Source organism: Pseudopodoces humilis, chromosome 2, assembly GCF_049639895.1.
Source record: "Pseudopodoces humilis isolate 2021_Gansu_Grassland_sample_001 chromosome 2, ASM4963989v1, whole genome shotgun sequence".
NCBI classification, from domain to species: domain Eukaryota; kingdom Metazoa; phylum Chordata; class Aves; order Passeriformes; family Paridae; genus Pseudopodoces; species Pseudopodoces humilis.
This window is the reverse complement of record NC_142201.1, coordinates 63,108,311-63,395,154: the sequence shown is the minus strand read 5'-3', so window position 1 is coordinate 63,395,154 and position 286,844 is coordinate 63,108,311. Positions and strand designations below refer to the sequence as shown.

General features: G+C 41.8%; 11 protein-coding genes across 23 annotated transcripts; 5 read left to right on the top strand and 6 right to left on the bottom strand.

The window, feature by feature from the left end:
• Positions 1-7,506: 7,506 nt before the first annotated feature.
• FOXO1 (forkhead box O1) lies at positions 7,507-68,551 on the bottom strand. Its single transcript, XM_014251315.2, has 3 exons — positions 67,772-68,551; positions 11,546-12,905; positions 7,507-11,153 (listed from the first exon to the last, which is right to left on the bottom strand). Exons 1-2 carry the CDS (start codon positions 68,369-68,371, stop codon positions 11,562-11,564), a joined length of 1,944 nt encoding a protein of 647 aa, XP_014106790.2. The 5' UTR covers positions 68,372-68,551; the 3' UTR covers positions 7,507-11,153; positions 11,546-11,561.
• A 26,475-nt stretch (positions 68,552-95,026) lies between these two features.
• On the bottom strand, positions 95,027-115,096 carry MRPS31 (mitochondrial ribosomal protein S31). The gene is made up of 7 exons (XM_005516331.3): positions 114,997-115,096; positions 112,500-112,784; positions 111,643-111,801; positions 107,097-107,243; positions 104,772-104,845; positions 100,341-100,484; positions 95,027-95,385 (listed from the first exon to the last, which is right to left on the bottom strand). Exons 1-7 carry the CDS (start codon positions 115,065-115,067, stop codon positions 95,174-95,176), a joined length of 1,092 nt encoding a protein of 363 aa, XP_005516388.3. The 5' UTR covers positions 115,068-115,096; the 3' UTR covers positions 95,027-95,173.
• Positions 115,097-118,159: 3,063 nt separating this feature from the next.
• SLC25A15 (solute carrier family 25 member 15) lies at positions 118,160-131,251 on the top strand. 3 transcript variants are annotated; one of them, XM_014257151.2, is made up of 8 exons: positions 118,160-118,250; positions 118,843-118,947; positions 120,667-120,794; positions 123,601-123,859; positions 126,209-126,346; positions 126,698-126,867; positions 127,870-128,028; positions 128,913-131,251. In XM_014257151.2, exons 3-8 carry the CDS (start codon positions 120,740-120,742, stop codon positions 129,035-129,037), a joined length of 906 nt encoding a protein of 301 aa, XP_014112626.1. In that variant the 5' UTR covers positions 118,160-118,250; positions 118,843-118,947; positions 120,667-120,739; the 3' UTR covers positions 129,038-131,251. The 3 variants fall into 3 exon arrangements, with proteins under 3 accessions (XP_014112626.1, XP_087908317.1, XP_005516389.1); XM_088052191.1 differs by lacking the exon at positions 118,160-118,250 and adding an exon at positions 118,401-118,427; XM_005516332.3 differs by lacking the exon at positions 118,160-118,250 and having other exon boundaries at positions 118,539-118,947.
• A 77-nt stretch (positions 131,252-131,328) lies between these two features.
• On the bottom strand, positions 131,329-151,550 carry LOC102100278 (phosphatidylinositol 3,4,5-trisphosphate 3-phosphatase TPTE2). 5 transcript variants are annotated; one of them, XM_088051784.1, is made up of 19 exons: positions 151,479-151,550; positions 150,592-150,665; positions 148,437-148,514; positions 146,188-146,235; positions 145,321-145,479; positions 144,799-144,918; positions 143,404-143,503; positions 142,522-142,585; positions 141,940-142,004; positions 141,311-141,371; positions 140,979-141,060; positions 140,808-140,896; positions 138,433-138,494; positions 137,446-137,526; positions 136,357-136,462; positions 135,617-135,714; positions 135,147-135,242; positions 134,635-134,705; positions 131,329-133,191 (listed from the first exon to the last, which is right to left on the bottom strand). In XM_088051784.1, exons 2-19 carry the CDS (start codon positions 150,639-150,641, stop codon positions 133,089-133,091), a joined length of 1,533 nt encoding a protein of 510 aa, XP_087907910.1. In that variant the 5' UTR covers positions 150,642-150,665; positions 151,479-151,550; the 3' UTR covers positions 131,329-133,088. The 5 variants fall into 5 exon arrangements, with proteins under 5 accessions (XP_087907910.1, XP_087907911.1, XP_087907909.1 ...); XM_088051785.1 differs by lacking the exon at positions 151,479-151,550 and adding an exon at positions 151,124-151,376; XM_088051783.1 differs by lacking the exon at positions 151,479-151,550 and adding an exon at positions 151,258-151,334.
• Positions 151,551-159,853: 8,303 nt separating this feature from the next.
• LOC102114526 (fibrinogen-like protein 1) lies at positions 159,854-168,263 on the top strand. The gene is made up of 9 exons (XM_005516774.3): positions 159,854-160,095; positions 160,386-160,443; positions 161,730-161,814; positions 162,526-162,736; positions 163,791-163,950; positions 165,094-165,191; positions 165,273-165,361; positions 166,768-166,958; positions 167,887-168,263. The coding sequence occupies exons 3-9, from the start codon at positions 161,740-161,742 to the stop codon at positions 168,074-168,076; spliced, it is 1,014 nt and encodes a 337-aa protein (XP_005516831.2). The 5' UTR covers positions 159,854-160,095; positions 160,386-160,443; positions 161,730-161,739; the 3' UTR covers positions 168,077-168,263.
• A 3,540-nt stretch (positions 168,264-171,803) lies between these two features.
• On the bottom strand, positions 171,804-200,159 carry THSD1 (thrombospondin type 1 domain containing 1). 4 transcript variants are annotated; one of them, XM_088051192.1, is made up of 6 exons: positions 199,631-199,723; positions 193,757-193,895; positions 190,678-190,994; positions 187,477-188,442; positions 178,789-178,947; positions 171,804-174,440 (listed from the first exon to the last, which is right to left on the bottom strand). In XM_088051192.1, exons 3-6 carry the CDS (start codon positions 190,763-190,765, stop codon positions 173,065-173,067), a joined length of 2,589 nt encoding a protein of 862 aa, XP_087907318.1. In that variant the 5' UTR covers positions 190,766-190,994; positions 193,757-193,895; positions 199,631-199,723; the 3' UTR covers positions 171,804-173,064. The 4 variants fall into 4 exon arrangements, with proteins under 4 accessions (XP_087907318.1, XP_005516391.2, XP_087907319.1 ...); XM_005516334.3 differs by lacking the exons at positions 190,678-190,994; positions 199,631-199,723 and adding an exon at positions 200,049-200,159; XM_088051193.1 differs by lacking the exon at positions 178,789-178,947 and having other exon boundaries at positions 199,631-199,724.
• An 8,644-nt stretch (positions 200,160-208,803) lies between these two features.
• On the bottom strand, positions 208,804-228,693 carry VPS36 (vacuolar protein sorting 36 homolog). Of its 3 annotated transcripts, none has more exons than XM_014252714.2 (14): positions 228,524-228,693; positions 226,694-226,762; positions 223,242-223,312; positions 222,239-222,353; positions 220,751-220,840; positions 219,341-219,427; positions 216,482-216,514; positions 216,277-216,354; positions 215,701-215,835; positions 214,735-214,800; positions 214,116-214,180; positions 213,585-213,669; positions 211,073-211,149; positions 208,804-210,998 (listed from the first exon to the last, which is right to left on the bottom strand). In XM_014252714.2, exons 1-14 carry the CDS (start codon positions 228,617-228,619, stop codon positions 210,881-210,883), a joined length of 1,185 nt encoding a protein of 394 aa, XP_014108189.1. In that variant the 5' UTR covers positions 228,620-228,693; the 3' UTR covers positions 208,804-210,880. The 3 variants fall into 3 exon arrangements, with proteins under 3 accessions (XP_014108189.1, XP_005516393.1, XP_014108200.1); XM_005516336.3 differs by having other exon boundaries at positions 208,804-210,974; positions 228,524-228,691; XM_014252725.2 differs by lacking the exon at positions 228,524-228,693 and adding an exon at positions 227,267-227,302.
• A 134-nt stretch (positions 228,694-228,827) lies between these two features.
• Positions 228,828-239,177, top strand: CKAP2 (cytoskeleton associated protein 2). 2 transcript variants are annotated; one of them, XM_014261222.2, is made up of 9 exons: positions 228,828-228,909; positions 230,463-230,547; positions 231,310-231,385; positions 233,103-233,917; positions 234,936-235,101; positions 235,613-235,780; positions 236,313-236,385; positions 237,077-237,455; positions 238,322-239,177. In XM_014261222.2, the coding sequence occupies exons 1-9, from the start codon at positions 228,840-228,842 to the stop codon at positions 238,557-238,559; spliced, it is 2,070 nt and encodes a 689-aa protein (XP_014116697.2). In that variant the 5' UTR covers positions 228,828-228,839; the 3' UTR covers positions 238,560-239,177. The 2 variants fall into 2 exon arrangements, with proteins under 2 accessions (XP_014116697.2, XP_087907627.1); XM_088051501.1 differs by having other exon boundaries at positions 231,307-231,385.
• Positions 239,178-239,329: 152 nt separating this feature from the next.
• On the top strand, positions 239,330-252,456 carry NEK3 (NIMA related kinase 3). Its single transcript, XM_014263293.2, has 16 exons — positions 239,330-239,407; positions 240,644-240,849; positions 241,653-241,746; positions 241,982-242,079; positions 243,110-243,193; positions 243,825-243,892; positions 244,012-244,098; positions 245,109-245,163; positions 246,190-246,390; positions 246,734-246,803; positions 247,396-247,442; positions 248,347-248,446; positions 248,880-249,002; positions 250,731-250,865; positions 251,524-251,650; positions 252,222-252,456. The coding sequence occupies exons 2-16, from the start codon at positions 240,733-240,735 to the stop codon at positions 252,286-252,288; spliced, it is 1,473 nt and encodes a 490-aa protein (XP_014118768.2). The 5' UTR covers positions 239,330-239,407; positions 240,644-240,732; the 3' UTR covers positions 252,289-252,456.
• A 2,572-nt stretch (positions 252,457-255,028) lies between these two features.
• On the top strand, positions 255,029-280,557 carry NEK5 (NIMA related kinase 5). The gene is made up of 22 exons (XM_088052159.1): positions 255,029-255,145; positions 257,042-257,138; positions 258,495-258,592; positions 260,504-260,587; positions 260,707-260,777; positions 262,004-262,090; positions 263,128-263,182; positions 265,252-265,452; positions 265,537-265,618; positions 267,857-267,993; positions 271,248-271,447; positions 272,736-272,802; positions 273,143-273,262; positions 273,546-273,629; positions 273,729-273,833; positions 274,732-274,812; positions 275,614-275,682; positions 276,447-276,570; positions 276,776-276,901; positions 277,908-278,045; positions 278,669-278,783; positions 279,176-280,557. Exons 1-22 carry the CDS (start codon positions 255,029-255,031, stop codon positions 279,369-279,371), a joined length of 2,454 nt encoding a protein of 817 aa, XP_087908285.1. The 3' UTR covers positions 279,372-280,557.
• A 126-nt stretch (positions 280,558-280,683) lies between these two features.
• ALG11 (ALG11 alpha-1,2-mannosyltransferase) lies at positions 280,684-285,780 on the bottom strand. The gene is made up of 4 exons (XM_005516339.3): positions 285,654-285,780; positions 284,513-284,743; positions 282,879-283,810; positions 280,684-281,081 (listed from the first exon to the last, which is right to left on the bottom strand). Exons 1-4 carry the CDS (start codon positions 285,689-285,691, stop codon positions 280,810-280,812), a joined length of 1,473 nt encoding a protein of 490 aa, XP_005516396.2. The 5' UTR covers positions 285,692-285,780; the 3' UTR covers positions 280,684-280,809.
• Positions 285,781-286,844: the final 1,064 nt, after the last annotated feature.

The window sequence follows — 286,844 nt, the reverse complement described above, 5'->3', positions numbered from 1 at the left end:
ATTCTGATATATTATATATAATAATATATCAGAATCTTTTCTCAAGTGAGAAATAAGCAAATAATTTTCAATATAATTAAATATATCTTGACCTTAAAAAAATCACACTTATGAATTTTTAAAATGCTACTGCTGTAAAAAACACAACAGTCCCCTAGAGAACTGGATTGGATCACCTTTTCAACAGAGAGAAAACCCCTAGTAAACACAGATATTATTTAACTACGGTTTTCAGTGCCACTGAAATTAGAGGTTGCTTTTGCAGCTGCTGAGTACAATTTATTATGTCTGCACCACTAAAGCCTCTAAGAACCTGAACACTCAGAATCAGAGATCATCCTCCCTTTTATGAGTATTTTCCAACTGGGTAAACCAAGCCCTTAAAAAAACCCCGTAACACCAGTGCCACTGTAAGCCCCACAGCAGCCATCAGCAGGGAGGGCTCAGGGCTCTCTGTGGGCAGCTCACAGGTGCTTGTGATGCAGCAGTGACTTACCTGAAGCACAGCAGCCTTGGGAGCTGGGGCAGCCATGGGTTTGGCAAAGGGATAGGCAAGCCTTGGCTGGCCAGGGTTCATGCTCTCCCCGTGGGTAGGAGTCACATTCCAGCAATTAGCACAGCAGCCCCAGGAACGCAGAGCGTGCAGGGCTGGCTGATTGAGACCCTGCGCCAGCAGATCTGCCAGCTGGATTTCATCCCCTTGGCTGCCAGAAACAGCTTTGTATCATCACTCAGTTAACTAATGCACAAAAGGCAACTGTGATGTTGGTATGCAATTGCCTCTTAAATGATGGAATTATGAGGCCTTCCTCAGTCAAAGTATGAGGATGCACAGTAAGAGTCAATAAGAGAGCAGTCACGGTCAGCTGTGTTCTGGGCTCCCCTTACCCTGCCAAAGGTGCAGGAAGTCGTAACTTCTCCACAAAGCTGCAGTAAATGACTGAATAAACACCAGCAAATCGTTGCACATGAAGGGAAAAAAAGAAAATTTAAAAAAAAATTTAAAAGAATAGTTAATACACATCACCTCCGAATTAACTTTATTCAGAGGGAGTAAGCCCACATATTTCACTTTACATTTGCAACAGCCTCAGAGTATCTGCGCAGCTTCTGGAGTGGGTGGCAGAGAACTTCCTGAAGTTCTCATAATGACCTCAACACATCTTAATGTTGCTAATGGCTAATGCAGTCAACACAGGGTTCCCAACAAACCAGGAAAATTTTAGGAGAGACACAGAAGCTTTCAGAACCAGTCATACAAAACTACTGCCTACTACAAATTATCAGTTGCAAGCTTCTCAGAAATAGGAATATTTTCATCCTGTTTGGAAAGTGCTCCGCACCTTGCGAGCACTGCTGATCGAAACACACAAAAGAAGAGCTGCTACGTAACACCTGATGCCGACACAAACAGAAAGGAACTCTGGATGCCCAGGTGCTTGACATTGCAACCATGATTTGGGTGTCCCTAAACCACTGCCAAACCTATCACCAAGGAGGCGGTGGGGAGAAAAGACAGGGAAGAGAGAATGGATCTGCTTGATAATGAAGTCTTACAGTGATTTATAAAATGTATGGTCTCATTCAATCTCTCATTCAATTTGAAATTCATTAAAAAGTCCAGATTTCAGTCAGCTGAGGTACCAAACATTAGCAGCTTGTATTAATGGAGGTTTAGGTATCTCCCCTATCTTTTAAAAGTGGAAATTTAGAGAAAATAACCAGTCTTGAAGAGGAACATACAGAGGTGACAGCTTTCTTAAAAATTCTTTTTGAATGTTTTGAGAACAGTCAGCATTGATCAGACTTCACATTTCAAAGCTTCATAGAAGAAGCAGTTTTGGACACAGATCTAAGGAAAGCAAGCTACGTTTGCAATGCATATGGTAGTCCATTAGCATTATATTTTCAACACTTGAGTGAAGTCTGTGATTTCCTACATGTTGACTGGTGAGCTACAGCATAAATTCACTCTCACACAGTATTTATAGCTGCTGGCATTCAAGACTCAGTTGCGATGTCTACTCAGCGTCTCATCACATGAAGTCCTATAATGGGCTGGTTTTGCTTCAGGCAGAGTAAGTCTTACCTTTCCTTCATCTTTAGGTCAGCATTTCTTAATCACTTCCCATGAGTTAACAAGCCTGGTGTCATTCTGTTAACATCCAAAGGAAAGAGTTCAAACTATGGATCTGACAAGAAAACCCTATTCTGTCCTCCACTGGAACTCCATTCTACATCATTAAGACTTTTAAAAGCAGTAAAAAATTGCACATTTCACACACATTTCTCTTCTGGTTGACCTCAGCTATCAGCACTGGAGAAGCTCCTGCTACTGACACACCACTACTTCTAGACCAGTACTGCTAGGCTCACTGCCCAGCATCACTGCTGACTATCTTTGAAAGGCTTTTCAAATGCCCACATGAATGACTTTAACTCTTTACTGGCCAACAAAGTAAAAACAAGTAGTGCTTTAGTCATGGCTGTGATGGAGGTTAGATTTGTAATACTGTCTTATCCCTGCCCTTAGCACAACCTCCATAGAGCTGCTTGGGAAGAGCTGCTTGGGATGAACACGGATTTTGTTTCTCCCTGCTCTGTCTTCCTCTTGACAAATACCTGTGCATTTTTTCGTGCCCTACAAGTTTAAAAATCTAACCAGGTAATTTGCATTTGTTACATCACAGCTTATTATGTTGAGAGCATAATCTCAGTTGATGACTCCTGGGGAGAGGTATCAAGCAAGACACCCAACACAATGTCCATGACCTTTGACAGGGAATTGGAAAGGGACTCGTGGAGGTCTCAAACCTCCACACAGAAGGGTGTCAGGCATCTGTTCCTGGCTGTACTTATTCCCAGCATAATTAAGACTCTGAAGACAACCTTTATAAGGTCAGATCAAAAGGTCCACTTACAACAATGGCGAGTCAGTGACAGTGGCCAGCAGCAGATGCAGACAAGAAAACAGCAGAAGGGGACGGGCCACAACTGAGTAATCCCTTCCTTGGTATCTGCTCCAAGCTTCCAGCACTGGCCATTTAGAGACTTCCTGAGCTGCATCCGGACATTGTATTTAGTAGCCACTGATGAGCACATCTATTAATTTGTATATTTGAATCCATTTATACCTTTGGCCTCCACCACATCCCATGGCAATGAGTTCCAAATTTTAATAATATGGTGTGTGAAGAAGTACTTCCTCTTGTTTGAAACCTGCTGGCTGATCATTTCATTGGGTGCCTCCAATTGTGTCACAAGAAATACTGATTAATCACTTCCTATCCACCTTCTCCACAGCACCCAGTTTTACAAAGCCCTATCACCTCACTCAGTTACACCCACCCTCACTCATCCTTTCTGCTATTTAATCTCTGCTATGGACTCTGCCAGTCCTATTATTGTTTCTCCTGTGGGGTTTTTTGTCCACAGCTAATTGTGAGATGAGACTTGAAAGAAATCCTTTCAACGACTCCAAGATGCTTCTCATGGTCATAACACCTCATCCACAATTCATTATGTATTCATATGTGCTAGACTCACTTTCCCCTTCTCCCTGTGCATTATTTCACATTTATCAACAATCTTATCTGCTGGTTTATCAGCTAGTCACAAAACATGCTGAAACTTCTTGCAAAAACCAGCATAATCATTTTTTTAACTTAATATACCTGGACCGATTTAAGCAACAGGGCCCCAGCAGCTGGAGTCCAGCATGTTCAATATAATTAGTCACTACTAGCCCTATCTACCTGGCATTCTTCTGTCACCAACAGGCTCTTGCCCTTCTGTACCTACCATACCAGGACCACGGAGATGGAGTCAGCTGCTCAAGCAGTCTGTAGGAAAGTATTTTATGCTGAAAATAAACTTCCAGACAGATGTGCTCATACCAGAAGGGTTTGCCCATGGCAGAACAAGACGTGGAAACCCTACTCAGATTGCGCTCTTGTGAAAGCCTTGCCTTGCAGACCAGCAAGGGTCAGTGAGAGGGTTACAGGGTGCTGAGGCTGGGGGAGACAGGGCCAGCAGTGGAACAGATGAATGGCTCCAAGACAAGCCCCCTTCTCAGGGACTCCCCTGTCATCTCCAGGCTATTTTCAATTTAGAAGTTCCCCAGCAGGAGAACCACAAGCAGACAAAATTTGCCAACTCAAAGGGCTCCTGGAGTCATCCAGGAATGAATGAAGGCTCCTGGGAATCAACTTGGGCTTCAGGGGTCATTTGGGCTTTAAATGGAGAAATCTGTTTTATGGGCTGAGAAAGGAGGAAGAACTTCCTTAGCACAGCTCAGCCATCACTGTGAGGAATGAAAGAAAGACACAGAGTCTTGCCTTGTCCAGCTTCTCCGAGCAGGGTGAATAAAAAAACCCCAACCAAACAGGAACACTCCTCTCAACTGCTGTAAATCGGAGCAGGGGGAAGGAGGAAGAAAGGGAGGAGCAGGAAGTGGTAACTTATTTGGACTCCTGAAGTGAAACTCCAGTACTCACAGGGTTTCACAGCTCACCACTTGTTTTCACCTGGTCAAAAAAACTGAAACAACAATTCATGCCAGGATTTTGTGCTGTCTGTGGTTGCTCCTGGACACAACTTTAAAATCCAACAAAAAGAAAGCTATTTTATTTGCCACATTAGCCCTTTCCCCAGAGAAAATCCAGTCTTCTTTGGCCTTTAAAGCAGCCATCTAACATGCTTCCTTCATCCCAGAATCTCTCATCTATCCATCTTTCCAATACATATACACTTTTATAATGGGCTTTTCCATGAACTCTGCTGACTTGACTGAAGTAGATTGAATATTTCAGAAACAATTTAGACATTCCTGCCAAACACAGTTCCCTGGAAACCCAGCCAGGTTCTTGTGGAAGGTCAGGGTTGTTGCCTGCTCAGGTAGTGTCACTCTAGGGTACTGAGAAAGAAACATAAACATAGAATCATAGAATCATTTAGGTTGGAAAAGAGCTCTAAGATCATCAAGCCCAACCATTAACTCAGCACTGCCAAGTCCACCACTAATCCATGTCCCTAAGTGACTCATCTACACGGCTTTTTAAATACCTCCAGGGATGGTGACTCAACCACTTCCCTGGACAGCCTGTTCCAATACTTGACAACCTTATGGTGAAGAAATTTTTCCTAATATCCAAACTAAATCTCCCCTGGGGCAACTTGAGGCCGTTTCCTCTTTTTTCTTCTTACTTAGGAGAGGAGACCAACACTCAACACATCTTTCTTGGAAAAACCCCTTCATTTAAGGACGGCATGAGCAACTGTAGATGAGCAGACAGGCAGGATGTAAAATGTTGAGGTTCCAAGTTATGAACGAGCTCTTTGTCTGATTCTTCCCGCCACAGCCCTATTACACCCATCAGAAGCTTCCTACAATGCTCTTCCAGTTGTACTGCACAGAGCCCTCATCCCTTTTCCCATCATCTCAATGATAAACACCCCCACAAGAAGTTTACTTGCAAAAAATACATGCAAAATTTCTGCATGCCCCAGGGTCCAACAGCAAGCAGAAGAACATAAAATGAGATGGGGCGCTGTCCCTGCCTCCTCATTTCAGCTATCATTTTGGCACATGCCAGAACATTACCCCAAGCAAAACACAATCAGGTAATGAACAGGGATTTGCATGCAATTCCAGCAGTGGGCATGACCACAGGCACTGATCACTGCAAGTTACTCCTTCCAAGGTTCTTCACAAATCCCATCTTTGCACACAAGCTGCACAATAAATGGCTGCAAGACCTAATGTCATTTGTAGTTTTAACTGGATTATCAACTGCGGTGACATAGTAGTTGATGTTTCTGCACAAAAACATGTTCATTACAATGATGTAGAACTGACTCAGAGCACAAAGATGCTTTGAGGTTTTCCTGCTTGATCAGCAGATTCAAATCCCTTGTTGCCAGGCTGGCATAAATTGCTAGCCAGTCCTTTCCCAAGAGACAAGCTTTGACTATCTCTCCTGACAACAGTAACTAGTCATGTACCAATTAGATAGATGTGCATCCTTTCCAAAAACAGCGTCATGAACACCCAAATAGAGTATCTCTGGCTCTTACAACCCTCTCATTCCAGAAATCAGGCTTTTGAAAATGTCAGGGAAGATATCCTCAGCTTCCCCTAACATGTAAAAACACTTCCAAAATGTACACTGAAGAAAAAAGGGCAAAGCTAAAATAAAGCTGGAACTGCAAGGTACGAGCAAAAATTAATTTTTAGCAATCTTTAAATATTTCTATTTTTACACGCAATTAGTTCTTTCATGTTCTTTAGGTCTACCTCTGCTCACTTTAAGATCAAACTGAGTTTTTTTGCCAGCAATTCATTAAGAGCCTGCTCTCTGCCACCCCTTCCCTCCCCACCTGCAGGCAAGCAGGGATCTGGGCCTCACAAGACAACTGTGGCGTGGGTGTTATTGGCTGTCTGTTTTGGCAGCCTCTCATCCTTTCTTCCAGTTCTGTTTTGAAACACAATCTAAATTAAAAAAAAAAAAAAAAAAGAAATTTAAAAATTTTTAAAAAATCAGACATTCCTGCTCTCCCTACTCACTCACATCAGCAGCACTCCCATCACCACAGCCTAAAGCACGGCTGCAAAAGGAGCAGCACCAGGAAGGCTGGCAAATGTTCAGCAAGGAAAAAACTCTGTGAAAAGGTATAGACTTCAGGAGGGGCAGAGGCAAAAACCAAGGGAAAGAGGACGAAGAGGGCTTGGGCCTGCTCTCTTCCACATTTAGTAGCATTAGGTTCTAACATGTAATTTGGACTAAAAGACTAATTACTTCCTGTGGTTTGATGGACGTTAACATCCTCTTTTTTTATTATTCTTTAATAATGTATTACATAACATTCTGATACACTAGTTACCATCTCATGTCATAGCAATTTTATTAAGAGCTTATACTTACAAATACCCATTCTGAAACGATTTCAGGACTTTATGCCATTTTCTCTTGAACTACGCTTGTTGAAGCACTGGCAACACGGTCTGATGCCACTTCGTGCATTTTCCAGTAAAACAACACATCTCTACCCAAACATGTCTCACGAGCCCTGGGAGTCAGGCATGGATTCTTCTTGCGTTTAGTCTCAAAGACTTGTAAACAAGTTACTTTTAGCACACTAGGTTGTGATTAAACACTGGTAACACAGCCCTGTTAGGTTCCTGTACCTGCTACAGCTCCAAATCCAGAAGCAATGCCGAGAGAGAAAAATTCCTTTATACCAAGTAATGGAAAATTTGTTAACTATTCTGCAGTTAGTGTTTGCTCATCAATACGTTATCATCTCGCCAGGCAAGACTTGGTACCATGAGGTATTTTTCTGTATAAAATTGCTAATGCCATCAGGATTGTCCAAACGGGATCATCATCATTAAAAGATTACACGGTGAGGAAAGTGATTACGACAACTTCTCAGTAGAAGGATTACTAATCACAAGTAGAATCCTGGTACAAATCTCATTCTCTGTATACAAGAAAGGACACAAAATCTTTTTAACATAATTTATATACATTTATGGCTTTATACAACAAACTGTCAGGGATTGTTCTCATGTGTCTGTAGAAGTACATCAGGCACTTTTTCTGAAAATATCCACGTATGAATTTTAATTTTGCAATGTGACTAAGTCAGAGCAGTGAAGCGTTGAAGAGCTGTCACACCACTCGCAAATAGAACTAGCAGTATGTACATGCCAATCTCTCAGATATTGCTGGTTTGTGGAACACCTTCAAAAAAGAGGCCAGTTTTCATGTCAAATTTGCTTTTTGCTTGCATAAACCATGCTGCATCTTACATTACGATTACCAAAATAATAATAATAATAATAACAATAACAATAATAATAATAATAATGAGAATACCTTATTTAAAATCAGTCATAAATTAAGAATCCTAGCAATTTCATAATGAAAATAGGAATTTCAAATCAGTAAAAAAATAAAAAAGTACTAACATACATCCAGTGGTTTAACAAGTGCAAATTTTATACTGTTTTAAAATTGGTCCAATTTTAACTTCTCAGGGATGCTCTGTTGACTTAAGCCAATAATAAGCAATATGATTTTTGCTTATAAGTGTAGTCAAACTGTCAGTTTATCAAAGCAGAGCTTTCCAATTAATGCATCTACTACCTAAACATGTATCATATAGCTATATTATGGAAACAATACATCTTTATATTTAAAATATCTGAACAGCTCTATAATACAATAAACTTTTAATAACAGTACAAACCAGAGAAAAGTCAAAAACAAGGCTGCATAGGTAAGATCATCTGCACAATTCACAAACCAATCATTTACAACAATTCTGACAAACTAAGTTACTCCAGAAACTTGGTACTTTTACTGGAAAAGGATTTATAACTAGAGGTCACATAATGTTTGTTTTCAAGGCAGACAACATGCTCCTTCACCAACTTCACAGTATTCCAGAATTACAATTGCGAAACATTAGAATGGCACCACAAAAAAACCCCCAGAAACAAAGAAAACCAAAAACAAAAGAACAAACCTCTCAAAATTAAAAAAAAAAAAACCAAACCCCCCAAAATGCCAAATTGACCATGCAGCCCAAGTCTGATTACCTACAACCGTTTTCTCACAATACATAAAAGGGCTTTCTACAGACTGTTGTAAATAAGGAAAGACTACATTTATGTCATTCATAGGTATAAAAAGAAATGAATAAAATATCTCTTTACAGGAAGTTATACAGTAGCAGTAAATAATAAACAGGAGGTATATTATTAAATGTAGCATGTTCAGCTGCATCCCCATGGAGTATAGCATTGTTTACTGCTTTCTGTGCATGCAGAGGTGGATTTTATGACTACTTTGGCCTATTTGTATCAGTGCCTATTTGGGAGCAAACACTTTTGCACGTGCAGCAGACAGAATGATCTTCAGAAACCCCTGTATGAGCCCTCCACTTGCTCCACTGCCAGGATTTACTATCATGTTTCAGAGAGTAGGCATTTGATGGTGAGGATGCTACTGGAAGTATCTGCCTGTAAAAGCAGGTGGCATTCATTAGGCTTTGGCACTAAGAACATTTGATTTTGCTTAAAACAGGTTCAAAGAGCAATGTCACGCTGGGGAAGATCCTGTGTCACATCAGCCTCTGGTTCTGCCTGACAACCGTAATAGCATATCTACAAAAGTAGGACCAGCTGTAATTAGTAATGATTTAAGCCCAACAGGGAGCTAAATGCTAGCACATCAATAAATACATTGCAGAGCTTTAGGAAAGTCATAACAGGATCATTAAATATATGGCTTGTTACTAAACTTCATTTACTTGGCTTACGTTCTGTTTCCTTCTCCACCATACACCATCACTACAGGGAAGATGAGTTTCAATTAGGACCTTTTCTGGTTGTGAGCTATTTAGACAAAAGAAAAATCAGTGTAAAAATAGTTGCTTCTCCCCTTCTTCGTAACAGCCAGCCCTAGCAAAAAAAGCTGTTAATTCTGTCAGTGCATAAAAAAAAGCTCCAAGGATTTCTGTAACACAAACGTTGTGTAGCAACCAGTGAAAAGACAGGTGAGGCCTGTTATTCACACATCCATGAAAACTGCAACATGCAATTACAATAAATCAGAAATCATTTATTCCAAGACCCGCTCCTGAAAATGCTCAGGTAGCTGTCAGTGTGCTTACTCCAGCAAGACCAGGTTTTTCCATAGATATAAGATCTCTGTTATTAATGCTCTCCCCTACCCTATACCTCATGCATTTGTATAGCTTTTCCACTTACTTTATCTTTCTTTTTGAAAAGAAGTCATTTTTTGTCCTGCAATAAGGTCAAAGTTTTAGTCTCCCATTCAAAAGTAGCATTTTTGTCTCTTGAAATCTTCTGCTTTACAACAGAAACACTGAAGAATCCTAAAGCTACTGCTAATTAAGACAAATGACAATTTTGTCATTAGTTTTACAACAATTACAAATTTTCCACAAAAGGTCCTGCTCTTGGGTGCACAAACATTATGAGACCTCCACGAAATAAATATAAATGTGAAGCATTGTACAAGCATCTTAACAATGAATACTTAACACTTTGTGGTAGTTAAAATGATAATAGAAGCAGATGACATTTCTAAAAATGCATATATATAAAACTGATTAAATATTTCTAAACATAAAGTTGTCTATATTTATATATCACACAACAAAAAAAAGGGACAGAAATGTTTTGTATTCAAGATCCTTATTAAGATTTTCCTTTATTAGCACTCCCAGGTGCTAGGGAAATTTATAAAAACATGTACTTAATCCAGTTAAAATACTGTACAAAATGAAGAGGTTATGAATGCTGCCAGATCTCAGATTTTTTTTTTTTTTAAGTTGCCTATGTAACAAAAGTAGATTTTAATTATAAGAAAAATAGCTTGGAAAGTATTCCAAAAATTATCTTAAGCCAAACAATAAAGTGATTAATCTGACAATGAAACCCAGATATATTCTTGCATAAATTTACACAAATACAGGTAACTTATCAAATGGCATTTAACCTACTGTTTGCTTTGAATAGTCAGTGAGTTAAGTAGGATCATATTTAACAGGCTATTCTCTTCCCATATGAAATGTGTGGCGATTTTCAGTAAAATAATGCAGTTCATACTGCTGCAAGGCAAGTCCACGGTTATCTCAATTCATCAAAACACAGGTAACATCAACAAGGGTTAAACTTACTTAGGGCATGAGATCATCACAGTATTCTTACAAAAGTTTATAAACTTTTCTTGGACCAAAACAGGTAAGTCTTAAAAAACAATTCTTCTACAGATCATACTGTACAAAACCGAAAGCATAACATGATGTAAGTAAGAGTCTTTGCTGTAATTATATGGTGTAGTGAATTTGGCACTTCAGAGTAATGAAATTTCCAATGGCACAGTTCTTATCTACAGCAGCACATAACCTGCAAACCTTGGGCAAACATCCTGTACAGGAAAATACTCTCTCTGCTGCCAACTCTGACGAAATGAAGAAAAAAAAGAAAAAAGACCCCCAAAAAAGTTAGTGCATGCGCACAGCTTTGTCAAGAAAATGAAAAAGAAAGGTGAAGGACATCTTTGTACTGCTTTTCTCAGTTCCTGCTGTCAGACAAGTCTGGAGAATTTAACCATAGCCTAGGAAGAAAGAAAAAACAACAAAAAGAACAAATTAACATTTACAACAGATGAATAAATCTATTAAAATATGCTCAAGCTAGCTTTAAGATACTTTAAATGGGGAAAAAAAAAAAAGTATTCATTACTGGCTAGTAACCAGCAAGTTTTTCCTTTAAAACATCATTGACAAAACATTAGCGCTCCACATGAAGTAAGAGAAGTCAGTACTTGACAGTCCCAATGCACCAGAGCAAACCTGATTCTCAAACTAACAAAGGACTGGCAAGTGACTGACTGTTACCGAGGGAGTTCACGTGCTAACACAGAACTCCCAGATTTTAAGCATCTTGACATTTTCTTTATTTTCCCTTTAGCTGTTTTGCAGACTTATTATAAAAAGCACAGCTTACCTCCTCCTACTACATCCTAGCCTGACACCCAACTGTGTGTGGTTGTCTTTACGCTGTGCTGAAAACTTTGGTTAGGCAATACACTGTCAAAGTTAAAATCTAACGTTTCTCCATCCATGAGGTCATTACGGATAATCGACTCCATGTCACAGTCCAACCGTTCGATTAACATGTCATCTAAGTCACTGGGAAGCTTCTCCTGGTGGAGGGAAACAATTCCCACCCTCCCGTAGCCATTGCAACTGTTAACAGGGGCATATGGATTCATGGCATTCATCTGCATTGGGTGACTCATAGGCACTTGTAGCGAAGTCTTCACTGTCGACAGGCGATTTAGCCCTGATGTGTGTGACATGGTGTTCACTGTGTGTGACAAGGCACGGCCATTGACTGCAGGCGCTGGCTGGTTATGTCCCTGGTGAGGGCGGGCGCTCGGGTTCATCATTTTGTTGTGGGGCGGCTGGCTGCCGTAGTTCGGCACCACCGAGTTGGCCACCATCAGCACACTTTGGCCCAGTGCCCTGCCACCAGCCTGGGAAACACCAGTGTCCACGGATGCCAAGATATCGTTGTGCGGCGGAGAGTCGGAAGTCAGTAACTCCTTCAGAAGTCCCGCAGGACAGTTGTATTGGTTCATCGATCCGTAGCTTGATTTACTGTCTTGCAGAGTCTGCATAGGGATCTGGGACAAAGAGTTCATGCTAGCTTGAGCATAAGTGAATTTCCTGTAGTCAGGATTTGGTGAACCTATACTTGTGGTCGAGGATGCGAATGAGTAACCTGGTGTTTGCTGCATCAGGGTGGCAGACGAAGACTGGGTTGACACAGTCATTGATGTATTCGGTGACAAGAGATTGAGATTATCCAAAAGATTTTCCATGTTCTCAGAATTACTCATCTCTGAAAGACTCGGTAGAGTTGAAGTCATTTTGGTGGTTGATGATGGGTATACCATGGAGTGCACATCCCCCTCTCCAAGATCATCTTGCTCTGGCAAAATAGGAGAAAGTCTTCCACTAATTGTGCTGGCATTAGAGCTCGTTCTAGGTCGAAATGTACTCCAGTTATCAAAGTCATCGTTACTGTGAGAGCTGGGACTTGCAGGCCACTTTGAGAACTGTGATCCGGGGCTGTCACCATTTCCCTCTTGACCAGACTGAAGGGCTGTTTTTTTCTTGGCAGCTCTGCCTCTACTTTTGGCAAACTTGCTGTTGTTATCCATGGACGCTGCTCGCCTCCTAGGAGATTTGCCGCTCTTCCCTCCTTCAGGATTGAGCATCCACCAGGAACTCTTCCCTGTTCCTTCATTCTGCACTCTGATGAACTTGCTGTGCAGAGACAGGTTGTGACGGATTGAATTCTGAAAAAACAGAATAGCATGTAAGAAATGGGGAACACATGCATCTTTTATGGCATACTAACACCTGCTTTTGTAAGCATACTCTCGTTTTGTTAGAAAACACAGGGGTAATCATTAAATAAGAAAGCATGCCAGCCTGGAAACATCGTTTATCTGCTCACAGAACTGGCTGAAACAAGCTTGCAAAGAGTCGCCATGGCAATTTGTCTGTCATCTGCCTCCATCACATCTGACATTATAAAAAGTTAAATAAAACTGCAGAAACTGTTCTGAAATAAAAATTCCACATAAAGGAGACAAAATAAGCCAGAAGATCAAGAAGATGATTGAAGTGAGTCTTCTAATAAATGTACCTGACAGTATTTATGGAATTTATTTTAATTATTACTTTACACAAAGTTCAGGAATGCTAGATCCTGTTCTTTGGTCCTTATAATGGATTCTCACCCCGCACATCCCAAAACCCCACAGACACGCGACACACAAACTGTTGTTATTTCTACTGAGCATTAGTGAGATTTATATCACTTGTGTTACATGAGAAAATACATATAGAAAACCAGATGAGGACTAAGTTCTAATTTTTATAAGTTAACATCATAAATTGCCTAAGAAATCATAGAATATAAAGGAATGTAAAGAGCATAGACAAGCCTGAAACGAAACCCTCAGTCTTAAAACCATTTTTCACTTTCAAAATCAAAATTTTAATATGCAAAATTGACTCTTCAAATATCTGAGGGCACCAGATGACTTGTGCCAAGAACGACAAGAGGTACTGGAACTTTTTTTTTACCTCCTCAACCATGAATAATGTTTCATGTTAGACAAAGAAAAAAAAATTCCAAAATGGAAGGCCACAGGCTGACCTTTTAACAAGAGACTAATCTTTGCATTACCAAGCTGTAAATAAATGTATTTTTACTCATATAATTTTCTGCTGAGTACATGTAAAAAACGTTGTATTAACAGAAAAGTTTTCCTGTATCTTGACACAATTGGAAACAAAAGGCCACAAGTTCAAAGAGAGCAGAAACAGGCAGCCATAGATGCTAATAGAAGGGTGAGACAGTACCATGGTCTCTGCTAGGACTGCAATTCATGTATAACAAGGAGGAGGGAACCACAAAACAACACATTAAATAAATGTGTAAAACCAGAAATTAGACCTCAATGGCAGAGTAATCAGTAATTCACTACCTGCCTTCCATTCACAGTAATTTTCAGCAACTTGTCTAAAGATCTTAAGAAGGCATGCCAGGCACAGTCATCTCATGGCTGAAACCAGAGGCAACAGGCTCAAATTCCCCACAAGAGCCATGATATGTTTTGGACCACGGAAAGCCAAACAGACAAAGCAGGACTGGCCATCTGCAGAGCTCAACAGAAGTGGTTACTCTGGGATCAAAGAGGAGATCTTCAGTAGATGAGGGCAGCAAGGAGGTGTTACAGCCCTGCAATACCTTACAGGTGGCGACTGACTTGAGACTGTGCCCCCAGAAGTGCAGCTTCACCTGCAACAGGGGCACAAGACACTCCCTAACACCAGAAGACGGCAGAGCATGGTCTCAAGGCACCAACTGTTCAAACAGCACAACACTGAGTCAAACCACATGCCTAAACTCAGAAGCTCTTCCAACATCTCCTCCAAAGAACCATCTTTGCAGTTATCCCATAAACAGACATCACCAAAAATTCCCCATCCCTAGCAGTGTTCAAGGCCAGGCTGGATGGGGCTTAGAGCCACCTGGTCTAATGTAAGGTATCCCTGCCCATGGCAGGAGGGATTGGAACCAGATGATCTTTAAGGTCCCTTTCAACCCCAAGCATTCTATGATTCTCTGATTTTTCTATGATTTGAGTGTCTCCTTACTCAATTTCAAAAGGAAGCCATTCTCCTAGAAACTGTCAAGTAGGACTGTATCTCTTCAGGTAACCTTAAATCAAAACACCATCTTTGATGTATCAACAGGGTGCTAGGGAAGGCCTTGGAATTTTATTTGCACCGTCTGCAGCTAACACATAGGGAGGGTAAGCCTGGAAATCCATCTTTGGACTTGCCCACCGCCCCAGGGGCTGGCTGAGAAATGTGAGGCCAGCCAGGCACAGCCCGCTGTTTTCACTCAAGGGCCACAGACAAATCTGTGCCTCACACAAGTCCAGCTCTACAAATGTCGCAAGAAAGTTGCTCTGCGTGTCTGTTGATTAAAAAACCTCCTGCGCCAGTTCATTTTTTTACTGTATTTTGTAAACATACCCAGTTGGCTCAGGATCACTGTTTAGTATGAAAATAGCCATATCAAACACACAAAACATCAGCCAGGGAAAGCACCGTGACGAGGCTTAGCTCCCTCTTCTCTGCTACACAAGTGTTAAATATTTAACAAATCGCTGCTATTCCTTAGTCATCAAAAATGTTATAATATGGTATTATTGTACCGAGGACATTTGAGGTCGCTCTTTGAGTAACAGAGCTGTCTCCTAACTCTGCCAGTAATAAAAAAAAAAATTTTCCTAACAGGAAAAGGTTTGCGGCCCAGAGCTTGTTACATAAATTCCTGTTTTTCACGCGGCCAGCAGGACATTAAAGAAGCTATGATTTACTAACTTGGAAAAAGTGTTGAAGAGGTAAATCTTGTGAAAATATGCACTGCTGTTAATGATGTTGTGTCTGCAAATCCTTGCCAGATGCAAACATGACCTGATAAAAAAGTATGGTTTCAGCAGTGGATCTTGGCAGCCGGAGGAATGGCGCAGCTGTTAGTGGCTGAGGCGTGCGGCAGCACCACCAGCCCCGGCACGCTGTGGAGATGCTTTCAGCCATGGGTTTCACCTGGACTTCGGAGCAAAGGCTCCCAAAACCTGGCCTGAATGACTCCATAAGCAAGCGTCTGCATTTTGAAGCGGGTCTTCGCACAGCAGCATTTCGTGCCAGATCGCATGGCAGGATCGCATGCCAGAGCATAACTGCACTGAATTTTATCAAAATCTGGGTCAGGATGGCAGCAGGGCTGCTGCCACCTGTGGAGTGCTTCCTGGGATTGAGTTTGTGCCTCTGAGATAAGGCAAACTTACTTCAGCATTCAGACCAGGGACTGTGGATATGCTTATTGCTACTTTCTGATTTAAGACTCAAAATATGCAAAACCAGTATCAGCCACGTGCCATGTGAAGAGTACATCTCGGCTAATAAAACTCGTGAAGCCGAGATAATTATTCCTTTGAATCTACATATTTATATCATTCAGCTGTACTTCTGACATTTCCAACAGCTCTACCCAATATCCAATACTGCATTTAAACCCAAGATATAAATAGCAAAACACGCAACTTAAATTAAACTTAACTAATTGCTGAGAAAAATTATATTCCTATCCTAATTAAAGCTGAGGTATTTAATTATTTTTTAGTCAATTGGGTTGGTGTTTTATTAAACACCTGAAAACTCAGTTGCTCTGTTAAACTTGACAGCATTGCACATACTGAGGTGAGACCATACAGTGAAACTTGGCCGTCTTTCTTCCACCCCAGACCTTGGAGCACCAAAAGCAGAGGGAAGCAGAGCTCCTCTTTAACCCCACTGCAAACCTCTCCAAGCAGGACCTAGCTGTGGATTTGTGATTATCTGGGGAGCTGCAAGACCCAGATTTGGAAGAGCACCTACAAGTGCCCATGGTCTCTCCCACCCTCATACTTGCATCCATGGGCACAGGCAGCACCCATCCCACCAGAGTGCCATGATAGACACCAAAAGGGAGAGTGAGGAATGGATGTGACAGTCAACACACTTTACCAAAACAAGTGTATTTGCTATCAAGGTGCATATGCTGCATATTGCAATAAAGCGTGCCACAGCACCTCAGGGAGATTCACAATCAACCAGTAACAAAGGTAGGAAGGAGTTTGCCTGCAGATGCAGTCATAACAAACTGGGAGGCCACAGGAGCAACACTGCTTCCATAACACACAGGTCAAGGATTTCCATTAACAAAAATTAACAGTCTAATGACTGCCCACTAAGTTTTCATTCAGACAATATCCCAGGAGTCCACTGCTTTCTACACCTCTTCCAAGGGGATGGCCTACACAAGTTGGTCTACCATCAGCAGTGGTAGCACATCCTGTTACTGACAGCTTACAGCATGTTTCTGAGCCAACACAATCTCCTGCTGGTGACAGCACCAAAGCAAAAGTTTCACAGCAGAGAAGTGAAGACCCCATCCCCCAAGAACTTCCATATGCTCTCACAGAAGACACTCAACCTGTCTCTCTAGGTCTTTGTATAGGGACTCTACTGCAGGTCTGGATGTTTGCATCATCCTCCTCTTGGAGCCTCAGTGGCAAGCACCACTCTAAGAAGAAGACATTAACACTCTTAGGAAAGTGTGCAGAGGCCAGGAAGTTCTCCAGCACACTTGCTCACAGCTCATTCAGCATTAGCAGCTGGACTAGCAGCAGCAGGGGCTATCCATGGCAAGTGGCACCATGTGGCATCTATCCAAGGATAAGTTAGAACATGCCTGGCAAAACGGGCAGGTTTGCCTACAATAGCTACACCGTCTGCACCCATTTTGCTGTGGTTTCCAGCCACGCTGCCAAGTTTATGGGGCTTGGATGAAGAGGCCAATGAGGAAAGAAAACATTGCTAACTCTAGACCTACCAGAATTTCCTTTGGTACAACAGTCTGGTGGTGTAAGGCAATCCTGCTTGTCTTACCTAGTAACTATGAAATAGAAAATGTTCAGATGCCGATGCTGCACATGGAGCTTGGATTTGCCTCAGACTCAGTGCTGGACAGTCACAAGCTCTTGGTCTACAGACAGCACACATTTCTCTCTCAGAAAGTTTCCTGACACTACAATGTTCACTAACACCACCACACTGTGGTGTCAGAAGCCTCAAATGCTAATGAAACAGCTGATTTTGCCACCCAGTTGTGGTATTCTTTTATTACAGAAACCTTTTCTGTTGTCCAATAGGAGTATGGACAGAAAGCATGTCACTTAGCCTCAGGTCAAAGAGTTGTATTTAGAAGATGCTGGAAACTTGCCACCTCGCAGCTGCATGAAGGTGGAAGGGCAGGATTTCCTCCCAAACAGGTCATGCTTTTTTGGGTCCTTTGTTCTTAGGGAGGTGCTTTTGTTTGACTTCATTTTTTTCTCCTGCACTGTTAAACAGTTAAGAAGTATCAGCTGGAAATAGTGAAGAAATACTTCCCGCTTCCTAAGGGGACCTTGCTCTGTTTCTCTGTGCTTTTCATTACATGGGGTGGCATAGTGAGAGTCCTTCCCAGACCACCACCCGTGAAACACCAACCCCAAACATGGAGACACTTCCATAAACTGTTCCATGTGGTAAGATTTCAGCAATGCATCCCTTTTTCCACACATGAATGTACAAGAACAGGATGGAGTGTGTGTTACTCCTATATGGTTGCTATACATGAACATATATATCCTGTGGCCATATGTCAGTGGCATTGATCTAAGTCCTGTACATTCTGCATTCAAGTTCACAGATTTATGCTATCCTGTGATTCCTTCTCATAGCTGGCAAAGACTAACATACTTTGCACTGAAGGTGCTTGGCCATCCTCCAGGTTGCAGCCTGCTGCCACCAGGGACTGGAGGGGATTTCTCAACCACTGGAGTCTTCTTCTCCGGATCATGGTAGCACGTAGGAACGGAAAATGCATACCCAGCTTCAGACATCGATGCATAAGACTTGGCTATGCATGCCTACATGTCAGAGAGGGCAACTCTGTTGACATGTATTTGAGTTTTTCCCAGTTGCTATACCCTACATTCTCTTCCTCATCCTACGTAGACTCTTTGAAAGCACTTTTCCATAATGGCAGTTTGGACATTTCTAATGATAACACTGCCTACTCTCCCTCACACAGGCATTTAGGAAGAACTTAAGCAAAAACCATAAACAGGGTTCACAGTGTGTCTAATGTGCGCACAGGGGAAGCACACACCTGGATACTGTTCTTCATATGATGACCCCAACCAAAACTTTTAACCACTTCCACATTTTCTGTACCTCCGAGAGAGAGAGAGCCACAGCCAGGTTAACCATCACCTACATCAGCATCAATACTGTGTTTTATAACTGTATTTATTTCTGCGAGCACAATACAGGTATGATGTATCATCATTACAGCATTATACCAAATATACAGACATTTCCTAGGATTTCAAAGCCAAGGAAACTATGTGACACTGATTAGGAAAAACAAGGGACAAAAATGTACGTGAAAAACGTGATTTTTAAATGAAGCTGATTAGACTTTCATCCCTCTGGTAAAATCATCTGGGCGAACCAAGACAGCCAAAAAGTTTGTCTAAAATCTATCCATTTTCAAAGGTGAAAGAAAGGCAACAATAAGAAGGCACCATAGTTTCATTAAAAAAAAAGCAAAGAGCCATCAGGGTAAGTGATGGCTCCATTTATCAACTTCATTTGTCACAGCATTAAAAGTTGTGAAATATAGAAAAAAAAGGAAGAAATAACTATCAGATCAAAATATTCAAAGACAGTAGGGATAACTATGTTTGGTGATCCAGACAAATTCTAATACTGCCTGTACAAAATTGATGCTGCAAGCTTTCTATTCCAACAGATGGAAAACAAGTGTTTGACAAATATAAGGGTTCCGTCTTTGTAAATAAACATTTCTTTCCACAACTATGAAACATATATATGCGTATGACCATATGCAGCTCATGATGAAGCAAGTTCACCAGTGGCACAGGAGGACAACAAGGAGACCTCACTGAAGAGAAATGTTTCAAAGTCAGGATGCCCTTCAAATTAGGGCTTCTTCAGAGGTCAGGGAAATCATCAGTCTTTCCAACCAGTCCCACAAAGTATTGCCATTGCGCATAAAAAACCCTGCACTGTTTTTTCAGGAAAGGTGAGGAAGCACCTGCATTATGCCAACGCCAGACCGAATGAATGACAGTGCAGTCGAGGTGGGTACCACGTGCCACTGCTAAGGTGTGCCCATCAAAGGGGAAAAAAGCACAGGAATTATCTGTAGTCCATCAAGCCCTGAGGAAGGCTGCCGTGAGCAGACAACCCTTTCACAATTATTCACCATGGGCTCTAATGCAGTGACCAGGAATGCGACTCTGCAGGGACGCAGGCACCACACAGCCTAACGGTCTGAGGAAAAGCTGCCCTCAAATGCAGAGCAAAAGCAGGTTATTGCAAGGAAAACATGAATCACAATTACAGCCAAAGTTCATTAAGCTGGGGGGGAAAAAAATAATTAATTAATTAATTAAGTGGCAATTCATCCATACAATGCCAGAATGACTAATAGCTCAAAATTTTATTCTGCAGCTATAGTAAAGAGAGACTAAGCAGTGTTTATTTTTTTTTCAGCCAGTGGGAATAATTATGATCAGCAGGACAAAAAATGTTAATCACTCATTTCCTGTTTAACAGACAGCCTGCTTCACCTCTGCCACTCTCCACTGTTACACCCAATTCATCACAAAGACTACAGCACTGTTTATAGAAATCTTTCCCCCCAGCTCTTTTTCTTTCTAAAACTAAGCTGCCTTTTATTGACATTCATTAGCTCTAATGAAGAGGTACAAATGTGTACACATGCTAAATATATCAATGCTAATTAGACTAGCAGATCATCTTAAAAGGAACACTGGAAATATGTTCTTACCAATTAGAAGCAATAAGGTCAGAAGCAGGCCAAGGTCTTAAGTGCAAATTACAGAGGTGAAAAAACCACATTGTAGTAGAAAATAGCGTTGATTTTTTGCATTGGACTTTGAATGCACACAGAGAACTTCCAAGAAAAAAACCAAAAAACAAAAATCAAAAACCCCAGATATAATTACTCAGAAAGCTTTAACTGGTTAAGTGAAACAACTGTAAAGGTCCCTGCCTGAGAATCCACCTAAGATTTACAGACTAAAATCCCTGCATCATGACCAAAGCAGACCTTTGCCACTTGTCCAGGTAAAGGCACAAGCAAACCTAGACCTGTACCTTCAGGTTGCCTTCATCTGGATATTTTGTGAGGGAGCAGCAGATCTTAATTTTAATGAATTAAGACTATTTGCTTCCACAAAACCACTGATAACCTAAAGGATTGGAATGACTGTCAGGACCTGATGGATTTAAAAGCAATGTGCTGCCCACAACAGTTGAAAATGAGTTAAAACTGAGGCAGGCAAAGCAAAGCAGGATGTCCTAGAGACATGGGCTAAGTTCATGACACTTGCCCCATCCACTGTGCTGCCCATGGGCTGGCCATGCCTGGAGAAGCTTGAGGGCTGTCCATATTTCTTACTTTGAGAAGCAACATACCAAAGGGGATGTACAGATCCAACAGCATAAAAAGTTCTGTTGACTGAGCCTTTGCATAGAATATTAAAAAAAGTAAATATATCTCCTTATTACACTTGTGTTAGCATAGCAGAGGCAGTTTTTAATTTAGCAAGCAAAGGACTACAGAACTCACATTCTGTGGTCATGGATGTCACTGAATACCAGTTTTTTAGAAACAAAGAGTCAATGAAAGCAGCAAGCTTCCTCTGCAGCAGGGTTAGCTGTGCCCCACAGGAAATCTCTGGCTTGAGGAAGCTGCAAGGCTTGTGAAAAGAAGGGCAAAGCCTTTTATTTACAGACTGAAAGGTATCTTAGGCTACATCTCACTATGCATTTGATCTTTATTTTGACTACATCAAGTGCAAGGATATACTTGCAAAATTTTAGTATAGTCCCCAAAACTACAAAAAGAAAACTAAAACAAAGTGGAATTTTTTGTTTTGTTTAGGGTATCTTTAGAAACTATTTAGTGCATCTAATGGTTAAGACACTGCAGGTTTCATATTTGTTAGGGGACAGTGTCAGCTTAAAAATAACAACCATCCCATGAATTTCACCTAGCGTTGTAAATATCTGATGTTGATGTAATAAACAAGAGAAAGTGAGGAAAGAAGGGACATTTCTCTTTCCCTCAGTTTCTTTTGCATGGGTACAGTCCAGTACACAGTCGCTGTTTTACTATTTATGTTTCCTCTAGCCAATTTACCCTTTATCTACCTCATAGATGGAAAGAAAATAAAATACCATTTTCCTGTTAACAAAGCAGTAGCAGGAAAGAATTGATTTCTTACATTTTTATTAAAATAGCTTAAATAAGATCACATAAGTTCTCTTTAAACTCCTGCATATCTGCAAATACATAAAGGATATTGCTTTATACAGTCATGATTTGTTAATTTATCTTTTTTTTTATATCCCAAATTCACATAAAGCAACTATATATTTTCGATTACTCCTCTTTGTACATCCCAAAGAGGCACCACATAAACTAGGTATCATGTCCCTCCCAGCTTCTTAGAACACAGTTTGCCTTGGTACTTATTTTCCCCCACCACAGAAGCAGGTCAGATCACCAGCACACTCTCTTCAGGAAAGCTCTTAACAATTCAAGTTTTGCTCCCACATCCCAGTAGACTTTATGTAACGCAGTTTACTGCTCCAAAGCCAGCAAAAAACCCTCATGCAGATTTCAATACAGCCTTTGGCTATATTCCAGCAGGCACTGTCCCTCTCCACTGTCTGGCCACTTGCAGCCACCCTCTTTCAAAAGGTGAAGTTTATACTTAAAAGGGATTTTAGTTGATTTCCTTGGGACTCAGAGGATTCCTGTTGGGTGGTTGCACCATTCATGCCAGCGTCTTCTTCTCAGATGCTGCCTTCTGTGATGTTCTTCAGGCCACAGTTCAAGAATATCTGGCACTCATCACTGGGTTTTATTACATCTGTTCAATATTATAAAGTCAGAGTTGTCCAGTCTTGCAAAACATGTGGCATCAACTCTGAACAGTTACCCCCAGACACACTCACCATTTTCAGTAGGCTATGGGAGGCAGAACACTATTTCTCAGAGCAAGATGAGCACCCAGAGGAGGGAAATCTAAAGGGCAATTTCTTCCCTCACGCCCATTTTGGAAGCATTCCTAGTCCCTCACTACTGTAGGCTGTGCTCTGTACTTAAGAGACCCTTATTAAATCAAAGAGCTATTTACAATCTACATACTGGCAAGTCCACATTCCCATAGAATGTCATCTGGCAACAGTGACTTAAACCATCAGCTCTGTATTTGTTTGTTTTGCTCCTTCACAAACAAGTAAAAAAGACAAGAAAATTCCATGTTTTTAATGACAAGACTAGAATTAACAGAGTAAAGCCCAAGAGCTCTGATGTACCAGCATGCATCGCAATACCCAAATGTCCTTTTTTTTTAAGCAGTAAAATATTACAGTGAGGACAATGAAAAGAAAGATTAGCAGCACCGTTGTGGCTTGAGATCTTTTACATACACACCTGCTGCTAGAGGTGCAGGACCCCACTGGACATAAAATAAGACAACTTCCAGAGTGCAACACTCATGCAAAAATGAGCTTTGTTAGACATTTTGGGTGCCAGATTTCTCCTGCCAACTAGGTCTAATTAATTAGCCGTCATTACTGTTTCTTTCCATTTAATACACACAATGAACCTGGCCTTACCACAGCTCTCAGAGATCAGACCTCATTCAGTCTCCCATTCCCCTGGACAGAGCCTGACACAGAGAAGCTCTGGGCACAAGATGCCTTTTACCAGCTGGAATAGGAGGTGTCCCAGGGAGGACATCGTATCACTCTCATCAGTTCAGAAAAGAATACACTGTTTTTGAAAGACCTTCCCTCCTCTATGCTAATCCCTCAAACCCAAAAAGCTCTTATCAATTTCCAGATTAGGTTTCCTCCTCCTGGAGGTCAGTCTTCACATGGTGCAAGCTTCACCATCATCCCCCAATCCCCCTCCAAGAGAAGCCCATGTGTAACTGGGCACCCCGAGCCTGCCAGCCTCGATATTCAGATTTAAGGGCTACAACAGTCACATTCCCAACCACAAAGCCTGCCGGGGGCCTGCCATCCTTTTGCCCAAAGATGAAGAAGGCAGTGGAGCCTCCCTCCAGCTCTCCCCAGATATGCATTAAAGCATATTAAGGCAAAAGCACAGCTGACACTGAGAGCTAAAATGCCATAAATCAATTCAAAGGGGTGCAACAAGGAAGTCTTAAGTTACTCTACAGGGACTTGCTCAGTATTTGTCTCCTGACAGCTTTTGCTTCTTTCAAGTACTGCAGTTTAATTCCTCCTCTTGCAGACAGTCAGAGAGAAAAGCAACACAGGTCCCTGTCCAGCTCCAAAGATGTGCGAACTCTCGAACTGAGCTGGTCAGAACGAGGCACTCGTTTCAAAACAATAAATAAAAAAATAAAATTTACAGGACATTAACTTACGTCAGATTAAAAATAGCAGGAATGTCAGCAGTAGAAGCTGTCATTTGCAATAGCTATCAAGACACAGGAAGTTATTTATTCTGTGGGTCACATAAAGCCCTCTTTAAAAACAAGGATGAAACAAAAAAAAAGAAAGCATGTTTACTGGAGCCTGTTTTCCAATATTATCTAGCCAATTTTGTTTATGAAATTTTATACCAATTTGTCGTTGATACATATTTGGGTTTATGTCCACAGATCTGTTAAACTGCATAAAACACTGAAGCCCTTGCTGTTCGTGCTTAAATTCTGGATCCTTTCAGATTTGAAGATACTGCAGGGAATTTTCACACATTTTCATATTGCTTTTAAAAAGAAATTAAAGTTTTCCCCCAGACAGTCAGGTGTTTTCAAGTATTTTGTTTGTTGATTATTCATGTAATCATAAATTACATTAAGTATTTGGCAGGCCATGCCTTCCTCTGTTAAAACATTTGTTTTTACTTTTTCAGTTATTGTTTAGATCCTGGTCATAACATGCTCCGGGGGTTGTTTTGAACAGCAAAGAGGAAATAAGCAATATTTTAACTTATATCACACTGTAGCAACATTAAATGCCTACGCAGCAATATGCTACCTATTCAGTATTTTCCACTTTCTTCCTGTCCACTGTTGGCTTACAAGAGCAAGATAATTCACAATTTTACAGTTCTGCAACCTGTAAAACACAGGCTCACAAGCATGCTCAGAACAAAACACAAAAAGGACATTAAAAAAAAAGAAAAAAAAAAAAAAAAAGAGGGGCAGAATATAAAGTAAACATATTTGCTGAAGGCTGGTTTTGAAATCATAGGAAAGCCAACAAAGCTCTTCTGAAGTCAGCTCACATGCACCCAGGCACTGCAGGTGACACAGTTGGACGAGGCAGAGCCCCAGCAAGGCCCTGTTTGCCTACATTCACCCTGACACCAGGGCAGAGAGTTAGGAAAGAGACCTTGAACTACGTGCCATCACTGCTGCTCAGCAGGATCATGGGCTGCAGTGGATGTGATTACCAAACCCGTCGTGACCCCTAGAAAATGCCCCATGGATTAGAAAAAAAGAGAGGTCTCATTCCAAACACCACACAATTCACACAAAACAGTCTCTGTGACAAAAGAGAAATTACAGAACTACGTTTCAAATATTTCTCAAGGATGTTTTTTTCTATGGGTTTAAGCACTGTATTGTATTTCAAGCATTCAGTTATCATGGACAAGGATTTCCATCTCTCCTCTGTTAGCAAAGTCTTAAGACGTTGTCATTTACCTAAGAAGAAGAGAGAGATGAAGAAAAGAAGAACATTTCTTCCAAAACTGGGTTTGTAAAAATACTTCCAAAACTCAGTTTTGGAGCAATGAGTGAAGGATCTTGACTTAGTACCTTGAAGATATCTACATGCCAATTGCAACTTTAAGATAGTAGCTCTTAAACACTTTTTTTAATAAAATTCTCAAGGCATCACAAAAGTTTAGGATTTATCACTTTAAAACACATTCCTCAAATAATGGAAACTGGCCAAGCAGCCATGGGCTTAATCCTCCTTTTTCCTCCTCTGTCAATTATTCAAGGACCCCACATTCACTCATCCACTGTTGTCTACTTCCTTCAATGCCAAGCATTTCTGAGGCATCTGATAAGGAAGTGCTGCATTATCTTGCTCAAAGTTTTCGTAATAGCAGCCACCCCCCCCACACATATGTATATGTTCAACACGTTTGACTGATTTTCCAAGGAGAGCAATAGCTGAGTAATTCTGACAAGAAAAATAAAAATCTGTGTTCCACAGCTCTTTTAAAATACTAGTATTTTAAACTTGAAATACTGGGATTTTTTTCTAACTCACACCTATTTCTATTTCTGTGTTAAGCTTTTAAACATGAAAACATTCAAGACTAAGCATTATCAACCAAAATATTAAAATACATATCCACCTCTAAGGAGAATTGCAGAGAAGCCTGTGATATGTGGCAATCCCCTGGCTGCAGTGATATCTGTGCAGTGCACTTGGCTAACAAAAAGCCACAGAAACCCATTTAAAGCAGATTCAAAGGCCTTTTTACCTTAAGAACTTGCCAGAGAGCAGCAGTGACAAGGCCCTTGCTTCCTGGCACAGCTAAAGGCCCACCACAACTTTTGCATCAGCTTGCTTGACTCCTCTATACTGCCACAGAGGCTGTCCACATCTCAAATAGCCTTAACCAAGTGGATTTCTTATTTTTTTATCAGGTCTACAGACAAACCCACATTATTTCTATTGTAGATGTTCTCAACTTGTAACCCACATACTCTTTGAGGTACCAAAATACTTCTAAAATCCCTCAGAAGGCAGCCAGGGGAGGTAGTGGCAGTCAAATGTCCTCTGTCTGTTTGCACTGGGCTTTCCTGTAATCCTGGCTTAAACACACGTGCACCACAGGAAGAAAACAGACAATTTTAAGTTGCTGACTCTAGAAAAAGTGCAAGAACCATCTAAGATTAAACCTGGCCCCCAGACTTTGTCAAAAGGCTGACTTAAAGGATTAGGCCAAAGAAGATTAACTCAAGTACGATGTCAAAGTACACTCAAACAGCAACAGCTTCTTGACAAACACTGATGGGTTGTAAAAACCAGAACATTTAAGAGGAGGATTCATAACCCTGCAGTCTGTGCCTGAAGGAAAGCTCTCCCAACCCAGGTTCTGGCACCTGATAAACTCCAGCAAGTGGTTCTGGTTGTAGTGATGCAGCACAACCCACAGAGCAAATAACCAGAAATTCAGACAACCCAGATAACTTCAGAGTAAAAAAATCCTCCGAAAGATACACTGTCCAGTGGAGAAGGTAACATTGCCATTCTTCCATGCACTATGGCACCAGCCAGTTTTCCTGTCATCTGACAGCAGTCAGGGAGAGATGCAGTAGCAAAGAAGTGCACAGTTCATCTATCAGTAATGTTAGCAAGGTACCGGGAAAGAGACAGATGCTTTGGCTGTCTCCAGTCACTCCTGCTATAAGGGGCAAAAGGCTTTTGGAATTACTTCTATGAAAAATCTATCAGCTTCTGACACTGAGGGACCAAACAAGAACAAGTCACAGGTCAAGAAGCTCTACCAGTTTGTGGCTGTCTTCCCAAGATAGTGAAAAGACATGATGAAAATAATCCCCACTAACAATGCCAACAGTGAAGACCATGGCTTTAAAGACCATGGCTTGTATTGTACAGCAGTTTCATCACAGCTGCTTGACAAGCCACAGGAGATACCAGTCACTCTTGGTGGGAAGGAATATTGACTGCCAAACCAATGCCTCCCTGAGCACTGGGTTACCCAGCTCCTCTGAGGCAGTCATAGGCTTACTGGGTGGGAGGAGTACCTGCCTCTGGTAGGGGGTCTGCCACTCAAGCTGGTTCTGCTTCAGATGAAATGAGGAACTTGCAACCTCAGCAGCAGCTTGAAAGTAGGAAAGCTGCAGCTTCAAGCAGATGACCAGAGCACACCCCATGAGAGCTTCAGCTGATCACAATCACAATCACAATATTCCCAAGCACCACCGACTAAGAAACTCAGCCAATGCAAGGACAGTTTCCCCATACAGAAGATACTGCTCCATACCTCAGGGGCCATCCCCTGAATCTGCATGCTACTGGACTCAAGACCATCACTGATCAAAAATTTCCTCCTCCTGCTCAAACCAAATTTAGCTTATTTCTACTGGAATGATGATATCCCCAACATGAATATTTAACACTGGCACTTTCCTCAATGAAAGAACAAATTTCCCCACACCAAAAAGCTACCAGTAAACAGGTTTCAATGACTCAATATACAGACAAAACTTACCTGACTCAAGTCAACAGAAACTTAACATTTCTCTGTGTTCAACATCTATTTTTCTACTGCTGGCATTAAAATACTAAAATTAACACTGCTAGTTAGAAGAGGCTCCAGGGAGGCCTCATTGCAGTCTTTCAGTACTTACAGGGAGCTTTTAAAAAAAAGGTGCAGTATGACATTTTACATGAGTAGATAGTGGTAAAACAAGGGGGAACAGTTTTAAACTAAGAGGAGAGATTTAACTTAGATGTTAGGAAGAAATTCTTTACCCAGAGAGCGGTAGGGCTCTGGAACAGGTTGCTCAGGAAAATTGTGGATGCCCATCCCTGAAGTGTTCAAGGCCAGACTGGATGGGTGCCCTGGGCAACCTGATCTAGTGAAAAGCATCCCTGCTGATGGCAGGAGTGGTTGGAACTGCACGATCACTAAGGTCCCTGCCAAACCTTCTATGATTCTGTGACAGCTCTTCCATATGCATATCTGCTCTGCTTTGGTGCAATTTTATCTTGGACTACATTATGTTCAAATCTTGTTGTTTCCTTTTTTTTTTTCCCTGGAGATTAGTTTATTATTCATTTTACAAGCCCCAAGGTAAGAGAAAAGGCAGTAAAACCAATGTAAAGAGGACCTGTGAAGATTAAAGACCATAATGACAATGGGAAGTCACACACACACAGAGAAGGCTCACACCCTCACTGGAGTTTTGGTTTCCCTCCCAGATGCAGCTCTCCACAATGAGTAGAGACACAAACACCTGTGAGACAAAGCTGCCCTCCCTTATCTACAGCACCATTAGGAACAGGCATTCCCACCAGCCTGGTGCCTGCTTGAGGGTGGAAAGCTGGACGGAGAAGAGGAGGGAGACAAAGAGGTGCCAGGCACCTTTGTTTCGAGGTTTGGAAAACACCATTTTCTCTCAGGCAGAGAAGGAAGCAAACAGCAAGCGCCATCCCTCAGCCATGGCAGCACGCACGCACATGCACACGCATTTCCTGCGGCTTCGCGAAAACAATGAAGTGTGGGGAGCCTGGCTCTCATATGAAGCACACACCGGCTATATATAAAATAAGGAAAGCAGCTGCTTCAAAAGCTCAGTCATGCTTTTATCAACAGGGCTTTAATTAGTACCCATCTGCTTCCTGTTTTATACTACAGAACTGACTTTCACCTGTTTCAGCAAAACATTCCCCAAATGGAAGTGTGCGCACACACACATGAACACACACGAAAAGTTCACAAACACCTTATGCTTAAATAATTAACATCTGAAATCCTTGTTCTGAGTGTGTGGGCTATATAATTGCTTTTTCAAAAAAAATTAGGCTGTGCCAGAGCTATCAGATTTCACAGCCAACACCCTTAAATCACACACCTTACATGTTTCACCATTTATTTTAACTTATTGGCACTTGGGGACCCAAAGAACACTGGAGCCCTGTCGTACTGGCACTGCACTACAGAGAGGCTGCCCAGAGGGCTCTCAGTGGAAGTGTGGGCTTTTCCTGAGGTCCGTCACACACATGAAAGGATTTAAATAAACAATGGCAAGGCTGATAGTTTGAATCCATTCTTAACTCACCCCATTGTTTGAAGAGAAGAAACAACACACAGAAGAAAAATATTACTGAGGGAGGAAATAGCTTCACCTTTGAATTTCCTGACATTTTTCCTCCCACGCTTTTCCCCTTCACACGTCAATTATTTATTTATTTTGCAGGGAGAAGACAAGTGAAAGTTAAGTACAGCAGCACAGCTACGTGCGGTCAGACCTGCCCACCTCTCCTGCACAAAGGAGCTACACGCACTTGAAAACTCGCCAGGAGCAAGGTATCCAGAGAGCAAAACAAGAGGAAGCAAAGCACTAGGAGAATGGATTTCTTGCCAGTGACTGAGCAAGGAACACCACTTGCCTGCTCCTATGCACAGTTAAAGGAATGGGAAGGGAGGGCAAGAGCCAAGAGAAGCAGTATTCATAAGGTCTCTACGTGAATTTTTTTGGGTATGCAAAGCCTTCTCAAACTCCAAGTTGCTCATCACAGGAAAGAGCTTTCCTTAGCACACCTTTAGCATCAGCCACCACCTACAATGCTTGTTTTGCCAAAATAAACCTGGCAACCAAACGACTCATGCTCCAGTTTTTGAGTAGGAGGAGATCATTCTCTCTTTACAATTAGAAACCTCATCTGCAACAGCTTTCCCAGATGCACAAAGCTGACCTAACTCAATTAGTTTTCTTCCACAGCATCTTGGAGCCACTTCCTGAGATTTTGGATCTGTCTGCAGGGTTCTTGAGATTCACCAAAGACGGAAAAGTAAGAAAAAAAGTTAATCCAGTAAACAGAATTACAGCAGTTAGCCCCTCTGATGTAGTTACTCGTGGTGGTAGCAAGAGCAACCAGCCAACAACGTCCTCCTGTGCCCTCTGTATCATCACCCAAGGGGAGATCACAGTGCAGGAAACACCAACAGGGGTAACATCGAACACTTGATTTTAAGACTCAGTATTCATGGGAGCCTACAAGAAAGATGGGAAGAGATGATTTACAAGGCTATGTAGTGACAGCAACAGCTTCAAACTGACAAAGTAGGTTTAAATTGGATATTAAGAAGAAATTCTTTACCGTGAGGGTGTTGTGGTACTTAACAGGTTGCTTAGGGAAGTTGTGGATGCCTCATCCCTGGCAGTATTCAAGGCCAGGTTGGATGTGGCTCTGAGCAACCTGGTGTTGTGGAAAGTGTCCCTGACCACGGCAGGGACTTTGAAACTAGGTGATCTTCATGGTCCCTTCCAACCCAAACCATTCTATGATTTTGAATGGGTACACTAAGAAATGTTACTTGAAGCATACTGCCATTTGTTACTAACACAGCACACCAAAGTACCATCTACCTCTGCATACGTGAAGACATTTGTGCAGCATCACAAAAATCTGATGAATAAGAATTGCCATTCAAAAGTAAAGATCAAACTTTGCTTTTAAATCTCCAACTTCTAAAAGTTTTTAGCAACTCTTCTTCTACCTCACTACTCTAGTAAAAGCAGGATTTTGTACACACACTAAGGGAGGTATTAGTGAAAGGAATGAGCTCTGTTGCTAGAGGAAAAAAATCAAATGAAAACACACAGGCGTCCAAGCAAAATGAATGCTCTGAGCATGAGAAATAGGTAAGAATGGCTAGAGCAAAATGAGCACCAAATGCAGGAGCTCCAAATACCTCTCAGAAAAGTAAAGGTGGCTCACTTCTAATTCAGTCGCTTCAAAGGACAGAAAAAATAGATGCAGTAATCTCGTGGGCTGTGTTTTGTTTATTAATTAGACTTTATTAATTGATAAACCAGAATAATCAACTTTTTCTTTAAAAAAAAAGGAAAAAAATTCTTAACCTTGTGTTTTCACCTAGAAGATTATACCACCACTTAGATATTTTTCCATATCTCAACCAATATATTACATAACTTCATCCAGGACTGAAACAACAGATTGTCTCAAGAGCAAATGACAAAATATTTGTACCAGAAATCCTGGCAACGTTGCATGCAGATGGGTTTCTGAAAAATGGGGTTCCAAGAATAAGTCACCCATGGTTCCAAAAATAAGAGTTAAATTCAAACAAAACCTGGATGTTCACTTTGCAGGGTACTGCAGGCCTCTCCAGGGTCCCACCCTTGCCACACACAAGACACTTGCTAACCACAAGCCTCTGAAGTCTGAGCTGCAGCTAAAGACACGAGGCTGGGGAAACGCAAACAAGGCCAATGTCCTGGATGCATAACCCAGAAATTACACGCTATGGGGTGGTGGTCAGCCACCCCACTGCCAATGATGGACTCTGAGCTGAGTATATCGGGACAGCCCCGAAGAAATCCATGGCCACAATCTATAGGGTCTGAGCTGTGGCAGGAGAGGGATCATCCCGTCACGAAGGGCCAGGAACACCTGTGCCTGCAGTTGGAATGTGGGCATGCTGGCTGGGTCTCCCAGCCTGCCAAGGCACAGCTCAGACAGTCTCTAAAACACCGGCCCTCCCTGAAGCACCGGGGGAGCCCATGGGAGCGGAGGCACAGAGACACATCACGCTTCAGCGCAGGGCACCGGGGCATGACCGCGCCACAGCAGAAACAGATGTCTGAGACCACTCTCATCAACAGGGATGGAGAAACTTAAAACCTGCACGTTATTGCTCTACCTTGCCTTTTATAAGGGGAATCAAAAGCAAAGCTCCATGGATGCTAGCGACCTTTTTTAAGTGATTCCTGGGCTTTGGGACACACTGCTTCCAGCACTGCTTTTTTTTGGTTTTGATAACTTAACTCAGCCAGACAACTACATTTTACTATATTTTTTTTGTTGTTGTTATGGTCAGTACATACTGACCTGATAGGGAATCCCAGGACATTCTGCACCGAGAGGAAGAAAACAGACCCTTGATTTAAAAGACATATTTAATCAGTATATTTCAGATCCCTGCAATCTCAGACCTTCAACAAACCTTCCAGCATAGCTTGTCTTCCTTAGCAATGCCCAAATTCATACAGATAAATGCTGTTCATAAAGGCTATGCAAAACTAGTGGTGTTTGGCAGGAGACGGGCACACATTAACAGTTCCAGCCTGAGACAAAAAAGCTAATATAATTTTTTTGAAATTCGGCACCCATCCGAATTTCCGTTAAGATGACTAAACAACTGGTTTGAAGTGATTTGCATAAAAGACTTAAAAAATGTAATATGGATATGGGGGAAGGAGAAGTGAAACAAGAATGGGATAATGACATTTCGTGATACCAGAGATCATTAGAGTCTGGTGCACAGAAGAAAACAGTGTCTTTCCTTTCCTTTCTTCCCCTCCACATTTCCCTCTATACATCAAATTAACAAAACTTTTTTTTTAAGCATAAAAATCAGGGCTTAAAACTTGAAGTTCAGTCATACACAATAGTCAAAAGGAATGTTATAAGGGGAATAGAAAACAATCTCAGAAGGTCATAACATCAGCAGATACAGTACACGTATATATATTTTTGGTTATAATAATTACAAAGCCACAAATTGAAGTTTGTTCATTCTTTGACATAGCATAGATTTCCAACTTACAGTCTTGAGTTTTCCAGAAAAATCAAAGTTGTTGGTGTTACCAGAACAGCCATGTAGAGTACACAAAATTCTCAACATATAATTAGTTCAAATGACAATTACACCAAAGCCTACTTTCTGAACCCCAAAAAGCAAGCAAGTCATCAAGCTGATGACTTTAGAAATTCAACCACTTTCCAGCATTTAACTGTCTCTCCATCATATTTGTCTTACTTCAACCAAGTAAGTTTACTTGTGTTGGACAGTCATGTGCCATTTTTGTTGCCTCAGCACCTTTAAGACTTTTTTAAGCCAGGGTGCAAATGTATCTTAAAAATAGACACACACACAAGAAGGCTTCAATTAATGCTCATCCAATATATATCTGTTTTGAGCAGGTCAAATCACAGGGCATCTGGGCATTGCAGTAAAAATTAAAAAAAAACTAACAAAACAAATACAGTTCTTAGAAATTACAACTTTTAAAAATACTGAGTATATTAAAACTAGAATTTCAGAGCCATCAATGCAACAGTAATCTCGCTGATGAAACATTACTAATCCTCAATTCAGTTATTCCACAATGGAGAGCACCCCTTAAAAAAGGACCCAAGTATTCAAAGCCAGCATTTAACTGTCGCTGTGTCCCTATGACTGCTCATGTATCCCAAAGTCTGATTTACTGCTAGTAAAACTCAAGCACAGCTGCAGTGAGACAGCTTTCTGCATCCAATTATAAAGATAATTTTATTTTTAAATGGATTCATTTAACTTTGGTATCATTTACTTCTGTACTATCTCAATCATGGCAAGAACATGCTTCTGCTTTAGGCCACAGACAGGTCACATTTTAAGAATGAAAAATTAGTTTTCTGTATTAATGTATCAAGACCTCTCACTTTTTTCTATGTAGTGATGTTACCTGTATAACATCTCTCAAAAGGTGGAAAAAGCATGTTCTACGAAACTTGATGATAGCACAGTCACTGGACTCACAGCTACCTAATCTTGCCAACTGGTGGGTGCTTTGTATTACAAACACAACCACAGACAGGACAGGGTGACACTAGTGGTGCCCAGATTAGGCTGGTCATGTCACCAAAGTCAACAGGACCACACCAACCCACCAGCAACTACATCACTTCTCCCTGCCTCCAACCCAGCCACCGGCAGCTTCTTGCCACCACAAGCACAAGGATGATTTGGGCAGTGTATTGCCCAAAAATCAGGAATGGAGTACACTGGACTGGAGTAGAGACACAAGGAGTTACCCCAAAATTCCCAGTAACCAAATTTGTTCCAGTTTATTTTCTGTGGGCTTCATCTGGCTGTTCTTTCTTATAACCCTGCCTAAGCTGACGCAGAGCAGCTCTGCAAAAAACAAATCACCCCACAATTCTTACCCCCACAGGCAAACCAAGCCCAGGCTATTTAATAGTTCAGGCCACTTCATCTAACAAAGCTGAGCTTACAAAACTACTTATTTTTTTTTCCCCTCTTATGTGTTTTCACTTTAGTACTTAAACCTGACTGCATCCCTTTGGACCACGGGGCTCCCTGTACAAGGGAGCTGTTCATTCAAATTCACCTACATAACAAACCAGATCTCAACATCATAGATCCACCATGGTGTTCTTGTGTTGTGGATTACCCTGTCAACACAGGGACTGCATCCCATTCTAGAAGGCCTTCTGCAGAGGAGGGAAACCAGCAGCCTCTCTCAGTAAAGATGACAGTAGAATACAGGAACAGACAACCAGTAATATGGGAGCAGTGTAACATCGAATCAATGAGGGAACATCCATCTGCAAGGGAGTAGCTTGAGCACACAAGCAGCCCAGCCTGTCACCAAGGTCTTTAAAACAGTACAAAGAGCTCAAATAGGCTTTTAAATGAGGCAAATGAAGCAGTTTTGTTGAAGGTTTCTCTCCAACAGGAGACCACTGAAATGCGTTTTGTACAGGTGCATCAAGTAGGCAATGGAAAGAGATACTGCAGGCACACTAAAGGCTGGCGTGAACAGCACAGGAGTGAGTAAAAATGGAAGGGAAAACAACAGTAGGTTTAATGAGGCCTTGAAAGTGACTATGAGCCATTCAGATCAGATGTGACAGACAGGGGAGGGTGGAGAAGGTGGTTAGGAAGGATGCGGCATGGCCCAGTTTGGGATATGGGGTGTTAACTCTGCAACCACACTGTGAATGGATACAAGCATGGTGCTTTTCTCATGGTTAGAGGCAGAGTTCAAACATAAAGCAGCTTCTTCTCACAGTGATCTCTAATTTGTTTGAAATGTGCTTCATATCCTTTAGCAAAACAGAAAGCAGTCGTCTGCTTTCACAGCAGCACCTCTGGTCTCTGGCAGACCACCAGGTTTCTGGCACTATCTCCACGCTTCCCTAGGGGATCACCATGTCTATGTTTTAAGAAAAGAAACACCTTTACTGTGATGATGGTCAAGCAGTAGCAAAAGTTGCTCAGAGAGGTTATGGAGCCTCCACCCTTGTAGATATTCAGAACCCAGGTGGATCTTGTCCTGAGCACAGCCTTAGCAGATCCAGCTGTGGTACCTCCCAGAGGTACCTCCCTGACTCCTTTACCCTTTAATTCCGTGGTATCTCTCTTAGTCTGTCTGCACTGCTGGTCATCTTAGGCCTGGGGGCCCTACACTGCCAGAGGAGGGATGGCCATTCACCCTGTCTTAAACATCACTTTGATCCACAGCCTTTCTGCTCTTTTGACAACTTGGCCGACAGCAATTCCAAAGGAATTGCACTCTCTGTATTTTATGAAAAACATAAAATATTTTCAAATATTAAATGGAAGATTACAAGCAGCCTCATGTTCCCAAACCACCTTGGACACTGACTCATCACTGTTGGAGCTTTCCAAAACCATGCCACTGTTGCTCCAATGTACTGTACTCTATCAACCCTTAAAACAGAGCTGGCAAAGCACAACTTTGGTTTACACTGCTTTGGAGCACGTTTTGGTGAGACAGTGGAATTTCCCTGTAGAATATATTATAGAAATAATGACTTTTCTCTAGAGAACAGGATGGATTGAAGAACAGATGGGTTAAGGAGATATTACTGTTTCTCTGCTTTGGAAAACAGAAGTCCAGAGGCAGTTGCTGCAAGCTGTATTTCAGCTACAGCATGTTTAAATCACCCTTAACAGGCCCAGAGCATGCATCTGAGGAGCTTTGCTCAAAACAGCAGCAAGCTTCTCCTTGCTCCCTCTGTGCCCCCAGGGACACCCATCAGCCATAAGGCTACTCTGAAAGGATCTGTGGCATCCAACTCTTCCAGCTTCTGCAAGGATGGTGTTGGGAGGCATCTAGAGGCTGGGTGGCAATGTTCACGGTACTCTGGAGCTGCAGGACAGCTTTATGGTCAGAGGCTCTCATTCTGGCAAAAAAGAGACTGCAGAGAAAGAAATACACAGGTCAAAAAGGTAACTAAGTCATTGGCAAAGCAACTAGTGCTTTGAGTAAGGGAAGGTCACCTAAAACTGTATCAAATACTGCAAGTATTAATGTTCTTGACATCTATAATTTTAAACTTTTATTGGCCTGTGAAATTCTCTCTCCTGAAGAAATTACACAGGCAGAACAAACACAATCATTACAAAGTAGCATCCATCAATAAAGACAGCTAAGCAGTTTCCTTGAAATTAATTTGCATTAGGCATTCCAAAAGCATTTATTTTTCTGAAGAAAATGTTCAGTATAAATTCTAGTTCATTTTCAGCTCATTACCTCCTGATGCATTCAAATGCCATCAACAAATAAAGACAAGAGAGAAGAAATATCGTCTTCTTCTCTCATTTATCATTGTGGAAGTTTGGTACAAAGTCTGTCCTTAACAGAAAAAAAAAAAAAAAAGAGGGGGGGAAGAAAAAAGGAAGGAAAGGAAGGAGAATCAAATGCCACAAACTGTAGCAGTCCCCCAGAACATAATACAATTCTTAATGAAAGGAAGGCAAATAGCTATCCTAATAGACAGCTTTTACAATGGACTAATTTATTAATTTATTTTTAAATCAAGAGCATAGGAGAGGAAGAAAATCCAGCAGTGAAATCAATCTATATATCATTTTGATGTACTACAGCTAAGACTGTGCAGTATTGCTACAGATTTCTGAAAGAAAATTCCAAGCATGTACACAAAAATCAGACTATTTTGATTTTTTGCCAAACAGGCTACCTTCCAAGAATAAAAGTGTGGGAAAAAATGCTAGTACAGTGACAGAACAACATCCTTACTTCTCACTCCTAAAAAAGAGACAATCTGAAGATAAAATGAAAAGGTTGACAACCACTTGGTGGATCTTAAATCTCAAGTATTCTAAGAACCAAGGTGCAATAATAAGTGATGTCATCTGGAGAAAGGGGATGAAAAGATGAAAAAAGCAGAAGAATTTTCCTGAGTGTCTGTCAGTGGCAAATACTAGAGGTAGCCAAATTTATCATTAAAGGCATTTTTCTGTTAATTACTCAGAGAGAAAAAGTACTCAAACTTTAAACTATTGTTTCATTGCAAAGCTTTTTTTTTTTTCTTGTGGGGAAGGACCGATAAATTTACTTCTCCCGTATTGTTTTTTTCCCATGGTCAATGCAGCGACATCTTTAATATGCAATCTGTGTAGGTTCCACCAGCCTACACTAAACGTTTTTAAGTGTAATCAAATTAATATGGTCTCAAGCATATCAAGTCCATAAATTTTGAATCTGCTATAAAGCAGGAGGCACTTAATGCAAGTTTCTGTTTGTAAGGAACCAGGCAGTACTCGATGGTGTAAACACGGCCACCTGTCTCTCTCCAGAGCCTTCACGTACCGCGCGAGAGCCAGTGTGAACATTTGTTCGCCTAAAACGTTCGGCATATGGTTGAACTGACAATTTAATAATATCTTGATAAGGATGCTGCCAGATTTTTGGCGGGAGATAAGCATGTTTTATCATTAAATATTTGTACTGCAGTAGCACCCAGAGACCTTGAGCAGAAAGGGCCTCACTGTGCCAGGAGCAGAGGGTAATCGAGTCAGTGACCCACAGAGCTGACAACCCAGGACAACCAGGCTACAAAAAAAGACTGAGCAGAGTATGTACCACATGTACTACACTGGAAACAAGTCTTCCTCCCAGTTCACCTACACCTACCTGTTACGGCTTCTCCTACAAGTCATAATTGATCCTTCTCAAACTGGGAGGATCTACTCTGCAGCAACTTCCCACCATCCTGAAAAACCACAGCAACATTCATGGGGGAGAAGACTTGTTTATCTCTGAAAACCAGGATTTTGAGTCAAAGTCCAAGTGTGTATTACTTTTCTGGACATAACAGCTACAGGCTTCATTAACAGCATCACACATTGAAGTTTTTTTCCCCACATAGTTTCCTTTGAAAAGGAAATTTCCTATTGCAGATCATTCCATCTGCAAAATTTATAGCTTACTCTTACCCATGATCCAGCATAAAACCCTCTTCCTACCTACAGTTCCACAGGAATTGAAGGAAAAAGCAAGATTTTTTTTTTCTCGTTTCCAGAGTATCTTCAATTCTTAACAACCAACTGGAAAGTGAATAGAGGAAACGGATTATGCACGAAATCAGGTCTTGGGGTGCCTTCACTCCATTCACATTGCTAATGCTGTGTTAGTTACACAGACACTACCAGAAGTTTACCCAGGGTGCACATTAAACCTAGTGGCAAGCCCATGAAAACAGAAAACAATCCCCTGTATGCCACAGCTGTCTAAATCTTATCCTTCAACCAGTATTTACTACTCAGTTACTTCCTACAATAAATGGGTTTTATTAAACCATGTGCTGGGAGAATCAAAATAACTATGACCTGTGGTACGGAGAAAATGAGAGAAACAGAAGTTTCTATTAAAAAAAGAAACAGTATATATAGAAACTAAGCAGTAAGACTACAACAATGGAAGACTTCATTACAAGCAGAAATGTCTCACGTCTGATTCACCTTAGTCTTTGGACAATGGCACAACACATTTGCTTCAGCTTTAAAACCACCTCATGAAAATAACTGCTGCAGAATTAAAATCTGAGCACATAGCCGTATCTGCCTTTGCAGCAGCACCATTGTTTGTGTTTTGGCCATTTTACATGGTTCTGGTTTTTAAAACATAGACACATCGTACACAAATTAGCAACAGAAACACGACTTCTTAAATATTTGATTTTATAGGTAGGTATAATATATATATTTCCTTATATATGTTTGTATATTTATAATCCTTACATGTTAAGATGAGGAAACCCTCATGTTAATGTAATGTAAGATGAGGCAGTCTTAAGTTGCACAACAGCTGGTAACACCTCCTTTTCCACAGCTCCACTCCCAAAGGAATAAGCAGAGGCAGGCTCACATAACTTACCTTCATCCAAGGCTCATACCAACACACAAATTCTTGAATATTTTTGCCTGGCATGTGTTTTCAATTGCTTCTTGTGTATCACATTTGCCCCGACTTCATATTTAACCAGAGGTTTAACTTAAATAACCCCTAATATTTTAATGTGCCTTTACAAGCCCCATTCACAGCTGACAGTGAACTCTGTCCTTACTATTTGCAGGCATGTCTGCACATGCAAGGCAGCCTCACTCTGCCTTCTTACCTCTAGGACTTGGGGTAGTATGCAAAAGACATCATTTCCAAGAAGGCTTGCAATGATTTTATTGAAAGTTGTACTAAATGACCGAAGAGCCTTACTGCATTTTTTTAGGGTAGTCAATGGGATTCACATTTTTATTTAAGTGCTTTATTGTTTCTGCCTCTTAGCAAGGAATATGACCAAAAACTTCAACAGTATCAAGTACCTTCTCAGCTTGCAAAATTTAACAAGTATTTTATACACACAAATAACAATAATACTACATCATATTTTAGGAGCCTGATATGACAGCAGTAGCATTATTTCTTATTAATTAAATTTAACACAGCAAATCAAAAATATGAAAATGTATTTATGAAGATATATACGCAACTTGAAAATTCAGTGTTCCAGTTATCCATCTACTTTAAGTCATAGGTACACGTTTTCAACTAAATAAATTCAAAACCCTTGCTTGAGCTGGATGGATGCATGCCTTCATCTTGAACTTTAATTAGAATAGATCCCAGGCAGAGAAAAACTGGAGCAGAAGGATCTTAGGCCTTATTCCCAAAAGGCCACTTTTATATTCTGAAATTCGCTTTTAAAATACTATTTGACTGCGGTCAGGTAATGAAAAGAGCCTGCAGACACTGCTAAGAACATTCATATTAATTAGTTTTAATCCTGACATTAGGCCTGACAGGTCAAATATCCCCTGTTCTTGCCAGCTACATCTCATGGATTCCCTGCCATGGGGTACTGCCTGCCTCCTCCCAGTACATCCTCCATCCCCAGAGGGAAAGGATGCACAGCTTTCCCTGGACAGACAGCAACATTAAGGGGGGAGAAATCCTTTTACAACCGGAGCTCCTCCCCACTCCTTCCTCCCTGCCTTCGCTATCATTGTGCTGTAAAACAAAGTGGAAGGGAGATGTCGGGATAACAATCACAGGAAGAGAGTTTGTGACAGAGTTATGGTGCCCCGAGACGGGAGGGCAAAGGTTCATGCAGGAAACGATGCCGAGACCAGGACCCTGCCCTGGATGGCAACAGGCCTCTCAGGGCTACAGGGTTTGGGAGGAGGAAATGTATTCTGCTCTTTCCCATTTTAAAGAGCCACTGTACAGTACAGGCTGCAGGATGTTTGCATTTACAAAAGACCTCAAGGATTTGCACTTAGGGAAGCCCACTGTGCGTGGCTCAGCACTGCAGCACAGCTCACAGCACGCTCCGCAGCATTTGAGAGCCATGCAAGGAATGCGAGCATCCCTCTCACTCGAGCTGGGAAAAATTTCAGCATCTCCTCCCAGAGAAGGACTTCTCTGGATCCCAAGATGCCTTCAAACAGTGGCAACAGGTTAGTCCATTCAAGCAAAGCATCCACCAAACCCAAACACAGACTTGCAGCTTCCAAGGGACTTGGTTGCATTTGAGAGCTGCTGCAGCTTCCAACACCATTAAATACTGACTACAACAAAAATCACACACTAAGGAACTAAAAAGTGGCTTTGAAAAATAAGTATGTTTATTTTAGATGATTCAGAGTACTGTGTGCTCTAAGTTAAAAAACTCCCTGTGAAAGGATTTCAGATTACATTAAACCAAGTTATACTCCTTTCTAGTGACTCCCCCCCTCACCTTCTGCTGGAGGAGAAACAACAACATCACATGCTTCACTGCAGGTCTGGGACAGGATGGATGTTAGTAAACACTTGGTCATGTGTCTATCCTGTTTTCCGTGTTTGTAACTTCATGCCATTTATTTATATGTTTTGAAATTCCAATATAAACATAAGTTTAAGATCCCCTAAAAGCTGCCTGTTCTGGCAATAGCAGATTTTCTAATTTGTTTACCTAGATATATATACTGAATAAAAATACAACTTTCACTTGTGTTTCTCTACCCCATTTCAGTCAAAATTCCCATTTGGCCATTCACAGCAGAAACACAGCTTTGGCTGTGCATATTCCCGAACAGTTTCCCTTATATTTCACAGCCCCACTAGTGTGTTACTGCAGCCAGTGACTCCAAGGCTGTTTTCTGAACTCAGCCTCCCCACATAAATGCTTCTTTTAGAAGCTCTAGCCTGGCACCAATTTCATGCTGATGCATGTGATAGAGGCCAAAGTCTCAAAGCTATAAAACCCGGCAAGTTCAATCACCCACGGGAGCATGAGGCACAGCATTCTGCCCACACACTGCTATGGAAAAAAGCATACCCAGACGTCCTGATCCGATTAGCAATTCTGGCACCAAATCCTCACCCAGACAAAATACGTGTGACTGATACTTGCCTAGGACCAGCTCAAGGTTTCTCAACTGCGTAGGCAAAACTGATTCTGGTGCCATTATCAGGTTCATAAGTAGGAAGCTGAGAACAGCCCCAAAAAGGTGTTTCCCACTCCCTGCAGCATGACTTCCTCCATCCCTCTACCTCATACACACTCCCACTGCAGCATACCCATCCTCTGTCTTCTCTAACCCAGATTCAACTAACCAGATCCATCCAAGCCTCATTGCTTCTACAAAAGCTATTAATCCTCCACCTTGTTGTGCTGTAATCCCTAATCGTGGGCAGGCAAATTTCAGGCTGCAGCAAAAGGGAAGAAACCAGGCAGAGGGTTTCTCCGCCTTCAGGAAAGGAGGCAGTGGAATGGGGCAGAAGGACACAGACTGAGGATCAGGCTTTCTTCTGTCATCACAGTCCTACAAGGATGGACTGATGACTGATGCTGCTGAAGAGGGCTTCCCTCCCACAAAAATGTGGACTTTTCCTCTCAGTGCAGCAGAGAGTTGTGTGAAGGGGAAGTAAAATAAGCCATATGGGCACCACATCAGTCCTCACAGCCTCTGGTTCAAGCAGCACTGGCAGCCGTCACCCTGCCAGCTTCACACACACCGTAACATTCCCCAACACCCTCACATGACGTGCACAAGGGCTGGAGTTCAAGGGTGCAGGGAGGTGTCTTTGCCCCAGCCCTGCAGAAACTGTCATTAAAGGTCCATTCCCCATAAGCGTGAAGAAAAGGGCACTAGCTGCAAAGCAGAGCGTCTTTCTGGGAGCAGCTATTCTGTAACAGAGGGAAGGTAAAAGGACACTGTAAAAAGGATGAATAAACCACTTGAAAATTTAAAGAACAAAAGGGATGGGACTCACTTGTACAAAACAATGGAAAGCAAGAAAAACTGTGTGTGCAGGTAATGCACTTTAAAAAAAGGGGATTGTTTCCATCTCTCACAAAGGAAGAAGACTCAAAACCACACCTAAATACTTCCAACAATGCAACAGCTCTAAATTTCTTTGCTGCCTTCTCAGATTTTCCATGGTTATCACCTTGGGACACAGGGAATTCTTGGCCATACTTCTGGCAGGTTCACAAAGGACGCAATGGCTCAAAGAAATGAGATGAGCGGAGACGGAAAGGCAGTAAGGATCACACCATGGTTTTTGACATAGTATGGAAGGGGTTTTCACTGTGAGCTTATTATCATTTTTTATATAAAATAACATGCTTCCTAGAAAGTCCCTTTTCTATTAAATATTTGGGATAGCTACCACAAATGGGCTCTAGTAGAATACTTCTCACAAAGTTTTTTAGTGTCTATGTATATAGAGCAAATTTAGAAGTCCTCCAATTGTAAGTACTTGCTCTTCAAGGAAAATTCCAAATTTTTACTTGGTCACGTTCTCAAGTTTTTCTCAGAAATTTAGAATAAAATATACACATATATCCAGCTGGAGGTTTTCAACAAAAATTCTTATCATAAAGCAAATGATGATGAGGGAGGCACACATACTTGAGCTTAAGACAAATGCAGCTTGATAAATGGATGGAAATATGGGGTTAGTAGGATTTAATTCATTCTTAGCCTTAAACCAGGGTTTTGATAGTAAGTGTGAAGCTAATAATACTCAATAAATGTAGTAGAAAGATGCTTGGCATGTGTAGAGTAAATCACCTGCACATTCCTGGTTTATGATTACAAAGATGTTCATTATCCAGCATTGTGCATCTAAGGGGACACGTAACCACTATGTTTCTTTACTCACCTGGATGTAAGTACCTCGAATTTAGTCCTGCAACTCTCATTTTTCTTTCATCACTTTTTCTCCCATGTGCAGTTACATTTTTTCTATTTCACAAATAATTATTTGCCTGAGTCTTTTTAAGCTTAAAGGAAAGTATGAAGCAGAAAACTCTCTCAGCTGCAGACCTGGCTTGCCTAGAAAAAGATGTGTTAACACCTAATGCAGTGCTACCACCAGACCAAGTAACAACAGCACAGAAAATACAGAGCTCTTTGACAACACAAAAATCTCACTTTAAAAAGCCATCTTATAACTCCAAAGGAACAGCTACTTATACCTTCTCTGTTCATAGACATACAAAGGTAATTTCTACTTTAAATTATCAGGCAGCTCTTCCTACTTACACAGCCACATGGCCCCAATGAAAGCACCGATTTCACAATCCTATCTCCAAACCTGCTACCCATCTCCACACAGGAGCTCCAAGGCCATTCATATGTTATGCCTGGTCTGGGAGAAGCTCTCTGGTTCTGCAAAGAACATAGGTCTTAGTCTGTTCAAAACCTATGCCTTCCAGTTTTCCTTTGAACACAAGTTCAGGCTGGATTGAAAAGAAAAACAAAAACAATATAAAAATCAGTCATTAAAGGAACATGGTCTATACAATAAATAAGGGATACATAGTACAGATTTATGCTTGGACTTACATTGTCTTTCAATTTCTGTACTTTTCACCACATCTTTACCTGCTGTTACTTTTCAGATTAGGTAAGTCTGTATTTTAGCCTAGAAGCTTGTATTTCCTCTGTATCTTGGAAGACTTGTGCAGACCCATGAGAGGTTACAAGCCTACAGAAAACCAGGTACAACTTTGAATCCTTGGATGATTTAAGGAGAACTACATTGGTTGAATACGTTAGTTTTTTCTAAATGCAAATATGCAAAGATTTATGAAGATGCAGCTTAACATACAGACAGTAAGGTATGAAGCCTGGCATTAACATTTACTTATTAAGAAAACTGAATGTTCACCATCAGATTTTCTTCCCAGAAGGTCTATGCCTTCAGCCATCATACATTCTTTACACACCCTGGAGCTTCAGCACAGCTAGTCAAATTCCTGGGCTCCTACAACGAACTGCTTGTAAGCCAAATTTTGCCATTTCCAAGGAGCCTGAAGCCACGAGACTCTGTCTATTAAGTTTTAAACTGTGTGCTTTCTTACATCCTGATGATGACAACATATTAAGTAACACACACACTCCCTAAAGGTGACCTAAAACAAAACACCAAGCATAATTTGCTATGCAGACAGTTTTTAGAAGTAGTTTTTGTGATCTCTTGCTCAAATCACTCTGCACCACTAAGTGAGAAACCTGCACTGGTAAAGAGACCAATTCTTCTGACTCTCATCAAGTATCAGATTTTGAATAGATGCAATATTGCAAGACAGAAATGCCACAACACTGGTGTACTTTCAGAGCAACCAGGGAGAGAAGAGATAAAAACAATAAAAAATGTGTTTAACAGAGGAGCAGACTTCAAGAAAACAATGATGAGTAGTCCCCTTAGCAAGAAGAGGTGGGTATATGAACCTAAAGGGCAGTTTAGGAGTGGATCATGCAAAGCCTAATTTCTTTGGGAGAAAAAAAGGCAAAAAGTTAGCTCTTATGTGTACAGGAAGAGTCATGGAATCTTGATTTAGTATCTGTACTTAAATATGTGCTCTGTATCTGGCAACAAAAAGATTACACATATTATAAAAAAGATTAACTCAACAGTAAACCTCAGCACAAGCTTAACTCTGAGGTTAACTTCTCCATCTTCCTCTTAAAAAAGCAATTCAACTCTTACGCACCACACAGGAAATCAAGAGGCCAAGATCTTCAGCCATTCTGCCTGCAGTTTGTCTCTTGCAAGTAACTTTTGCATATGTTAAATGTGGAAGAGCACATCTGAATCACACTCCATTTGTCACCCTCTGACAAAAATCAAGTCAACACGAGGGTCTATCAGCTATGCAGCTCAGGGAACATTCAGCCAGATTTCAGATTAAACCAAATCACCAGCGTAAACCAATCTACAGAATCACCAGTGATATCTGCTCTCAGGAGCACAAGACCTCAAGTCTGTTCAGCTGGAGGAGAGAGCAATGAAATACTGGCAGAGCTCCTGTGTGTGGAAGAAGCTACTGTACTCACCTGCAAGCAGGACTGGACCCTCTCACTGTCTTCCCAGCGTGGGGAGATGAGGCCGTCTGAACATCCACACCCAGAGGGCAGGACACTGGCTACACTCTCATTTTTGAAGACTGTCAAAGCAGACATGATTTTCTGACCTAGCTTCCTACTTCTCTGATTTACTGTGTACATCTGTGGGTTTGAGCAGACTAGAGACATCACCCATGGGTTGCCCCCTGTGTTGCTTATCAAAGAGCAAGACACCATTGTGCTTAAATAGCTACATGGGAGGAGACTTAGCTCATCCACTAAAGAGGATCTCAATATTCCTTTCCCAATCATCTTTCAACACCTAGCTATCTCACATGGCTCTGAATCTCACAGATGCCCTCATTTATCAGTAAACACAATAAACAGGCTCTTACTGAAAAAGCAGAGTACAAGAGGATGTCACAAGTCAGAGTAAAAGGAGCATTTTAGGAGTTGGCCAATCAAACACCCAAATTCTGGTTATTTTTATTCTCAGGACATACACAAGCATCAAAGATGATGGGATAGATGCTTTTACAAATGCAAAGAATGAAAGCCAGGACTTAGCATCCAAAAATGAACACAAGCATTTCTCAGGCTATGCACAAGTGCAAGGTTAAAGCCACTCACCTGATGGCAAAATACAGTTACCTCTAAGGTGCTGTGAAGCAGAGACTTCACTTCAACACCACAGGATTGTTTACAAGAAGGGAAATGAAGCTCAACTTCTCCAGCTGAGGCTGTAGAGGAATTCAAGGCAGCCAGAAACTAATTATTCAGCTGGAGTTTGGCCAGGACACTGGAGTTAGCACTGCTGTTCTCTAAGACTGTCGGGGGACTATGCAGTGACCACCCGCACTGTCGGTTATCATCAACGCTGCTTCCTGCAGAACTCAGGTTCTCCTTGGAAAGCTCCCATTTCTGGATTGAGCAAGCCCAGCCCTAGTCAGTTTGGGAACAACCTAAGACAAGGAGGAAGGGTGAGAAGTATAACTATTAGTGTCACTTTCAAGAGCAGTAAATTTTACATGGATTAAAGGGATGAAATCTTTATATATAGCAAAAAGGATAATTATAATGAAGGCATCTGTCTAGCTGGCACCACCTACAGCAAGACCTGCAAGCAGTAATTGTACAATAACAACGTGATGTTTAGTGTGAGGTTTACGACATTCTGCCAGAAAACCTAAAGTATCCAGGTTGTAAAACAGTGTAATAAGTAGGTAATCCCCAGCCTGGCGTCCAAGTTACTGCCCTAACCTGTTCCTTATGATTATAAAATGTCTCGGTGTCAGCAGGTTCACTGTGAGTCAGAGCTGAAATAATAAATGGCTTATTCTCCATCCTGATGGAGGAAATACATCACGGCTCATTGTGGCTCACTTACTGAGGCTTTTTTTTTTTCAAACAGGAAAATGTAAAAATAACCAACACATTCGGCATTATTGCACTTATTTTTGATTAACAAGGCCCTTATTACAATCAAATTAAAAAAGAAAAAACAGCGTGTTTTCAATATGGCCTGCAAAAACAATACCTTGGGAAAAAACACTGAAGAAAAATACTGCACAAACAGCTAAGGAACACAAAACTTGTGACAAACAGTCTCTTTGCCAAAGTGATCCCAACACTCGGCTCCTGTAAACAGCTGGTTGCCTGAGCTGAGGTAAAGGTCTAGGCTGTAACCCTGAGGCACTTGTGCTCCCAAAAAAGCTGTCTTTAGTCAGGTCCCCGTGTTCACAGTACAAGGACAACTCAAGTAGTGTGTTTGCACACTCAGGATCCTTAGCTGTGAACTCCAGAAGAAAGGTGCCATCTCTTGCTTCACACATTGTTGGCAAGTAAACAGTGCCCTACTTTTGTCAGGTCTGCCCACCAGTACACATAAACCACACAAAATGACCCCCTTGACAGCTCCTAAGAGACCCACGAAATGTCAGCCACTCAAAAAAACTCATCCTTTACTTAGCACAGAATTATTTAACAGCAGGAGTATTGTCAGCTAAGTGCAGTCAATCCTTTACACTTTTTGCAAACTGAAAGAACAGTAACAAGTGGAAGAAAATAAGCATGGACTTAGACAAAAAGTACAGGTACATTAAGATGATTATTTCAAGGTCAAATTTGGAGCACATGTATTTTTATACACACAGAGAGTGGCCTGCAAATGCAGAATACTTAAAACAACACAATAATATATTAAAACCAGAACAATATAGAAAAATCTACAAGCAAATTATTACATTTTTAAGTAACACCCATTCTCAAAAAAGAAATGAAAATACCTAAAATAGTAGAAAATACAAATAGAGAGTACTTTCAGAAATTAAGGATAAAATGGGAGTGAATACCACAAAGACAGCCCCAATTGTTTTCAGAGAAATATCTGCCCAAAAGGATTGCAAGTTCTATGACTCTGCATATTTGAAAGACAAAATAATTGACATTAGACTTACAAAGAATACAAAATTCTTTGAATTAAAACAACATGCACTAAGAAAATAAAATTTCTCCAATATTTTATTGTAAGGGAAAAAAATCCTCACATTTTTCTGCATGATATGTAGAATAACAAATGCTAAATTAGTAATTTAGACTGGATTAGGAAAAACAAATGTTAATTCCCAGAGTACTACTGCTAATGAACTGGTAATCAATAAATAAGTTATTTATGATCAGTACTATACCAAAAATGCAGATTAAAGTATAAAATTAATGTGAGAGTGGCGTCTCTTAACTGAAAGTTTTTTAAATGTACAGTTCAAATGTGCAAATGAGCTATTTTCATTTCTTGCATATCCTTTCTGCAGCTTCTTATGCACACTTTGATAACTCTGTTTTATTAAGACCTTTAAAACATCAACATCCTGCAGGTAGCAGTGGCCAAGACTCAGAGCTACAACTGCAGCAGGGCAGGCATTTTCATCCTGCGCGTGTTTTGCCACACCAGAGTTTGCCTGTGAGACGCTGCAGCGCTGGTTTCCACCCCATGCTGTTTTCTAGCTGAAAAACCCAAAAAATTTGAGTTCTGTCCTGGTGCTATCCATCAGCCCTAATTCTTGGCAGCTACTTGAAAGGGCTAATGATCTTGCAATGGAGTCATGGGACTTTGAGTCATGGTCCCAGCTCCAGGTTCCACCAGCAGCCCCCACACTGCTCCACGCCCGTGCTCCTCCTCAGCTGCCCCACCACCAGCAGTGAGGATGCCCCTCCTGGGCCTGTCTCTAGGCTTCACAGGATTTTGTGGCAGCTTCTGATCCACTCAAAGCTGTCCCCCTTGCACCCTCTCCTCTTCACTGTCCTCAACAGAAATGCATGCCAAACGAAGTGAAAATATTGGCATGTGAAAGGTGGATACACTGAAGCTACGCAAGCACAACTAAGCACATCAGGCTTTCCTGCAGATTAACCCACACCACGTATCCCACAGCTTCCCATGGGCCAACCTTAATCCCACAATCTGCACCCCCTCTCCAACTTCGCTACTTTCACTCCTTTATCTTTACTAGCCCCCAAATACCACAAGCCCCAAGTGAAAGGCCTCCGAACTCCACAGCATCCTGCTCCTCCTAAACAACGTTCCTTGGAGCATCCACCAGGTCCATAAAAGAGCTTGGACTGGCCAGCAAGCTGCTACCCACCAGGAAGAAAACAGGCAATTCCAAGCATGGTTACTTAACTCTTGAACTGAACTTTTTTTTTAGTGATGTTTTATGACATCCATAATAATGAATATTCCAGTGATGAGCACAGAAGCTGGATTCATTACTGCCTTGTGACTCATTAAGGGCTTTTTCTAAACTGAGCAAAGTTTCCATATTTTTTGGGCCACATCTCACATCAGAGCTACACTTCAAGGAAGTGTTACAAATCAAAACAACTTCGATGACAACACTACAAAGAAGAACAAAATACTCAGCATTTGGAATGGCAAGAAACTGGGATTTATAAATATCCCCCAGATACATCTAGAATTTTTAATCCCTTTCACACTTTGGACTTCAACCCTTAAAAATGCAGGAAGAATGGTTTGTTTTAAGCTTCTGGACTTTTTTTTTTTTAAATTTCATTTCCATTTTGGCTTGTGATGTGAACAGATCTGTTCAGTGACATTACACAGCACTGCTTCTGAAAGCAAAAGTCTGCTCTTTTCTATCCTACACCAGTAAGAGCAAAAAATTTCCTCCTTCTGACCCAAAGATCACAGGAAAGAATATATTTGTCTGAAGACAAGATTTGCAGACAGTTGTCATACCTTCTACTGAACGACAAAGTTGGACAAAACACACGAGGAGCTTTGAATTACACCAGCTTTTCCTTTAACACTTTTTATTAATTTTCTGAATGGATATATTTATTTCCTTAAATAAGCACGTTATCTTCCTTATTAACTGCAGCTTCTTTTTGACACTCATTTAATTCTGTATCTTTTTCTTTTATTTGCGCACATTTACATTTACAATGCTAATGAAGAGTTCGTGCTTCCAGGTAAAGATTGTTTTTATGAAGTGATAGGAAATCCTGTCAGGTCTTAGGGTTGCAGTTTTTCTCCAAAACAAACCCTTCCATTACGTTGCAGATTACATACCTTTAATATATTCCTTTTCTTTGTGACACATATTGTCTTCTCTTTAGAAAGTAAAACTTTCCTAACTAAGCCTCAATGACAGAAAGTGGGATTTTACAGAGAAAAAAACAGAAAAACAGAACAACTCGTGGCACTCATGATTTAACTCACATTTCAAAGTCTCTCATTTCCTCTCTTTCCTTTTCTTACAAACACCACAACCAAAACACATTTGTTTGCTTTGATTTTCTAAACTCTACTACTCCCAAAGACGAGAAAATTCCTCTGCAACCCACTGAGGTTACCAGCATGTTACAGCTTTGTTGCTATATGAGGACCATCCAGCCTTTGCAGACTTTCTAGAAAGCACAGAACAACTCGCAGTCCAGATATGCCCTACATCTGTCCTGCGAGGTGGCAAGTTCAGGACTGATCAATGTCATGGCCATCAAAGAACACACCACACTGCAGTGTACAGCTGGTCTTGCTTTCAAAAGAGAGAAGGGTGACAACCCTCTTGGACTGCATATGCATGGAAGCTATGCTGCTTATCTGAAAAAAGACCACCTCTGCTGTCTGTAAATTGTATGGCTGTGCACAATATTTAGGAGACCAGAGCTAAGACTTCCCAGTGCTGGCAAGCAGGGAGTCAGGTGTGGGTTAAACCCCATGTATTGCCCTTGGAGGAGGAGGACTGTTACTATTACAAATGAAACCTGAGATTTCTCTACAGACTAGAAGATAGCTGCTTTTTCTACTCCTTCTTGCAGAACCATTTTTCCAGTCTTTTAGTGGCCACTGTGGTAGATAGATAGCAAGAAGATACTTCTACCTTGGCCTCCAAATCAGTTTGCCAACTATAGATTGTACAGAAAAAAACTCAGAGGTTCCTAAACTCTCCGTGTCTGGACAACATGGCAAATTGGGCCAGTCCCCTGTGGAGTCAAAATGCAAAGTCTCCACATGAAGAGGAAACAACATGGTCCAAAATTACCATCTTAGTTCCATGCTCTAGGAGCTACAGGCCTGAATTTGATGAGGTTATTTTGTCAACACTTGCAGCTGCCCCTTGGCCTCTTCCCTAAACTAATGGTGTCTCATAATTTGAGTCTAGAAAGACCTCTATGGAAGGTCACAAGGGCTGCCTCCTTTCTCAGGAATTACTGTGCCTGATGAAGTTCCTCCTCGTGAACATTTAGAATAGGAACCTATTCCCCTCCACCAATCCCAAACAGACCAGCCTTCTAAGCTAAAAGCAGACTACATAACCCACTTCACATCCAACTACCGTCTTTCCCTTCTACAGCTACCCAAAGGGTTCCCCCTGCAACACCAACAGGTACTTTGAATCACAGAAGTCAACAAAAGAATAGGAGCCATTAGGCTTGAATAAAGGCTCCTCTGAGGTAGGAAGGAAGCCGCAGGAAGCTCCCACACCGTTCAGAAGAAGACTGCGCTGCCCACAGCAGCTAATCAGCCAGGGAAGTTTTGCAGCTGCAGAACTTCAGACCCTTACTGGACTCTCCCACAACTGGTTTGCATCAGCATTTACACACAGGACCTTTAAGTTACCAGTATGAGGTGAAGTCAAACCTTAAACAGCAAGCAAGATCTACTTTTCTCATTGGTGTTGCCTACGTCAACATTAATACATGATTTACATGGCAGAGGAAAACAGGTGTTAATGAGGAGAGGGAATATTCAGTCAATACAGTCTTTTCTTCTCTGTATTCCTCAGGTAATAAAATTCAGTGCAAGTGGTACTCCTGCAAATCAACAGCATTAGCAATAAACCTGGTCAGAAGTTTCTGAGTATAAAAGCATTCCAGCCTCTGGGTTTTTTCCTTAAATTTGGAAGGAGGTTTAGTGTTTCAGTATAATTCAGCCCGTGTTAAAGACATTTCTAGGAAAAGTCACATATCCTACAGCAAAGCTTATTTAACAGTCACCAGCAAAAAACTTAAAGCCTTTACTGGCAATTTCAACTTCTGTTCTGCATGATTAATTTATCCCTGGGATAGTCCTGAGCAAGGGATTCCCCCAGCAAAAGACAGACTAATCAAATTATTTCAAGTCAGTCAGGTACTCACTTTATGCCATCCAGCCCCAATAGCAAAATTGCTTTAATAGCAGATCTCCCAATGTTTGAGGAAAAAAATATCACAGGCTAAACACTGGCTTAATCAGAGCCAAGAGACAAAGCTCCTACAGTCAGAAACACATAAATGTTACCACTGACTCATGCTCACTGCTAACCTTTCACGCTGGGCTGGGAAGTGGCTTTTATACATATACATAAAGGTCTTTTCCAGCCACAGAACAATTCTGTGTTTCTACGACACACACCCTCATTTCAGACACACACTAGACAGAACACGAAATTACTCTCACACACAAGGGCAGCACTGCTACATTGCATCCCAGTGGCTGGCATGGAGAGGAGAGATTTTTGCAAGATGCTGGAAGATCCCCGTACTGAGCAACAAACCTGAAAAGGCTCTGCACCCCTCTTTCTGGGAGAGCTCTATGGCATACATCCATCACGTGCTGGTACTTTTGCACATCATGCCTAGCTAAAGATGCCTAACCTGGTAAGCAATTTTGGGTGTCAGTTATTCCTTACCTCTGTCTCACCCTGGATGATAACTTGATAATTAAGAGGTTTGGTGCACTTTCAGCCTGGTTACTGAAGAACAGGCTGCAGCACCAGTTTATTTGCTGGACACCTGCCTGGCACAGCAGCTAGCTGGCAATGGAAAGTACAGGAAATACCAGCTCTTGTCCCAGGAGTAGACCGGAAATATGGGTGAAAGATAAGCAATGACACCAGTAACTATGCAGGTTTTTCTTTTCCTCTGCTTCCACCAACCTCTCTAAACTCCAACAGCTTTCATCCCTCTCACTTACGAGAGCCATTCAGGCTTCCACCTCGCCTGGTGCCCCTTTCTCTACAACTGCCAATGATGTTTTTGCTCTCATCATCTTTGAAAATGGAAATATTTCTTCTCAGCCATACAGTTTTTGATGTTGACAGCTCTTACTTCACACAGGAAGAACCTCCTGCACACCTGAAAGTTTGCCAACCTTTTTCCCATAGCACCCTTGGCTCCAAGAAAAGGCACTGCCTCCTTTAAGAGCACCACCATGCCACCACCACCACTGCTGTTCCCTATGTTCTCAAATCCAACGCAGAGGGCAGTCACATGCTCCTGTTTATACATCCCTTAATACAAGGCTGCTATTTATCAATAAATGCCTTGAGGTGCAGAGCAAAGCCCAAGCTAATAAAAATCTGCTGGGATTATCAGCTGGTGTTTCACATCAGCAACAGTGGCGGCCAGGGAAAACTGAAAGGGAATTAAAGGATGTGGCAGAGAGCACAAAAAGAGTAAAGAGACAAAGAAAGGCGATGCTTCAAGTATTTGAAGAGTTGGAGATTAAATACAGAAGAAAGGCAACAGAAATTGAGGGCCAACTTCTTTTTCTTTTTCTTTTTTATTTTAAACTTGAATCCAAGGCATTAAAAAATTACTTAAATAAACACGGGCAAACAGATATTCGCTATGTTTTGCTCAATAAATAACTAACCATTGGAACCCATGCCTGCAGGACAACTGCTGGAAAAGTGACTTGCAGTGATTAAAAAAGGATTAAATGGGCTTTATAAGCAACAGTATCTGTTGTTAAACATGCTAAAATAAAATTACTGGAGTTAATAATCTGTTTGCTTCAGGGCATAAACTAATCCTCATCTAAGGGTAGGAGAGATCTGCTTGCATGTCAGCTCGATATCTGGTGCAACAACTCCTCTCCATTGGCAAGCAGTCCTTGCTTTTGATTCCTGGCATTTAAAAACTGTCTTTCTTGCCTGAAAAAGAGAGCACGCTATTGCTCAAGCCTTCAACTGACCTCACATAATTAAGTGGAGTTTACCAGACATATCATTCCCTTGAGGAGCGGGGGTGAAATGCTTGAAAAGGGAAGAAAACAGTTTAACTGCTCCACATTTCAATATTCTGCTCTCAGATTCTTTAAATGCAGTTGTCAGGGCACTAATACAAAGCACATGAGTTAAAACTGCTGGAAAAAGCTTAAAGATATGAACAAAGCATACAATTTATTCCTACTTTTCAGTGCAAATGGCTCATCAGCCAAATCATTTTATGAGAAAATAAGATATTTGGGATAGCCAGCAAGGGAAGATTTTTGATACATTAGAACAGAAGAATTTATTCTGCCCGGTAATAGTTAAAGCACTATCTAATATCACGGCCTGATTTTCAAAGATGGAATAGGGTTGACATACAAACTCCTCAAAATTATGATCCAATGGATTATGATCCAGCCATCTCCAAACCCCAACCCATGAAACTTACTGACAGATTTAACAGTCTCCCAAATAATTGCTTCTGGACAAAACACAACACAGAACGTGACACATCCAGTGTGGTTATGAACTTTTGGTTTCAAGCACCAGTTTGCACGTTCTCACAGGTAGGACGGCTGCATGCTGGGGACACTCCTCCCCTGCCTCAGGACAGCTCTTAGAGTTAAAAATCTTGAACATGAGCCACACAGACCTCATCCCACAAGCAACCTTTCCTTCCAAACTCCCAGGCTAAACCCCCCAGTTCTACTGCTCTACATATTTTTTATTACTATCTTTTATTTTTAGGGGGATGCAAATTCTAGCAGGTCTAGTTTGGCAACCCAAATGCTCAACATTTGAACTGCGTTTTCAGAGAATGACTATGCAATGGTCCACCTTAACTCACTATCAATTCAGATCATGTCAGAGTGCTTCTGCAAAGTTTGGCAGTGGCCACCAAACAGATCAGTATCAGTGCTGGAGCCCCATGCTAAACTCATAGCCGAAGCAAGAAATGGAAAATGCCTGGTAGGAAAAAAAAACAAAACCACACATACACACACAAAAAAAATCCAAACAAATAATAAAAAAAAAGAAACAAAACCAGAAAAACCTCTGAAACTTAAATTAGTTTTACAGAGAATACAAACATACTCTTTCAAACCACTGTATGTATATATTCCCCTTCCTCCCCTACTGCTGAAACAGCAAAGCATGCATGGCAGATGGCATGATTCATCTGAAAATTACTCTAGCAGCACTCTATTAGCCTCTAAGGAGTAAACTAGGATAAAAATATTCTGAATGTTAACTAAAAGTAGGCAGTTGTCATGAGGAGTCATCAGGTCAGTCCCTACTTGCTTAGTTTGCAGAATTTTCCATTCAATCAGCAACAAGCACTACATATGAAGATAACATCACTTACTTGTTCTACCTACCAGGAATCATTGCAGAAGGGAAGCAACTGGGGCACAAAAATATTTAATTTGCCACACCTAAGTAAAAAGGTACCGGCCACAGTCCAGCCAAGAGTGACAGGACATCACATTAACAATGGCCTCAGCCATTTCAGGTGAGATGGGTGAGATTCAGTGTCTAGAGACTGCACATCTTAGCTAGGAGAACAACTTTCCTCATACCAGTAGCTGCATGCAAATCTGCTCAGAGGAAAACACGGAAGAAGGGACCTCAGGAAGTCTGTCCTTGCCCCGAGGTATCAATAATTACGCCCATCAGCCCACATGGCACACAGAGTAACTCGCCAGGGAAGTGACAGAACAAACGCCTGCATCACATTCAGTGTTAGGGCAGCTTTACCAAGCAGCCTGACTCAAAAATGCAGTAAAAGCACCATGCCATGAGTCCCCCTGCTTCATGCAAAAGACAGTACTCAGCAGCTCTGCATGCTTTCTTCCAGAGGAAACAAGAAGTATAGGAAGCAGGGAATTGGGTTGCCAGATGCAAGGAATGCTGAGCACTTGCTTAGTGACCCATTGGACTAGCACAGGATGCCTCCAACTGAAACGCCATCACTCATTTGAAAATAAGAAACCAACACACTCTTCGGTGGTTCAGACTGTGCTGACAGTAAAAAAAAAATCTCACTACAGTGCAGCCCACTGCCCCAGGACTGAGTAGTCTAATTGCCTGGGCTCTGGGACCCAAGCTAAAAAACTCCTTCCCAAATAAACAGACCACAAGAACTGATTTATTTTTCTGCTCCATCAACAATAATCCTTAGTAAACAGAAGCTGAGTATTTGGTGGGCTTCAATATGCAGGTTAACTAGGTGAAGCCAGTAATGCAGTTGCCCTCATCTTTGGGGAGAAGGTGGTGAAACTCTGCTTAATGTCATCTCTTCAAAAAGGCGTTTTCTACATATGTATACGCTACCACGTCAGCCTCGTTGCATAACCGGGTTGTGCAATCATTGCAAATTCATTTACATCTTCTGTTCCAGAGCTCCAGAAGTGGGAAGGTGGGACCGCTGTCAAGGGAAAATGTGGATTTTGCAGGAGTGGTCTCCTTGGCCACAGGATGATGGTCAGAAGAGAGATTGAAGGCAGTGGGGAGGGCACCGGGACTCCATCCCTGATGCCTCTACTGATCATCCAGAGCAGACATTTGGAACACAGTTTTACTTAGAAACCTTAAAGCAAAAAATTACTTCATAGCATCAGGGGATGACTAGCGCTGGCTTGGGCTGCAAGCAGAGATTATGGTTTCTCCTTTTAATGCTTATGACTATGTCATTGCCACAGGACTGTAAAGAAGAAACAGGCAAGAGTGCAGTATCAGGTTTTCATAGACTGTACAAACTGGATTATTCGAGAGTGACTCAAGTTCCTAACAAGCACGGAGAAGTCTGCATTAAGATAGCATCTCTTGATTTTTCCCAAAATCAATTGCAACAGGCTGCACTTTAAAATACTGCTTTAAACTCCCATCCTCGTTTATATTTCAAGGCGGCATTTAGTCGATTTACTACACTTGCCCATAAGGAGGACAAAATACAAACAGCACTGGGGACCAGACCTTAGATCATCATTAAAACCCCACCAGCCAGAATATACTCACACAATGTCAGGAGAGATGCTCTTTCTTACCACAAAGGTAAACTCAAAAAAAAACCTGACACCATAGTTTTACTCAGAGGCTGCACATACTCATCAAGGAAAAAGGAGAAAAAGGCAGTAAAATTATTCCCCCAATTTAAGCCAAAAGAGAAAGCTCCTGGTTCAGTCCTCTCCATCCACCTCTGAGGTTTCCAAGCATTTAATACACTGAACTGCCTTCCACTCTGCCTTAATACCGTCCCAATGATGGCAGGGCCAAGATAGCATAAAAACTACAAAAAATTAAAGCTGCTCTAAGTTAAACATGCAGTCACACTCTGACTCACATAAAAAATTTTAAAAAACAAAAATTTAAAAAAACATTTTAAAGTTTTTTTGTATCTTCCTCCACCATAGATTTCTAGATATTAATCAAAATCTAATTACATCTAGCTAGACAGAAGTGTGCAGAGCATTTTTATTTATGTTTAATTTATGTAATACAATTTAATCAGACCACAAAGGAGGCTGCATCCTCATCCTGATTCAAATACCTTCTGGTTTGAGCTGCATACCCATCAACTCATCTCAAAATGCAGGGGTGAAGCAGGACAAGCATAGCAGCAACTGCAAATATCTAAGCCTGACCTGGCTCTGGAAACTTAACCCTCCTTAACACCACATCATTTAAAAAAAAATAATAGTAGTAATAATCAGTCTTAAAAAAAGCAGTAGTAGTAACAATAAATCCTATCAATAAACATTATTTAACTTGAAAAAAACATTTCATAGAAACGTAAAATGGCTTGGGTTGGAAGGGACCTTAAGAATAATCACGTTCCAACCCCACCACCACAGGGGGAGACACTTTCCACTAGACCAGGTTGCCCAAAGTCCCTGGCCTTGAACGCTTCCAGGGATGGGACATCCACAACTTGTCTCGGCAAACTGTGCCAGTGCCTCACCACTCTAACAGTAAAAAGTTTCTTCCTGATACCTGATCTAAACTTTCAGTTTAGATCTTCCAAGTTAGCACAAGCCTTGTTTTCCTCACCTGAACCTCCAGAAATATTGAAAAATCTTACTGAAGAGCAAAGGCAGCAGCATGGTATCCTCTGGAGAGACCAAGGGATGTACCTGAACTGATCTAAGCGGTGAGGAATCTATTCAGTGAATCGCTAACCAACTTCTCTGGTAGTCACTGCAAAGAGGAAATACGATTACTTTCCCTGTCCTCCTCCCCACACCTGAGCAGTGAGCAGCAGAGTACCCACAAAGGGGCCCGGCAGACGGAAGCATTTCGGCAGGACTCCGCTGGCAGGCTCTGCTCCTGAGCCAAGCAGCTGCCAGGTCACGGCTGGAACGCTCCCTGAAATCCGCACAGCAGCACCCTGCCAGCTCTGGGGCAGAAGCCAGGCTCCAGGCTTCCCCACACAGCCTTGTGCTCACACCTCGCCGTGCCGGTACCCGCAGGACGGCGGCCGGGGGCATGGGCGCAGCGCTCAGCCCCACAGCGCTCGGATGCTGCAGCCTCGCAGGGCAGAGGAAGGAACAGAGGGTCTAACCAAACAGTTACGAATTACACCTGCTCACTGCACTTCCCCAGCTGCAGACAACAACACACATAATCCCTCCTGCCTCAGAGCACCGCCTTCATGGTGCACCACCACCACAGCGTGCCTTCCCAGAGCCACGCTTTCTGGGAGAAGGGGTTGGGGGCTGGCAAATAACTACATCTAATTTGAAGGTTCAGATTTGAAGAGCGTATTTTTGGAAAGAGAAATCAACACGTTTTACAGTGAGCAGGAGCACAGAGCACATAGTCCTTTCACATCCTGACAGGGTAGAACTGCGGAGGCCTGCTATGAAGCATGTCTGAATAACAGCATCTTCATTTTCTGAATATCTAATTAGGAGCTTCTATATATTGCAAAGCATTGCTATAAGATATAATTTAGTTGGCAAACACTAAAGATCTCAGTCTGTAAGTACGCTTTTGGCAATCAAAATTCAAATTTGGATATATATCCAAGATATGTATGGCACTGGTACCTTTTTTTTTTTTTAATGTTAACAATTACAATCAAATTAGCAGATTAACTCATATCAGTTTTAAGCAAACGCAAGCTACAAGCAAATGAGTCTACACCACCACCACCACAACAGTATATTTTTGGATTGTTAGTATCCTTACTCCCATTAGCAACTTCACATATATTTAACACATATTAAAGGGCAGTAAAAATCCAAGAAGGCTACGGATGCCAGAACTTAGCACCAACTTAAAACTCACATATGCCAAAAAAACATTTGCAACTGTGCAAATTCCCACTGTGGGAACTTAAAGGCAGATTCATATAACACAATGGGCAACAAATCCATTCCTTTAATTTCAGTCGCCAAATTTTAATTAATTTCCATCCAGGCAAACACCAAGGATTTCTGCTGATCTTGCAGGATGTAAGCTCATTTGCACAATAAATGTGGTTTAACAAGTCACCACTTTTATAGCAAGTTGCTTCAGTCTTATCTAACTGCAGAGTTTGAGAAGTCAGTGATGGCTGAGTGAAACCTCACCCACATCACAGTTTCTAGAGTTAAGCACAAGAAAACTGAAGAAGTTGCTACCTTGCCATTGCAAGTGAGACTGCCAACAGAAAATTGACAGAGACCACATTCTGAATTATGTGTATAACCCTTATTCAGGAAGGGAAAAAAGCATACAAAAATTAATGGACATATTCCAATGCTCCAGAGCTCCCCTTCGAAAAAAAAAAAAAAAAAAGCCCTTCTCTGCTGTATAAATTTGAACAGGTCACATATAAACAAGTCCTGTCTATGCTGGGAGGCACTAAACACTGCAGCACTAAAGCAGAGGGAGGGTTCTGCCAGCAGAATGGCCAAGTGGAGCTGCCCAGGAGCCACTGCCCATCCACACAGGGCCAGCTCCAGCACAGAAATTTACAAGCAGCTCCAAGGAGTGGTGTAGAGGTCTCCCAGACACAGCACTTTTGCTCACCTGTCACCCTCCTCCTCTGCAGGATCTAGAGTGGAATGAGAGCGGTGCCAATCCTGCTTGGCTATGGAGTTGCAGGTCAGTCTCACCAGCAAGCAGCTGCCTCAGCATCTCCTGCCTTCACCATACACTTTCAACTTGCCCCAGAACCATAGTTCCCATGGACAGCACAAAAGCTGCTCACACACATCACTCCTACATGTATACACACTCCTCGTTGCATTAAAAAATGGTTTTCATTTCCCGATTTCTGCGTGTGACAAAAATTTCGTTCTGGTAGCAACTAAATTAAAGGAGGGGTATTTCTAACGTTTTCTAAGAGAGACACCAGCATACAAGCAGAGCCCAACCCACCTCATCATTTCACATCCTGGTGCAGAAGCAGCATGGAGACCTGGCACCAAGTGACCTCTGAGAAAGAGATGCAAATGAAATAAGAATTCTTACGTATTACAGAGCACAGCTAGTAGATATAATTTAGTCAGCAAATGTTATGGTTAAGAGCACCGTTCCTTGCAAGCACTTTTCTGGTAATCAGTCCAATTTTAAATCTGAACATGCCCTATCTCAGAGACCATGTCCCCAGTACAGTCTCTTAAGTATGTATGTGACAGGCTCCAGAACCTACACCCCGTGGACCTACGTAGCAATAGCTTTGACAAAGGAGTTCCACACACACCAACATGAGCCTACACTGCACACACCAGTAAAGAACTTGGAGAAACATGGGCTACTTAGAAATGCAATCACAGCCATCCCTGGCATGCTGTCTTGAAGCAGCAACGGGACTGAATGCACTTCCAGCTGCATGGATTCCTAGCATTTCCAAAAACTAGGTTTCTAAGACTAGAACAAAAGAAGACGTGTACCTTTAAGTTTAATTAAATCTAGAGTAAGACGAATTTTCAAACAGAACTATAATAACATCATTGATACTGTGCAGTGATGCAAGATACCTTTAACAACTCAGTAGGTCATCTGAGCAAACTGAGTGCTGCCCTCCACTCCTCCAGAAATTCCAGCTCTTTGTCTGATGCAGCAGCTGTCAAGAGTCCCAGGAGGTTCTGACTGACTACATTTTTAAAGCTAAAGCCACTTCTGGTTCCATCTACCAAAAACTAAAGCATTGCTACAGCCTTTATCATTCATTACATAAGTGCTTCAAAACTTAAACATGTGCCTCTTTAGGTATCATTTTAAGCTATCTAGTAAAGACCAGTGTCCACTACCAAAATCTAGAACAAGCATGAGGCTTAATGAAGACCTTAGAAGATAACAAGTAATCCAGTAAAAGCATCTTAGTTCTTTTCATTCCTTCTGTGTTAGGAATGGAGACCTACCAAGAAACCTCATGATGCTGCACTGCTCACTTAAGACACCTGCACATCACAGACAACAGTGTAGGAATGATGCACCTTTGTTTGATGAACAGTCATGATTAATGCTTAGTAAGTAGATTTAGAAATAATACTTCAACATGAATAGCACTTATCTTCACAGATCAATTCATGCTGAAGCTCTCTATCGAGCAGCAGAGATGCTGTTCTTCAAAATGTGACTCTAATGCACTTAATTTCTGAAGCACAACCTATCATCACCAAGAGCAGTGTTTCCCCAATATTTAAAACCCATTTCAGCAACCAGATTGACAAACAAAATGCAACAAAATTCATTAAAATATTAGTATGCACTACCATATGCTTCACTGTAACTATCTGCAGCCAGCATCAGTGTATTTCAAGTTCCTTTCTCGTAAGAGTTGACAATGAAGTAAATATATCCACATTTTTCATATTTCTTAAAGAGGAAAACAAACTATATTTCAGGTTATCTTCACTATGTCTCCGTTTATTATTCATCACTCAAGGTTTTAAAATAATTTCCATCAGAAATCCTTGTTTCATACACTAATTTCTTCCCAAAACAGAAGGGGCTGAGGGTTGAATTTCTGTAGCCACAGGCCTACATATTTCACAAATCTGTGGCTGCAAAATATATCTGCATTTTTATTCCAGAAGCCAAGCACTTATTTTACAAAATGATTCACCAGTTGAGTAAACAGAAACACACGTATTTAGGCAGCATCGTGCTTTGGAAACCGAAAAGATATAAGCAGACATCTCAAGACTACACAGTTTCTGGTGCCTTAATGAAAAACTCAAACCACCTAAAGTATTGCCTATTTTGTTGTATAAAAAAGAAAGAAGGAAAAAGAGACAAAGAAAACAACTTCAGCATCTCTCACCTAAACATCTTTATCTCCTTGCACCACACAGTTTCCCCTTTCCATCACAGGCAGCAAAGGCTCCAGTTCCCCAAACAATCAACTTCACTGACTACTTGTAAAACCATGTGATACAAAAATAATGATAATAAAGAAGCAGCTGAGCATGCCATAAAAAAATACGGTGGCAGAGAGAAGTCACCTCTTCCTTGTATTGAAGTTCTTTCAAGTCAGGCACTTAGGAAAATTTAGTTCATTATGTCAGTATACAAAGTCACTCACACATTTCATTTTGGTGTTTGGCCTTACCAATAATTACACAAGTAACTGAACAGATACCACAGCAAATGGAAAATGAGCAAAGAAAATTAAGGGAAAATTAAAACATTATTCAAGACCCTGATGGGAAGCTCAAAACCACTGATGCAGCTCAGCCTTGAGTTATTCAGACACAGGTGAGGATAGCATCTCGCACCTGCGAAGATGAAGCTGAACTTTCACACCTGAAACAAAGCAAAATGCAAACTCGTGACTCACAGACAATGTAGGCTGCTACAAGAGGCATTTTGGTAGCAGTGAGAAGGTATTCAAGACACCAAATAGTTTTCTCAGAGAAGGTGGGCTGAGGCCAGGAGTCATGGCAGAGCAGACTCAATTGCAGCTGCCAGCTCGTGAGGCTATTTGCCACATGTAAAAAGGTATGATTGTATTGCATTGACCTTGACAGAATCCACAAAAAGAAAGCTAAACATACACACCTCTATCCTGCATACAGCTGCATATTCCTGTGTGCGCTGTATGAATGTGTAATACAATGCATGATGCTGTGGGGGGGCACAAATCACCTGGGGAAGCATTTTCAGGGACAGAGCCAAATGCCCACAGGTATGTAAACAGTACTGAGGGAATACACAGGCTGAGTTAAAGGCAACCTTCAATTGTGATTTTTGCCACCTAAAAAAAATACTCATATTAAAACCTCACAAAAGTTATATTTAAGCTCCCTTCCAATCCAAACTATTCCATGACTAAGTATTCATTTCAATTTAATTAAATCATCTAAATTTCCACAATTTAAACTTTTCAAAAGCTTTGAAAAAATTCAGTGAAAATTATTCTTGATTTTTCAGTCTTTCTAGTATTTTTTACTACCTGTGATTTTCAAACCAAGTACAACAGAACCAGAACAACCACAATTCATTTTGCATGGAGACCAATTCACTACAAAATAGTGCTGACCATAGAGAGCTCATATGACAAGGCCACCCAAAGCAAGTCCCATGGCTGTTTTGTCCTCAGGCTTTCAGGCTTACAACCTTTCACCCCTCTGCAGCTAGATACATATTCTCATTCCTTCAACAATGGCAGCAAATGAATTTAGGGGAACAAGCTGCCTTGGGACTAGAAGTAAAGGAGGTAAATGCGCCCATGGAACCTTAATGCTAAGAATAATCAACAGCAATCAACAACAAATGCACCTCCAGATGACACCAAAACTCCTTGTTTCCTATCCAAAAAAGTTACAGGATTCTTTTTGAACCCGTTTTCAAAAGCAGACTGAAAAGATGAGACCATTCAATGAAGCTTAACTGTGACAGTTCCCTTACAATAAATCTCAACACTTGCCATAAAGCAAAGATATCATGAAATATGCACATCACAGAGATGTTTTATATTTTATATATGATGATTAGCCAAAACGCTATCATATTTGTGTCAAAAAATAGCTATGCACAGCTGTGGAGTTCTTGCCTCTTCTGTTTTAAGTCTAATGTCTCCCACTATCATACTTAAGGCAAAACGTTACTCTTACTTGACTACTACACTGCGAGGAGAGTCTCATTCTCCCATGCAACTTTCACAACAATTTCTTTGTTATCTCTGCAGCAGATCTTGCTCTTGCTTCAGCTTTCTCTGAGCAACACAGGTCACTATCAGCACTCATTCACAACCAACAATGCAGCAAGTCTGGCAGAGCAGATTCCAAGTGCTTCATCCAAGGCAGCCACCCCAAGGGAAGTCAAGGGGACTTTACTCCCTTAGAGTTCAACAGGGGATTTGTTCATAAAGCCGAGTTTGTGACAAGAAGATCTGTAATAAACTACTGTGTATGTATAACCAAGAACAATTTACCTACTTAAATATTTTTACGTTATTGATAATTTTATGTTAATATCTTTGGTTTATACCCTTATTTGAAAAGGCATTTTTATTTGAATGTTGTTATTCAGTAGAGGTTGAATGCCGTTTTGAGCTCCTCAAAATAACACTGACAATATCCTCAAGATAGTTCAGAGGTGTCAGTATTATCTCCAGTGAAAAATGAAGAAGAAGCTCGACATCAAGTGTTAAATCAGGGCAGTACAAATTCATAAGCATTAGAGCAGTTAGCCCTCAATTTCTGCCTGAGAAACACCGTCTTGCCACTATGCAGAAAGTGCACATTCTTTTTCAATTCTTGTGTCATACGTTTTGTGAAGAATTTGAAAGGTGCCTTACTACACTTGTAAACATGTAAACCCCAACAAGACAAAGCGTCTCCGAGTTTTACTTAAGGAGAAAAAAAAAAAAAAACCACCCCCCGTTTCCCAGCCTGCGTCAGCAGTGCACAATGTACTCCCAGCCCTAAGCCAGTGCCAGGCTCTGAGGCGAAGCCGCGCTCCCTCTGTCAGCAGAAAAGTCAGTGGCTCATCTGCGCTCATCTCTGCAGCGATGTTCCTCTGCGGGGCCCTCGGCTGAGTCAGGCTCTGCTCCCAGCCCTCCGCCTGCACCTACAGCAGGTCCCCGGACCACGGGCAAACCAACAGCTCCCAAACTGGGCGAAAAAAAACAGAATCCTCACTCAAGCTGAGCCGTGGGGAACTGGTGATAAACAAGACAAGCGGGCTGCACGCCTCAGCCAGGCCAGTTCCAGCGTTGACACCCAGTGGCTGCTGGTAACTAAACTTGAAAGTGTCTTTAAAGAAACTCTGCACTTCCTCGGCTTAAGTGGTAAAAACTGCAAGCGTGCAACTTTCAGAGCAGCCTGGCAGTTCTGTGGGGGCAACACGTGTCCGATGCATAACACAGTGACTGTGTAATCATGGAAGGAGAGTCCCTGCGTATTTGCCCACCAGCAGTGGCAGGGTATGTACTGCACTCTACCAGAGGGTACTGCAGCCAAAAAAACATACCAGCAGCGGCTCTCCCTGTCACAGCATAGCTATGCGGGCATAGGATGTGCTCAATCTGTTACAGGGAGGTGTGCGAGACTTCTTCCTTGCTGAAGCACCACGGGACGAGCAGCAATACAACAGGAAGCGCCGAGTAAGTTACACAGCTATCTATCAGTGCTTCTTAGCTGTTCGTATGAATTTGGGAGCTATTAGATTTTATTTTGGCTTGTTTAGCTTTTAGTTCTCTTCTACTCAATCTGAAAAGGCCCTTAAGGAGATTAAAACACCACTGGATAAAAAGCAGCGTTTTCAAGTGACAAGTTACCTTATTTAAAACCTGTCAGCTATCAATCACTTCACTCCTATTTAAAGTTTTTCATGACAGATGTCTTCAGATGATTATCATTTAATTTTTTTAGTCAAACACATCAACAGAAACTAAAAAGAAACTTTCAAAAGCCCTAAAAGCTTTCAGCTAAAAATGAGTTACAGATTAATCGCGTTTACTTAGCAGGATATGTTGCTTCCTCTAAAAAATCAGAAATTTACAAAAAGCCGATGTAACAAACATTCCTAGCAGTGCAATAAAAAGCACGTAAGTGCAGGATTTGAGTTGACGCTTATTTAAAGAAAAACTCAGATAATACAAATACTAGAAAGCGAAGCCAAGAGTTTGACTGGCCCTAACTGGAGTTAAGTCCCGAACACACCAGAGTGCGCCGATGCCGGGCTAAGTGCGCGCACCTCACGCATTTATTACCATCATTTAATCCCTCACAGGGCGGAGGAGGCTCTGCCTGTACGCAGACGGCACAAGTTCGTTCTGACAATGCTCTCACGCAACAGTGCCGCAAATCTCGGGGACACGGGTGGGTGACACTTTCTCGACCGAGGCAGCAGCGCTAAGCCTTTATCACACCCACGGGGATGCAAAGCTGGAGGGCTCCATGGGTCTGGCGCTGCCACCGCAGCCGCGCAGCCCCAAGCGCAGTTCGCCCGGCTCGCCCCGCAGCCGTCTGGGGTACAGCCGGTGCCCGCCAGGACCTGTCGAGCGGGGCCCCGGGAGCCGGGGCGGCAGGAGATCCCCCCGCGGGGCTCCGGGCAGCGCCGGCCGCGGCTCCGAGCACAGATCCCGGCCGCCAACAGGTTGCTCCCACCGCTCCGCTCAGACGGCAGGGACTGCGCGGCGGGAGAGAGGGAAGGGGGGAGCTCCGTCCCATCACGTAACACAAGAAAGACGCTCCCACAACTCAAGTTTAACAAAGTCATCACGTCAAATACTGCGGCTTACTCATTAAACACACGGTATTTCTGCAACCCTTGCTCTGCCTCCGCTCTTTCCCCATCCCTGTTTGCCTCCGTCCCCGCTCCGCCGCCCGATGGCGAAGCCCTGCAGCGCCGAGGCGGACGGCGGCTCGGAGCGCCCCGTCCCGGGCCGGGGCCGCAGCGGAGCTCCCGCGGCACCTCCCGCACACGGCTGCGAACCCCGGCGAGCGGGAGGTGGCGGCGGTCCTGCCGGCTCTGCCCGGGGACGGCGCCGTGACACCGCGCGAACTTTTGCTTTCGGCGGGGCAGGGCCGGGGGGAGGCGGAGAGCGGGGGGGCGGCCCCGGTCCCTCCAGCGCCCCAGCGGCGGGAGGGCTAGAGCGCTTTTCTCCCTTAGGAGTTCCCCCTTCGGAAAGGTGAAAAAAAGTAGAAACGTGAGGTTAAACTGAAAGCGCGGAGCGGGAGCACTGCAGGCTGCGCAGCGGGCATCATGCAGCCGGGGAGGACGGCGTGCCCAGCCGCCTGCAGCGCCGCGGCTCCGGCCCCGGGACGGCGGAGCCCTCCCGGGACCCACTCCGACGGGGCGTCCCCCACCACCCGCCCCTTACCTTCCAGCCGGCCGAGCTGTTACTGTCGCCCTTATCCTTGAAGTAGGGGACGCTCTTGACCATCCACTCGTAGATCTGGGAGAGGGTGAGCCGCTTCTCGGGGGAGCTTTCGATGGCCTTGGTGATGAGGTCTGCGTAGGAAAGGTTGCCCCACGCGTTGCGCCGCGACGAGCTGCTCTTGCGGGGCTGCCCGGCCACGGGGCCCGGGGACAGACCGGCCACGGGCGGCGGCACCGGCGGCACCGGCGGCGGTCCGGGCGGGTGGAGGCGGCAGCCGGCCTCGGGCGCCGGGAAGTCCCCGCAGCGGCAGGCGGCAGCCTCCGGGGGGGCGGTGGCGGGGGGCAGCGGCGCGAAGTCCTCGCTCTCCTCTAGCAGGCTGAGGTTGCTGATGAAGTCGGCGCTCAGCCCCCCCGAGGCGGCGGCCCCGGCCGCGGCTCCGGCCGCCCCATCGGGCTGCCCGCCGCACGACGGCGCCGGGCTGGAAGTGGCCGAGCTGGGGGGGTTGAACTCCGGCCGCGGCAGAGGCCAGGTGCAGGAACGGGGCCGCGGCAGCGGCTCGAAGTCGGGGTCGATGTCCACCAGCTGCGGTGCTTCGGCCATGGCGGGGCCGGGGCGGGAGCGCGGCGGGAGCGGGGCGGCTTGGGCTCAGCGCCGCCGCCCCATGCAGGCTCCGGGCGCGGATCGGCGCGGCCCCGACGGCGCGACCGCCAACTCTCCTGGGCTCGCCGCCCTAGACCTCCGGCCTGACCTCCCTGCCCCGTCGCCCTAAACCCTGCCCCTGCCCGGCTCCCTGCCCTCCGCGGCAACTGCAACAGCAGCGACCCGGCCGCCCGGCGCGCACCGACTGGAGCGACCGCCCCGCGCGGGCCCGCCTCCAGCCTCCCTCCTCCTCCTCCTCCTCCTCCTCCCGGCGGGGAGGGCCGGCCCGCCCCGCGCCAATGGCAGCGCCGCGCCGCCGCCCGCCTCCCGCCGCGGGGCCGGTTTGGCAGGAGGGTGCCGGTGCCCCCGTGCTGCTTCTGGGTGGCTTTTGTTTGCCGGCGGCGCAGCGGGGAGAGAAGCGGCGAGCGGGCAGCCGGCGGTGCCCCCCGCGGCCGGGGCTGCCCAAGGGCAGTGAGTGCTCGCACGGCGATCCGCGGCAGGATGGCCACGGAAATGCCCCCGCGAGTGTTTCTACCGCAGCCGCTGCGTCGGGGTCCTGCCGCCCTCATCGACGGGCCCGCTGCGTGTCGCCGCCGGGGATGAGCGGCGACCTGGGAGCATCCCTCGGCTGCAGCGGGGCGGCTGGGGGAGTATGCGGGAGCGAGGGGCATCTCCCCGTTCCCGGCGGCAGCGCTGGCTCCGTGCGGAGCGCTGCTGCCGCCCGGCTGCCCGCCCCGCGGGGGCCCTGGCAGCCCCGCATACCGGACAGGGGGTGCGACAGCTGCCCTGCCTCGCTCCCCGCTCCCTCCCTCCTTCCCTGGCCGGCTCCTCGCCAAAAAGTGTCTGCACCTCCCGAAGTGATAAATCTCCCCTTCGGCTGAATACCGTGAGCTGGTGTTTTATTCCGTGAGCAGGCACGGAGCACGGGATAATTTCATCCTAAATCAGCTATGGAACATACTTTATATTTTTCCCGGCAAACCCCAGGGCTACTCAATTCATTAAGGTTTATATTCTTCCCTTTCAATGAGGCAGCAGTCACACAGGACGCATCGCCTCTGCCTTCCCTGCCCATCAACATACAAAGATATATAGATATATATATATAGGTATATATTCGACTTAACACAGAAGTGTTATTCTGTTTAAACTTTAAAAGAAGACATTTGCTTAAGCTAGGGAAATAATCCTAAGGATGAGACACGACTCAACACCTTGTTCAAACTGGCAAACCCTACATTTTAGAAAATCTGTTTTGTTTTCAGTAGGAGGAGTGCTTTTAAAAAACATACTTCAGACATAACTTCATAAGTCACAAAATTCACAGCCAGCCATGGCATTTGACGTTGCCTGTCAAAGAACCACCAGAGCTGGGTAACTGTCAAAGCTGAGCCAGAAAACCTGTTACCCTTCCCTCCTCTCTGCATCAAGGCAGAAAGTGTTAATGTTATTTAAATGCAGTTCATTGTTCCTACAAAAATATTTTCTGAAAATGAGTAACAATAATGAAGGGGAGAGAATACAAGACTGGATTTAGGCCACGGCATGTAATTTCGTGTCAGATCATACATCTAGATACTCATGCTGTCTATTATGAAAACACTTTTTGAGATACATGGTGACACCTAACTATATCATTTGTGCAAAATATGCGTAAGTGCATAGTAACTGATCACATTTTAAAGCACTGTTTTTGTCATGTTTATTTTACCAAATGCCAAAGGTGATTATACCTTATTATAGGTTGGCTGCTCATCAGATTTCAGAGTTGCTTTGCCTTTAAGTCATTTCTATGTTTTGTAAACCCTTTAAAGGATTCAACCCACAAATTTATATTGTTTAGCCCACGGATTTTAGGGAACACCCTTCTTTTTTTCAGGGTTTTTTTTTTCACTTTAAGAAAAAAAAGAAACTGAAGGGAAAGAAAAGAAAGCAAAGTAGTTCCAGTTCAACCTAATAACTTGCATGCCACGTTTCAGCTTGGAACAGCTTTATGTGGCAGTGTTACACAACTCGGCTGCAGTAGTTGCCCTGCAATAAGGGAGAGCACCCTGCCTTGGAGAAGCAGAGGTTATATAATGGTGAGAAGCAGCCAGGGACGCGCAGCGAATGCATGTGTTTAAATGGGAGCCAAAAGAAAAGAAGTGCTTGAGAACAGAGAAACATTTTCTTTTTCTTTCCTTGGTGTCTGAAAAAAAAAAAGTGGGGTCTAAGAGCCAGACTGGCACCCATCCTGCTAAAGGAAGTGGATTTATTACCCAGGCTTTCTTCTGAGGAGGTTGTTTTTTTTAAATCTTGCAGTCCTTGCTCCTCTGTTTTGTCCAAAGTAGAGATACTGTTCCCTGAACTCTATTGGTATATGCAGATGTTGGGGAAAAAAAAGCTTTCCTTTGTCAGATGCCAACTGTGAAAACTGGGAAGAAAGCTACTGTTGGGGGATTTTAGAAAGCCATGGTGCATTTGTAGTTCAGCCCAGGTCATTCTGCAGGATAGAGGTTGTATTCTCCTTTCTTGGCCCTGCATGACATTGCTGTCACTCCCCTCATCTCCTTGGAAGGGCTATGCCACCTTTGTGCCCCATGTCACTGATGTTCTTGCAGCTCAGAAATTAGCAGTGAGTACAGAGAGTGCAGACAGCAGTTTGCAATGAGATGTGAGGGACATGGAGGTGGAGAAGATAAAGACAGAACCTTCCAAATGCTGCATTTGTTCAGCGAGTGGGGCTCTGTGACTCACAATGCAACAGGCAGAGCTGAGCTGCAGAGATTTTGGCTGTTGCATGCCAACAGCTGGGACCAGGTCTGCTGAGGGTTGGAGGAAGGATGAAGGCCAATCAGACAATGCTGTGCACTTTCCTGGGATGAGTAATCCTGGTAGTTTGCTCTGACTTTGCCAGAACCACCCAGGTGAGTGAGTTCTTCTGTAGGACCCCAGTCCACACATATGTGATCTACCACTTTTCTGTTTAGAATTTCTTCTCTCGATCAAGAATTTAGGGATTGAATCAACATATTTTAAGAGTCCAAGCAACACATGCCATGCACAATAAAGCTGTCTAACCCTGTCTGCACTGCTCTCCTAGTGCACTCCAACACTGCTGACCACCCCCCCTTTGGCAATGCCATGTGAACAAACCCACCCATTCAGCTGCTGAGAGGAGCTTGCTGCTCCTAAAGCAGCTCAGCACAGTGATGGCTCAGTACAAGAAATTTTACTGCATCTACGAATGACAGCATTAGGTTTATCTCATTTCCCACAATGCTGAAATGCTGATGGATGCACCACAATTCATTTTCTACTCCCACCCTCCTCCTCCTACACTCCACCTTTTCATTTCTCTACTCCTACTCCTGCTCCCATTTTCTACTCCTCTACAATACAGTATCTCCTATCAACCTTAGCATCACTTTGTATTTTTTTTTCAAATTTAAGACCTGAAGATTGCCTTTTATCATCACTGAAATAAAGTGAGCCTTCTATTCATATTCTGGGTTTGAAGCAGCCAAAATAAAGGATCTGTGCTGTCTTTTTACTACTGTCTGTATAATTCACGTTCTGAGGTTTTGATCAAATTCAGCAGGAGATTACATGAAGTTGAAAGCACTCGTACTCTATGTACAGCTCTTTTTTCTACACGTATGTGCATAGTGAGAGAGTACAAATGTTTTAACAGCATAAAAAGCAACAATGAAATACAGAGTTGTGTCTGGTATCATCAGAGGTGGGAGAAATCCTATTTTCTGGGGAAGTATTAGGAAGTTCAGTACCCATAGTTTCCTACCCTGAACCTCAGAAGTGACATGATTTTACAGTGCATGTTTCCGAGCAGCCTGGCTGGAAGGCTGGCACGGCACCTCAGTCCCCCTCCCAGCCCAAGGCAGCTTAGGGCTGCCCCACACAGAAGGGTTTGGACATGTCTTGGCTGAACAAGGCATTTACACTGCCCTGCCAAGGGAGTTCAAAGGGTCTGGTGCTCTCCCAGCCCATCTGAAGCTTCTTGCAGAGCCACTGGAGAAAGGCAGTCCCTGTTGCATAGCATTTCAGAGCAGGAGCTTCACCAAGGTGAGTTACTTCCTGGGGCTGCACATCTTTGCCCACCAACCACACAAACCGCAGATGGAATTTAAAGATCTGCTGATCCCTCACCACAACTTGGTGAGCTCACTCCCTTTCCACCTGCACTTTGCCTCAGACAGCAGCAGCACCCACAGGTAGATCAGGCCCAGGGAGAGGTGGGTATCACATTTAGAGTCACTCCATGGTCAGTGGAGAGAAATATGTTCTTCCCATAGTGATTCACCACCCCAGATAGTGGAGCTGATAGGACATTGAGGTGCCAGGCTCTTATTCCAGGTGGTTCACAGTCACTTTCAGCCAGCTGACTTTAGGCCAGCAAAGCCCACTCATCCCACTTTGTAGTGCATGGAAAATACACAATCTCTGACCCCTCTACCATTGCATCAACAGCGAGAAAAAGGCTGTGCACACAAAGGCTATCAGGGTGCTGCAGAGAGACAGCAAAACAAAGGCAAAACGGTTTGTCCTGCCTTGCAGGGGGGAAGCTGCCCACTGTGAATTCACATGATGTGCAAAGGACCTCACAGAGGATGCATAGGCAGAGACCAACTTTGGTCCAGGTCCTTAAAATAAAAAAAATTAATGTCACCACATAGTTGTCAGGATATTTGCTGGTGAGGAGCTTGAAGTTATCTTGGTTTAGGTCCGTCTTCTTCTACACACGGGGAAAAATCCTCCGTGAATGAATCCTCCTGTGAATGCTCCCACAGAGGCAGCAAGGCCCTTCTGGATTTACACCCATATGGTTGGAACTGGGGCCATGTGCTGACTGCGCCAGTTGCCCACCTCACTGGACATATTTCAGAGTTGGGAACTGACAGATTCACAATGTGGTGCAACTCCAGCCTCCAGACAGCCTTCAGGCAGCCCAACCCTTCTTTTCAGAGGAGATGGGGAACTGTGGTTGGTGATGGCAGAGCTGCCCAAACAGCCAAACACCCCCTGCCTTCATCTCCCCACGGACTGCTGCAGGGAGCTGGGCAGCTGTCACCAGGGTTCACACAGCCACAGCCGCATCCTCCTGCTCCTTCTTCTCCTCACCCTCCTTCTTCTCCTCCACCTCTTCCTCTTCCTTTTCCTCACCACCAGCAATTGACAGTGAGTCTTCAACCCAGACAGCAACAAGCCGCAGCCAACTCCTTCCCCCTCCCCCAGTTTCTCTGTAGCAGCTTTGGTGGCAGAGAGTGGCCAGAGGGCTTTCCAGGCACCGCTGCCAGGAGGAAAGGTGAACAGGACTTGTCAAGTGGGACAAAGGGGGTTGTGCTTCCCAGGCTAGGAGATGGAGCTGCTGGGTGTTGAGCTACCAAAATCTTGGTGCAGGCCTAAAGGCTGCTGACGTTAGACCACTCTGGCTTAAAAGAAGTGCCACAAAAAATATTTAGTTACAGAAATTTAAAAAATAATTTAGTATTAAAAAAATATTTTTTCCTAAAAATGGATAGCAAAAATATTAACTATGTGTTTTTGGACATTTTCATTTAGTGTTCTTCATACCTCATTTGTTCTCAATATCTGCAAATATGTGAACAATAAAGATTTGAGGGCAAGGTTTCATGGAACCATTTCTAAGTGGCAATTCTATAAGGAATCAGAATTTAATTTTAAATTCTCTCGTGCCAGCGCTTATGCCAGAAGTACTTGCATGTTTTTCCAATCAAAGAAAAGAAATAATAAGACAACTTTACTGGTTGAAGTGATTAATGCAGCTCAAATTCCTACTAAGCATGATTCTTAATATTTGGACAAAAGCATTTTCACTGAATGAGCTCAAATGAGGCATACGTTACTGGGAACCAGAGTCTGCTGTCACAGTTTGTAAACAGAAGCTAAGCAGAAGAAAATATTTCACACAAGCTCTTCTGTCAACTCACAGTCCAGGCTCAAGACCTCCCGTTAGAACATATATCCTCTGGCACCTGCACACACACACCCATAAGTGAAAGACTGAAGTGCAGCATGACCAAGGAATGATCCTTACCAGGATCGATACAATAAATACCAAAGGTAGTGTCTGCATAGCGGTATCTCTTCCTAATGTGTCATGTGCAATCACTGGCTGTGATGTAAAAACAGAAGGCAAGAGTTTATCAGGTTTCAGATTCAGCTGAATCACCCGGCCCACCCCTATGCAAAGGCCAATGTGTCTGGAAGTAAACACAGTTCAAGTGTTCTGTGTGTTTTCCAGGGTGTTGAGTTTCTGTTTTGTCGTAAATATGATCTATTACAATATTCTCCAGCATTCTGGAGATGTCAATGTTTCACCATTTTCAGGTGCATTTCTCATTCCTCATTTTCCTCTCTATATTGCTGAAGGAAAGACCGACTGGCTCTGCATGATAGCTTTTGTATATTAAATAATTTTATTGTGTTTGAGCAACAAATTAAAAACAGGGCACTTGACAGTTACAATATAATTTAGTGGTTCCAGCCCATAGGAAGGAAAATTCATGGCATGGTACAATGCAATGCTTGACAATTAATTCATCTTCTTTTCCTTTGTTTCCCTAAAAAACTGATAGCTACCTGTTATCAACAAGAAAAACAATTCACAGGCAGAATCAGCATGAAGGCATAATAAAGGCTTACTTTTAAAAGCAAATATTTTTTTCCATTGTTGAATTCATGCTTGAAAAGCATATTTAGTTATGGATATAACTGTATTTGCATACAAAGAGGTGATTATGTATATGCTACACAAATACATATGCATGATAACATTATGTGCATTTTATGCTAGATTTATATAGATGCAAACTTGCCCAGACAATAATGGTAAGACAGTATTTTGACACATATGCATATCTTTGTACACTGCTGGTGACTAGCACACCACAGAAGGCAAATCTTGGGCAGGACACTCAGTGGGTAAGGTCTGTAGTGAGCAAATCCTTTCCATAGGGTAAATGCCTGCAGCCCGTGGATGGCACCCTCAGGCAGCTTCACTCTTCCACCTCTCCATAAAACGGGTATAAAAAATGTCTGCCCATTGCAACCCTGATGGTTAACTGTGTGAGGGCTTTGAGATCTGGTGCTACAAATGCAGCCCTTGCTTGCGCCTGGCCTGTGAGGGAGGAGAACATACTGATGAAACCGAAACCAGCACGGTCCCAGCGGCAAGTTCTGCCCAGAGGCAGAGGCACACCGCGCACAGATAAGAGCAGCAACCAGTAGTTTTCATTTTACAAGTACATCTGCCAAGCCCCGAAGAGTGAGCCTCAACCACAACCAGACAAGCTCCTGCCTCAAGATCAATAATGGGAAGGCACATGCTGGGCAGCAGTTTGGTGGCTTCTCTTCTTATCCCTAAAGAAGATGGGGACTTCCAATGAGATTTAGGAAGGGGATTGAGACAGAGGAAGGCGTGGGGTGCAAAGGAGAAAACGTGGGGCCATTCAGATCCATCCACCCACACATTACAGAAATGCTGCTCCAGCTGCACAGAACTCTGCAGTGGCTCCCTGAGAACCACCCACTTTCACTCTTTGCTCCCATTGTGGCTATGAACCTTGCTGGCTGATGAAGCATCTTGCAACAAAAAAATCCATCCAAAACCTTAAAAAAAAAAAATACAGAAGCAAACAAAAAAACAAGTCTAAGACAGAAACTGGACTCTCTAGTATCACTGCTGGGGTAGGGATCTGGGGAGGCATTCACAAGGGATACATGTTCCTCTCCAACAGGTACCAGAGCCGCTGGAGAATGGGAAATATAATGAAGGGAAAGAGTGAGAACAGAGAAAAAAAGGGAAGAAGGAAAGGGTGGGGAGTAAGTAAGAAAATCACAAAAATAAGTCAAAATGAGGGAAAAACTATCAAAAAATAAAAGGGAAAAAAATAGAAAGGAGGAAAATTATCATGGAACAAGGAGATGAATGTCCATTGTATGAAGAAAGAGGATGTGTATCAGAGCATCACAAATTGAAACTTTTGCAAAACTAAAAATCCACAAAAATACTTAAAAGGCACTGAATGGCTGTCATTCCAGAGCTCCAAGGGACCATAGGCAACCTCCCCAGGTGTCCAGGGCAGATCTGCATGGGTGTCCCCGAGAGGGCTCACCCAGGCCACATTCATGTCCCCACCACAGTGTGCATTGTGATTTAGCAGGCAAATGGAACCAGAGCTTCTGCCCTTGATGCAGTCAGAAGTAATTTTGCTTTTCCGTAGTCTACACTGCAGTGAAGTTCCCATGGTCGAGTGTGTGCCAGGAAGCTGCTCCTGCCTCGCTTTTTGCCATGCAAGAGCCAGTCAGCATTTCCTTTCTGTTTCATCCTGGGGCATGGCTGCCATCACCCTGCAGCACTCACAAGCCTGGAGTAAGCAACCCCAGGCTATGATTCTCTGTGGTGTTCCAGCAAAGTCAGGCAATGCTGCAAGAAGAGGCAAAATCTGGAGTTGACAAAGGGGTCCTTGCCCAGAGATGCTCCATCCTGGGCACAGGGCACAGCTCATCAACTGGGGGGGCTCAGGGACTGACAGCTCTCGATGAAGTGTTGGATTAGGCAGCCAGCTTCTCCCTCCTTGATCCATCTGAATAAATGCCAAGGCACCCTCAACAATTCTTGCAAGCCATCTACCCAATAGAATCCAGCAGATATGGCCACTGAATCTGGATACACACTTGAAGAAGAACTCAAGAGTCAAAATAGAATAGACAAGGGATGAAACTGAATTTTAAAGAATTCCTTAACTTATATGGGTTTGTTTAAAAACTTGAACCTTTCATAGTTCTGTTGTACAACTGAATTTTTACATTACAGGAAACTGAGTGCAGAAAAGCAGGACTCCTTTTTTACTCTCCAGACCTCTCAGATGTGTTTTCCTTTTAGCTGGTATCTTCGGATAATTTTTTTTTAAGTGAAGCCATTCCCATTTTTTCTGCTTGCACACCTCATCTTACTCTCTGCAGAATGTCTGTGGTGCAGTCACTTTGCAAACAAGCAAGAAGAACACTTTTCTCACAAGCCTCAAAAAGCATTACCCTCTCTACACATCAAACTTGCTGTGCAATCAGACTTCTATGATGAAAACAAGAAATGCAATTCTAGATGCTGAAAGTGTTTAGGCTTTAACAGAGCCAGGCAGAGCTGCCCTCTCCACTGTTCCTGAGCAAGCCTTTCCAGGCACTCGTGATGTCAGGAGGCACCATTCAGACAAATAACTGCAATCCACATCTCTGTGGCTTTTCCTCATCCTCCATAAATAGATACTTTCTTTGCTGCTCCATCATGTGAATCTAATGACTGGGGGGTTTTTGATGCTGGAACTAAATCAGGAGTGCAAACACAGGCACCAGTCTGTGTCTAGACCCTTCCTCTCCAAGCCCCTGCTAGCAGAGGGGTAGCCAGGGTGTGAAGCAGATGTCCAGCCTCCTCCAGAGAAACACCCAAAATCTCGCCCAGCAGTGTGTAACCCATTCAAAGTCACTTCCCCAAACCAGCAGGACTCCAAGCCTCAGCCTGCTGAAGCACAGAGGAAAGGACTTACCCTCTCCAGAGTGCCAAAGCTGCAGAGGCAGAAGCCCAAGGTTTGGATTGTCACCAACAGTCTCCAGGTTTTTCATCCTGGAGACTGACTGATGGACAATGTTTTACACCTCTTCTGTTATGCTACATCATCCAGACCCCTTCAGGGCACCAACTTCAACCAGTGCTGCACAGCTGGCAGCTTGAAGAGCTGCAGAAAGAGTGAATAAGATGGTTTTCTGTCATCTTGTAGAGGTCTCTGTGAAGGGTGGCGAGGACAAGAAAAGGAGAAGACAAGAAAGAGAGAAGACAATGGCAAAGAAGCCCAAAACAATGTCATCATGTTCCTAAAAAGCTACCAAAACCTGGTAGCTGAGTGGGGAAATTGTAAAACACTGAGTACACTGAATTTCTCTGCAGCTGACTGGTTATCAAGGGTCATAGTTTGAAGACAGTGATGACCAAATATTTCTGACTCACCACAACAGCTCTTAGTTTTATTAGCTTTTCTGACAGGTCTTCAAGAATGTGTCTTTGTCCTCCCGCAGTTTTGCAGCATTACAGATTCTCATTATAACCTTTTGTTTCAATTCTTGTTTCTCCAGGGGCCAGACAGTATTCTATGGCCCAACACAGCCCAGAAGAAAGCCTCTGCAGAAGGAGTCACACGGATCATTTTCTTCCCCTCTTTGTCTTTAGCTTGATCCAGCTGCAGGTGAGAAAGGAGACTCAGTGGTTTCTGGTGATGTGAAATCAGCGGCCAGAGTAGCTCAGTGGCCAGATGGGTGGTTTGCAAAACATGAGCTGGGGATCACCAACACATTGGTTACACAACACCTCATCCCACACACCGCTGTTACGCCATGGGTAGTACTCCTCCTCCACAATCAAGATTTTCTTACAGTGGTCAGAAAAAAACATCTATTTGAGCAACATCTGTGAAGTCATGCAAACGGGTCTACATAAACATCTACACCACTAGATCCTTTCTTTGATATTTTAATCCGATTCGTGTGCCAATGTCAGATGAAATCAGCGCATCTCTTCCTCGGCGGGGTTACGGCCTAGCTGACAGATTGCTGCGTGTGCAGCAGCGTCTGAGCCAGCCAACGAGATCTGCAGCTGAGCAAGGAAGTGGGTAAGTGCCATGGAGGTAAACACAAGGTCAAGAAAATGGCTAGAGACAGAGTGCAAAGTGCTAAGCAGAGCAGTGACAGGCATCCAGAAGGGATTTTTCACAAGCATGCTGGCGTGCTGTGCTGCACAGCTTGCTCTGCTCCGTAGGTTTCAAGCAAAAGCAGACTGTGACAAATATTTTGAGAGTGCTTCGCGGGAATCGAAGCTGCGAGATGTTGAATCTGCACCGGCAGAGCCAAGGAAAAAGTGGCGAGTGAACTTTTTCCTACACAGATTGCACCACAGAATAAGTTCCCTGATTTGCAGAGACTTTTTACACTTCTTGTCAGAGGCAGCCCTGCTGTGAGAAAGTTTCTGGAAACCTCTTCTGCAACACCATGGTGGCATATCTTGTTTGAATCAACTGGGGTGAAAAATAGGTCAAAAATTTTGAATATGATTTCATGTTATCGACCCACAAGAGCTGTTGAATGCTCACATTGGGCATCGTCTTTCAGCAGACGAGGAGAGCAGCCTGGCAGCTGCTACGCTCAGCACGGTAGCGGTGCCGTGTTGTTCCCTGGTGGATGATTCACAAGGGCTCGGTGGGGGAAGCAGGCAATTCGTGACAGGAATTTCTTCTAATGCAGTGTGTTTAGCTAGAAACCAAAAGAGCAACCCAGGCCATTGGAAACAATTCAGATGTATGATTTTCCTTTTGAGAAGACAACAGCTTTTGCTAGCCGTATCACTGCGGGCACAGCAAGAACGTGGGAGAAAAGCCCTGTTTCTCAGTGTAGTGCATGTGGCTTACACAAAACCTTTGCTCAGCTAAGTTGGGGGGAAAATGGAGGTAACTAACTTTTTATGGCATTAAAATGGGCCTCTGCTGCCTTCTAACAATATCTGCAGGCAAAGGGGAAAGTACCTGCAATCTTCCCAGTTATAAGGTGGAAGAGCGGCTTTCAAGTCCTTTTTCTGCTGTACAAGGCTTCTGCGGAGATGGGCGTTTAAGAAGCTGTGTGTGGCTTTATTTAGCAGCGGGTAAGACCCACCTGCCATGACTCAAGCATCTAAAACTTACAGTTTTAGTCCTTGCCAATCACCTTTAACTCCATTTGTAGCTGAGGAAGAAAAATAGGCAGAGCAAATTCACTTATCCAAAGCCTGGCCTGAGAGACATGAGAGCTAAGTGGTCTTCTGTTTTGACTTCACAGAACCATGTGAACCATGGTCTGGGTTGATCGGGACATTAGATGTCATCTGGTTCCAATCCCCCTGCTGTGAGCAGGGACACCTTCCACTAGACCAGGTTGCTCTAAATTCCATCCAACCTGGTCTTGAACACTTCCAGGGATGAGGCATTCACAGCTTCTCTGGACAACCTGTTTCTGTGCCTCATCACCTTCACAGTAAAAAATATCTTCCTGATATCCCCATCCAAATCTACCCCTTTCATTTTAAAGCCATTACCTCTTATCCTACTACTCCATGCCCTTGTTCAGGGTCCCTTTCCAGCTCTCCTGTAGCCCCCTTCAGGTGCTGGAAAGTGCTCTAAAGTCTCCTTGAAGCCTTCTCTTCTCCAGGCTGAACAGCTCCCGCTCTCAGCCTGTCTTAGGAGAGGTGCTCCTGCTCTAATCACCTTCACAGCTCCCCTTCTGGACTCACTCCAACAGATCCACATCCTACTTGTGCTGAGAACCCCAGAGCTGGATGCAGCACTCCAGGCAGGGTCTCCTGAGAGTGAAATAGAGGGGAAAATCACCTCCCTTGACCTACAATAAATGACTAATAATAGCATTTTATTAATGCCATCATTACTATTATTATACAATACTATCAAACACACAAATTTACATTTAGCTATGAGTTTACAGGATCTTTAAGGTCCCTTCCAGTCCAAACCATTCTATGACTCTATGATTTAAAATCATCTTTATGTTTCACTTTGATAAAAGCTACGGAAATTAGTAATCTGTTAGGGTTGTTCAACCTCTGCTACTGAATTTACTTTAAAATGCCATGCCATTGTTGTAGTCCTAAAAGCAACTTAAAAATGAGTATGTTGACCTGAAAATGGGCCAGGAAAGGGAGAGAAGATTGACAATGATTTTGAAGTCTGCATGGATTATAGTCAGAATTACCAATGGCCTTTAGAACACCAGAATGTTCTTGTTTGGAGGAGCTGCGGGTGGAGTCAGCTGGTACTGGCACTTCCAGGGGAAGGTTTCCCCCCTCTCAGATTTTTCCCTTCACCTGCTAACCTGTTATTTTAACAAAGACTTGTTTTCATCAGCCACTCTTCTGCACAGCTCACCTTACCTACCAGCAGAGAATGCTGATTTCATATCAGAGGTGGAGCAGGGCAAGGGGTAGAGAGGGAACCTTGTGGCAGGAACCAGGGATTCCAGGGTGTTGAAGCACCTTGGGGAATGTGAGAGGACTTTTTGTCTTTTTGTGAAGGTAGGAAGAACTACATTAAGGCAATGTGTGCCGAAAGGGGATACAAACTGAGAGTCCAGGGAGACACAAGCAAGAAGCACTGAGGATGAACTTACAGAAAACAGCGTGGAAGTCTGTCAAAGGCATGGAAAGAAGCACACACTGTCAGTGTCTGGCTCTCCCAGAGATCTGTTCCACTTAAAAGAAACAAAACCTTTTCACAAGGGTCTTCAGACCACAGCTTCTAGTACTTAGTGAGAAGCAGAGCATGTACAACCTGCACAGTAAGAAAGAGAAATATTACACAGGAGCAGGAGAGACTTTTCAGGAGACAGCTATGTCCAGGGCCACAAACATCACCTTGACTAGGAATGGCAGAAGTGAGACACTGATTTGGAAAGTGATGCTTCACTGAGAGGCAGCATGAAAGGACTTGAAGAACAGACCTACTTTTGCTGAACGCAGCATCTCGTGGTCAGCTGAGATTTAGGGGATCATTCCAGCAGTGAGTTATTTGGTAGAAAAGCAGAACACAGCCATGAACATGCAAACCATGGAAATGGTCACAGGAACAGAGGAGCAGTGCTAGGGTCACGTGCCAGGTTTCTCCCAGGGAAGGGAAATGCTGGGACAAGGGCTTGTGAAAGTAAGAACAAACCTGAAGGCTCTCAGGCAGCCATCCAGGTAATCTGGGATGAAAGCCAGGGATGAGTATCCTCTGCAACTTAAGTGCCAGCTGAGGGTAAAAATGGCGAAATACTTACAAAAACTATGAAAAAAAAAATGAAACAGAAGAGGTTCTGTGATACCCCATGAGGCGTAACGCTGGCACATGCAGAACCTTGTGCACATTTGTAGGGATGGACTACAGGCTCCAGAAACATTAAATACATTAAGTGCTTGTGGAGGCAGTCCTGAGTGCTTTCAGGGGAGCATTAAATCCAAGCAGACCTACTAGGGAGACTTCCCAAGGATTTAGAATAGGAGGAAGATGGCCAGCTGACCCTTTTGCCCTGTTAAAATCTTCTGGCTTGAGTCAGCTGCAGTTCATATTGGCCTGTCAGCCCAAGTATCCTGATACCATGAGAAATCACCATAAGAAAATAGGACAGAAACACGGGGTGGGGGCGGTTTCTCCCCTCACAACTTTCTTCCTTCTCAAATGTTTGCTTAGCTATTGTTCTACAGAGGGCACAACCATCAGTCCAGATCATCATTGCCTCCTTCACCAGCACCACCAGCAAGGAGTGATTTCAGGTGACTTTTGGCCAGAGCCAGAGGGGTGGTCCTGTAATGCCTGGAGCCGCTGGCTGTGTGGAGGAGCAGGGTGAACCCACCCACAGCACTGGCCCACAGCAGAGCAATCCTCCCACATAGGGACTCAGGATGAAGCTAAAGCCGCTCTTCATTAAAGCACACCTCCCTAATTCCTGTCACGAAGGAGCAATTGCATCAAGAAGTGCCTCTTTGCTGTGCAGCAACACCCTTTGGGGAGATATGGTGCACTGGATCTGGGTCACCTCCCCTAGCCTGTGAGGTACATCCCTGCTCTACTGGGATACAGGAACATCCTAAAGCAACTGTTGGCACCTCTTCAGGGTCTCTTTCAGTGTCTGCAAACCCCAGCCGAGCTGATGGTGCTCTCAGTGCCGCAGACACGGCGTGGATGCCCTTTATTGCAGCACAGGAGCTGGAGAAGATGGCTTCAAAAGGGCCTCCAGCAGCAGAGCAGCCCAGGGGAGGCAGCTCCTGCGGTGCACAGTGGGCATCATCCTCACCATCACCTCTGCCTCACAGGGAGAGCCACACAAAGCTGTGGTGCTACCGGGGTGTTCACGGGCAGGGATAATTAATCTCCCCTCCAAACAGGAAAGAGGCACATAAAGTGGGTGTAGGTGAGGGAGGATTCCAGAACACGACAAACAGGTACTCACCACTCAGCAATTACACTGCTGCTCTCCCAGGTGCCAGCACCGATGTGTGTGGGCACATCTTCTGCCTCTCACCCAGAGCAGGTGGGAGACATTCTCATCTGTCTCGCAGGAGGCACGGACAGATGGGTGACGGGTCATCTGGGACTTCATTTTCTCTCTTTTGGTGGGTTGTAATGAGGGTAAAACAAAGGGACACTGTAACAGGCTTCTCCTGTACAGGCCAAGTTCACACCAGAGCAGTGGGCATGGAAGACGTCCTGTTCTGGCTTTGAAGTGCTCAATATCTCTTATATCCCACCAACTACACTAGCCTTTCTGGGCTACTGAGGAGACAGATTAAGGATTACATTTTAGGGGCCTTCCTCAGGTGCTGTCAGCATCATTTGTCAGCAACGTAGCTGGGGACATCCATCACCCTCTGCTCCCAGACAGTGCCGGTGACAGTGGGCTTCTGGCACAGCCACATCCTGTCACCCCCCTCTGCAGTCCCAGGAGAGCCATCTCCACCCTCTAGCTGGAAAGCATCCCCTGGGGTGTAATTCCTTGTTTTCTCCCAACAAAGAGAGCAAATCACCTCTGGAAATGATGCATTAGAGTGCTACGGAGTTATGGCTCTTATAATCAGCATGAAGCAAACACTGAGTTGAGAATAAGTAAAATATTGTGGGCTAGAAAAAGAATTATTCTTTGTGAGTATTTTCAGAGGAGGTTATTGAAACACTGAACAAGCATGGTCCAAGAGACTTGTTAAGCTTCAAAATGTTTCTGTAATGTATGTAAAACACCATTAAGCTGGAGCTCCCTGTTCACATTTTTGATGGGAAATTGTAGCTTCTTGACGTCTGTAGCAGCCATAGCCCCAGCAGTTAAGCACAGGAAGTGAAGAAGAATACCACAGACATTTTTCTTGAGAAAAGTTAACTAGTCTGTATTTTACCTGAGTAAGGGTGTGACTAATCTATAGAGGCTAAAATCTTTTTAGGGTGTAAAAATCTACAGTGTTCCTTCTTTCTCTAGAATAAAGGTCTTCAGTCCTCCCGTGAAAATATCATCCAGGATGGAAAAGCCATTTATCAGGACAGTGGTTCAAGGGAAGACCTTGCAACCTGCTGGATGAGAGGGGGGATGAGAGGGACAGCGTTGGGCTGCCACTGCGAATCGCAGTGCCATTTGCATGCAATTTCACATCCATTAACACAACTTCCAGAGAGATTCCAGAGCTTTAATCACCCCGATTGATTGTGATTAGTAATTTGTTGCAGTGATTTGCAGTGTAAGTCCTCATAATCCAATTTAAGTATAAATCTGCCTTGCCAGTTTCTGGATAATTCAGATAGCCTGTAAGAATTCTTCTTGTGGGAGTAAAAGCCTGGATATTGTAACACCAATTTCCATCATAAGATGCTTTTTAAATAAATCAAAACAATTGTTTTCACTCAGGTCTTTGCACTGAACTGGCAAATATATCTTGCCCAGCTGCTGCAAACTCTGAACCCATTTTTTAAAAAGCCTACTGTGACAATAAAATTGATACATAAGCTTTAAAGGAATGAGTGTCGACCAGCTTGACATACCACAACATTCATAACACCTTCAGGGAGCAGAAGAAACAGTTAAAAGGAAAGTTAGCTGACTCATTTCGTGAGTAGCTGGTGTTACTCGTAGCAGCTTGGAAGTTAACAGATAAAAATGTTATCACAGCCAGCAGCAATATAGCCCTAACGACAACAGACAGACTGATGTATGAAATAAGTCCAATTAACTGTCTTAAACATGGGTGCAATTGGATTTGGCATTAATATTCCAGTAGCATGCTGGAGTCTGATTGACTGCTGTAGTATGCTTTAGAAGAAAAGTCTTGCATTTCCATGTCTTCTGCTGGAGAATAATTTTATTTAAAGACATACAGAGACTTTAAAGTGCTGCTCCTTTCAGGTAACTAGGCCAATTTTTTTATTCAGTCACATAACTTCAGTTTACAGTAACTCCATTGACTTCATCAGCACAATTAAGAACTGCAACAATTTACTTTGTCATGCTGTGGACTCTCCATCACTGGAAACCATTAAGTCACAAATTTTTAGCTTGTTTACTTGTTGGGTTTTTTTCTGAAAGAAGGAAAAAGGAAAAAAAAAATGCTCTAGTTGAAATTAATAAGCCACCCAGTTTGTACTGCACATATATCAGATTAGAGGGTTATGTTGCCTCCCTTTGACTTCATGATGCATGAATCACAGGTCTTGTTCACCTGGGAGATTCAGGAGCTCTAGGGTGGCATGGGATGGCACAGATAGCCTTACACCCCTGCAAGCATCTTGGTGCAACACAGCCATCTCTGTGATGGACCATTTTGATGGGGGGAGGGACACACATTCATCCCAGGGACAAACCCATGTCAGGGACCTTTGAACTGACCTAGCCCTGGATGTCCTGGATTCAAATCTTTATCTCCATTCCTGTGAAAAGCCAGAGCATGCATTTTGATAGTCACAGCTCATTTCTCATGACCAAAACCCCAGTGTGCGAGTGTCTTCCTGTAAGTGCCTCAGCAGTTAATCACCCGCGTCACCTGGATTATCAGAGACCACGAGTTATTTGTCCATTTGTTGCTTTTGGCTTCTGTGCAGTAGAATCATGTGTCACTGTCTGTGGAGGTGAGCAGGTCTAGCAAATGGTTCAGAAAAGGGTAATGTCTTTCCATAGCCCAATTAAAAATCAGGGACTGCTGCTGAAAAGGCCGTCTGAGGGGAGCCACAGAAACTACTCAAATTAGTAGCTGCCCTATCTGACCTAATAATAAGAGTCAAAGTGAGGAGCGGTGTGTTAACAGCTACATTTAATTTTTATTGCATTTACTTGACAGCCACCCCAGTCATTTACTCCTGGGCAGGGTCATGCTGCCAGGGCAGAGGAGTGTGTTCTTCCCACAGCACAGTTATACCAGACCACAGCAAAGCAAGGAGATTACACTCTAAACAGGGCAGGTTTTGAGCCCACAGCCTGAGGTGAACACTTGTGGAAGGCCCCAAGCCCCTCAACTTCTTCTTTTTATCTACAGAGAGAGTGAAAGAAGTAGGGGAAACTTGCCACAGGATTGTAATTTCTTCCCATTTTATGCCTGATTCTGCATCCTTTCACAGCAGTAACAACTCCTCTCAGCTTGAGTACATGATGGTGACAACCTCAGGCCACAGACAGGACATAGGCGTGGTGCTCTTTCAGTGCCCCTGACCATTCCCATGCACTGCAGAAGTAAGCCATGGCCACAACCCTGGAGCTGCTGCCACAAGTTACCCTTTCCAGGACCAGCATGTCCTGTTTGGTGCTCAGACCCATCCTGTCTGGAAGAAAGGGCTGATTTTCCTTCTCCAAAAGGCTCCCACCCCACACCAGGCATCACACAAAGCCAGGCAGGGGCTGCATTCCATCTGTCAGCTTCTCCCTTGCCGAGCTGCCTGCCCCCTCTGCCCACCACTCTGGCACATGCCCCTGGGGCTTTTTGCCAAGAAATTGTTTTAATGTTTGGGTTTTTTGTTTGCCAAGCATTAACACAGGCTCACCTCCATATTTTTGTGCTGCTCCACCCTTTCTTATTCTTTTAAATGCCATGCTCAACTCTCGTTTGTGAGGTATGTAGGAGTGCTCACCAAAGTGAGAATGGCAAAACCATGAAAAAAACAAACAAAAAAGAAACCCACAAGCATTTAGTTCTCTTTTACCAGTTTAACACCATCTTCTTTCCTGAGTAATGGCTGGAGCGACTTTCTCTGTCTGGGAAGAACTGGGACAAGTCAAAAAAGTAATAATTAAATGTTATAAATAACACCCAGCAACACCCCTGACACAACCACAGGTGGGACAGATTTTTCTCTGGGTAGACTTCCCAGTGTGCCCTGTTACTGTATGAGTCAGGAAAAGCTTTCTCTACAAGCCGGGGTGCCACACTGCAGACTGCCCACCCAGTGTGCCATTTCAGGTTTCAGCAGACTCCAGTGTGGTCACTGAGGGGGATCTCTGTGCCTCTCCTTTCTCCCTTTCCACATTCTCTTTTCTCCTCCTCCTTTCAGCTACCAGGCAGTGGAAAGTAAAGACAGCTTCTCTATCCCATCGTGTCCAGGAGAGGAGGGATTAAGGTTTTTCCTTCCCCATTTCCACCTGCTGAGAGAAGGGAGAAAATCTGATTTACTGGTCTCAGTGCTTTTCCCAGGGCTGGGTGAGAGGGAGAACTGCAGCACTCACCCCTCAGCTCTGGATGATGGCCAGAGATGAGGCTGCTGGGTCTCCAGGCACTGGCTCTCCTGGAGAAGAGACGGATCCCTTAGCCTCCTGACCAGCTCCTCCAGCTTTGTCCTCCTTGGCCACGCCCAAGTCTGCTCCTGTTACCAACACAATGCTTCAGCAACTGAAGGAGATGTGGGAATGGCTCCAGAAGGGATAAAGAATCCTCCCCTGCACTGCGCTGTGGTGGAAATACTTCACTGGTGGTGATTAAACAGGTGAAACCTGTCTGCTTCCTACCCTAGATTCTGATTAAACACCCATTTGGAGAATGTGCCGCAGAAAAAGAGACAAAGAACAAGTTATTGCCAACATCCATGGAGAACTGGGAATGAACCTTGCGTGGCCTCATTCAAACTCCAAATAATACTACTGCCAAGACAGAAACCCAAGTTTCTTTTAAAATTTTGGGAAATCTGGGGCACAAAGAGCTGCAGGAACTTCAGCCCTGAGCCTGTGGGAGTGAAGCTGGGCATGCCATGGCTCAAGGATGAGGGGGCTGTGTGCCAAGCATCAGCCAGCCCAAGCCCACCTCTCTGGCTATTTGATGCCAAACGGAAATGAGCCCCCTCAAAAGCACAGGACTTGCTCCCTCCCCTCTTATCCATCAGTTTTCCACGATGAAAATGACCCACCATGCAACAGAGCACAGGCCAAGGCTTTGGAAAGCCAGCCATTCCCAGCCCCTTGGTTCAGAGAGGCAAAACATCGGAGTTGGGTGTTTGAGCTACAGTTTTGTTCAGTCCTATTATCATCACACAGCAGAAAAACTGCCTGGGGTGTCGGTTGGGTTCACACCAAACCCACAGATTTCATGGTACACATGTACCCAGGGACTCAGTGCAGCCTGGGAGAAGGCACATCCCCTCCGACATCTCTCCTTGTCAGATGCACGGCCACAAAGTCTCCTCCAGTAGGGATCTGCCTGCAGGGGGGCCCCAGCCTGACTTTCCAAACAAGGCTACTGGCCTTGTCTTACATGGGAATTGGTGCTGGAATCAGTAACATCAACAGCAGAGCTGCTGTGGCAGCCAGCACACAAGGCCAGGCCTCCGTGGCTCCCCAAGGGAGGGATAACCAGCAGCACGGTGCTCTGGGCAAGCAGAAGAGGCACAGCAGGAACCTAGAGGAACAGCCAAGCTTGTTTCACCAAATTTTAAGAATTATTAGGCGGGGAAAGGAGCCTCAGCTCCACTTCTCACATTTGCGAACACCCATCAGATTATGATCCTTTCTCTGTGGAGTGGGAGAATAGAAGCTGGGAGACTTAACAGTGGCTTTTAAAGCATCTGCAGAAGGAGCTTATCAAGGAGCAGGAGATGTTGCAGGTCTGGAAGAGAGGGAAGCATACAGCTGGCCACTGCAGAGCACCAGGAAGTCCCTTTTCTCCCTGCTGTATCCCGGCAGGACCCACGGCAGACCCAGCAGCCGCAGGGTTGCCTTGAGTGGCTTTAGGCAGCCTCTATCCCTCTCTGCTGCTGTGTGGGTCCCACGGCGTGCAGTGACAGAGGATCCAGTTTGACTGCAGCCCCAAACTCAGGCAAGCAACCTTTGATGTGCCTGGCAGCTGCTCCTGATTTTGAGGCCATCGGAAACTCGGATTTACACCCTCATGACACCGGCACAATCCATGTCTGGATATTGCTGCTCAGTATCGCTGCCAATCTGTTCGAGCACTGCCACACTGCATATCTTGTGACTGTCCTAAAACAACCTTTCTCAAAAAATAGCAATATTAAGTTGCTTTCGGGAGAGAGTGGGGGAAAAAGTAACTTCCAATAATTTTATTAGAACAATGTTTCCCAGGGTATTAAGCTCTTTGATAGCAGAGCCTTTTGAGCAGATAACACTGAAAGCAACACTGGAGAGATGTTCATTTTCAGCTTAAAATTAGGCTAAATTTGAAGAATGCTTTATATTTTATTTTCCACCTTTTTATTTTCTCACTTTTCTTCTCATGAGTTGTGGGTTTTTAAATCCAGCTTTATAAAATAATTTTGTACCTGCTGCCTCCACATGTAATATATATATAATGGAATAAGCCCTGGTCTAAGAGACTGGGAGGTTTTTAGGAGCAGCTGTTGGTTTGTGTCTCCAGTTCCATTCTTCCCACTGGAAAGCACTAAGCTAATATCTCCTCACCAGATAGGTTTAGGGGGAGTTCAGAGTAAAGCCCTTTCAGGTTTAAAATGGCAACTTTCTTGAGCAATCCCATTGACTTCAGGGGGTAATCGCCAGCCTGAGGAACAAGATCACAGCCTTGCCCTTAAATCTCCGTGGTTGTTTTGTTCACACCTTTTCCCTTGTCCAATGTGGCTGCTATGGTGCTGAGCAACAGGATCCGTTCTATTTTAAAAATTATCTCAGAAGATAAGACTATCCCATCTTCGAAAACTGCCCAGCTTTGCAGAGATCCTGGGCAGCCCAGGAGCCCATCCCAGCAAGCAGTGGGCAGAGTCCAGCCCTTAAACAGGCAAAATTCCTTAGCAATCAAGAGAATGAGAATAATTCTCCAGGGAGGCCAAGGGTCAAGTGGAGCCCCACAGCTGCTGTAGCATAGAGGGCAAGAAATCACAAGCGTCTCTCCTCGGGAATCCCCTGACCCCAGAAAATCATCTCAGCTGTCCCCAGGGTAAGCTGAGAGGACACACCAAGGAAAGAGGGAGTTTGCATCCCCATCCCTACCTGAACTGCACAGTGAAAATATTAGGAGTGGCTGGCATCCCCCCAAATTTAGGTGAGGCGAACGCTTGCCGGCACGGAGGATGAGCTTTCCCACCTCCAGGCTACGAGGCGGTCTGGGAAGGGGGCTGAGCTCCTCACTGGTCTCCCTCCCTGCCTTCCTCACTTCCCCAGTGGAATCTGAAACGGGGCTATTTCGGCCCCCGCTGACAAACCCCGTCACCTTTGGCTCCCTCGCTGGCGGGTGGCGGGGCGCAGCGCCGGGACCGCAGGGAATCATCGCCCGGAGCTCCCGCGCCTCCCCGGCTGCCGGGAGGGGCGGCGGGGCTGCACTGCCTTTGGCTTTTATTGGGAAAATGGGGATGGAATACCATTGGAATACCAATGGAAGGGAGCAGAGAGGAGAGCTGGCTAGCTCCCAAACACCCCTGTGCCTGGGACCGCTATGCAGAAGAGGTAAAAGGTCAAGGGGGACTCCCTTCGGCTGGATGCTATGTCCCAGTCTCTTTGCAAGATCACAGTTCATTAGACACTGCAAGTCCACTTTCCATACAGAAAGAAACCGGGTAAGCTTTGGATATCACACAGCCAGCAGTTACACTTCTCCAATACATGACTTGATCCAACCATCCTCACATCCTTCCTGCCACCCAGGATGGCCCTTCTAGCTTTTATTCAGGCTTCCAGCTCTTCTTCGAGTAAAATATACAGCATTTTATTGCACGAGTGCATCTGCAGCTTGTCCCCAAGGGAATAAAGGCACCCTGATATGAGCAAGGCACTGCCAGTTTTATCCAAGAGCTCTGCTCCCATTTTAGGGTGACACTCACCCTCCTCCCTCGACGTCAGCGCTCGCCACTTCGATCTTCCACAGGCAACACGTTCCAGAGCACAATCAAACCTATTGTGCAGCTTTAGAACAGTTTTTGCTTTAATCTGTTGGGGGGAACAGCACAAGGATTTTTATATCTAATCCAATAAATCTACACTGACATCTTGTGGAGATCCGGAGACCAAAATGGCACAGCCACTGTGTAGGGTGGGATTTACACCCTCACCATGTCCTGATGGACACTAGCACAGAGGCAGCTGGACTTTCCAAAGGAGCTGCAGCTGTGCCTGCAGTGAAAACCTGATCCTGCAGCCTCAGAAGTCATTGTTCTCAGTCCACAAATGTAATTTTAAGTGATCCTCACAAGCCCAACTTTATTTACTCTTAAATCCTCACTGAAAGCAATACTGTGGCCATTCTTACATAACTGCTGCTTCAGGCTCCTCAAAGCACAAGCTTCTGATGAGGACTTATTTTCACACTGAAATTTTATTATCTCTGTAAGTGCTGAAAAAAAATGGACCTAAGTAGCACTCAAGGACTCCTTTGATGCTCCTCTCCATCTAAGAACACATGGGTTAAGTAAAAACTGCCTGCAGTTTGGGAACCTGTGCAAGATTTTCCTCCAAATTCACCCTATTCATTTTAGCCCCTCTTGCCAAGTCCAAAGGGTTAAATTAAGCCACTGCCAACTTTCTTCCAGTGCTTGAGTAAGTGTTCAAGAAGTACAAGCCTCCTGTTTGGCACAGCCCACAGTAATGCTGCAGTGAAACTGCTTAGCAGGGGTTAACATACAGCACAGATAATCTCATGATCCAACCATACAATTGTTCCTCCAGTTTTTCTTACTACCATCTAGGGAGAAAATGCTCCATCTCCTCCAAGATGGTCAGAGACCCTCTGGAACTACTGGGGTAGCACCAGACAGGTGGAAAATGAAGTCTACTTGGAAATAACAGGAAGTGGAGGAAAAGACTTCATAGTGTAGCATCCCGGCTGGGGAAGCCATGCCCATCATTCGCAGCACTAACAACAGCCACCACTGTCTACAGCAGCAAACCTCTTAAGCCCCTGCCTAAAACTTCCCAGTAACTCAGCCACATCCACTCAACTAAAAATCCTCCTTCTGCTATGCAGCCAGTCACCTCAGAGGAAGAACTGTCACACCAAAATTGCACATGGACAACGTTCCCCACAATTATGGCTCCAGGCCAGTCTGTGCCATCTTCTCGCTCTTTGCAGGGCAGTGTCAACTCCAGCCTCCCACCACAGCCAGACAACTTTCCTTCCCAGGGAGGCACAGCATTAGCAGCACATTACAAGACTTCTGCTTCATGCATAAAGATGGCAATGGAATAGTCAGCATGTAACACATTCTCCTTTACCTGGGACAGATGTTGCTGCTGAGCACATTGAGTTACCACATAGCACCACCTAAGCAGTTACAAGGGGAAGGAAAACCAACCATCCTAAGAAAAGCCCAATGACTCCAGAGGGAATCACTGGCTGCAGCATTGGCTCTACTCTGAACAACAGACTGCTTTTATCCTTTGGGATTCAAAAGAAATGGGGGAGTTTTCATGCTTGAAAGTGACTAATCTGTAAGCAATGCTTTAAAGGGTAGCAAAGCCTACTACCAAGCAGTGTACACCCCAAAACTCCCCATACATAAAAGTCCTGCCACTTGGGCTCTCGTAATTTGCCTTGAGCAGTCCCAGAAGCATCCATACATATGTGCAGCTAGGTCTGATTATTCAAATCCTGTTGCTTAGTATTAACTCTCAAATCTATATTTAAGCACCTAAGTAGGAATTACTACAGCTTTCCAAAGACCCTAAGCATCAAGAGCTCTTGTTAAGAGCTTACCCAAGTACTGACCTCCTAATGAATCTGTTTAAAGGGTAACATTCACCTCGTTCCCAATGCAGTGAAATTCAGTACTTTCATGCACTCCTGAACCTCTTCCAGCAAGAGCCGAGCTTGTGAGCGTCCTGTCTTTCATATCAAAACACAGACTACAGGCAAATACACAAGAGGAGCTATTTCTAAAATCCTACACTGACTTCAAAGTCACTGTGCCTTGTTTTAGCAAAGGCTTGAAAACAGCAGGACGCAGGCTGTGTGCTAGTTTGGTGGAAATTTGGGAAGACCGGTATTTTTTAAGCAAAACATATCTGGGCATTGAACCAAAAATTAAAACTATCTTAGTACCAAATGGAGATATTTTGATATAATTCTCTCTCTCCATTCCAAAGCCTCTAAAAATTTCTGCAAAATTTGATTCTTGCTGTTCTTACAGTCAGAAAGGCAAAAAGTTGCTTTTGCTTTCCACAGCCCAAGCCTTTCCCCTTTGCCAGAAGAGAAAACCCACATCCTGGAGATGAGCAGAATACAGCAACAATATTCCAACTCATAGAAAAAGTCTAATTCCTCATTTTTTAGTCTCCTTCGTGTAACCGTCATTTTAAAAATCAATTTGCATACAAAGCCAGTGTTTTACCTTCAATCTATAACGAATTCGATATTCATCCTCCTTCCTGCTTGAGTTACAAGGAAATGTGAGAAACAGGAGTGTATTTATAGGGCCAATAGCTGCTAATGCGGCTGGGGAGAACAAGGAAGAACACAATATGCAGGGCTGGAAAAGCTCTGTAAATTTAAGCAGCAAGATGGTCATTCAGAATCCTGAATTATGAGTGAGTAGTTCTGGAAGAAAATTTGGCAAAAGATAATTGAACTAAAACACATTGCAATAGCTCAGCAGATACAAAGCACCATACACATTTAATTGGAATAAAGGATTATCTAGAAAATATGAAGCTGCTTCAGCAGCATCACAGGACTAGACAGAAAATAGCAGTGCCATCACGTAACTTGTAGGCAACAACCCTCCTTGTCAGGAATGTCGAGTCCTCTTTCTAGTCTTGCAAATGCAGGAGATAAGGTCTCAGCTCCAAGCCAAAAAACTGCTTACTCTAGTGAAACAGCACGTTATGCATTACCTGACAATCAGACCCTTTTTTAAACAATACTGATGGGAAGTTAGTCAAAAGCTGTGATTTTAGAATCACAGAATGGTTTGGGTTGGAGGGGACCTTAGAGATTATGTAGTTCCAACCCCTCTTCCATGGTGGGATATCTTTCACCAGACCAGGATGCTCCAAACCCCATTCAATCTAGGCCTTGAACACTTTCAGGGATGGGCCACCCATAGCTTCTCTGGGAAACCTGTGCCAGTGCCTCACCACTCTCAAGAAAGAATTTCTCCCTAACATCTAATGTCAACCATCCCTCTTACAGTTTAAAGCCATGTTTGGTGGCACCAGCCCCAACAGCAAACCCTAAGGAACATCACTCCCTTGTTATTTTCTGTGACTCACCAGTGTTATGCTGTGCACACATCTCAGGAATACAACAGCCTTTCCCTGAGCACATGAACCAAAAACCGTACCATTCAAATCACTTTGTCATTACCAAAAACTTTAAAATTAACCAATATAGTTAGTGAAAGGGGAGAAAAAGGACTAATACCATCTGAACACCAGTGTGGTTCACGAATTAGCTAAATGAAAGCACTGCAAGTTTTCCAGAATAGCAAAGAGGATCCAATCTATCTCACTGTGAAGAGTGTAGGAAATTAGACCTAGGATTTTGTGTTGTTGAAGGACTAGTTTCAAATTTAAAAGACAATAGTTCCAATAAACTAAAGTTTAAAGGCACATTCTACAAAAGCCATACTTTTCAGTTCTTTCTTTTGCTGTCAAAAGTATCTACACACACAGACACGCACATAAGAAAAGATGATCTTTCAGTTTATTGTTTAAAATACAACTTTCAGGCCACATGATCACTATGTACTGACAGTATTTCCATCCATAAGAAATCATCCCCCTCGACATAACGATTCTTCATTTCAAGGGTAAGCACTTTCCCAAATCTCAAATCTCTTGAAGAAGTTCCTTCTTTTCCTCAAAATACTTCTGAAACCACTCAATATGTTCAACCTTCTGCTTAACACTGAGATATGGGTTTTTCGAAAGCCCACAGATGACTAGTTCCATGAAGTGGCGGATAGGTCCTTCCTTGGGAAAGCCTTCGAGGTGTTTCTCCAGAAAGATATGTTCATGAAATTCAGCATCATCCTCCATCCCTAACAGAAAGACAAAGCAAAAAAGACAAAGTTGTTATCATAATACAATAGCAAGTTTAACAAAATAAAAAATAATATAGTTTGAAAACCATCTTAAATTAGTAGAATTAATGGTTCTGCTCGCATTTCTAAGAATATGTAATACTTAAATCAACTTTCTGGCTTGAAATCTTGATAAAAGCCTGATGCTGGGGTGGAAGTAGGAGGAATAATTATAACCATAAATCAATCTTCTTGCTAAAATCTGGTTTGTTCAGTACTTGAAAATTTCGATTCATCATTGGTACCACCTTTTAGATTGCAGGTACTTTCTTCATAAATTTTTAAAGAGAACACTGATTGCCTAAATTCTGCAGAGGATTAGAGAATACAAACTAGCCTTGAACAAATAAGGCAACCTCATGAAGTATCAAATACTGAACTGCTAACAAATACATGTCCACTCCAAGTCCAAGGATAGGATGTATCCTACTGCTACCAAATGGGCACAGAAATTTGTTTTTCTGACATTTCTGAATCTGTGAGTGTATGATGATGTAAAAGTGTTGTGTATCTCACCATCTGCTTTTAAGTCATAGCCATCACCAAAGATGATACATTCAAAAGCCTCCACAGGACATGGGACAAGGGATTATTTGAGATAGGGTAAACCTCTGTTCTTCATCCTGTGGACTTTTTTTGTTGTTGTTCATACTATGATGGTAGAGATGAAGACTCAGAACAAATTCCTATATAGAGAAAAAAGGCTGCTTTTGCCATTCCTAATTTTAAGGGAAAAAAACAAAAGGCAATCTGGGATTTGTAATGAAAGATTTTTTTTCAGTTAAGATATTCATGAAAATTTTTATTTGATCCAAATTTGCTTGCACCCTTAAATAAAAATCTGTTACTAGAGAAAAATATTGCACCACTTCAAGATGACAAAAATGAGAAGCCTATACCATACACATGAGTATGGTGTGCATGTTTTTCTAAGCTAGCTAGTTATGCTTTTCTGTATTATTTGATAAAATTAAATCGGGAGTATTAAAATTGAGGTAATTAAACCACGTAAATTCTAGGCTTCCTTTTTTGGTAGAGCTTTTACAGTTTCAGAAGAAATTATGCACACCTCTGGGATGGAGAAGTCACTCAAATTGTATTTGTTAGGCTTGCATTACTTTTTTCCTGCTTTAAACTTACAGTACTGCAGTATCTGTAGTATACAGATACTCAGAAGGAGCTGAGAAATACCTGTATTTTTCCTAGAAATGTGAGAGTGCATCAATACCACAATTGCACACCACATTTAACTCCATTGTTCTTGAAAAAATAAAGCAAGTTTCCTTCTTCAGAAGCTCTCTCCTTGCTCCATGATGGTGAAAGTTAAAATAAAAAATACCAGGTAATGTCAGCTTCAGAAAGTGTGTTTCTGCTGTGCTTGGAAAAAAATGTCCATGGGCAGAAGCAGTGATGATCCTTCACTATGCCACTCATATTGGCTTTCCCCCACCAAGGGGAGGTAGAATCTTACTGTACCTGGATGCTACAGGTTGCTTTTTCAAACTAACAGCCTTTCCTGATTTCCATACTTCTGCTGGTCTCAAAAATCCAAGAGAACTAAACCAAGCAAACTCACAAGTGAAATAATCCAAATTATGCTGACAGTAAAATTTGGCCTTCTGGATGCTCTTCTTTTTGGGACAGATACAGGGTATCAGGAGAGACTGTGTCTAATAATTCCACCAATTTTCATCTTTAACCCAAAATAAGCAATTTAGAGTCTCATAAAAATACAGGTCAGAAAGAATATTACATTATGTAAAGTAGTATTTCCCTGCTCTCCCATTTTTCAAAGAGTGTATGTAGTCTGGGGATGAAGTGTTAAGTCCAAATATTTCAGTTAGACCATGTATTTCAGTCCTCAAAAAAGTCAAGTGTGCATCACAGAAAAGGAGACCACAACTGTCCAAAGTATCAGAGGCTGAAGCCTCTGGTGGGAACAGATTAGATGAGATAATGACTCCCCTCACCCCTAGCAAGCCCTAACTCCTGCTGCAAGCCTCTCTTGCACTGTCCTCAGAAATGTAATTTGAAAGAACGTGCATGGCAGAAGTGTAAAGTAGAGAATTTTCTTTCTCAACATCAAAACAAGAAGACAACTACCCTCATATCCTATTTCCAACCGCCCACATGCAACAAAACAGAAAGCCTAGGGAATTTCTCTAGCTAAAATACTAGTCCTTCCAAGATGTGACCAACCTTGTCTTAAAGATGTCAATCCAAACACAGATGTTCATCCCTTACAGCGAGTGTTGCTGACAACACTACAAAGATGACTGAGTATTCAGATGTAGTAAAAAAACGTCCCTGTCCATGGCAGAGGGTTTGGACTAAATGATCTTTTAAAGGTCCCTTTCAACACAAAATATTCTATCCTTTTAGGATTTTTAGAATTACATCAATAATGCTCTTCAGTAGGTCCCTAGAAAAGACCCAGAGTTCGTAAAGAAACCCCAGTGCAGTGGTTGTGTAACTCTGCCAACTCTCTTGGCAGGACAATCCAATGCTTCTCTGCTGGGAACAGCAGCTCAGCTAACCAGAAATTAGAACAGGACTTGGTGAACTTTTGCCTGCAGAAGCCGTCAGAGGCAACTGAGGAATTAATTTTCTGAGACCTTCCTATCACTTGTGCAGTAACAATCTCTGGCCCACCAACAGCATTTGCTCCTCATAATGAGGTGCTAAGGTAAATTCACACCATAATCTGCTCTGTCCTTTTTAGCTTTTTGAGTCATTATGCCATAAACATATAGAAATAATAAATGAGGCATAAATAAACGTCTTTCCCAACTTTTTGCCATGGCAATCATGGAGCAGCATTAAAGCTCCTTAGAAGCAGGAGAGGCAAGCAGAAAGGAGGAGGAGTGAGAACAACATTATGCAAGCTATACTAATGATTTGCTAAACTGGTAAAAATTAATCAGAGGCTAGAGAGATGGAGAGGAGAAAAAAAGATATTTTTCTGCCTAATAGTGACTTCAACTGCATTGGACAAGGGAAAGGGCATGCAGGTAAGAGCAAACAACAGGGCAGTAAGGTGGGGGGGGGACGGGGGGACTGCTGCTGGCCACTGCAGCAAGCCAGTATGTCTAGCCAGATCTTCAGATGTTCACACCAAAATCATTTCAAAAACCATGACCTCGCCCTGGTGCCACAACGCACAGCACAGTGCCTTGGTGAAACACTCTAACGAGAACACCAGAGATGCTCCGGAGCCAAGAAAAAGAGTTAAAAGAGGTTGTCTTTCTTTTTTATATTTGGTTTAAAATTTTAAAGGCTTTCATAATGCTAAAAGTTGAGTATACGTGCTTCCTCAACAGAAAGTCTAATTGCACTTGGATTTTTAAAGCCACATTTTGGCATAGAAGAATAATCACACATTTCTGGATACAGAACAAGCTGGAATAATCTCTTCCTATTGAGGGAAATGGCTGTTACAAAACTGCAAAATTAACAGCAGAGAGGGGCATCTTTCTTTTTCAGAGAAACTGAAATTACAGCATGTTGATATCCTCAGAGCAAGGTTCTCAAGCTTTTAACTGTGCTCTGACACACCTGAGGCGATTAGCAGTCCGTGGCTGGCAGTCTGATAGGACAGAACTTACTGACTTGGTACTTCAGCCTGAGAGCTGACAGGTTTTGGAAGGCTCCACCGGAATTTTCCACATGACTAGTCTTTGTGGAGGAATCAATAAAGATTCTCGTTTTGACTATATGTAAAGACTCTTTGTCCGTTGCCCGCCCCATCCCAGACAGCGCGGTTCCAGCCGCACGGCTACAACAGGGAAACCATTGCCCGCCAAAGACACACTGTCAACTGACGGCCCCAGACAGCAGGGTTCCAGCCACATTACAACAACACAAAAACCATTGGCCACAGTGGTTTTAAGCTTGCAAAAACATGACTAGAGTATACTTGGATTTCTACATGATGGAACAGATCAATTCTGGGAGCAGTGATTAAAATCTGTGAAGCAACTGCCAAATAGGATGAGAATAAACATTAAGAAACAATGAAGCACATTATTCAATTTGCAACTCAGTATAGGACAGATTTTCAAAGACTCCCAGCTTCAGATACTAACCTGTTTTGCTCTCAGTGACTGAATCATTACAAAGCAGTCCTGTTTGATGTCTTTAAAGTCTTAAAAAAACCCCAAAACCCACAGCCAAGCTCTCCCTGAAGTTATGAAGTCCCCTTTCCTATACTGCACACTTTGTGTAGTTGTTCTTCACTTCCTTAACATTCACTCTCTCTGCTGGCCTAACTTCACAAGGAGCTTTTTTCTTTTTTTATGGTAATAAAAGAAAATACTGTGCACAAAGATGCCTAATTAACATAGATGCCCAGGGTGAGTGAATATTGTGACTGTTTACTCTTATGAAACAGACAGAACAAAGGGAGCAAACAACTGTTTAACACTTGGCCTGCGCAGATATAGAACTGGCAGATAGCTGGTTGGGATCTGGCGAGACACTTGGTCCAAGAGCCACACCAAAGAACAGAATCAGCATTACAAAACATGCACAACAGTTTTAAGGTTCCTCAGCTTCTGCTAGGAGCTTAATTTAAAGAAGTTGCAGAGTAAAAAGTATTATGTAAGAGACTCAAACAGCCTTTTGGTGTTAAACGTGTCGAGGGGGAAGGGAGGGAGGGAGGGAATCGTCCCCTTCTGGCAGCAGCCAGTCCTCAGATCAGCCAAACCACCTGCAAGACTTCACCTGAAGAGTGCCAGAATGAGTTCATCTGAAGCTTCTCTGATCTGGGACAGTCGGGAAGTTATGTTTGTTTACTATCAAAAGCATGACTCACAGCTGAAACACTGTGTTAAAACATTGTGAAAGGTCAAACATGCTCTAATTTTCAGAAAATATAAATGGAGACAGATAATAAAGGCTCACAGTGCACATACCAACTTCATTGTCAATTGGGAACTCCCACAGTATTCCTTCTTTTGTCCACTGGATCATCTCCTCAAAACCATTTCGGGGAGGCTGTGCAGTTACTGCTGCAACCTCCTTTGCAAACTCCAGATCCCAAATCGTTGGTGAAGATACTAAAAAAGAAATTTTGGAAAGATCTGTCAGTAACCAAAGACTTCTCACTAGCTAAGACAAAGTCCTTTAACATTGATCTTTACAGTGACTAATACTCAGCTGTGCAAATTTTTCTACCTTAGATACCAGCATCAACTTTCTCAAATGAGAATTCTCTATTGATGTGAAATTTCATTAAGTTCTCAAATCTCCGATGAAAATCTATTCTGAACTCCTTGAGTAATATTTATTTTTATGTCTTTCACATAAAGCAATAATTCAATTTTTCCACAATCATTCTTCTATTTTTGTCTTTCAAAAAATGTGGATACAACAAATTCTGAACTTGACCAGTGCACTGTGCTAAAGGAACCTTACTTCTACACAAGTTTTCAGGTTCTTCATAACTACATTCTCCTTCAGGGAAACAACTCAAATCTACAAGGGATGGCAATTCCTTCCTCAATGCTCCTAAGTGTCCCATTTTTTGTCTCTCGGGCTGAGAAACCATGATTTCTCATTTTTTTCATAAAGCTAAACAGTTCCTTTAGGGATGTATCTTTCCTGATGCTTTTTTTTGTATTTTTTTGTTTTTTAAATCAAAGTGCACTCATATTGCAGCAGTTACTCTTCTTAAGGAGTTCCTGTCCCTCCACCCAGGAGAACTGGTCACGAGCCCAGACTGAACCGCTTCGCTGAACTGAAGGGAACAAGCTGTTACCACAGGACAGGGAGGGACCTCTGGGAGTGCCCTGGGCTGCTGTTGAGCGAGCTGGCTGGCCTAAGCTCCATTCCCCTTTGTTTTCCTGCCTCCCTCTGTTATCAATTCATCCTAAGCTCCTTGGAACACAGATCTTCATGTGAACTCGAATATTTCAGTCCACTTGGAATGGATCATAGCCAATAACCTATTATTTTACTACTCCTGAGTGTAAGTACTTGAGGCAATAATTTCATCTTTGGCTCAGTGGCTTGTAACTCAACTGAATTAAAAAAAAAAAAATCTCTTCCCCCCTCCTTTAAGAAAAAACACAATGAAAGAGCAAACAGTATTTTTACATAAAGAAAAGTGTTTTCAGGACTTTTTTGTGTTAAATCAGAATATAATTATTCAAATTATTCCTTAAGAGGGAAATTTCCAGAACTATATTACCAGGCTGACTACTTTGATTTGAGGGCTGGAAGCAGGAATAAAATGAAAAAAGACATGAGAAACCATACCAGAATGAAATTACTGTCCACATCATAAAGAAACTAATAAATCCTCTAATAGAGGAAAGCAGAACCTCATTTTTCAAGCTTGCAGTAGAGGTGATAAAGATTATAATTTCACCTCATGAAACAGAAATAACACTGGCATTTTAAATCAACAGTTATGAAGAGTATTTTCAGGATGACAATTTCCTTTCCAGTTAACATTCAAATTTTCAAAGTCAATACTCAATACTTAAAACAAAACTTGCTTTTCTGTTACATATAAACAAATTTCAACCCACTATCTCCTTTAATATGAACCAAGACAGTGAAAACAAATGAATCAAGGTATCAAGTAACACACTAGTGTTTCCCGAGATAGCGCCCCAAAAAAATGTTTGTCATCAGGCTTAGTCAGTAAGCCAAATAATCAGCTTCCTGGTCTAGAATATACTGTAGATTTCCTCAAGGCTACCTGGAATCAAACAAGGATACACCACACAAAAAGCTGAAAGAAGCTTACTTCTTAACATCTAATTACAAGTAAAATGAAGTCCACTTGCTCTCTTAAACTATTTGTACACATTCCAATTTTGAGTTTAAAAAAAAAAGTGCATCTCAGCTTTTACCTGGGGTGACTACTATGAGCCATTGTGTCTGCATTCTGTTTATGAGAAAAAGAAATTTTATATTCTCACCATTTTACCTGAGTAAATTTGATTCAACTCAAAATCCATTTTCTTGAGCACCACTTTTGTTAAGACTGCTAAAAAAAACATTCATTATGGTTTTCACATGTAAAATGGACCAATTTTAAGGATATTGGCAGTCTTAAAAAACAGCAAACTGAATCCCTAATAAACTCTAATAAATTCTAATAAACAACTTTCACAGAGATGGCTGTATTCAGAAAGTTCACAGGTGCTTGAAAATATGCAAATGGCACTATGTGACACTTTACTAAAAAATTTAAGTAATCAAATTAATATGTCCCTACAATTTCAAATGTAAAAAAAAAAAAAGATAACTACTCAGCTAGAATCTGGCAAAAACTTACAGTTCTACTCTTGAAACGGAAACAAATACTCATCATACTCATCTGTTTTTTAAGATTTTAGAGAGGAGTACTACTACTGCTGCTGCTGCTAGCTTTTCATAAAGTTCTAAGTAACTACACTGGAATCAAGTCTGTTTCTTAAAAGGGCCTCAGAGTAGCTGAAGGAAAACATGGTATTAAAGATCAATGCTAACAATGCAGTCTCACTGTTCACAAAGAAAAGTGAGGGACAGAGTTCTTTACAGGACTTGCCCGTATTCACACACTCTTGGCCAAACCCAGCCTGTACTAAAGCCAAGTCTTCACGAGTGAAAGCTGTCCCTGTCAGGCAGCATTAACACTGTTCCTGCACAGCTGCACCATTCAGTGAATATGAAGGTGGGTCACACCTGTTTTGACTTTAGTTTTGGTATCTTTTATCTCACAAGAGTTTTGGCATGTATATTTAGTGGATAAGGAATTGGTTGGGTGGTCACATCCAAATGGTCCAGGGCTCATGGACTACTCAGGGCTCTATCCAGACCATGTATTCAATGGTCAAGAGCTCAATATCTGGATGGAGATCAGTGACAAAGCAGTGTTGCTCAGGAATAGAGAGACCAGTATTGTTCAGTGTCTCCATCAACACCACAAACAGTGGGGTTGAGTGCACCCCCAGCACATTTGCAGGTGACACCAAGCTGAGTGGTGCAGTTGACATACTGAAGGACAGGATGCCATCCAGAGGGACCTGGACAAACTCATGGGAACCTCATGAGGTTCAACAAGGCCAAGTGCAAGGTGCTGCACATGGCTTGGGGCAACCTCCACCATCTACACAGGAGGGGGGAAGAATGGACAGAGAGCAGCCCTGACAAGAAGGATTTAGTGATACTGGTGGATAAAAAACTGGCCATGAAACAGCAATGTGCATTCACAGCCCAGAAAGCCAACCAGAATCATAAAATGAAGTGTGGCCAACAGGTTGAGAGAGGAGATTCTTCCCCTTTGCTCTCATGAGACCCCACCTGGAATGCTGCAACCAGTTCTTAGCACAGGAGGGACATGGGCCTCTTGGAGCAGGTCCAGAGGAGGGCCATAAAGATGATTAGAGGGATGGAACACTCCTCCTAAGAAAAAAGGCTGAGAGAGCTGGGATTGTGCTTCCTGAAGAATAGAAGGCTCTGGGCTGACTTTACTCAATCTTTTCAATGCTTAAGGGGAGCCTGTAAGAAAGATGAAGACAGAATTTTTTGTAGGGTCCATTGCAGCAGGACAAAGAGTAGTGGTTTTAAACCAGAAGAGGGCAGATTCAGACTAGACTAAAGGAATCAATTTTTTTCCAAAGAGGGTGGCAACACCCTGGAACAGATTGTCCAGAGGGGTAGGAGATGCCCCATCTCTGGAAACATTCAAAGTCAGGTTGGGTGGAACTCTGAGTAACCTGATCTAGTGGAAGAGGTTCATTGCAGGGGGGTTGGAACCAGATAACCTCTAAATATCCCTTCCAACCCAAACTTTTCATGATTCTAAACATATATGAAGAACTTCACAATAGGTGAAGCAAGGTGTCATTTGTCAGCTGTCGATGGGATCTTTCCAGCTCCATCTGGAACACTAAACAAAAGAAGGCCCCACAGCAATCCAGTGTGTAGTCTTGGGTTCCTACTACCATGCTTATGCTTCGCCACCTGCAGAGCATGCTTGTTTCCTTGGGATCACAGCCTCACAATTCCTTACAACTTGACCAAATAAGCTGGAGCCAACACACCCATCCTCCAGGCTGGCTTTAGACTCACAGAAATAAGACTGACCTTTGTGACAAAAAGCCAGTTATACCCTTCAAGTCTTCAAGCTCACTAACAGAGTGCCCTGATCAGCACAGAAAACATTTCATTATACTGCATGGAAGTTTCACTTGGTAAAAATCAGAGTTACATCAAAGTAGTCATTTCTTTTATCAGGCCGAAAGCAGAAAGCGAGCAGGTCATGTCTCCTCACAAAAACAAATCTCTTGATATTCTAAAAATGCAGAACTTAGCCTCACTGCATTTTTCATTACTGAATTTCCACTAACCTGTTTTCAGTGCGTGCTCTGGTTCTGTAGAAGCTTTAGTGAATATATTAAGCCTCTTTCCTACTTTGAGACTTCTATAAACAAAAAAAGAAAACCGATATTTAGTATTTCACAACACCTTAGAACATTGCCAGATAACAAATTAAAAAGCAGAAAATATTTTCATGAACTAACAGATCTCTGGAGACAAAAAAAAAAAAAGAGATAGTGACTCTCACTAAATCTTCAGGCTTTTAATTAGAGACTGTTTATGGCTTTACCACTTGTAACAGAGCTTCTCAAAACATTTCAATGTGAAAGAACGAGAATAAATCAAGCACTATATTTACAGTCAATTTTAACTGGAATATTTAGGAATCTGAACAAAGGTAAACAGTATCAAACCACAGTACTTAAGTGATTTTACAAAGTTGCGACTATCTGAAGATGGGTTTTTTTCCCTGTCCAAAAAAAAATATTGCACAATTCAGGGACAGAAAAGGCAACAGCTAAATCAAATAATTCCTGCTTTATGACATAAATAGCCCTTTTGGAAGATTACAGAGCTGTCTTCTCTGCCATACAGCAAACAGAGTATATCCATATGACGTATTTTCAATAGCATCACCCTGATGCTTGCTCTTCTGAATATAAAAATATTTCACTCTGACCATCTATTTTCAACCACATTTATCACTGCCATGAGCTTATACTAAAAAGAAAAAAAGAAAAAAATTAAAAACACGAAAGTTCAACAAGTAATCTAATTCTTATAAATGAAAACAAAAAAATCCCAATGTCTTTAGAATCGATTCTGTTTTTAATTGTATTATATTCCAGGTTTCCACTGAAACTCTAACACTTCCTTCATTTTTGTTATTACATATCCACTGTTACCCTAGGCAAGATTTACCCTTTCTGACCTTAAAATTCTACCCTTCTGGATTTACTGGAGATTTCTAATGGCCTCAACTACTTCTGCAAACCTGCTCTTGTCATATTACTTTTTAGTGATGAAACTACCCTGGATCTGTTTCAGCACAGAACAATCTAGTTACAGAGCCTTAAAAGAATGTTGATTCAGGATTATATTTTCCTATCTGTGTGTAACTCCCAATGACATTGGCCAAAGATACATGCATGTCTTGGAAGAACATTTATTTTAGAACTACAAGCTTAAATTACTATAAAGCAACATCACTCATTTCATTGCAATGTACTAACTTGACTTAAATTTAGGTATTCTTCCTAACCCATTCTTTTCCTACTATCAGTTGATAATCAAATACATAAGATTTTCAGGTATGCAGGAGGGAACTTAGGCCTGAAACTGGACAGAGCTTACTCACTACAGGGATTTTAAAAACTATTTCAAGGTGCTATTTCAGAAGTTATATACCAAGCACAGTTTCACCACACACAAATACTGTACTCATGCTTTTCTTTTCCTCTGTTACCCAAATTGTCTTCACCACGATCTACCTGAAGACAAACATTTCCCTCAATTTTCAGGCCCTAACCCCCAGAAATGGGGATTAATTTGCAAAATAAATTAATTACAAGAGAAGTTAATCTTACTAAAAACTGCTAGGGAAAGAATACAGTGACAAGGAATGCAATGATGAGCTACCATGGGAAAATCCAAAGACTAAAGATAAGAAAAGCATGGCTTACAGTAGTAAACCAAAAATGTAAGAGCGCTCCTTAATTCACTAAAAATAGAGCAGCCACATAATACAGCAGCAAAATAAAGTTAAGGAATACCCTGAAATCACATGTAAATTATAAAGTTAATTTCATAGACAATTATAACACCACAGGTAATAAAGAAATCAATTACAGAATGAGGAAATAAATAGATAAATAGATAGATTAGATAGATAGATAGATAGATAGACAGACAGATAAACTTTAATATCTCTTCAAAATCCCAACAGAATGGACAAAACTTTTCTAAACAGAACATTATCAAGTTTTGTAGAGGAGGAAAGCAAGCTCTCAAAATTTCCATTTCCCAAGAAGTTAAGAAAGTGACATAAAACTGTATCATGCATAGGTGAAAATAATTTAAACTACTTAAAACAAGCACAATTACATTTCAGAATGAAGTATGTTTAATTATCTAAAATGTAATATTAAAAAAAATGTACATTATTTGATTAGCTGGTTGCCACTACCTTGTTCTCACAATTTATTTGGATGCTAACAGTACTCTTCTTGAAAAACATTTAAGTAATTTCTTTAAGCTCTGAAGTACTGCAATGTTAACATGTACAAGCAAATTTAAAATATTATCCACTAATAACTGCATGCTCCTTCTATTGGAAGTGAACACAGTAAAAATACCTTCTGGAGTCCACAGACTGAGCTGATGATCTGGCAGGCCTTATTCTTTGACCATCCTCATCCAACTGCAAGGAAATGCGTCCGGATATCCTCGCACCCCTCTGGGCTGAGGACTGCCTTTTAACTGTCATTTCTGAAATAACGTTGCTGAAATGAAAAACATGAAATGTAAGAACTCAACAGATTGACAAAGCAAGAAAGGTTGTCATATATATTAACTAGAAACTCTATTCTCGCTTGGTTTCATAAGCTTCTATGAGACAGAATTATACATTCCTCACAAAATACACCCATCTTTCATCAATCAAACATTCAAGGCTGTTATTTTAAACCATTTGCTACATTCTACGTATGAAAAGTGCTACTTTAGTCTATTAAATCTACAATGAATGCTTTCTTTTAAATTACTTAGTTTTCAACTAAAAAAAAAAATCATATATCTGTATACCAATATTCATATCATACTAGGCATGTTTTGCTTAAGCAAATGGGGAATTTCTCTGGATACAAGAAATAGGGAGGTAAAAATCACCATTTTTCTTGGACAGGAACCAACACTGCCCAGGGACAGAGCTGTCCTGCTGCAGACCAAAAGGAAGCTTGCCTTCACACATCAACTGACATGGGCCAATCATGCCACCCTAATAAGTAGGTCACCTTTCCTGATCCACTGCAATCTGTTGCATTGCATAATCATATTACAGCATTAACAAACCACATCTTCCTTCATAATTCTGGAGTGAAAATCATACGTGAAACGCTCTGGTCTCCTCCAGCACTGTACGCAGCTCATTCTGATCACAAAGGGCAAATCACAGCCCCTTTCTGCCCCTGCCTGTGAGCTCCCCTCACTGGCAACTCCACTGGCTGGGAAAGGCCAAGCCAGTAATTCTTCCTCACAGCCTCCTCTCTACCCAACTGCTTCCAGTCACACACAGTCATCCCAAATCGCAGCGCTCAAGTTTTAAGACATAAATATGGTCTCAAAAAATAAAAATAGGCCAAGTCAAAAATACTGTGCTATCCATTTTATGAAAATCTGAATGAAATTCAAACTATGCTTTTGGCAGCTTAAGTCAAAAGAGATTTTACTGACAAGAAAGAAATACTTCTGGAAAATTGTAAAAACTAATTGCTACAGAAACACAGCATGATTTCTCTTCACTCTTAGATGTGGTTTCAAATGGCAGAACAAGAATAGCACAGCTCTTCCAGTACCTACTTTGAAATAAATGCATCTAAAAACAAGTTTGCTTTTTATTTAAAATTAAAATTAAATTTTTTCCATCTCAGATTAGTTGCGTATCTGACATTAGAAATTACTCTGTGAAGTGGCTACTGGCATTAGTGAGCTGGTGTTGGGCCAGAGGCTTGACACACTTATGAGGGTCAAAGGGACATAATTCCTAAGGTCAGCCACACACAGCCCAGCCCAACAGCTTGACTCAGCTGTGACCTAAAAGGCTGGAGTGTTCCCGTGCTTCAGGGGAGTCAGGATGGCTCAGAGCAGCTCTCTTCCCTGATTTACTTGCAGTTTTGCCCTGTAGATGTGGAAAGACTACACTACACCAAGCTATCGGAACACACAGTCAACAGTATCAGCTCCTCGCTAGGAAATCCTAATGTCACCTCACCATTGGTATATGAACCTTTCTGGCAGCAACATTCACCACTCCATCATAAAAAGTGCACCTGTATTAATAAAAGCAGAACTAAAAAGATTTTTTTAATGCCTTTTGAAACAAAAAATATTGGCTTAAAAAGTCACACTCCAACCGCACCATACCCATAGTGGTTAGCCCTTATATATTACCTCATGTTCCAACACAACATTAAACACTGAAGTTACTAGATACACCTGCCTTCCAGAGATGGGAAGTGGTAGAACTTTGGTAACAACCACAGATTCTCTCTCTCTTTCCTGATTATCAGACAATAATTATAATACTTAAAACAGAGACCCAAGGAGCTTTGGATATATTCTAGATAAAGCTCTGAATTACTTTTCTTGTTCACCCAAAATAGGAGCTGAAATCGTAGGGCTGCAGATTTTATTTTGGTGCAGTGCTGTTGTGATTTCCACTGAGAGAAAATTCAGCCCCCACTGAACAAAATTAATTCCTGTATCGTTAATATTTTCCCCTCCTAGTGAATGCCCTGTCCCTGTGCTTTCTACAAGGCTATGAGATGACTGCATACAACAGTGACCTCTGCAGGTCTTGCCACAATCCTGGTAAAAAAAAATTTGTACAAAAGATTAGGACAACGTACAACTCACTACGTATTATAAATCACAGCAGCAGTATTCAGTTTTTTGCAGTTCAGAACTATGTGGCCCTATTGCTTGTGAAAGTATTTTGCTTTCAAATACTGTAAATAACTGAGGAATATATATTGGCTTTTAAAATGTGTCTGTATATTGAATGCAAAACCTTTACAGAAAAAAAGGGGAAGTTAAATTGCATGTATTCTCTTACTGTCAAATAAAACTCAACACAAAACAATCATGCAAGAACAGAAGTGAATGCTTTCTAATATATTAAAAATATCTTTGTGCATTGTGTGGATTGAGGTATCATGGAGCATTAATCATGCAAAAATCAACATTTTTAACATTAGTCAAAAAACTGAAAGCACCGTATTTATCTCAAAGATCTAAGAGGTCAGTACTAACTCTAAAAAGTTACTACAACCAAGTTTTTTGTCATGACAATCAGCACAAATTGCTGGTCTTTCTGGAAAACTCACCCACTGATAAAGAGTTTCTGTTAACTAACTCTTAAGGAAGAAAACTAAAGATTTTCAGCAAATGGCGGCAGGAGGAGGAGGGTATTTGCTGGGAGAAACAAGCTAGGTCACAAAGCTGCCTCAGGGAATAGTACTTGCCAGCTCAGAGCACAGCAAGCCAGCCATGACATTCCAAAAAGGCTGGTTCTGGTTGAGGAAAACGCGTTTTTCTAACAGCAGTGCTTCATCCACAAGCATGTGGTAAAATATTGTAACATCACATCTTAACCCATCAATCAAAAATATAGAGACACTATATAGCTGCAGCTTTTAAATTTCTGAAGAATTTCATCTCTCTTTCAAGAGAATAAAAAAACATTTTTGCTTTGACTACGACTTCCTTAGTCACCGTCTTTCTTCCACTGCAGCCAGAGCTGGGTCAATGCTTCAGGGAAAGTGCCATAGGTGACAAGAGAGAAAGCCTTTGATGCCAACAGGCAGAGAAACCACACCTAGACAAGAGCATGTCCACCCTAGGAAGGGAGACTGGCACATTCCAGGTTGGACACTGCATGTGTTAGCTCACTCAGTATCTCTATGGTCCTCCAACATCTCAGGTACTCCAGAAGGTTTGAACTGCGTTTAAGTTGGTCACCAACAGCCTGTGCACTATTAAGACATTAGTGTACCTTCTAAAGAACCCGATTACAAAGAGGGAGTGAGCTCAATGGTAATTAACAGTTTAATGATGCTCTATATAAACAGTTCTCATATCTGAAGAACAGATATTTTGCTTAACAAAGTTACTCACTGGGCATTGTTACACCCCAGTCCGTGCAACCATCTAACTAGACCTGTTTGCAAGCACCTATCTCTTTCTTCCTTAATTTCCACTCAGGCAGACATCAGCCACAGACACCATCAGTTCTGTTTGCAGAACACTGATAATCATTCCAGCAGATCCTTTTACTGATACCTACAAGTAGAAATACATGTAATCTACAGATGATAATAGATGGGTCAAGCTTAGATCCTCAGATGGGGTAAATTCATTTTCACAGAATAAAACTAAGGTAAGCAGCTTGCAGTTCACGCTGCAAACAGACATAAAGAAAGGTTTCACACTCGTATTTTGGTAAAGATCAAATTTTCTGTTTGGTTCAGCATTTCACCTGGATTTAATGCCTTTTTTTCTGAGTAGTTATTTGAATACTAGCTGGAAAAAAAAAAGCAGAAAAAAAATTTGTCTTTAACCATCATCCAAGAGTCGTATGCACAACTGTTTGAGTTTCCAAACAAATGTTTCTCATCTGTTTGAAAGCCACACTGGAAACAGAGTTAAGCCAAGAGATGAGTTTCATGGGTTGACTGGAAAGTTTTGAAAGGAAGGGTGGGGCTATAAACAGAGCTGCTCTAGTTCAGTTCTGCAGAGCTGTCATGAAAATTCACCAGTCCAGACAGAACGTCTGAAACGTCTACAAATCCATCCATTGTGTGAGAATTTTGGAAGCTTGTGGGAAAAAAAAAAAAAACCAACTCAAAAGAAGAGCTGTTATTTTGCTGGCCTGTCCAAGAAAGCGATGATCCTGGGCATGAAAGCAATTCTGTTTCTGCAAAACCACTTTAGAAAGATGATGGCAAAATTTAGAGAGTTTGGTATAACCAGATCAATAATGTTAACATTCATTAATCCTAAGGATAAGCCATTCAAAGGTATCTTTCAGGGTCACTTTTCCAACACAGACGGCTGTCACCTTCAGGATGACATAGCAAAATCCAAATCTCTAACATAATTGAGAAAAACAATCAATACACAGACCGTATGTTAACAGTTCCCCCTTTCTTCTGTTTATCTGTGGTTTCTTCATGCCTTCTTAGTTGTGCAAGGAGTTCTGATACTGTCTGCTTTTTGTTGTGTGGAAGGGAAGATGCAACTGCAGAAGCAGCCTTCACCAGTTCCGGATTTAAAGGCTTGCCTCTGTAAACAGAGACATGACAGATACAGAAACAGTAAAAAAGAAAAAAAAAAACTTTAATATATTTAAATTTTCATTTCTGTACTACCATTTTACATCTTAATAACTCAGAAGCTAGTCAGATATTTTCCCAAATGGGGATGGCAAATGAGACAGGCAGGTTTGCACTATATTGCCCTAATTATCAAATGCTGAAGGACTCTGACAAGCTCTTGTTCCCCAGCCTGGGGAAATGGCAGCTCTGTGCCACTGCACAGCCCCTTGGACACACAGCTTGGAGATCAATGGCAGCACAGACCTGTGGGGTGACAAGCGTGATTAACACATTGTGGACAGGTGCAGCACAAAAGACTTGACAATCATGATGCCATTTTTTTATTTATTTTTTTCCTTTTTCCTCAGTTTCACTATATTTTATCTGAATAGTATTTCCTATCTCACATTAAAATGCATTTCCACAGGCAAGGGCTAACACTACCTTTCCACAACCTCACTGTAGAAAAGGACAGCATATGGTTAACTGCATACAGCACCTTTTGCCCAGATTCTCCCCTGTGATTTACTCCAGTGTATAACTGTGCACCCCACTCCCTTACAAGATTCTTTTAAACTGCTGGAAATGCTTTATTTTGTCCTAAACAATGAAAATGAAAGTTGAAGTAAGGATAAAACAGGCTAAGAAAAGTTTGTTACACTTTACCGTTGGGTGTCTTCTGTAATTCCCTGAGGCACAGAACCTTCACTGTCCAGGCCTTCCAGCTCGTTCATGGCTTGCTTCTTGCTCTCACTGGCTTTTAGTTGTTGGAGTTTCTTCCTGTAGCTCACTTCCACTTTCATATTACCAATAATGTCTAACAGCTGCTGCTTTGGTGTTCCTACTCCATCCTGCCTCTTTGCTGCCCCTTCAGGTGTGCTCTCTTTGGAAGCAACAGATGTATCTTTGTCTTTAGAAAGCACGCTGCTTGTGCTGAAGAGCTCCTGTTTGCTACATGATATACAAAGTTAGGAAACAGAAGTTAAAAATGGGATCCAAGGCTGAATTTTGTAAACCTACCAAAAACCCCAGAATAACAGTTACAACTGTCTAAGCCCAACTAAGTACAACCTGAATATGTTAAGTACATGTCAAACATGTGCCTTTTGACTTTTGAAAAGGGCTGGAACATCATTTCAAACTCTTGATTACTTTTGGTTTCCTCATCACAAATATGAAGTAAACAACTTTACACACTCCATTTATTTGTGGAGGAAATAATGCAAGAAGTTAGAACTTTTAAAAGTATTTCTGCATTAGGTAGCAGAGATACCATTTACTGTTATCTAATACTTCAATTCATTGGTACTACAGAAAACTGAAGTTCTTAATATGAGTCAATAAAGAGATCACTCCCATCCATCTGAAGAAAAACTGTACACATACACTTAACTTCACGTCTTCACATCTGTGGCACTACTACAGACCACATTCCCCTACTCCGCAACATGGATTCTGCTGCAAGTTAATCCAGTAACAAACAGGAAAGTCATTTGGGTTATAGATCCTCTGCTTAGTTTAGCACATCACTGCAAGGAAGCTGAAACTGACACAGTGCAGCTGAGGATGTGAAGCCAGAGACAGCAAGGACCTGCTCAGGAGATTCTGCAGCACAGACACAGCTGCATTCTCTAGAAAAACTACCATAAAATTCAAGGAGCTGTTCTCTACAACATTCTAAAATGCAGTGTTTAAACCTTTACATTCACACCTATTTAAAATCACCTACAAGTTACAGAAGTAAAAAAATAAATATTTTTTTTTATTCAAAATAAAAAACTTCAATACATCTTAAAACACTTCCATAAATCTGAAGGACTTGTGGAGTACCTCTCCTCCTCACACACACCTCTCTTTGGCTAAAAAAGGAAAAACTGCCAGTTTCAGCAGGCACTGCATCACACTTTGGTCACTGTGCACTTGATATATTGTCAGCATTAAACCCTGAATTTCAATGCTGAGAAGCAGCAGGAAAATTTAAGGAAAGCTTCAGAACCTCATTACTGGGAAGATGGTAAGAGCTCTACTATTTTACAGTGCACTGCGCTGCACAAGTCCTTGACAAACTTTTTCATTAATCCAGGTTGCATGCCCCTTAAAACTATGTAACCATTCAGAATTCACGGAATCATAGAATGTTAAAGGGCCGGAAGGGACCTTAGAGATCATCCAGCCCGAACATTCCCTGCCATAGGCAAGGACGCCTCCCACTAGATTGGGTTACACAAGGCCTTGAACACCCCCAGGGCTGGGGTATCCACAACCTCCCTGGGCAACCTGTTCCAGCATCTCACAACCCTCAAGCAAAAGCACTTCTTCGTAATAGGGAACCCAAATTTCCTCTCTTTCCGTCCGTACTCATTACTTCTGATGTAATTTGTAGCCATATTCCTGACGAAGAGTCTCTCCCCAGCTTCCCTGTAGGCCCCCTTCAGACACTGGAAGGTTGCTATGAGCTCTCCGTGCAGCCTTCTCTTCTCTAGGCTGAACAGCTCCAACCTTCTCAACGCGATCTTTGGCTACAGCATCAGAAAAGCACAGCAAGGCTCTGAAAGCCTCAGGCACTTAAAGCCAGCAGCGCGTTGCAGTTTGCATCCCCGTATTTCACCTACATCCAGTTTGCTTTCTGCTGGGGAGCTTGGCCTCGGAAAGCAAACACAGCTACCAAAGAACCCGAGCTGCTTTCTACACGAGGCCATCACAGCATCGGTGCTTGTTCAAAAATATCGAGTTTTGAACTAAAACAAATAAATGAACAAACAACTGAGCTGTCATTAAAATCCGTTTAAAATCTTTTCGTAAAAACTCGAAAGAATTCCCAAATACTGCTCCCAGCCCGTACTTCGGGCAGCTGCAACAATGCCTAACAGGCAGCGCCGCTCTGCTGATACAGGGCGCAAAATTACGGTCAGGTCACACACGCGGATCATTCACACCACTCCAAGATGGGAAGGACGGCAAGGAAAGCGATACGAAAAACACGGCCCACGCCACTCCGCTCTACCCGACTGCATTCCCCGCTGCCTTCTGCCCAGCGGTGTCACCGCCACCCAGCCCCGGTAGGCCAGGTCAGCCCTGTCCCTCTGAAGGCCGCGCCCTGGGGCACGGCCCGGCCTCACGGCAATGCCCGGCCGGCAGGTGAGGGTGCAGGGGAGGCCGGTACCTGCGGGCCCTGCCGTGGGCCCGGCCGTGCGGCCGTGCCGCCCGGGGCAGCCTCGCCGCGACGCCCCACATCGCCGCCGCCGCCCGCGGCCCGCGCTCCCCGGCGCCGCCGGCCGGCAACACGAGCCGCGCGCGGGAGTTCCGCGCAGCAGCGTTCCGCCCGGCTCCGCCCCGCAGCCGCCGGCACAGCCCTGCCGCTCGGGGCGCTCCCCCACAGCTTTGCCGCTCGGCGCCGGGGCTTCAGGTGTCAGAGAGCACTGCCAGCAGGGCGAGGGAAAGTGATCCTGCTCTGCTCAGCCCTGCTGAGGCCACATCTGGGGTGCTGTGTCCAGCTCTGGGCTCCTCTGTGCAAGAAAGACATTATGTTAATGATGAAACATGCTTCAAAGATGTCCCCAAGCCTTCTCTTCATTAGTGCAATCTACCCTGGAACGGCCAGTACTGTCCCATCTCTTGCAGGTGACTGTAGTACACCGGTACACAAACCACTGTCACTTCTGCCTTACCTGCAGAAGCCATCTCACTTCTCCTGCATGTGGTACTGACCCACCTCTCCAAATAGTCTGAACAACATCCACTGCAAGGTGCTGGGGGACTTGTGATGTTTCTGCAGCTCCAGTTGCTGTTCTGGGACAATACTTGCCAAGAACTGCCATTCATCCTCCTGGACAATGAGGATTTCCACATGAATTAGGAAATGCAAACTACCTAACAGGAAGCAAATGGTTTGCCTGCGGATGGTGTAGAGCCCAATGGACAGTCTTGGACTGCCGGTACTCTGCAGAATGGACAGAAACACACCCTGCAAGGGAACTCTTTCCCACATCAGACAAGTTTCCATGGCGTTCCCCTGTCAGCTTTCTGTCTCCCAGAGGTTACCCATCCCTCCACTACCAAAATACCAAGAAGAGTTGTGCCACTCTATCACACAGTGGACCATCACATCCCAAAGCAAATCACACACACCCCAAGCCAGACCCCTTGAGTGCCAGAAAGCACTTCTACATTCCTGCAAAGCTCTTACGAGATAAGGTCTCTGCACACATGCCCCATTTCTGTCATGCCTAAATCCTATGAGGGGAAGCTTGAGGTTAAACACCAAACAAATTGATACCTCATCTTAGGAGAGTCTCTCGGGAGTTATGGCAGTTCTTCCATGGTCTCCCTACACACACCAAATGTTGTTACTTCAGGGTATGCAATTCCTACATAAATTCTTCTTTAAAACCAAAAAAAGGGCTCCGCAACAGCACGGTGGACAAAAAGCACGGTTCGTCTGAGCAGCCACGGGTGCAGGCAGCAGAAAAAGCCACCTGGTGGCGATATGCTCGTGGAAGTGCTGCATTCCAAGACTCTAAAAGCTCCCTGGCAACATTTCAAGCGCTGTCGCCGTCTCCATCTTTTCTACAGGGACCAGGTAAGTGCGGATCAGGCCTGGTAGTCTGCCCGAGGAACGTGGCTGTGAAGGAGCACCCTGAAATGCTCAAGGCCTGATGTTTCAGCTGGCAAAATGGTAGTTATGCAGGTTATGCAGGTTATGGCAGGCAGAGTGTGGTTTAATGGCATCTTAATTGCAAGCTTCACTGCATTAGGAGTTTAAGTGGCTTTCACCAACTGGATCTTCCAACAGTGCTGCAGTCCTGCTAAACAAGTCAGAACACAGGCCAAAATTCTTTGCAATGAAACAGTAATCTCTAAGTATTGTGGGTTATTTGAGATACACAATTAAGTCAAAATCACTAATTACAACAGACTCAGCAATTTTTTCTACATTAAAGAAATTACCATTCATTTTCTAAAACCATTTATAATCTAGGCTGCTCTTCCTTAACAACTGCCACACCTGGAGTACTGCATCCTGCTCTGGGGTCACAAACAAACACAGGAAGGACATTGACCTGTTGGAGCAAGTCCAGAGGAGGAACACAAAGTTGATTAAGGGGCTGGAGCATCTCCCCTACAAGGAAAGGCTGAGAGAATTTGGATTGGGGATTGTTCAGCCTGGAAAAGAGGAGACTTCAGGGTGACGAAAATGTAGCCTTCCAGTATCTGAAAGGAGCCAACAAAAGAGCTGGAGAGTGGCTTCAAAGTGAGAGTAGGTTTAGATTAGTTAGAAAGAAATTTGTCACTGGGGGGGGGGTGGTGAGGCACTGAAACAGGTTGCCCAGAGAAGCTGTGGATGCCCCATCCCTGGAAGTGCTCAAGGGTGGTTTGGATGAAACTGAGCAACTCAGTCTAGTGAAAGGTGTGCTTGCCCATGGAAGGGGACTTGGAACTAGATGGTCTTTAAGCTCCCTTCCAACCAATATGTTACATAAATATGTAAGAAAATAAAATTGGAACCCTGCAATTAATTAAAAGTGATAGGGGGAAAAAAAGATACATTTAAGTTTATAATTTTGTTTATGCTGTTTTTTCTTTGGTTTGAGCTGTGAAAGTAGGAGCTTTATTTGGTGGAAAACACCATGGGTCCAAGATGAAATATGTAGCTCTGCATGTCTCAACTAATGCAAACACATATGCAGCTCAACAGGGATTACAGGGCATACAGTGCTTCCCAGAAACACTGCCTGGTCTGGCAGAGTATCTCAAATATGACTGATCACTGATACACATTATGGCTGCTGTTCATTTACCTTGCCACAGACTGTACTGGCTCCTACTGCTTTCAACCAGACATTGCTCCTGACGAACCTTATTGTAAGCACTTCACATAACTGCAAATCAAAAGAAAAAAAAAAAAAGAAGAAGAAGAAGGAAAAAAAAAAAAAAGCCTTCTGTAGTTAAAGCTGAGAAAAGCAGTTGTAGCCCTCGCCATAGTGGCTTAGGTCACTGTATGCCACCTCAAAGTCCCGGAAAACCAGGATCACGAAAGTAACAGCTTAGAAGAGTGTCTCGGGACTCACGGAGGCTCCTCCGTGTACACAAACTGTTACTATTTCAGGGTACACAATTCCTAAACTAATCCTTTAAAACAACAAAATCACCTAACAAGAAGAAAAATAAAAAAAATACCACTCATCTAAAAGAACTCCAAGATTTTTTTTTTTTTAAGTGGTTATGATTAATATATTGCATCCTGCTCAGTAAGCTGAAACACAGCTCAGCCCCAGCTCGAACAGAGCCCAGTCCCGCCGCCCCCCCGCCGCCTGCCCAGCCCGCGCCTTCCCCGGGGCCGCGGCGGTGCCGCGCCGCCTCCATCGCCGCCTATTTCGGGGCAGAGGCGGCGGGGCCGCTCGGCGGGCGGCGGCTCCGGTGAGTGGGGGCTTCGGGCGGGGGCAGCGGGCTCGCCCTCTCCGCCGGCGGGCGGGGGAGGCGGCGGCGGGCCCGGAGGGTTCCCGCGGCTCGGGAGCGGCAGAGGCCCGGGATGCGCGGCGGGCGCGGGCTCGGCGATGCGCGGCCCCTCGGGAAGCGGCGGCTGCGGCCTCCCGGGTGAGGCGCCGGGCCGGGGTCGGGCGGGCTCTGCCACCGCGGGCCCCCGCCGAACGCAGGCCGGGGCTTCCTGCTCCAAACGGGCGGGTGTTGGCGGAACGGGAGTGCTGAGCCTTCCTCCCTAAGGAAGGCTGGAGCCGGCGGTGTGGCCCGGGAGCGGTGTGTGCTCTCCCACGTGTGAGTGCCCGCGGTGAGCCCCGCTGCTGCCCTGCTGCCGGGGTGCCGGCCCGCTGTGACCTTGGGGAGCCGAGCTACGGCCTGCCCACGCGGGCCATTGCAAGGAGCAGCGCTTCCTTCTGCGTGCATCTCAGTCTTTGGAGAGTGCATCGGCAAGGAGAAACATCTGGGGCTGAAATAACATCTGCTTGCAGAGGACTCTGCAGGACCTGTTACACTTAGGCTTCTGTATTTCCAGGTTTGAGGTTTGGATTTGCTTTGGAAGTCACAGAGCAGTTGCTGCCTCGTTCTACCTACATGCAACTTTTAATAGAGTAGTGTTATTGCAAACAGGAAAAAAGAGGTACGTACTGATACTATACTAATTTAGTTTTGACTAAGACATAAATTGAAAGTGGGACTGTGCTAATATGGATCAGACAGCTAAACTTCCTTCTCTCTTAAAAGGTCCATATTTTTATAGGCATTTACTTTTTTCCTTCTGCTGCCAAGTTTTCTGTAGGTGATCTGGCATGTGCTCCCTTTGGGCACTGGCACGAGCCGATAAGCACTCAGCCTGATGAAAGCGGTGTACATTTTACTGAACGCAGGCAGTTGTTGCTCTCTAGTAATTCCTTTCATTCAAAGTCTGTCTCAATGATTTGTTTCTTTCTCTCCTAAATGAGAAGCAAAACTCGGAGTGCAGTGTGAACACTAATGAGATATATAGGATAACAAAGCATAATTTGGCCTTGGAGCCTCCGTTTTGAAGTAACACCCAGCGTGCTGTGCTGCCAGTGACAAAACAGTTCAAATCTGAAGGCACAATTATGAAATTACATGTGTTAGTGTCATTTATTGCAAAAGCAACGTTTTATTTTGTATTAAACTCATTTAGATTTATGTAACAGATTGGATGGGTAAAGTCACTGAGTGACAGTATTTGGCCTACTGGTGTATTTTTTTAATGTTAAGAATAATAAATCTGTTTAGAGACAGTCTTTCTTAAAGCCTTGGTTGTATTCAAGCATCTTATGTTTCTTTTGTACAAAGGATGTGGTTTATACAACGTGTGTTTTTATGATTCTTTCAAGGTAGCCTACTGGGAATTATGTTTCCCATTTATATTATGCCAAAATATATTTTGGGAGGTAACAGGCTTCAAAAGAAGGATTACAGTAGGTAGAGCAGTGAAAATTGTTCTGTTTACTGATGTACTGTGCTTGAAGACAGGCTTAAAAGCCAGTGAGGCACTAATTCTGTGTATTTGTGTGGGTTTTAAGACTCATGCAGCTTTTTGACAGCACTGCCAGAGAAGTGTCTTGCTCAGCAGCCCGGTTCTGAAACAGTGGGAGCTCTTTGGCTGAGTTATTTTACTCCAGATAAATAAGCTTGTTTTAACTGCTTGCCCAGTGAAAGTATCTTGCTGCAAACTTGAGAACTGAATTCATTTGAATGTTTTATTTCAAAGTGTTACATTTGTATTTCTGCTTTCCAGCTGCCTTCCTGAGAGACGAGGTGTAATTCTTATTTATAATATTCTGGTGGGGGTGGGGGACTTGCACTAGTAACATGACAGCCAGACACAATTCAAGATGTTCATGTTCATTCCCTTTCTACTCCTCTTCTGAAAGCCACCCAGTGTGCCTGTATCATCGTTGGTAGAGTTTCCTTAGTTGCTCTTCCCCACGAGCAGATTCTGTTTTGCTTTACAGGTGAGGAAATTAAATATTCCAGCATGAAATATTCCTGCCTTAGACACCTCAGGGAAGACTATGCCTCTATAATCAATATAAAAGTAACTTTCAGCACTCTTCCCTGGACATACTCTTTTGCTTTCATTTGAGAGATCCAGGGAGATAAGAAGCTGGAAAGCCCAAGTGAGCTGAACCTAGGTAGTGATACTCCAGGAGACCTGCCCAATGCAACAAAATCAGTCAAAATACAAATATGCTAAGTCTCATTCCTGACCACAACCATTTTCTGTCTCTAAATGGAAGAGTGGATCTGAAAGCACTCCTGTAATTCTTTCACCTGTCAAGTTATTGTAAACTGTGTATGTTTCATCTTTCTCTTCCCTCAGGAGACAAGTATTTCCATACCTAGCAGGAAACAGGAGACTTTGCTCTGAAATAACTGATAAACAAGTGTGAAGCATGAGGATCAACTCTGCTGTTCAGGCTGCTATTGACCTCACAGCAGGTGCTGCAGGTAATGCTTTATTGCACAAAACTTCTGAGATACAGTTTTAATGCCTTTGACAAATATAAAAGCAGTTTCCAGTTGCTATAAAAAGCCTCACCTTCTGTGTTTTAAGGGTATGAGGAGAAGCAGTGACCTCAGCCAGTGTTGTAACTATATCCCTATTGGTCCTCCCTGCTGAAACCCCTGCCACACAGTGAGGATATAACACCTTACTCAGACTAGTCATTTTCTATAAGGAGGTTTAAGTTCTGCTTACATGAGTTTAAGAATCAGTCAGAGTATCAGCAGAGTTTTGCAAAGAAGTCGATGTGTGAGTGATTGAGGTGCTGCTTTTGTCACAGGAACCGTCCCTGACTGAAAGGGACAGGAGGCTATCTGAAGGGTTTCTGGCTCAGACAACATCCTGGTGTGAATCTCTAAAACCTCTGAAGCTCAGTAGGAGAACTGATGATAAATTTGCGTAACTGACTTCCACTTCAGTCAAGTCTGTGCTGTAAAATTTTGCTGGACCAGTTGTGTGGGAATGGTTGCACTATCTCACTGATATTGCCATGTTGGTAATGTCTGTGGCTCAGGGATGCAATTTTGAACACTGCCAGGGAAAAGGGGTCTTTTTGACTTATAAGCTAACAGTGGTTATATGGAAAAGGTGGAAGATTTGTCTAACTTGCTTTGTAACTAGTTTAGACAATTTTAGTGATCTTTTTTTTCCCCACACAATAAATTACAGTCAGTCCTTTTATGACAATGTTAATGCCGTGAATATGACAGTATTAATGGTGCTAAATGCATTCAGTGGTAGTTATTTGAAGTCATTTGTCAGAGTGGAGGTTAACAGTGCAGTGAGAAAGCAAGGGGTAACACCACAAGTCTGGTGTGGCAATCTCTGCACTCTTTAGAAAAAATAATTAAGTAAGCAAACAGCTCATTTCTCCAGAAAATGTACAACCTGGTTTTACCTTCCTCTCCAGATACAGTCTTGACTACCTCATAAGTAATGACATATTGAGGCAAGCAAATTCTGGACAAGAATAAGTCATTTGGCTGTCTGTGGTCACAGTCCTTTACCTAGGATCTAAGCAACCTCTAATCCCTTCTTTCATTCAGTAGGACTCTTTTCCCCACCACTGCCATGTTATTATTAGGACCACACTTGTCTGAATGTTATAACAGATTTGACTTTTTGGGTTTCTGGTTTAATTTTGTAGTTGGGTTGGGTTTTTTATGACTCTTTACTGCTGGCTGGAAGAATTTTTATTTTTTTTTAATATATTTCAGGTAATAACTAGGACTCTTGGTCTTTATATTGAGGCTTACAAAGTTCCAGTTGCAGTTTACTAGGTTTTTTGCAATAACAGGCTTTTTGGAACAGCCATTCTGTCAACTTCCAGTTTTTCAGCTTTACATTTCAAACACCATTCCCGGTTTCTCTTGGATATCTTCCAACAGCCATTATTTTATTACAGGAACCTAGCATTTGTCCTGTAGATTAATATCTACCTGACTTCCCTGCAAATAACATTGTCTGATCCTTTCCAGCTCTGCTTTTCATTTGAAGCTCACATGGATGTTACTGGTCTGAGCCAGCTACTTTTCTCCTTGGTTATCCTTCCAGAGCAGGAAAACCTTTGTGCTTCCTTGCATGATTTGCTCTGAAGTTTTTAATGATCCATCTGGTTGAGAATGAGGTTTTATGGCAGCTAGATCCCGAGTTTCTCTCAAGTACCTCTTTGCAGAGAAGCAAGAATAATGTTATACAAATGTGTTCGCAAAGAGTAAAATGGATTGCAAATAACACTAGCTAAACAAATGCTTACTCTTCTCCCCACTTAAAAGAAAAATAACTAATCTTAATTGGATGCACAAATTTGTTTCCATTTCAGTTACTTTGCTATCTGCATTTACAGATAAATTAAGGAATGTAACAAAACCATGAACCCTATATAAGGTACATCTATCATGTGCTTCCTGTCAGGTATTTGCTGATAGATTGCTATTGTTGTTTCTTAATGAAAAAGTGTAACATCAGCTCTTCCTGCAGACTACAGAACTGAGTTAGATCTTGCAGAAGAACACTGCACTGTGAGCAAAACGGTTACTGATGACATTGATGGAAATACCGCACAAGTTTTCAGGGTATTGACCTTGCAGTCCAGTTTGGAGAAGATAGCACATTGAGAAACTTTGCCCTTTTGCCCTTTTTCAGCTTATACTCAACACTTCCTTCCAGTCTGGAAAGAAACATGCTTAAGAGCTATCTGGAGTTTTGAAGTAAAGAGTTTGATTCTTTGGTTATCAATTTATTATGTATGATCAGTTTAGCAGTCTCAGCAGTCTTCCTCTTGTCCTGGAGATATCACTTGATTACTAATCTTTCAGGGTTGGGATTTTTTTGCTATTACTGGAATGTAAAATCAGAGATGTCTTCTGAACCACTGCACTAATGGGCAAAGGAAAATGTTATTTAACTCATTGACACAAGTGACTTGATTGCAGAACAATACCTCTATTTCAGTACAAGTTTATAAAAGGGAACAGATTCATTTAGAAGCTTGCTTTTCATGAGATAAAGAAATGTTTAATGAGAATCATGCCGTTACTGCTCCTTTGCCTGACTTTTTTTTTTCTTAAGGTAACTAAATTCACCAGTGACAATTGATGCCATTGTGCTAAAATCAGTGCACTTGTCTTTTCCTACGGAGAATGAATTAATTTTTGCTTTCTGTGTGATTTTCCTTATATTGGTGCTTCAGCATAGATGTTGCAGTTTGATAACCTTCAGCCACTCTGTTAACTTCCATTGCTTGCCTAGGTGGGACTGCCTGTGTGGCGACTGGCCAGCCCTTTGACACTGCAAAGGTGAAGATGCAGACGTTCCCCAACATGTACAAAGGACTTGTTGACTGTTTTGTCAAAACCTATAAGCAAGTGGGATTTCGAGGCTTCTACAAGGGAACCACACCAGCGCTTGTAGCCAACATTGCAGAGAACTCCGTTCTGTTCATGTGCTATGGATTTTGCCAACAAATTGTGAGAAGAATTGTTGGAGTAGACAGGAAAACAAAGCTCAGGTTAGTAATAAATATATAGTTTGTATTTTAAAATAAATAAGTATATAAAATTTCATGCAATTGCTCTTTGCCAATACTGTACTGTCAGGGTGCAAGTGAGGTCCCCGTCTCTCTTCTGATGGTGTACAGTGTAGTAAATTTTGGAATATAGGCCTTAGTGTGACAATATAGTGTCTAATATAACAGATCCATCTACTAACCAGTCACTGCAGCTGGCTTGTTTAGATGATCACGGCTTAACTGGAGTACTCAAGACCTGGAACGTTTTTACCAATAGGATTGAGCATTTCAACACCTGAAAGTTAGAATTCCCTTAATTTCTAGGTTGTTCTGATTTTGCAGGGGAGGTAGTGGCTCTTATTACAAGGAGGCATACTAAGGCGGAAGGGCACTTTTCTAATACTGTCTTGCTTTAAAAAATGTCTTTATTTAAGGTTCAAAAGCTTGCTCACATTACAAAACCCTTACCTTTTCCTACCCATTGAAATGTAGGAGGTAGGCCTACTAGCAGTATGTTTCACTTCTTCACCATCTTTTGTGATCATCCTGGAAGGTAGACCACAGATGTGCAGAGGTCCTAGGATCATCTCACATGACTGAGGCACCATGCTCATGCTGGATGTAGGGAAGGTAGTGTAGGAAACTGAAACAGTACACTGGTGCATTACTCTGTCTTTGGAGCTGGATACAGAATGGGAATGTGAGTATGCATCAACAGCAAGCACCTTTGGTATCTGACAGTTCTTTCCTTGGTCAGGTAATGGTGGTTTTCAGATCCAAGATGGCTCTGTAATGCCTTGTTGATTCAAGGTCATATAGTGTGACTGCAAAGCTGCTCCACAACAAAACATTAAAGAATTTAAGTTTACTTGAAAGATTGTCCCTTGGTGTCATTTCCTTATTCTCTTCATCTAGATCATTGTGTATATGATATATATAACTTATATATATCTTATACCTTATATATATATATACCTTATATATATCTTATGAGGTACATATAAGAGAGAATTGTATTGACATGGTCTTCAGCAGGGCCCTGATGAGAACATGTGGTCTGTCCAGGACACCCCCACCCATTTTTATTACACTGTTACACTTTCAAAAAAGGACAAACTATAAAACATTTTTCAGTTAAAGGAATACATGTCACTGATGCATAGGTCACAAAGAAAAGAAGAGAGGAATGCTAAATTCTGTTTATCTTTTAATATATGCTTAGTTCAACCAACAGATTTCATTTCATGCTGAAGTCTAATGTGAGACAAAATGGGAAGAGAAGTGCTAAATTCCAGTCACTGCTCTGCAGGCAGTTACTGATTTCTTCCACTTTGAAAGTTGTCATTACTGCCATATCTGAATGTCACAAGCTTCACGTCAAGAACTTGAGTTTTGTGATGCTTCAAGGTGAAAAGCTGTAGCTTTAATATCTGATACTATAGATGTATCAAACTGCTGGGCACAAGGCAAGCATCTCCCTTGGATGGAAAGAATTTCTGTGCTGCAGTGAGATCAGTCTCAGCTGCGCTGACTCCCCGGGTTCTGAAAGAGAAGCTCCACTTCTGTGCTATTGTGCAGCTCCTGTCCAAAACACTAGTGTCTGTGGGAGCTTGTTCAAAATGTATCATAAAGCAGTGTTGCCCTGGAGTAACAGCCTTTTGAGTCCTGGCAGTTTAGCAACCCAGAATCTGTGGTACGTGTAAAATCACCACAAAATAAGCCTCAGTTTTGGAACATTGAGTCCCTACAGATGACAGTGCTGTCTTACTTGTGGTGTGGTTTATGTTTGTGCTGTCTCTGATTCACATGGTTGCATTCATAGCAGCACACCCATACAATGATTACAGTGATCCATTGTGCCTGCTTTCAGTTTTCTAGCATCTTCCTCTGAAAGCCTTTATTAATACTGGTAAGGTGAATTTGACATCTATCTATATGAAGTGATTATTGCTCTTATTCTCTTTTGAGAAAGTAATTCGTAACTAAAAGTTGCCCAGTAAAACAAGTCTATGGAAATCTTTATAAATGCTATCAAATCTTCTCTTCCTGGCTTTTATTCTGCTGCAATCACTGAAGTATAGCAAAAAGGGTAGAGGTTGCAGTATATCTCTTTGGTGTCAAAAGGGTGTCTTTCAGTTGTGTAAGAAAATGGGAATAGGTTTTTCCTGCCTCTGGTTCAAGTAACTGTCCTTTGCCCTTGAGAATCTTTCCACCAAGACTTTCTTTCCACCAAGTCAGTTTTTCTTGATGCTATTCAGGGTACAAGTCCAGGAAGCTGATTGCTGGTGTGTTGGTTCTACTGCACTAAAGTTCAGTGCCCAAATACCTTCTGCAGTTTCTTTCTTGCAGTGATCTACAGAATGCTGCTGCAGGCTCCTTTGCCTCTGCCTTTGCCACCCTTGTTCTCTGTCCCACAGAGCTGGTGAAGTGCCGGCTGCAGGCTATGCATGAAATGCAGTTGTCAGGAAAGATAATCCAGGGACACAAGTAAGTATACACCCTGCTTAGTATCTCTGAAACCCTTTCTTATGTATTATTTCTTCAAATCCTGTGTTGGCTCAGTGTCACATTTGTAGTGCACTGCTAACCAGAGGAGAGTTGTGGCTGGGAGGGTCATAGCCTGCAGACCTTCTGGGTGATAGTAAAGCTGGATGCCAGTGAAGGGCTCCTTCAGGATCCTTCAGATCTTGCTCCTCAGAGCAGGATTTTGCTCTAAGTCTTACATGAATCCAATTATTTGCCCAATAGGTCTCACCATTAACTGTTGCTGCAGTTGCCTATTGTTCTATAACCTCTTATTATCTGGCTAGTATCACTGACTGGATCAACCTCTCTCAGTACAGTTTGGTCAGTAGTGAAGGGTGTTATCCAAAAGGATGGTCCCCTTGGATTTTATCGTGGCCTGTCCAGCACTTTGCTGCGGGAAGTCCCAGGCTACTTCTTCTTCTTTGGAGGGTATGAACTGAGCCGGACATTCTTTGCCTCTGGGAGACCAAAAGATGAATTAGGTATGGTACCTTTTTACAGGTGGGTTTTAGCATGCTGTCATGAGGGACGTAAAGGAGAGTGTATCTTCCCTGAAGATATACTAATGATGTTGTAAAATATATGCAAAATGAAGGAAATTAGGCATATTAAATATGGAGGGCTGTATTTTGTGTATCTATAGTAATAAATTATTGAAGTGACCATTTTCCAATGAAACAGGATGCATCATAAATAGAGAATTAATACAATGAGCTAACACTACAAAACTGCGGAAATATCTGACCCCACAGTGTAACACAAGACATTTCAGCTGGCATTCAGAGTGATTTTGAAGTATTTAGCTGCATTCCCTTGAACAGTGTGTTCAAGTATATGCTGAACTGTATGCTGACCATTAGATATAGTTACACTGATAGTAAGAGAACACTGAGATTGAAAATTAGAAATGAAAAAAAACAGTGATGCAAGAATAAAGATTGCCTGTTTCCTGGTAAAAGACTGAACCAGTAATACTTTGTCTTGCGTGGAGTCAGGATTTCAGCTGCATGCATTTTGGACTTGTAACAAAACACTTAAAAACATCTGATCTGAAACACAAAATTGGGGTACATCATGAAAGAAATGACCGATCACAAAATAACTCCACTGTACCAAATAAATCTCTGTATATGTGATTAGTAGCACTATATGATGTTACTCTAAGCCATTTCACAATTAACCTTGGAAGGTTATTACAAGTGTTAAAAAAGTGAATTTAGTTAATAGAGTTAAAGTTGAACTTTGAGTTACAGTTTTTTAGCATGGCAAATAATCTAAGAGGTGCTCTTTATAATCTCTGAGTTTCTAGTTAAGACTTGCAATTTACCAGTGGCTGAAATTAACTTAAAGGTTATTGAGAGAACAGAAACTGCTCTTTTGTCATAAGCAGGTTCCTCTGTTCCCTTTGAATCCTGTAGATGAAATAATGTTATATTTGTGTTGGGGAAAGTGTGGTGTATAAAAGCATATTTCTTAACTTTTAGGTCCCATTCCTTTGTTACTGAGCGGAGGTTTCGGAGGCAGCTGTCTGTGGATTGCTGTGTATCCTGTGGACTGTGTCAAATCTAGAATTCAGGTTCTTTCAATGGCTGGAAAACAGGCAGGCTTTATGGGAACATTTTTAACTGTTGTGAGAACGGAAGGTGAGTATGCAAGCAGATCAACTGAATCTATAAGGCTGCAGACTGAAATCTATACCCTCCAATACCCAAAATTACTTAAGAAACCTAGTACAGTGATCATGTGTTAGAGACAGACAATAACTGTTTCTAGCAAACAAGTATCTACTTCATGTAGTGTGGGAAGCTTGGAATCTAGAAACTGAGACCTACTACATCTTCCCTGCCTCTTGGTTCAGGAGATGATGATTCACTTAAACCTAACAGAAAACTACTATGCATTAAAAGCAAATAATGAAATGAGCTCTATTACCTGTGACCAAACCTATACATGAAAACTAAAGGAACTAGGTAAGTTTCATGCAGAAGTTTTCTTCACCTCTAAGAGTTAATATGTGGCTGAGGATTGATTTATCAAACAGCCCTATCCAGCCTGGCAACTTGAGGCATCTACTTCAGCATCTCCTCTCTGGAAATGGCCTTTGTCAGGTGCTTTGGAAGAGGGTCTGAGAATATACATGGCAGCAGATATGAATTCTGGCCCCATTGCTAGATAAGACTCCCAAGAAGAGTCTGACTTGGGATACAGTTCTAACATAGTCCTGCTGCCCCCTTGCCAGCTGTGGTACAGCCATTGTCAAGTTATCTCAGCTGACCAAGACCTAGTCATACCTGAAATAAGCATCTAGTATAAGCCCTTACATGGCTAAACTCCTGTTACAACATTAAATACTCCCATATCAATATCCAGTACCACTACAATCAGTAGCTACACTAGTGAGTTCAGCTCTCTGTGTTCATGCTCCTCTAAGCAGAAGCATTGCTTAGTATCCTACAAAGGTAAGAGCACAGTAGTTGATGCACAGTCACTTTAATAAATTGATAACTGGCTCTGGTTTTATTTCCAGGTGTGCTTGCCTTGTATTCTGGACTAACGCCAACTATGATCCGTGCATTTGTGGCCAACGGGGCACTATTCCTTGCCTACGAGTACAGCCGGAAACTTATGATGAAACAAATAGATTCTTACTGATACCATCTAGCAGACCAAGAACAAGAGATTGTTTAAGGGTCTTTTAAATAAATGATGAAAAACACATAGATCACATGATGGTCTGAGCAGAACCAAATCAGTGACCTAATTTTAGGAGCTCAATTCCACTTTAAGATTTGTAATCTTTTAAAATCAGGTGAGTTTATGGAGGTGTGTACATGTTGCTTGAATTGCACAAGCAGAACTATTTCCCCTCTTACAGATTCTGCACTAGGTACACTGCATGTCATAAATGTCTTTCCTGACCTGTAATGGTGCTAAAAATATTTACACTGACCTGTGGGGTTTAAGGTAATATGCAAGAGTAGGTTGTGATTTGTCTACAACAAAGCACTGGTTTTAAAACTGCTGCAGTTGTGACCTTTTGCAGTTGTTATCTGATGCAAAACAACGTCAGTTCTTGTCTAATCTTCCTGAGTATAGGTGACTTGGACATACTCCTCACCTAGGGAGACCTTTCCTTCTCCAGCTATACCCCCTGTCCTGCTCCATCTCACTTCTGCTCTGTGACTTGATAAGTTAATGGCAAAGGCATCTGACTTACATACTGTCCTAGTGAATGGGTTTATAGAAGTAGGAAACATTCACCCCCTACCTCATATGAGACTTAGAGCCCAAGATAGGCCTGCAGTTTTGATAAAAGCAGTACAGTAACAACATTAAGAAGGCTATATTGCATTGTATTGTTTTCTAAATCCTTTCAAGAAGTGCTGGAGTATGCTAACAATACTTAATAACAGTGCTTAACAATAGGGACAGTGCTGGAAATAGCTGCTGCTTCTGAGCACAGAACTGTAACTTTGTGCAGGCTCCCATTTAGGTCACCTTGGCATGAATGAGGCCACATGCTGGAAGGAGAGGAAGCTGAAGAGGAACAGACAGCCAGAACTGACACCATGGGCTCTGATATAGCAGTCTTACTGGGGCAGGAGTCTTGGCCTTGCTGTGCCTCTTCAGCTGAGTGGAAAAGCTGGTTTGACTGGATAGCTTGTATCACCTTCAGGCCTGGAGGGCATGGCCTCCTTGGTCTTGGTACTTGATTAACCGTGCAGTTACTCAGTATTACCGAAAATGATGCAGCGACACCTCTTTCCAGATGCCACTTTTGTTCTTCAAGAAGAATGCACTGTGTACGAGCATGCTCTGCTTTGTGACAAGCAGCTACTGCCTTATCTTGGAATAAGCCGAGCAGGTCTTAGAGCAGCACAAACTTCTGGAGCTGTACAGAGATGCTTCCTGAGTGCTCTAAGTGCAGCCCACCAGTGTGAGGAGAGTGGGGGGCATAGAGACCTTTAACTTGCTGAGATCATCACAGCTACATGGAGAGTAGCAGCTTGTCGCAGAAACCACATTTGCCAGTGACAGATAACAGTCAGAGCAGGAACAACCTAGTTTTATATGTTACAGCTTCCCTTTCAGATCCCAGAAATAGGAACAAGCTTTAAGCATAGATGAAATCACCCCAATACCTGCTGCTTCTTGCAGTGGAGCCAGGGTGCACTTAAACTGGCTCATTCCTTGCATTGTTGCAGCCTCTGTGATGGAAGTTGGTTGCTGCAGTTCCACAAAATCTCATTCCAGCCTCCAAGTGCAAAAAGAACAATTCACCTCCCTTTCACATACCATGAGAAAAGGCAGTTAAAGCAGGTCATGGCTGAAGAATCTTCAGTGTCTGTTGCACTGAATATACTTTGACTGACTGGTACACTGGGGCAGCACTACTCTGCATTGCCAGTATTTTAAAATAAATTTATACCAAATGTTCAAATTATTCAGGTAGGAAGATGAAGCTTTAAGAGTTTGTTAGCCCTCCCCTTCTTTTCCAAGTTGTCTAGCTAAGAGAAATAGTATATTTGTACATGGTTCTAGTAGTTATGAAAAGGTGAGGACAGACTCCACCTCAGTGGAATATTTCAATCTATTTCTTAGATTTGTCTTTGCTTTCATTTTTTAAAGCTCATGTTGCAGTTTTTTAATACAAAAATTGAAGCTTCAAGAGAAGCAGGGTATTTAAAACAACCTACAGCAAGAAGCTGGTGGCATTTTTGAGAGTTTACCTTCTGAAGTTGATGTAAGCAGTAGTTTTTCCATTCAGAGCTGCTTAAGCTGTACACGTGTATCAGTTGTTCAGCTAAAAACTTCATGATGTTGGTATAGAAATTCACAGAAATAAAGTTAAATTTGATTAACTGAGTACTTGATGATTGTTTATGCCATTTAACAAGCTCATCTAGCTGAGAAACAAAAAGGTTGAATTCAGCATCACCACCTTTCTGGAATTAAAGAAAGACTTTATTTAATCAATGAACATATAAAGCCCTCAAAACTAAGGAGAAGGGGGCCAACTAGAGTAAGGTGCTATGAAGCAACTGCTGATTTTACATCTATGGAAAATGAAACCCGTATTTCAGCACTTGGCCTGCTGTTTTGTTAGTACCAAAATCAGTTCTAGTATTAGGGTTCACATCAAATTCCAGATTTCTAGATTACCACAATACAGGCTATAAGGTTTTCCATCAGAAAGTCCAGGAGTCCAGAACAGGTCATGTAAATTCCACGTAGGTAAGGGATGAATGCCCACTACTCTGTGAAGGTCAGTACAACAGGGAGGCAGGGCCTACTGTTACCCTCTTCTGAGCAGTGGTGCCTGGATCTCCAAGAGAAACATAGTATATCCCTTGTACAGCTATTTTGTTCCTCATTCCTGCTTACACATTAGTTTTTAGTTAAATGCATGTGCTTCAGCTAGAAAAATGTGACTTGCTGTTACAGCCTCTGCTGCTGCTATCTGAGGGAACTGGCTTACTCCCTTAGCAGGAAGATGGGTCACCCTGCCAACTGTACAAAAGGGCATCCTAGGACAGAAATATCCAATAGCCCGAGCTAAGCCAAAACGAACTTGGGAATCAGCCACTTGTAGCTGCAATAAAAGGGCATCCTTTTTTAGCCCCTAGCCACATTCACATGGGCACTGAGGTAAATACATAGCAATAGCAGAAGTTGAGTCCACACATGGTGTACTTCATAGTACATAACTACCTTCAAGTAAGCACAGGGGAGGTATATGACCTCTGCTTATTATATAACCTGGGCTTATTTCATTAACTGAAAAGCTATAACACTTCCACTTTTTGGTTCCCAACAACAAAAAGATTAATGAAGCAGCAGACCCAAGAAGCTAACACCTCAACACATTCCACACAAATGAAGGCACAGTGTCCACAGAAGAGCTGCTCTGCTGAGAATAGTTGGAAGCAGAATAAGCATCCTGGAAGTTTGTGCATTACAGGTCTTAGTACAACTCAAGAGGAGCCAGTAAGCATTTGCACCATTTGTTCACGGATCAACCCCCTCAATGCAGGTATTAAGGCAGCCATGCTGATTCCAGACAGCTTGAATGCTCAGGAGCTGATGAGAACCAGACTTAAGCCTTAGGGCAACTGGCCATTGCAGCCCTTTGTAGGGAGGTAAAGCAGTAGAAACACAGCTGTGCAGTCTCCAACCTCCACAAGCAGCTCCCAGGCCAGGTGTTGCTCAAAGACCTACATCACTGGTTACTGATAAAGAGCAGTTCAATACCAAGGCTTCTGCTCAAGAAGAAACAACCCAACAGAGGGAGATAAATATTTCTCCCTCAAAATTCCCATATTCTACTGATCTGTGGAAAACCTCAATGCTGAGAGAGTCATGTCAGGTTTTTCCAGTCTCACACAGACTGCTGGTCTTCATCCACCATCATGATTAATGCTCATACTTCGAGACAGGTAATTGTCTTAGATTACTCAAACAGGAATTAGCTGTATGCAGAGATATCTAAACTCCAAGAATTCAACAGCCTGTGAATTAAGTAACTCTTCAGAGTCTTTTTGCCCTGCACAACAGAACTTGATGTAACTTTATTTGAGAAGTTGTATCTACATAGAAATACATTAAGTACATACAAATAACACTGCTTCACTTTTGCTGAAACAGCAAGACATTCTCCAGGAAAGAGATTAATTTTACATGTTTCCCTTCTTTCAGTCTTCCCCTATGGATCAATAAAGTTCACTTCCACAGCAAATGTCTCACTATAGACTTTCCATGTTTTAGATTTGTGAGGATTATCCAGCTCATTCCTGGTAAGGTAGAGTCTGAAAGACAAAATTCAGTAGCATATCTTACAGCCTAAGACATGCTTTTCCTTTCAGCCAGCTGAAAGATCTTCTAGCTCAGCTCTAGAATATTAAATACAGCAGCAGACCTTGAATTTAAACAGATATCAACCATGCCTGCACAGTGTTTTGCATGTTATGTAGTCTCAGAAACAAAGCCAACCTGATGAGTTTGTGGGTTGGCTCCCCACCACCCTCCCAGAGCCCCACCATACAAGACAGAGAGAAGTTAATATTGCATTCAGCTCAAGGCCTCCTGATATGATGCAAGTGCCAGGAATTTAATGACCAACCTTCCTAAAGGCAAGGATTTGATTCAGTACTCAACCTCATCAGGCATGTTCTCCAATTTTTATGTTTAACAAATTCATGTCTAGTTATCACTTAAAAGCACTTGCACATCAGCCATGTCTGAATTAGAGATACAGAGATATAGAGATAGAAGCACTGTCTTAACAGCTGTTTCACTTCTGATCACACCTAGTCCACTTCAGGTCTACCAGAAGGTCTGGGCAGGAAGGGAGAAAAGATAGCTTAGTGGGGCATCCTCCATAGTTCTGGAGGAAACAAAGCACTTCAGCAAAACCCTTGAGATAGCAATGCTGCAGGCCATCAGACAGCTGGCAGACATTTCTCCTGGAACTGGCTTAATTGGTCTGCATAGCGACTGCAAGGTGCATTGCTGGCTCAACATATTAAGTGAACAGCTACAAACAGACTCATGGACACCTCTCCTCAGGCTCTAGCAGGATCCATTAAGTAAAAACTGTTTTCTTTCTAGTCCACTCATGGAGAACACAATAATTATATCTCATATGCCAAATTCACTGTTCCTCTACCTAAATCTGTCGAGCAAGGCAGACCAAAGATAAGGCTCTCTAGTCTCTGCATTTCTACATCACTCCCAAAGCAAGTTAGACAAGCCAAACTTTCACCAGCTGGAGCTTCTCTAGGAGTTCCAGTCTCAGCAAACAAAATGACAGCAATTTCTAACTTTATCAAAAGCATGAGAAGCCATAAGAGGGCCTTTCTTTGTGATCTCAAGCATCAGTACCTCTAACTGTGGTCTTATGTCTGCCTGCTAAGCTACTGAGTTCAGCTACTCCTCAGGCAGCCATACTATAGAGGATGGCAGATTTGAACAGTTAGCATTACATTTTTTAATTCAAATTCATAAACAATGGTTAGAGAGCACCAAGGAAATAATCCAGTTGTTTAAGTTAAAAAGCTCCCATATGTTTAAAATATTTGTCACAGCACAAGCAACTGCCTGCAACTACTGTACAAGACCAGTACCCACATGAAAGTTAGTTGGCTGATCAGGACTGCCTTATCTCAGCTTTCAGTACTCTGTTTATGATCTTCCAGCTCTATGCAGACACCAGAAGTTAGGATCTGAAGACATTCACTATGATCACTTACCTGTTATTTTCAATAAAGGAAGTGTTGAACCAGAAAAAGAACGGGCAGTCATCATAGCCTTTTGGGAGAGCCTAAACACAAACACCTTGTTTAAGGACTGTGTTACACAACACAACTTTTGTTTATAGAGCAAGGATACCCACTTTTCCAATTTGGTTTTCAAAGCTACAGTGCCAGAATCAGTACACTTGAAAAGCCCAGTATCATACACAGATCACTATTTTCTCTGCAATTATTTCAGTAACAAGTCACTCAATACGAGGTGAGACCCCAGGTACCCAACTAAGATGCCTTGGTTGTACTGCTGTTTGAACAGTCAGATACTTCCCCTGCTTGCCTAGGCTGATGATCCACCACTTGTTGTGTCCCTCACTGCACATTGAGACACAGCAGGAGTCAGCAGGAGAAGAACAGATTCTGCCCCATGCTGCCCAGCCGGGCAGGACCCACTGCGGTTTGCACTGCAGCCTCTCCCCATACCCAGCTGAAGGTCTTCACACTGGTATACTTACAGAATTGCATTCAAATCTGACTTTCACATCACCGCTTAGGACAGGGCAGTCTTCCAAGCCAATGACTACAGAGTCACTTTCAGAATCAAAGAAGAGCTGGGTAACAGAATAAAGTATTTGTTTTATAAAAGTTTCTGCAGCAAGACAAGGGACCAATTCATGACACCTAACTACTCATTCATGGTACACAAATACAACAGCTGTGCTAAAATAACAGACAACAGTTTAAACTGCTCTGACAGAGTGAACTATTTGCATTTAAATGACTCCCAAGGAAATCTTCCACTATCTTACCACTACATTTCCTAGGATTTGGCAAAGTTTAGCTTTTTCATGCTCTTGGGATTTAAATCATCTATTTCATTAGACTATGTAGAAATTTAATATTGGACAGAAAACTAAGACACTTCAAACATATAAATCAGCTTTTAGATTCTGTGACTCAACTTATGTGTCTTTATATCACTCACCTTGCAGTTTTTTTGATTGGCACATACACACTGTAGTACAACTTGCTTCCTTATTATTATCTGCACCTTCAAATCAGTTCCATTGCCTTTCCCAATTCCTAGGAACAAAGTGTTACATTACACCAGAGGCACAGACATTAGCTGGAAACACAAGTAGTCATGAAAATCAGGTGCAATCCCATTCAAAAGTGCTTTCTTTCCAGAATGTCTTGCTCGAGACTCTAGAGAACTCCAATGCTAAAGGTAAGCCAGGATTCAGCAGCTAAAAACTGCATTTTGAAGTTCCCCCCACTAGGGGAACAGGCTAATGTAAAATCTAGTTCCATTTACCAAGCAATAACAGCAGTTTGAACACCCCTGGAACAAGGAGTGATGAGCTTCCAGCCTTTGATCAAGATTACCAGTACACATGTACTGTAACAGGCATGTATCTAAAGCTCAGAAACGTTAGTGGATCCAGTTCCACTGGGGAGTTAGTCTCACTTAAAAAGTGATTTCTCTTCCAAAAAAGAGCAGTTTGTATATGAGTCATCATTTGATCAGACATCTATGAAGTGACACAACACAGAGCAACTGACTACAAAATACTCTTCATTCTGTTCTTTGTCATTTAAATTCTCAAATCCCAGTAAGTCTACATTCCTATCATAGGCTTCGCAAGAGAGAGAGTTATCACCTGCCTATTGCCTAATAGGAGACCATCACCAGATGGAGGAATGCCCAAATACAAGAGTTCTTACCATGTACATTGTGGATTTTGAGGTTTTTTATTTTGAGTTGTCTCTCTGGTGGGAGCTTCAAGTTATACTTGTTTTTCAGGATCTCATAATACCCAACATACCTACTCTGCAATGCAAAAAACCCAAATATTATGCAGTTTCTGTACCCAACAGATTAATTCTAGGCAAAAGTAGGATTAAAATACATCTTTTACTCCAAGGTTTTAGCTTTTCAAAGTCCAAAGCTAAGAAGAAAGACCATTTTTCTCCTTCCCTTTCCCTGCTGGAACAATCTTCTAGACAAATTCAACATCTACATTTTAAATCAGTATTTAAATTTCATGTTTTATGAGGAATTCTGTACCTTTTAGCTCAGCAAGAAGTGAGGAGCTTTTATATTGTAGCCTTAGGAGACTGAATGTTTGAACATACAAGATATTTTCATTTTACTGAAGGGTAGGTATACTTCTATTTTATATCAGCAATTATAAGTACCCGTCAGCAGATTTACTTCCCAACTCTGCATCACACAGAACAGTAAATCAAGATGTGCAAAACTGTTTTGAGGCAAAAACTTGTGTAGTATTTCCCAGTGAATGCAGTCTGCAGAAGATGCATTTCTCCACCCAAGCCAAATCAGCACCATGGTCCATCCCAGGCTAGGCTGCAGGCTTCTATGCATCCTTGTTGAACAGGCCAATTGCCTTACAGTGCCATGCTCCTGTGAGGGTGCCCAAACATGCTGTGGAATCTGCATCTGTGCAGATATTCTAGACCTGACCAGACACATCTGTCCAAGTCATCCTGCTTGAACAGTGGGGCTGGACTGAAAGCTTTCCCAATCCCAAGAATTCTGTTGTTATCCTAGATATTATACTTCAGATTTGACATCATTATGCGGAGGACGGTATAATGGAAAGGGGAAAGATGCAGGGTAACCCTGTCAGCTGTTTGTCTTCCAACTCTCACAGAAAGAGTACAGAAAGTTCAGGAGTTAAGCAAGTAATAAGAACCTACATCTCTGAAACAAGGCAGGGGAGGTGGGGTAGCATAAGCACCCACAAGGTTAGCATTGGTTTGACTACTGCTCCTGAACCTGCTCAAGCTTACCTGTGAGGGAGTTTCAACTCCTTGAAACTTGGTACTCGTGCTTCTATCAGTTCTTCTCTCCCCAAAGTAGTCCAAACTTTCCTACACAGGATGATAATTTCAAGGGTTAAGATATCCACCCCACCACCATTCTCCTTCTTGAGAAATGGATAGTAAACTAGAACTATAATACTCAAGTCCAGTAAAGGATTGCAAGTGGAAATATGCAACAGTTCTTTTAGTACCTTCTAAAGGAGACTTTTAACTACAAGAAGGAAGTACTAATTAGGAAGTCAGACAAATCTGTCATTCATGAAAGTGAAGGAAATCAATATGACTTTAAAGCAATTGCTTTAGAACCACCTCTATCTCTCAAGTGGTCTGTAACAGACCAAGCTAAACACTAGATCAAATCTTCACAAGCAAACTCAGAGGAAAACAAGTGATTAAATGGATATACAGTCTTCCCAAGAGTGTCTTGGGCCTTCTGCATCCCCAGTCTCCAGCTGATATATCAGACCTGGGATACAAAAGCAGCATCAGCACCTGTCCTGGCTGGGACTTGATCTTTCTCCCTTTCCCTAGAAGGGCTTCCTTTTGTAATGTTGGCTGTCAAGACAATTCTTGATGCCTCACATTACTTGGAGGGAGACTGGGAAAAAAACTGCTTAAAACCAGTGATACTATCTTTAGGAGAGTTTGCTCAGAAGTCACCTACAGCTTAAGTTGTTGCTCAAGACCCAAAACAAGTTATTCCTCCAAAAAGAATCCTTCAAGTTGGTGACTTGTTAAATGCTATTTTCTCCATCCTTTCAGGTCATGAAAAATCTCCTTCAGAATTTACACTGTAGCAAGACTTGCATGAACTTTTGTAAAACCAGACTTTTCAGAGAATCCTTTTTCTAGTATAGAATTTTTGCAGAGTATTAGTGCATTTCACCAATTCAGTAAATCCTAAAAGCACATTTTGAATACTAAACAAATAAAAAAATAAACAACAGTTTTTACCTTTGCGCTCTCAAACTGGTCACTGTCTATGAGCCAGGTACAGACCATTGTCCCAGTTCTGCCTGCATCAGACATACAATTCAATTTGAATTACATCAGTTCAAAGGTGTTTGGGATTATTTTTGTGAAGGTGAAGTCATCTCCTGTTATCTCACCTATTTCAAGAATTAGAAGTGATAGTCAAGTAGCCAAGTATTTCTGAAAAGAATGAGTTATAGACAAGGTACTACAGTTTGTCAATTTGTTCCTTGTCCCCACATTTTCATTCCCAGAGACACTAAGGCAGCTGATCAGTATCTGGATACTCCATTCAGCAGGAAACAGAGTCAAGCACTCTACTAAATCAGGATATAAACTGAAACTTCTCAATGCTGTAAGTGCCAAGAGTTGTTTCTCTGCCCAGCTGTTTTCCCTGCAACCCTACTACAAAGCCATCAAGTCTGCTAGCATAAAGATGCCTATATAGTTTCAGTTTTTAATTTAAAATCTCAGGTCAAGTCACCCTCCTCACACTTGTTCTTCAAGCTGATTTTGACCTGCAGGTCGTTGCAACATTCAGTTTTGCAAAACCTTTTAAGACAGAGCTCCACCTGGGGGCAACTATTTAATGTTAAGTAACCACCTACTTTAAGCCAAGTATTTGGAGTAGTAACAGCAGACAGCTAAAGATGTGGCAGATATTTGCAGGGAGATTTGGCTTACTTGCAGTTATTTAAGCATTTCAACAGGTCCCACACCACTGTTGGTTCAGATAGTACCTGCAGGTTAGCTCACATGTTTGATAGCTTTCGCTGTTCTTGCTTCCACAAGACTTCATTGTACTCTTATCACCTAATATCATATGTAACTCAATTAAAGATCCAGCAGTACCTGGAACATTCTAGAGGGGTAAAGTTATGGAGCAGATCATCTTGGGTGGTATCACACAACAAACAAAGCACAACCAGGGCACTCTTCACTGGGTAAAACCTGTCTGGATGGCCAGGCCCAGAGAATTGTGGTGAACATGGTTACATCCAGTTGGCAGCTGGTCACTAGTGGTGATCCCAGGGCACACTAGTGAGGCCAGTTCTGTTTAGTATCTTTACCAACAATCTGGACAAGGGGGTTGAGTGCATCCTCAGTCAGTTTGAAGAGGACACCAAGTTGGGTGTGTGGGAGTGTTGACCTGCTAAAGGGCTGGAAGGCTCTACAGAGGGATATGGACAGGCTGGATCAATGGGCCAAGGCCAACTGTATGTGGTTCAATAAAGTGAAGGCATGGGACCTGCACTTGGGTCACAACAACTCCACAGAGTGTTACAGGCTCAGGGAAAATTGGCTGAAAAGCAGCCCACTGGAAAAAGACTTGAGGATGTTGGTTAACAACAGCTGAATACGACTCAGAGTGTGCCCAGGAAGGCCAATGACATCCTGGCCTGTATCAGCAGTATTCTGGCCAGCAGGACCAAGGCAGTGATTGCCCCTCTCTGCTTGTCACTGGAGAGGCTGCACCTTGACTCCTGCATTAAGCTTTGGGCCCCTCACTGCAAGAAAGATATTGACACGCTAGAGTGTGTCCAGAAAATGGCAACAGAGCTGGGGAAGGGTCTGGAGCACAAGTTTTCAAGGAGCAGCTGAGAGAGCTGAGAGTGTTTAGCCTAGAGAAAAGGAGGCTCAGAGGAGACCTTTTTGCTGTAAGGACCATAGTGAGGTGGGGTTGGTAGTTTCCATCAAGTAACAAGCAATAGGAAGAGAGGAAGTGGCCTCAGGTTTTCCCAGGGAAGATTTAGATTGTATATTAAGAAAAATTTCTTCTCCAACAGGGTTATCAAGCACTGAAACAAGCTGCCCTGGAAAAGTGGCTAAATCATCATCCCTGGAGGTTTTCCAGATGTGAAGGTGTGGAACTGAGAGACACAGTTTAGTGGTGAATTAATGATCGGACTTGATCTTAATGGTCTTTTTCCAACCTACACAATGGATAGTTTGAGCTATACTACAATGTAAAATATTCAGCATGGGTGACTGGCTACCAGAAGCAAAAGCAGCAGCCCAACACTTAATAGTAGCAGTTCCAGTAGCCCCCCTATCCCCAGTCTCCTGGGGGACTGCTATCACAGCTGCCAGAACACCACAAAGTTACTGAAGAACGTTTTAAGAGACATAATGCCAGCTTAGACTAAGAACCAATTTAGACTACCTAAAAATGGGGTAAAACACTATAGTATTATAATAGTATACTTGTGCTAGTCATCACAGTGTCTGCAGTATTTGTCAAGTTACACTGTAAACCCACCTCATAGTATGGTTTAAGGCTACACTTTAATAAAGAAGTTACAATAACAAAGAAGTGTGGTTTGTAGCATACAGAGATTGCACATGAGAAATCCTACCTTTTCCTCCTTTACAGTGAATTACTATGATGTTCTTCTCGTCTTGACTCATCCATTCACGGACACTGGCAGTGAATTTCAGCATGTCCCTAAATAAGAAGAAAGTTATTGGATCAAGGCAAATGCCTAGATAAGAAATACATACATTATAATAGTTCTGACAAGACTCACTGCAGTGTTGGGACGTTATGGTCATCAATGAAGATCCTTTCCACCCTGTAGTGAAAGTACTTGGGGTCATAGCCTTTCTCACCTATAGGAAAAGATCTGAAGTTATGCCAGGAAGGGAGAAGGATTGTAACAAAGAAAGTGGTTTATAACACACAGTGGCTGGTCTGACCATGTGCTAGTGTCTAAAATACAGCAGTGTTAATAGACAGATTAAAGTGAAAAAATACTGAGGTAACACAGCTAAAGCCATGAGTGCTTAGCTTCTGGTTTCATACTTTTCACTTACACATTAAATTTTATCTCAAATATAGACAGCAGCTAAAAACACTTACTGCAGAGATTGTAGACTTTATAGTGGTTTGGATGTTTGGTGTCCAAAAATCTTGCAACTTCCTAAGCAATAACAAGTTCAGAGTAGTTAGTGCTCAACTTGCTATTTCCACTGCCACCTCAACCCTCACCCCCATACAGATCAACAACTGCATTCATGAACAGCCCTTGGAAAGCAGGCCTTTCCAGCCTGACAGCTCAGGCTCCTGTCTGGAATAGAAGTACTACTGCAGCTGTCCTCCTGGCCCTATATATGTTTCTACAGTATCAGAAAGCAGAGCTCTGAAAAGGACATTATGTATACAGACCTTTAAAGCAACTTTATTTAGGTGAATAGATATTATCACCATTACTAGCCTGGGACAGAACTGCCTTGATTCTTCAAAACATTTCCCAAAGAACAGGAGCATCAAAGCACTGGTGTGTCCACACTGTGAGATATAAACCATTAGGCTTAGCGGAGACACTACAAAATAAGCAGTGCAGCACAGTGGAGATCATCAGTCAGTCATTCCAACCAGCAAAGGCAGCAGAACTAAGGCTGACATTATTTAGGCCACATGTAAATTAGCGGGAACTTAGAAAAGAAACAGGTCTCAGAAACAGTGAATTTGGTTGGTAAGATTTTTACCTTTATGGGATTCCTGTAGAAAGACTGCTTCCCAGAAGATGGAAATGACATTGCAATAATTCGATCTGTTGAGAAGACAGCAATCACAAGTAACAGCAGGAAGCCCTCCTGCACATAAGAACTAGAAAACTGAGAAACATCCTTATGAAATGCCTTATTCTTACCCTAATCGTAAGAACAATCTATCCATTTCTGGTACACTTTCCTCTACATTTAGCATAGCTAGAGCAAGACAAATGCTTCCCAAAGCATCAGCCACCATCAAGTGTCAGTCTCCAAAGAATCAGAAGCAAAAATACTGTAAGTAAATAGTTTCCCAACACTGGTTCCCTAGGCCTCAGATAAATTTCTATCATTACATACAGCATGTACAACTCTCCCAGAAGGCTAATTCTGGAGAATAGTGTCAGTCAGGAATCCATAATTCAAAATCCCACAGAAAAGGAGTAGGCCTAGTTTGACTTCATACTTAAATTTCATGAGTCTAAACATTGTCTGTATTTCATTGCAAGCTCTTATTAACTGAAAAACAAGTCTTCACAGGACATAACATGCTGCAAAGCGACATTTGTTTCCACAAACCAGTAATATAAGTGAGATCCAGATCAAAGCCGTCTTTCATATAACGTCTTTTGTTTTCAGAGACCTGACCAAAAAAAAAAAAAAAAGTAGGAGTTAACCTTCCACAACAATGCCAACAATTATCAAGCGTTTCCTGTTACTAGGAAAGTTCAACTATCCAGACTCTCCAGTTAAGCTTGAGTAGCAGAGCCTCATTTCACTACAGCATTATCCAAGAGCAAATTCTTTTCTAGGCAAAAGCTCTGTAGAGAATTAAAATCTTAAATATCAAAATTTATTCTAGTGAAAAGAACACTGCAGATTCTGTGAATACTGCAGCATGAATCTGTCATTGTTATTTGAGTGTTTGGTGACTGAGGGAAAAAAGTATAAAGTTAAGGGCACTATAACCAAGAATGCTTAATCCTAAACAATAGGACATACTTGAAGCTTAAAGTACCACTTTAATGCCTTGGATGAAAATAAGAGGCATTGACAGTGGATAGGGCTTCAACAGCTAGACTGCTTTGCTTGCACCCAAGATAAAGCATCACACACATTAAAACTCCTACTTTCCCCCCATGTGAGGGAAAACAGTCTAAGTACCACACAAGCTAGAAATTGTCAGTTGAGACACACAGGGTGTTGCAATCACTTTGACATACTGGCCTTCCAGGTCAAGTTGATGCTTACTTGAGCAAAGCTGAGATTGACAAGGCTTTCCTGAAGCTGGAGGCAAAGCTCCAGAGCCCTGTCAGGGACATTGAACAGATGTGCTGCTTGGGCAACTATCAATTGCAGACCAATAGGCCACGATCGGTCTTGCTACTTACCACTGATGCTGCCTGAAGAAAGAGTTGGAAACAGTAGTCATAGTCCAGATATGTTAAGAGGCCAACTTACCATTCTCCTGGTCACCGTTTCCAGATGCTGCTTTTGTGAAGCCAGGAGAAATACTCTTACCAAGATGACAATTCTCAGAATTCGGAGGAAAATAACCATTCTAGATGACAGATTCACCATGAAAGAAAATCAACACAAATAAACTTACAGGCAAAGATTAAAGCTGTTTAAAAGCTGTTTCAGGGAAAGTTTAAAACTTTGTTTCATATGTTGAACTAGAATATTTCAGGCTGATTTTGGAACAAATACAGTATCATGGGTTTATTGTTAAGGATTTTTTGTGAGTATATGTTCTCAACAGCTAACAGAACTAGGAAATCCCCTACTCACTGAAACAGACTTCCACAGGCATGTCTGGCTAGAAAGCAACAAATTCCATTAACATTACCCATGTTATTATCACTAAGTTTTTGTTTCCTTGAAGCTTATTCTCATTATTATACATTTTAGTGTATGTAGCCACCTGAAAAATAACTAAAAAGAAGCTAGCCAGGATAACTACATCATGACTTAAGAAACCTGAGAACAGATCAGTATATATCCTGTGTTTAATCATTCAGCAACCTGAACACTTGATTTAGTTTGCGGAACTTTGAACTATTGTTGAACTTTGAAGCAGGAAAGAAGCTTAGGTGAGAGTTTCTATCAAAACAACTGAACAACAGCAGCCGCTTTCCAAGTCCTAGGGACAAGGGCAAACTAATATTGAATTCATTCTTTAAGGAGCTAAGTGAGCATGTATTTTAAGCATCACACACACATTCTAGGTTTTGATACATTTGTGTAAAAATGCTGGTGAATATTTGTGGTGGTTCTTTAGCACCTCATAGGTTATCATCTAATCAGGATACAGAAATCAGAAGGAAATAGGACATGAAGCAGCTTAAGCACATAAATAGCATGTTTCCTCTCCCCAAAAGCATGGCTGAAAAACCCACCATGTATTACCATGAGATGTTTGGGAAAGCAAAGTGAAGGAAACAAGACAGTTTGGCAACTCTTTCTATTGCAAGATCCTTTAGACAAGATCCTCCCTTTGCTGTCTGTTACATTTACTATGATAACTCTTCTTTCTGACCTTCTTCAGACCCTCCTCTCTACTATGGCTTTCACCTTTCCCCAAAAAGTGCCTGAGCCAGAGCATTTGATGGCCTCACTTTTAGTTACCCCAACTAGCATGTTCAGATCCCCTCTGCCTTTGAGGCAGGGGCAGCCTACAGCATAACCACAGACCAAAGCCGTGTGTCTGTCCTTCACTGGTCTGTACCATGACACACTATCACAGTCCCATTTGTGATCTCATATGCACACATCTGGCTTAGAAGTGCCCAAGAAAATTCTCAGAAGATTATCAAGAAAAGAGCTCACACTCACCAGCTGCTATACCACTCTTACCTTGGTATCTCCTCTGCTACATTAAGGTCTAAGAAGGCGTACGTCAAATTTATTAACAGGGTGCCCACCACTATACATGCATCCAAAATATTCAGTCTGGACTGGAAATAGTTCCTGAAGCTGAAACCAAGCAGAGTTTTAGACAGATGCCAATATAGGTAGCAAAGACTGAAATATATCTTCAAGAAGAGAACCATCTGTACAGAGCTACTGCTGGAGACAAGCTGTCCTACAGCTGTTCTTAACACTAAGCACTGAAGTCTCACTAATAAAGCAATCTTACCCCTGATTTACGCACTAGTTAATGCAAAGCTGATGTAGTTTCTAAGTGCTCACTTATACTGAAAATACTTATAGGTTGTTCTACAGAAGGGTAACCACCACCATACACAGCCAAGAAAAGACGTGGCTATTATCTACAACCAGAAAATTAGCCTACGGGACACCATGTTCATAGTTCAAGCTTGTTCCTTCCTAGCTTGAGGACTTGCCATGTGGACTTAATTTTTGCCCATGTCTTACCCTTCAACAAACACCCTCAGGAGAACATCGATGAGAAAGAAGAGTGCTATTGCCAGGGAAACAAACTCAGGAATCTCTGTACCCTTCTTTGTCTCACTGACAGCCAGATCCAGAATCACAATTATAATGTCCACAAAGATAAGTACAACTCCAAAGACTCTGCAAAGAGAAAAATACAAGTTTGAGAGGCAGGAATGAACACTTATCAACTGAACAGCACAAACCCTGATTTCTAAACTGTTCCAGCCAGAGTGTGTTCTCTTACATCAACTGAAGCCTGCTTAATTAGAAGCTGAAGGTTTACAATTGCATATTTAAGTAATAGGCACAGAGACCATAATCCATGTGGAACCACACATTTATCTCAAACACAGCTGCAGTTTTTAATTTATGACTTCACAGCTACCTAGAAGCAGTGCAAACCTGAATGCTTTAAGGCATGCAAGTATCATTGCTGCTTTCACCTTACTCAGCTTCCCTCCCTCTCATGACTTAATACAGTCCCTTAAGAATAACTGTTTTTAATGGCTTGCCTTGTTCCAGCACCTAGAGCACACACAACTGACCAACTGTTTGTTCAAAGGCTGGCAGTCAAGAATAAGCCATTACAGAGGTTTTATCTGAGTCAATGACATTTGCAATTCCAACTTGCATCTCTTCTTTGAAAATGTAGTCATACCTGTTTAAGTCTTATTTGTAATTTCTAGTACTTTTCTCAAGTTTCCTTTCCTGTGGGTGACAAGGGAATCAGTACGTTCAGACAAATCAACCTGGAGTTACTGATGCTTAAGGAACTCTCCAAGTGCTTACACCAGAAATGAGGACTATTTTTACCTTCCCCGCATCATTACAAGCTCAAGCTTTTACCTGAATCCAAATGACATCACAAATGGGGTAACTTTTCTCCTAGTTGCACTGCAAGAGAAAAGAACTGACATCAAGACAAGTGACGTTTTCCTACAGATACTCACCACAAGGGCACTGTTATATTCTTTTGTTCACATTCCTTTGGTGTTAGTATTCTGCATAGTAGTGATTTCTCTAAGATGAGATTACTCAGTTGCATTTATGAAGTATATATAGGTTAAGAGAGTACTTGAAAACTGTGCTTTGATCACTTGTTAGAAAAAATATTACTCAGCTTCCAGACCCTAGAAATACTACTGTAGAAATACAGTAGTATATACTTATCCATAACATTATTCCATGTCACAATTCCAGTGACACTTGAACTCTGGCTTAGTAAGCTATAAGAAGTGAGTTTATATAACAGCTATTGGTCAAGAAGAAGATTGGAAGATAAACATCTCTTAATATATTTTGTTCCATATATTGGCTTATTGTATCTTAACCATTTTTTTTTTCCCAGTCTTGAAAAGAGCTGCACTTGTTCACAGCTCCTGTGCCTTTGGAATAGAGGGGTATAAATCCCACTTCTACTTTAAAAAGGAAACATCAGTTTGGCATTCAGATTGAAACCCCAAATATCTTTCAAGAAAAAGTATTTCTGACGTCAAGTTCTTCCAGTTGTGAGAATTATCTTCAGTCCTAGAAGGGTCACAGCTCTTGTTTCCAATGACAGTAGATTTTGTTGCCTCTTTAGTATGCTTTAAGCCCTCTGGTTTAGAACAAAGCTTTTATGTAACTCTCTTTCTGGCTGGAAGTCTCTTTACATTACACCAAGAACTAAGGTAGAAATTTTTGGTGTAGAACCTGCAAACGTCAAGTGCTAACAGTTTGAAAAACAGACTGCCAGTCTGTTAAGTAATCCCATGATTACTTACTACTGTAAGCATCAATTCTTTTCTTAGACACTTAGAAGAAAACACCTTTTTTCAAGCATATCACTAACAGCAGGACTTATCATTTGTCCTAACATATTGACAAAAAGTATTGATAGATTTATTTTGCACTGTTACAAGAAGTTTTTGTCAGCTGAGTAATGCACATTCATGCCAGTGATCCTGTCCAAAATACTTGATTCCTCTACGACAACTTGAGCATTGCATTTCACTTGGTGCACTTCAATAATCCAGTTTAAGACAAGGCTAGATACCTTTGAAGTGCTGAGGCAGCATCTTGCTTGGGTAACTGTTTTAACCCACACTTTTCATTATTAGGTTCTTACTCTAAACTAAGGTACAAGGTCTAACCAGAAAACATTTCCCCTCTTAAGCTGGAAGGATATATGAGGGTTGTAGTATTCACTTTTCCTATAGAAGTCAAGGATGTAATACCATATCTTGTCCTGAAGGCAGCTTAACATATAGAAAGTTTTCCCAGTATTTATGAATGCCAAATATTTAAGGAAACACTGCAATTGTAACACTAATGGTTTGCTGGTCTGTGTCTGCCCAGTCAATACTATTATGATAGTGGGGACACCAAGACTTCAGCTTTCACAGTCTATGGACAAGTACCGCTAACTAAGTACACTACAGACCGAAATATACACACACCATCCCAACTTGGCCTGACAACATCTTAAATCAGTTGAAGGAAACACAGCACATTTGATTACATAATTAGCTTAGAGCTTTTGTGATATATATTTGTAAATTCTGACTTCTGAAATCTAGAAAAACATGTTGTCACATAGAATAACTGAAATAACAGATTTAGGTTTACTGTTCTTGAGCTGCAAGACTTGCCACTGACTTGACTAAGTTTGCTGTAAGAGTAACTGTAAAGTAAACACTGTCAGGAAATAACTGCTTCAAGAATAGAGTTAACTACTAGAAAGTTCAGACAATTTAGTCTTGATGAGTTCCACAATGCTTATTGTTTTGCCCAGATACTCATTCACCTCATTCTCTCACCACCACTTGTTCTTCTGTGCTCTCACAAATTCATTCCTTTGATTAAATTTTCCCAATGTGGTTTGGATTACTCATTCTCCATAATATGATGGACTTGTGTTCTTGGGTTGGGCTTTTATCTCTAGAGGGACAAAGAGGATTCCTCAACTTGTCTTCACTATGTCTGAGAAGAAATGTCAATATCAAGCATTTTACTGGGCTTATCTCTACTTCAACAAGCCACCTGCCTTCTTATTTTGGCTCATCAGATTACCCTTCTGGGGGTAAACAAAGAAATTTATTGTATCACTAGCTTACTTGGAAAAGCTGTCTGGTCCATTACGCTCATCACGACCATTATCAATCTTTACTGTGGCCTCTTCAGCTGTTGGATAGCTGGCAAAGAAATAATACAAGTCACACACTGATAGAGATGTCAATTCTGGTTATTGCTATGCTTGTTGTTCCAAAAAAAAAAAAAAAAAGAATTAACTGTCAAGTGAGCAGCAGCCTGAGCCAGAGCAAGGCCCAATACCAGGGGAAGAAAGACTTCCCCTATGCTGGCATAGCTGTACCCCTTGGCTTGTGCTGATCTATTTCCCATTAGCAGCCCCGTTCTCAAAAGTTTTCCCTTTCCCCCCCACCCCTAAAGAGAGAGAAGTGTTCAGCAATAGGATAAAGGGCTTTGAAGCAGGGCATCCACAAGTCTGCTAAGGACTCAACAGTCCAGGCTCTAGAAGCACTAGAAATATGCTTATGCAAAATGGCTTCAGAGAGTCCAAGTGACATTAATACTTTTACAGTAACCTTGTACAGAGAATTAAGGTTTTCACCAGGAAAAGACATAGCACAGACACGTTTTTGTGCAGAGCAGGATACCAGACCGGAAACTGGAAGACCAGAGCAGTAGCTGAGCTAGTGCTAGAACAGCAGTTTTTTGGGGTAGTGGCTGCTTGCCGTAACTTCCTTAAAAAGGTCTCTTCAGATCAAGTTTTTGTTTTTTTGAAGGCCACAAGACAATTTCAGAGAAAAAGTGTAGCATAAAAATCCAGGAGTCTTTATTTCAGTTGTCTCCACAGAAATACTGCGATGCACAACAGCACAGTCACAGTATTTGCTGAGGCTCTGCCTCTGGTTTCACTGCTTTGTGGGCAGGAATAGCTAAATACACATATCCAGTATTGATGTTTCCATACTGTTCAGAGGCAGCCTAGCCTGTTTGAAGCATTAGCGTAATAATGCTGAGGATTCAAATATTCTTCATCCTCCACAACAGACATATGCACCAGCACTGTTTCTGCAGTCTAGGCTAACCACCTTTTAAGCAAGAAGTTTCATGATGTTTCTCCTACAGTTTCAGCAACCAGTACTGATGCTTTACCACCTGTACTCAGTATCAGGCTCACTAGAAGAATTATTCTGATGCAACAATCTTAACATTCAAGCCTCATTTCCCAGCTCCAGTGTTTCCAGTGAAACCAGTGTCCTCATTCTGTTCCTAGAGCAGAGCAAAGCAAAGCTCTAGTGATGGATAGGCATTCAGGTTTGCTGCCCAGCTACTCTTACAGAATATTCACTTGGGTGTTTATACTTACTGAACAGCAGAAATGCTTCACTTATTAAAGCCTGCTACTGCTGCAGCAATTTTGCTGCAGGTCACTTGCTTATACTTGCAGACACATGAAGTGCACCAAACAGCACCTTCTTATCCTCTACTGTGATTAAAATATGCCACAAGAAGAATGAGAAACAGAAGTGTTTTCAGTTAGGAAGACAATCTTTAATACAAAGATAAAACAAAAGTTAAGTCCAAGTACACTGTTTCCATAGTGCTCCCACACAAAAATTTAGTTCTAGATAATGCTTTCCTCAGAGGGAGTTTGTTTTGCTGACCATTCTACATCTACTTGTTGTCCAAGACAGAACAAGCTCCCAGCCCCAAGCTACTACAATTGGGCTTTGACTATGGGAGTAGAAGAGAATAAAAGGAAGACATATTAGAAGAATTTGTTTCCTTCATGCATACACTGCATACAAAGCGTAAGCTTTTCTGACTGCTCATAGCTGAAGGGAGGTTCAGAGTTGAGGCTTTTAAAGCAAGCAGAAAAAGAACATCTTGCTCTACAAGAGACCTTGACACTCTCTTGTAAGTCTCTTGACAGTCTGGATGCTAAAAGAGAGCAAACATTAATGCCATGGGCTTATTATACCAGGCATAGAGACCTTGTACTCATTAATCACTTACTAACTACTTACAAGAAGTGAATCAAAACAGCATATTTCTCTCAAAGACATCCCTCCTCTCAGACAGCAGCACTGGTGGGAGACGGGAGATAAAAAGACTGTATGCTATATGAAGTTCAGACATGCCATCATTATTCCCTTTTTTGTATTTGAAGCACTAAAAACCTAAAGACAGGGGACCACACACCCCATACTCAATCCCAAACCCCTCACGATTCATTACACTCACCCAGATGATTCTCTTGGCTGGGTCCCTTGTTCATACCTCACAGCTGTCATTTTGCCTGTTGTTGCCCTGCTGGTCTGAAGAGAAGCGCACCAAATTAAAGTGAGACAGTACGAGAAACAGCGAATAGCAGCATCCTATAGTAGCCTCACCCTCACGGTCCCAACAGCCAGGCTTCTGCTTAATTTTCAACTATTTCCACCCTACGGTTGACAAAGTTCAATCTTTTAACTATAACACCGGTGAACGTCAAGGCACTCAACACTCCGATTAAAGGGCTTTTGACTACACCAACCATGCCACAGCGATAACAGCATCTTTACCTCACGATGAAGTATTTCGCCCTGCTTCAAGCTCTGAAACACAGAGGAGCCCCAGCTGGCACCTCTGGGAGAGCTGCGGGCGCGGACTGAACCGCAGGGAGCAGGTCCGTGAGCTGCCTCCCGGCACACAGCAGCTTCCCGGACGGGAGGCCCGCACTGGCTCCCGCTGCATCCGCTAGCGCAGACCCCCCGGAGCCCTCCCCCCGCCTCACCTCGGCCGCCGGGCTCAAAGTCGAGCCTGGACACCGCCCCCGGCGCCCCGCGGACTCAGCGGAAAGTTGGGTTAAACTTCCTGAGGGTTGTATCCCGGCCCTCCCGGCCGCACCGCGCCGCCAGTCCCTCTCACCCGGCAAGCCGAGGCCGAGGCACGGAGCACGAACGCGCCTCAGCTCCGCCGGGCCACGGATAAATGTCCCGGAGGCGCCGCTCGGCTGCACCTGGGCCGGGCCGGGCCGGGCGAACCCCCCCGCTGCCATGGCAACGGCCCCGCGGCCCCGCGCCGCCCCCGCACCGCCCGCACAGGCCGCGGCCTTCCCCATCCCCCCTGGGCGCGCCGGTGGGCGATACCCGCTTGGGTCAGAGTGTCGATCTGCTGCAGGGTGGGAAGGCCTTGCAGGGGGATCTGCACTCGCTGTAACGATGGGCCGAGACCCAACAGCATGAGGTTCAACAAGGCCAAATGCCAGGTCCTGCACTCGGGTCACAGCAACCACAGCCCTACAGGCTGGGGGCAGAGTGTCTGGAAAGCTGCCCCGCAGAAAAGGACCTGGGGGTGCTGGTCGATAGCGGCTGAACATGAGCCAGGAGGCCGTGGCCCAGGTGGGCAAGAACGCCAATGGCATCCTGTCCTGCACCAGCAATAGTGTGAACGGCAGGAGCAGGGCAGTGAGTTCAGCACTAGTGAGGCCACACCTCCAGTATTGTGTCCAGTTCTGGGCCCCTTAACTCAGGAAAGACACTGGGGTGCTGGAGAAGGTAACAGAGGTGGTGATGGGTCTGGAACACAAGGTCTACAAGGTGCAGTCGAGTGCACCTGGGGTTATTTAGCCAGAAGAGGAGATGCTCAGGGCAGACATCACTATACTAAACTGCCTGACAGGAGGGTGGAGCCAGGTGGGTCAGCCTCTTGTCCCAAGTAAATAGTGACAGGACAAAAAGAGATAGTCTAAAGCTGGGAGGTTTATGTTGGACATTAAAGAATTTCTTCACAGAAGGAGAAAATACACATTGGAACAGACTGCCCAGGGAGTTGGTAGATTGACCATCCCTGGAAGTGTTCAAGGAAAGACTGGACATGGCACCTTAATGCCATTGCCTAATTGATATGGGGGTGTTCAGACATAGGTTGGGCTCGATGCTTGCTGGAGTCTTTTCCAACCCAATTGATTTTGTAGTTCTGTGTGGGACCACACTGCCCCCAGCCCATCAAACCCCAGCCAGCCCTACCATCTGCTTCCAAGTCCCAGCCTCGCAGTTTTTGTAAACTTTTCTGCTGCTGTGGTTTGATGCCTCTCAATGCCCTTCTCATGGCATGACAGCTTTGAGGGGCTGCACTCGAGGCAGGGCCAGTGCAGGCCGGGCAAAGGCTGCAGGCCAACCAGTCCCCCACAGCCTGTGGCAGCTCTTGCCATCATCCAGGGCAGAGCATCACAGTGAGCATGTGGATTTTCACACGGCATCGAACACTTAACTTTTCGCAGAATCGGAGCCTCCAGAATGTGATGTGTTACCCTGTGCTGTGCAGAGGCTTCACGCCTACTTCGTTACCGACAGCCAAGTGAGGAGCAGTGTCTGGGCATCCCACGGTACAGCAGTGCTGCTGTGGCTGCTGAGGCCGGGGTTGCGCCGGAGAGGCTTTCTGCAGGACACCAGAGGGAGCCCAAAGCGAGCTTTTAGCGGCTGCTCCCAGGGCTGCTGGGGCTTGGAAGGGGGAGATGCGGTAACTGGTGGCAGGAGCCTGTCGGGATGCTCCCTGCCCAAAAGAAATAAAATCCTTGAGGTGAATGCTGAGAATGGGGAACATTTCTGAGCACTACACTAAAGAGGAAGTTTTCCCTTCCAATATGTATAAATACATAAATATCTAGTACAGATACTGATAGCAAGTAACAGAAACATAGAATCATAGAATATCCGGAGTTGGAAGGATCCACAAAGATCATCGAAGTCAAACTCCTCTCCTGCTCTTGACACTTCAAGAATCCTGAGAGTGATTTCTTGAACTCTGTCAGGCTGGTGCTGTGAGTACTTCCCTGGGGAGCCTGTTCAGTGCCCAACCACCCCCTGGGTGAAAAACCATTTTCCAATATCCAGCCTAGACCTTCTCAGACACCTTCAGATCATTCCCTCAGATCCTGTCATTGGGCATCACAGAGAAGTGATCAGTGCCTGCCCCTCCCCTTCCCCTCATGAGGAACCTGTAGACTGCAGTGTGGTTTCCCCTCAGCCTCCTCCAGGCTGAACAGACCAAATGCCCTCAGCCACTCCTCAGACACCTCATACTCAAGGATCTTCACCATCTTCGTTGTCCTCTTTTGAACACTCTCTAATAGCTCAATGTCTGTCTTATATTGTGGCACCCAGAACTGCCCCCAGCACTGGAGGTGAGGCTGCCCCAGCTCAGAGCAGAGTGGGACAATCCCCTCCCTTGCCCAGCTGGCCATGCTGTGCCTGATGCCCCCCAGGACAGGGTTGGCCCTCCTGGGTGCCAGGGCACTGCTGCCTCATGTTCAGCTTGCCATCGACCAGGACTCATCCCTTGCGTAGGCTGACAAATTTGTCTTTGTTAAACTTCATGAGGTTGGTGCAAAGTATGTTTGGTATATTCAAATAATTATGTATTTGATAAGCAGCTAAACAAGGTTGGAAACTAAATTTGATGATGAGAAGAAACATTCAATTAATTTTCTCTTAAAAAAAAAGCTACATGTGCAGTGTAGAGAAAGAAAACAAAGGGAACTTGTAACTGAGAGAACAAAGAGCATATAGTTAGAAAGAAAAGAATATTCAGTCAAGGCAGGAAAGATGTAAAAAAATTTTAAAAATGTAACAAGTAGCAGGTGCACAGTAGTTTGTAGAAAGAACTATTATATAAGCATTTATCTATGAGAGAAAAATCTGATGTTGCTTATTAGGGAACTGATCACAAATATTATTGGTTAGCAAGCTTACTAATTATACTATTGGCTATCCAGGCTCATGCTATTCTAACTTGATGGTGAAAATACTATAAAAGCTATTTTCATTTTTAATAAACATCTTTGGTTATACCATGACTGGGGACAGTGTTTCTTTCATGCACTTGCAGTGCAGGTTACTTAGTAAATGATTGATCCTGTGGAAGGAGTGGGGATCCTGTGAATTAGTCTCAGCAGGAGCTTACACCTGTGGAGCATCTCCGCAGTGGAAGTAGCGGGGGAGGCCCACATCAGAGAAGAGTGTAGAAATACAGAAGTCCAGTTTCCCCTGTCCTGGGCTCTGGAAGCACCAAGGTGTGAAGGCAGTTTAGGTATTGGACTTCTCACAGAGCAACATGTAAAAATCTGCCAAAGGAGGGGCTGGAGGTGGGAGGCTTCCAATTTGGCACCCAGGCTGAATTCCAGGGCTGGCCAGCTAAAGGTTGCAGGTACACTTTGAAAAGAAGAACAGCTCTTCCCAGTTTTCATCAAATAGAGAGATGCTGCATTGACAGTGATAGTGATTAATGCTGTCTGCTTCTTTCAATGTTGCTAATCTTACAGCACTGGTGATGCTGTAGAATATTTGCCAGCTCTCATGTGTCATCATGAGTTTCTTGGTGGTTGATCTATTTTATTAGGATCCTAACTTCTGGACTCAGATAATTAAAATAAAAACACTACATTTTTACTAGTGAAATTAAATTTCTATGTCTCAGCTGGTAGAGAAAAGCATAGGAACAAGATCCGAGGTTCATAAACCCAAAAGTAAAAAGGAAGCATTGAAAGTGTTCTGTTTTTTAAATTCAAGAATTCAAGACTTGTAAATACTTTTCATTATATTTTTGCTGGTTAAGTAATGATACTGATATTTAATAACCCCTGAGAATCCTGTTCTGATCCTCTGACAATTTTTCATCAGTGTAAAATAGCTGAATTGTCAAAAAAGTTCAAAAAATATTTAAATATTTAGTAAATAATCCAGTTACATACTAGCTAAAGAGCAGGATTAAGTATGTATTTCTCAGAGGGGTGATGACATACTTTGTGTTCCAAAAATAACGGAGAAGGTGGTAAACAGAATCTTTTAACTTGACGGATTTTAAAATTGGTAGGTATTGCTCTTCTATATCTGATTTTTTTAAGACAGACAAGAAAAATAATTACATTTTTATTAAGTCTTGAGATAGCAGAAATATGAACCTAAGTGGGTAAAAAATTAATTCTCTGCCAATATTAAAAACAGGTAGATCAGACGACCTGATGGTGATAGTTTGTCAGCTTGGCTCTTCTCCCTGAGAAATAAGAGCAGATTAGACAGAGGGTTTTGACTAATAAAATATTAAAGAGACTTAATAATAGAAGCAATAATAATAATATTAATAATAATTGTAAATCAACATGTGATTAGGGAAAATAATTGTGTCAAATATATTTCTAAAACAAGATTGCAAGTTTTACTGCTAAAATAGAAGTATTTTGTTGCTTTTGTAAGCAACTGACTGGCTAGAAAATAACTTTGATTAAAAAGTTTCATTCAATCCATTTCACATTTATGTAAGTGCAGCACACTAGTCATAAAATAACTAAAAGAGAAAGCATCCTTAAGCAATTATTTTCCTGAGAGATTCTGCAGGGATTGGGTGTTGTCTTACACTGTTTAATGATGTGTTGTTTTGTTTTAAACCATGGCCTGGATAAAATCCTGAGTGATGAAGTTTGCAGCTGACACAGAGGTTGTAACCATGGTCCAATAGAATAAGACCAACTGCCTGGCACTGAGTGAATTGTAATCCACTGTCCATCTCAGAACACAAGACCTCAGGATGATATTTGGTACCCTTGGTACCATGCAACATGTGTTAAAAACATTGTAGGTCTGCTTACAGTCCCTCTAACTCCCAGCAAGGCAGCTGCCACCTGCATGGCCTGTGTGTGCACATGTGGAAAAGCTGGCAGGCAGTTCTGGACTAACTTCTCAGGTGTTGTGAATCACAGACATCCTGACTGCGCTGGGTAACACTGTACAGGTCAGACTTGGAGCATCAGTGACAGAGGAAGTCAGGTAACACTGAAAAGTCCTGGAGCAACAGCAGGGATTAACCAGTGATAGATGATTGTGAGATCCTTGAATCCGCAAACAGGAATGATTTTGGAAATACTGCCTGAGCTCTTTATATGGCTCTTAATGCGAGTGACTTAATCACAGTCAGACAGGGCTGGATCTGGAAAAAGGACAAGGTGCACCAGAAGAGGTATAAGCAGACTTACATCATCAACATTTAAGTTTATGAAGGCATTTTTTCAGCAGCTGCCTAACCTTTGAGGTAGTTAAATTGATTTGGCACCTATCTGTTGGGCTGCAGAGATTCCCCCAGAACCTGCAGTTCTGCTCCTGTCCTGACCACATATCTCTGCTGCTTGTCCCTGTTTAGGGCAAATCAGGCTCCCAAATTGCAAAGTATTGCAGTTCCTGGAGCCACCTCAACATGCCCAGTGAGACCACCTCCACCACACCCTGTCATACACCACCCACAGCTCTTCTCACTTCTATGTACTTGTTCTACATTAAACTGCCCTGAATGAAATCTGAATGTTCCTGCCCTTCCTCTCCATGCCAAGTGCCCTGCTCACGAGTGTGGTGTGCTTGTGCTGTGCTCCTCAGCCCTGCCTAGGAAAAGCTCCAAGCAGCCCCTCGCTCCATGACCCTGCTGGGTTTCCAGCACACACACCCACAGCCAAAGCAGATAATGGAGGTTTGGATTCCCAGCCAGGAGCAAGCACACAGCTCCTGTGTTTGGACCAATCCTTTAGCAGAGAAATAGGCATTTGGCAGCAGAGGGCTCTTCCCCTTCTCAGAGCAAGGCATCATGAAATTAAAAGGCTGCAGGATGAGACTTGGAAGATTCAAACTCAGAGAAAAAAAAATAAATTAATTCAAGTAGTTAAAAAGTGGAAGAACATGCTGAGGTTTGTGGCTTGTTCTTTTGCACTAAACATTTTACAGCAAAATGTCTTTTTCTCAAAGGGAAGTTCCAGTTCAAATGGGCATGAATTAGGTCAGAGAAGTTTTCTGACCTGAAGTAGGTAGAAGATCATGGAATCCTCATACTCCCTCTGGTCTTGTGATGAATTCCCTTTGGTATAGCTATTCCTGACATGGGATTGCTGGGACCTGTGCTTGCCCTCAGGAACTTACAAACTAATTATGTTTGTTGTGTCAACCCATTAGATACTTATAGGCTGCATGCAGATTCATTAGTTAAACTGAATTATGTATTTGCTCTTTGAACGTTATCAAAATATTCAAATCTAGCATGTTTCATGGTCTGCCACCACTGCTTCTTCTTTGTACCCAAATTTCTGTGGTTACTCCTTGCTTACCAACCACAGACTTCTCATGCGCAAATACTGGTTTTGGTTATTTCAGAGGCTGAAACTCTGGTGACTGATGTCATCCTGGTCTTTTAAATTTATCTTACCTTTGATGAAACCCTTTATTGTTAGATTAAAAAACAATAAATATTTGTTTCAGATCTCATATATTAACTTTGTTTTAAAAAACCTGGAAGCCCAGATTCCTGCAGAGATTTATACTAGCTCAAACATCAGGGGCCTGCAGGCCCCTGGTAGGTACCTCCACACCTGCAGTGCCTGCAAAGGAGCCTGGTCTGCAGTCTCCCCCAGTGATCAGGGTGCTCATGGAAAGGTGGGATGTGACAGGAAAGTATAAAAATAATGCACATACATAGAGCACCTGGATTCATGGCAAGTAATCTGTTTAGCTTTGAGCTGGGTCCAGACTACCCTGTATTTTCATAGAGCACAGGTAGGTAGGCAGTCAGACTCCTGCTGTGAAATCCTGAGGTCTCTCTACCTCCTTTGAAGCCTGAGGCAGTCTGCCTCATTTCTTGCCTTTCCCCTTTAAGAGCAAACAATCAACAAGAAGCTGGTCTTGGAAGAGTTTTGAAATGCTGCTAATGTCTTCCAGCTGCAGTGATGTTCCTTTGGGCTTTGAAGGTGTTAATATCCATCAGGTGTCATGTTCTTGTCTTCATCCCAAGCCATTTTTTCCCCATAACTGTAGGAATATCAAGAGCTACACCAGAGCCATGCTCTTCAGTCACATTTATCCACCAGTTTGCATGTGCAGGTATTGCATTTAATGTGTGAATAATAGTTTTTGTGACTACTATTCAGCGCCTACCTACTTTTGTTGAAAGGAAGGTGGAGGACAGCAGGGTAGGAAGGTTTTTAGTTAATAAGACTGTTACTTTTTGCTGACAAGATCACTGAGTATCTTAAGAAATGGGAATCTGATCTCCTTCCAAGTAACTAAACAGGAATTTGCATTCCAGAATATTTGTGAAACATATGTATTCCAGGAAAAAAAAAACAACCCGGCATTTATTGTCACATTGCCCAGGGATTTCAACATCTGTGAGGAAACATTGGCAATCACAGTGTCCACATTCTTTATGATAACTTGATTATTTTAGCTCTGAGCCAGTGGAGTAGTACCTGAAAACACTCTCCTGTTAGACCCACCTCATGTGAACTCAACCTTATGGCAACTTCTCTTTTGTGCTTCAGATATTCCTAAAGCTTTCTCTAGCCTGGGAAAATAAGTTAATCATGAAACAAGATGCAAGAACCATTTTCCAGCTGAGTGGGATTTTCACGTGCAGATGTTGCTGATGTGAACATTGGTGTAGGCCTACAGGCAGCGTGAGAGTGCTCCAGATGTCTTGGCTCTGAGAGATGTTTTGGCAGCCACTGAACAAGAGTTGGAGATTGAGTCCTGTTCCTGCAAAGCTGCAGTGACAAAGCACACGTGTGAGTTTCCCTGGCACTGGAGTTTCACTGCTCCCTTCTGCCCTGGGACCAGCAGAACTTAATGCTACAAGGCCATAATCATATGGCCCTGCAGACAGCTGCAGGCACTGACTGTGCTACCCAAACCACAACTCCAACACTGACACTACAACCTCGGCCCTGTCTCTGATCCCACATGGGATCAGGATATGCTCACAGGCCAATGAGATTTTTGGCCACCTAGACAAGAGCACAAATTGTTATACAACATCTAGAGCGCTGTCTGGATGGGTTCAGCTGAGAAAGAGTTGCTGCTGCCGGTGAAAACCCCAGGGGATGATGTGCAGCCTCCCTGTGCTCCAGTGTGTGGTACCTGAGCACCCTGCTGCCAGTTCCTGGCCAGACAGGCAGAAAAAAGGGCCAAGTACCCACTAGGGAGAAGAGGAAACATTTCACTCACTTAATTTCATAGCTGTCAAAACCAGTCTTAAACTGGGGCTAGAAAACAAGGAGAAGAAAAGCACTGCTTACATAATCCTTTGGCAGCGAAATGAATCAGGGTTCTTGCGGGAGAAGAGGAATGCAGTTTTTAAGGAATAAACAGCATTGCTGTAGTTGGTAGTAACTGGATAGTCCTGCTTTCCTGAAGAGTAGCACAGATGTTAACCATGGGTTTATGTGCCTTGTCTTTTGTGCCCATGGTCTCTCCTCTGAACAAAGCTCTGTAAAATGGAACAGTCCTGCTGTTTTCTTTAAAATAATCTGTAATTCCTTGGCCATAATGCAAAGGGAGGCACCCATCTGTTTGGTTTTGTGTTTGTTTTTTTTTTTTTTCTCTTTTCCACAATGTTCTTGTTTGTGTTAACTAGCAAATCTAATCATCCAGCTCACAGGAGAGTTACACAACCCTCCTGAGATTTCAGTCTAACAGCAAATCTTGCTTAATACCCCCACATTCACTTCTTGCTTCAGATTTGCAGCTTCTTTGGCATTACAGCTGTGCTCTTATAAAACAGATTAAACAGCAAAAGGAATGCTGAATGGAAAAGCTGTGTTATTTCCACCTTGCAGGACTTACTGAAATGATCCTGGCTGTGTTAAAACATGAGCCAAAACTCCCACAGGGAGCATTAGTCTGAGCGATTCACATAAACACTTCAAGAAGTCAGTTTTGGTTGACCTTCCTAGTCAAGGTAAGTAATAGTACACAAGCAGCAGAGCCCCTCTCCCCTCTCCTTTAGAGAGCACTGTTGATAGAAACCTCTTGTTGTTTATTCTCACTGGGAAGCAGCAAGATGAGTACTGGGTAACAACAGAAAACTTGGGGTTTGGGTAACTCTTTCACCCAAGGAATTGCGAGTACCTTTTCTGTGAAATTGCCTAGCACTGTGAAACGTTCTTCCTCTGTGCCCTTGATGTGGGTCATCTGGAGAGGGAAATCTCATCAACCTCTTGAAAGGTTTATGATCACTTTCTTTTGCAGCTGACTTTTAAGGGAGATTATCTTTCCAGGAGGAGATCTGAAGATAGGCAAACTACAGGTATGTGCATTTCATGTGTCTTGGTAAAGGTGTAGATGGAGTTGCTTTCTTTCTCTCCGCTCTGCACTGTCTGGTTTCCAGGAGCTGTCACTCATCCCACCCTTCCTGGTAGCTTTTTTCCATCCCCCATGGGCACTGCATGGGGTCTGACTCTGACTTTAGCACCAGCTTTGCAGCCAGCAGCACCGCTGTGGGGTTGTGTAAACAGCACCAGTGGTCCTGAGCTCACAGGGCTCACCTGCTGCAATATTGAACTCTTCTCTCTATGAGCTGAAAACCTGCCACAGACTGGGGCACCTACCTGCATGTCATCTTTTATGGGCAACTTCTGTGGAGATCTTCTTCACTCAGCTTGCTTTGAGCCCTGCCTGCCCATCTTGGCAGAGTGCTCCTCTGTTGCAGCAGCTCTGATGGTTTGGAAGCAGCTCTAGCATCAGCCTCTGCGGGGATGCTGATAGAGTCATAGCTGAAACAAAGCACATCACACAGAGAACAGAGCTGGGGAGCCATGTTTCTGCAGCACTTCCAGATGTGAAGCAGGGGAGTTGGGTTTACTGCACTTTTCAGACTTTTATCTTTCTTAATTTGTTTTTTTTAAAGCACCATGCAAGCACATTGTGAACAATTTGTACTGTTCACTCACTTTAAGCTGCATGTTCCCAGTGGCAGTCACTTAGCATATTTTCTAGCTGAGACTCTCCAATCAAAACCACATCTGTGTGTCGGGGCAGATTTGCAGTAGACATCTTTTCCCCCAAAATGCAAGGAAAAGCTATCTCATGTCCACTCTGTCAGACATGTGACTTGGCCTCCAAGGTAATCCCATCCTCACAGACCCCTCCAAGGACTGAGGAGGGGCAATGTCTACAGTCACTTAACCAGGAGGCAAATTCCTCTCAATTCCACTTTGAGAAGTTTGAACTGGATAAACCCTGTGGGATTCTGATGAAAAGTCTTCAGGGACACATGATTGCTGAGCAACTTTCTATCTGTGTGTATACCTGGGAGGAGATACAGAGGCTGCTGGAAACTCACACAGAATATTTATTTCTGCAGGGAACCAGGAGCAGACCTGAGCCTTTATCCCTGTCAGCATATTGCACTGGTGCTTTAGCTTCTCCTTAATATACATCTTACCCTGATTTTGTCCTGCCTGTAGTTTCAAGCAACCTCCTTAACAAATCCTGCAGCATCTCCTGGGGAATTAAACATAAGTGTGAGGGGAGATTAAGTTGTGAGAAGAGCTAAAAAAGCTTCCATTACAGCCTGTCAATGCCTCTTTTCAGGTGATAAGAAATGAGTGTGATGATGCACTGGTTGCTGCTGCTCCTTTTCCTGGTCAGCTTTGGCTCACCTGCACCCAGGTTTTCGGTGTGTATCTTTTAGCTGTGTCTGTACACTCTCCCAATGGTTCACCATTCTCAGTCATACAGACATGCATACTCCCCCACAAGAGAGATGGAGACCTGCAAGAGCAGAGCAAAAAGGAAAATGCCTGCAGCCAAAGGAATCTTGTCCTGATAATACGGGATTTTCATAGCATTAAGGGCTGTGCACTTGTCTGGGAGACTGAATTGACATTCCTAAGAATTCAAAACAACAACAAAAACTCTTTTTTAAAAAATGTGCTTTTACAGCCAAAGTATCAGCTCTTTTTCAGTTTTACACGAAGCTGATTCTGGAACCTTGCTGATTGCACCCATCTGCAGTGCAAGAGCCAAGTTTTCCCTCTCTTATCAACCTGAGCACTTTCATAGTTTGCAAACCTTCCCCTTGAGCTCATCAAATGGGGGTCAAGACAAATTATTTTTGCCCAAAGCAAATTTTTGTGCATCTGATCATATTCTGGCATGTTCTGATCAATGCCAAGGTCATTACAGAAACCTCTTTTCCTCTGGATTCAATTCAACAGCTCATGCTGTGCAAGATTTGGACATTTTAAGAAGAGATCACCATGAAATCATGTTGATCCACATAGGCAGTGTGACATGCTAGGGTCAAGAGGAGACAGATGCTCCTTTCTCTGTATCTCTCCTCACTACTGACTAAAGCGTGCATGGTTTTGTTTTATTTTCTCCATAGGACAAAGATATCTGCCTCCTGGACAACAATAAATTAAGACAAAGGTTAAAACATCTTCAAGACTTGCTTTACTTATATGACTTGCAGCTGAAGGACATACTGGAGAACACTTACCACAGAACGAAAAGTGAACTGTTCTCAGGCAACAGGAGTGTGCAGCATGAGACGCTCTTACCCACAACCAGTGGAAATTTGATAGTGTATGACCAAGGTACAGTTTGCAGTAGTGTGTCACAATGTTTATTTCTCCCTGCAGTGTCCCATGTGTCTTATTTCATTTCTGCTAAAACTTTTAAATTTTTTTTAAAGTGGATTGTGGTTTAAAACACAGATACATGGGAAGGAGAAGAGCTGACTGGTGTCCCTGACACTATAAGATATCCCTTGGGGCTAGAGTCACTTATCCCAGCTGTAGGCAGCTATTACCCAGGTACAAAATGGACATCTTCAGCTGGGCTTCTTACCTGCAGAGAGGAACAGTCACCTCTCATGTTTTCCATCAGATTTACTTTATGCATCTGCTTTAGGAAGAGATGGGTCCTGCTCTTCAAGAGCCCATATTCCGTGAGTAACTTTGGGGAGCCCAGAGTGACTGGCTCAGCTGCAGGCACCCAGACTTGTTTGGATAAGCCAAGCTCCCTGTTCCTCAGCTCCCCCATTACTTCTGTGACACAGGAACAGACATGCATACTTTGTTCCTTGGTGTTACTTTGAGAATATGGTCATAAGATTTTAGCCTGGGCATTACACTGAAAGTGCCAGTCACTGAGATCCTGAAAGGCTCTCTCCTGATACTGCCCTGGTAGAGCTGGACACAGGAGCTTAGCCTATTATTTTAGAAATATTTTCCTTGAGCTTATCAGCAGTACAGCTGAGGTTACCTTACCTTCCACATGGAAATTAACTTCCCTGCAAATGATCTTGCTGACAGAAAAAGCTTCAGTCCCAGGCTTTCATGATATAGCCCCAGGCTAAGCTGCAGCTGTCCTGCATCTCACCAAGGATTTGGGCATTATTCCCTCAGAGGACATGGCTGTAAAGGCTCTCAAGCCTTAAAGCTCTTTGCCAGGCTAGCACTTTGCAAACCAGTGTAGCTACTACATTGCTGCACCATTTCCTTTGACTTTACAGGGCTTGCAGAGTTATGTGCAGGCTGGCCAAGTGTCCTTGTCCCATACAGCCTCTCAGTGACATCTTCTCTTGGTGGCACATAGCCCTTGGCTTTGCCCCCAGCCCACTGAACAAACTGTTACTGTTCTGCCCAGATTGCTCTGCAGTGTATAACCGGAGGAGCACCACAAGTGGTTACTACCGGATCAGGCCCAGAGCAGATCGAGAGCCTTTCCTGGCGTTCTGTGAAATGGCCGATGGCGGGGGCTGGACTGTCATTCAGCGGCGGAGTAACGGCAAGGAGAATTTCAACAGGTGCGTGCATTGCTCTTGCATCAACAGGGCTTGTAGCCAGGCCATCAGCTCCTACCCCTGTCCTGCTGCCAGGCAAAACCCCACCCTTGAGAAGCAGGATATGCAAGATTGTATAGTAGTGATGAGAATTTGGGATTAGGACAATCTGGTAGTACCTATTGGCAGCAGGGGGGCATTTTAAAAATGGATCTATAACTTCTTTTTCCATGGGTTCTCTGCATTTGAATGCATATTTTATCATTATTGAAGACCGTCAAAGGCTCCAAATTGGCAGTTATCTGCTACTAGTGCACAGACTGAGACCTGTTGAACAGATCGTTCTCGTATCAGGAATTATGTTCAGCATGTTGTAACATTTATTATGGTATTCAGATAATTCTAAAAGATGCCAAACCAGATTGTCCTTTTCCTATGCAAAATCCCAGAGAAGTGACTTTGACACTAAAATTTACAGGAGAAGAGATGCTCTGGTAGCACAATTAAGAAGAAATGTCCCCATGAAGGTTAATTCACTGTCACAGAACACACAATTTCAGGGCATATCTAATGCCTCCTAAAGTCTATGCACTGCATTGCAAAGCTACCTCAAGTGACTCTAAGCCAGCTTGCCCAGAGAGTGTTAGCTACCTAGCCATGGTAGTTCAGGTGAAATAAAAACATCCTGCAGAGGAGCATTGACAAGTATGTAGGTCAGGCAGAATGAATATCCATAACAGCATGAGAGAGGGAATAAACACGTGGTTACTAAAACTGGAAATGATGACACACAATGAAGTATATGAGAATATCAAAGGTAATACATAGATTGTGTGAATTATGACTTGCTGAAGAACAATATCAGGTGTTTTGCTGAAGACCAATGTGACAGCTGCTGCTTTCCCTTTCCATTTAACTGGAAACATCAGACTGTGAGCATTGCATCTGGCAGTTTGAAGGTTTGATCCCCATACCTGTGTGTGCACAGGTTTAGCAGGGGGAAAAGAAAGCTGTGAGTTGTATTTACTTCTAGATGAGTCAGATACTTTTAGAAAACAGTATCTAGAGATACAGGTGAAATTTTACTTGTTACCATATTCAAGTGTCACAAATTTGACAAACTTAATCCCCTCTCATGATGAAATTGATATTTATATCTCTCTGCAGGAAATGGGATGATTACAAACTGGGATTTGGGAAATTCCAGGGCAAGAATGATGAATACTGGCTGGGCAATGACCACATCCATGACCTGCTTGCTAGAGGTCCAAGTACCTTTTTCTCCATGGATTTCTTTCTAATTTGCATTAGGTAGTTCATCTAACATGACACAACTTTATGTTTAGGAGAGAACTCATTAAAGATTGACCTGATGGACTGGCATGGGGAAAGACGTTATGCAATCTATGAAAATTTCCAGCTTGCAAATGAGCAGGTAAGAAATGGAGAGAGCAGTGATTTGCTTGCTTTGGTCTGTGAGGGTGGGGCAGCTGCATACACAGCATCAGACCAGTATCAGGGTTGTATCTACGGCTCTGCAAAACTTACCTGCTCTGGTTTCCTGAGCATCCTAGTTTGTCTGACTGACAAACAGCCCTGGGATCAGGGACATAAACCTGGGACTTTTTCCTTAGAACTGAGTTCCCAGGTCAGTGGGTGACAGGATTGTATGTTTGTGCCCTCTTGCTAACTCTGCTGCTGAACAGAGGGCAGTTTCCTCTGTATATATGTATATACACAGTGATATTCCCACATGTATTTGCCTCTGGCCTCATGATTAAAAGAGTCTTCTGTGAGTGAGGAGAGCCTTAGGGTTTGAACCTCTGCAACTAAATGAAGCCCTGTTCTTCTGCTTCCTAAGAGAGTGTTTCAGACTGTCACATAAAAGGCAGGTGCCAGAACAAATCCTCTAAGCTTTGTTTTTAAATAAAACAGGGAATCAAAGCTTTGAAAGAGCAGTTGTAAGCTCCTATCTTGAAGAGAGGTACCTGTAGCACTACACCTACTGCTAGAGACACAGAAAGCCCAGAGACAGACACATCCTGTATTTTCATGTGCTTTCTAGCTGTAGACAGTGTCCACCTCCATACAGGTGCTGTTCTTTGCAGACTTGCCTGCCTGAACACCACATATAAGTAGCCCAAATAACCAAGGATACTGCATGGACCAGCCCTAGTTCCAACTCCAACCTCACTCCAGAAATGTGCACATTATGCTCAGTTTGCAATTAGAGGTTTCTTATGAAAAGTTTGAACAGATTCATTTTAATACCTTACTGCCACTTGTCATAAAGAAATGAGGACAATGATGACAGGAGAGAGCCAACAACACAAAAATGATCATCCACTTAGTATCAAATATCTCTTAGACCTGTTAGCTGTGCACAATGAAATTATTATTCTAAATATTCTTACCAGGATGAGAGCATAGAAATCCGATGGCTTCTAGTCCTTGGAAGAGTAAAATGCTTAACCATTTATTCTAGCTGAAGAACTGGTCTTTATGAAGGCCATTACTTGACACTTGGCCGTTTTCTGCTAAGTTCTTCTTCATCACCTAGAAAGAGCTTTCCATCTTGCTGTAAAGTGTATTAAATCGTTGTTGAATGACAATAAACCTGAAGCCCTTTGTGGCAGCAGCAGTAATTACCCATCCCTTCTGGAGGTTTAAATTCTGCATTGATCTACACTACGATCATTAAAGCATGGAGAAAAAAGTCACCCTTGACTTCAACAGACCTGCCTTTGACAGTGGATGAAATGTCCAGAGCTAATTTGACCTCAAAAATGGGAGGAAAAAGAAAGAATGGATATAAAATATATGTTTCACATATTCTTGCAGGACAATTACAGGTTATGGTTTGGCACCTATTCTGGTAATGCTGGCGACGCTCTGTCTGGTGGGAGCAATTTTGAAGATCAGTGGTCAGCCTCTCACAGAGGGATGCAGTTCACCACATCTGATAAGGATCACGATCAATTCCTGGCAGGCAACTGCGCATCAGAGAACAAGGGTGGCTGGTGGTTTAACAGGTATGGAAAACAGCTGATTCCTCTCGGACGCGAAGGGTGTGGCTGTACAGCTGAGAGGACTTGCCTGCCTTACAGCAGCTGCAGGTTGCTGTGTGCACTTGCCACTTCGCACAGCCAAACCTAACATGTTCACACCTACAGATCCTCAAAGGAAAACAATTTAGCAAAGCATGTAAGTTGATTTCACTTTAAGAAAATGGGTCAGAAAAATGCACAGGGGACAATGACCTGGAAGGAAAAGAGCCCTGTTAAAATGCCTGCAAGTGCTTTGTGTTATACTCCAGTGAAGAAAACAACTGTAGCCATGGTAAAGTGAAGTGTGTACAAAGGACATTTCCATAGAATGGAGCATGTCTAAGGGCAGGGCCACCCCGTAACTGTTATGATGGCATATTTGCTGTTCAGGCATATGCCACGCATCAATGGAGAGGGACTCATGTTTAACAGCACAGGGAACAGGGATATAACACTCTGAGATTTTCCCTGCTTTAGTGCAGGATGAGTCCCTTAGACCAGATTCTCATCAAATACAAATTGAAATCGGTGGAGCTACAAAATGTACATTAATGGCAGGATTTACCTAGATGAAAAGACATCTGCAGTTTTAGGTGTCAATATGGAGCTGCCTACACTTGAGCTAGAGCATACCAAATGGCACCCTTTTGTTCAGGCCATGTAGTTCTAATGTCTGTAGTTAATACACCTGAAGGAGTCAACAGGCTGAATTAATTATCTGAGAGGTGTCAGTGTCTGCTTTAGGATGACCCACATCTTCCTCTGTGTTCCACTAAATGCATTAACCATTTAGTCCATCCTTCCCTGGTATATCTAAATATATGTTGTGTGAGAACGGTACTCCACTGCAATGATACAATATCTTCTCATGCTACACCTAATTCCCTTTTTGTCTTTCCTACACTGCTCCAAGGTGCCATGCTGTAAACCTCAATGGGCGATACTACAAAAGAGGGAGGTACAATGGACCCCACGATGATGGCTTGGTTTGGTCTACATGGCATGGGATGTGGTACTCACTGAAATATTCAGCCATGAAAATCAGGGCTCCGTTCTTTGTCGACAGCGAGAGTGGAGATGGTGAAAACAGTCAGGGAAGCTGAAACCTGCTGCTTTGGAAAGAGAAAAAGCACAGGCTGAAAAGAATGCTGTAAGTTGCTGCCGCCAATTGCCAAACCTGCACTTGATAGCTGGAGTTGCACCTGCTTTTGCCACCTGAATCTAACAGCACGACTTATTTGAGCATAGCCAGACAACAATTTAATAAAAAACATACGGATCTCAGTCACACGATAACCAGAGATTTCTTTTTCAGCAGTTTTCAAGATGTTGTTGGAGAATATTTATTGAAATTTCTCTAGAATTCAAAGGATCAAGCATGTCCTTTAATCAGTCTATACTTTTCAAGGTCTAAACCTTTCTCGTCTTGAATTTAACCATCAGTGTTTCAGTTATGAGAACATCAGGACAGGAAGAACAAGGGGATGGGGAATTTGACTTTATCTGGTGTGCCTTTGTTAGTGCTTCATTCTGCATCAGGAGAATCTTTTTAAGGAACTTTCCCTATGGTTCTAATTGCCACACTTCTGCTGCAGAATGTTTGTGGAGTGTGTGAAATCGGACCTGTGGATGGACATGCTCCAACTGCTAATATGCATCCAAGGCTAATGTGAAGCCAAGGCTGCTTCAAAGTAAACACCCACAATACGGACAGTGTGGGTTCCATTCCAACAGCTTCCTGCTGCAGATCCACTGCTAGAGCATACCACAAGACATTAATGCAGACAGACAATCCTGCCAAACAGATTTAAGACCCAGATTAAAATTAGGCAGATTTTACTAAAATTAAGGTGAGTGCAGATATTCCTATGAGTTCCTAAAATGCAGTCATTATTCATTTGTGCATTCTCCTGTCACCAGATGACTTTACATTAGTGAAGGGGAATCAGAAAGTGGTTGAACCACAAGGCACACTGCTTTCATTGTCTCACTGGGGTGAAATGAAAGAGCCACACAAATGACTGCAAGAAATGGAATACCAAAAATTTATTTTCTACAGCTGCTAATAACAACAGTTAAAAATTAACAGTGGTAACAGCTTGATGCAAATCATTTAACTGCCATGCTGTAGAATAAACCCTTTTCCTTTTTTTTCTGATTTATAATAATTTTTTTAACTGATATTACTTTTCCATTTACTTGCTTTTAAATCCATACATATTGTAATTTGTATACATATCGATAAAGAGTGAAATAAAACCATCTGAGTAGGACTTAATACTTATCTGGTTTTCAACAATAGGAATGTGAACAGGAATCTTGGAAAGCTCATAATATGAGAAATGTATTCTTTTGGTGTTGGCTCTGGTGCTTTTTTACCTGTTATCCTTGGCAGTTGCAAGGGTCTGGAAGGTAAGTTTAATTTTCATGTCTCAAGCTGCCCTGGAGACAATGCAGAGGCATGAGATGAAGGTTCAGTTTAAAACTTGGTTTGGTTCCTCTCCTTCCTAGACATCCCAGTGACTGCGAAGACAAACGTCCCAGTGTAATGGGCAGCACTCCAGGGAGCTGTGCTCCTAAAACCTGTGCCCTTGGCCAGACTGTCCCCTGCCCTCTTCTCAAGCATGCTCATGTGGAATGAAATTTGCACCTACATGTCTGAAATGAGATCGCCCTTGTGAAGAAAGGGCTACAGAAAGACAGCACTTATTGCTTCTCTTCTGATCACTACATCTGTATTTTGATATGGTAAAATTTTAGTGCAAGGTTGTAACTGCATGTTGGGGCATAAACACGTTGCACGCATTATTACTGTGTGGCCCCTGATGCAGTGCTGAGGGCAGAAAGGAAAATTTTTGTCTAAGTGGAAGACGCAGAGAAATGTAAGTGAAATAAGTTCATGCCTTCTGGAAGGTGATGCTCAATCCCACTCTTCAGTAGAGAGCTAAGGAATTAGAGTAAGGACTGTGGAAACTACAGCACTTAGGGGACAGCATTTGTGGTCTGGCAGTTCATTAAGCAGCTGGTAACCCATCTGATAATAGAATATGAAGCTGGAGATGAAGTCAGCAGGGCTCAATCAGATAAGCAGCACCCAGTCCAGTTCCCCAGTGAGTGAGCAATGAGCGATGTGAAGTCCAGACTACGGAGCCTGTTTCCCTGTGTGTCAGTATAGAGCGGGAGGCATTGTGGCTGGACTGCCTTCAGCCAGCATCAATGTTACAGTACTTCCTCCTGTCTCTGAGAGAGAAAGGGGGGCCAAGGTATGACAAGCTGGGAGGGAAGGGGTCTGCCCTGCTGTCTTTGATGTAAAATATACCTAAGTACATCTACTGCATAAGACAGCCCAACACTGGGACAACTTTGCAGAAAGCAGCATCTGATTAAGAGCAATATTCCTCCTTCTCTGTCCTCCTGTGGCAAAGGAAACCCCCTTTGAGATGCAGGGGTCACAGGGCTGGAGCCTGTAAATCCCACAGCAAACTCCAGGAAGCATTTCAGAACCACCTTTAATCGTAATAAACAGGGTAGAATGCTACTAGCTGAGTATTAACTGGATCTGAGGACTACCACCAAGAGCTGAAGGCTGGGGGAATGCTTGCTGAATGTTGCTGCACTGCACATTTGATCTCCCGTTTTTCCATGGTCTGTCTCCCATGCTGAGAGGCTCAACAAAGCTTAAACAGAAACTGTAGCCCTGCAGCTCCAATGATGATGGATCCATGCTTCAGGGAAAAGGTTCTTCACACCACAGACCTCACCTTAGTACAGGCAGGGTGTAAGTACCCTGAGTAGCAATTGCTTCAGAGGTCTGATTTCCAGCTCATTTAAGTCAATTTAAAGACTCATTACATTTGATTGCCTTTGGATAACTCTTCAAGCATGAACATGTTCTTAAATACTTTAAACAGCTTTTCAAGCTGACAGTTTATGGGAACGCATTAGTGGTACCAGCACCATGCTGGGCCAAGGGCTGAACATCGGCATCTTGGCACAGCTCCCAGGAAAAAGGGAGCTCACATCACCCTGTGAGTCGGAGCCCTCACTCCAGCAGCAGCTGAAAAATGTTACCCATCAAAAAGGCCATTAAAAAAGACAGATTTGACTCTGGTGGCCAAATGCTGAGGCTTGCTCCTCCTATGTTGTCACAGCAGGTAACACCGTGTGTCTGTCAAGCCACCCATGCCAGCTTTGAACACTGCAGTGGGGTGCCACCAGGAACTGGCAGCTAACACACAACAGTGCTGCTCTTACTTTAAAATTGCTGCTGGTTTGTGGGGGAGTGGGGGGAGGAAGAAGTGTGGGATTGGGAAATCTCTCTCTCTGCTCAGAAAGCCAGTATTGAGAAAGATAGCAGCCTACTTCCTGAGAATGGAACCCATGCTAATTTTGCCTTCACACCCACAAGGCTGGTTAAAGGGCATGTAGGGTTTGGCTCCTTAAGGGAGAGTTGATTTAAGACTAATAGTCTATTGCCTAAACCTTTCTTCTCTTACACCAACCTCTTATTTTTTGCCCACTAGCATTCCCCTGTTGCAAAGTCTCCGGAGAGACAGTTACCCTAACAAATGGCAAGAAAAGTCTTGGTCATTCACAAAGGCCTGAGCTCTGCTTCTGCTGTTAATTGGGGTTTCAACCCAATTCTGAATACTTACAGCAGTAATGGCAGATTTGTGATGTCTGGTTTTAAAACACAACAAAAATATGCCATCATGGCTTTTGTAGTTCACTGTTACTGCTCTCTGCAATTCCCTGAAAGGAGGTTGTAGCAAGGCGAGGGTTGGTTGGCCCATTCTCACAGGTAACAAGTGATAGGACCAGAGGAAATGGCCTCAAGTTGTGCCAGGGGAGATTTAGATTTGATATGAGGAAAAATTTCTTCACTGAGAGTGGTCAGGCATTGGAACAGGCATCCCAAGGAAGCAGTGGAATCAGTGTCCTTGGTAGTGTTCAAAAGATGTGTGGATGTGGCAGCTAAGGGATATGGTTTAGTGGTGAACACAGTGGTGTTACATTAACGGTTGGACTTAATGATTTTAGAGGTCTTTCCCAATGTAAATAATTCTATAAGATTCTCTGTGAATCACCAGATGTTGTCATTTTGATTTTTGTTCCCAGAACAGGTATTAATCAAATAATCTTGTTGTTTGCTGGTTTTGTTCATAATTTATTTTGAGCTTGCTGTAGTAGTATTATTGTCAATATATTTACATTTAAAAATTTTAATAAAGGAAAGGATGACTATGGAAAGGATGCATAATTCAACAGTTCTCTCACTGCTTTTTACAGGTAACATGCTGTGGTAACATTTCTGTGATGACTAAAATCTGATCATCCATTTTCTTGGCCCTCCCTGTAGCATGCCTTTTGTACTAATTTCCTGCAAATATTTGTCTATTGTTTTCTTGATATAAACATTGACAGTAAGAAAATATCAAAGTCTTGAATGATGAAAATGCCTCCTCAATTTTAAATTCACCCAGTATTCAGCATCAGTTGTTTGCACTTTGATGCAACCAGCTAAAAACTCCCCACCATATGAGCAACAATGACAAATTGTTGCTCAGTTATCTGAGCAACAATGACAAATCAACACAGTTCACTGATCACTATCAGAAAAATGATGAAAACTTCCCACAGCTTGAGCTTTGTGTTTTCTAGATGAGAAATGATTCACTAACCAGGGCAGATAGTTGAGGGTGCTGGACAGTGGATGCATCAGTATCTCACAGTCTACCAGTACACAGTGCACAAGGTGGGAAATGTCAGTGGCACTCACCAGGTATGATGCACAAAACATGACTGCTTTACACAATAAAATCTATTGGCTATTCCTGTGCCACACCTTACCTAACACATTCTTTCCCAGGGTACTTTGTGTGTCTCGTACACACATACAAAAAAAAAATTATATGAAAGCACTTTTCAGTAATTTGAAAGGAGTATGTTCCTACAAGCCAGACCCAGGGCATTATTCCCTCCTGCTGTGTGTGGAAGTAACATGATTCCTGCTCTTTCTTCCACCAGAAGCCAACCAATCCTGCAGATCCTCTCCCACGCACACCACTCCTGCAGCGCCGCAATGAGTCACTCAGATCACCAGCTTCTCAATGCTCAGAGTACTTGTTTCATCCTCTTCATTTGAGCCAAAATACCCAGGGAGGTCGATCATCTGCTGCTCTGCCTCCATTAAGCCAAAAGTAGAATTGTCATAAAAGGCAAACTCAGGGTCCAACGGGAAGCTCTGGCACTTGTCCCTTCGATACTGGGCAGGGCTGACACTTAGGCCTCTCTGGGAATTATCTTTGCCATTTGGGCCTGTTTCTTTCCGCCACACACCTTTGGGGTTAGGTGAAGGGCCCCTCTTACTTCGGCTGGGCTCAGGCTTCTCAGCTGCTTTCTCCTGACCAGCAGGCTGGCGGTCCGTGATCAGGTCCAGCTTCCTCACCGGGGGCCCTGCCCTGTGGTGGGTCTTTGTGCCATGGCCCTGTGGTTCACACGCCAGCACAGTGCTGTGGGGCTGATCCAGCTTTTCACAAGCTGGATTAGTGTTTCTTGATTTTGGCCGTATCCTGCCCTCCAGACCCTGGTCCCATGTCCTGGTCCTGGAGTTGTAGAGAGGAGTCTGTCGGGGTGTGAGAGTGGACATGCTTCTCTCTCTGAAAGGCCTGGCCTTTTTAGTTTCATGGAAACTAGCTGTTCTTCTGAACTGTGAGTTTCTATGACAGCCCCTCTCAGGCAAGTCCACCCTGTTATCCTGGTGCTTGAAATGACCTCTTCTGACCAAGGTTTGGGTAGGGCTCATTGCAGGATTGGCCTGTGAGAATGGAAAATCCAGCCTAGGGTGAGAGCCTTCTCCCAGGAACTTGGGCTGACTGGCTGGCTGTTCCAGAAATGGAGATTTGATCCGAAATTTGTTTGCTGCTGCCTCCTCTTGGTTTTCCCCGCTCAGGGGAAGCATCGTGGTGGCACCAAGAACTGTGTCCGTGAGAGGATTCTGAGAGACGTGGTACACCTTAGTGGTCTCCGTCAGGCCTTTCTTCTTCATCTCTTTCAGCTGCTGCTGTGCCAGGCGGTAGCTGAAAATTGGAGGGATTATTTTTTGGGCATTTGGCTGAAAGTTTTCACTTCCAGAGGCATCATCTTCTTGGGCAAATTGGAGGCTTCGCCTGTAAGTTAGGGGAATGTTGACAGGGGCGTCTCCCCCTTCAGCAAAGCTGTCCCGTTGCTTGTTGCCTTGGCAGATGTTCTCCTCGTCAGAGTTTTTCCGGAAGCCAGGGGAATGGACAGAGTTCCGTCGGACAGCGGTGCTGCATTTCTGAGCTCTGCAGAGCTTCCTCCAGAGGGTGATAAGAACAGTGGCAAAGATGATGAACAAACATAGTGAGATACCTGTGATGGTAACTATATTATTTGCTTTCTGGTCCTCTCCTGGCTGAACAGATGGTGGGGTGGGAGGCTGGACAGCTGTAAGAAAGAGCACACACATGTCAGAGTTGCACTGGCAGCAGCATTTTGGTATTTGAGGATGGATGCTTCACTACCAAGGAAAATAAGCAATTAATACAGTACAGGAAGTTGTCTGCCATTAAAATTTGCTCATTGGAGATGACTTACTACTTGATGACTTCATACTGGCACAAGTATCTACTTACTTTAAACCAAGGCTCCCACAGACCTTTTAAATGTAATCATTATTTTTTTCCTGCTCTGCAATTTCCATAAGGTATTCCTAAATTCCTGTAAAATGGAGGAATTCTGTTTGCCTCTCTTTATGAAGTACTTTTAGGTTCTCTGTTGAAAAGCGTCGTAAAGAGGGTAAAAATAATTCAACCCAGGCTAGTACTTCAGGTATCATTTTAAAACTATTTTTGGGAGAGCTTAAGTGGGTGTGAGAATTGAAATGAGTTTGAAGAGAGAGGTAGCATCAGGACAGGCAATGTAACTTTTCTAAGCAGTCCTCTGAGGATGCTTTTACCACTGTCAGGTGCCACAGTCCCAGAGGAAAAAACCTTCCCATGCCACAGCAAGCTTTCAACTGAAAGTGTCATTGCTCTTTCTCCAGCATTCTACTATTGATACCCTTCTGCTGTGGACTGGAGATGGGACTTTAAACAGGGAAGAATAGTCTGCAAACCCTTCTTCACTGAGAGGATAATTAGCCACTGGGATAGGCCCCCTAGGGAAGTCATCACGGCCAGAATTCACAGGCTGTCTGGATGATGCTCTCAGTCATATGGTTTAGCTTTAGTAGTCATGGGGGAGAAGGGAGTTGGACTCAATGATCCTTATGGGCCACTTCCAATTTGAGATATTCTATGATTCTAACCTGTAATGTGACAATCTCAGAGCTGTCCACAGCCCTGTTTAAACCTCACACTTGCCCATTCCACCCCATTACAGATGGCTGAACCAATGACAAATTGGTAATTCTTTTTTTGAATGAGGTCTCAAGAATTTCAGGGGCAATCTTGAGCAGAATACAGTATGGTTGAAAGTGGATTAAATTGGTCCAGTAGCTAATTTTAGTATCTGTTAACAGTACCCAAATTCTTCTGGTCAGACATCAGCTCCACAAAGCCATGAAATTTTTTTTGGAGGACAAGGCTGATTAGTTGCAGTTGACAAGAGCTGGCCATGAAGTTGTGAGTTCAAACTAAACCACTGAGCAATCCTGCCCTAGTCTCTAGTTTTATCCAGAACCTTCCATCAGGCTGACAGTCAGTCAGCTGTAAGACTTGGCAGCTGCTCCTGCCTGCACCACACTGACTGTCCAGGAATAGGAAATGTGAGTGCAGAATAACAAGAACTGGACACCATGTACTTCCCGTAATTCAGGAGAACACGCATTCAACAGCAAGCTGATAGTGCAGCTGTTAGGTGGGCAGCATGCACAAATGCACTGATGAACACAGGCCAGAAGGCCTCAAGCTGCTACAGAACAGACATGCAAGGTGCTGGGCTGGGAAGGAGATCCATTTCCCTATTTCAGGGCTACCTAACAATCCCAAATCCTCTAAAAAGTCTTGCCACTAGATTAACTTTGTGTCTCTGACAGCTTGAAACCAGCTTAAAGAACAAGACCACTGCCTGCTGAATCTTATAGGAGAATCTCTAAAACTTGCATTCAGTCCAATGCCCCTGTGCCGGAGCCTGGAGCACTGCTGTTCTGGACACCTGAGCAGGGAGTGAGCAAGCTGACCTCGGGGAAGCAGGCAGAGCCAGCATTTGCTCTGTTCAGGAACACTGCAGCAGAGCAATTCATCATTTTTCATCCTTCTCTCAGTTGTGTTTACTAATCGATATTTTCTGAATACTCCATTGTCTCTTTGTAATGCACACTGTGCTGCATTGTTTGGGATACACAGTTAACAGCAAGGAACTGCGAGCTTCCAAACAGGACTGGGTCCCTATGGTTTGCTCCCTGCACCTCATTGGCCCCTGCACCACGTGCTGGCCTTGCTCATTCAGCCATTTGCTCCATCTGCTGGACTAATGACTGCAGAGTTATGCTGGAAACAGAACCTATCTGCTTCCGAAAGCTGCAGACTGCTGGAGTGGGAAAGGAGAGGGTGACACTCCCAGCTTGAGATAAGGCAGTGGATGAACACTGTAAAGACACAGTGTCAAATCACTTCTTGAGCAAGCTGAGATTCAATAGGATGAAATCATGTTTGTGGTTCTGTAAAGGAAGATGCCCATGTGAGAGCAGGAGGGTTAGAAACCATGTGCAAGACAGAAGCGAGGTATTTCCTACAGATGATCCCACAGCAATGGGTGCAGATGCAGGCTCCTTTGTATCTGTGCTCTCTATGTATTAACCCTCTTTATTAACCCAGAGACTTCACTGGAACCCAGGGATTGTCCAGACCTGATGAGTCCAACCAGACTGCCACAGGTGTGTGCACAGTCTATGCACAGGATGGTTGGAAACCATCATACACCTTTTACAGCTGCACACCTGCACGGGAGGAGACCCCTCTGAGAAACACCAGAGGCTTGTCACCTCCAAGCATGCAAAGCAAGGTCCACACACAAATTGTGCTTTCAGCACATGCTCTGCATGCAGGTAACCCCCTCCAGCAAGCTCCCTGCACCAGGAGTGCTCTCTGAGCTCAAGAGGTGGGGAGGGAAACTGGCTGGCAAGAAGCCAAACCAAATTATATATTTACAGACATGCTGCTCCAGCAGATAGACAGGAGGCATGGGACAGCACAGCTCAACAACAACTTTGGAAAATCACTAACAACCCAAATGCATTTTGGTGGTGGCATTACTGCCCACAGCAGCCTCAGAGAGTCTGGCATAGAGAAGACAACTACAGCAGGGCTGGTTTAATCTGGGGGCCCAAAGCATCTGAGTTGTTCCTCTCTGCTTTCACTCACAGCTTTACTAAATAAGCAAACCCACAAGGTCAGTATTTTCAAGTCATAAAAAACATTAGACCTGTTAAAACATTCCCAGTGCTTCATGAACACTGACAACATGCAATACCTGGCTTAATGGAATATAATTTTTAGTATTTTCCATTCACCCAAACTTTTGTTAACTACAACTCATATCCTGCAGTGTTCCACAACACATTTCAGTCCTGCCTGTATATTTTTGAGGCCTTCATCCTCAGACACCTTGAAGCTGGCTCAAGCTAACACTTCCATTAAAAACGTAGTCCTTCCCTCTTCCTGCTCCAGCTGCACATTCTCTCCCCCTGCTGTCCTTTCCTTTTCAATGGTACAAGCACCACAGTGGCCATGTTCTAAACAGCTCCCCACATCCCTAAACTGTCCATTTTTTAGCTGTCTCCATTCCAGTTCTACACACTGCACTTTTGCAAGCAGAAAGAAGTGCCTGCAAGCAGCCAAAGCAAGGAATAAGGCATTGGTCACTTTGTAATAGCTTAAGACATCTGTTCAATTATAGTCTGAGATCCTAGGACCTGCACAGCTCCTGGGCATCTTTTCTTCCCCATCCCTGCCTCCTGTGGCATCTACGGGACACAAAGTCACTGGAGCTTGTAAATCTGCTTTCTGGTCTCTGTGGTCTTGGCATCAGGACACTCCTTTTCTGTAAGGAGTTTGCAAGAAGCAGAAGTTTTACACAGATTGAGCACTAGCACCCTGCTAAAAGAGGTCATGCCCCTCAACAATGGCTGTCAGCACCCAACTATGGTGCTGGCACAGCCTCATCCAGCCTGAGGGTCATGTGTCTGCTGTAATCCACCTATCATCTTATAGAAGGCTCAGGTCTCCTGTATCTTCACCCACTTGCCACCCACCAGCAGTTACCAACAGTTATTGATAGGCAATCAGTTGTTACCGATAGACAAGGGTTTATAAAGGCTTCCTAAAGCCTTACCTCTCAGTAACAGCCAGCCTGCCCTGTCACAGGCCAGCAGCAGTGGTAGGCTGGAGCAGGGGGAGACCTGGCACTGCCACCTCAAAGAACTCACAGAATGGCAACCTCAACACCACAGGTCCAGCTGGAACCAGCACCCTTTTTTAACTGACTTTAACTTTTTAATAGGTTTCCACTGGAGTCTTTGGCTTTCACTACTGAACATGTTCTGGTAGCCCCAATATCTCTCCTTCTGGACTTCTCCACTCCCTGACCATCCTGGAGATTTTAAACTGCTTGCATTGCACCCACGGCATTCAGAAATATTATGCCTTGGAGCCCTATCTCCAGTCTCACAATCAAATGCACAGGCTCCTGGCCCCCGAATCAGTATGACTGAAAGAGAGATGGGATGTTTCCATTTTACATTTTTTCCAGGGAAATCACATGACTGGAGGAAGAGGAGAGCAAAGCTACATACACACACACTCCTCCAGCGAGCACAGGGAAGTCTCCCTTGGCGATCCAGCGCAGCCTGGTTTTGCCGGCGAGGAGGTGAGGCACTCTCGGAAGCGCTCCCGGATGCCGTCCCCACAGGTGACACTGCACGGGCTCCAGGGCTGCCACCGGCTCCACGTTTCTACAAACACACAAGCTCACAGCAATGAGGAACTGTCTGTCTCCTTACCTTTAAAGACACAGCCATTTGTCTTCTTTTTGAGAAAAACAGCAGCAATAAACAACCAATGTAAACAGCAAGACAAAAAAAGCAAGACAAAAAAAGCAAGTGGCATCCAGGGATGAGCCAAAGCTTCCACTTGTTTTTCTTTTTTCACCCCAGTGTCAGCCTGCAACACAGTGGTCAGTCAACTGGCAGGCAGGTTCTGCCTGGAACAACAGCAAAAGGAAATGAATCTACAGATCTTTGAAGTGGGCTGGTAATTTATATATTCATCCAATTCCTGTCTGACAAACAGTGCATTTACAGCAGGATAACTTGATTGACTGAAGTACAGTTACTGCTGATATATTTATATGACTGTGACAGGATGATAAGCCTACAAGGCCTAATGAAATGGTAACATTGGTTTACTCTTTATTTTCTTCTCAGCACATAAGTGTATTATTGAATCATTCATCTGACAACTTACAGCTCTCTATTGTTTTATTGCTTATGGTTAGGCAATTTACCCAAGATGAAATTTTGCATGTTCATTTATTTATTTAAAGTGGAGGCAGACTCAGGTTCTAACACTACATTATAATTTTTTAATGTGTAATAAAATCCCTCTTTTTCTTAGACAACATCCTCATCCAGTGATCTCCACATGTGAGCTTTAGAGCAGTGAGAACCCAGAGAGAGAAAGATGGGACCATTCCTGCCCCTATCTCCCAGGTGTGACACTGAGGCAGGGCCACAACTTTAAATTCCAAACTAATGCATGAGTTCAGATGCAATCTTAAAAGATAAAACCCCCGGGGATGCTCCTAAGTGTCAGCTGACTTTGACAGAAAGAAGAACAATAGACTACATATCTCCATTTCCCTGCTCACAGATAAAATAGAAAAACAGCTAAATAATTTTTTTTTTTAAATAGACCAGGTTAAACTTTGCTCTTTTAGATAATTTGTGATGTTGCTACTGCCAACACAAGCCATGATTTTTAATTTTATTATTGCTGCTAGCATGCCCCAAGCCCTTAACCAATTTATGGTGTCAAAGCACTAGAGAGTGTTGTATGACTGATAAGGGCTTTATGATTTCAAGTATTGTTCCTAGTGTTTATTATTTTAAAATGTTTCTAACAAGAATAAATACAGATGTGTTTCAATAAACATGAAATTGTAACTGCTTTGGGCCCTGTCCTGGACAGTTTTGTGAGCACATCAGCATTAATGTGAGAGCCTAAGAGGACCAGTGGGGCTGCCCTCCTGGTGCAGGTCCTCACCTGCACTGCAGGATGGGGCCCCAGAGTTTGAGCTTACACTTGTGCTGCCAGCCGCAGCTGCAGCGTATGTGTGGGCACACACACACGTTTGTGTGCCTGCATGCCCCAGGACATCTCCCTGATGTCCACAGAGGAGAGATGGGCATGGCAAGACACCCTGGTGCTACTGCAGTTCTAAGCCCACACAATGTCTGGTGACCACCCTGGCTGTTTGTAACCAACTCCACCACAATACTGCAACATCCAAGATCCCAGGTTGTATTTCACTTTGTGCTGTTCATGCACCTCTCCGCTTTCACCCCTCTGTCTCTGTCTCTGGAGCTGAGCCCAAAGGCAGGCTGAGCTTTCAGACTCCTCCTTCAGTTTGCAGCCATGTCAGTACCCGGTGAAGTGCAATATGGAGCAAGTGTATGGTGTCAAAGGAAAAGAGAATCAGAGGATGCCAAGAAGCAGGTAACTGAGGAAATTTGTTGGGACAGGGAGTCCCACAAAGGTACAGACCATGGACAGTTTGCAAAACCGTGTCAGTTAGCAAGCAAAGCTATTACTGAGGGCAGGAAGAAAAAATGTTCATAATCTATAGTCATTCAAGGTCTCATTGATGCCTTCTCAAAAAGACTTCATGGTATCATAGTATCATATATATCATAGGATCTCACAACAGTTTTCTTCATCTCAGGACCATTAAGGACTCCAGCAGTGTCCCTCACCACTGCAGAGGGGCAAGTAGAAGGACCTACCTCCTTGTAGACCTAGATCCTCTTTGTGTGAGCAGTTTGTTGAGTTGCTGTCAAAATTTCCAGTGCATGAGCTAACTTGTTTCCCTCTCTCCACATTTCTTGCTCCTTTAAACTTCTGTTAATTAAGGTCAGATGCAGAGCCAGATTCAGAAAGGTTCTGGTTGCCTCCAGTGCTAACACTGGTGATAGTGGAGGGTGCTCAACAGTCTCCACATTGATGCCTGTGGGTTTCAACATACAAGAATATTTAGGACAAGTAATTTTCCAACACTGACGTCAAACCTAAGATGTGCCCATTGCTCCAGGACACTTTTCACTGACTTGGACATTGGCAAAAGGTATAGAGTTCCTTAGCAAAAACACATGGGACCCATAGCTTTAGGGCTAAGAAATGTGCCCCAGACAGCAGAAGAACAAGAAATGTTCCAGCTCCCATGAAAGATGGGAGATTTAAACTCCTACATCTTGCTCTGCAATTCCCTGCAATTACCAGAATGTAAAAGAAAATGAAGCACAGTTTATTCTCCCCCAAGGAAATGAAATGATTAACCTCCATTTAAGACAAACAGATTGAAAGTGCCAGGGGAAAAACCAGAAGGTATGCACTGCAAACTAGCTCTAATAAGCGTGAGGTTTCTTCACACACAATTGAGGAATCAATTATCAATGTGAAGACATCTAACTGATGAGTTATTTTGAAATAGCTGACAGTTGGCAGATCTGCCAACATGAAAGATAAATGCAATTAACTGTGTTAATTATTGCTCTGCATAAATTTCTCCCCTCAGATTTCCATGTTCACAAGATTTTGTGCATGCAGTGCTGTCCATCAGCAAGGGACACTCAGCATCATCCTTCCAGCCTGACACACATGACAGTCCTAAACACTTCAACCAGGCCAGTGGTGTGGGACAAAATCACTAATTACTGACAGGTTCATGTAAATATCTATGCTAGCCTAGGGGATTGCAGGATATTTTTGGAAGCTGAGATCAGTTTTTAGGTCCTGAGAATGTATTTACATACACTGTATTGGTGTTCAGACAAGAACTTGGAAAACAACCTCTCACCCTTCCATGGAAATGAAGCCTGGGTGCACTGAAATGGTGGCATGTTCCAACAGGTTACTAATTTGGACAATGAAAGGACAAGGATCCCTTTGAAGAAAGAAATCCTAGACTCTGGGAAAATTAAGAGTCTTTTCCCCACAAACAGGCATTGTTAAGCAACGGGGAGGCACAACCTAAAAATAATTTTTTCCCAGAAGCTGAGTCTGTAAAACCTGATTTATTCCTACTGTGTGGAGATGAAGCATTTACTGACACAGGGAAAGTGGACTGGGTACAAACCAGCCCTGGCATAGCCAGATCGCCTGCATATGCCTGTTTTAAATAAATACCCAACCTAGGTACAGATTCAGGCAGCAGAGCTAATTGGTTCCCAGACCTTCCTACCAACAAGCAGATCTGATTCACACAGTTTTATTCAGGAAGCAAAAATTTGACAGAAATTGTACATCCCTGCCTGACCTCTAGATGCTCCATTTACTCCTCTCCTCCCTTACTGATGACTTTTCTCTTCAGAATGTCTTCCCATACCTTCCTCTTTCCCTTTTCAGGCAACAGTTGCATTTATTATGCCCTGCCAACATTCCAATATTTTTTTTTTGACAGCTAGCAAAAGTCAGATGAACAGAATTCATTTGTGCTGTAGGCAACTGCAAGAGACCTCACTGTAAGTCACACCAAAGTTGAAATTGGACTCTGGAGTGTAACTAAGAATTGGAAAAGAAAGTTAACACCAGAAATATGAAAAAAAAGTGCCTTTTTCTATGCTTTAGCATTACTGATTAATATTATCAGTCTTGTCCTTAATGTTTCAAGCAGGATACAGGCTAGAACATGGGACAATCTTCTAATGAGAGCAAAAGTCTCACTGCTGGGGACACTTAAATCCCAGATGAGCAAAGGACAGGATTAAGCATGGAAAAGAATGAGCCTGCAAAGCATCTGGTGCTGGGTAAGATGATCTAACAGAGTTTCCTACCTCAGACATCCCAAAAATCCAGTCAAACATTGGGGAAAAAATGAGCTGCATGTTCCTCTGTGAAACAGTGAAGAGCCCACCAAGACGAATGATGTGACTCACATCTCACTGTTAATTTTTTCACAGATTCTCCAGTTAGGATCTATAGAAAACTTCACAAGTGCTGTCTCACAATTAATGGATGTATTCCCCACCTTTAATAGATATATTCACAGTCTTGGATAGCATAAGTTTTTTTGTGACACTTATTCTGAAGCTGATGGCCTGGAATCATAGAGCTGCTGAGCTGGCCCACTCAGGGCTACTGGGAGCTTTCTCCTTCCTACTCCAAGCACAAGTGAGATTCCTGTTCCAAAAAGCTGTACTAAACTTGGCCTGAGTGAAGAGTAAAGAGAGGACTGACAAAGCATCAGGAATATAACTCATGTCTGATTTATGTAAAATAGATATGGCAAAATCATCTTTTATCTCATCATCTGTGGTTTGGATGAAGATCATTTTAATGATTCAGGAACTTTGATCTTTTACAAAACAATATCTCTGCTTCATAACAATAGAGCATATGCTAAATGAAGTAAGAACTGGCTGAGTGACAGATTGGATATGCAACTGTCAACAGAAAACCATCAGAGTGAGAATGCATTTGGAGAGATTCCAAAGGGATTAGTATTAGGCTCAGTTCTTCCCTAGTTGACATGAAAATAAATACAAACCATTACTGAGAAAATATGTCACTCCTGTAATGACATAAGCAAAGAGTGCAGCTGTATGGAGCAACATAGGGTACTTGCTAACTTAGGATAATTAAAGGAAAATAGATCCTAAATCAGCAAAGTGAAAAATGTAGGAAGAAGGAATGAAAATTGCATCTCCTGCATGGTAGACTCCATACTGAAATAGCTCAAGAGGAGTATACCAGGAAAAAGTTATGGAAAACTGCATAATGCAATCAATAGAATGAAAGCAGAGGTAGGGGTAGGGAGGGTGCTACTCATCGAGCAGCATCAGTGAGAAGGATGTCTGAACACAGCACACAAAGCTGGTACCCTGGTTGTCAAATAAACATGAGTGTTTAAAATAACAGAAAGGGAGTCAAACAGATCAGTAAATTAATCAAATCCTGAAGAAAATGCTTTCCAATTAAAGACTCAATCTTTTCAGTTTCTTAAAAAGAACACTGAGAAAATCGCGTAGATGTGAGATGACCTGGATGTGTAAATGTCTTTGTGAGGCAAAGACAGTCAAGAGGAAACAGCTATTAGAAAGCAGCAGAGTAAAATTTAGTTATCAGAGGATGAAGCTAGATTAGCTTTAGTTATGAAAAACACAAGAGTTTCCCTTTTCTAATGAATAAATCAGTATTGAGAGAAAATACCAAAAAGTCTGTTTTGTGGTGTCTCCAGTAGAAGACTGGATAACTCTCTGAGAAGGGAAGGGAAATGGTAGGCAGATGAAAAGACTAGCTGTGGGGCTCAACACCAGGGTAACTGAATGAAAAATGATGGCCCACACTGCACAGAAGCTCAGACTAGAGATTTATCACCTCTCCTTGCCTTAAACTTCATTAAGTCCAAAGCAGAAATTAGGAGACTTGAGACACACCTGTTCTTCAGCAGTCACATGTTTTGCACAAACAGCTATCAGGGATCTGCCATAAGCAGGGCACCTCAAGTGCCTGCAGCAGGGTGAGGGGGCTCAGGGGAGCTTCTTCAGAAGGAGCCAGCAGACTGATGGCCATCACAGACAGTGCAGGTTCGCTCTGTCGTGGCTTCAGGCTGATGTGCCCCTCCCAGAACACCCTGCTCCTTTCAAACGCTGCCTGCAGGCTTTGAAGTCTCACAGATACAGGCACAAAGTCAGACGTGCTGCAGTCTAATTAATTTCAGGTTGACATTTTATTTACGACTACATGGTGTGGCTTCGCTTTCATCGGCTTTGTAGATGTGATACTCTTAACTTGACAGCTATTGACCTAACTCTGCTCTTCAAGAGGCATAGCCTGAATCTTTCGAATGTGGTTGTGTCCTGGGTTGATTATGATGTTAAATTGTATTCCCATTCGTCCACCTAACCCAGACACAGGTTTTGTATTCTTAAAATTCCATCTAAGAGTAAAAGTGAGTGGAAAAGAAGCACCGAGTCTGTTATCAGAGACTGTACTTGCTCCCCCCTATCGGGAGTTTTGACTACAGCACAGACAGACAACAAGACACAGATCGCCTTGGCTTTCCAACTAGCCGGAGCAGAGAGGTCTTCCTGGACTGTTTTCTTTCCCTTTTTTGAAACGAATTGAACCTGCTCTGGACTGGGGACTCGGGGGAGCACCGGGAGCTTGCACCCGTGGACTACCGGGAGCCCAGCCTGGGCAGCTGCATTTTCCAGCGCCAGAGGGACTGATAACAGAGCGAACACCTACAGGAAAGAGACCCTCTGAAGTTTGTCATCTCTTCTGAAGGGCGAGAGGTTTTGTAATGTGATATCATTCATTTTTGTGCTGGGTAGTGCTGTGCCTGTGAAATAAACAGGTTTTTTCCACTTCTCTCAGAGAAATCTCTTCCCGAACCGGTTGGGGGGTGGGAAAAAAAGGGCCACGTGGGTTTGCTTCCTGGGGGGAGCCCCACTGGAGGTTTTCTCCCAAATTTTGCCCTAAACCAGGACAGGTTGTTAGGATGGGGCTACTGAGGAATCCAGGGAGACAGAGCAGACTGCAGGAAACCATTACTTAATACAGATCTCATAAATTAAAACAGTTAAATATTGGGCACAGAATCATACCTATATCATATGCTAGTGATTTATCTGTGAGGGTAATTATCTAGATCTTATCAGTGTAACATACCACCCAGGTACAGATAAAAAAGCAGAATTCTCTCTTCCTTTTTCCTTGAGAATTACCTCCATTAAGAAAATAATATGCTTTCATTTATTCCTTTTCATTATACCAAAGGAAGAGAGGGAGTGCCAAGAGAGAATGCAGATGGAAAGTTAAGATGAAGAGAACCACGCACTGAGTTCGGCATGTGTTGAAAATAGAGGTCATTTTTAGTACGGAGAGTTAATTAAATAGCTAACAATTATTATAAGAATTTGTAAAGTAGCATAAAGTAAAACCACATGATGCCAGGTACCTCATTAAGATAGGTTGTGTCTGGGACTGTGTGCCCTGGAGTATGTCCTACACTCCTGGCCTCCTCATGATCCTTCTCAGATACCTGTCCATGACATGCAATGGCCATTTTTTGGCTAGAGTTCCTGCACTTTCTTTTCAGGGGAACCAAGGTGGGGAGGTGAGGAAAATGATGCACACCTTAAACCTTTCAATCCAAACTCTTTGAAGTGTGCAGTTGGAAAAGATTAATTCATTACCTATAGACACAAGCCTGCTTCAAATGAGAACATTTTCCTTTAGGCAATGCAACCTAACCCAACCCAATCCCAATTCCCTTGTGCACATACAGCCCATCCCTCTCTGTGGCTGCCTTCCACAAATGAGTGATAAGAAGGGTATTTGGCTCATCCATTTCCTCTGCCATGCCACCGTGGTTTGCAGACTGTCAAACCCTAGACTGTCACTTCTAATGCTATAGCTCTGTAACATACACATGGTTTTGGTTTCTGCCAACCAGCACTCTCTCAGACCATGCCTAATCATGCTCCAAAGGATTATATGGACCACCAACTGTTCCCAGTCAGCAGACTGTACTATTCTAATCTTTCCTATAAGGAAAGGTTTGGCTATATGAATACAGCTCATGATCTGCCAGAAAGCCTCATGGGTCAGAAAATGCACCCTGGTCTGTTCTAAGCAACAGACACAGCTCAAAACGCTGCTCAGAAAACCTGCCAGCTGTCCAAATGACACAGCTGTGCCTTTCACTGTAGCCAGATCCTGACTCATCTCACCACAGTTTGTGCATCTAACAGGTAGGGCTCTAAACTTCTACACCAAATGGGTAGAGAAAAAGACACCCCTGTGAGGATTCCCAGTATGTTCAACACCCATGAATCAACCTTGCAAGATGTCCCTCAACTAAAAAGCTACACAACTACTTAATGTTGGGCCCCTGGCTTTTAGACACTTAGATGCAGGTAAAACTAATCCTACCTTTAGAGTCTCCAGATCTACTGCAGTAGCTTCTTACCTCACTGAGAAGGGCAAGTTTAATTTTCAGCCTGACTAGATAGGTACATCATTCAGAATGTCCTAAGTGGTTTTAGCTGGTACCTAGTGTTGACTTAGTGCAGCCTTAAACTACCACAGTGGTACTTGTTATCAAATGTCCTTGTCTATTCCTCTATATAACAGTCTATCTTGTTCCCCTTGCATATAATATTACAAATATTTTGTCTGGTGCAGGAGACCCAAAATCATTACCCACGTTGCCTGGGAAGAGTGCTGATTTTGGCAAAAAGAGGAAAAACATCAGCACAAACCTATATTCCTTTGGATCAGAATACACTCCTTAACTCTTGCTGGAAAATAGCTTCGGTTTGAGAAGTGGAGGAGGTCAAAGCAGTATTTGTTCTTCCCCACATCAAACAAAGTGCAGTTAAATTCTGTTCTGTTGTCTCCTGGGTGAAGGATGTTTTCATACAGCCAAGTTGTTCTTTGACTCGGATGCTTGAGAGCCTCTTTATAAACAACGATTTTTCCATTGATAGAAGTGCACGGTGGAGAGATTACGAAGACCTGAACCAAAGTTTTGCATGTGTCTTCTGCTGCCACAACCAGTCTGTATCCAAATTTGTGAAGGAGATCTACAGGTCCTATGGAGGCGATGATGGAATGTGTTTCTAATGATTTCAGTAACACAGTGATATATATTTCTTGACCAATGGGTGGGCAATCAAACTCTACCCACTGGGACCTAGACAGGGGGATTCCCTTCCTAGTTCTAATGCCCAGAGTTTCATCAGAGCTTACTCTTCTGAATTCATAAAGGGTGCTGGTGAATATTACATCCAGTGAAATCACAGTCTTGTTCATGGCACATAACTGCTCATTTGTAAAAAGTCCAACCTTAAGGGAGTTCCCAAGCACCTCTGAACTCCTGTTCAAATCAATGTGAAATACAGGCCATTCCACACGGAGGGTGGACATGCTGCTACTGCTCCACTGGGCAGCACTGCTGTTGTCACTGGGAGAGACCATTCTGAACAAGAAATCACCAGCACTCTTGAAATGGTAACACTCAAACACCACCGTCCCCTGGGACTGATTTGCTGGAAGCTGTTTTCTTGCAATTATCTCACTGGTGCTGGCATCCAGCAAAAGGATGGACACATGCTCTGCTGTCACATTACCACCACTGTAGTACTGATATTCCACAGACACTGTGTCGTTGCTGAAGGCTACATGATCCGGGTGCTCCAACAGGAGATACTCCACTTCGCCAAGAACTGAAAGGAAAAGTTCCACAACAGTATTACGAAACAGACAAGTGATCGTTCCTCTGGAAGAAACCAAATATTTTAAAAATGGATATTAAAAGTGGTTCTCAATCTGTTTCATGTGAACCAGATCACAAAAAAAAGAAAAGGTCCTAGCAATAGCAGTTAGAGTTCAACAGCTCTATTCTGTGCAGGGATGTGATTTGGAGCAGCTCAAAATCCACTGCAGTAACACATTCAGGAAGGTAAAAACCAGTATTTTAAAGCAAACCACAAGTCACCCAAAAGATTAACAGAAAACTGAATTTATCAGAATAGATTCTCAAACTCTTCAACTTCTTTCACTTACAGATTTTTAAACAGCACAGAGGCCAGCTGTTTTCCAGCTTCAGCCATAATTTAACAAAAAAAGGACAGTGGTTTCTTATACAGATAGATGAAAAATGTCCCCCAAGTTAAATAGAATAAGAAGTCTGCATGATGCTTTTTGAAGCCTTTTCTCTTGCTCTGTCTTATGAATCTTTCATTTTGCTCATTTGCATTGCAGACACTTGAGTGAAAGAGCTGAAAATAACAGTGATGGTGACTGCAGCACTTATTCTTGTCTCAGATGTGGTGCAACATGTCTAAATGACATCATTTCATTATAAATGGCGCAGTCTTTTCAAATTCACTTCTTGCATGACCATGTTTGTGCAAGTTGCCAAATTATCCTGAGACATGCTGTAACTAGCGATGATATCTAAAGCAATAAATTGGGAAGATCACATTTCCGTTCTTAGCTCAACTACCTTCTCTGTGTTACTTGAACCTGAAGGATTTCAGACACAGAAAGGTTATCTGAAAAATTGGAACTGCATATATCTATTCCAGATAGAGAATGTGCTGTGAGACATCTTTATTTAATTAATTGTCTGGGGAAGGGCTTCTGAGTCTTGGATGGAAGCTGCCATGGAAGTGTAAAACTTCAGTTAAAGCAATCCTTTCATAAGTAGTATCAACTAACAATACTTTGACTTGTTAAATCTGTTACACATGTCTTAAGATTACCTCAAAGAAAGCTTTGCTGGAAAAACACTGCAACTGCCAAGGCAAGCACTCAGCAGTCAGGAGTAGCAGGACTCATCTCACATCATATTATACGCCTACTACTCTAAGCTTCAATTTGAGTTAGTCAACTTGGATTCGCTTTCTTCTCAGCAGGAAAAATTTTCAGGAAGAAATTCATCTGACTGGATATACACATTTACATCTGGGTGGGGTGCAGTGTGCACTAGAAAAAAAAGAGCCTATTACTTGCCACCAGCTATAACATGTCCTTAAAACAACCAGCTCCAACCACATACATAAAGTCTGAGTAAGGTGGCACACACAGCCTTACACATATAAATCCTACCTATACTCTTACATGTATGGACTAAAGCCTTTCATTTGCATTTCCACAAGACACTGCTTCATTTGGCAGATGGACGGAGCTCATTACCAGAGGGTTCTTTTGTTCTCAGTTTTCTGTTGGTGGTCCTATGTATTATTGACTGCACACTGTCCAAAATCTGTCCTGATAACACAGAATTATTCATTTCCCCTATGGACTCTTCTATTGTCCTTTTATTGTAGTGCATTAGAAATATTAATGACTTTTTCCTTCTAAAATCCCTGAAAAATGAGAGGAGGTCATTATTCTTGTTTAGTGTGTTAGGAACCAAGGCACAGGCATGAAGGTAAAAACTGTCAAGTACCAACTAATTGTGATGCCCTGTGAGAGCCAGGACTCGATTTCAAATACAATGGTCCTGAAGACATCCAAAGCAGGATCCCATTCATCGCAGCTGTGGTGAGCACATGGCACCAAAGCAAACCTGATCTGAACTTGGATACCCAGAAAGGAAGAGACAGACCCTAAACACCTGCGAAAAACGTCTCCCTGAACTGCCCAGCAACACATTCTCCTTGCTCTTCATGCTTTGGCTCCGTCATGTGTGCCTGCCCATATTTTACAGTCCTGCTTCTACCACCATCTACTTTCAGTATCTCTTGGGTACTAGCCTAACTCCATTATTGTTACCACAGTTCTTCAAATTCCTGCCCTCATCTCTTTACCTTATAGCTCTTTTATCTTCTGCTCTTCCTTGGGCCTGCAATTAGCTACAGCACATTCCCACTTTCCTTGCTCAGTGCTAGCATTCCATCAGGGAGCACAGGACAATTAACTTTTGTGTCCAATAATGTTGGAGAATTCTTTACCTGGGCTGGAGCATGCACAGTGTTGTATGGGGCTGGCAAGAGGAGCCAGCGAGAGTTGAGGCACACATGACCCTTCAGAGAATCTCATTGCTAAGTCATCTGCAAGGATTTAGATCTGGACCAGATCTAGGCAAGTCTTTGTAAGGATGGCAGAAAGCATGTCCCAGGCCACTGTGAGCATTATAACAAAGATGAAGTTCCCACAGCTGTGTTAGAGTTTCCCAGTGAAATGGCTGTAAGTTGCTGGGGTTTTGCTTCTTTGATAGTGGGCAAAATGATGAATTTCTCTATATGGTAATAAGCTAGAGTCAACGTAGCTGAAACATTAAAGGAAAAGGAAATCAGACCGTGGCAAAAACCCAGCATGAAAAATTTCAATTTTAAGCTGTAAACTTACAACAAAAACAGTCAATCAATAGTAATGAAAAGCACTGATGTTTGTACCTACTGCTTTATTGTCCTTAGTCTCTTTTACAACTGTCTTGACCCTCTTGCACTGCTTTTTTTTTGGAATGGCTGAGACAAGAAGTAACACCACTCTGTATGTTGGGAGGAGGGACAGGAGGGAGGGCAGGGGACTGGTGTGGAGCAGTCCCTCAAACCCTAAGTGCAGATGACTCAGGAAGTGAGGAAAGTGAGCATTACTGGAAGATGCTGTTACAGCACTGCAGAGATCTGGCTGGTGCACCCCAGTTCACAGCATCCTTTCCCCCAGTTTGGTAAAAAAGAACTTTGCACATTTGGACAGCCCACACAGCAGTTTTTCACAATGCTCTGACAGACACCAGTTAGAAGGAGACAGCTTCCACTGCAAGCTCCTTCAGCTGCCCTCCAGCCTACTACGTACCCATGACTCTGCCACGTGCCAAAGCTTGGTCCCAAACAATTGGACAGCCAGTCAGGGGCATCTTTCAATGGATTTGTATCATTTTCGTTGTTATTACAATGGTCTCCCATTGAAAGAAGTCTGGCTGTGGTACCAACAACCTGCCAGGGGAGTCTTTGTAAGAATTCACACTTTAAAAGAAAAGTCCTTGCTTTCACTGAAGACCAAGAAGAATTACTTGAGGGTGCTATTCAGATAGTAATTTATTTTTAAGTGTTTTTAAGGCAACTTGGGTTGTGCTGTTGGCTTGTCATCCATCAGTAACACAGAGCTAAGTAGAACAAAAACATTAGTAAAACTGATAAGAAATGAGAATACAGTTTAGTTGGACGTTAGGGCTTCTTATAGCACTTCAGTAATTTTCCAGACCATACTGGATCACTTAAAAAATAGTGTTGCCTGAAACAGAATTATATAAGTGAAATAGTTATCTAAAATTGATGTACATAGTAATATTCAAAGATATGAATATGCAGAACCGTTTGGAAGCAATTTTCTGAATTATGGGCTGCCCTTTAACTGGAAACAAGGTGAAAGTTGATGCACCTAAAGTTTGCAGCAGAGATTTAGCGCATTAACTGCACATTATAATTACTTGCTGTGCCACGCTCTGTAAAGTTCATGAATAATATCTTTTACCTCTGAGTCAACCAGCTGTGAATGTCTACAGGACTGGCTCACCTAGAACCAGTGGATACTGTAATCATTTATCTCACGTCCTGGCTCCAGTGAATTTAATACTCACCTTCACGGTATTACCTACCCAGTACAATGTACCTACCTGGGCTGGTTAGCTGTCTTATTAAAAGAAGAAATGTTACAGAAAGCCACAGACAAGGGTCTTTACTTCTGCTACAACCAAATTCATCTAAAAGATAGAAATTCTAGGTTCTCTACATCTTTTAGGGATCCCTTGTCCTGCAGCAGAGATGAAAGATGCACAGAGGAATGGGTAGCATATTTACTGTTCAGTCATTACTTATAATCAGTTTTTCCTCACTTACACAAGGACAGCAAACTGTGTATTTGTCCACTTCTCTCTTTTGTAAGACATCTTCAGCTGTTTGATGTTGTCTTGCATCAAACAGCTCATTCTGTAAGTAGGGATTAACCACTCCTTTTCCCATGTTTTCCATGTTGTACTTATTTCTGCAGTGCACAGCTTAATCCTTCAGCATGGTTTGACAACGTACTGCAGCTGTCAGAACAACGCTGGCTTTTAAACAAGGAATGAAATTTTCTAAAACTCACCAATTGCTTAGGAATTAAGAGTCCCATTTTCAGAATTTCTAATTTACTCTGCAATAAGAAAGTAATTTGCAAACCTACTTTCTACTTAGTATATTTTTGGAAAGGATAAGACACCATACATATGATGCCTTCCATCTTGTAGACATCTTGAAGGTTTCTGACTTGAACTTGGATGTCTAACTTCCCTCCTTGGCAGCTGATGGTGAGAAGGAGGTGCTTTTTCCTTCTACACATCTCAGTTGCAGATGGGTAAGAGCTGCTTTCAGTAAGTATGGATTTGTGCATGGACTACTCAAACAAGACTGACTGACTACCTGCCTAATTTTATGTGACTAACATTGAATGAGTATGAACATCATCCTTTGGCTTCTCATATCAAAGGAAAGAACACCTTTGCTGTACTCAAAGGTTCTCTGGGCAGCAGCTTAGATACATCAGATGGGGGCTCACTCAGCCATAGGAGGTTGGCTGTACTGTAGATGCTCACATATGAGCCAACCACACAGGTTCCTTTCCCTGTAATGGAGAGAAATAGGTAGTTCTGTGCACATTTCCACCCATCCTACTATGGCTACCTAAACCAGGCCTATCTTCCTTGATATCTGTTAAATATTATGAAATATTAGTCTTACAAGAGAGCAGTTCCAGTTACTACTTCTAGCACAGACAGTCCCTTGATGGTCATGGAAATGTGTTCATTTATCCCATTAATTTCTCTGAGCTAATTTACAGCAGGAAAGGGTCCTGACACTTATCTAAAGGGGCAGTTTATGCAAGTTGCATTTTCCACCAAACTACTGAATAAGATCTAGATTAAATTCTGTGCCTATCAGTGGTGGCTTCTGTAGCATTTCATTTCCGCAGATCACCTGGAAACATCACCAGTCAAAACCACCTTGTGAATGCACATCACAGTTTTCCCTTGACAGCTCTAATACTCACCGTAGTCACAGAGCACTACTAACAACAGATTTGAAAAATCTTTCAACATCTGTTTCATTCTGACCAGTGAGATCCGGGGTCCTTTTACTCCTCATGTCCCTTCTCAGCTCCAAAGTGCCAGCACGTTTTCCAAGAACACCTAAAAGTCAAAAAATTACAGCTGTGTCAACTTTGCTTCAATACAAGAAGACATACCATTAATAAGTTAAAAAAGTATTAAAAAACTATTAATTAACATTTCTCTCATTTACTTAACAATCACTAACACTGTATAAATGCATCTGAATAAGCACAGCTGCAACTCACTGTACAATACTTTTCCATTCTGAAATGCAGCTACTGAGCCAGAACAACAAAGACAGATAACAACAATTTTATCTTTGCACTGCAGAGACTGCTGCTGTGGATATCTTATATTATGACCGAGGCTCACAACAGCAAAATAATGAGTATTTTATACAAAATACAATGCTGAGCTCAGCACATACCAATATTGGAGATTTATTGCTGGTACACAATTCATATCCTTTGTCAGCTGCTTTCAAGTACAAAAGCAGCTCAGCAGCAAAGTGCTTTTTTTAGTCATCGAACTCCTCTGTTATTCAGGTCTAGTAATACACTTAGTGATCTTACCAGATTTATAATAAATCTGTAAGTGCCTTTTATATCATTCCGACTGCTCAGATGGAGAAGGTGCTAACTTCCACTTTTTCCTCCATAATTTAAGTTTACATTCACTACAGCCTTTGCTGAGCCAATAGGAATAGACTTCTTTTGCCAAGTTTCCCAGTTGTATGTCCCTGTGGCTTAAACTAGTCCTTATGAGTCTTGCAACAATTAGATAAAATAGGTTGAAAGCACAATGATCGCAGCAAAAAAGTTTCCTTCAGAAGCGTAAGTAGGAGGGAATTAAAAAGAAATTCTACTTAGAAGCCATTTCAAAATATAAGAATTGCTCTCCTGTGTTTCACAGGAGCACCTGTAGGTCGGTCACTATGCCTACCATCTCACAAACACATAAGAAAGGTCTTGATCCATCAAGTTTACAACCTAATTTTATGAGAGAAAGCTGGCACTGGAGCAGGCAGAAGCTAGGAGTGACCCAACTCTGGAGGATAATGATAAAACATAGGAACCAAGTATGGCAAAGATCACGTATGTCTTTAGGAATCACAAATAAGATATTTCAACAATTACACTGCTTGTCTTGTTGAACTAAGAGGCAGCAGACATGTTACTTGAAAGCTTTTTGAACTGCTCTCTGTGCCAAGTGGCTGGAGAGAACAATTTCTAAGAAGAGACTAGCAGCACAGCCTTGCTCAGTAAAAGCCCATTACAATAATAGCTGCACATATCTGAAAGGAATAATCATCATTTGGCCCAGGAACTTGACAAGGCTCCAGAAAGCATGAGATAGGGCCAGTGATACCGCCACCACCCTCAATTTCACTTGATACTGTAAATTACAGGAAGACAAACCCCGTGCCTCAGGAGAGGGGCGGCGGGGAGCCAGCCTGCCTCCAGGGACAGCCGCTCCCGAACTCCTCCGGCTGCCGGCAGCAGGCGCAGCATCACAGCAGGAACATCATTCCTTGCCTGTATCGTTATTGATCACTAATCAGTTAATCGAAACAAGGAATCAAAGCAGTCCAAAGAAAAAAAAGCAGGCTTCACTTAAAAAAAATAATTGTGATAGATGTTTTGGGCTCTAGCATTAACTGCTCAAAGAAATATCAAAGAAGATATGTGGCATTGCTGCAAACTGCTCTAAAATAAAGTGGGGGAAAATTGATTAGTGTGCCACTGTCGTGATTGTGCTGGATGACTTTAATGTGTCCTTTCCATTCCTAGCTTTCCTAGACACAGATTCTTCAAATGGCTTTTACAAATACTTCTTTCAGAAAGTCACACACCGATAGATGAAATTCAAATAATCCTAATCTCAGCCTAATGAGCGACACACTGCACAGAGGAAATGAAGCTGTGGAAAGGAGAATAAATGCTCAGGAGAAAAGAAAAAAGCCTGTGTAGGAGAGCACTCTTGAGGTAGTTGCCTTACATCTTAATTTGCACATCAGCCCAACCGAGGAAAAAGCAGCGTGGTTCATGAGACAAGGGTGCCAGCGGGAGGCATAGGGACCAGACCCGACTTCTCTTCCGATTCCTGCCACTGCCAGACATAATGTCAGCAAACTGCAGCGTTAATCTGCTCCCCTCCTTTCCACCCCATCTTTCATGCTCTGTATTTATAGTAAAGATTTTTCAGGACAGAGACTCTTTCTAACCAAGCCCGTGGATGGAGCCCAGAGCCAGAGCCCTTGGCTGTTTCGGTAACACCAATCATTCGTCACACCAAAACCTCCTTCCCTCTCACCCTTCCTTCTGCCTTATCTTGACTCGCTTGGGAAAATATTCCGGCGTGCAGTGCGGGTAACACCCAGGCTAGAACTCGAGTATTTGAAACTGTACCAAAACTAACTTCCAATTAGTGAGATCTGGTACCTCTGGAAGCCTAGCCCGGGGCTACTTCACCCTCTGCACGCCTCTGCAGCAACTGGATTGCAGCGGGAGCCCTCCCACCTCGCACACATACAGCTACTTCAGGCTACCGGCTGCAGTGCAGCCCTGCCTTTGAACAAAGCTCCAATTAAAGTGCCCCATGAAGCCTCCCTGAGCTTTTGCACCTTTGCTAGCTGACTTCCAATAGCAACTCTAAATGCAAGGATTGGCAGCCCATTTCTGGTGTAGTAGTATCTCCGTACTCCTCTCTTTCTGCACAGGTTTGCTCCTCTCCCTCGCCTTCACTTTTCCTTCCTTTTGCCTCATCTCAGTTTCAGACAGGGCTTACACCTCTAAGCTCAGCTCAGAATTTTCCCCTCTCCTCTCTGTCTTCTCTAAGCCAATTTTCTTCTAGATTTCTTCTCATTTTTAGGTCTTTTTCCAAATACTCCATATATTTGCCTCCTGCTCAAATATTTTTCCTCTTCTCACACTCATATAAAATTTTGCTTTTTGAAGCAGACAGTACATTTAAATGGTTTCTACTCTATTCAGATCTACCTCAAGTTCATTAACTTAATGAGATGAAAAATGATGGAACAGAGAAGGCTATTAGACTTCAAATAATTGGCTTTTTAAATTTATTGCTCTCGTGGACAAGCATGAACTGAGGCTCCATTGTGCAAAATGCAGCAGAAGCATAGCAACATAAAAAGGTGCTTTCTTCTTCCAAGAGACAGTGTAATGGCCTGACTGGAAGTGGAAGACTTCCTCTCCAAAGGGAATTTGAAATGACAGATGAGGAGGGCATAAGCCATAAAGCACTTCGGAAGTGAAGACCAAGAGGCTTGTGTGCAACGCAAATGACACGGGAGAACTTTGAGTCCGTGCTCTGCAGCAGATTTCCTGTGCTATCTTGGTCACATCTCTCAGCTTTCCTGTGGCACAGCTCTCCAATGGAGACTCTATCTCCCTATCTGGTATGGGGGCTACAAGAATAAATCCTCATTAGCTGTGAGGTTTGCAGGCACCACAATGTCACAAACCATATAAGAGCTGGATGTGAAATTTGAAATTGTACTTAGAATATTTTTTGCAAATAAGTAACAGAATAGGCTATAATACTGCCTATTACAATCACTTGTATTAATCTATTTTTAAAATGTCCCTATTTCCCTATATCGTTAGAACCATAAAGTGTATTGTGGTAATTTTGGTTTTACAAAAAAACCCTAAAATAAACCAAACTAACCAAACCAACTGGATTTATGATTCCTAGTATTTTTGCAGCAGTATCCAAGGCTGCAGCGCAGACACGACATTTCAGACACCAGCCACCTCTTCTGAGAGTTGTCACCTGCTGATTTAGCAGTTACCACCTTCACCAACTGCAACAGCACAGCATTCAGTGCCTACTCCCCCTGCGTTAGGGGAGATGAGAGGCAAATAAGCCGTGTAGTTAAGAAAGGGCATTCGGGAATTAATCAGACACTCCATGACCAAGCGTGGAGTTTAATGAGAACACAAATCCGTGGCACTCAAAACCTTTATGCTCTGGAGCCTCATTCATGTAAAGAAAGTGCCACTGGTGGATCCCGTATTTCCCACACGTACCCTCAGACCTCTTCCTCTTTGGAAATCCCCACCAAGAGCTGAGCCCTCCCCTGCCCTAGCTCCCATCCTCCTTCAGTAACAGGCCTGGCCTTGCTCATCTCTCCTCTGAGCACAGCCCTGCTCTCTCCTTGTCCCACCAGCCCCACAGCTGCAGGTGAAGGTGGACACAGCCATGGCACAGAAGCCCCCCTGACTTAGGGCACACGTGAGTGCTAGGAGGGAGAAGAGCTTGGGGAAGGAGTGGGTGGTGAGTGCTAGGAGGGAGAAGGGCTTGGGGAAGGAGTGGGTGTGTGTGGGGGCGGTATGGTGTCAGGCTGAGGAGGGATCCTCTTGGAACCAACCTGCCCCTGCCCCAAGCATTGCCCCTGGCAGCAGCACCACTCCAGGCACCTCTGATGGACCCAGCAACCAGCCAGGGTCTGTATATTTATTGGAATTAGGGAGAAAAAAAAAATCCTTTATAGCTGTTCACTAGTAAACATTTTTCAGTTGTATTTGCAACCCAAAATCTGCACAGTTCTGGCTATGTATGAGAGGCTGATGGCAAAATAGTCTACAGACAGAAAAGCCTGAAAGTCCCTAAATCCTCCCCACATTTCACAAGCAGCACTAACAGCAAAATGAAATGCTTATCTGCAGCATTTCCTCAAATTTAAGGTTTTCTTCATATTTTATCTGTACGTTGGAAAAAAGATTAATTATTTTCAACCATCATGTGCTTATTGCAATGGGATTAGGCAGCTATTGAAATGTTACCACCTGCTGGGAATTTCAGAACCTCCCATATAATCTCTCCACTTTGACAGTAAAGAAAGAATACCTCAACTATGCATCACATTTTATCAAAATCTAATCACTGCTGACCAGCCAGAGTGGTCAGGGCCAAAAATATGCCACTTCTCGGAAGATACTGAGTTTAGCCAGGAAAGTGTCTATGTGATGTCTGCCACAGCAGGAGGCTGGAGCTGACATCCTCAAAGGCATCTTTCAGGCTTATTTACACATCCAACAATTTTACACTGTTATCAGATAATGACTTTATTAAAATTATTCATCTAAATTCACTAGGCTGAAACTGACAGCACCAGATCCTGCATGTGCAAGAAATAAACAATAATTAGCTGGTAAAGCGTATTTTCATTAATACTTGGGATCAAATCTCACAAAATTCTGGTATTTCTCAGCTCCTTTTGATATTGACATAGCAATTCAAGAGCAAGCTGGCCAGCAACATCTGTCCTTTGAAACCGAAGGGCTTACAATAGACATAGCATAGGGATGATATTTACTGTGGAAAATGTACAGTGAAAATAAGTTTATTAAGCATAAAGAAATTTGGGAAGGTATTCGAGCAATAATAAGTAAAGAATGCAAAGAATTAAATACATTAGATGAGAGCTTATAGTATAAAGGAAAGAATACAGTCATCCATTCTTTCCTTCCTCCTTCAGAGTTTCTTTAAAATATATATATACTGCCCACTGTTCCTCGAATTCCTCTTTTGGTGGAGTTTATAATGAAGCTCATCATACGGAGAGCATAGATGGCACAGCTATATATGTACTTCTGATACAATCAGAAGTTTAATACAGAAGCAGGTCCATAATACCATGAAGTATCAGCATTAAAAAGAGAATTGGGAAGCTGTCTCCTACACTTTACACTGGGCTTGCCGTGTACTCACACGGTTTTGACCGCTCTAGTGACTGATATAAAGTAGAAATCACCAAACATGTTTAAAACCACTAAAATTATTCCTACCTGTTAGGGACTAGGGTGAAGAACCCGGGCAGTCGCTCCCGGTGCCGATGCTCCCGGCACTTCGAGAGCGCTGGAGCACCGTGGCTCCGGGCGGGACGGCCGCTGCCTCCGGGGCACAGGCGACCACAGAGAATACCCGGGCAGGGGCAAACCCGGGACCTGCCGGCACACGGGTGTTTTACAACACCTCCAGGACCGCGCGTCACGGCGATCACGGCGCGATCCCGCCGCACCGCTCGATCCGACCGACGGCTCTCCCCGCCCGTGGCCGCCGGCTCCGCGCCGACGGCCGCCCCCCGGCCGGCTCCGAGCCCGGGGCAGCCCGGACTCCTCACCGCCCCATCCCTCGGCACCCAGCGACCCGCCCGCGCCCCGGGCCCCCCCGGCCCGGCTCCTCCGCTGCCCGCCCCGCGCTCACCTCCACGCGGCGGGCGGAGCGGCCGGCGAGTCGGGGATAGAGCGCGGTCGTTCCCGTGGAGGAGACGCCGCCGGCGCTTCCCGGGGCGGCGGGCGGGCGCTCACTGCCCGGCGGCGGCGGCGGCGGCAGGAGGGTTAAATGGCGGCTGCGGGGGGCTGGCCGCGGGGGCGGGGCGGCGGCGGGCGCCGAGCGAGGGCGGCCCGCGCCCCTGGCGGCGAGGCGCCCCGGGCCCAGCCCGGCCCAGCCCCGCGGCGGCCGCGCCGCCCCCACACGCCCGCCCGCCGGGCCGCGGCGGGAGAGGAGAGGCGTGAGGGGCGCGCCCGAGCCGTGTGCACCCCCGGGCCGGTGAGGGCCCTGTGGCAGCTCCGCAGCTCCCCTCACGGTGCGTGCGGTGTGTATGGCAGCCGTACGGGGAGCGGCTGAGGTCATTGGTCAGCCTGGAGGAGAATGAGGGGAGACCTCATCGCAGTCTGCAGCTTCCTCACGATGAGATGCAGCGGAGCAGACACTGATCTCTGTGGTTAGCGGTGATAGGACCCGTGGGAGTGGCCGGAGGTTGTGTCAGGGGAGGTTTAGGTAGGATGTCAGGAAACCTTCGTCCAGAGGGTGGTTGGACACTGGAACAGCTTCCCAGGGAAATGGTCACAGCACCAGCCCGAGAGAGTTCAAGAACAACGCTCTCAGGCTCATGGTGCGACCCTTGGGGGTGTCCTGTGCAGGGCCAGGAGTTGGACTCTATGATCCTCGTAGGTCTCTTCCAATTCAGCATACTCCGTGAAAATCACTCCCCTCCCGCTGGGCGTTGGTAAGGGTAACCTGCCCAGGCACGGGCTGGCACGTCGGAGCCAGGCTGGTTGATGACTTGTGAGGAGAGCGGCGGGCAGGCAGGAGGCCGCTCTCCAGAGTCAGCGGGCCAGCTTGCAGCGGTGGAGACCGAGCGTCAAAGAAAGAGCAGCACCAGCTCCTTGATGTGCCCGTCTGCAGCTGAGGGTCATATAAATGTGGGTATTTGTCACGTCCAGTGTTCATGGACAATATTCAGGGACTGTTATTACATGATGAAACTATCCTCCTGCAGAGATTTCTTTAAGAAAAGCCCTTTCCATCTGTTTTTAAGCAACAGACTATTTTATCTCCGACTGTTGTTAAATTTATTTGCATGACATGAAGTCTGTGATTTAAATATAGACCAATGGATACCTACATGCCCACAAAGGTAGGGAAGGATTTTAAGGAGCATTTACATCAGACAGTGTGACATAAAATGAATTTTCCTGCTTATCCTTATTCATTTATGATAAGTGTGGGCATGACATAAAGGCCCAAGAGGAAAGAATCCTCAGCTTTTGTTGTTCAGAATTAAAAACAGACTAGAAGATCTCTCGTAGTTAACTTGTATAATGTATATGACTCAGAAAATACAATTTCCAGGCAATGTGGGTATCTCTGCCCCAAGCGTTGAGACCAAACAGCTGCTTAGGGTTGTTGCCCACTGCTGTCACTGAACTCTGATCAACCTCCTGCTAAAGCCCTTTTCTGTATGCTAGCTGGGGTCTGCAGTGGTTAATGCTTCACAGGCACAATGCCATCTGGAGTACTGACAAAGCCTTTGGGAGAACAAGATAAACCCTTGCTGAAGAGCTCAGACTGTATTCTGGACAGCAAAAAGGGAACTATATGGGTGTCATAATGATTTTCTGGGCTGCTTTTAAACATTTTATTTTGAACAATTCAAATTCTAAATATTCTCTTAGTTTTAATGGAAGTGTGTACAACTGGGGGTTTTTAACTTGTCTGTCTTTTATTGTAGGTAAGATTTTGTTCGATGTTTTGGAGGATACAGACCTGTGTATTCAGTCTAAAAAGTGAAGGATGCTGCATTTTTTCACCAGACACTTGCAGCTACATGACCTGAGACATGTCTTGTGGTGAGATTGGGAAACACTTCCTTTGAATGCTGAGGAGCTTCCTGTGTCCATGTCTGGTCCTGGTCTATGTGACTCTGGAAGCAAGAATTCAGCTTCAGGCAGTGCCACTGTAGAAGTGCTAAGTGCAGAGGTGCGCAGTCTTGCCAGGAGCATCTTTCCCATTGGTCATGGAAGGTACCAGCTGGCACAAGTGAATGCACTGTGGCACTAGGTCTGGTTTGAATGAAACAGGAAATAAATCACACATGGTAATAAAGCAAACAATATTGTAAGTAGATTCCAGATGATGGAGAAGCTCAGAGAAGAAAAAGAGTGAGGTGAATGAAATGTCTGCTCTGAAATGGCTGCTCAAGTCCAAGACTGAAACTCCAGTCTCACTTGCTGCCTGTATTTAACATCTGAAAAATCTTATATTGGTGAATCTATTGCCAGGCTTTTTTCCACTATGAGCACAATCTTTTGAAGATTTAATCACTAGTAAAAAAATCTCTTTCCTCTGTTGTAATGCAGAGGAGAAAGTAAAGAAATCCATGCAGCAGGAAAGAGTCTGGAACACATGGCAAGATGTTTTACTTGTATCGCAGTATTTTTCACTTATTATAGTGCCTTTGATCCAATGGCCTTGCAGTATTTTATGAGTTACGAGTGATCTTTGATCTTTTGTTTCCCTATGCTGATGAAAAAGGCTTTGCTTTATTTTTTTTTTTTCTGCCAGAGTAAACTGATTCACTGAGATTATGCTCAAACTGTAAAGTCAGAAACAAAGCCAGCTCAGGTCACTGCACTCCCACTCAGTGCCTTCTTTCAGACCTGTATCACCTTTGTGCCAACCCTTCCAAAAGGGGACAGAGTCCAAAAAATGGTGATTAGAAATCACAAGTTGCCACTGTGATTGTATGGTAGAAATTGTAAAGACCCCGATAACAGGAGGATGAACACAGGATAAATAGACAGGCTACTTTATTAAACCCTTTGAAGCACAGTGGATTATGTTTGCACATAATACACCTGCTGTGGTGCTGAGGACTAAGATCTGTCTTTGTTAACATGCCATCCAAATTTCATCAGGAACATATTTTTCATTAAAATGCTTCAACGAAGCTGGTCTCTGAGGCATCTGGCTAGCGGTGGATAAAATCCTTGCCATTAAAGTTGGTCTCCCTGGAGAGCGAGAAGCTAACAACAGAAGGGACGGGAGAACAAGGGAGCTGACGAGTACCCATTTAGCCCACAGCCAAAACGTTGAGATCTAAATTAAGTTAGACACTGAAGGATACAAAGAGAGAGTAACCTTTAATTGCTGATCTCTAGCACCAGCTGCCGGCGTGATAAGCAAGCGGGGAGTGCAGACAGATCCCACCTGCGCACAGATCCCAGGTAGCTGCTGGGCTGAGGCAGCCCGTGTGGCTGAAACGCTGAAGGCAGCCATGGAAGAAAGGTCAGACAGGAAAGTCTTCATGGCCTGTAAAATTGGGATTATGTGTTTTCCAGCTGTTGGCAGCTGTGCAGAAATCACTTGCACGTGTGATGATGGGTGGTGCCAGAGGCTGTGGGCAGCTGCCTCTGCTTAGTAAGGCCAGAGCAGCCACCTTGACTGCAGCCAGGAGCTGAAACCGGTCTGCTTGACTTTATCCAAACCAGATTGAGGGTACTTACATGAAGGGCACAATCACCAGATTGGCTGTGTTGGTGGTTTTCAGTGGGCATAAGGTGGTGTGTTGGTTTCTGGCTGTATCCCCACTGCCGGCACAGTTGGGCTGGGAAGAAAATGTCTTTTTTTTAAGCTGGCGTAAAAACAAGATCATTGTAGTAGCACATATTGTCCAGAGACCACCAGGTGTGAAAGCAGAATTGCTGGCTACTAAATTCCCTCTCTGCTCTGTGTAGTGGGGAGAGATGTGACATTGTATGTGATTTCTATCTGTGCAAAATATGCTAAAAGCCTTCACTTGCTGGTATTAAATTGACCTCAAGCTTCCTAGCGGGAGTAGTAATAATAAGCAGGCAAGCCAGAGAAATCTGTTTGCCCTCATCCACACTGGCAAAGGAGATTTAATTGTGAAACCCCCAAAGCAGTGCTGGCTGGGATACAAGAGAGTCATCTGTTACAGAGAATCAAGGTAAAGGCCAAAATGGTAATATAAATATTTGGTGGTTTCGGGGGAAAATTCAAAAAGCTGGAAAGAGTGAAAAACTGAAACATGGCCTTTTGGAAACACTATCTCTGCATTGTTCAAGAATCTTTCTCAAAAAAAAAAAAAAAAAAAAAAGAGAGAAAGGTTGCACTGCAGTCTTGGTTGGAGAACTGACAAGAATATGAATAATTTAATTATGAAAGGCTTAATTTAATTTAAATTTAATAAAATATTATTTTAATAAAATAAGCACATAAATTAATAAAAATAAGCAGGAAAAACTGCTAAAATTGTCAGAAATAGTTCAAAATCAGAAGCATAAAACTAGTAAAGAATGTAAAAGAGATGAGATCTGTAATCAGCAATGCTGAGTGGCAAAGATGTCTCATTTTAATATAAATTTGAAACAAAAGGGTGGTTGTTATTCTACTGGTATATGAAAAATTTTACTTATCAAGTGGATTGCAAAGGAAACACTGATGTTCAATAAATATTTCTGTTCTGGGGTAGAAAACAGACAAGAAAGCCATGTTCCAGATTGGTATTAAAATACTTCCTGTACCAATGCAAGCCTGAGAATGTAAAATAAGAGCAGCTCCAGTTAAAGAACTTAAAATTAGCAGCTCTGGATAAACTTCCATCCATCAGTTTTTAATATTATTTCCCCAAAAAGTTGGTCTGGAGATGCTGTGAAGATTTCAGACCACTGGATGAATTACCAGGCATGGGTTTTCATTGATTTGGCAGGTTTGTAAAGAGAGAACAGCCCTGATTCTAGAAATAGAGATGGAAAAGCTGATAATAAAAGGGAGAGTACCATTACCAATATCACTTGACTGAAGTTGGTGGAAAATGTATTTTAGATAAATTTACAAGTTTGGCTAGTAAAGGAAGTAATGGTATAATGTAATAATACTTAACGTTTCCATAGAATATTTGGATTGGGGTAAGACCTAATATTTCCATGAAGGATGCTTGTGCAGAATTAGCACATTATGCTTTAAAAGGATTAGGTGTTGATGAATTGATTTCAAAATGTCCTTATAATGTGAAATTTTCATAGAGGATGTATTAACCTAAAGGTTTAAAAACAGGCTTTTTAGGCTTTAGCAATTTAAAACTTTTTTCAGAGACCTAAAAGATGTAACATCATCACTGCTCAAGTTTTCAGATAACAAACAGACTGGGAGAATGTTCAGTGATAATGACTTGTCTTCAGAATTGACCAATTTCTGAGTAATACAATACCAACACTACCTGTTTTAATATAGCTCCTGTAAAATGACACATCTGGGAACAAAGACTGTAGAACTTTGTAGGATGCGTGGCTCCCTCCCGGGGAGTCATTACAAAGATCTAGAGATCAGACTGAGTTGTTAGCTAATCTTGAGCTCCCACTGTCACATCCTTGAATTTGTGCTGCTGCCCACAGGTTTGGAGCAGAGAAAGGTGTCACCTTACTTTGACAAGTCTGAGCTATGTGTATGGGAAGTGAACTGAGCACAAGCACAGGTTTGAGCCTGTGTTTCACAGTGCAGGAATGCCCTCTGTGGGCATGGCTGGGGGGTATAAAAACCGGGCCAACAAATTACCTCTACAGTTAACACTTTTACTGTAGCCTTCCTTGGCCTAGTGCTGGTGTTCACAATTTATATGAACAATTTAGGGGGCATATTAGGTAACTATGGAAAGCCTTTGGAAGAGCAGAAAAAAGAACAAGGTGGGCAAAAATACTCCAAATGATCAACGTTTAGGAAACTGTTATGTTCCAGGAGACTGGGCATGACAGGAACTCATGCTTCATAAAGCACTTATTGAATATTAGGTCTAGTGGCTAGAAGACAAAGCTAAACACATTCTGATTGTGTACACCAATTTTTTCCAACAGGTCACTGGAATAATTGGCCAAGGGCTGCAGTGGGATTTCCCCGAAAATGCAGTCTCTAGTTGTTCCTAAAGAGGAATTCTGCCTCAAACACAAATTAAATAAGGGAAGTCCTACAGTTTCTGTTACCCAAGAGGTCAAGCTAGATGATCGTTCTCTTCTGGCCTTGCAACTTATAAATAGATTAGAGTCCTGGTGGAAAAAAAAGGACTTTCCCAAAACACTGTGGATAAAACAGCAATGCAGAAAGACCAGAAACAGTCACTTTCCAACAGTTGTGCCTAGTTTGATGTTTCTAAACTAGGAAAAGACCAAAACATTTTGACTTTCACTCCAGAATGTGTTTTAAGCTCTTCCTTCTCTCTGCCAGAGCTCAGCCATATCCAATACACCCATTTCCAGACCTGCTAACTAGTCAACATTTGATAATCACAACAAAGCCTGTGTTTGAAGTCAGTGGGAGTTTTGCCATTCTTATCTAATGGGTGGATCAAACCAGATCTTTGCAGTTTAGGGACACACCTCAAATTCCCTGTCCAAGGCTAAGTGAAACTCGGGAGAATTATGCCACACACACGCAGCTGCTGAGCCTGGCTGAAACAACAGATGTTTCCCATATACCATGTCCAACACTCTTACATTTAGGCAACATTTAGAAAGAAATCTACCTACATGATGTGAGTCACTAAACAGCCACAGTAAAAATGCCACACCAGCAACTCAAAAGTATTCCGTGCAACTGTGCTGGCTTTTTTTGTTCTTGTAAAAAGACAGTGCATCACACGGAATGTATCCTCCTGCAATTATTTTTTTATTTTTTATTTTTTTTAAAAGGAAATAACTTCTGTCTTTGAGTTTCTGGAAGTGTTCTGCATATATGAAGCAAGTGACACAGGAACATTGATTTGACCTTTCGCTTGAAAAATACAGTGAAACAGCATTTAGATTAGATCCCCCACCTTTGCAACTTCTTGAGATAACACTGATGATAATAGAAGTACATAAAACACTTGGAACTGTATTCCAGTGCAAAAAGTCTAGTCTGAGCCTTGTGGTCAGAGCAGGACTAGATTCACACTGACTATTCCACCAGTACCAGCCCCTTTGACCTTGAACTTGCTGTCCATTTCTGCTGTGAACATGGAAGAGCAGGGTTTAATGCGCCCTTTCATCAGTAGAAAACTTGAAGTCACAGCATTCAGAGTCTGGTGGGAAAGTGGGAGACCCCAGATCCTACCTGGTCTTTGGTGTGTAGCAGGGATATGAAGCAGTGTGGTTTCTGTCAGGCCTGCCTCTCCATGAGCATGTGCTAACTAGCAGGCTGTGGGGTTTTCTGAAACTTAAGATGTCTCAGTCACTCCTGGAATTTTTGTTTTGATGTGTGTTTTTGGTGGTGGGTTTTTTTTTTGGTTACCTTTTTTTGGTTTTTTTTTTTTTGGGAGTAATACCTTAACTCTAACCCACAAAGAAAAATTACTCTCAAGCTTGCTGGACAGGACAGCTACCTGGGAGGTGTCTGGGAGGACAGATACTTGGACTTCTGCTCCAATAAAAGTATTTTAATAGATACTTAAAATACAGACAAATGTTGCCAAGAGACATGTCTAGAATATTCTCTCAGCATGAATACTTATAGGTTATTCTTCAGAGAACAAAATGATAGTTGAAGTGTTCCCAGAAGGTGACTTGGAACCATAGGGTCTTGCATTTTACAGGAATGCCTGAAGGGCTAAGAGTTAGGATGAAATGGGAACTGCTAGAATAGTAGAAGGAATGTAATGGTCATATTTATCAATCCAACTCAACAGAAAATATATTGGTGAGGGAGCTCCTCCCAGAGAAAATGATGGTTCCTTATCAAATCCACAAACAATTTTGAACTGCCTTTTCAGTATGTATTTTCAAAGAACTGTCCAGCTGCAGATGAGTGCTTCCCAGGAACTCATCTGCTCTTCAGGAAGCAGCAACTTCTGCTGTTGGCAACAGGCTCCTACTGTCTCCCACTACTGTACTCATGAATTCAGAGGCAATACTTGCCCTAATTTTAGAAGCACAGTCAGGCTCTTTGGACAAACCATAAAAGTCCTGGTTATAAGAACTGAGCATCAAAGAGTTTAGTTAATCAATATGCACCCACTAATGATTATGAAAGATAAATTTCTGAGGACTCCCAAATGCACATCCACATGTAGTTTTCAGAAGAAAAAAAATTTGCAATTCAGAAATATGGTCTAGATTAGATCCATGTTTCCATAGGCTGAATCTAATTTTCCTGAAAACAAAGGCAAAGGAAACAGAAAAAATGTACAAATTCCTGAGGAGTGTTTTCCTGTCTGAGGTATAAAAAAGCCCATGTTTCCAAATGAAAAACATAATCATCATTTAAGACTGCTCCATAAAAAGACAAGCACTATTTATATAGGCAGCCCTGGCAAAATGAGGTTATGATCATGTATCGTGACACAAATATCCTAGGAATAATAAAAACAGGAAAGGTTCATATATGCACCTTCCATACTAAACTAGTATGATCACATGAGAACAGTGCTTGTGTAGGCACCTATTATTTGACTGTCCTGGCTGGCATGGGTCACAGGTTACTCAGCAACAGAAGCAATGCCTTCTAATTACATTTAATTCTGCCCTTTAAATAAAAACTATATTGTAAACTTTTAGGTACAGAGTGAGACAGCGAAAATATGATATGCTTAAAAAACCTGCCCCATGGAACCACAAGATTTTAATGTGCAAAGATTTTAAAGCATTTAAAACATTTAGAAGGAAAAAAAAACCTCAACAGAACAATCTATTTAAGAAAATTTTTTAATCTTTCTTACTTTCTAGTAGCCATTTTCTCTTTTGTCTGTTTAAATTCTAAACCAGCAATACAATTTACCCTGTAGACTTCTTGCCTGGAAGAAAAACAAAGTCAAGGAAAAATCTTGGAAAAGAAAAGCTTGAGAAGGTACCATCATTCTAAATAGGCTGTATTATTATTGCTTAATTAAGATAATTAAACACTCTGGGTTGGAGGAACAGAGGCTGGCAGTTTACACTTGGCATTTCCTCTCAGATTTTGTTCTTCCTGCACACGACGTGCCCCCTTGTGGGGAGAGGTTCAGGCCCACAAACCACTGGCCTTCATGACAGGTTTTTATTAGGCAAAAGAGACAGTTGTCACAAAACAGGTTTTTGTTTCCAAATTTCTCACTTTTCAGTACCTCCTTAGATGTGTGGGGCTTGGTGTACTCTGCATGGATCTCTCCTGTGGGTTGTGGGGAGAATGAAGGAAAGCAGCAAGCTGTAAGGCTCCTGAGGAGATGACACCAGGTGACTAACACAGTAATAAGAGTGTGGAACTGGTTCCTTCAGCCGTGTCAAAGATGTAAGCTTTAGCACCCTCATGGAGCAGAGGAAAACTGCCTTAAAGAAAGCATGGCATGAAAGTTAGCTTGTGATAAGAGGACACAATTCCCTGGATATAAAGGATATCCTACAAGCCACAGGCATGATTGCTGTAGCAATCTCTGCACTGAATTATTGGCAGGCTCTTAACTCATACTATGGTAACACTGAAATAGTTCTGAAAATATCTTCAGGCTCATCTTAAAAGCCTTTTTGTCCTCTCCTGTAAAATTGATCTGGCCATCACAACCACAATGCAGTTACCTGTATGCTGTCCTTGCCCATACCTTGAATTTATTTACTAAAAATAGTCACTTCAAAATGCCAAAAATTCAGGTAATGTGGATCATAAACATCCACTTAACACGTTATTTTCATGACAGATCTTCAAGTAGTGTAGCAACTCCACTGGAGTTATGAAAACCGAGGCTATTATATTGCATTCAGTGTGAACACAGGGTGAGGAATACCAATGATACCTTGTGATTATTGAACACAGGGTGATATTCTTCTTTCTCCCTTCAATATAAAAAGCATATTAATTTTCACATATGAAAGGTAAGCAAATGAACTGTTTCCCCAAAACAGGTAGTAGGCTGATGAAACAAACAAATGATCTCTTGTTAGAAGAACAAGATAAAATACAAGCACATTAAAGCACAGAGTCTGGTAAAGTGACAGGAGGCTGCTCCACTCTGCTACAGAGAGGACAGAGAAAGGGTGTCGCCCTGAAAACTCAGCTTCTGGTTTGTTTTTTTTTAGAAAAAAAAGGGCACCCAAAGTGCAACATAAATGGACAGGAAGGAAGATGGCAAGGAAAGAGAAGGGAGGAAGCATGTGCTAACAATGCTTCTATCTGAGATATTAGCATAAGATATGACAAAATAAACATGGTAATTTCTAGATTTGCATGACATACTATAATCTCTCTTGCAGCAGGTTCTTTCTGTCTCGAATTCCAGTACCCCAAGATCCTCCCCTAGAAAACTATTCATCACTTCTGAGAGAAAGGGTTATTCTACACTAGTTTGTTCCTTATACCTCAGTACACCCCAAAGTCCTGCTTCTTATCACCGTGGATACATCTGTCTGCTTTGTTGCTCCAGACATAAACAAACTGGAATTGGAGTATGTAGTAACCTGGGCGCTGACCCTCAGCACTCTACGATGATATTCTCTTCACTGGTGTGGTATCTTCTCTTGAAATGAGAAACTACACAGAACATCAAATAAAACTTGAAAAATGAGTGAGTTGTCTTGAGACAGTAGACATGCTTCTGACTTTGTGATTTCTATTTCCTTTCAGTTCCAAGTAAGAGGATTCAGCACTTGAAATACCTGAGAACTGTAAGAGCATTGCAATGTTCATGTCTGTTGCAGTTGACTAGCGAAATAAAATTTTTAAAGTCAGTTCTTGGAAAGATTCTGCCCTCTGCTCTCTTGTTCAACTATTACATAACCAATTGTACACAAATGGTATTAGCTTTGTGTCAGAAATAAATTTGGGTAGAATCTCAAGCCTTCCACTGAATCATCTCTGCAAAGATGGCCCATCTTTTCAGCAAGAAGGAGCCTAGAGAAAGCAAAAGAAGATGTCCTGTATTACTTGAGGACAACATGATAACCAAAGTATTAAACACAACAATTATTACAACAATTATTATTATTTACCTTTCTTTGGCTAAGAGAACAGACATCCCCACCAGCTTAGCAAACTCATCAGCTGTGAGAGAACCCTTTTCAGATACCTATCAAAAACCAAATACACAAATAAACAAATTATGGCATTAAAAGAACAATGAAGTTTTCTCATCTACTGAATCAGATCTAGCCTTGAGAAGTGATAAATTGCTAGCAAATTCCTTGAGAAGAAAATTAGTCTGTTTGCATTTTTAAAAAGTACAACTAATTATGACTATTTCCCCTTAAAAACATCTCTTCTGTGTACTGGGAAAACTGCAAAGTATAAAAAAGGAAAAGAGGAAAGAGTTAAATCTGTAAAGAAATCATATGGTACCCTTTGGATTTTTTTTAAAAGATGCCTTGCGACCAAAGGAACTGAAAAATTAGAATAGCTCGGACAGCAGAACACAGTCTCCATCAGTATTTACACAGCAGAACTATTTCAAGTGACTCTGCAAACACTGAAGCCTAAGTGAGGAAATAAAAGACCTGTTCAGGGCAACTTATCAATGTAGAAATGTAAGTCATCTCAGGTGAAGGAGAAGAATTTGAGTTTTATGGCATTTAAAATACAACCACTGCCTACAGGAAAATCCCCAAACCTTAGTACTTCACATGCCATTATGGCATACTAGAGGAATAACTAAAAAGCCACCATCACATTCAGCTGACACAAAAGACAAGTTCACTCTTGGGACTCAAAACTTTGGCCCTTTTGTCTCAACCATGCTACTTAATAAAATGAAACCTTCTCACACACGTTGGACATGTGGATGTTTAAAATACTAGAAAAATACTACATATTAAGTCTAGACTTATGCATTGAATTTCCCAGATAAACATGTTTTATTCTCTAGAAGTTAATAATTCTTCCATTTCTCCATTGCTTTAGATTCAAGCAAAGTTGCAAATCCGGATGTAGTTGCCATTTCCTGCTTCCCACATAACTGGGTGGGGAGGGGTCTATTTTGCATCATTCTCAGCAGTAGTCCTTTTACAGAAACTCAGATTAAATTAGTCCTAACATGAGATTTTCAGAAGTTAAGAGATCAAATCTGAGTAGCAGACGTCAGCTATACAATCAGTGATTAATTATCTTTCCTTCCCAAACCACTATGCTCATCAAGGGTGACTCTGGATTCCTTTGATGTTCCTATCATTTCCTGTCTTCGCCACCCATTCAAAACCACATCTCCCTCCTGCCTGAAATCCTATGGCTTCCTTTGACTTCTCAGAACTAAATGTATAATGTGCAGTAACATTAAAGTATGGGGTGCTTTTGGCCACAGGTCTGATCTCATCTTCCCTTCCCCATACAACCTAGTCTTCCTCAGTTGAAGCCTCTTCCCTTCCACTCTTCTAAGGAGCCAAAGTCTCATATTATGAAAATAAAAGAAAAAAGGCACCTTTTTTCAATGGTAATAAATCCACCATCTGCTACTTTTTGCAGTTGACCTCCTCGGTTATCAAGAAATATTTTTCCTTTCTTTTCAAAGACATAAGCACTCTTACTGAAGACAAAAAATTCATTAGAAACCAAAAATAATCAGACAAAGCACTAAAATGGTCTTGGTATTTTTCTATAAATTTAAGAAAATAAACTGAAAATACTAACACATATTAAAAAACATAAGCATTTTAGATCATTGTTGATTTATAATGGAATCTTTTAAATGACTATAAACATTTCTCTTATCTAAAAATCTTTCTGATGAACAAAAGCTATATGGTGACAACCATGCAAAATGCACTGAGCAGTCTACCTTGTGTCAAGTGAGGAGGTGCCTCTACTTTTTCTCAACTGTCCCCTCTTTGACTTTGATGTCTAACTTTGGATACACTGGATCAGCCTTTTCTCAAATGTATGAAAATCAAAAAATTACATTCCATTCAGAAAAACAAGTAAAAATGTAGCAAATAATGGCATAACAGGACTGTAAAATGTCCAGAAGCAGCAAGACCACAAAGGCTTATGACACTGAATAATTCATGCTATCTTTTTCCCTGATGAAGCTGGCTTAATTCTACATACACTATTCTCCAACTGAATGCTCCTCACAGCAGCAAACTCGGTACAGTGTACTGTTCTATGAAATAAACCCAAACCAAACAACTGCCTATATCAACATTTAAGAGCTGTTTCCACTGCCTTCAAGCAGTACAGTGTCTGAAGTCCACTTCTGTTAAATTACATGCTCAATAAATGCCATGAATTTCAGCCTACAGTGCAAAAGATTTGGAGGAAGGCTGAAGGTTAATGAAGTTTGAAGAGATAGAAAAGTGATTTATTCCTTAAAGAGAAAGTAATGACTAAGATTATTGCCTGCACAGAACTTTGAAGATGAGAAGTGCTATTTAAATATTTCTCTTAGAAGATATGAAGTGGAATGCTTTGCATCCTGAAATCTCAAGAGGAAATCCCACACCTCAAGTTTTTTACCTAATGTGTTTAAATTTCCCTAGCTTGGTCAGAACACTGAAGGAAATGAAGTACACTTACTGTCTCTAAAGCAGCAGCTACCATTTCCTCTTCGTTATGAGACTGGAGTTCAATCACCATTACGCCACTATCAAATATCCGAAGCCTAAAATCAAAAAAAGAGAGGCAAAGTAACTAAGAACCTTGTGTGCATCACTTATGGTCACATCTCTAATGCATCCACATCTATAACCACATGACAAAAGGGGAAAAAAATCCCCCCAGACCCAAACAAGCTCCCTAAAATGAACTTAAGCTTAACAGCATATTCAAAATCTGAAAAGAAAAGAGCAGGGCATGTGTCTGGTCTTAAACCCTTTTCCAGTCTGAAAAATTTGTAAGTGAAAAAATAACATTTTCCTAGCTAAAAATAAATGTTTTAATGTAGAGTAGATGTTGGTGCAAATGGCAGCAGCTCTTGAGCAAAGAATGACTTTGTTAAAAATACCTACAACAACCACAAAAAAAAAATCTACTTTAAGTAAAATATTAAATCATTATGGTCTGACCTGTGAGTTCCATACTTTATAAATAAATTTGTAATGCTCTTACCTTAGTGGCAATTTCAGTGATTCCAGCATTTTACAAGCATTTACTAAATCTTCTGGTGACAGCAACTATTAAAATAGTAAAACATATTTATTCACAGCTTGCATTTCATGTGTATAATATAACATCAAAACAAAGTTTTAGTAGCTGCAGCTATAAAATACACAAGGCTACTCTTATTGTTAATTCTTTCTCCTTTCTATTGTGCAGCCTATTTTCTTGGCTTCTATGTTCCTTTCTGTTCCCTTACTATGTATTCTATAATAATCCTTCTCGTCTTGTTTACAGAAAGAATTGCTGTATTTTGTTAAAAAAATTCCCAGAACATTCACCATTCTTTAGTGGTCTCTGACCTTTTTGTTTCCAGGTAAGAATGGATATTCTCTTTTACATGGTATCATATAAAGCAGCATACGTTACAAAAACTTGTAAAGGATACATAAGTATCATAAGGAAGAATGAGAAAGGTGAAAGGTAAAAACCCTCTAATTTTAATAAAGAGCTGATCACATCATGTTGCAAACAAGTAGAATGAGCAATTGGTAGGGAACATTTTTACCCTTTTTAATTTCGTTATGACTCAAGTCCTGTTATTACATACTGACCCAACGCAGTGTCTCACCTCTAGCCCTCGAGCACGATTCACCAGGCAGTACACTTCCGTAAGAGACATGATCCCCCCTCTCTCCTGTGTTAGTAAGGTAAGAGAAACAGCATTAACCCAGTAAAAACAGCATCTTGACTTGCAGGTGGCTGATTAAACAGGTGAAACAGAGAGGATAAATGATGGGCCCAAATGGGGAAAACTAAAGAGGTTAAGTTGTATCTTTCACACATCATCAAAATGCAAAATAGTGACGCTACAGCCAAGGTCTGTGAATTACTTCCATTTTAAGGCAGAGAATAAATCACAGGAACAAAGAATTTCAATATATTAAATCTATCAATCAATTTACCATTTTTACTTTTCAGACAAACTCAATGTTCCATTCTGAACACAGTAGGTAGCACACACCTTTCACAAAAATACTGTAGTATGTATGCTTTTTAGTAGGAGCATAGCATTATAAATTGCAACATGAAATTTGATATTTTTTTGGTGAGAAACCTGTAATCTGTAATAGCTTAAGAAAAATTAAAACTTACTAAGAAATAAGAGATATTACTAAGGGGTGGTAATCTATTTAATAATTCTGTCCTATATTTTCAAAATATGTAAATTTTAAGCAGTATAAAAAGACTCATTACTTATATTTTCAGTCAGTGTCATTTCACTCTTTCTTTAAAAAAAGAAACATTCTGCAGCAAGGGATGAATACAGGGCTGTTCAGGTAGGAGAAAAAACACTTAAACAGTTTTCTAAATTTCATCAACATTTTGCAAATTGACTCCATTAGTCCAAAGAAAAATTTGTACTTACATTTAAACATTTTTTATTCAAAAAGATAATACATATTCTTCCCATAAATATTGAATAGGAGGCTGTGATGCTAAATCTGCTTTAAAAAGAGGCAGAGTACTACAGCCAAAAAACACATTGAAATTCAGTAACACATGCAAAATGCAGGTGCATGATGTGATGCTTTACCTCTAAGGGTGTCTGCAGGATTCCAGCCAGTTGCTTTGCCAGTTGCATGTGGTACTGTGTACCAGATCCATACGTTTCCCTCGTTACTGGATTAGCTATACCCATACTCAATAAATAGGACTTGAACCTAATGGTCTGAACAAGCAAACAAACAAATAAATTTAGAAGTACATCAACTAATGAGTGATTCTGGTTTGTAAAAATCTTTGATTTTATTACTATAACACAGTTTTGGTGAATAAATCTTTCAGTCTTCTCCCAGTAATGACAATTACCAGGCAAAGAGAAGGCAAGACTTAGCACCATTTATTTTTGACTAGCACAGGTAAAAAATAGAAAAATTTATATAAAAGCTGTAAAATAATTGCTTTTAAAAAGGGTTAAAAGAAAAATTAACAGTAAGCAAGTTAACACTTGCTTAAAAAATCAACACTAAGTAAACTCTACACCAAATACAAGACTAAACACAACAAAACCAACCAGCAAGGATTCTTACTAACATTACATTATTAAACAGATAACTTTTTGCTTTTCATAGGAACATTTCTGTAGAATTTAAAAACAAAATTAATTTACCTCATCCTCAGTGATGTCACCTTGTTTTTCTTTAATCTTGTTAGCTATTGACTTGGATAATTCCACCATTTCCTTAGCCTATCAAGAAGGACACACAAGACAGACAGGTAAGTCAACTTCCAGCTCAAGAGAGAAAAGAGTGCTTAAAAGTGAGAAAACAAGTGTAAGTCTGCTTGGCCAAGTGACACATGCCATCCATACATACCTTCTCCATTAGTTTGCTAAGGTCCTCAAAAGCCTGAAATTAAAAGTAGACAATGCAGATCAGTAAAATTACAGCATTCAGTTTTAGGGACACAGAGAGCTGCCTTTATTCACCTACCCAAGCTATTCATAAGAGCTGCTGCCCCTTTAGATGAGTAGGTTACAACATGAGATACCATACCTTATTTGTTGATACAAGTATTTTACAGCATGTCTTATAATTAAAATAAACAACAAAGAATGAGGAAGAGACTCAAACAATCACTACTTTTCCAGTATATGAACAGAATTTCAGTATGATTATGATGTCCATGTGATAGGAAGGGAAAATGAGATACTGAGTCCCAGAAAAGATTAAACTGTTCAAGTTTATTATGCTCTCTCTAAGGTGGGGGAAGCTTTCTAGGTGGTGATGATAAGTTTTATTCCAACAATTAACCCTCACTCAAGGAGATTTGTTGTTTCTGGCTAGCTGCAAGACAGCTGTAAAGCTACAGATGTACTCCTCCTGACAAGACAACTTTACTTTCATCACTGAATGTTACTTAGCAAGAAACACTCATTTCAAATGAGCAAGGAAGGGGATATCTGAAGGACAAAACCTCTGAAATGTGTGGCAATGTCTCTTCATTTAAGTATTCCAATAAAATGCTATGGTCTCAAATACAACAACTCTAAAACAACCCACAAAGGGTTTTTAGACTTAAATAAATCATACTTTAAAATCAGCTGAACGTATATTGTAATTCCAAACTTTTAGTAATGATAAACTAGCATTGAAAAATTAAAAAAAAAAAAAAGCAAAAAAAAAGCTAGCAACTCCATTAATGCAACTATATTAAAAAGCAAAACTCTATTTTCTCCCACCCTCATCAACACACATTCAGCCTCCTTACTTCTAAAATACATCACAACATGCCCAGATAGTCAATATTTTTCAAACAACCTTTTTTGAACAACTGGTGTGAGAGAAATTCCTGAACTTTTTCATCTAAAGTTTTCCTGACAGCAGCACCCAAGACCTCCAGCCACAAGTAAAGAAGATTCAGTTACGCTGTCAAATGGTCAGAGATATCTTGCCTACAGCTTCTAGTCACTGCCTTTGAGTCATTTCTGGGTTACTCTGACTAATCCCCCACCAGAAAGACGCACTTTAGCAGTGTTTTTGCAGGAAGACCCCATTGTTCCCATCTACATTTAGGTGCCTTATGTAGAAACTTATTGGTCAGAGATTCATTGTGCAAAGAACAAAAAGGAGATAGAAAGGGACAGGGTTTGCTTTTTCACCTTCTGAGAGTGCCAGTGTTACTGCACTGACTCGACAAGTTTAGTCTCTCCTAACAGTTGGTACCTGAGTTAGTGGTCCAAAATTAAATGATCCACAGGAGCACTTAAAAAAGGGAAAAAAATATACCACTGTATAACAATAACGTACCACTCAGAAAACAATGCTTCTCTTTGGAATACTTCTTCTTACTCCCTAATCTGCCAAATTGAATAATTCACAATAGATTTCCCAATCTCTAGTGTAAATCAAAGTCCTGCTATTCTACTTGTATATGATATCAACAAGAAGTTTTCTGACTGGGCTTTTCTCAGCTTATTTCTAATCTCTATACCTGCATGAAAACAACATTCATCAAAAGAACCCCCGATTTAGCTAAATAAACAGTATGCTGTGTCTAACTCCTCCTCTGCCTGACTCACCCAGGGCAGGCCTGGAAACAAAGGGGAATGTGCACACACCTAACAGGAACTTCCTCAGATAAACAAAAGGCTAAAGAACTGGATTCTTATCAGCACTGAACAGCAGATGCAGGAAGCCTTTTCCTGGAAGCCAGGGCACCATTTTTTAAATTAAGTAATTTATAACATTTAAAGCTGGAGGAAGGCAGGATTTTACAAGTCATGGTTTTCCTCTGCTCATACACAATGTATACATGGATTTCTTTTACTCTCTGACAAAGCTGCTAAAGGAAAAAATAAGCAGACAATGCCTTTTGAACTATGTACACATGCATGAAGCCACAATACCTTTTCAACTACACACAAAACTTCATTCATTATGTTCCTCATAGACAGAAAAAAAAAAAAAAAAAAGTTTAGTGCTCCCAGTATCTGAAAGAGCACGTGGCCCGCAAAGGCACTTTAATTTTTGTAAGTATTAGAGCAGGGGATGCCTTTTTCTTGTGGCACACGGGATCCCATAAAGCTTTGCCAGAAGAACACATGTGCTGCACACAGTTTATAAGTACTTTTGTATCAATCTCTACTACCAGGACAGAATCAGACTATTTTTGAGGGTATTGCTGTAAGGTATATATGAAGAAATTAAATGCCTCTGCTGTCCCTTAGTATTGATATCTGGAATTCAACTATTGTGCTGGTTCTATGGAATAGGATGGTCTCCATCTAGCCCAGGTATTTTGCAAAATACTTGTAATATCTTGTCGATGCCTGGACTGCAAATCATTTTACTGTAATTATAAGTCTAAATGTAACATCTAAAAGCCTGACTATAAGAGGAAAATCTGGTTTCATCACAGTTATGTGCAGACACTTAAACTGGCATATTCTGCTTAATGGATATTCAATTTTCAAATGAAACCAAAATTAGTTTAATAAATACACACTTAGTTTCGAAGAACAATGTTCTTGAAAGGAATTGTTTAAATGAAGTACCTTTACATATATTGATAAACCAGTTGAACAAAATAAATAACTGTAAACTGTACACTCTTAATAATTTCAGACTTTTCAACAAAAACAATAAATAGTCTCAGCCGTCCCTAAAAGAAAGTGTGAATGAATGTAAATAGTTCAGACAGGTGGCTGACCGTGAAACTTCAAAAGTACCTACCTCGGAAATGTTTTTGTCAGTCTCTTTTCTTTTTTCTTCTAATTTCCTTTCAATACCTACAATTCCTACAGCCCTTATTCTTCCTGCCTGAAAAAAACAAAAACAACAAAAAAGAAACCAGGAAAGAGTCAAAATAGGAAATGCTAAATTTTCTCATTTGCCTCACCGTGAAAATTAGAGGACCAGAAATATTCCCCCAAACAGCAGATATCATTCATACACTATTTCATGCATTTCTTAACAGTAATTTTTAAACAACTGTAAAAAAACAATAAACAAGGCATGTAAACCGTGTATGAATTAGATGTATTAGACAAATAATGATACTGATAGAATACTGAAGCTATTAATATGCCTTAATATCCACATTGAGTATTCCAGCTCATCTCAGTTCTAGCTTCTCAAGCCCATGTGAACATCCATACTAGAGCTGTGGAAATGCCTGAGTATACTACTTCAAGAAATCCAGCCTGAAGAAACAGAAACATAGAAACACAGTGCTAAGTGAAGTCTAATTTACCTTCCTCAGAGGTATTAGGATGTGGGCGATGGTGAAACTTCCACCAGATGCCAAATGTGTTCTAGAAAGGCTGGTACCTAAGTGACAGCAGTGTCAGGCCTCTCATCTCTGACTGCAAAACTTAGCACTGGTGTTAATGAGTTGCTCTGACTTAAGTGAAGTAAGGTGCTTTGATTCAATTCTTCATGTATTACTCCGAATGCAGCTGTGCTTACAGGCACTACATTTACCAAAGGGGGCATACAGGATTTCATGTTGAGCAATCTTTAAATCATCCTATTTCACTCATATGAAATACTGGATGTTCATATATTCAGCACATTAATCTACAGAAACAACACCTACACATTTATCAGAGTTTATAACCTAGAAATATGAAGGCAGATAAAGGTTATCTAACATATGACACTCTCCCTAACAACTGTCCGTTTAGAATACACATTTAAATCACACATATATTGGTTTCAAAGAGTATAAAAGTTATGTGTTATACATTTAACTTTCAGTCACACAAAAAAAACCAAAAAAACAACAGGAATCACAATGAGGACAAAAGATTTTCCAGGATCATTGGACCTCGCATGCTGAATAAAAGTATATGCAAATAAATACTGTATTTGCACAATTATGTGTGTGTGTGTCTAACTAAAACAAAAAAAAAGGAGCTCATTACCTAAGCACTCTCAAGAAAGAAAGGCTACTGTGTTCTATCAGGTGAAAAATGCAAAGGAGAAACTAATTTATGCCAGTGAAAAAAAGGCAAACTAAAGCTGAATTCCTGCACATGCCCATGATGTTGATTAGTCACATGCTGGATGTGGTATATGGCAGTGGCAAGAAGTGACAATAAGAGATGACACACAGATCCTGTTCAGAAGTTCTACACATACCTGTGAATCCTTGTTAACTTGCATGGCCTGACCAGTGGGCATGCTCTCCCATCTCCTTTGTGTGATTTCTTCTGATAATCGTCTGTAGAACTGCAAACATTAAAGAGTGACAACAGGTGCTTCATGAACTGTGCAGAGTACCTCCGTGTATTTTTAGCATCTTGGTGATGAAATAAACATCACAAATTGTGGAGACAAAGCATGATAACACCTACACAACCATGGTACAGAACTCATTTATATGGAAATTCTTAAAGTCCAGTCTTCAAAAGTATTCACATTAGAAGAGAAGCCATGTAGTCACTAAGTACTTCTATTGCAAAGTATTTCTTCAGATATTCAAAATGTCTCAAACCACATTAAATGTTGAGGTATACTCAAAGGCATGTTTTTAAAGGAAGGAAAGCTGAGCAATCCAATTGCTATTGATCTGCTATTTCAACAATATAAAAACAACCATACAGATCAATTACACTGATTTGTTTATTGCTAATACCAGAAGGTGGCATTAGTTAACACTAACCCACTGACCAATATCCAGAAAGAAAATCTATTCCACCCTTTTCATTGTTCAGGTTCACTGGAAACCATTCTGAAGTCATAAAGAAAGGCTGGGGTTTAATTGGTGGGCTAGGCAACCAGTAAGCACAGTAAGTTTGATTTTCAGACACAACATTAAAATAAATATGATTATGATTACGAGAAACACACATTTAGACTATGCATAAATCTATAGTCATCATAATCTGAAAACTGGTCACAAAGAAATGAAAGTGAGTCTGATCAAGCACATGCATTTTTACGACATTTCTAACTAATCTGAGTTGCAAATCTGATTTTCTGCAGTGAACAGGTACAGCTTTTTCCACAGTCCAAAGTTACAGTTCACAGTCTCATCAAACAAGGGTCTTCCACTGTGAAACTTCTTTACAGAGCACATTTTCTTTGGTTTTAAGGATAACCTTTCTTTTAAGACTATATTATATTTTCAAACCTTTGAGATTTGGTGTATTTTAAAAAAAATTATGTAAAATGAACAAAAGTTCTGATGCAACAAAAGGTGTTCAGGAATAAAAATAGAGAGATAATTAGGAATAAATTGTACGATTCTTGTTCAATAGAGGATTAGGTACAAAGAAACATCTTTTACTCTGTTAAACATTTTGCAGATTTCAGAGATGTCATTTTGGAAAATCCTGTGTTCAATTCAGTAGATTAAAAAGGAAGTATAAGATTATATTAAAACCTTTAAAAGTAAGGACTAGCCTAGTAATGCCTCTTGACATTTTTGGAACTCTATTTGCAGTATTTAATGAAGTACAGAACATGGGAGGATCACAGTGTTTGTCTCCCAAAAGGATGTATTGAAAAAGCTCCACCTCAAAAGTAAACATGGAAAGATCATGGGACATTATCACTAACACAGCAAGAGGAGAAAAGCATATCCAAAGACCTGTTTGTGCTTGGCATCCGTGGTACAAGACTTACCTCAATCTGCCCATGTTCTTTGAAAGAAAGTTTGATGTAGGAATATTTGCTGCTTTGGAATGGACCAGGCTCTTTGTTTGAAGAAGCAGGATGAAGATGAACTACAATTTTGGCACTAAGGAAAGGGTAAAGGAAAGAGAAGATATTTCTGTAATATCTAAATAAACTATTTCTGCATCTAAGTTAACCATTTCATAAAAATCTCTATTAACTGTCTCACATAAGAGCTAAAGATCATCAAAGAATGCTTTATATTTATGCATCAACATTTAAATATTTTGATGAAGTAGATCTTGCATAAAAACTACAATAGGCTCTGCTCTAAAGCAGAAACATTTTACAAATTTAAAATGTACCTGCCATCAATTCTTAAGAAATTAACATAACAAATTTTACTATTTCAAGCAATGATTTCCAAAAAACCTTTTAGTTAGGATAAAAACTGATTGTCAAGTTGTCATTTAATTTGGCAGTAGTCACTGCTGGTCAAAAGCCAAACTGCGCCATCTTTGACATAGGAAAACAAAAGGTCTCAATATTATACGGACCGCTATCACAACATGACTGCAAGTCCTCCATTCCCATCTCATTTTACTGATAATCTTTGCATTGGTCTTTATTTACTTCTCCCACATTAGTGAATGTAGTGATTTCTTCTGAATACCTCCAGCATATTACCTTGCCAATTTGACTGTAGGCTGCAAGCAGTTGTTAATTGTGCATATATTTCTCCAACCAAAGTTTTTTCCCTCTTTAGAAATTTAAAATCATAGAGTCATTTATGTTGGAAAAGACCTCTAAAATCATCAGTAGTGACTACATGACAGTTACTTAACATCAGTCATGACTCTGCTACACATTTGACCTCAATGGTCCTTGTAACTGTCATTATGGAAACTTAAGATTGCAAACAGAACCTACCATGAATTAATCTAGAATACTGTGTACCTCAAACATGCATGTGAAAGGATCCATCTGAAAAAGACAATGAAGATGGCCATACCTCTTTCCTATCCCAGCTGCTTGCTCTTCAATAAATACAATCTGAGAGAGAGGTACAGCAATGCAGCACTCCTGGAACAAACACCACAAACACAGGTGAATTAAACCATATCTTGTCTATTCACTCTCTAAATCCAAGTGTTCTCCTTCCTCATTTCACAAACAGTATGGATATCTACAGGTGCTGTGTGAAGCACTTGATGTGAAGTATGATGGTAACAGAAACAATGTATTACAGTGGAATATATGTAAAAAATAACACAAAATTTAAACTGTGTCCTAGTTAATTAAAAAACCTCAACAAACTTAAGTGTCAGTGTGGCAACCTTAAAAACCTCAAGCTCAGAAAGGAATTTAACAAATCTTTAGATCCAAAGTAAAAATTTAAACACTAAATTTTCTACATTACTGTACCTTATCTCTGTAGGTGCACAATACTCACAAGGTTCTTGACATTTTTACATTAATGTTACTGTGGAAGCTACAAAAATATCCAGACCCACTATTCTTTTTAAATGCTGAATATCTAAAATCTGCACTATTGTCTGAATGGAAGAGGAATTTTTCCATCCATCCTACAGTAAAGGACTTAATTCAGCAGTTGCTTCATCTCACCACACATTTATTGGACTGTGCTTTTAACAAAACAAAACATGCATTTGAGACAGAAATTGCTACAGGAATGATTCAAAAGATCAACTAAGGTGCCTAGTCTTGTTTTGGTGAACATCCTCTGAGGAACATCATCTCCCACACAACACCTTTGTGATTGACACAGTCACACAGAATGCAGGAAACACAGGTTGCATTCCCTCTCTGAACTTCTCTCTTCCACCTGCCACTGCCTAGCACCAGTTTAAAACAGACACTGTTACAGGGCCCTCTCAATCCCTGCTACCAAAATTGTTCCTTTTTGTATGGAGTAATTAAATACCCATTAAATTTGCAAGCAATAAATAAATTTCTTATTGGGAAAAAACCTGGGTTGTACTTCCTTTTCTAAAAACTCTTAATGCAAGCTATCTAGGTTCTTCTATGACTAGTTTCTAAAGCCATTACAAACAGTTCATGTTTGTAAAACAAACACAAAGTTCTGGACACTTTAAAAGATAGGCAGTATGATAATTCTGTTTAAAAAACAAGGTTTTGAAAATGACAAAAAGAGTTCAACTATATATAGTATGTGCACTGTCAAAGTGACTGATTTGTTTAGCTCCAAGATAAAAAGTTACAAACTCATTTTGAGTACAAAGACTTAGAATCGCCCCTTCCTGATCAGAGAAGATACAGGAAGGGATAAAAAACCAGAAATGTGTTAAATATGCTGTGTGTTTATTTGACTTCTGTCTTCTAATGCTCACATTTTGTCTTCTCATGCTCACATTATGCATGATTTTATCAATTAAAAATTTGTACAAATCTAGCTATGTAACGAACTTAACAGAAATCCCCCCTTTTTTTAAAACACTGTTCAACTGCAGATGGCATGTAAAAACAGCAGCTACAGGACCCAGCTGTTTCTGTAAGGTTTGCTATGTTAACCTAATGACATGTGCCCCATTAATTATTATACACTGCTGACACAATAAGAAGGGGACTCTCTCTACAAATTTATTCTAGGTAAGCTAGAATAATTCTGATGTTAAACCACAGCTGAGCTTAGACAACAACTCACCGAGACAACAAAAGAGCACCATGCTCCCCATGTTTCAATACTGAGAGCTTGAAAATGAATCAGCTTTATTTACCCTACTAACAAAGTTAATTACATCTCCCAATCAGAACTGGGTAATTTTTGCCCATCTGCGGGTCACATTTCTGCTCCTTCTGTTAATCAAGCCTAAGCTTTTCAGAATCTTTGCTGAGTTAAATTAGTTAAAATAAAATTATTTTTCCTCTTCTCCAAGGTTTTCCTCTGCTGATTTAACAAATTCAATGACCTTGGAATAGTACAAGAAATCACATGGCCTACGAGCAGATGGAGAAATCGGGGAAGAGACAAATGTAATCTTTTTGCTGGAAAGGAGAGAATGCAGATATGTTCAGTTCTAAGACTTGCTGAAGCCATAATGCCCAATGTTACTCCAAGCATGCAAAAAGTCCAAGTGAGAAGATTAGACGCAGCGGTTGTTCCAGTACATGCTCAGCTCTCAAAAATAGATGCTGATGAAGAAATAAAAAGTGATTAACACTTTAAGAATTAAGAATTTAGCACATTATCTCATGTGATAACATGATGACTGTGCAATAAAGCCCCACGTTAATTTATACAGAACAGCTCATGGTCTGGACAATCAAGCCCTAACTTGTGAAACAGTAACCCCACTGTGGGTAACAGCTCTTTAAACACTTTGAAAAAAAAATGTATTAAAAATAGGTCCGCTGGTCCTGCAAACAATCCCTAAAGAAAAAATCATACTGCTCTTCTAAATTAAGAACATCCTTGGTGACATTACCTTCAGGATGCCCTTAGTAGCTCCCTGCTTTGAAGCAAGGATGTGATATTTGCTAGGGATCAGCCTTTGAGCGTGAGAGGTGCTTCAGCGGCCCTTGCACAAAAGCCCAGTGGAATACAATTTGCTTTTGGAAAGCTGTCATCTAAACGTGATCTTTACTTTCTAAACTTTGGCTTTCAGGATTAAAATTCTCAATTATTGTGTCCAAAACAAGCATAATCCAACCTGGTCTGAAAAACACTTCTTCATTTACATCTGTGGAGTGGTGTCCATTGTCACACTCTATGCTTAGAGCTTTATGTGTTTGTGGTCTCTTTCTCCCGCTTCCCCTGCATTCCCAGGCTGTGGTTGATGACACAAACAATTCAGCAGCTTTACTACAGTAACAGTTACCACACTGTAGTTCTGGCAGTGCCATGTAACCTGTCCACAGCACTACAGTAAATGTTCTGGCTGATTGAAGGGATGGTTCAGGACAGGAACAGGCAGCTGTGAGGGCAAGATGTGTACAAAACAATACTGTCACCAAACACATCCTATTATCAAATCATGGTCGAGGACTATATGGTGGGGCAACTTGGACTTGAAACCAACAAGGAAGAAAAGGCTTTCCTAAAGAAAGAGCATGGGAGAGAGCTTCACATTATCATTTGCCTGACACACTCACCTTCAGTTTAAAACTCAGTGTTTTTTAGTGCATGATGCCAGACTCTTTTCTCTTTTATTTCTGTGTGGTAGAAAAGAAAAACTTACAGGATACATTCCTATCCCTTCTCATCTCTGCATGATAATTTTATTAAAGCAGGACTGGGTGAAAGACCACTACATAATCTTCTTTTGGCTGAGAGACAAAAAGTGAACTATACTTGCACAACAAAACACACACAAAGGCAGGAATAATCCCCTCTCCATGTACAGGCTTTTCATTGCAAGTTACTTGTTGTTTATTACAAAATTTAGAACTGAATGACATACAGGAGACAAAAATGGGACTTACATGATTCTTCTGATCCCTCCAGATCAGTCTATGTGTGCTCAGCAGTAAAACTCCACTATCAAATTTCACCTGGGCAGGAAAAATATAACAGATCAACAACAAATTGAACCAGTAAGTTACATAAATGCTGGTCTTGGAAACATCACACCTTACCACAACACAGCAATCAGATTTAACAAGCCAGTATTTTGAGAACGCTCCCTTTTTTCCAGAAAACAAAATACATGACGTTTAGGAAATAATGGAGGAAAATAGTATAAAAGGATTAGATGGATAAACACAAACTTCCTTTTTCAAGTGTATAAACTTTACCTCCGGAAATCCTGAGGGATCCTCCCTCCATATACTCTGCAAGATGTACAAAAGTTCTTAAATGTATTTTAAACAGGGCTATTGGCTTTGGAACAACCACTATATGCTGACAAAGAAGGTAGAAATTATGCAAAAAAAGCAAAGCAACCTAATAAAAAGATGCTGCACACAGTCTGAAATCTTCCATCCTATCAACAGGAATATTGCTTCTATCTGTGTTGCTGTTGAAAAGCTCTTTACTTATCAGACAGCAAACAGTACCTGGAAAATCTGCATTTAGCAAATTGCTTCCTACTTGTAAAACTGGAGGCACATTTTCACAGCTGTTTGTGAGGGTATGCAATTACCATGCTGTGGAAGAATGGAGAGATCAAGAGTCAGTCCGGCAGTGAAGTGAAGCAATAAGCAGGATGGCTCAAGAAAGAGCAGAGGGTCTGTCAGCACCCTGGACGACTCAAGTGTGAATTGTGCGACATGTACCATGCCAAAGCCGGGGCTCAGCTCTGTACAGGAGTGACAGCCCGAGCCATGGGCAGCACTCTGTGACAGTGACACTGCCTACACACCTCATGCCTATCCTCACCCCATGTCACACACACACACACACACACACACACACACACACACACACGGCCTTTCTCGCAGAATCACAGAATCAATTGAGTTGGAAAAGCCCTCTAAGATCATCGGGTCCAACCAATTGACATCCCCAGGTCAACAAGAGCATGGCCTTGCGTACCATGTCCAGTCTTTCCTTAAACAGCTCCAGGGACGGTGACTCCACCATCTCCCAAGGCAGTTCATTCCAACATCTAATCACCCTTTCTGTTAAGAAATTCTTCCTAATGGCAAACCTAAACTACCCCCAGCAGAGCTTAAGGCTGCTTCTTTTCCTATCACTTGTTGCCTGGGGGAAGAGACCCCGACCTGGCTCCACCCTCCTTTCAGGCAGTAAGAGAGCAATAATGTCCCCCCAAAGCCTGCTCTTCTCCAGGCTAAACAATCCCAGCCCCTTCAGCTGCCCTTCCTAAGCCTGTGCTCCAGCACCTCAGCGTCTGTCCTGAGCTCAGGGGCCCGGAACTAAACACAGGATTTGAGGTGTGGCCTCAGCAGTGCGGAATATGGGGGACAGTCTCTCCTGCTCCTGCTGGTCACACTATTGCTGACACAGGCCAGGATGCCATTGGCCTTCTCGGCCACCTGGGCACACTGCTGGCTCACGTTCAGCTGCAGCCGACCAGCACAGCCCCTCGAAGCCTGCAACTCCGCCCTAATCTCGCCACAGAAACAAACCTTGCCAGACCCTGGCGCAGAACGTCCTCCCACACCCCCGATCGATGCTCCGCCTGCATCCCAAGCCCTTCACACGCTCCGTGTCGCGTCCCTCGACCGACACCGCCCGCACTCGCAGCCCTGCCGCCCCGCCTTGCTTGGGGCCCACGGCCGCCTTCTTTACCCTCCTCCCCCGCCCTGGCCGCGCCGCCAGGCCCCGCGCGGGGCGACTCCAGCTCCCGTCACCTTCTCCTCCCCGTCGCTGAGGCGCACGCCGCGCTGCTGGACCACTAGCGTCTCTCCCAGCTCCAGCAGCCCGGTTGTCCACGAGAACCTGTCCATGGCGGCCCTTCCCCTCCCGCACCGGGCCGCGGCCGCCGGGTGCGCAGGGACCGTGTGCAGCTGCCCCACGCCCTCTTGCGGCGGCGCGGGGAGCGGCCGCCATGTTGTCCCGCGGGGAGCGGCGGGGGGGCAGCGCCGCCCGCCATTGGCCAGTTCAAGCCCCGCGGCCGGGCCAATCGGGGCGGCGCCGCGCGGTTCAAACGCTCGTGGCGCGGCGGGCATGGCGGCGCGCGCGGTTCCGCAGCTCCTGGCTCTCCCGGCTAGCCGCAGGTCCGAGCCCGCATTCCGCGGTAAGGCCGGGACACCGGGGACAGGGATAGCCGGGCACCGAGGGGCGTTGCGGCTCCCCGCCGCGGGCCGCCCGCTCGCCTGCCCGCGCGGGGCTGAGCGTTACCGGCCGCCGTTGCAGGCTCGCGCGTGGCCGCGGCGGGTGCAGGAGAGCCGGTGCGAGAGAGGAGCCGGTCGGTCTCTCCGGAAAGTGGGAGCGGAGGGCAGGCGCTCCAGGCGAGGTCGGAGACCGGGCAGGTCTTGGTAGCAGTGTTTGCTGTTGTGGTCTCAGAGCTTCCGAGCGGGCGTACGAGACTTCACCCTCCTTTGGTAGGGCTGGGGCCGGCACGGGCCCCACCCCATCCTATCCCCGGCCCCAGGTAGGACTCCTGGGCTGGAAGCCTTCCCTAGTGACAAGCGGGATGCCCTGGTGTTAAAAGCATCCTCTTGAAAGCAGCAAGCGCGGCGCTGACCTAGACCCAGACCCGCGCTCTTGTGCTTATTTACTTTCTGACCGGTTCGGTTTCTGTAAGTTAAAGCGAGGGATTCGCTTTGGTGCGGCTTTGCGGTTTGTGCGAGGGGCGGTGAGAGCCGTGCTTGAAGCAGAAGGTGCTGGGAAGCTCTGGGATGCACTTCGAACTCGCTGCTGAATGAGCTGTGGTAGCTCCTTCAGAAGCAGGGGATGGACACTGCCTTCTGGACGCTTTGTCCAGAGAAGGGCAAGGAGCTGTGGAAGGGTCTGGAGCACAAGCCCTGTGAGGAGCGGCTGAGGGAGCTGGGGGTGTTTAGCCTGGAGAAAAGGAGGCTCAGGAGAGACCTTCATCGCTCCCTACAACTGCCTGGAAGGAGGGCGGAGCCAGGTGGGGACCGGCCTCTTCTCCCAGGGAACCAGTGACAGGACAAGAGGACACAGACTGAAGCTGCGCTAGGGGAGGTTTAGGTTGGGCATCGGGAGGAATTTATTGACGGAAGGGGTGTTTAGATATGAGACTCGACTGTCCAGGGAGATGGTGGAGTCACTATCCCCTGGAGGGACAGTGACAGCTGTTCCTAGGGCCTTTCCATGATTACTTCATGATGGTATTGGCACTCCTGGTAGAATTAATACTTGTTCAAATCTCTGAGTGACGGTGGAAGGGAAGGAAATTGTTTTACTGATGTTCAGCTGGTTTCACATGCATGGTGCTTTTCATGTGTGCTGTACTTGCTACTGCCACAAATGAAAAGTGTGTTTACTGAACCACCAGTAACTATGTGAAATATTGGACAGGCACACAGAAGGTAACAGCAAGCCTGAGTTCTTCATGTTACAAAATTCTATTTCTTTTAGCTTAATACAGCAAACCAGCCATTTTGTCTAGCTGTGAAGTTACATTCAACTATCCCTTGAATATTTACTTTCTCAAGAAATGTGAGAATGTGTAAGACATTGAGATGTGAAAACATTTTGTAATCCATAGTGTCTATATTTTATAACGTCGTGATGCTTTTCTAGCTGCATTTCCTTCTTGACTAAGGAAGTGTAACATTCATATTTTAGCTGAAAATGTAACAAGTCTGTCTTAAAATCTTCTAGAACAAAGACAACAGAAAGTCAAAGAATATCTATCAAGAAAGAGGACTTCTGGTGTGCCCATTCAAGAAGACCAGACATCCATCAGGTAGTATTTCTGCTATGGCTTACATTCTCTTATTTTCATATTCGCTAATGTTCCTTCATTTTTATCTCAGCTGTCTTTTGTAAGTTCCTCTGATGCAATGATACCACTTGCTAACTAGAATGTTCATTTTCAGTCACATGTAGTACTGCCAGGTCTCTTATATAACACATCACAAAGCACCTGAGGGAAAATTTGGATTTGCAACTTTAAATTGAGATGGTTTTCTGAGTTGTCAATACATTTTCATAGTTGCTAGGAGAGACACTTAGTGGTTTTGTAACTTTCTGGGTAGTCTGATGCCAGCTCTGGTGCCTGACTGAAGGTTTTGGAGCCTTGTCAGTGTGGTAGGAACTACATGTCCTCTTTCAGACTTGCCTCAGATGTCCTGGGCTCTCATGATTGCAGTAGCTGAGCTTCAGCTTCTTGAGCTCCCCCTTTCCACTCAACTGCAGTATTTAGAAACTTCTGTAGCAGATGCATCAGACTAGACAAGTTGGTACTCATTCTTAAGCATGAGAAATTACACCTGCAGTGTAAATTCCAATTTGTTAGCTCTTTATGGTGTAAGAAGGGAAGTTTTACAGCCTGGGTTCTGATTAGTGGTTGCTTAACCATTTGTTTTTGCTGGAGGAATAGTGCAAGCTAAACAGAAATGCTTCAGTATGAGTACATTCTGCAGACTGCCAACTGAAACATGTGAACGTACTCTAAAAATACATTCCTTTGTTGAACGATTTAAGATGTCTTTTTCTTATTAAGCAGTAGCAGAACTAGGAGAGCAACTACCAGTAAACTGCAAGATAAGTTACAGCTCTCAACATCTCCCAAACCAGAAATGGTAAGTTTTTGACTGATACTTAAATACTGATGGCACTCTGTTTCTATGGTTACAACACTCCACTTACTTAAATCTATTTATGTTGTATGACTTCTAGAGCATGAGAAGTTTGCAGGTGCAGAGGTGTGGTTTGTTAGAATTTTATTTAGTCACTGCTTATTATATACTTTTTGTAAAGCTGCCATATTACAGTAGGAAATGGATCATATTGATATTCAGTTTGTACCCAACAGGAGCGAGAGTTAAAGAGGATACCATTCTTGCTGAAATAATGCTTAAATTTTAACAATATTTCTCAAGAATCTCAGAGGGGTTTTTGTTACATTTTTGAGTCTTTGGGGAAGCTATTTGAAATCTGAGTACTGTCTTTTGTCACAGTAAAAAAGTTTACTATTACTTGAAAGAAAGCCAAACCATTAACAAAATAAACTGTTGAGTGTATATGTTTTTTTAGTGGTGTGCTGGAAAAACTAATGTCATCAGAAGTAGATGCCAGTACCTAATCAGAGTTTAAGGGAATGTGTTCCCTGTATAATTTCATGTCATTTTCCTGGAATTAAGATGCAGAAATGGTTGTGCTGCTTAGAAATAGCAAAACAGAGATTCTTCTGCAGATCTGTTCTCAGGGAGAGGTGAGGTAAAAATAGACATAAGACCTGTGTTCATGTTAGACAGTTTAGAGTTTGGGTTTCAGAAGATTTGAGATATGGGATTATTTGAGGAGAAAAACAAAAAACTTAAGACTTCAAAGATGAATGTTGAGGAGAAAAATTACCAAAGTGAGAACAAGTGTTTTTTTACAAATTTCCTGCAGGGACATGTATTTTTCTGTATCTTGTGTGATTTCAAGTTGAGTACGTAGTTTCCTGAAATAACAGTCCTTGCATTCAAGCTCTTGTTATGCAGGCTTTGTCAAATCTAACTACTAAGCCTCAATGACAGACCAGGAAATGAGTTTTCTTTCAGGCATCTTCCTTAAAGTCTGCTCCTGCAGACTTCTATGTGTCATTCACACTTTTTTTCCCTGCTTTTGGATATTTCACTCTTCCAAAAGCTGTTGCTTGGACAGTGCTCAATTAGTTGCTGTAGAGCAACTTTTTTTGGAGGAAAAGACTGCATTCCATTTTTCATGGGGGGTTATGCTGAGAACATATGGCTGAGAGTTTCAGTAAAGCCATGCAAAACTGATGTAACTATTCTCAAATTGCAGCATCCTACATCTCAATTGTAAGAAAAATTTTCTTCTGGTAACATCTCTGAGTGTCCTTTACTCACTGCCTTGTGTTAGTAGACTATTCACACTAAGTGGAGGAATGGTGCTGCCTCTAAGTTATGAGATATGCAAACAGAGATATTGCTCTTGAGTTTATACAGCCTAAAGCATGTCTCTACTTTATAAATCTTCCAAGGAGATAATTTGGGCAGTTTAAAGCCAACAGTTACTTTCAGAGTTTTATTCTGTACTTCCAAGGCAAAATTTAAGCAATTTTTATTTGATTTTTGATGTGGAGATGGAGTAGTGGAGTAGTGGAGATGTGGATACTGCAGTAATAATTGACAGATTATCTACTCAATATTTATACATTACTTCCATATAGGCACCTTTAAGCCTTTTAAGCACTTTAGCCCGGTAAATCATTGGAAGCCTCTTTGGAAACAAGTAACGTGCAGCATGAGCATACTTCTAACATTTCCATGAATATACTTTTGATTTCAGGAAAATAAAGAGAATGCTGATCAAGTGTCATGGGACCAATCAATTTTAAACTCAGAAAAAAAAGTAAATTTAAATTCTTCTACAATCCCACTGACAAGTTACATATCAGGGACAAACTGTAATCTTGAAAATCAAGCTCCAAAGAATAAAGTCATTGATATAAAATCTCAGCATGTATCACTTAGCAAAGCCATCTTGGAAATAAAAAGAATCAAAGAGAGGCATTTGACAGCAGAAAAACAAAATGCAAGTATCAGTGTACCAAAGAAACCAGCTCTTGGCAGATATCGTGGCAGAGTTATCCAATCCAAGATAAATTCTTTCTGGAAAGCAGGAAAAACTGAGGGGGAAAAGAGTTCTTTGCCAGACAAGAAGCTTTTTCCTTCTGCCACCAAACAAGCAGCAAATTCTTCGTCCACAAAAAGCTGTAATGCAGTTCTGAAGACCATCAAAGTCACAAACAACCCTAAGTCTGTAAAATCAAATGATGTCCTGCCATTTCACAGCAAACCATCTGATAAAGCTGCTACTCAGTCTGGTTTGAAGAAACAGCTGACGTTTACTGTGCCACCAAAGAAAGTAACAGTCCCAAAAGTGGTTGGTGGTAGGGCACCACAGCCACTGAAGGCTGCTTCTAGCAATCCTGATCGCAAAGTGTGGGGTGTGAAGAAACGTGCAGATTTTTGTGAAGATGCAAGACCAGAAGCTCCAGCGAAATCAACTTCTGTTGCTCCTGGTACAAAATCAGGACAGAATTCTAAAACAGATGGCAACAGAAAATCTATTCTGCCAAAAGAGTCAGCAGAAGTGAGAAGGTAACTAAATTACTGTTGAAGCTTACCTCTTGGAAGTTATTCAGGCCTTTTTCCCAAGAACATCTAGTTTGATCTATATGTTGCTGTATAGACTCTGAAAAACAGAACTAAGTGTTTGGACTTGATGCCCAAGGACAGCAGACTAAAACTTTAGGCTTAAACTGAGAAATCAGGATTCAATTGCAGGAGCTCTCCAGGATTACAACCTTCCCATGCAGTTAAAAAATACATGTTGCTGCAGCTGATTTTTTTTTTTTTTTTTTTTAGTCTAAGTGTTGTAACAGCCTTAAGGATGTCAGATAATCCTGTAAATTAATTTCATGTGCATATCACAGTTTAAAAAAATGATGGGCAGGATGTATATAGGCAGGAGCATCTTTACAGACTGAAGGAGAGAACTTGTCAATGACATTTTTCAGTTTGGTGAGTGCAGCATAGACAATGGGTGGGAAAATGATTCACAGTCTAAGAGTCATTTAATACTCCATATAGAGCTCCTTGTAGTAAGTCACATTTACTAAAAATTGATGGTCTTAGGGGGTGGGGTTCAAATGAAACATTAAAACTGAATTGCATTTCACATCAGTTTCAGACTTCATAAATTGTGTGATAGGGTTGTTTTGGGCTGGTCTCCACACTTAGTCTTAAGACATTAGTTTCTAGCTTTTTGGTTGAAGTGGGACTGGGGAGAAAAGGTGACAAAGGTTAACAATTCAGAAGCATTTTTTTACCTTCCTTTGAAAACAAGGGTCTGTAACCTAAGTCTTTTGTTGCAGCTGGAAGGGAAGAGACTGAAGTGTTTTAACCTGGTAGATACCTAAAGCAGACAGTAATATGCGTAGTTCTGAAATTTCCATGCAGACCTAAAAGGCAGCTTTATTCCTCTTGGGATTAAAGGAAGAAGACTCAGACTACCTGGAAAGTATATCTTAGCATGACTTAACCTAATCAGTGTCAGTCATTGTGAAAAAAACTATAAAACATCTGTCACTTCAGCTAATAATATTCCTAAATGCAGAGCTCGCTTGGAAGAATGGAGGGCATCTAGAGGAAAAGTGATGAGACAACCTCCTCTACATGCACTTCTGGGACCCCAGTCTAAAAGTAAAGAACAGGAGTTATCTGCTGCTGATAAAGAAAAGGTCAACAAGACTCTGAGTGAATGCCTGCAGTTAACACAACAGGTACTTGGACCTCTGCCTGCTGAGTTCTGATCATGTAGGTCCTGACAACACAAAAATCCTCTGAGCATGTTTGATCCATGTGAGTCAGATGGAGGGGACTAATTGTTCCCCAAATTAAGCAATATCATAGCTTTTGCCAATAGCTGAAGAATTTAACCTTTACTAACTCACTGAGCTACTAAGTAAGTATAGACAATAATGGTAATAATAGTAATTGAACAGTAATGTAATGAGAGTAGCTAGAAGGAATTAACCTAAAACAAGTTTGCATTTGCAGAAACTTGTCTGTACTTCTGAAAAAGTCTGTTTCCAGTAATTCTGAAGGTGCCTCTACATCTTACTATGCCTTCTACTTAAAATAATTGTACAAATAATTCTAATTCTGAAGAATAGGTGAATAACAATTCTGGCAAAGAAAAAAACAAACCTTGCCTTCTAGTTCAAAAGCAGCAAAACTACGGCAGCTCAGTGTGTCAAATGCATTTAATCTCTACTTTTGTGCTGATTTTAGGGACATCAAAGTGATGAAGTACGTGCCATGTTGGAAGATCTGATACAGAGCATTCCTGGGGTTAAAAAGCTTGCAAAATATTGGATCTGCTGTATGCATCTTGAGCAGATGGGCCATCTCGGAGAGCTTATTGCTGTCTATGAGAGGGCCATTTTGGCAGGAGCAATGGTAAGCAACTTTCCTTAAAATTTGAGATTAACAATTAGAAAGGCATGAAAGTATGGCATGTAAAATACAACTGCTTCTGATTTTATTAAGTACCTTTATAGTAGGAAGAGAGCCACATGACCTACCTGACAATTTGGTTTGCTCTGTAACCACTGTAGGTATTACTTTGAAGAAAGGTTTAGGATCATCAAATTACTATATGATGTTCTGCCTAGAAGGAATTAAGGACTGAGTTTTCTAGTGCCACTAGAAACCCAAAATAGAACTTAATTTTACACTTACCGATGGGCTTCATTGCTGTCCTTTAATATCAGCAAGATTTCAGGGCATCAAACATATCTTTAGCACACCAAATACTGAAAATACAGGATTTGCTTTTGTTCTAAGTCTGAACAGCATTAAATAGAGGATCTGTAATATGAACATCATGTGGCCTGCTCTACTTTCCATGTAACTATTATACCAATCAAATAAACTGAGATGATAATTCATTTTGGAATTGTTTTTCTAAAACAGTACAACTTTTTTTCAGCCCAGAGAGGAATTACGACACACATTAATAGATACAATCAAAAATATGGAAGTTCTTTTAAACTCTGACAGTGGTAAGTCTGAATGCTCTGTTCTAGTTATATGTCTGACTTGACAGGCAACACAAGCTGTTTAAACTATTTGTACTGACATAAAATTTTAATTCTTGGAAAATTTTTTGTGATCATTTTATACTCAATTTTCTTTGAAAACAATCTTGGCTAAACAAATCCTTTTCAGCAGTGGGCATGTTAAAATGATTGGAAATGCTCTTGTATTCAAACTTGTTACTTTATCGAAGCTCTGTCATTGAGCTATTTCAGCCTGATAATCAAAGAGTAAATAAAAATACTCTTGTGAGCTAAAAATCAGTGCCTCTGACACAAACTCCTTCACTATTAGAAGCCTGGTTGTGTTATGGCATAGTGTCAATTAAAGGTTGTAAATATTCTGATTTTGGAAGTAAAGCAGCCATAAATATTTCCCTTAAATGTAACAACCTTGACAAGTATCTGAACCCAGAAAGTGTCTGAAATACTTGAGAGCTGCTGCATCTGAAAAGGAAGAGAATGATTTCTCAGGATGTGTACCTAGCCTGAGCTTTTGAAGGTGGCTAAAATTATCAGGAATTTAAATTGCATTGAAGTCTGGGCCACAACATACTTACCTGAAATCTTAACATGAGAATAAAAGTTAGCTCTCTAAAAGCATTCTCTTTAGTTGTAACTAATGGCAGGTGTACTTTCTTCAATGCTTCATTTTTAGGGGGAACTGTGATGGAAGCTCATTTACGTGAGGTAGTGGAAGACATCAAGGAACCAAATTTGTCTGTAGAGCCAGTTCAGGAAAACTTCAAAGATGTCTGCCCTGATGATGACCAAAAAGAAGAGAGTGATAATAAGAAGACAGAGACAAACAAAAAAGAAGAAATTGATTTAGAATTAAAACCAAGAGCAGAGATCTTGCCAAAAAAGAATAAAAAGCACAAGGCTAAAGAACGGGCAAAAAAGAAAGGAAAGTGTGAAAGAGAACAGAATGAGGATGGGATAAAAAATACAGCTCAAGCAATTAATTCTCCTGAGAAGGAGAATGACACATCTTATTCAATGAAATACAACCCTCCTACCACACCATATTTGGAAAGGTAAGATTGCTTCAGGTAACCATGGAAAGTCTGTAGTTTCTAGAGTAGCTGTTTGTGTCCTGTTGAAACAGAGAGGTACTGCAATTTTGAATACTTAGTTAAAAGCTTTCAAGAACCACATTTCAGGATTGCTTCCCCTTCATTCAGAAGGAAGTATTTTTAAGAAAGCTTTACTCAAACTGTTTTGCTTTTTGAATGATTCACTGCAGAGTAACCAGACTTTTATGGCAGAGACCTGTATTCCAGATTTAGGATTCCCTCCTATGGAATCCTCCCTGCCGATACGGCAGTAGCAGTTCTACGCTGAGCTAGGCAAAGAGAAAGATGTCTCCAGATCTCCCCTTTTCAACTGTAGATAAGGTTGTATGTGATGTAACACAGAATTAGTGAGCAAGATGTAACTGGCCTGTAAAAATTATTTTAATTGTATCTTGAGGCAAAAACCTGGGTAGTAACCTTAGTACAAACCGGCCAATACTTAATTTTTTTTTTCCCATAAGTTTTCTTCTAAGACAGTAGACTTAGGGAAGTTGTGCTCAGCTTTGACATCTGATGGAGTCGAGTCCTGGCAGCTGTCCACTGTCCCTTGCAGCAGGAAGAACAGTTTACCCTGATGGAGTGGGAAAGAATCTTTCTTTGGGAACTCTTTTTAGGAGATTTTCTGGGTTAAAACATTTTGCCCAAGAAAAGTTGTACATCTGGTTTTAACTGAATAAATGGGAAGGGACCTGCTTCCTTTGGCTATGGGAATGGGAAAAAGTTGAACAGGAATCATGGCTTCCTGTTGCTGCTGGCTGCTGCAGAGAACTTGTATGATGACATTGCCTATGTTTAGTGGTTTTGGTTTGTTTTTTTCTTTTCATAAGTGTGAAGATGCATCCTGAGGCAAATGACTGCAGTGCTAAAGATCTGAAAATCATAACTCCTTTGCGATATTCTCAACGCATTCGGGAGAAGATGGGCAAGCTGCCTGATGCTGTTAAAGATCAAGATCCATGTGTCTCTTCACATGAGCAGCTGGGAGATTTGGAATCAAAAGCCTCTGTGTTTATCCACAATCAGAGCAACGCCCTCCAAGAAACAAGCGCTGAAATAGAAGAGTAAAAGTAGTGCTATTGCTACAGGGGAGTTAAAATTTGATACTTTTTAGGGAGAGTTGAATGGTACTTGTTTTATGCAGCTTTGAGAAAGGAGCTGTCTAAAAATTTGTGGACTGCCTGAGTCACTAAATAAACTTTTAAAGTTTCTACTTTTTCAAAATTGTAACAAAACTGGTTTTAGTACTAGACTAAGTACTGTTGTCTTTATATTGACTATGTTTCATTAAATTTTCAATTAAGGACTATGTATAATGCTTCATGTTAATAGTTGATAGTAGTATATTGCTAATACCTACTGTTTTCTTGTTGCAATTCCTGTGAATTCCATAGAAACATGCAATCTTTTAGTTTAAGAAAACCAAGTAATGTAGGTGCTCCAGTAATACAATTACCTATTCAGACAAGATTTAGCTTTGAAAACTGAAGCCAGCTAATAAGGTGTGTGCTGAATTTAAACCGTTTTATCTAGTTTTAGGGCTGCTTCAACAAAACAAAGTTTAGTCTCTTTAGTTACTGAGATTTATTCATTATCAAGTAATCCTAGATGAGGTCTGATACACTACTTACTATGTGACAGTTTTTATGTCTGTACTATGGTATACTTATTAAATTCATTAATTTAGTTGTGTTTGTTCTTTATTTAAAGATTAAAGCTATTTAGTCTGTTCTTTAAAGAACACAAACAGATCACGGCCCTGTTTCCCATGGTTCCTCTCTGGGCCCGGCAGTGCCACTCCCGCCTTGCCGCGGGCCGGGCGGGGCCAGCGCCCTCCCCTTCCCATCCGCCACAGCCGCATCCAGCGGCGGGGCCGTGCCGGGGCTTGTCCGCAGGGCTCGGCCCGGCCCCCCCAGGTGAGTCCCCAGCGGGGCCCGAGCGGCTTGGGGCGGGCTTGGCTGCACCTCTGCCCCGTAAAGGAGCCGGAGGAAACGAAGCGCTCATCAGCCCCTTAGAGCACCGCGTGTGCGCACGGTGCGCGGAGGATGCTTGAATTATGGGTAAATCAAGTTAAAAGCGCCGAGGTTCTGAAAAAAAGGATAGTATCCCCCTGCTGGATGACAGATCCTCCATGAGATATGTTTTGAGCAGGAAATGGGATAATGTGTGAGTTCCAGCAGCTGTGGGAGCTCTCGGGAGGGCTTGGATGAAGATCAGTATTGGAGGGGAGGGCACAAGCTCATGCTGTGACATTGGGACTTGCAGGCTGGACATCAGGAATATTTTCTTCACAAAAGAGGTCATTAGACATTGGCATAGGCTGCTCAGAGAGGTGGTAGAGTCACCATCCCTGGGGGTGTTTAACTGGATGTTGCACTCAGTGCCATGGTCTTGTTGGTATGGTGTTAGGTCATGGGCTGGACTTAATGACCTCAGAGGTCTTTTCCAGCTTCATTGATTCTGTGATCCCCTGATGTAATCTAAATGTAGTGATAGAACAACGGGGAACATTGCAAAAGTACATGAGGGAAGGCTTACACTAGACATTAGGAAGCACTTATTTACTGAGAGGCTCGTTGAACATGGGAACAGAATTCTTAGAGAGATGGTCAATGCCCTAAACCTGTTAGCGTTCAAGAAACATTGTCATGATGCCACTGTCATGTGAATTTAACTTTTGGTCATACCTGGAGTGCTCAGGCTGTTGCACCAGATGACCATTGTAGGTCCCTTGCAACTAAAATATTCTGTATCTTCCAGTTCTTGAAGTCTTTGCTCAGTAATTTTTACCAGTTTGATCCAACATATGTTGTTTTAGGTAAGAATTGTCACCAGAAGCTTTACACTTGTTGTTTCCATAACTCTGCCTGTGAGTTTTAGTTAGTATTATGAAACCACCTACAGGAGTGCAGGTAACAAAACGAAGATGCAAAGTTGTAAGTCTATAATTGACATTTTGAAAAGTTGTAGCATTTTAAATTTAAAAATGCAGAAATATCACTATAATGTTTTAAGCTGTGCTTTCTGGAGGCCTCATCTTCAGTAAAATCAAGGTAGCAGTGCAGGGAAGTGTGTCATGGTAATGCTGGACAGTTAGGTACCCACATTTATCACCCCTTGCTGTTATTTTGTTTGGGTCTTTTCTCACGCAGGTTATATTAAGAGAAAATTTTAAAAGGTGTTAAAGTCATGACAAAGTTTAGAAGATAATCCTGAAGTATTGGTACTGGATTTATAAAGAATGGAAGGATACAATGTGTTGAAAGTATTGGGAGAGGGATCCTTTGGCAGAGCTGTCCTAGTTCATCATAGAATCAGTGACCGGAAGTATGTAATGAAGGAAATAAGGCTTCCAATGGTAAGTGTGAAAAACATCACCTCACCACTTAAAAAAAGATAAAACTAAAAAGTCCTAATTCTGTATTAGAATGAGTGTATTTTTGAAACGCTGAAGACTTTTGCTGAGAGTTTTGTTTATTAGACAGGTGTGTGGTATGGTTACTGTATAACTACAACTTGAGCTGATGTTGTTGGCACAAAGTGAAGTGCATGGTTAGATTTTAGGATTTTGGGAAGTGTAGCAGGTATGAAGATGCTTAGAATGAAATCCCTGTTCCCCCTGATGCTCATGGCTCAATTGCCATTGATTTGACTGAAATGCAAATTTCATCTTCAATGTCTAATGAGGAAATTAGTGACATTACTGCTGGTAATCAGCTATTTGAGTTACATTCTCTGCACTCAGCTAAGCTAAAAGTCACAAAACGGGAGGCACTGGCTTTCTGAAGCCAAAGTTTAGCTAAGACTTGGGCACTTAGCTTTACATTGAGTTCATGCAGACTATCAGCTGTTTCAAAGTCAGCATGTACTGCTTTGTTATATAGTTCTGCACTTTTAAAATAGGAAAAGTCATTAATTGAAATAGGAAAAGGTTCTCTCAAATTAAAAAAAAACCAAACCAAATACCCAAATAACCCAAAGAAGTCTTCAGTGAGTAATAAACTATAGATCAAAAAGATGGGGCTTTTAAAATTTCTAAATTACTTAAAATAACTGAAGAAAAATTCTTAAAAATATATTTTCTTTGGCAAGTGAAGCACTTTTTGTGTATATGTGAGAATTTGTTAGTGTGAAATTTAGTAAGTGTATTTATATTTTTAGTCTTCATGTGGTGTAGAGAATTCTAGGAAGGAAGCTGTTCTTTTGGCTAAAATGAAGCATCCAAATATTGTTGCCTTTAAAGAATCATTTGAAGGTAAGTCTAAAAAATTAAATTCCTTCGTTTGTTTGAAGTTGCATACTCCTCAGGGATGGAGATTACTTTCTTTTTTTGTTTATTGTATATATTATAAACAAAACACATATTTATTGTAAGATAACTTATAGCATGTAGTTGGAGCTTTCTAGTAAAAAATATTACATACAGTAAAAAATCAATAAGTATCCTGCTAATGAAAATACTAATTGTTCTTAAATTACAAAAAATTTAGCTGATGGACATCTGTATATAGTGATGGAATATTGTGACGATGGAGATCTAATGCAGAAGATTAAATACCAAGGAGGAAATTTGTTCCCTGAAGACACGGTAAAAAAAAGACATTGTTTTGAACTAAGGGGGCTGGGAATCCTTTTCCATGTAAACTAAAGCATGCTGCTTAAACCAAATTAGAGATATGCAAACATCTTGGTGAAAAAAAGTAACTTACAGATAGAATAGAAGCATTATTTTTTTTTATAGTTTGGAGCAGATCAAGACAAGAATTGGACTGAAAGGAATAAAAATAGAAATTGCTACTTGTATCTGAAAATTGTTCATGTAGTGTGAAAACCAGTCAGGTTTGCATGCAGTTAAGAGGAATTTTACACAATCTTCAGAAAGAATTTAAAGCATAGTAAGAGTACTGCAAATGAAAAGTAAACTTTGGTAAAATAAATAAAGTTAACCAGGAAAATAAATGCCTGCTTTTTATGTAGCAATTAAATGTTTAAACCCATTCAGTATGTGATAATTCCTTTTACCAGAGAATCTGTAAAATTACTTAGGAGAAAGTTCAAAGGGACATTGTAGTGAATAAAAGCTACTTGTTGCTGCAGTTAAGAGCATCGCCTTCATTAAAATGAAAGGACAAGAAAAATCAACTAATTGAATATTTAGATTTTATATGCACCTTTAAGAGGTTTTTTTTGTACTTAGAAAAGAACACATTTCCTTTCAGAAACAGTATGTTATTTTTGAGTTTTGTTTTGTTTGTTATTTGGTCATTTGGATTTTTTTCCTATTTGCTAATTTACTGTGTAACTTTAGATAACTTGTTTATAAAATGACCATCAGCTAAAGTGTCAGGTAGCAATTCCCCAGCTTCATTATTGCTATGTATTATCAGAGCTTTTTGCACACAGGTAATAAACATTCCTTCTGCCATGTTAAAATATAATCTATCTAGAAGAACTCAGTCTTTCATGCTGGTTGGAGGCTGTTATACTGGAGTTACTTTTAACTCCCAAATGTTCTGAATCCTTTTGTTCTCCTATTTTATTTAAAAAAAAATGTATTAGTTAAAGTATTCATTATATTGAGCATTGAGCTGTTACAACTCCTGGCTGCTCTTTTTCAGATCCTTCACTGGTTTGTGCAGATGTGCCTGGCTGTAAAGCACATCCATGATAAACGTGTCCTGCACAGGGATATAAAATCCAAGGTGAACAGAGCAAGTTTTGTTGCCATTAATAAACTCTCCTGCATGCAAAAGTTAAACCTCCTCTTTTATAATTTCGCATGACAGCTAGGTTCTGTGGTTTCTATTTAGGCCTAAGAATATCATGTAAATTAAATTGTTGAGTGCATGGGATGATGTAATATTGGGAGTGTAAATATAATCTAAGAATAGCTATATCCTTCATATCCACACTGCAAATAGCACCAATTGCTTGTGACAAACTGCATATAATTTAAAAGAATTACAGAACTGTTAAAAAGTGTATGGATTATGCGGTTTGCAAATGTCTTCCCTCACCATTTTTTCTTTTTCTCTCTTCCCTGTCAGAAAGAGGGAAATTCAGAAGAAAGTGGGCCCTTGGTTTGAATATAGCATAAAGATTAAGGCAATTCTAAGTTCTTGTTCTTCCTCTGCTAGTGATGCTAGGGCTTTAGGCCCATAAAGCCTTTCTGTTTTGATTTTTTTTGGTAGAAGTATTCAGAGAAGCAAGTAAAAGGAGACACAAAGATAAAATATCAGAAGTGGTCATTGCTGTGTTTTCTGTGTATCCAAACTGCTGAAATGATTCATAGAAGAATATTTAAGTATGTTAATCTTTGCTCTTGAAACACAGAATGTCTTCCTCACTCAAAGTGGAAAAGTCAAACTGGGAGATTTTGGATCTGCACGCCTTCTTGCACAGTATGTGAACATCTCAGCTGATCTCAGTGGTGTCAAGTTTTATTTTACCATTGACAAACAGTACAGAGTTCAAAAATCATTAGTTTTCACCTGGAATTTCTTCTTTGTGCTTTCATTAGTCCAATGTCATACGCCTGCACCTATGTGGGAACTCCTTATTATGTACCTCCAGAAATATGGGAAAGCCTGCCATACAACAACAAAAGGTACTTGTGTTTTCAGTGGTCACAAATAATGCCTGACTGATGGACGGGTTTTTTTATTGCTGTTTCAATCTGGCTTTGTGGCTTATCCATATTTGTCTCACAGAAGATACTGAGCTGAAGAATATTTACAGCATTAATGAATTTTAAGATTGTTTTTTTTAAGGTTATAGTACATAAATTTCTCTTTATTTAAGTAGCTGAGAGCACAGTATCTTTAGTCCTAGAAGTCTAAAAAACAGTGTGCAGACCTCTGTTTGTTTGGGAGAGTAAATACTTACATACTTGTGTGTATGTTTGTAAGTGTGTATATGTGCACAAACAGGTATGTGTTTGCATCTTATTTTTTGAGGGGTGGTTTTCTGGATTATGGTTGATGAACGATTTTTTAACCTCTTCATGCCAGTCTTGATACTGTAAGGATAATGGCACAGAATGGATTACTTAGATTTACAGAGCCCAGTTATTCTGGTCCTTATGCAAGAACTGTGATTGATTTTCCAGGGGAGGTAAGAAACCTTCTACAGTTCAAATTGTTTCCTGCTCTTCTTGCAAGAAAGGCTTCAGTTGCTTCTTGTGCAAATGTCATACTCACTTTTGGTGGAACATGATGGGTTTTTTTTCTCAGTAGGAGAATTCTTTTTGGCAGGGCCAGAATTCCAGCTCTCAGAATCAGGATTGTGTGGCTGCTCTTTGATGTTCAGGACCATAGAATACAAAGGCTTTCTTTTTAAGTTCAGAAGGATAAATATTGTTGGAGAAAATTAATTAAGAGACATCCTAGGAATAAAAAGCTCCAACTGTATGACAGTCATCCTTTTTTTTTTTACAGCAGGGTAGGATAAAATAAGCAAGAACATTTCCACATAATTGTATTGTCTTTTATGGTTTCTTACATTTATTTTTTGCTTATTCAGCTCAGTTAGGTGCACAGATCAGATGTCACGCGTTTAAGCAACATATTAAATTGTAATTTCTGGCTCAAAATTTTTCATCTCTCTCTATCTCTACAGTGATATATGGTCTCTGGGGTGTATTCTGTATGAGCTGTGCACTCTAAAACACCCGGTAAGTACAGCTTTAGGACTATCAGAAAAGTCTTGGAATTCCCTGAAACCTAATAAGCAGTTAGCTGTACTATAGAGTTGACTGGAGTGCTTGCTGCTGCTTCCAAAAGAGGGGAGTATTGCTCCACCCTTCCCATGCCTCCTCCATTGTATGCTTCAGTTTCAGCAGTTCTTGGGACCTACTGGGACCTTCTGTACAAGACTATTTTCAAATTTGTTAGAAAACAATTGGGTTTTTTTAATTGGTTAATTTTCCTCAATATCAGTGAGATGATCTGGGCGTATTGAGTCCAGCAGCTGCCAGGCTGGTTCCAGATACCTGCAGTTACAAGAGCATTGCATTTTACAGGATCAAGATAATCCCAGGACATGGTGACAAAGACATGCAAAAATCTCTGCTAATGAAAATATATTCTATACATATAAATACAATATATATATTATATACAGCAAAATGTAGTAAGCAATAAACATTTTTGTAGCTTGCAACAGTGATATATCTTTGCTTATTCTTCAAATTAAACAAGTCACTGTCCAAGCACCATTCTTCTGCTGGAACAGTGGGGACCTTGATGAATGATTCTGTCTTTCTGTCATTTTTGGGACACTGTCTTTTATGGTGTTGTTTCCATGTTTCTTATGTGTTTACATCCTCTGTCTCTCTATACAGATACAAAGGTAAAATGAGAGCCCGTATCAGGGTACGTTTGTTTTGCAGGAAAATCGGATCCTGAGAGTCATTTTGTCTTAGTTTTTTATAAGCAGCAGTTTCCTTTCATTGAGCTAACACTGTATCTTGAAATCAGAGAACCACAAAATATTCTGAGTTGGAAATCACCCACAAGGATGATCTTAAGTATATGAATTGATGAATTTGATTTCTATAAAAATAAAATGGGAACAATCATAAATTTATAGGAGTAATTCCTATCTGCTTTTCACTTGTAGAAGTTATCTTAAATTATGTCAGCTACTTTTTACCTTATGCTTAAACTCTGTCTCTAATATTAGTTTGTTTTTAATGCAGTTTCAAGCCAATAGCTGGAAACATCTCATCCTTAAGATATGCAAAGGGTCCTACGAACCACTTCCATCTCACTATTCCTATGAACTTCATTACTTAATAAAACAGATGTTTAAGAGAAATCCCCAGAACCGTCCATCAGCCAATACTATTCTTGCAAGAGGTTGCTTAACCAAACTTGTGAAAAATTGTTTGCCTTCTGAGGTATAGTATATTCTTTGTCTCTAGATTTAAGCAATACTATCTACATTTAAATACTAAATCCTTTTAATTTGTAGTTTGTTAATGTATAACTGTAAAGTGTAGTGTGTAGGTAGTACTCTAAAGGCCATGCAGTTGTGCACTTCCCAGAAAACTCAGGTTTTTAAAAGCATTTCTTTTGAAAACTGAAGTTGGATATTGACCTGATGCTGATAAAATTAGATATTGTTAGCTGGAACAGTGATTTTGTATAGTGACAAATACTTGTTTTTATCAAATAGTATATGCAATAGTTTGAAGAAGTTTAAAATAGTACAGTACTTGCATCTCTTCATACACCTTTCAGATGGCAAATCAGTTTGGGCAAGTATTAGAGGAAACCAAGAAACATGAAGGCAATGCTGCAAGACAAAAGGGTAAGTCAGTAACATTTTTTGTTGATGTAAGGAATGACAAAATGAGTAGGAGATATAAGGTCTTAAATACAGCTATAAAACATTAGCATTATATGTACAAATTTAATTTTAATTATTTCAAAATCTAATACTATTGAACTTACATGGAAAAATACTTGTAATGCATGTAAATTATATTCCAACATAAGTAGAGTGCAAAGCTACAATATACTTATTGTAGGTCTTAAGTCTTACACTGGAAATAAACCTTTCAGTTTTAGAATCAACAAAACTTATAACAGTGGCATGTATTTTAAATATGACAGTTCCTTCTTTCCCAGTGCAGAAGTTGTGTTCATTAATTAATTTTTAGACAGGGAATGTTGGGACTTTTTTTTTCATAAATTTAACTACACCACAATAAGTGCACATTTGGAATGGAATAATAGCAGGACTCTGTTGAGAATGAGCTCTGTTGTCAAAAGTGTGAAGAAGCTGTCACATAACTGTCACTGCTTGGTTCAGTGGCAATGCTGTCATACCTCTGGAATACTACTTTACAAAAATCTTTGCTAAAGGAGTTAACTCTTGGATCTGTTCATTAATGTATCAGGGAGTGTCACGGCTGGTGGAAGTTCAAACAATAAGAGAGAAAATAGAGTAAGTATTCAAGTATAAATATGATAATTGTATTTTAATAATTTAGAATGTTCTGTATTATTGATAAGTTTTCACAGAAAATTATTCCTATGCTGAATCATAAATCAGTCTACTAGTGTTCAAATTTCAGTTTTTCTGTGTGTTTCCCAGCACTCTTTGGTTGGAAATAACTTTTTGATTCTTCCCATGTTTAGTTTAGTTCCAAAGTGGATTTTTTTATAACCCTGTCAAAACAAAACCCAAACAACCTCTTGTTTTTTCAAATTTTTTTTTATTTTGACACTGCAAAAGTTTATCCCTTTTCTTTGCTTTTGGGACACATTTAGAACTGGCTGCTGTGGAAACAGTCTAGTCTGGACATAATTCTCACCAGGTTTTAGGGCCCACATGAGATTTCAGGAGAGGAGAATTAAGGTAGCCAAGATGTCCCCTATGGGTACATTACCATAGCCTGACTCAGCCATATTCAGTATATTTTTAAGAAATACGTTGCCCAGGGGCTTTTTTTTTTTTTTTTTTCTTATCATAGACCTGTCAAGCTGAGAAGTTTAGTATTTGGTTGCAGATGCATCTCATTTCCCCTGGGAATGTAAATCATTTATATTTCTTGCGTTCTTAAATGTAAAAACGCCTCAAATGAGAAATTATATCAAAAAGCTACATATGTGCTTAGCTTCAGAAACTGAGGTTTTCTGTCATGGGTACACAGTGTGAAAAGCAGTGCCATAATAGGTAGGGTGCAGTTGCAGTTGGCTTCATGATATTTAGTTTAGTTTTCAAATCTTGCAGTCTTTAGGCCAGGTATTTTATAGCAAAACTGAAATAATTAATCCATGTTAATATGACTGCTTTGTTTTCCTTGACAGCAAGGATAAAAATTAATACAGTCTTTACTCTTTTAAAGCAAAGGGAAGATGAAAGTAGCAAGCATAGCCCCTTAGAAAGGAAAAATGCTGAGGGTTTGAGTGAAGGCACAAGGGAACAAAGGAAATCTTATCAAGAAGGTAAGTTTTATCAGCTTTAAGGCTGATGCACTTCTTTCTGTGTACTGGTATCTGCAGGTCAGTGGTACAGCTACTTAGGTGGCTCAAACTAGCTCACGTAACTCCAGACAAGAAAACCATGCTGCCATCAGTTGCTTCTTCAAGTACATTGATTTGTCCTGCTCATCTGAAATTTAAAAAAAAATAATAAAATTAAAATATCCTCATGTCAAAGTAATAAAAAATGACAGTTGGAAAACATTTGGAATAGATTAAATGTATGGGGAACACTTTCCAGTTCAGATTTGCACCCACAGAATCAAACATCACTGCTAGTTAAGTGGTTCTTAATACTACTTTGCCTGGGCAGTCTGGACATAGAATCAAGTTAGATGCTGGTTACCATGGGGTTTTTTTGTTACAATTACAATATCAGCTTCTGCTGTCCTTCCAGGAAGTACTGATCTGTCACATGCCCACAGGAGGCAATGGGAAAAGAGGATATCCAATACTGTGCTGCATGTCCTGGAAAATGCGTCCTTGCTTTCTTCCAGTTTTACACCTGAAGAGACTGAAAGTAAGACCTAACTAAATGTGCTTTTAATTCAAGTAATGTCAGTGATTCTTCACAGATTTTAAAAGCCAAAACTTTACACGGCTGTCTTAGTTTAGGGCAAATTTGGGAGAAAAATTCTAAATGGGGAAAATGGGGAAAAAATTCTAAATAGGGAAGAAAAAAAAATTCTAAATTTTTTTCCCAGGGAAAAAAAATTCAAATGACTTCTCCCCCCAACTGGTCCAGGAAAAAATAATTTCCTTGGAGAGAAGTGGAAAAAACCCTGTTTATTTAACAGAAATTGAATAATATTAAACAATAAAACCTCTCACTGTTCGATGAGATGGCAAATCCAGGAAGAAAAGTCCTTTTCATGTGGTGTAGCTCGGCTCACTCAGGTTCTTATCAGTCCCTCCAGCCAGTGCCGAGGGCCAGGCCCCGGTGGGCCACAGGCGTGAGCTCCCGGGGTTTGGCTGGGTGTTCAGTCCAGAGCAGGTTTGAATAGATCCGGGAAAAAAAAAGAAAAAAAGGTCCAGGGAACTCCTCTGCCTCAGCTAGCTAGAACTAACTAAAAGCCAGAGAGAAGCTCTGTCCCGCTGTCTGTCCGTGCTGCAGACACCACAGTCCAGGAGCGGGATGTGGGTGAGTGATGTTTTCTTTCAACACAAACTGCGCGCTTCTTCTTCCCCCCCCCTTCGCTCTCAGAGCCAGTCTTAAAGGTGCAAAACTTAATAGATAACGTAAACTAAACGATTAAAGATACTAGTATCATAGTCACCCTGGGACAACGGCATGTTTAAAATTACGTTAAAATAATTTAAGAATATTTCATTAATGAGCACTGGAAAAGTTCACTGTGCTGAAGAGAATTTGTGTTTTTATGTGACAGGAGGATTACAAAGAGTGATGAAACTGACAGATAACATTAGCAACCCTGAAATTATAATCATCACTAAGAAATTATCTTACAATCCTCCTTTTAATGCACCATTTGTGGAGGTAGCAGTGAGGAATTCATTTGGTGCAGAATGCAACCACCTTTTCTTTCAAGTACAGCATACTATTGGGAGCATAAAACATCTACACCTCCACTTTTGTTGTGATTTAACATACAGGTTAAGGCCAGTGACAAGAACTATCAATGATGTATCTCAGTATGAGGCAGAGACTTTTTTTCTTTTGATTAAAAGCTTTTGATTAAAACATGAGGTTTCTTCTGAGAAAGGTTTCAATTTTAAAACGCCCCACATTGATGCAATTGTTAAAATTATTTAATGTGATTCTGGATATGTGTTCTAGGTAAATGTGAATAAATGCTGTGGAAATAAATAATCAAGATATGAATAGTCAGAAAATTCCTAGGGTGTGGTAGGAATGTTATATGATAGCTATGCACAGGGCAAGGGAAGTGGATGGAGGAATACATGTATTTAAGTGTTCCGCTATTAAAAGGCACTCAGAAAAAAGCCTCAGGCTTCATTTTGTGAAACTTGCAGAGGAACCACATGAGTTTGCAGAGCCTTTGCCTCCTCACATCAGCCAGTTCCTGTGGGCTCCCTGGCCACAAGGAGATTCCACTGTTTCCTCAGTTTGTTGAAAGGACAGTGGTGCGACAAATGGAGTTATCTAGACTCTTTTCTTCTTGTTTCTTCCTGTTTCTCATTTCTTTCTTGAGTGTGATCTTGAATGTCATCCACACTGATAATGCAATTTTATGTAAATAGCATTTATGAATGATTTTATACCCAGGTGGTGGTGTTATAAACTACAGTGAAAATAAGCCACGGAAGCAGTGGAACAAGGAACCCCCTCAGACCCTGATGGACATGCTCAGCAATGCAGATGTCAGCTTAGCATTTAAAACATACACAATTTATAAACCAGGTAAATCCCCGTTTTCTGGGCAAACACTTTTGCAAACAGGTTTATTAATAAAGGCAATTTATTTTTATTTTTTTTCATACATGGCTTCTATGTATACAGATCGTTCACTTGAGTTCATACCACAACAGGCAACCTTTTGGGGTTTTTTAAGTTTACCAAATGAAATGTGGACTTAGAAAAGCCAAGTTCAGAACTAATGAATGATTGTACATCTGCACTACAGTTCTTCATGATGGGCTTTCACTTCCAGCTCATCAGCTGAATGAGATTGTGACAAAACACAGATGCCTGCTATGTCCTCCCACCCTCTGAGCTGCGCAGTGTATGTGAGTTAGGGAGATGCAGGAAATGCACAGTAGCCCCATCAGGTAAATCCCCCCTCACTAAGGCAGTGGTGCCCTGGTTCAAGGGCAAGATGATCGGATCCACAGCTGAAGGCAGCTGCAGTCTATAGATGTTCGCAGCCACAGTCACAAATACTTGCTCTACACTTCAGTTGCCTTATCAGTTTCTTTTCCCACCTAAAATAGGAAACAACTTATCCTGGAATCTGCTGTAAACTGGGGATGAATTCGAAAGACTATTTTCTGTTTATATTCTCAATAGTTTAACTTAAAAAAATTATTTTAATGACATTTTAATTTTTATCTTTTCAAAGCTTCTGAAAACATATTAAGAGGTCCACTTTCTGCTGAAAGTGAAGCATCTGACGAAGTAGATGGTGAACATGAAGCTGTTGTCATAGATTCTGAGAGATTTGAACCTAGATCTGATGAAGATGACACGTATGTCCAAATAATGTCCTTGCATTTATGTTTTCTTTGGTTCCTCAAAGAGATTTTTCCATAACAACATTCCCCTGAAAAAAATAGTATTTTTCTCAGCATCTAAATCCATCCCTTTCTTGCATAATGAAATTGAAATTTAGTAGCATTTGATATCTTACGATGTATGAACAAAAATGCTGTGATTTTTGGATGTGTGTATGTTTTGGGGGTGGTTCTCAGATTCCCAGAATCTCAGTTTGTGTCACTATTTATTTTTGTGGTGCCTGGAGATGACTACATAGGCCTGTATTGCTGCAGTTCAGCTGCAGACTGTCGATTATCAACATATTTGCAGTCTCTTAATTAATTTACCTTTGCTTTTGTTGAAACTTACTTTTGTAAATTCCATAGAGAACATTTATTGGTTCTTTTATCGAAGTGGTACAGGAAGTAGGTTTCTTGTGCTGATAGTTTTAACATAAGTTATCCTAATTACAGGGTAATTTCTTTGGGGGGAAAAAAAGCAATTAAAGATTTATAAAGTTGTATTTTGCTTTCCAAAATAACATTTTTTGAAATCTACTTTTAGGGACTTTGAAGAAGATGACCCAGACTGGGTGTCAGAACTGAAAATGGTATTGAAACAGAGTGACTGAAAACTTGAATTTACCTGCAATGAGTGAAGTTAGGTGTGCTAGTATCCAAGTTCTTGTTAATAATTGGTTATTCATTGAATAATTTCAGTCAAAAAAAATTGTGTGGGCATGTTTACTATATCACAAAACAGAAGATGGAAAATGCACAATAAACTTTTTTAGAAAGAACACTTGCAGATAGCTAAGCAAGTTCATGTACTAAATACATTTGGAGTTGGTAATAGCTTTGCAGAAATACTCAGTGAAATTATAGCATTGTTCAAATTGTCCTCCTGTCATGTTTCAAGGAGATGGTGTAGCACTCTGAGGAGTAGAGGTGTTTCTCCTGAGTACATAATGAAATGCAGCATTGTGGTGGGTTGATGCTGGATATCAGCTGCCACCAAGGCCTCTCTGTCACTCCCCTCCTCAGCTGGGCACAGGAGAGAAAATTAAAGTCTCATGGGTCAAGAGAAGCACAGGGAGAGATCACTCCCCAGTTACTGGTAAAACAGACTCGACTTGAGGAAATTGATTTATTACCAACCAAATCCGAGCAGAGTAATGAAACATAAACCCAAATATTAGAACACTTTTCTCCCACCCTCCCTTCTTCCTGGACTCAATTTCACTTCACTGGTCAAGGCCGAGCCTGTCAGTGATGGTGGTGGGGCCTCTGAGATAACAGATCAGAGAAGGGGAGAGAGGGGGGCATGGATGGGGACACAGTTGGGTGGGTCTGTCTTGGAGCTGGCTGGCTGGCTCTGTCAAACATGTGAGAAGCTTCTGGCAGATGCCACCCCTGTAGCTCCTCTCTGCTACCGAAACCCTGCCACACAAACCCATTACACACATATGTATAACTGATGTTTGAAGGGTATATTATGGGAAACATTAGACTATGATAAATAGTTGAGGCTTTAGTTTGTGCAATTATTAATCCCCTGAAAACTCTTTGAGACTGAACTTTTGCCTTGATTCAGTGAAAAGTTCTTATATGCCCCTGCATGTGTGAAAGGAAGCAAATGTATTCATGAATAAGGACAAATTTTCCAACTTTGATCAGAGACACGCTTTTGCTGTGGAGAGCGCTATGGGCAATGTCAAGTTTGGGCTCTGTTCTGGTTACTGGGTAATAAATAAGACACTTTACAAGAAAAATGTGGCAAGGGAGAGCACAAACGCTCTTGGCAGTTCTCCTGGGGAAGCTGTCCCAGACTATGTCCCTGTAATGAATAATATTAGGAATAATACACAAGGAAAGCTTTAGGAACACTGTAGGGTGCAGAGCCAGTTCATACCTCCCCTATACCCATCTGCACATAGGCTGGTACATGAGTTTCCAGCCAGGATTCAAGACCTTGAGGCAGCCGAGATTTCCTTTCGGGCCACTGATCACGCAAGCCACGAGTCTGTGTCCGCGGCCGTGAGGAGGGGGAGGTTTGTGGCAGGGAAGTGAGGCTCCTGCCGCTCCCGAAGGGCTCTGCAAACGCCACTCCCCCGGCGGGGCTCGGAGCGGGGCCGGCTCCTCCCCGCGGCCGGCCGGGCTCCGGAGGCGGCTGAGCTCACACAGGTACCGCGTCCCCCCGGTGCCCCCGGCCGCTGCGGGGGCTGGGGCCGGTCGAACCGAGCCGGGCCGGGCCGGGCCGGGCCGAGCAGGTCGGCGGGGCAGGGAGGCCCCGGCGAGGGCTGCCCGGCGGCGCGTCCCGTCGCCATGGGGACGCAGGGCGGGCGGGGGGCGGGGGCATCCCCGCGGGGCCCATCCCGCACTGCCGCGGCGTGCCCGCCCCGGCCCGGCCTCGCAGCCCTCGGGCCCCCCGGGACTCGGGGCAGGCGCTGCTGGGCGGGCGGTGCCGGCCCTGGCGCCCTCCCCAGCGCCCCGTGGCCGGCGGGGACCGGGCTGTCGGCCGGGGATGCGGGACCGAGCCCGGGCGGAGCGCACCCTGTGCACATCTGTCCCCCAGAGTGCCACTTGTCACCTGTGGCTGCCAACAGCAGCTGGCTGTGAGCCAGACACCGAAATCCCGAACGTCCCAAGGTCGCCCTGCTGGCACTGCCGGTGCCTCGGAGGCTGCCAGTGAGGGAGCCTGTCGCAGAGCTTGCCTGGCAGGGAACGTCTGGTATCGGAGCTAATCTCCCTTGCTAAAACTCAGGACTACTAATAAGAGCAGTTTAGTAGTGTTTGCTTCTATTTAGGTGTGCAGCTTTTCTTTGGAAGCACTGCAAGTACCCAGTGACTTCAGTGCTCCTCACAGGGGTTTCCAGACTACTGCTACTTCACTTGGCCATGGTCTCCTGCGGCTTTTCATTTTGCTGACAACGTTAGATCACCTTAATATAAACTAAATCAACATGGAATAGGTGATTTTTTTTTTTTTTCCCATTAAAATATCAATTCTTCAGTTTTGTTCCATTCACAAAATGATGTCACATTTTACAAAATCCTATCATAATTCTACACAGTACTCTGTACTTGCTTCCCATGCGTTAAACTTTACGGTGCACTGTGCTTTTCCTTATGAGACACTCATAAACTTACTGCTTATTAAAAGTTAAGATCTGCAATAATTTGCATACTTCCAGGACATGATATTTTTAGGAAAAAATCAACAGCAGTAATGTTATAAAAAGTAATAAAAATGACATTCTTAAAAGGTAGTGTCTATTTCAGTAGCATCAACTCAGATGTTAAAGCACTGACTATGTGCAGTACTAATTTGGGGAATTTTTATTTTAGCCACTGCTCTAAACTGAATGCATCATGGATAAATATGAAATCATTAAACAAATTGGAGAAGGATCTTTTGGCAAAATATTCTTGGCAAAAGGAAAAACGGATAAGGAGCCATGTGTTATCAAAGAGATCAATTTAACTAAGGTAAAACAACAAAACCTGAATTATATTTACCAGATTGTGCTACTTGCATTTTGCTAGGTATGAACTTAGGTTATATTTTATCTCCTTTGTAGTTCCATCTCAACTATATAGAGCTAAGCTTTCCAAAGACTGTATTCTTTGCTAACTTATTATTCTTAAAGCACAGGTGAAATACATATTTTGATATTAAGTCTTTGCTTTTTAGTGCGTTTTTGTTGTTTTCAAAGCTTCTTTCTTCCTACAGTGTGTGGCACTGCCTGATTCAAATTCTGAAATAGTTGATTCAACTACAATGAAAACATTGCCACTAAAATAACAAATCACAGTTCTGCGGTGAATTTCTCTAAGCTTTTTAATTTCCTTGTTTCCCACATCCGTATTTTCAGACATGCGTAATTCACAATGGAGTCTTTCCAATTCTCATTTATGTTTATGGCAGTTTGATTCGTCTCATTCGTCTGATTTTAAGTTTCTATTCTGTTGCTGTCAGCATTTGAGCTGCTTGGCCAGACACCCTTTCAAGGAGAAGAAGAGAATTAAGTCTTTTTAGGAAGCTGTTGGTCACATTTGTTTAAGATTTCTGATTTAGAACAAGCTCAGTTGGGCCATGAAACTTCTGTCTTCCTTCCCACTGACTGCAGAGCCAGCTTGGGGCCACTTGCTCGGGTGTTGGGGGAATATCACGGCTGTATCTGGTTCCATAAAAGCAATTAAGATCTCTGTGATTTCAATACAGGGGTTTTAACAGTTGGTTTCAATGAGTGCCTACATGCTTTTGACAGATCTGTTGCTATTCTGGGCCACCCCAGTGAATATATTAGAGAATTACAGTAGAAGAATGAGTCCTAGAAAGAGCTGTATGTCTTCCAGATTCAAACCTGGAAAGGCTGACACATGAGTAATGACAACTAAATGAAAAGATGGATAGTTTCTCTCTCTGCTCATGACCAATAAACTCCATGCATTTCTAATCATAGATTTTTATGTACAACTAGAAGAATGGCTGCTAATGAAATATTGCTGTGAATCCCACTTGTTCAAAAATCAGAAGCTGGAGACAGAAAATTGCTATTTTGAAGTCTAAAGATTTTTATTTTTTTTAATATGGTAGAGTGTTTTTTTTTCATTAACTGATTTTTGAATCTTTAAGGATTACATTTCAAAACTATTTCTTAAGAATGAGGGTAAGAAACTTGACAAATACAAGAGAACATTTTGAAGGATAGATACTCAGAGAAATTAATTTTTAAGTTTTATTGATGGAAGAGGGATCATAACAAACTAAATGGAAGTTTTTCATTAATGTAACAGGGCAAAGAATTTGCTTGAAATGTTACAGGAACAAGTAACACCAGTAAAATGAAGGATTTTTTTTTCTTTTCACTTTGATCTTTTGACGTCACCCCTATTAGCATTACAGTCATCTACATCCGTACTCTTCAAATTCTGAAGGGAATTCTTTAACTTTAGAGTTTCAATTCTTTAACTTAAGTTTAAATGTATACATTTGCCTGTTTGTAAAATGTCAAAATTGGTTTTGACTTCAGTATTGTTCTCATACACTTTCAAACATACATTGCAAATCTGTTTCCTATAATAAAAATTATATTTACTATTAATAATAAGTAATTATTAATACTATTTATAAGAATAAATAATTTAAAAATATAATTATTATTCCTAATTATATATATTTATAATAATAATTATTATATGATAACAAATATAATGAATTTATCTTTATGTTATATATATATATCATACTTTATAATATTTCTACATCCTCTTGGTACACTGTATTTTTGTATTACTGGGAATAGTTTGGTAATGATGTAACTATTTTTGAAAAGGGTTAAATATATCATTGCTAGCATTTAGTTTCTTAATTCTTTGTAGATGCCTGTGAAAGAAAAAGAAGCCTCTGAGAAAGAAGTCATTCTGCTGGCCAAGATGAAGCATGCAAATATTGTAACCTTCTATGCTTCTTTGCAAGGTTTACTTTTAACATTTCTGTTTTAATTGTGGTGAAAGGAGTGGAAGGCAGAAAACCTACCTTGTTAGTGTTGACCACCCTTAAACGTGGGAAAAGGTCTCAACTCCTAGAAATGGATGCGAGCCATCAAATTCAGGCATCACTTGCATTTTTCACATGTGTGAGTGGGTACTTGGCATGAATCCTAGATCCTGAGATGTCTGTACTGTACAAGTTGTATTTTAGTAATGATTTTTTATGGGAGTCCAGAGTTTAGTGGGAATTTTCTAGTTGTTTCAATAGAGGAGAGCTTTTGAGTATAGCAAGGAATAGGCCAATCAAAAAAGACAGAAGACTGATGAAACAGGCAAGAAATAGAATGATCATTTCATCTGATCTAACCTCGGGTTCCTCATATTTTGTTTATCCACATCATATACATATGACATTATATGGTTATGACATGTACATCATATATGCATGCACACATATATTCATACTTATGTATGCTTATACATACACACAGACAAAACAGGCAAGCACAAAAAGAGGCCATTTAACAGAAATTAGGTATATTAGTACACCTGAAAATGTCTTTCAGCATCTGGAATGTAAAAACAGTATTTGCATTTCATACCTTCATACAGCACTGTCTTTCCAGTGATCCAATATGAATCTCATAATGCTGTGCTAGACTTTTTTCTTCAGATGAATTTTGAATTATCACTCAAGGATAAAGAATTCTTCAGGACTGAAAGAGATAGAAGGAATTCTGTTCACCATGAAAGCTATTTCCCTGTATTTATTTTTCCTCTGACATCTGCCATAAGCAGTGCCTTATGAAATAGAAGTTATAGTTGCGGCTTCTGTTCAAATTGTTCTCTGTGACCAAGACTGTAACTGTTCTAGGGGACATGTAAGTCAGATAGTCTTCTAACCCCAGAGAGGTAAGAACAGGTTGAATTTTTCTATTAAGCAGGCCCTGCTGTTTATTTTTGCTTTTTGGAATATTGTCGACTTTTAACCTTTTCCCTAAGCCTTACTGCTTACTTAGTTACTGAGCAAAAAACCTGAACTTTGAAGCATTTCACTAAGTTTCCTGTAAGAACATCTTTCAGTGTGGTCTCTTGAGGATCTCCTCATGTATTTATTATTTTGCTGAATCTCCATTTAAATATATTTTTACTTCTTATTTTTGCATCAGGTTTCATTGTAATTATCTATTTTTTCACAGTCTTTGAAATTAAGGAGTAGGTAGAGGTAAATTGCTACTTTTTGAAAGAAGGGCCGTAAAAATAAAAATAAAAATAAAAATAAATTGTTGCTGTGCTGATGAATAATACAGGAATAAAGGCAAAATTATGCTTTTCCTTTCAGAAAAGAACAAGCTATATATTGTGATGGAATACTGTGATGGTGGAGATTTAATGAAGAGGATAAATATGCAGCATGGAGTGCTGTTTGATGAGGACCAGGTGAAAGACAATTTCTTTAGAGGGAAGAACACATTATGTGAAACACGTGGTTTGAATTATTCAGTAATAACTGAACTTTTAAAGAAAACTTTGGTAATTTTAGTTGGAGTGTAGGAAGGTTTTTTAGCACTCTTTAAGATCTGAAATTAAATCATTACTATGATGATGACTTTTTTAATGCCCCCTTCCTCCTATTGCTCTTTGCATTGTAGATGTACTTTTTCTTTGCATTAGCAATATACCCATTAAACCATGAAGACTTCTTTTAAGTAGTGCTTTCCAGTTATGGGGAGGATGTATTATATACAAATTCTTAGTTTTTTGGTGCTGTTTGCATCATGGCATATCCTCCTTTGTACTGAAGTCTGTGGTAAATCTCTCATTTAGTTCATTTTGGTCAAAACTTCTCTGATGCCATTTAAATTATTAAATCAGCACAGAGAAACAAGCCCAGATATCTGACTGCTTTTCATGTATATTTTATTTTGTAAATAGGTGAGAATAGTAAGTATTGCAATGCACAGAAGTAGAATTTCCCACTGTTCCTTCTTACTCCTTTATTTTTTTGCTAACTCTTAGCTTTCTGTAGGAAATTTTCTTCATGTAGGAATTAGTGGACTGAACTCTGGAGTTATCTAGTCATAAATAAAATCTACTTTTACAAATACAATGACATTTTGCTTAGAAACCAAGTAGATAGTATCCAACCTCCTAGTGGAAATATACTCTAGGGCATAAAATTGAAGCAAAAAAATCTTACTGTTACTTTCCTTTTTGCTTTAGTAGTAAAAGAGGAACTCCTTGGTGGAGAAGTCAGTTGAAAGTGAATTACTTGTTCAGTAATAATGAATTTTAAGATCCTGTTGGGAGTCATGCTAGAGGCAGAGAGAGCATGAAAGAAAATAAAGAGAGGACAAACCCACAGATCATGAAAGCACAAAGGAGAGAACCAACACACAAACCCCTTGACAATGACACAGAATAATACATATCCGAAGCAAGGCAAAAGAAATACAGACAGAAGAATGAATTATAGAAACTAAAGATACATTTGCTGATCAAAGAAATGAAAGCAAATCTTCCCAATTTAACATAACAGTGTTAAAATATCTTTATATTTTCAAATGTACTTCTGGGAAAGTCTCATTTGTGGCATCAGCTGTAATCAGGAAGTCATCTATTTAATGTCAAGCATTGCTAAATAGAAGGTAATTACTTGAATCAAAGTCTTTCATGTGCATGAATTTTCCTAAACAGAGAAGCATATCAGCAGGTTGTAGTTTTGTTTCTGAATTTAGTCCAAAGGCCCTTATTTAAGAAGACATGTGTACATTGGAAGTTAAATATATGTTTAAAAGCTGTACTGGGCCAAGGATAAAGGATGAACACATGTGCCTACTTTTTATGCAAGTTTCTTCATAGCTCACTTCTTTCACCAGAATTCAGTCCTTCATTTATTTATTTATATTTTTTTTTGGCTCCTGGATCACATTCAGTAGGACTACAAATATTTTTCTACAGCTGGGTGGTATGACTTCCATCACTGAGGATTAAGAAGCCACTTCCCAATGCCATCTTAGTTATTTGCACTCCCTCACTTCTTAAAAAAGGTCTATTTCTCTCTTCTTTCCTTTGGCATGATTCTTCAGTCCTTGTTAAAGTGCATGTCCTGGCACAGTCAGCGAAAATTTGAGGGGGACAAGTGGAGTAGATATCTATTTCCATTTAGTTTAGTGATAAATGGGAAGGAAAAGTCTATGGCATTAATTTTAAAAATACCTTTTTTACTGTTTTACATTGTATACGTTCTATATACTTTAGATTTTGTCTTTATTTTATATATTTCAGTAAGATGCCCCATTAGAGTCACACAAATTCATAGGTATCTGTTCTCTGTTACTTTCATTGCAGATTCTCAGTTGGTTTGTGCAGATCTCCTTGGGCTTGAAGCATATTCACGACAAGAAGATTTTACACAGAGATGTAAAAACACAGGTAGTAAAACTGGTACTGGAGAGGGTGTTATTTTATCCTGTGAAACATATGCTTAAGAAGTTCTTAAAAAAAAAGTTCCATCTTTCATTATCACATACTCTTTTTGGGTTTATTCACAGAACGTTTTTCTTAGCAATAATGGAAAGGTAGCAAAGCTTGGGGACTTTGGCATAGCAAGACAGCTGAACAGGTAAGCAAGGTTTTTAATCAGTCTGTGACCTGCACTGAGCAGGAATGTTTGTGAATGTCCAGAATGCAGCCTGAACATGCAAATTGTCTGTGGATTGTGCTTGCTCAAGAGGTCTGTGATATAAAGGGTCTGATGCTACATTTTCTTCTGTTATCCTAAAACATGCCATCCTGCATGGAAGCACAGATGTATCTACCTAGTAAGTAGATTTCTGCTAGGTATAGGGCATAGGGTGGAGAAGCTACAGCCTTTGCCTATTCTCTGTGGAACTGACATAAAGAGATCCTGGAGGCACAGTTGCTGCCCATGCGGCTCTTGGTAGTAACTTCTGTTACCTCATAAAAAGAAAAGTGAAGAGCATTTAAAACTAAAGAGAGAAGAAGAAGAGTTTGTACAGATGTTGTGTGTCCTCCAAGAGTGAGCCTATGTTAATTTTTAAAAAAGACCCAGAACAGCTACCTCAGCCTGAGAAAGTGGCATGGCTCCCTTGCATCTGTGTTGTTCTCCCAAAAAGAGAGGCCTTATCTTTAATGACTTTGGGAACAAAGTTGGCCTATCCTGGGTAGCGGCCATCTGTGACCAAAACATGCCAAGGGGCATGATAACAACAGTAAAATGCTTAGATTTGATCTCTTTTAGTGCTTTTTTATTATCTTTGACAGAACTCAAGTCTAAGCATGTAAACCACTGATACCCTTTGGAAGTGTTCTGGGCATAGTTGCTGTAAGGATTGCTTTTACACTGCAGAACAGTACCTAGCAGACAGGAAGTAAACCTCAGAATTTGAATGTCCAGTACAGACATTTAAAAAAGTATATAATAGTCTTATATGACAGTATAATTGGAGCTTGACAGTACTTTTCCTCCTGTAACTAGTGAATTAAGTTTCTGCGGTGAGTTGTCACTGTCTGGATGCCAGGTGTCCACAAAAGCTGTCACTCCCCTCCTCAGCTATAAAGAAGAGAGAAAACACAGTGAAAAGCTCATGGGCCAAGACAAGGGCAGGGAATTCCTGTGCTTTCTGTTGAAGTGCAAACACTTTCCACTATTAAAATAGTGCATTTTACACAGAACTGGGAAATGCTGTAGTTTTTCATGGGGTGTTCTATTATTCAACTGTTTGGAGAGCTGAAGTAGTGTCCCATGTAGGCTTTTAAACTGGGGCAGTTCAGCTGTTTGTTGATTGTAAACTTTTTCAGTTTGTAAGCCTTTTTGTGTTTTGTTAGTACTACAGAGTTTGCCCATACCTGTGTAGGGACCCCCTATTACCTTTCCCCTGAGATATGTGAAAATCGACCATACAACAACAAAACGTAAGTCTCCGTCTTTCCTTCCTATGTGTGTGAGGATGTGCAGGGGTGAAAGAACTCATTTTAGTAATGTGGTTTAAATCAGTGTTTGTGCAGGGCATGGGAATTTCTCATGGTCACCCTTTGTGAAGTTTTGTACTATTGTGTACAATAATTCGGTGCATCATTTTACACAACAACTACCTTAGACAAAAATGTCAGTAGTATTTTAACTTACAATGTCCAAAATATAGCAATCATGACTTTGCTGTGATTAATCTACAACCTTAATATAATTATATGTTTTGGCTTTATAAAAGTGCTTATATTTTAAACTCTCTTTTTAATACTTCTTGTTGGTAGTGGTGGGAAATGTAAACCAGTATTTTTCCCTTTGCTTAATCTGCTTCTTCATCATTTACTAAATTTCTCTCATTTCCAAGATGTAATAACCGATGTATCCTTGCAGTTCCATGTTTGTGAATTTTTGATACACTCATTTATCATTTATAAAAATACACTAAAATGAAAGCTGCTAGTTTGGCTGCTTTGGAAATTTCCAGTAGCCACTTGCAGGAAAGACAAATAGGTCTGGGTTTACCACAAAATACAAGATGAGAAACACTGCAAAGTCAGGAGGTGAGTGGGCCTAGAGCCCCTTCTCCATGTGGGGAATATGATCAACACCAAATGTTCTGGAGCTCAGAGTAGCATCTCAGCTCTGAGGTGCTTTTCAGAAAAGTTTACTCCCCTATTGTCTCTTCAACTATTGAATCAGCTTTGTCCTTCATCCTGCTAGAAATATGAAGCAGACTTCCTGTATCATGTGCATTTTTCAATTATAATGATAAAACCTAACTAGATACCATAGAAACATTGGTGCCACAACTAAAAATAAATTTCTAGTTGTTCCTTTTAGTGTGTCTTAAGAAAAAATAAAATTTGCGCCACTCTGTGACAGAATAATGGTAATAAATTTGGGAGCTGAGAAGAGGTACTGATTACATGGATGAAAATATTATAGACTTTTCACCGAAACTTTAATTACTTCTTATTCACAGAGATATTTGGTCTCTTGGCTGTGTGCTTTATGAGCTGTGTGCACTAAAGCATCCTGTAAGTACTGTACAATCAGCTCATTATTATATAATTAGAAAATATAGTGGTTATCTTGCAAAGCCTGTAGTAGTAATAGTATTCACATTCAGCTACAAGAGTTATTTCCGTCTTAATTATTGGTATTAAAGAATGACTGCTAGTGTTTAACTTTTCATATTTTATCTGTTTTGTGCATAAGAAAAAAAAAAGTATTATGTTGTATTCCTATAACTTACATTTGTGCATGTGTGTGTACGTACTCTGAACATATATTTTTTCTTTAAAAAATTACTAAACTTTTTCAAAGCAGATGAACAATGGAAAGAATTAAAGACAGTCTTCAAGGTTAGGCTTAGGTATATAGTTTTACTCATTTCTGTTTGAAAATACCAGTCTATACTTATTAAATAAGAACCTAAACGCCACATTTCCCCAGAAGGTGGTTTGAGTCCCTGGAAGAATTTTCCTGAGATATATTTTGTTTGAAGGCACATTTATATCAGAAAATAACTGAGATAGCATCTTCAGGAAGTTGTGTTGTCCTCAGCCTGGTGTGAGCCTCAGGTAATCCTCAGCCTGTGACTATTACATGGCGGAGGGAACACAGTAGAAACTAATCTTGACAATAGGAAAAAGATCAGATTCCTGGGACCAGCAGATGCTGACTTCTTGCTGAGCTTGGATGTGGGAGCAGGTACAGCAGCGCTAAGAGAGCAATTGTGCTGAGCTAGGAGCAAGGGGGATACTGCTGAGGAAAACTGCTGATTTCACAAAGTGGCAAAACACGAAATATTACTCTGTATGAATATTAGGTGTTTTAGTCTGTATTGCTGCCCACTGTTTCAGTGTTAGGGCAGTGACTCAGTGCAGATGTAGACAGGAAATGCAAGTGAAGCTAAGGTAAATTCAATTCTACCACCTTCAAAATAGCCACATAAATAAAAGGGTGGTTTTAGAAAGAACTTGGTGGGGGGCGGGGTTTGCCTAAGGCCCTATAAATTATATTGATGCTGGCCTCTTAAGAGATCTAGTGAACTGAGAGGACTGAATTATCTGATGGGTATCACTTGTTAAAAAATTAGGATTTTATCTTTGTTCTGGGGGGAGCACAGAATGCAGAGGCTGTTGGTTGAAGTGAGATTTTGAAGCTGAACCCTATGAAGACAATATGTATGCAGATCTCTGTTGAGCAGCTTTTGGTAAAACACATCATGTTTCATTCTGGAAAGATGGGCTTCTGTGTTACTGTCTGACAGCAGAGGGTGAATAAAACACCTGGTACAGAAGTCATTAAACCTTTTAGCTGTGCAGCTGAAACCAAGAGAACATAACCAGAAAACACAATCAGAGAGTGGTTATATTCATTTTCCATGGCAAACTGTGGTTAGCAAGGAAGGATTTGTGGAGGGATCCCACAGCACAGGGATTCTCCCCCCTACTCCAGTCTGTGAGACCCCACCTGGAGTGCTGCATCCAGCTCTGCAGCCCCCAACAAAGGAAGGACATGGATTTATTGGAATAAGCCCAGAGGAGGGCCACAAAAATAATCACAGGGCTGAAGCACCTCTCCTACAAAGATAGGCTGAGAGAGCTGGGGTTGTTCAGCCTGGAGAAGAGAAGGCTCCAGGGAGACTTAGAGCAGTTTTCTTGTGCCTAAAGGGGGCCTGAAAGAGATGAAGAAGGAGTTTTGACAAGGGTATGTAGTGAAAGGACAAGGGAGAATGACTTTAAACTGAAAGATGGTGAACACAGGAAGATGGTGAACATTAGGAAGAAATTCTTTATCGTGAGGGTGATTCTTTACTGTGATGCTGACTGGCACAGGTTTCCCAGAGAAGCTGTGGATGCCCCATCCCTGACGTGTTCAAAGCCAGGCTGGATGGGGCTCTGATCGACCTCGTCTAGTGGAAGGCATCCCTGCCCATGACAGGGAGGTTGGAATGAGATTTTCTTTGAGGTCTTTTCCTACCAAACCATTCTATGACTGTGCCAACAAGTACCTATTTTCAAGTTGGGGTATCTAGTCCATCATTCTGAACCATCAATATTTACTTTTTGTCCTCTTTTTATTATTTTCCCTAATTAAGTTTCAAGGCAACAGTTTGCATGAACTGGTGCTGAAGATTTGCAGAGGACGTTTTCAACCAGTGTCTCCAAACTATTCCTATGATCTGAGGATATTAATTTCCCAGTTGTTTAAAATATCTCCAAGAGACCGACCATCCATCAATTCTGTTCTAAGGAAGCCCTTCTTGCAGAAACTTGTTCTCAGGTATCTGCCCCCTGAGGTGAGTGAGACTGCTGCCTGCTGAGAGAAAACAATCAAGGAAGTAGTACGAACAGTTCTATCAGATACTGTTTTTTTCTGAAAGGTAGCACAGAAAGAACTCACTCACACTGTGATACCTAGAAAAAGGCCTTCAGCATCTCACTCTGGAGCCAAGCAGATACAAGGTAATGATAATAATATTATGTATCATTAGTTCTACAGTAACATTTGTTAGTTATGATACAACTGTTGGCTGTAACTTTCTCCAGAAGTCTTTACTGCACATTTGGATGAAGAGTTTCACCCAAAGCTAAAAGTAAATATTAGAGAGAACTGTAACAGCAGAAACGTTCACTCAGGCAGTGTGCTGCTGTCCTGTTCAGGGAGAGGCAGGTTTAAAACTAGCTCATAAGCTGTGGTCATCCAGAAGAGCTGCTGTAAGAAAGTGCTGAAATATTAGTCTTAGTTCTTTAAAAAACAGAATTTCCAAAAGTGAGAGGCTTTGATCTAGTTTATGTCCATCACATGAGAAACATCCTTACTGTGTGAAAAAAGCATAAATCTTGCAAAACATGCTCCAAAGAATTACACTCTCTTGGTTTGAAAAGACAGGTGTCTGCTAAGGAAAGCAGAAACCTCCCTTGAAATGGAAAAATGTAAACTGCCCCCACCCTCCGAATTATTATAATCTTGAAACCAAGGGGCTCTCAGGCAAAGATATAGGAATAGGAATAATAGTTCTTTACTAGGAAAATGAAAATAAAAATACAGTAGTACAAAAAAACCCCACAGAGTCAGAACACAGCCTGACACGCTGTTGGTCAGGGTGTTGGTAGCAGTCCAATTAAATGGTGGCTGCAATCCTCCTGCAGTGTCAGATGTGGTTCTGTTAAAGCAGTGATCCCATAGAGAACTGTAGTTTTCCTCTGGAGGTCCACTGGTGGTGTAGATGGGTCTGGCCTTCCTCTGGGAATCCCCTGGAGAAAGGCTGCCTGTGGTGTTCCAAGTCTCAGATTCTATCCAGGTAGGAATGCTTGGCTCCTCTCCCTGGGTGGAGCTTCTCACACTGGGATGATGTAATTTTATCAGTCCTGCAGTGAGACTCACTGGCCACATTTAACATATTAACAGAAGATATCCCCCTGGAGGGATGATGGGTCCTGGAAGAAGTAAAGAACACTGCCTCTCCTGGTTTTAACAGATGGTAAATAGAACGCATACTCTTGGTTATGTCTTGCATTGCAACCCAAGACATTTACAAAACAACAAAAAAGGATGTTACAAAGGTGTATAAATTTTATTAAATTGTGAGACAGTGAGCTCTTTTCACTTTTCACTACTTTCATTTAGTACCCATTGATAAACCAGATTCTGTATGCAGTTTCTAAGAAAACATGAAAGAAACTAAGTGGATGTCTATGTACTGTTGAATATCTGGCATGTTTCTGACAGTGTAACTTTGTTCTTATTCTATATTCTTCATTATATCACAGTGAGTGCTCAGATTTATCTTTGGAATATCAAAACAGTTAAAACAGTTCTGTGAAAATAACTTACATAGTTACTTAACTACACTTTGGACTCCCCTCCTCCACCCCCCTTTCAAAAATATTCATCACTAGTGTAGGAATCCATGTTATTTTGAAAATGACTTTCAATGAGATTTATCTGCCCACATAACCAATATGGACAGAAGCCTGAACAACTGAATAACTTAGGCACTTTAAAAAAAAAATCTCTGGTCATTTAATCATAGTTTTAATACATTTTATCTCCCAAACATGATACTCTAACAGTCAATACTGATGAAAGATTTAAAACTTACTTAGAAACTATTTAATCCAAGAAAGGATACTGCTTTTCATTACTGTATCTAAGATATTTACAAAATACTGGCTGACCAAACTGGAATGGTCTGTATTTGTATTCTCCTACATGGGGAAACTGATAAGGTAGATTTTTCACTTTCCAGCCTTTCTTTTCAAATTTCACAAGTACCACAACATTGCCTAGTGATTTGTAGAGTATGGAGGGCTGGGTTTAGAAAGGGAATGCCTAACCAGAGGCACCTAGAGGCTGTGAATTAGACCTCCTGCTTTCTGTTCTTGGAACTAGCATAAAATCAACACTCTAGTTTATAAAGGTCTCCCTCTTATTCAGTATGCTGTGCAAAACTAATTAATAAGATCGTCTTTACATGAATGTGACAGAGCATGTTTTCAAAGCATGTAATTCTTAGAATGAAAAGCAGAATGACTAGGAGGTGTGAGGTATGGTGATGATGGTGAAAGGACATAAGGATTGTTTTTTAACCCAACCTGTCAATATTAGATGTGGGCATCCTACTATGGTTTGACACCACATAATCATTAATCATATACAGAGCACAGTATGCAATTTTTTAATCTCTTATTGTTGAAAAGCATATAAACTTCAGAAAACAAGAGTCCAAGACCCAGTTTCTCTGGAATCTGGAGCAGTGATGCCTTTCAAGAAACAAGAATTATTTCAAAGAAATGAATGGAAGCCTCCCTCAAGAGTACAACAGCCTATTATTCAGGTACTGTGTATCCACATTCTCATATATATATGTATAAACACTTATATATATACAGACACAAACACATAACCATCTTCAGAATTGTACATTATTACACACACACACACACACACACACATACACATATAATCTTCAGAAAGCAAATACCTGCACTTTAAAAAGATACTTTAAAAGGCTTAAGACATTAAGATGTATATTTAGCTTAATGCCTGTACTAAGACAGCAGAGACAGTTAAACATGCCTGAATCCTCATAAGAGATGTTTTGAAAGCTTAAATGGGAAACACTGAATGTAGGCTGCTTTGGTATGGTCCTTTGTAACAAAAGAACTCAGGCATGCTTTGCATTTTTGTTTGCACAAAGGCAAATAAGCTCTGCATTCCCATTTTTTGCTATAGAAGCAAATAGACTGATCCTGTTACTTCAGCCCTTCTGACAGCTCATTCATGGGCAAAATCATCAACATTCATTTCCATTGATACTTGTTATTGACAGCCTTCTCCCATATGCAAGCCCAGTATTTCACAACCACTTTGTCTCTCACTTGTTTTCCATCCCCTCTTTTCCTCAGGCAGGGTATCAGCTGCATGCTATGCCCAGCCTCTTTCATAGCATCACTGCACACATTTATGTTTATCTTTAAGAGCATGCAGTAGTACCTTGAATGCTGGTGGACATAAGCACAGCACTTTTAGGATCTGGGAGCCCCCAGATTTGCACACTGCAGTTACATGAGCTTAACTGCTAATAGGGAACATGGAATTCCCAGAACTGCACCCATCACGCAATCACTAACTATGAATAATACTGGCCCTATGTGGAACACAGGACTTGGTTTTCCTCACAGCTCCATTTGTGCCAGTGCAAATCCAGAGATGGATTAAGCTGGAAAAGAAGTTTGCTTTCACTGTGCACTTCTATAATCAAAGGCAGAATTTCGTCCACAGTGTTTTGACCTACACCGGGAACGTTTCCACATTCTTTCAACATCCAGATAAACAGTGTGTAGAGTTTCAGGGATGCTTGCATAGTGCCATACTTTGAAGGTGTTGCTTCGGGGTTTGCAGAATCACGGGATGGTTGAGGTTGAAAAGGACTTCTGGAAATCACCTTCCTGCTCAGGCAGGGTAATGTAGATTCAGTTGTCCTGGACTATGTCCAGTTGGCTGTTGAATATCTCCAAAGATGGAGACTCTAAATCCTATTTGGGCAACCTGTGCCCCACCCTCAGGCACCCTCCCCCGCAGTGAAAAATATGTTTTGTGATATTCAGAGGGAACCTTCTGTGTTTCAATTTGTGCCCGTTGCCTCTGGTTCTGTCGCTGGGTACCAGTGCAAGGAGTCTGGCTCCATTCTCTTTGCACCCTCCCTTCAGGTAGCTATAACCATTGATAAGATCCCACCTTCAGGCTAGACAGTCTGAGCTCTTTCATCTTTTCCTCATAGGGGTAATGCCCCAGGCCTTTCACTGGACTTCTTGAGCTTGTAACTGTCTCTTCTGTTCTGGAGAGCTCAGAATTAGACACAGCATTTCATGTGTGGCCTCAGAAGTGCTGAGCAGTGCAAAAAGATCACCTCCCCTGACCTGCTGGGAATACTTTTACTAATGCAGGCCAGGATGTCATTCACCTTTTCAGCAAGGGCGCACTGTTGGCTAATGGGCAACTGGTTGTCCACCAGCCCCCCCCTCTTCTCTGCCAAGCCGCTTCCCAGCTGGATGGCTCCCAGCATATACTGGTGGAGAGTGTAGGACTTTGCACTTCTGTTGCTGAATTCCATGAACTTTCTGTCATCCCATTTCTCCAGCCCTTTTTGGGTCCTTTTGGATGGCAGTACAACCCTCTGGTGTATCAGCCACTCCTTCCAGTTTGTGTTATCAGCAAACTTGCTGAGGGTGTCCTCTGCCCCTCTCTCCTACCTGATCTAAATCCTTGGTGAAGATGTTGAACTCTAGTTACTGGCTTTCAGCTGTGCTTCTCCCTGTGATCACTACCCTCTGGGTCACTTTTCAAACAATTTCCTGCCTGCTCATCCCGCCCTCATTTTATCAGCTTCTCTACGAGGATTTTATGGCAGACAGCGTCAAAAGCCTCCATGAGGCAGTTGCCTGATAGGAAATGTCCCCTTGCTCTCCCCTTGTCTGTCAAGCCAGTCATTTAATTGCAGAATGCTGGTGAGTTGGTCAAGCATGACTTCCTGGTGCCTGCTTCACTAGTCACAGTTATCAGTCCTCTGGCATTTATTTAGGTAGCCTAATTTGTTCTCCCTACTGCTTGGGATTGCCATACTTCTGAATACGATACTGTAAAACCTACTTCACTAAGGAACGAGATAAACACTTTATGAGGTTACTTCTTCCTTGGGAACTTTGCTGACAGTTGGAAACTTTCTTCTTATACAGATATGAATTTATATTCTACTGTAATCTGGACTGTACCACAGGTACATGAGCCTATTTTCAGTGTATCTATGAAGGAAAATGGGAGGAATAGTTAAAGTATTTACCATCTGTGAAAGTGATAGTTAGATGCATTTATGTTTATGTAAGAAAGTAAGCAAAATTTAGCATCTTTCTCATGCACCATATCGTCTCCCACAATGGAAAAGTTTGTGGATGTCTGACCACAGTTACATCATGCAGTGACAGCTAGGTGATCATCTTCTCTCTATTGTTCTTACGAGAAATGGAAATGCCAGTCTTATCACAAAGGAGAAATACAGGGATGTTTCATCACAATAAGGGCTTTGAGAAATGAAAGCCCAACTCCCACATGCACGTAATTGAAGAGACGTGAAATGAAGCAGCACAGCACTCCCCTGAAAGCAGCCATCAATGCCTGTACTCTCCAAAACTACATCCCAGATTCCCCTTGCTATCACATGTTGAAATGAGGCTCTCCTGGAAATAATTCAGTGCTTTAGGCTCCAGAACAATGAAGTGACTCTAGGGCAAGGACCCTACAGAGTACAAAGCCCCATGCTGATCACTCACACAACAATATGGGCTGCTGCTTAATGACAGGAGCTGATGGAACAGGGGAAAAGGAAGTGGCAATGGTGAGATTGCATAAACCCTGAGAAGTTTGGAAGTTTCTGGGTTATATTTGAAAGGATTTGGAAAACTTACACTAACTATACCACAGACAGTCACATTACCATTCAGCTCAGACTGGGGAGAAGTACAGGAGGTTAATTCAAACTTGTGCTGATACAAATGAGTATGGGTAAAATAACATCCTGTATTATATTTTCAGCCACAGACCTCCAGATTTAATATGGCAGAAAGGCCAGAAAGCATTAGAGTACATGACCATTATGGTCATTACTATGAGAAGCTTGACAACTTGCAAAGGAAAGCTAATGCACATTATGACCTTTCTCATATCAGCCAAAGAGGTGAAGATTTCTATAAAGTAAAGGGACAAGTTGCACCTCCACCTCCACCAGCTGATTGGTAAGCATTTCACTCTGTATATGTCTGTCTTGTGTATTTTGAGCTATCAGCCTTCCTAAGTAAGTAATGCTGGGCATAACTGATTTAGTGGAATGCCTTCTCTGCTTTGTCTTTGATAATTTTTTTATTATTTTTTTTAACATAAGTTTGTTACACAACAACACAATTCATGTTCCTGTTCGTCCAGAAATTCCATCTGAATTGACCTGGTGTTTGACATTTCATTGCCAAAATGTCTCCCAAGTCTCAGCCCACTTTTACTGGGTAAAAAGTAAAACATAAGCTTTCTGTAGAATCTCTGATTATACCAAGGATAAACACTGTCTGTCTTTCACACCAGGATGAGAATAATACAAAGATCAGAAGCAGTTCTACACTGAAGGGAACAGAGTGAGAGGCAGGCCATGAAAGCACTCTTTTCGATGCAGCACTCATATTTCTGTTTCAGATATAAAGACCCTTTCTCTAGCAGTTTATTTACTTCGAAGATTTTCTGTTACAAAGTAGAAGTACAACCTCAGGAGATTTCCTGTCCATTCTGTGACTGGCCATTTTAGGTGTGGATGAACATTGAAAATATGGAGAAAGAAATTTTTACTACTTCCAAAGCTTTCCTTTAAAGTTGACAGAATCATTAATTTTCATTGTACAACAACAGTGTTTAGAATGTTTCAGTTACAGATCTTCAGATTTAGAACATCTTTCCTGATCTGAATTTCTAGTGACTTATTTTAAGGACAGTCAGTTCAGTTTGGCTCTCTGCTGCACATATGGATTCCTGAGGTAGGAAATTAAATAAATGGGAAGCAGGGAGCTTACAAGTGACTGATGGTTATTTTATATCAAAAAGCAAAGGAAAAGTTTAGAAACTACACAAAGTTTGACTGATAGAATTAGGCACAGAGGAGAAAGACAATAAAAAGGTTGCTGAATATGCAGCCTCCATTCTGACAATAATTTTCACTCAATTTGAGGACCAGAAAAATCAATTTTGTTTTAATTAATGCTTTCAATACCATTTATCAAATTTAAGGTGGAAGGGCTTTCCTGAACTCTTCAAAAAGTTTAAGTAACTGAAGTAATAGGAAAGGGAATGCCTCAAAAGAATGTTTCCTTATTTTACTGTTGTGCCATATTTAAACATATTTTATCTATGTTTATATATTCATATAGTACAAAGAAAACTCTGTTTGTCTTATGTGGTAGAACCTATAGAGAATTATTTGTGCAAAGGTAGCAGAGTCTGTGAAATAAAACGTGGTATATGTGCATCACTTTCTTTTCTCAGGACTGCAGAATTTCTTCAAAGGCGGTTTGAAGCCCGGCAGTACAAGATTAAAGTGGAAAAACAGATGGTAGGTAAATGCTGAACCACAGAATAAAATCTGTAAAAGAAGGTGAATTGAAATCCAAAGATTAATTGATGTCTTTTGAACAGCAAACTGTAACACTGTCAGGTAGAAGGTTTTGCTCTAGCAAATTGCCTGATCTGCTCTGCAATGTTCAGCCTGAGGTTTTCTTTTCTCATATAAAACTGTAACAGTGTAAAATTCTACTGTGACTTTTTCCTCCAAAAATGTACACTTGCCTAACTGAGTTCTTCAGTGGAACAGGGAGAGAGAATTGAGTGAGCACTGAGGGAGAGGATTCTGATTGAAAACTCATTTGCTCTGGGATTCATTTGTATATCCATAGGGATTGCGACCATCCTCTGCTGACCCATATCGTGACCAAATACAGCAGCAGAAAACACAGGAAGAGTATCTCAAAAACTATCAGCAAAACGTGTCTAGAAAGAATGAAATGAAAGAACAGGTAAATGAATCTCTTCCTCAATTGCCTAAAACTCCCTTATACTCCTTGACAGTAGTGTAGCCTTGGCATAAGAATTCTTTGTCATCAGATTCTCTTTTCCATCATCCATTTTCCATTCTTTTCCCACCTTTTAACGGAGGAGCAATATACTTTCATAGTTTTGCTTTTGGGTGACAGAGAAAACAAACTGATACTTCTATCTTATGTGAACATATATAAATACCTTTAATCCATCTATCTTTGGTTTATTAAAAACATATTCTACCCTACTGTTCTTTAATAGGAGTATTTGAAACAATTGCAGAAAATTCGGGAAGAATACCACAGTGATATGAAAGAATTCAGATTTAGAGCAGGAGTACTCCAGGTAACAAAGCTCAAACATATGGGTACTCATACTTACTTTCTTATGCTAGAACACTTTATTAGGAATTGAAATGAATATTTTTGAAAAAACATTCCCTAGGAGAACCAGAAAATACAAGATAAAACCTATCTTGTGAGGCAAGGGAAAGCTGAGCACCAGTCTGAAAACAAAGATATATCTGGAACAGGAGAAGAATCACTTCAGGTATCAGTACCATCTCCATCTAAATAGATTTTTCTGAGCAAGTCCCACACTGTCTTTGATTCATTCTCAGGCAGAAATATGCCCATTTCTGTAGTATCCTCCTCAGTGATCCTGGATCTGACTTTTACTAAAATGAATTCACTCCACTTGATGAAATAAAGTGGGTTATAGGCAGCCAGAGCCACCTTAGGAGAGAATTGGGATTCCCAGCGATTTAATGGAAAATGCACAATAATGAAAAAGAAACATTAGATTTTAGGCCTGCCTGGTGTGACTTTGTTTCATGGGCTCTCCATCTTTTGAGAAACTGCATAAAAGTAAAATCTCTAAATTGTTGTGGTTTCTCCTGAGGCTGCAGGCATCAGGCATGCACTTATTGCCACAGATCACAGAAGAAGTTGTATACTATTATTTACTTGGCTTTTCTCTAACATATTCTTGCAGGAGACACAATAATATCAAAAGGAGTAATTAAGTTTTTTTAGGTGTTTCCAGAAAACAAGATATTGCAAAACAGGGCTATACTTCTTACAGGCATAGGTTTCCACTAAAATCTTGATTTTAATCACTTCCAAAGTTTTCCAGAATGAAATGAGTCTGAGTCATCTTGCATGTGATAATAAAAAATAAAAGATGTAGTATTTATATCTTGACAAGTATTGTATCTTTCTAACATGGGTTTTTGAAAAATCAGAGGCTTATACTTTATGCAAGAATTTCTGTTTTTCTTTTTGCTAGATAAACCAAAATAGGTAATGAATGGAATATTCTTACAGATCTGTGTAAAGGAAATTCATGACTATATGTGCTACTTAAAGAAGTCTCTTTCTTTATGTGGTATACACATACTCAGTTACAAAGAGTATAATTCAGACTGATTTTTTTTGTCTCCTTCCAGGATATGGAGGAAAACTTTAAACAAGTCAGACTCCAGGATAGCCAAGACCAAACAATATTAGAAAAGAGACATAACACAAAAGTATCCGTCTTTACTTGTATTTTTTTTTTAAATTTTCCTATTATGTCTGTACATTTCAAATTGCTGTATTACTATGGTAGGCCTAGAAATGAAGTTATTTGTGAGTCAGTTAAGACTGCTGGTTTTCTGTTTGTTAAAAGTTTATATCAGAAGAAAATAAATGAGCTTTTCTGATCATTTGAGAGATATCTTTAGATATTCCCACCTAGTAATGAACCTCTTCCTCCTTATATCAAACTGTATTAGTAGTGCATGGAAACTCATGTTTATTCAAACTCCAAGTAAATTCAAGTCAGATTGCTAATTTTAAAATATTTTGTTATAAAATATGATTCACTATACTCCTTTTTAAATCATAGAAGGGAATGGGAATTGAATTAGAAATGCACATAAGATAGCAGGAATGTTTCTGACCATAAGATGACTGTGAAATGGACTAAAAGTATTTTATTTTATATTGCATGGAAGCAGCACAGTATTCAGTTTTAGTTCTGGTTGGCAACCAGCTGTAAGAACCAATTCTGTGTATTGCAATGATTTGAATTAAATGTTAAAATCAAAAGTGGATGCAGTAATTTTAAAATATCACTAAAGGAACAGGACTATAGTCAAGGAAATCTATTTGTGGCCAATGTGTTCAACTTTGATCTTCTTAAATAGAAGAAAAATGTTGTTAAATAGAAGATATTTTCAAGAGAATAATAATTTTCAAATTTGTAGTTCCATATAATCTGATTTTAATTTTAATTAAATGCTTTTATTTATTTAAAAAAAAATTAATGACGTGTAAATTTTCTTTAGGGAGGAGTAAAATTTGAAATTAATTTAGATGTGTGTTTTCCTGAGGATAACAGCATTCAAGAAGCAGAGGTATGTTTTAATTATATTCAAAGCATTTACATTAGCAGTCTGCAGCTACCACAGTTCCATAATCTAAGATTTGTTTCCATTACCATCATCCTCTGCCTTTGTTACAACGAAGCTTCTTATTGAGGATTTGTTGTCATGTTGCATATATCTGCCCTTCTACAAGAGAATAATTGCTTAGAAGAAAATTGGGTGATATTTGGGTCAGTCTTTACATGGTAAAATATGAACAAGTGCAGATATTTAAGTTTCCTAAAATTGAGAGGAAGAACTTAGCTCAAAACTGATTTAGTCTGCAAATGCTAAATTTGATTTGTAGATTGTTTTAGTACATTTCTGTTTCTTTTCAGAAATGAAACAGTATTGTATCACAAAGCAAGAACAGTTACAGACAATATTGTTTTCATTTAGTAAAATTATATTTGTGGCTTATCAACATGTAATAGGTACCTATTGACATTTTTATTAGTATATTAGAATTTTAAAAATATTTTTAACAGCAACAAAAAATTCTTTCTAGTATATATATTTTTATTTTATAAAGCACTATTTTGTCATTCTGTTGTTTCACATCTCTGTGGGGCCCCATGCAGCCCTCTGATGCACAAATCACAGTGTGGCTTCTGAGTCCTGCTGCTTCACTTTTTGTTACACAATCTTCCTGTGCATACATGGGGTTGGCTGGCAAGCACAGTAAAATGAGAAGAGATTAGCTATTGTACCGTATTTGTTTACTGTTTCCAGAGTAACTTACTGGTTTTTTTCAGGTACTAGATAAACTCAATGAGACTTTAACTTTTGTGGATGGTGAGAATCTAAAGGAGAAATTGGTGGAAGTTTATGAAAATCCTACAGACAGAGCTTTGGAAAAACTGTCTGACTACCCGACAGGTATTTATTGGGGAAATGCAGTGCTGAGTATTAATCCTGAAAATTACATAGGAGTTAGGTAAATTCTGTAACTCCAGATATAAACTTGCTATAGCAAGTTTATCTCATGAGTTCTTTCTTTATATCACATAATATTATAATCACATGGACATCTACTTTACAAAAAAATCCAAATAATTTTGCCTCTTCTTTTTCTTCCCCTTAGAGTCCATATATGATATGAAAAAGCCCAGAAAACATTGGCAAACTGGAGCCCCTCAGACACTACTGAATTTTTTAGCTGATGCTGATGTCACATCTGCATGTCCTACTATGGCTGAAAATGAACTTGGTGAGAAAGTTTTGGCTTTCAGTGAAAGTAGTGAGGACCTAAAATTCAGACTGAATTCATCAATGCCTGAATGTTCACATGATCCAGCAGGCTTTTAATTGCAGGACTTTGTAACAGCAGAGGTTATGGCACATGTTAAGCCATAGAAAACAGTTGTCCCTTTCCCCTCTAACACTGCAATCATGTTGTGTTGCTCGTACCTATCAAGAGCACTGTGTTTTATGAATCACTCTGGCCTGACTCAAAATGGCAATCTATTCAATTAACTATCGCCACTTTCTCAGGCCTTGAGCTGATGACACACAGGAACAACGACAGTGAGTGCCAATGCTGTCCTGGAGTGTGGTGGAGTTGTTTTCCCTCTGCACACAGTGACAGTGTCACAAGTGCCACCTCACCCAGCTGTGGCTGTGGTGATGCTCCATTTTAGAAGAGAAAAGTCCCTAGGCTTCTTACAGTACCGCTGTGTATACTCCCAGGCAGACAAGTATCTCAGTGACTGGTTGCTGCAAACAAGGAGCTTTTCCAGCATTCCAGCTGGAATGCTCTGCACACCCAAGACAGACAAAAAATAACCTGAAGGGCTTGCATGGATAGTAAAGACAAAGCAGAATATTATTAATACACCACCTTTTGTTCATTCTGCCTTGGATAAAAGACCACAGGGCACAAAAGAAACAGGAACTTTTTATAAGCTCTTTCAAACCAAGAAGCTGACAAGTTTCAGAACAAGGGCTGCTCAGTGAAGCTGCACCTGTCTATTCCAGGTTTAATAAGAAGTTAACCATTAAAATCAGTGTTAAACATTTTAGTGATGAGTAGTTCAGACTATTTGCTCCCTATCCATCAGATTAAGTACTTACAAAAAAAAATCAGGAGTATTCCATAAAGAAAAAAAATAAAATAGATTCCAGAATTACTCAAAAGGAAATCCTGAGACTACAATGTCTGAATCTGACAAAAGACGGTAATGCTTTAGTGACCTGAGAACCTTTCTGTTCTTCAGCTCACCACGGTATTCTGCCTAAAGACATCCCAGAAAACAGGAAGCAGTGGAAACAGACACCACCCGAGACACTCCTGAGCATCTTAGAAAAAGCAGACCTGTTTGATGATTCTTTTATCTGTTTTAAGGAAGACAAAGGTGGGATGTTTTTTCCTGTAAATTTTGCATGTTCTTCTTTTAGTGTAATATTTCTTCTACCCATGGCAGAGGGTCTGTGATGAGAAACAACATTTTGAAGCAGTTGGCAACCTAGAAAAATGGGGACAGCACCTCTGCTCTGTCCCTGAGCACTGAGAGGCCTCTTCCAGGATGTTGCTGTTTTCAAAAGCAGGGAAAAGGGCAAGCCGTACTTGCTGGCTATTACCTTCATATGTAATTCTTTCATTTGCTTGGGTAGACAGAGGTGGGCTGTAGGTACCATAAACCTGGAGCTGTTGTGGTTGAAGAACCCTGTAAAAAGCATTTATTCAAATACATACATGGTGACTTAAATGACAGTGGTGACTTTACAACAGGGTCCATGCTGATACAGATGACACTGCAATTGATTCAAACTCACTTACACTGCAGCCCACTTTCCTAAGGTAACAGACTGTTTAAAAAATTGCATTTACTTTGCATCAACAGAAGTGTGACATTTACATTGTTGCAATTTGAACAACAACAAAACACTTCAAGCATTTGTTTATTTGCTATTCCTTTACACATGCTTTTATAGTTTTCTACTATACAGCTGAAAGAAAGTTCCTCTTTCTTTACAGGAGAGAGATTAACTCTGTTGCCTGCAGAAGAAAACAAGGAAGATGATTTAGAAACAAATTCTGCTGTTGCTGTTGATGAAGGTAGACTTGAGCCAAGATCAGATGATGAAGACACGTAAGTCAAGCACATCAGAAGAAAAATCCACACAACTGGACAGTTTTTTAGGTTGCACTGCCTAAAGTTTTTCTGTGTTCTAAAAAATTCATAAATAAAGAAAACTTGCAGAGTCTGCTAATTTAACTTTTAATTCTGGAATTTGTCACAGCCAATGCTGTTATTAAAAATTACAGCAGAAATATTAACATGGCCTTGCAGCTCTTTTCTCTTGCCTTTTAAAGAGAGGTAAACAATGTGACAGAGGTAGAAGAAATAGTTCACAATTAGGTGTGCCACTTGTATATTATTTATAATGTGTTTTAAAAACCCCAAGAGTCCTTGAACTGAGAAAGGTTTGTAATAAAGTTATATTTATTTAATTAATATAATTCTCTTGTTTTACTGTGCAGGAATTTTGAAGATTCTGAAGATGAACTCAGACAAGAGCTGGAGGAATCTCTGGAAAAATTGTCAACTTCTCCAGCAGAGAGAACCACAGAGTCTCACATCTTTTCAATAAATAAAGGTCAAACAGATGAAGAAAAGATGAGTTTACCTCACAAACTTGGAAAATCTGGTGATGATTTAGAAAATAATTATAGGTAATTTGGTGTGGATGCGCATCATGAAAAACAATCAAAATTAATAGAAGGCTATAATTCTTTAGCTTTAAAGGAAAATCAAATCAGGGTACTTTTCAGATGTCTGAACATTGAAAAATCCTCACCCAGACTGAAATGCTGTTTCTTCTATCATTCTGAGCTACCTGGACATACCTGACAAGTCTTGCTTGAGCAAGTTTGACTGTGTACTCTGTTTAACCGTTTTTGTATTGTGTAAGAGAGTCTCCTAGTTTGTGTATCTTATTTCCCTAGATAAATCAACTTATTTTAAGAATCTCTTCCAGCTTTTCATAGTCAATGTGTACTGCCAGTACAGCTTTGTAATCTACAGTTTCACTTACTGACCCTATGTAGCAATATCAACTGCTCAGGAGTTCAATTAGTAGCAATAGTAGTAGCAGTAAAAGGGTTCATTAGCAACATGAGAATTGTGCATTCCTCAGTTGCTAATAAAACATGTAGGTATGTAGGTTCTTCCAACCATATTTTTTCACATAAAAAAATTCTTACAACCCAAGTGAATCTTAAATAAAGTGAAAACTAGTCTGTAATCTGATTTTAGCAGTTTTTTTCAAAGAATCGTTTACGTTGGAAAAGATCATTGAGTCCAGCTGTTAACCTAACACTGCCAAGTCCACCACTAAACCATGGCCCTATCTATGCTATGTCTTTTACATACCACGGGGGATGGTGAGTCCACCCCTTCCCAGGGCAGTCTGTTCCAATGCTTGACAACCTTTTCTATGTCAAAATTCTTCCTAATATCCAATACAAACCTCCCCTGGTGCAACTTGAGGCCGTTTTCCCCTATCACTGGTTACCTGGGAGAAGAGACTGACCCCCACCTGGCCCCACGCACTTTTCAGGCAGTTGTAGAAAGTCATAAGGTCGCCCCGACCCTCCTTTTCTCCAGGCTGAACACCTGAAGCTCCGTCAGCTGCTCCTCACAGGACTTCAGACAGAATTTGAGGTGCAGCCTCACCAGTGCCAAATAACAGGCATATAGTAGATTCTGAAAAAAAAAAATTCTGGGTACAAAGGCTGTAAAACAAAAATGTTGACTTTAAAAAGTATGACTGCAGGTAGAGAGTCATGAAACAGGTAAAGACTGAAAATATTCAATAAATAAAAGAGGCTCCTGATAAATAAAAGAACTTCTTGATGTAGTTCTGCTCCCGAAGCACTATCATGGCTTGTGAATCCATAAGGCTTTTAAGTGCACCATACTCTTATGTAGTTAGCATAGAAGCATTTCTTTCACAGAAGAAAAAAAGTCTCTGTTACATAAAGCAGCCTGACAGAAAGAAAAAACCTTTTTATTTAATGGAACCAAGGGATCATAGCTTAGATATATTTACACGTGCCACACAGTCAAATATAAAAAGTTAATTTTACTCATGTTAATTTTTACTTATATACACTTATTTAAATAACGGCTCCACAGATAACAGGAATGTGTCTTCAAAATGCTGGTCAGAAAACCTGTGCACAGAGCGACGAGCGTTTTCTCTGATCTGCAGTCTTTTCTCAGGAGGCAAAGAAAAGATAAAAGCCATTGTCTCTGCATAACTGTCCTCATCTTCTGCTAGGAAGCCAGTAACATGTCCTTCATGGGGTACCACAATGTCCAGTTTGGGGCCACCAGAATTGTGAGCCAGGATAACTGTGCCAGCTGCCATACATTCAACTACGCCTGTAAGAGATACAAAAAATGCTGATATGAGTGTGCACATCATGTGCTTTGACCTTCTGTAAAACACTGGAAAGTCAAACCAACAGTAAAATTCACTACAGACTGCTATTACAAATCAGCTGGAAAAATACAGTGAAAATGGTCCCATAAGAAACACAAATTTAAATTTTTCAGTTCTAAGGACTGAAATGACAGTTTCTCTTCAACACATAAAATTTAAATTAGGTATCAGATATAACTGGTTAATTTGTGGGTCTTGTAACATACCTGATTTTAAGCCTTTGGAAAGATACTGAGAAAAAAGTTGACTAAGCACATTTCAATCAGAAAATATTCAGAACTTCAGTGTTTTGCAGATGAACAAATCTTTATAGCTTCTGACAACTCAGCAAGACACTAGTAAAAAATGTTATCTTTACATCTGTATTTTTGATGGAAGAAATTTTAACTAAATAGGAATCAGTAAGTTTCCCTCAGCCAAAAGCTTTGGGATAGGAACAATATATAATGTATACAGCAGCTTCAGTTCTCCTCCATGGTTCCAGAACAGACCTCAGAAGTGCTGATTCTTCTCAGTTCTGATTTGATTATAAATTTGGTTATAAATTCCCTCAGCTCAAACACTGCCTAATATAAATAGTGCTCCAAAGTTCTGGACTAAGTTTTTCACACATAAAAAGCCCATCAGATGAAGGTTAAATCCTGCTCACATTCAAAATCATAGTGTGATTATATCACTTTTAAAAAATATTTAACTAAACTGCTCTGTGGGAGGAAAAAAAATAAAAAATACATAATTTCCAGTATTTTGCTGCTTCTTCTGAGAGACACTTCAGTGTCAATTTTTTTATACCAAGCTCCAACAGACCATAAACTACTACTCCTGATACTTACTTAACCTGTTTTCTAATAAAGTCTGAAGATATTAACTGCAGTTTAGTCACATTATAGCAGGGTATGGCACCTGTCTGCTTGGCTACTAACTTTATCTGATTGCTGTAGATTTATAAGAGATGGTCAATCTGGCATTCCCTTTTAAGGTCAGGACTAATTTAACCTCAATAAACTGCACCCCATACCTTAATTCTGAGTCCCAGCTCCTCTCTGGTACTCTGCTCCATGCTACACCCACCAATTTAAGGTCTTCACACATTTGCCTCAGCAGAGATGCCTAACACAATGAGACGACCAAAGGTACCTGGTGGCATCTACACAGGCTTATTTGTACCAGACAGGATCTATGGGAGACTCACACCCCTGAAACAGCAGCTGGAGCCCCATGACATACACTGGACATTTCAAATGGCATTTGAGGCAGGTGAAACACAACCAAAATCTCTAACATGGATGTCTACACATTAATTATCTCTAAGCTCCCTTTGCAGTCAGTGGAGCCACCAGGGCACAATTTAAGGCGCTGAAAGAGAAGCACCTGCAGCCTCTTGAAGCTTGGGAACGTTGGCAAACCTAACCCAAGGACAATAGGGTGACCCATGACCTTGCAGGGCAATAGCTGGAGGTCGGCAGGACATCCTGGGCAGCACAGATGGGACTAGCTCTGTGCTCAGGTGACCAGAGGATGCACAGAATTATCAGCCTATGACTACAGCACTTCAGCATGCACTACAGTAGCATCTAGTGGTGCATCATCTGCACCACATCTGCACTGGTCCCGAAGGCTTTACAGCAGCTACACTGCCTCCAATGGGAACAGGAGCTGGACACCTGCTTGGCATGCAGACCTCTGTGCTTAGACACCTAGAGACAAGCAGCTGAACACTCAGGAAACATACTGACCAATCCCAAAGTGCTCATTCCACATGGTGTGCAGGCCAATGGTGGCCTTGGCCAGGTGTCTCTTCAGCTCCTCAAAAGGAATGTTAATCCTGAACAGCACATCATCACCAACTCCCAGCTCTTCACACAGACATTTCAGCTTATTTACACGCTCTTCATCTTGCTGGTTACGACAGCCACCAATTAAAATCAGCTTCAGTGATGGCTGCTGCCCCACTCTTTTCTCTTTCAGCAATTTAGCAAAGGCTCTGATTTGCAAAGGATGATCTTTTTCAGGCCTGAACTGGCTGACAGAAACAATGGAATATTCACTGGTACTCTTTTCCACTTCCAGTGGAATATCCAGGAAAGTCTGAACATCGCATGGTGGATACACAACACTGGTGCATGCCCCAGCTCTCCAGAGGGAAAGGATGTGATTCAGTGTCCAAGAAGAATTCACCATTACCACATCACTGCAGGAACCAACCAAGCCGTACATGAAAGCAAAGAAGTAGTAGTAGACAAGTTTAAATTTGCTGAAGAGAGGGCTGCTTGTAATGAAGGCAGCATTGTTAAACCTGGTATCCTGATTCCTCACGACAGAGAGCATATCAGTGCTGATAGTGGGGTAATGGATGTAGCATCCAACACGACAACCTCCTAGGTATTTGAAGAGGGGAATTGTGAAGGCATAACCCATTGAGTCAATATAAACATCAGGAACGCACTTTAGAAGAGCTTCCCAGCCAAGGAACACCGATCCTAAACTTTGTCCCAGCAAAGTGAAGTGAGGATAAAGAGAAGCTTCCACAAGGAAACGTTTTTTTAGAAATACAAACTTCACAGGATGAATTAACTTAATATTGAATCTTCTGAAAGCGCCTTCAATTATTTCTTCTCCAGTGGCATCTCTATCACCAGTGTAAACAACACACGTTACATTCCTGTACCTGTAAGAATAAAGAAAAATAATTTCATATATTCTTCTCTTCATATTTTTCAGCAAGAAACTAAAATACAATCCGCTTAAAAGTACTCAAGAAGAATGTGCGAACAAATGTCTGGCCCAGAAATTATTTTAACTAAATTATACTTTTCCTTATACTTCCATGGGTTTTTTTCTGATCTGCAGAAAAACATATGGCTGAGAATTTGGGGAATATTTCAATTTGCGTAAAACATAAAAGGAGTTCAGTATTATTCTACAGACTTCATTACATTAGGAGGTATCTGTCTAGTGCACAGCATGAGCAAAATGCAAATGATGGCAAATCATTGGATGTGCCCATGTTAAATCCACTTTAGGTATTAATTTGTTTTGCCTCCTGCACCAAGAGGCAAGTACAAAGATGATCAGTTATCTGCTGAGGAGTTATGACTATACAAAGTTCCATACTAGTGGAAAACTGAGGAGGAAGGAGAGGTTTTTTCAAGGAAAGAAAGGAAAAAAAGTGAGAGGTCCCACAGCAGGAAATATCAAATTCTAAAGGGATGAAGTAGAATGCAACCACATGAAACTCAGATGTAAAGTAAAATGTAAGACCAGTAGATTAATGACACCTACTTAAATATGTAAAATGCCAACACCTGTATAAAGAACAGCAGCAGAAACTGAGAATGAAATTTGGTGTTTGATAAAGACATATGCTTACTTCTTCTGTAGTGTTCTTATGGCACACCACAAGACTCTCTCCCCTCCACCTCCTGCGTTGCAATACGGGTGAAAAAAGGCCACCAGCAGTGGCCGCTTCCCATCTCCTCCTGCTGAGCTCAACTGTTTCTTCCTTTGTAACCACAGTCGCACTCCCCACAGCAGTACCACCAAGCAGATGCACAAAATTCCACTTAGAAATAATGCAGGGAGTAACAATGAGCACAGCAATCTGAAATAAGCCAGAAATGTTAAAAAATATAATTGCTTTAAAGAACTACTGTGTATGACATTGAGCGAGAAGGACTTAAAAGTAGAGCTACAGGGAATTTGACAACTTCTTGAGTTCTTCTAATCTCAGAAATCATCAGTGTGTATGACTGACAATTAAAGAAATTAAATCACTACTCTGCACTGTTTATTCGAAGGTCTCTTTTCCCCCTGTTGTTACCTTGCAATCACTTATCATTGTTTATTCATGCCCTATATGTGTTATCTATCTCCACGTGCTCTACACACTTTGTAAAAGCTGTATGCCCTTAGCAACCTGGCAATACACAACCAGCAGAGTGATTTCCAAATAGGCTTTCAAAGAGTTTTTTTCAGCCCAATCTCCGGTTTGGCTCGCTCTGCTGTGAACTGCTTTGGTGCCGGGTTACTGGGGCCAGGCATCTCGTATTCCAACCTGCACTTCCCACACCCGGAGGCATGAACAGCTAGGCCAGCTGTCCGGAGCAGCTCGGTGCAGTCTCTCTGTGCAGAGCCGCTTCCTCTGGTCTCTCAGTCACTGTCAGGGCTGTTGCCTTCGCTCTCCAGCCTCCCTGACAGCTGTGACAGGTTTCCTGGCCCACAGGGACAGCGCCTGGTCCCTCCCGCTGTGCCGCTACGCCTTGGGACACACAGCGTTTACTCAGCCGCTCCCGTTTACCAAAGGAGCGACCCACGCCTCACGACTGACACACAAGGAAGCGCTTTCATTCTGGGCCGGGAGCGGCGGAAAAGCGCATTAACCCGTGCGAGCCCGCGGCACAGCGCGGAGCCGGGCAGCGCCCAGCCCGGGGGCCGGAGGAGCGCGGCCAGGCCCGGGCCGCCTCCCGCCCGCCCTGCCCGCCGCCAGGACGCGCCGCCCCCGCGCCCCCTACCTGAGGAGCCCACACAGGCACAGCCCCGCCGCCACCATCTTGGGCAGCGCTGCGTCGCCTTCTCGGCGGAAAGGGAGGTTCCCAGCCGGCGGGGCGGGACCAGCGGCTCCCGCAGCTGCCGCCTCCGCCTCCTCGCTCACCTCTTTCCCCGCCTCCTCCTCGCCCTCGCCCCACCCAGCAAACACGGAACCTGCACCCCGTGGAACGAGTGGGGTGCGGTAGGTTTTATTGGAGCCCTGTGCTGCTGCAGGACGCGTTTTTCCCGGAGAGTGGACAGGGGCACATCCCTGGCACGGTTCAGTCAGACACAACACGTGCTGCTCCTTGAATGGCACTGCGTCCTCCTCAGGGGACGGCCTGGCATTCCTTGGGCAGGATGGAAGGGAGGGCGCTGTGAGGGGGCGGAGGCCTCCCGGGCGCGCGGGGTTTTCTCTGCATCCACGCTCCCCCAAGTTTTGCCTGTGTTGATGCTGGCCAGAAGACTTCCTCGATGAGCTCGATGTCCTGGCTTGCAGCCTTGCCTTTCGCTTATCAGTGAATCCCTCATTATGGTGAGGGAGCTGCCAGCGACTGTGTGCTGTGTGCAGGTTAATGTTGTGAGGCCGAGGGCACGGTGTCCAGCACAGGCTGCCCCTGGCATCGCCTCCAGAAGGATCCCATGAACACGATCATGGGGACAGTCGCCGCTGAGGTTATCTCCATCTCATATACTTTTTGCCCGATTTTGTCTTGTTTGGAGAGTATATGCACAGACCAGAGAGTCAGTGTAGTAGAAAGACTGAATGGTGCTGGTTTTTGGAAATACTGCTGATGATCTGTCAGTCCACATCAAGACTTCATGTGCTTAAGATGTCATCCTTGGAACAACATAAGGAACTCACCCAGATCTCCAGGGTCCTGGGAAGCATTGAGTGAAACTGTCAGACTGTATAGATCAGGAGAGACTTTGACAGAACAATTTGAAACATTTCTGATCTCTTGTCACTTTGCTACATGCTTCTTCCCTCCCCCCCCCTCCCCCCCCTTCTTCATTTTAAAGTAATAAAATGCTTTATGTGGGAAGTTTGATCAGGATAACTCATTTTTCAGTCTGTTGCAGAGTTGAGGCTGTCCAAAATTTGAGGGAGTTTCAAACCTTGTTTCTTTAAACAAGACCTTTCCAGAAACCTGTGATCCTTCAGTCTCTTTGAG

Bases quoted from the DNA above. Each gene is read 5' to 3' on its own strand.
- FOXO1 (XM_014251315.2), bottom strand. From the start codon at position 68,371: ATGGCCGAAGCACCGCAGCTGGTGGACATCGACCCCGACTTCGAGCCG. The intron at 12,906-67,771 runs GTAAGGGGCGGG...CTGTTTTTTCAG, and splicing joins ACAGCTCGGCCGGCTGGAAG to AATTCAATCCGTCACAACCT.
- MRPS31 (XM_005516331.3), bottom strand. From the start codon at position 115,067: ATGTGGGGCGTCGCGGCGAGGCTGCCCCGGGCGGCACGGCCGCACGGC. The intron at 100,485-104,771 runs GTTAGTGGAAAT...TTTCTTTTTTAG, and splicing joins AGAGCACGCACTGAAAACAG to TATCTTCACCAACGATTTGG. The intron at 95,386-100,340 runs GTATGTGCACTG...TCTTTCTGTTAG, and splicing joins CCCAATTGACAATGAAGTTG to GGATGGAGGATGATGCTGAA.
- SLC25A15 (XM_014257151.2), top strand. From the start codon at position 120,740: ATGAGGATCAACTCTGCTGTTCAGGCTGCTATTGACCTCACAGCAGGT. The intron at 120,795-123,600 runs GTAATGCTTTAT...TTGCTTGCCTAG, and splicing joins CCTCACAGCAGGTGCTGCAG to GTGGGACTGCCTGTGTGGCG. The intron at 126,868-127,869 runs GTATGGTACCTT...CTTAACTTTTAG, and splicing joins GAGACCAAAAGATGAATTAG to GTCCCATTCCTTTGTTACTG.
- LOC102100278 (XM_088051784.1), bottom strand. From the start codon at position 150,641: ATGACAGCTGTGAGGTATGAACAAGGGACCCAGCCAAGAGAATCATCT. The intron at 145,480-146,187 runs GTAAAAGCTTGA...TTCTCTTTGCAG, and splicing joins GTGATGTCATTTGGATTCAG to AGTCTTTGGAGTTGTACTTA. The intron at 133,192-134,634 runs GTAAGTGATCAT...TTTGTCTTTCAG, and splicing joins TCCTTTATTGAAAATAACAG to ACTCTACCTTACCAGGAATG.
- LOC102114526 (XM_005516774.3), top strand. From the start codon at position 161,740: ATGAGTGTGATGATGCACTGGTTGCTGCTGCTCCTTTTCCTGGTCAGC. The intron at 162,737-163,790 runs GTACAGTTTGCA...TGTTCTGCCCAG, and splicing joins TTTGATAGTGTATGACCAAG to ATTGCTCTGCAGTGTATAAC. The intron at 163,951-165,093 runs GTGCGTGCATTG...ATCTCTCTGCAG, and splicing joins GGCAAGGAGAATTTCAACAG to GAAATGGGATGATTACAAAC.
- THSD1 (XM_088051192.1), bottom strand. From the start codon at position 190,765: ATGAGATTCTCTGAAGGGTCATGTGTGCCTCAACTCTCGCTGGCTCCT. The intron at 178,948-187,476 runs GTTTGTGCTGAT...GTGTGTTTGTAG, and splicing joins TCTGATCCAAAGGAATATAG to AAACGTGGAGCCGGTGGCAG. The intron at 174,441-178,788 runs GTATGTAGCTTT...TCTTTCTTACAG, and splicing joins CTCGCTGGAGGAGTGTGTGT to CTGTCCAGCCTCCCACCCCA.
- VPS36 (XM_014252714.2), bottom strand. From the start codon at position 228,619: ATGGACAGGTTCTCGTGGACAACCGGGCTGCTGGAGCTGGGAGAGACG. The intron at 226,763-228,523 runs GTGACGGGAGCT...TTTCCTGCCCAG, and splicing joins TCAGCGACGGGGAGGAGAAG to GTGAAATTTGATAGTGGAGT. The intron at 211,150-213,584 runs GTAAGTGTACTT...GGTTTTTGATAG, and splicing joins TAGCTGCTGCTTTAGAGACA to GTATCTGAAAAGGGTTCTCT.
- CKAP2 (XM_088051501.1), top strand. From the start codon at position 228,840: ATGGCGGCGCGCGCGGTTCCGCAGCTCCTGGCTCTCCCGGCTAGCCGC. The intron at 230,548-231,306 runs GTAGTATTTCTG...TTTCTTATTAAG, and splicing joins GAAGACCAGACATCCATCAG to CAGTAGCAGAACTAGGAGAG. The intron at 236,386-237,076 runs GTAAGTCTGAAT...CTTCATTTTTAG, and splicing joins TCTTTTAAACTCTGACAGTG to GGGGAACTGTGATGGAAGCT.
- NEK3 (XM_014263293.2), top strand. From the start codon at position 240,733: ATGGAAGGATACAATGTGTTGAAAGTATTGGGAGAGGGATCCTTTGGC. The intron at 246,391-246,733 runs GTATAGTATATT...TACACCTTTCAG, and splicing joins AAAATTGTTTGCCTTCTGAG to ATGGCAAATCAGTTTGGGCA. The intron at 246,804-247,395 runs GTAAGTCAGTAA...TTAATGTATCAG, and splicing joins CAATGCTGCAAGACAAAAGG to GGAGTGTCACGGCTGGTGGA.
- NEK5 (XM_088052159.1), top strand. From the start codon at position 255,029: ATGGATAAATATGAAATCATTAAACAAATTGGAGAAGGATCTTTTGGC. The intron at 273,630-273,728 runs GTAACAAAGCTC...AACATTCCCTAG, and splicing joins TTAGAGCAGGAGTACTCCAG to GAGAACCAGAAAATACAAGA. The intron at 274,813-275,613 runs GTATCCGTCTTT...AATTTTCTTTAG, and splicing joins AAAAGAGACATAACACAAAA to GGAGGAGTAAAATTTGAAAT.
- ALG11 (XM_005516339.3), bottom strand. From the start codon at position 285,691: ATGGTGGCGGCGGGGCTGTGCCTGTGTGGGCTCCTCAG. The intron at 284,744-285,653 runs GTAGGGGGCGCG...GGCTTATTTCAG, and splicing joins TGCCTGTGTGGGCTCCTCAG to ATTGCTGTGCTCATTGTTAC. The intron at 281,082-282,878 runs GTCAGTATGTTT...TATCTCTTACAG, and splicing joins GAATGAGCACTTTGGGATTG to GCGTAGTTGAATGTATGGCA.